Raw genomic sequence first — 243,793 nt, 5'->3', positions numbered from 1 at the left:
GGCTAATTTGTTCCATGGTTTGCTGTCTGTGTTAGTGGTTAGCAGGGGGTGAGCGTTGTCCATCATTATCCTAATCACTGTGAAATGACTCCAATGGACATTATCTGGAGATGAACACAGATGATTTAAGGAGGGGTGCACATTTGAAACTGTTGAGGTGTACCTACTGTTTTAGTTTTACATTTTTATATTATGAATGATCATGATGGTTATTTATATACTGTCTAAATAGCTTCTTAGATGTTCATTATCATTCAAAGTTGCCTTTTATGTCTCTTTATCTCACATATTTTAGCAATATACTTCATTTTCCTTTCATTTTCTGTGGAGAGGTGTGATTCCCCTGGCTGTTTTCACAGCGGTTTCTCATAACACACTACCCCTTAGATGGCTTGGAAATCATACAAGGTCAAAGTAAACCCACATTAATTATTCATGAGGGTTTTTACTACTCTCATTTGGCTGTTTTTTTGCCGTTCGCTCTTCCCACCGTCAGTTAAGATTCGGACCTCCACCCACCCCCCCAGCATTTTCCTCTGTACTGTTACACACGCTGAGATATCTTTTATCAGAATCTCTTTATAGCTTTTGGTCCCAGCTGGTGCAAACGACTCTGGCGTCTGTGCATCTTTCAGCAAATCACAAATCGACACCCTATCCACCTAATTCTCCTATCGCTTGAAGAATAGTGCAGCCCTTGATAGCAGGGCAAAGTGATAACCGAGAGTGATTGCAGGTGGATCTGTAAAGAAGAGCTAGTCTGTGAGAGAGAGAGAGAGAGAGAGAGAGAGAGAGAGAGAGAGGGGGTGGAATGGGAGGTGCTGTATCAGCCAGGCTGAGGCAGGACACAGCAGCCGCACAAGCAGCACGCTGAGCTGAGGGAATCTATTGTTCCTCTGGCTTTTTAATTTTTTTCTCCACTCAGATCTCATTCTTCTCCGCTGACCCAGAGAACAGAGCAGAAAAGACAGCAAAAGAAGGAGGAAAGAGAGGAGAGACAGACAAGTGGATTATCCTTTTCCGGAGAAACCGCGTGCAGAAGAGTGAGAGGGACAATAGCAGGCACACTTTTTCCTGTGCCGCATCTTCCCCTTCGTACATCTCCAGTTGAGTGTGTGTGTGTTTTACGAAGGCTGTTTGGCAAGACTCGAGCCGCGTGGATCTATCTGGCCGGGCTGAAGCCATGGGGCTGGCCAGCAGGGCAGCAGGGAGAGGGGGTAATCCAACAGGGGCGCTTGCCTCCCTCTTTAGAGTTGCTCTGCTTATTTTCGGGCTTTGGGATGTTCAGTCACAAACGGTCGCCAACAAACCCACCTACATCTGGCAAACAGGTACGGCTGTTTTATATGAGCTGAAGTGCATAGTGAAGAGAATTGAAGTGTGTTTTGTGGCGTGCGATCAAGTACGTCCTTTTGAAAAATTGCCTGACAGGTGAAAATGTACTTGTGAATTTAGGTTAAAGAGAGACTGCAGAATAATTTCTCCGTAGCTGTTTTCTGAACCACCATACTGTGTTTAAACGCATGCTGGTTGGTTAAAAGTGCTTAATGTTTTTTTTTAGAACGTGTGGGATGGTGGTGGGCTTCTTTGCTTTTCACTGGTAACCCTACATATTAACAAGATGTTCATCTTAAATAGTTCGTACTGTAAAATAAGTTGCATGCTTGGTCAAAGAAAACATAAACTTGAATCTTTTCTATTGTAACATAATTAAACACATGAATATCCCTACAGGGGCCATGAATAATTGAAGCGCCTGCTGAAAGCAGCATGGTGAAAGCAACTGTGAAATGAATGTTATGATGCTTTATACAGAAGAATTAAAAGCTCGGCAGGTGCGTTGAGTATTTGTAAATGTTTTGAGCACTTGCAGTAGTTGTGTTGGGTAGAATGCTTGGTCTGGTTTCCCGTTTTTGGGGTGTCCCCACACCTGCTGTATCACTGGTGCAAATCCGGCATGCGTGGGACAGCAACCAGCGGTGGAAGTGGGGGATGGAATGGGCTGAAGGGGGCCGCGTCTGTTTCCGGGTGCGTATTTGGATGGGGTATTTGAAATGGTTCCTATGGACTGGCCACGGATCGATGGGTCATTTGACCAGGGTCTCAGGCGGGAATAGATGGAGATGCTCCGGATCAATGACGAGGGTGCACTGGGGCCACTGGTATCCTGCTGGAGTTGATCAATGCACGGCTTCACAGCTGGACAGGATTCAGATCCAGCAGAATCAATGGAGAATTCTGAACTCTCTGGTTTAACTCACATAGGTCCTGATCAATGCAAGGGGTGCATGGTGAATTTGCTAAAGTAGACTTTCAATGGATCAGTGGATTCTAGATGGGGATATTGGTTCTTGAAAGAGCATACTATAAAAAAATCACTGGTTGTATAATGTAACGGTTCAAGGAGAGACTGTAAACTTTAATGTTGTCTCGCAAAGTTGAATTCTTAAAGGTGTGAGTATAGGTTGCTACGTAGCTTTTAGTGCATTACAGCTGTAATAGTGATGGAAATATGATGGTGGTGCAGTATCCTGAATACCCCCCCCACCCTTTACTGTGGCTGAGTGCAGGAGATTAAACATGGAGTGAAAGAGGAAGAACAGATTGGCTCAAGCAAGTTAACCTACATACAGTGAAGCCGTGCTTTTGCCATAAATAAACCCATAAAAATTACAAACTATAATTGAGAATTTGTTAAAGGGATAGTTCACCCAAAAATAAAAAAATCTGAAATTTTTACCCTCAGATTATTTAAACCCTGTCTATGACTCTTTCTTCTGTGGAACACAAAAGAAGATATTTCGAGGAATGTCTCAGTGGTTTTGTGTCCGTACATTGGATGTCAATTGGGGCCAATGTTGTTTGGTCACTAACGTTCTTCCATTATCTTTTGTGTTCTGCAGAGGAAAGAAAGTCATACACGTTTGAAATGAGTGAATGATCTCTTAATGAAACATGCAAATCCATGTTAAGCATGTGTTGTTGCATTTTGCTTGTGTGTTCATGTGCGGGACTGTATTTATTTACTGTTTTGAGCTGAAAGAACTGCATTGGGCTCATATGGGACCAAATCAGTTTTTTGAAGAATGCACAATACATTTCGAGGCTTTGATAAATAGCTCTGGTGGAGTGCATCCATATAGAAGCTGAGGTTCACGAGTCAGCAGGCAGTTTATTAGACAGGGAACATTTCCTATAGTTGCCCTTGCATGGTTCTAGATGAAGAAGGTATGGTGGAAGTTTATTTTTTGGCAACATTTGGCACATAAAACAAAAAAATCAGTATGGGTCAAGAATTTTTTTATATCAACTTTGATACATTTAGTATTTGACTATTCGCATCAGGTACAACTACTCGAGTTTCATTGCATTTTTAACATACACCAGCAGAAATGGAGCAAATCTTTTATTCGTAGTCTTAAATCTGGGGAAAAACTGCATGCTGTCACCTGTCAATCATCTGTAATTTACTCCAATCTTTAAGGATTTGACACTGCAGATTGTTTTCACATGTCCCTGTTTTTAGAGCTGTAAGACTCTGGGGAAGTGTCTGGCCTGGTTTATTGCAGTGTATTTTCCAACCTTACTCTGTAAACAAACCTCCTTTTTAACACCATTGCATCTGCGTTAGGGCATCTCGGGATCATGACTTCATTTTGCAGAGTTTATTGCTGTCTTGAGTTTTGAGACAGTCTTGTACAGTAAAGCACTTTACCATATTGCTGTCTCTTCCAAGGGTTTACCTCTGTTTGACCGTCACTCTCCAGGGCCTTTATGTGGGCCATTTTCTGCCCTTCAGCTGCCTGAAATAACACACACACTTATCTTAATCGACAGGGCTGAACTCTCTCCCCGGTCAGCATTGTGCCCAGTGGTGGCGTGCACGTGGAAGGAAGCTATTGAGTGCGGCAGGTCCCTTCCCCCTTTCACCCCGCCCATCCAGTCCAGCAGATGATATGTCCTTTATTCCTTTTGCATGTGTGAATTTGCCTTCACTGCCCCGTTTTCTTTACTGTCCAAGAGCTTTCAAATATCCTTCTGCTTCCTTCTTTCAGCACCTTTCACCTTCCTCCTGTTAGCATTCTTTTCTTTAGGTCGACCTTTGACCCTGTGGTTAGAGGGGTCTCGGGAGGGCTTGTCATCATGGGGAGGTGTGGTTGGAGGAGTGTCAAGCGGTCAATTCATTTTCACTATAGGTCTGACTTCAATACCACACACATTAACCATGTGTGAAGTATTAGGGTGAGTTGACAAAATTACATGGAATCAGATTTAATGTAATATAAAGTTATTTGGCACAGCATTTTGGACCTTCTTTGTGGGCGGGGCTACCTTGTATGTAGGTTACATGCAGTAATGCAAAGATTGATATACTGTAGATAAATCATATACATTTTTGCTTGTCATGCGTGGTTAGAACAAGGCTCAAGATGTGTAAGACTTGGCCATGTGCATCTCAGCTTTTTCTGAGTGCAGATAAGCTTAATCATGTGGAAAATACAGGAGAAAAAACATATGGAAGTGCACAAACATTCCTGAGGCGATCAAGCATTAATTATACACAGCCATCAGCCTAAATTTGAAGCCAGAGTTAGACAAAATCATTCTGAAGAGGGCTGAAATTGAGTTTTCTTTCAGAGTCATCAAGTGCCAAATTGCTGCTGCTTGTCTGGGTACTTTACATAAGTACAGTCCAGCTGCCAGTCGGCCAGAACGGTCCGCCTCACACAAGAACCTAATTTTCCCCTGCTGTCGCATGGACATTTTAGCTGTCTAGAGTTTTGTGTCATCGTTTTCACACTTCTAGTCTTTAATTGTGCGTATCGGTACTGTTGGCCTTCCTGGTGTATGAGAGGTCACCTCCTCCCTGCCCGGCATCTGGGCGCTCCTTCGGCTCCTTTTGTCTTTGAGGGCGAGGGAAGAATCCTGATGAGAGCTCACTAAAACAGACCAAAAAGATGACAAAAGACAGACTGACAGCGTGATTTGTTCCACTTGCCCTGTTCTCTGTTTCCCTTCTCATTTGCACACGCATGCACACTTGCACCGCGCACCTCATTAGTCCGCTCAGAATGGATTGCAGCTTGTGTGTGAGTCGGAGGGACATGCTTTGTAATTACCTGGGTGTGGAGCGCTAACCTCTTTTTTTGTTCATGCTATAGACTTTTACCCTGATATCTTTCTGACAGAATGCTGAGAAGGCAGATTCAGTTTTTTGAAAAAATGCACATTCACACATTATTTATGTTCTTGAAATGTGTCACAATAGATGATGGTTTCAAATCAATGAGAGGGTTGCTCTTTGATTTCAGTTTCCAGAGCTGGTAATTAATGACAGTACTAAAGACATTAGTGGGGCAGCACTATCCCTCCTCACTGCTGCTACAGCTCACGTTCCTGCATCTTAGCTTTCCTAAAACGTGCAAATGGGATTGCACTAATTGTGTTTAGCTTTGAATTAACACCTTGTGGATGACCTTTCTACGGCCGGCTAAAAGAGAAGAACACTTTATTATCCTCATCCTCATTAAAAATGCAGTTTCATTTTGAGGTTGATGGTGAGATTGTAGAGCCTTAAATTGCGTTTACACCGGCATCAGATTCTAACCCTCTTGTCAGTTCAAACTTTACTTCCGCAGAACACAAAATAAGATATTTCGAAGGAAGTTGGTAACCGACACCTATTCACTTTGATTGTATGAACCCAAAACCAATGCAAGTGAATGGGGGCCGGTTAACAACATTGATCTTCTTTTGTGTTCCGCTGAAGAAAGAAAGTCATACAGGTTTGAAATGACCAGAGGGTGAGCAAATTATGAATTATCTTTTTTTTTGTGGAAAATTTTCATTCTTTATCACTTAAATTAAAATGTTTGATGTATGCAGTATTAACGTAGACTATAGAGAGCTATTTATAAACTCCATAAGTACATGGTATTATTAGGCTATTTTGTGCATTCTTTATAGATCATTTTGTATGGGATAGTTGTTTGATTTCATAATGAAAAAAACTATTCAGACCAAGAATTTATTTGAATTAATGTATTATTTGATTTATTTGCTATAAATGCATGACACAGTTTAAAAATATAAGGTTTAAAAAATAACCCTCTAATTGTAGAAAAACTGCTCTGGAAAATCAGTTTCAAGTGGAAAATATCATCCTGTAATAAAAGGTAAATTACACACAACATCGATCTCTATTTCTCCACTATTTATCTTTCTTTGTCTGCGTGTAATGTAGACACACTCACATGCCGAGACTGTCTCTGAGGAGCAGGGCTGAGAAGTGCCATACTTTATAGCGTAGCGACTTTTCTAAAGGAGATATTAATAGCAGACAGGTTGAGCCGAGCAGCAGCTGAGCTCCGGCTTCAGATCGTAGTTTCTCAGTCGCTAATAGGAAACAACCTGGTGGAGGTGAAGAATAAACAAGAAGAAAAAGACAGTTTGTCATTTCAGATGATTCTTTGGCGCCATGCTAAATTTTCACAGCACTCTCTGATAAACACATTAGCGCTGCTGATGGTTGCCTCATGCACAATGAAACACCTGCAGCCTCTTTGTGTGGGCATCACGTGGTACCTTAGCAGAAGCCAAATAATACCTTTTTGATAGGTAACTTCAAGCTTTAATAAGAATTTAATTATAGCACACCAAAAATACATTTGCGTTGTGGATAACGACAAGATTTTAATTCTCACACGTGATTGTCCAGCAACAGCGTTATACATTGTCTGTAATGTTTTCATGTTGTAGAAACTGCCTTTCGGCATCGAAGCAGTGTTAAATTCGACATCTGCCAGGTTATCACAGAGTGTCTGATGTAATGACTAAATGTAATGAGTAAGGATGCGAGTAAGGATTTCCCGGCTGTCTTATCTGTGAACCGTAATCTGATTTGACCGTTTAGAATCAATGATGTGCTGATATCGAATGCCAAGTTGAAGAGAAGTTTAGTTTTATACTGTGAGGCTATGTAAATGGAAATTGTGGTTATGTTGGAGTGTCAGAGCTCCATAAAAAGTCAGAATTTCACCCTCTTCCTTTTTTAAACTCCCTCTCTTTCATAAATTGGACTACATCGTTTTGGAAAAACAACTGAAGTCATTTGGACGTTTTAACAAGACTCAGAATCTGAAGTCAGAATTATGAATTTAAACAGAGAATGAAAGGGGAGATATAATGCGCATCGAGAAAGAGTGGCAGAGGCAGCAGTTAGTTGATATGATGTGGAAAGGTTAGCTTCTCTCCATTCAAATGGCAACTTGTCAAATATCCACTTATTCTGCCACCCACTCACCACCCACACAACACCTTCCTCAAACACGTCCACACGCTCCCATTCTTATTTTCACCTGCTGTATTCTGAACGTGTTTCAGAAATGTGCTGACTTTTGAGCTGAATGCTCGAAATCTATGCAGTAGATCAAATAGATATTTTACCTTTATGTTACGAAATTTAAAATAAAATATAGTTAACATAAAATGAAATAAAAATTCATCTTTTATTTTTGATCTTGTTCTGTTCTTTAAAAATGTCATACAGTAGAAGTGAATGGGGACTACAGCTGTCAACCATGATTTTCAGTGAATAATTTAAATGTCATTATATTTCTCACTGAAAGTTATTGTATGGTTTCAGAAGACTACAGAAAGATATATTGCACAAGTCATGTGGACTATAACAGAATGCCTATGATGAATTTGTATACAGTAAAAGTGAATGGGGACTATAGCTGTCAACCACGATTTTCAGTTAATAATGTAAACGTCATTATATTCCTCACGGAAAGCTATCTTATGGTTTCAGAAGACTACAGAAAGATATATTACTACACAAGTCATATGGAGTGCTTGATGATTTAATGGTGCTGCTTTGTGTTGTTTGAAGCTTAACAGCCTCTGGTCCCCATCCACTTTCATGTAATGAAAGATAACATCAAACATTCTGCTAAACATCTCCTTTGGTGAAAGGAAAGAAAGTCATTCAAGATTGAAATGACATAAAGATGAAACTTTTCACCATTTTTGAGTGAACTTTCCCTTTAAATCACCCAGAATTCATTTTTTTACAGAATCAGTTGTGTTAGTGTTCTGTTTTGCTCCCATGGATGTGTTTTAATACTTGTCTGGAGATTGTCTATTTGCTCTTCTACTGACAGCTTTAAAGTATATCATTTTCTGGGAGTGGAAGAGAGGAGACAAACATTGGTGAAAAGGGAAAGAACATTTTATCCATGTCATTTTTCATAGCCGCGTCTGCAGGGCTTACTTTAAGTGAGTTACCAGGGACCCACAATTCATCACAGTTACTCTGAGCACTCAGCCACACTCCCTGGTGGATCTTCCCCCAGACTTGTGTCTTCCCATAATGCACCAGTACACACTGCCCACCTCGTCTGCTTCATTGTTTTCTTTTTCATTCAGTGCTTGAAAGTCTCCTGGAAATTATGTAAAATGATTTTTGAAACCTCTGTTGATAGTTGAGTAGAACTTGAGTCTTTAGGACCTCATCTTCCTCTCAAAACTGCATTGCTAGTGTTACTATGGTTTCAGAAAACCCCTTCGCAGAGATTGCTTAATTCATATTTGCTATACAAACTTTCCCACGAGGTGTAGTATGTGAGTGGTTCTGAGAAGAGAATCCATCTTGACAAACACATCTGGTGTAAAATTGGAGAAAATAACTGTTATCGTTTCAAAATGGTTCATTTATGAGGATTTCATAGTAATCCAAACAACTCCTGTTCTGGATACCAACGTTACTAGTACGCACACACTGCTCTTGTCTTGATGAAATGTTTATATTGTGTGTAAAATATTATGTTTAGGCTCTGGGTGATTAGAAAGATTTCATATTTAAAGGGCTAGAATTGAAAGAAACAACTGGGAGTACAGGAAAGATCTGTGTGACCAAGAAACAAAGACAAAAGCAAGGTTTAAAAAAGTCCTGTATTATTCATATGTGGATGCTGGTGGATTATAGATTGGATTAATAGATTCAAAAACATTATTTAGAGCGTCCTAAGAAGATTTGAAATACAGACCATTCTTGTTTGCATTTCAACAGGCTATGCTTTTAATTATACTATAAACAGTAAGTAAACTATACAATATATTAAATAAATTATATTATATAAAATGTATTAAATATATTTTCACCTTAAATATAGTTTCTTATAGTGTTACAGTTATGTTACGTTTAAGACTGAATTGGGACTTTCTCATAGACACGCAGTTCCACATTATCCTCTTAATCCAGTTATATAGCATTTTATATGATGCGATTTGTAAATTGTTTGCATTATTTAATGCGTTATTCAAAGCTGTGGCACCACAGAGAACCACACATGTGATATATTACTCACAATTGTCTTATTAAATATTGTCGCTGTCCTTCTGAAACCTTGTATGTACACATTTTCAGGAAATGGAAAAAACAGTGTACTTTTTTAATGATTACATACTGTGTTATCAATGTTGACAAGCACTTTTTAATCATTTAAAGAATAATAATAATGATTTATGGCAAAAAATAAAAATCACGGAATATGGAGAAACAAGGTTTCAGAAGGACAGCAGCGATATGCTTCATTGGAGTATTTTACAGTACATTCACAAGACAGCAGTTATACATCAGAATTTTTATAGTGTTTCTATAGCATCTGCCAGCAGCTGTGAAAGTACAACATATCACTGTTTTCATGGCCAGTATTTGGGGATCTTCACCAAAAGTTGGCACATTGGAGAACGTTGCCCTTATTTGTACCTGACAATCTTACTGCAGACTTCTATGTCCGGCTTAAACATGATATTCCCAATAATATCTGAAGATTGGCAAAGTATGACTGAATCTCCTGTATGGACTGGAGTTAAAAACAGCACAACAGTGACTTTTGGCCATATAGAGTCACTTTCCACACTTTTTCCACACCACACTTTCTACTCCTGTCTCATTCATCTTGTTTTGCTGTTCTCTGTAGACATCTGTCTTTCCACTCCATTTCCCCACCAATCCTTCTGTGATCACCCTGATGGCTGTATGCCATTTGCCTGCAGATGTTGTCTGAGGAAGTTTCCAGGAAACTACTGAACTGAGGCACAGTTTGGTGTCAGTTGTTAGTAGGTTGATAGAACAGCTTTAATGAAACCTGATGTAGGATCTCCTTAGTATTTATGCCCTGCACAACTTTTTGACAGTATTAGTCTCAAAAATGAAATGTGGGACACACAAGTAGGAATGGAGATTGATGCTGCTATGCTCAGCTGTCCATACATGTAAACTCACGTATATGTGAAACTTTACCGCCCAGTGTATTATTTATAGTTAGAAATGTTAAATGAGACGGTTTTAATTTGTCATCTAATTAAACGGTTGTAGTCAGACACATTATGCATTACTGTTGGCATTTGGTTATACTTTTAGTAAATGTCATTTTTTGTGCAATTAAATTAGCCCTGAACAGAATGAATTGTGTCACCATGTTCTTGTTCATGACATTAGTGGCATGCTTTCTGTTTAGAGGTTGGATATACTGTAATCAGTCATGCATGCAGCGAGTTTGCTTGCTCTCATTCATTAGCTTGATTGCTGAACTGTGTTTTAGGTTTATGGATTTGTTTTCCCACTACAGTTCCTGAGGAGCAGCACTAGATGGATCTCTCCAGATCCGATGATGAGCATTCAAACAGTGTTTGATTTGATATGTGATGGGTTTCTGCCTTAGTTACAGTACTTGGTCCACCTTGGATGCTGTTGCCTTGACAATTTTAAAAGCTGCTGTAATAGTGCCTATGGGTACGTTCATTGAAGAATCAGAATTGTACTATGTGCATGCATACTTCCTGGTTTTTGATAAACCAGCTCAGGGATTTTTGCTGAACATTTTGGTCAACGTGGATTTTTTAGAAAAATGTTCAAATGTGGTAGTCAGCGGTGTCCCAGAAATCTCAGTTGCTAACTTTCTTCCAAATATCTGTCTTTGTGTTCAACCAAACAAAGAAATGAATACAGGTCTTAAAAAAACTCGAGGATGAGTAATTCATGACAGAATTTTCATTTTTGGGTGAACTATCCCTTTAACTGGCACCCATTTACTTTGGTTTTGTGTCCAATACAATAGAAGTAAATGGGTGCCGGCACTGTCCGGTTACCAACTTTATACAAAATATCTTATTTTGTGTTCTGCAGAAGAAAGTCATAGAGGTTTGAAATGACAAGAGGGTGTTTAAATGATGACAGAATTTTCATTTTTGGGTGAACTATCCCTTTAAGGGTAGCAATTTTTCTTCTCTTTTTTATGCATTTCTGTTAGCATTTTGTAATTTAAGACGATCATTTTTGCTTCTTCACTGGGATTTGCTGTATTTGTTGTTAGTTATGTTTGGAGAAATTTACAAGAACATAAAAGAAAGAACAAGACCAGATATGGCCTAATGGTTAGAAAGTCGGACTCGTGACCAGAAGGTTGCCGGTGCGATTCCCAGAGCCGGCGGGTAACGACTGAGGTGCCCTTGAGCAAGGCACCTTACCCCTACTTGCTCCCCGGGCGCTGCAGTGATAGCTGCCCACTGCTCCGGGGGTACGTGTGTTCACCACTTGCTGTGCGTGTGTTCACTACTCTCTGGATGGGTTAAATGCAGAGGTCACATTTCGGGTATGGGTCACCATATCTGACTAATAGGTCACTTTCACTTCACTTTCACTTCAAAGTAAAAAAATAAATCAAGGCTATATAGATATTGTTGTAGTAAAAGACTATTGTGACCCTTGTGATGGCGAAGTTGCTGCTCTTTCATTCTGAACCTCGCAGAACAAGGGCAAAATAATAAAGAGGCTTGTTATAAATGTTTTTTTGCATGAATGGAGAAATCAGTGGAAAGGAATGGAAAACGCTCGCTAAACACCCATCATGCAGTGCTGCGGGAGAGTTTGAGCTTGAGTGATGAAGTCTTCACCTCTCTCATTAGAGTGAGACACAATAACACGACCCTGCTCACCGCCTTGGGTTCTCCTCATGCCATTGACTGCAATTCTAGCTGTCCTTCATGTTAATGGAACTGCACAGACAATCCATGAAAAATGAATCCTACATGTTTACGTACTACATCAAATCTCACATTGTTAGATCATCCTATGCAGAAGAGAAGCTGAAAGCCGATTTTAATCAAATGTATCCTCCATAAACCAAACAGGAGTAATTAGACAAGCGCAGCTCATTCGTCTGCTTTCGTTTGAAATGGAGCCTTGTTAACAAGGGAAGTAGACAAAAAGAGCCAAGAAAAATTCTGTAGCGTTTGCAGGGCTGATTTTTCCCACCCGTAACCCACCATTCCATAGTCATACTGGAACAGCAGGCGAACTGTCAAATAGAGACATTATAGATTCAGTTTGGGTTGTTTTTAATGTGTGTGTGAAGGGGAGAGAGTCTGTCTTTGAGTGATCTACTGTATATGAAAGGGATGACTGACTCTTTAGATCTTTCATTTGAAGAATGCCGCAGTCAGCTCTGTGTAACTGTAATGAGATATAGAAGTTATTCAGAGGGTTTCCTGTTGAAGCCAACCTTCTTTCCTCTCCACCTACCTCAACATGCTTTTTTTGTTTACAGCAAGATCGCTGAAGAACGCATATTGAGAAACAGCTAAAGATGTTTAAAGACCTTGTGAACCGTAAGTTGAGATAATCTTTATATTAGTATTCTGTCTGAAACGGAATATCGAATAGAAGGTGTGGCTTGCGTTTTCCACTGCGAATGATTGGATCTAGAAAAGCATGTGTTTCAAATTGAAACGGAGCTTGGAGATGACTGACAGTTGGAGGGGAGGAGTTAACAGATGTTCTACCAAAGCTGTCAAACTGACGTCATCATAATTTGTAACCGTTTGCCAGGTTATTGTGCTTTTATTTGGTGTGTGGTTTCCCTTATTTGTATCCTGTGCGCTAGTCATCCGCTGTATACCCATGTGGCTTGCTCGGAGAGGTCAGAGGAAATGGGAGCTATGGGAGAAAGCCTCTTCTGTTATTTTGATTGTCTCTTAAATGTGCTTGACTCAGTTGACAGTTTTCTCTCTGTGCAATAAGCTTTGCCATTTGGATTCAGCAGTTTGTTCTTATTGGTTGCTTTTATGTCACCCATTAGAACAGCCCATAGGGATTTTTTTTGAGGATCTGCTGACAGAAATGCAATATAATATACATAACTATGTCTTCAGAGGTGTATAAAGACCTTACATTATGAAACGTTATGTTTGTATTACCTTAGAATGAGCTTTTCTACCTACATACACCGCGGGTCCCCTTGTCTAAACAGACAACAGAGCGCTTTTCATAAATATGTTATCTCCTTTGACAAAGAAGAAAAAACATGATGACATATTTGTCCTGTGTCAGCCACCGTAGTGCTTCGAAAAGGAAGGGGTGGAGTGAGCAGTTTGTTGCAATTCGCTAGATGCCACTAAATTTCATACACTGGACCTTTAAACTGTGTCAGATTAGCCGCATTTCTTTTATACTGTAGCTCTGTACTTTTACATTGTCTCACATGTGTCTATTGTAATTGCTCTTAAAGAAATGTACAAACAATTATTCCATAAGGATTTATACCAAAATATTGAATAGATAGTTAAAAAACGATTGGTCTCATTCTGAGCGGATGGGGGTGGGGTGTGTTTGAGATTGCTGAGGTTGTTTTTAGCCTTCATTCATCTCCTGCTGAAATTAAACCCACCAGTTCCTCCATTGTGCCGTGGCCTTCTCTAACCCTTGCCATCATCTCTAAGGAGCATTTAATGCATTGTGGGTAATTCTGGTTCTCCAGTGTAATTTGGTACCAACCTAGAAATAGCCAAACAAACCGTATTGTGGTTGGATCTTTCGACTGGTTATGTGTGCTGGGATGCATCCGGATATTTTTGAGTGATTATGAAGATTGTTTTCTGCCACATGTGGAAGAGAAAATACAGGCCCATCGTCACATTTGTGTTTGGTTTTTAACTGTAGAAATAGAAATCCCATATTGCTGAACAAAAATGTTTGGTGAGCTCCGTTTGTGTGTCTACTTAACATATGTGTTCTGAGGAACCACACAAGTTCCCAGCAGCAATAAAAAATACATTACCAGAATTTAATTATCACCCAGTTTGCACCTTCTGACCATATGCACACAACTTACTAAGACTGCGAAACCTCAAAGGGATTCAACAAGGAGCCCTTCTCTCTCTCTCTCTCTCTCTCTCTCTCTCTCTCTCGGAATGCTGTACGGTTGAGCACATCTCAGTAAGTCTTTTACTATAAATTGCATCTTATCACAGCGGCTCTGGCTTCACTTCACATGATAGCACAGCTCCTCTCCATTTCACCAACTGTAGCTGAAACGTAATGCAGTATCCATCATAACCGAAATATCCTCTAGCAAAATTCCTACGATTCAATGTGAACGGCTAAAGTGAAAAAATAATGTGCATTTTAATTACATATTTCAGTCCGTCCTCAAGCTAATTAAGTACTGCCATGTAATTGCACCCGCTTTGGTTAAATAAATAGAACTGGGAATAGAGAGAAGCAGTGAATGAGCGGGAAACAAAAACAAGGTGATTATGAGACACTCATATGCATTTTGAGAACACTTAACTGTTATAAGTGCTGATAAATGCTGGAGGACCCGACACAGTGTGTAGTAGTACAAGTTTTTTTATTTGTTGTAGAGAGATGGTTCACCAGAGATGGTTTCCATTAATACTGAAACGTGATATTGACTATTCATTGTGATGTTCTTTATGTCGAAGTGGCCCTGTCTGCCACTTCCATTAAGATCAGTGAACTGTTGTAACTTGAGGACACGGAAGCTATTTCCTTCATCGGGACATGAAATGACACACCAGCATTAAATATTAACATTGGTTATGTTCCGACTGCAGCGGCCCCTTTAAGACCAATTTGTCAGAGCGGTTTGTCACCGAATCACAATAATGCCAGAAATTCTCGGCATAAAAGTGTCGGAAATTGCTATCTTCCAATAACGGAGGTAACGGTTGCCACATCATGTGTTGCGAGCAGCGATAACGTAGCAGTCGACCCGATGTGTCTGCCAATCTTTGTTATTGCTATTCAAACAGAATAGTCTCCAGATTTCTTGGCAGCTGTTTGTAATGCAAATGATCCCCATCTTGCGTTTTTATTGATTGTTGTCAATTTAAACGTATTGCACTCATTGAGCGATGCCACCAAGCACTTCTCGTGATCGTTTATCGTTTATCTCTTATTTATTTTATATTTACAACTGCGAAACAGTTTTAGACACTTCAGCCGCCTACGCGTCCTTCAAAGAAGTTGATGTTTTAATATCACATTGTTTAGAAAGAATTCTGGTAGGTTTTACACTGAATCATTCATGTGTAGCTAATGATGAGATTGCTCAGTCTGGTGATATTGCATGCATGTGATTATTTGATTATTTGAATACTGATTAGTTCTCTGTTCATCGTCTAGACATGATTTAACCCAATACTTTTTTTCACAGGTTGTTTAATGATATGCATCATTAAAATAAACAAATCAAGACATGTACTTTTTAGCCCTTTGGCAAATACCTAATAAACACAGTTACTAGTAAGGCAGGGAAAAGTAGGTCAACAGTGGAGGGAGAAAAAGAAATGAAGCTGCAGGCGGCACCATTTCTATAATCCAATCTATTGCTGACTTCTGCCTTCACTAAAACATATTAAAGCTCTCGTGAAGTGCTTATGGATTATAGCATCGCTGCTAAGCAGGAAACTAATGATCACGCTGTGCTCTGAGATGTACGATGTACAGACTTAATAAGGTTCGTGGAACATTAGCGAATGTGTCTCTGACTATCGTGTGAAGTCACGCATGGCGATTTAGATGATTTTATTTTGTTATTTAGTCAACTAATCGTATTGTGCAAACGGTCATTAGCGTGTAAGACGTGCTGATAGTCAATAATATGTTTTATAAAACCATGTGAAATCTTTTCATATAGAGGTTTGCCGTTTTCTTTCTCTTTCTTCCTTTTGCACCCGTCATTCACAGTCACACTGTTTTTACCCGGTCCCTTAGATCCGCCTTCTCTGTGTGAGACCCGCAACCTGCTAATTCAGACACATCATTAAACCCGGCACAACTGCGTTCATGCATATTTCAATAAAGGCTCTCGTTAATTCTTTGTTTTAATATTCAGGAGACAGCGGCACGCTGCATTTGAACGTTTTTATATGCACACATGAGTGGTAATAAACATGGCAAGAAATGGGGAAAAAAATAGAAGTCAGTCTAGGGAATAATTTGGAGACGTCCCCTAATGAATGAGGGTGTTGTCTGGAAGCTGATGGGATGTACTTGCACACCAGAATAGACACAACACAGTCAATTACACATCCTTATAGCATTATCCAAGAACCAGGTAATGTACTTATAAGTCTGACAATGTACTGTATGTCTAGACAAAACTAAAGCAAAACTAAAGTGACAGCTGGATGATACTAATGTGAATTTGGTGCCAGTGGCTGTGTTGATTTAATATCTGCATCACATCTGTCCTGCACAATGTTGTCTTCTCAGTATTCATAAACACGTAGGCATGGTTGAGAATCTCCAAACAGATTTTATCACAGATAAAAGGTGAGAAAACAAAGCTAGCACAGTTTGCCTCCAGGCAATCAACACACAACCAGCTGCACACACTTCCATTGCAGTATTACACCTGCTTTAACATGAATACGCACACATGTTTATTTGGTGAGTGCTGTCTATTGACATTGGGACATTTACTTGCTATTAAAAAACACCTTGAAGCATCCTAGTATGGTTTGCTGGTTTTAGCTGGGCTCCTAGCCTGGTCTGGATTCTTTGGTTTACTTGATTGTAGGTTTCCAGTTTAAGACTGGGACACCACCAGAATTAGTTTAAAACAGCTAAGCAGCTCGGTTGATCCTAAATAAATTTGATTTGGATAACAATGCAGGCCAAACCTGAAGAATGAAGAATGCTTGTAACCAAACAGTTCTTGGCCACCATTGACTAGTATGAAAAATTGCTTTATAAATGTTTTGTTCTGTTGAACACAAAATAAGATATTTTGAAGAATGTAGGAAAGCAAACAGTTCTGGGGCACTTTGATAGTCAATGGTGGCCAAGAACTGTTTGGTTACAAGCGTTTTTCCAAATATTTTTCTCTGTGTTCATCAGAACAAAGAAATTTATACAGATTTGGAACAATTCTCCTATCTGCTGTGTTTAGCCCTATTCACTTGAATTTGGGAAAAACATGTGCAGGCATCAAAGAGTCCCTAGTGACAATGGCTTTGCTTTCAGCTTTAGCAGCTGCACTGACTAAATACAAGTCCAAAATATGCAAAGCAACAACTCATTATACACAAACTTCTATGAAAAAAACAGAGCCGATGCAACTGTTTTTCTATATGTACACCACGTCCATAAAACACAGATCTACATCTAGCTTTTATTTTGGAGTGTTAGGCGCTCATTAGCGTTGGTTGTTTACAGAGGAGCTGATGACTGTGACACTTGCAAGGAACTTGTTTAATTGTGATTGTCTTGCTTTGTGTGTGTCTCTCTGAGAATGACATACCCCCACCCTTCACACACTCGGCGGTGTAAATGATGCCCTGTGGGTTTGCCAGGAGATGTGGCTGCATCGCCCCATCTGAGGCGTGAAAATATGGCACCATCTCACAGTGGTGTTAGACCATACGGCCATCACATCAGACGCTGTCCCCGGCCATATGCCATGGAATGGACTTCACTATTTTTACTTGTGTTGTTTACACAATTTAATACGGACTGTATATACATTTAATACATATACATTTGTTTTCTAATTTCTAAAATGTGTGGTGAAAAAAAATCACTTTCTGTGGTTCAGGGACAGTTGCAAAAATGCAAAAAGTTAATGACAACTTGTTTTTAAATGTTGATTTTTGTCTGTTTTGGAATTTGACCGAGGCGCCATTCACATTCTGTTGTGTTTTGAGTGAACTCTCTCTTTAAAGACATGCATACACACAATACAGACATGCAATATTCTCACTTAACAACATAACATAGTAATCAATATGCACAGACTACCACTAAATGATTAAAAATAAGCAAACATGTGCGCATGCCCACAAGTAGATTTCAGTTCAAATGAATTGCACTTAGTGCTTGACCCCTAAATTGAATGTTCTCTATTATAGCAGCACTGAATTTATATAATTTCATGACTTCTTCGCCTTTGTTTGAGAGCAAGCGTGGCTTGTGATGAATTATTCAGCAGGTGGACGCCCAGCGATTGATTGGAACATGAGCTGATTACTGTGGGAGCGCGGCTCTCTTCCCATCCTTCGAAAATTGATGCCATGTCGTTTTATGACTGCAGAGTTCAAGGTGCCCTCCATGTGTACAAATCTGCCAGCGAGAATGTCATTATTGATGCGTAATATCACCATCATGCTCACAAATCGTTACCATATCCGTTCTTCTGCTGTCACTATACTGACTGTAAATACTGAGCTAAGCTAATGATACATGATTTAAGAATAAACAATTGCATTACTGCCTCATTGGAATGATTTTTCCATGTTATAAGCTAAGTAGACTAGCATGCCGTAAACTTTTATGCAGCTGGTAGATAGTTTGACTATAGAATATTGAATAAAAAATATTTACATATAGTCTGTGTATAGACCACTTTGGAAGACGTCAACAACGTTTGTCCAGAAGAACTTCTGGCTTCAGATTTTTAACATTACACAAACATTTAAACAAAATAAACAAATTAGAAATGCACCAATACTAAATTTCTTCAGAAATACTGATTATTTAGAGTGAAATCTTCCGATACCGATACAGATTTTGAAAATTAAAATGAATATTTCTTAACTTTCTGAATGTAATTTATTCATATAATTAATATTAAAAGTTAACATCAAATTGGTGATGTTTCTTAATATTTTCTTTATACAGAGTGCCAATTCATTGCATTTTCCTGTCCACTTTTGATTGACAGGCTATATCTGCTCTGATCAACAACTGTTTTTAAACTATTGGCCGATATATCGGTGTATCTCTAAACCAGATTTCTTTACGTTTTTATTTTATGTATATAAGATTTAAAAATAATATTAAATAAATAAAATCTGACACCCGAAGTGCTTCTGTACCAATGTTTACATCTTGCGAATTAGTCTATATATGTACAGTACAGTATATGTTCAATACAGTATGTATATATAATTTGTATGTACTTAGTGTATTTGTTTATTTTTGTTTGTTTGTTTTTTAAATTTGTTTAATTGTTCAAATATAAATTTTGTCCTCCAGGGTCATTCGGGATGATCAACACTTAAACCAGTTGTTCTCCTTTTGTTGAAGGTTAAGCATCCACTTTCACCAACCATTTGTGGACAAAATAAAACTGTATCATATTTAAGAGTCTTTTTAGTACCCTATTCACTAAAGGTTCTTGGAAATGGCTGGAAACAATATGCCCTTATAATCCTCTTCATCGTTTGTTGAAAAAGACATAGCAGAATGGTGTTTGCCCTTTAGAAAAACAGACCTGCAGGCTGCTAAACAGGTAAAGTGTTAACGCTTTTAGCACACGACCGGCGTGATTGATTTCTGTAATGTTGTGTGTGTGCTTTTCCAGCCCTATGCCTTGCTGACACACTGGCCCTGATATTGAGCACCGCACCAGCATCGCTGCAGGGCATTTGAGCGCGCGTACGTATACCGTCGCAGAAAAGCCACTGTAGGTTGGAACGCATTTGCATAAAGGAGAGCTGTTATTGAGCGTGTCCCGGTACTCCACTAGAATGTTATAATGCCTTTGGGGTATGAGTACAAGGGTAGGAAAGAGAGTTAGGAATCTTGATTAGCTTCACAGTCGTTAGTACATGATTGAAAGCTAACTATAAAGTGAGGCTATTTAGGGATGCTGCTTCCAAGCTTGTTAAACTGATTTGGTCTTAGTTGAAGGTTCAAATGCTCTCTTAGAGTTCTCTAAAGTGCATTTTCAGTTATTTCAACACCTCTTTGAAACCAAATTTAGAAACTCCTATGGATCCAGAGGAATTATCCCTATAGATTTCTTTCACATTATTAAAGGGCTGGTGCAAAGGAGACCTCTGAGCAACCTTGTGTGGGCATTCCTTCAAAATAGCTGCAGAGAGAGTTTATTTTTCTGTGCATGAAGTACTGCTGGCTTGCTTAAAATAGATGGTGAAATACACTCTTTAAAAGGGTTCTTGGCAGCCTACCCATAAAAACATTTTTGGTTCTTCAAATACTTTTTAGTCAAAAGTTCCTTAAAAGCTATTTCTTAGTTCGCTTTCTGTCGGTCTCTCGACGTTGTGTCGAACCGACATATGGGGTGCGCTCTTGAGAACCTATCAACTTCTGACTAGTTTAGAAAAGGCCAATGAAATTGGCGAATGAAATTTGCATGTCGGACTCTTCCCCCGGATATCCGGGTATAAAAGGGAGACGGCGTGCTGCATTCATTCACCTTTTGTTCTTCGGAGCCTTCACACATGATCGACTTCGAGACTTCAAACTCTACGCTGAATTACTGCTGGAATCTTACGACGTGGTGCAGCGGACTGTCCCTTCCTGCAGCGACTTCCCCTGGGCATCTCGGCAGTTCCAGAAGTGTTTGAGTTTTTTTCTCTAAAAGAGCTAATTTCTCCAGCGTGGCATGTCCCGCTGTTCTCGTGGGTGCGGCTGGATTCATGGTACCTCAGGTTTGAGCGCGGCTCCCCCAGTGCCGTGTTTTCCCGGAAGTGCATGAGGAACTTAGTAAGACCGGGAATGCCCCCTTTCGGCGCGTCCACGTCAAACTAGTTCCATCGCCCTTTCTTCCCGCGATGGTGGGGCAGCTAGAGGATACGTCGATGTCCCCCAGGTGGAGTGTGCCGTCGCGGTGCTCTTGTGCCCGCAGACGGCGGCCACCTGGGGGGCTCGACCTAGACTCCCGTCCAAAGCATGCAGGTTTTCGGCATCTTTGGTGTCGAGAACTTACACCTCTGCGGGCCAAGCTGCCTCCTCTCTCCACGCTATGGCCATCCTGCAGGTCCATCAGGCCAAGGCGTTGAGAGAGCTCCACGAGGGTAAGACCGACCCAGCGCTTATGCAGGAACTCCGCGCCGCCACCGACCTCGCTCTACGGGCGACCAAGGTGACCGCGCGGGCCCTGGGTCGGGCGATGTCCACACTTGTGGTCCAAGAGAGACACCTCTGGCTGAACCTTGCACAGATGAGTAATCCTGAGAAAGTCCGCTTTCTCGATGCACCCATCTCACAAGGGGGGAGCTGTTTGGTGATACTGTCGAGCCGCAGTTCTCGACAGTAATGAAGCAGACAGAGGATATCAAGCATATCCTCCCTTGCCGCGATTCGGCAGCCCTCTGGCCGCCGAGATCCCCTGCACCGTCTGCTTCCCAGCAGCCCTGGTCCTCTTCGACGCCCTCCAGCTCCGGCGCCCCCCACTCAGGCGGCCCCCCGGAAGAAGACATTGAAGAGGAGACCCCCATCCTGTCAGCAGCCACGGCGGAAGCCGAAGCGGCCCTCATGGGAAGACCCCAGGGAGATCGAGAATACCTTCGGGCCCAACCCCAGCCATTCCATCGCTGGTTGGTCGATCCGGGACGGTTCCTGCCCCGTCCCAACAGCCCACTTCTAAGAGTTTTCTCTCTCTCTGGGTGTTTATCACAGCTGCTCTCACCCTCTACACGACGGTGTTCGGCAACTAGACGTTGCATCACGGCGAGACCCAATGTCGAGGATAATCAGCAGCCTAAGCACTCTCAATCGACGGTGCGTTGTGCTACATCATTGTCTGGGTATTTATCACAGCCGCTCTCACCCTCTACACGACGGTGTTCGGCAACTCAATGTTGCGGCGAGACCCAATGTTGAGGATAATCAGCAGCCTAAGCACTCTCAATCGACGGTGCGTTGTGCTACATCATCGCCAGGCAGGTAAAACAGCAGATCTCCTCTCCGGGGGCCCCCCCACGGCAAGGGATCCGCACTGCCAGCTATCGAACCACCCCCCGGGAGGTCGATGAAGCAGAACGTACCCCTAGCCTCCCTGTCTCGGTCCCTGGGAGCCTGACAAGAGCTTCCCAAACCGTCACGGTGACTACGGGATACGATCCGTCTCGGCTACGCAATCCAACTCCCCAGACCCCGCCCAAGTTTCGGGGCATCCTCTCAAACCTCAGTCAGTGGCAAGGATGCTCCCGTGCTTCGGGCCGAGGTCGCCACCCCTCTGGAGAGGAAGCGATCGTGCTCGTCCCTCTAGCCGAGATGTTCAACGGGTTTTACAACCTGTACTTCATCGTCCCCCAAAAAAGTGGGAGTTGCTAGATCTGCGTACACTGAACAGGCACCTACACAAGCTGCCGTTCAGGATGCTCACGCAGAAGCGCATCCTGATGTCTATCAGATGTCAAGATTGGTTCATGGCAATCGACCTGAAGGACGCTTACTTTCATGTCTCGATTCTCCCTCGTCATTGCCCGTTCCTACGGTTCGCTTTCGAGGGTCGGGCATATCAGTACAGAGTTCTCCCTTTCGGTCTGTCCCTGTCCCCATGAGTCTTCACAAAGATAGTGGAAGCCGCCCTCACTCCCCTCAGGGAGAGAGGTTTGCAGGTACTAAAACTATCTTGACGACTGGCTCATTTGACACACTCGCAAGATCTGTTATGTACACACAGGGACCTAGTGCTTCGGCACCTAGATCGATTGGGACTACAGGTCAACCGAGAAAAGGGCAAGCTCCCCCCTGTGCAGAGCATCCTCTTTCTTGGTATGGAACTCAGTGTCTCCATTAGAGCGCGACTGACTACAGAGCGCGCTCAGTCAGTGTTGAACTGCTTGGAACATTTCAAGCAGTCAGCGGTCCCCCTGAAACAATTTCAGAGGCTCCTGGGCACATGACATCCTTGGTGGGGGTGATACCCCTCGGGTTGATGCACATGAGACCGCTCCAACACTGGCTACAGAGTGGAGTTCCCTGGAGAGTGTGTCACACTGGCAGTAGGCGGATGGTGATTACGCCTCTCTGCCGACGCACCCTAACCCCTTGGTCTTCAATGACCTTTCTACGGACAGGGTCCCTCTCGGGCAGGTCACGAGGCATGTCGTGGTGACGACAGACGCCTCCCTGCAGGGTTGGGGTGCCGTGTGCAACGGGCACGCAGTGTCGGGGCAATGGACGGGCCCCCGCCTGCGCGGGCATATTAACTGCCTAGAGTTGTTAGATGTGCTACTTGCACTGAAGGGGCTACAACCTCTCGTGCAGGACAAGCACGTGCTGGTCCGGTTGGATAGCACAACTGCCGTAGCGTATATCAACCGCCAGGGTGGCGTTCGCTCACAGCAGCTAACACGACTCGCCCGACGCCTCCTCCTGTGGAGTCCGCAGGTGATCAGCTCCATGCGAGTCACACATATCCCAGGCGACCTGAATCAGACAGCCGATGCGCTCTCTCGTCAGTTGAGTGGCGACTCCACCCTCGCGCAGTCCAGCTCAATTGGGTACAGTTTGGGCAGGCTCCGGTAGACCTGTTTGCCTCCCTGGACACCACCCATTGCCCGCTAGGGTACTCCCCATCCGAGGCCCCCCTCGGCACGGATGCTCTAGCTCACAGCTGGCCGTGGGACAAGCGGAAGTACGCCTTCCCCCCAGTGAGCCTCATTGCACAGATCCGGTGCAAGGTTAAGGGAAGAGTAGCATCAAGTGCTACTAGTGCGCCGTACTGGCCCAACCGGACTTGGTTCTCGGAGCTAATGCTCTTGACGACAGCTCCCCCCTGGCCGATTCCCCTGACGAAGGCCCTGCTTTCCCAGGGGAAGGGCACGTTATGGCATCCCAGGCCAGACCTCTGGAACTTCCATGTCTGGCCTCTGGATGGGACGAGGAGATCCTGAGTTGCCTACCCCCTGCAGTTAAGACCATCACTCAGGCTAGGGCCCTGGCCACTAGGCGGCTATACGCCTATAAGTGGCGCCTCTTCTCATCCTGGTGCTCTTCTCGAAGAGAAGACCCGCGGAGTTGCTCGATCGGGAACGTGCTGTCCTTCCAGAGACTCGAGAGTAATCTCTCCCCTTCCACACTGAACGTGAATGTAGCCGCCATTGCCGCTTATAACGACCCAGTTGCTGGTAAGTCTCGAGGACAGCACAACCTGATCATTAGGTTCCTAAGGGGCGCGAGAAGGCTACCACCTCGTCCACGCTCCGTCCCCCATTTGAGGAAGTAGCGCTTACCCAGTGGCCTTACGGTACCGGGCGGCTTCTCGCTGTTAGAGAAACAAGGCCCGTCGCCAGTGAGGGCCGAAGGCAGGGGCCTTCCCACCTTCAAAAGAAGCTCTGGGACCCCCTACCTATCCACTAGGTTACAATTTCGCGTTAGCACTCACGGCTGACACGCCCAGGCCAGTCACCGTCGCTTCGCTAAAGATTGTGACAGGGCACAGCGTCGTGGCGTTTTCCATGGGAACCCCATCTGTCGATTCGACACAACGTCGAGAGACCGACAGAAAGGGAACGTCTTGGTTACGGATGTAACCTCAGTTCCCTGATGGAGGGAACGAGACATTGTGTCCCTTATGCCATAACGCGTGCTGCCCGCTGCAGCAGTCGTGAGAGGTCTCAGGCTCCTCAGAACAAAGGTGAATGAATGCAGCACGCCTTCTCCCTTTTATACCCGGATATCCGGGGGCGGAGTCCAGCATGCAAATTTCAAATTTGCAAATTTTTATGTTATTTTAACTCAGAATTATGTTCCTGTTTTTAACAAACAATCTATTAAGTATATTTATGAAAATAATTTATTTTCATAAAATCTACTAAGGCACATAATCATTTTTTTCAGTACTAACTATTAATAAGCACCAAATTAGGAATTTATTGAGGCAAAAGTCATAGTTAATGGTTTGTTAATAGCAAGAATTTGACCTTAAAATAAAGTGTGACCAACATCAATCATTGACTTGTAATTTAATCTTTGCTGGGTTTTTTCAACCCAAAATGCTGGGTTGTTTCACCCATTGTTGGGTAAAATATAAACATTTTCTGGGTTAATTTAACCCAACCCAACGGTTGGGTCCGTCCCTTTCTGACCGAACACTGGGTTGAAAATAACCCAGCATTTTTTGTTGTTTATGTTGTTGTAAAATATCTTATATGCACATAATATCTTTGCATTCTGACTTTTTACGTGAACATTTATCCAGGCATTTGGCAGACATTTGAATCTAAACTGACTCATAGTGCATTCAAGGTACAGTATACTCTACATATTATCGGTATGTGTTTTCTGTGAATTGAACCCATGATTTTCTGCTGCTAATGCAATTCTCTACTAAATTGTACTATATAGGTTGAGATTGTTCTATATCTATATTCTGCTGTCTTTAAGTCTAATATCTATAATTAATACTATTAAGTTCCCCAAGTTGTTTATGTTGTTTGGCAACCATAGTTGGCTAATGAACATTCTTGATGTTTTGTTTTAGTATAGTAATTAAGTTTTCTAAATTGGTGCCTTATAATATTAAAAATCATCATGGCTTGAATTACAAGTGAGATTTCTGTATAAATTGCTTTTTGCATTGTGTTTAACTCAATCCCTAAAATGTAAGAATGGGTTTATGAAGAATTATAATTTACTCGTGTTTCATACGCTCATAGCTGATTGCTTTATTGTACCATTAAGAGCAAACCTCATTCTGTATTATGGGATCATGCACCATTTAGGTTGATGTAGTTAGTTCATCGACTGAATTTAGAAAGTGCTCAGAACGAGCGTAACAGTCAATTTCATGACTGCACCCCATGGCCCCATTTCCAATCAAATAAAATTACAACATGCTGTACATCAATTGTCAAGTGCTTCTTTCGCATATGGATGGCAAAAATGTGAGCTGGTTAGTGCAGTGGAGGCATTATCCTGTACAGTATGTGGCATCACTTTACAGAGGGGAAACGTGCATAAGCCAAGCCATGACTTACTGTACGGACCTACAGTAAATGATTTGAACCATGAAAGGTCATTTACTTTAAACCATGCGCACAGATGGAGCTCACCATCCCCCCCACTGGTCTTTTAGAGTTGGCCACATGTCCTGTTGCACTCTAGATTTATTTTCTCTAATCCAGATCTTGTTGGATAAAAAACTGACACATATCACTTCAATCAACCTGTTGTGTTAAAGTTTCAGTTAAATGCAGCTGTGGGCTGCTCTTGTCATGGTAAGCCTCTGAGAACAGAGCAATCCACTTCAGTCCTCTTGCATTTGATTCCTATCTACCGCCTAATCTTTAGGCTTTCATGACTCATGCAGTTTTAAATTCACGCAGAAACAAACATGCACACCCTCCATAACTGTACAAGTGCAAGTAATAGAGGGTAGGCGACTGCCTGTTATGCTGTAATAAATTAGGATGTAAGAATCAAACTACTGGGTTATGGTGGGCACCCATTCACTTCTATTGTATGGACACAAAACCAATGCAAGTGAATGGGTGCTGCCGTTATTTGGTTACCAACATTCTTCAAAATATCTTCTTTTGTGTTCTGCAGAAGAAAGTTATACAGGTTTAAATGGACAAGAATATGAGTAAATGATGACGAAACTTACATTTTTGGGTGAACTTTCACTTTAACTTTTGACTTTCTCTCTTGTATCAAGCAGTCTCACAACTCCACACAGCTGACTATAAATTGTTTAGTTTTGTGTGAAATAATGAAATATTGTTTACTGCTTGCTTTCTTCTGTCAACAATCGCACAAACTTAATTGTTGTATTTATGTTATTTTTATCCATTTATTGATTGCTAAAAATACCCAGCATGTTCATCTTGGCTCATTTTCTTTGCTTCTTTTAAATTCATTGAAAATATCTGTTCACAATAAAGTGACATTTTGTTGTTTTTAGAACCCTTGCCAGTTGTCAGTATTAACAGGTTGACATTCTTAATCTGGCACGCTGATGCTTCACAAAAAGTCTTCTTACCGTTTGCTATGCTAAGGGGTTGTGTTTAACACATGCTGTCGTTTAGCATGTTGTTTATCTAATCCGTCTTTATAATTTCACTTAATCCTCAACAGTTTGTTAAAGCAATAATCCACAATTCCCAGTTTTCCTAATTACTCCGGCTTGCTTGTAATCATTTTTCTTTGGATCATAGCTAACACTTCTGAAAGAACATTTATTTTGTCTATATATACATGCATACTGTATATAAAATATCTTATATTGTTCAAATTTAAAGGTGCTGTGTGTCATTTTTTTGGAGGATCTATTGACAGAAATGCAATATAATATACAGAACTATGTGTTGAGAAGTGTATAAAGACCTTACATAATGAAGTGTTATGTTTTTATTACCTTAGAATGAGCTATTTCTATCTACATACACCGCGGGTCCCCTTGCATTGAATTCACCATTTTGTTTCTACAGTAGCCCTAAACAGACAAACTGCTCAGAATGCGTTTTGTAAATACATTATCTCCTTCGGTAAAGAGCCAAAAACATGACGACATCTTAGTCTTGTGAGAGCCACCGTAGTGCTTCGAAAGGGAAGGTTGAGCGGTGGAGGCTGTGTTTAAGGCATCATAAATTGATTTGGATTGTCTTTACACAGTGTTTGTCAATAGATTTTTGTCCTTGGTTACAGAGTCTAGGTTAAAGGTCGGAAGGTGTAGTACATAACATGTGTAACATCTTTTAAGCCTCTGTGTTCCAAGTAAATCTTTATTTAGAGCAGGATTGGCACAGTTCATGTGACTGTTCAGCCAAGCATGCCTCAGCTATAGTCTGTACTATAAGCTAAATTTAGTAGGCAAGTGTGTGCTGTTCCTCCAGCTTTGTGATCAGACACCACATATAGCCTCTAAGGGCTTTTTGCAGAACTGTGTGTGAACCTACAATCTCTCCCACAAACCAGCTGTGCTTCTGTGTGGCCTCGGCATTCGAGTCTTCACACATGCACACACACACCGCCAAATTACTAGTGCAGTATTAGCATTTGTCTGGTCAAGCTATCAACGCCCGAATCCACACTACAAACAATCAAGAAAACGGTAATGAATTTGCCACAGCTTACTAGAACAAAGGCGCAAATTAAACATTTAATCGTTTAATTGTTTTGTTGTCTTAGGAGGAGAAGAAACAGATTTGTTTAATTACGCAATTACGTTGATTAAACTCAATTTTCTCCTTTTGATTTTCTAATTCGGCTGTGGCAGGGGGTGAAGATGAAAAGAAAGGTTAGTCTTGACTCGGGATTACAACATATGCTGACGTGATGTGTGCGGGATGTTAATCAAAGCAACATTGCGATGCCAACAAACCCGGAGTCTCCACAGGGCCACATGCTGACAAACGTGACCCCTGCGGTCACTGACTCACAATTTCCTCTCTCTCTACACATCTCTTTCCTTTATCGTAGCCAAATCCAATCATGTAGCCCGTCCGCCCCCTGCTCCGTGCTGATGTCATTAATCTGAAGGGCATATATCCTGAACGATTTCCTTCTCACTTCCTTCCCTTTAACTTTGGATCGCTGTGTGTCTTTGTTTATCTTCTCCCTCTATCTCTCCAGCTCTAGTTTTTGTGGTTCCCCGTCATCTTTGGTATTCAAGACTGCTGTGATAAAACTCGGTCCTTGGCCTGCTGGAGCTATGTGCACCTTTAATAATTTACACTATGTAGTGACATTTAAACATTTACTGTAAATAGTGGTAGTTACATTAGCAAGATCAAGTAAATAAAAGCAATGGGTGTTTATCTGGGGTGAATGCTCATTTTATTTTGCAGTTTAACTAACATACATTTAAAGATTTTCTAAACAGTACATTATGGGTATACAGTTTATCTGTTCCCAGAGAATCAAAAACATGATGATGACATCGTCATTTCAGCTACAGGAACCACTTGACCTGTTCTGTATGACACTTTCATCATTCATCTATTTTGGTGTCTGATGTCATGGACAGACATTTATAAGCAAGTCAATGGTCTACATGACCTATTGGGCTATTACAAACGAAATCCTTCAAGATAGCCGTCACGTTACCTTGTTTAGATGACATAAGGTTTATGATCACAGAACAGTTGAGTGCATGTGTACGTGTGTTGATGATGAAGGTGATCTTCTCTAAACATCCTGAAGGGCAACCTGACCTGAAATAAATCTTGCTTTGGCAGAGAAGCTCAAAACGCTGTCCTGTTTTGATTCTGCAAGCATTTATTTAACTACCCCTCCATGGTGTTAAGATTTGGTTATGAAATGTACAATGTGTATTTTTTGGAGGATCTATTGACAGAAATGCAATATAATATACATAACTATGTCTTCAGAGGTGTATAAAGACCTTGCATGCTGAAGAGTTATGTTTTTATTACTGTAAATTGAGCTATTTCTAACTATATACACCGCGGGTCCCATATGGGAGAGGTTGCAATTGTTAGTTGCAATTTGCGACCTCACCACTAGATGCCGCTGAAATGGCACACTGGACCTTTAAGATTTGATCATTAAGATATGTAAGATGTAATATAAGTTATCTAAGATTTAACTTAAAAGCTGTTTTTATGAACATATTGTAGCTTGGGACTTCATTTTAAATGAAGAGCTTCATTTTGTGCAGGGAGTTGCATTACGAAGTTGCATACGAAGATGTATTTCTGCAAGGTAAAAAGGGCTATTTTATTGTTATTCTTCGCATTTTCTCAATAAATATCCTTAACACAAGATCAAATTTACTTGAGATGCAAAATTAAGTAAAGTAATAAAACTCACAGAAAACATTTTGAATTACGTTCACCCCACTGACATAAATCCAACAACACCATAAATCTAACACGGTTTGTTTAGGACAATTTGCTTACAACAGAAAACTTAATATAAGACTTGTATTCTCTGAAAACAAGTTTTATTATCCTACTCAATTTTGCTTTCAAGTAAATGTATCTTGTTTAAAGAATGTTCACATACTTCTATTGCAAAATGAGACAAACACACTGACGAAGCAAAGCACATTGCAGTGTTTATGTAGATGTGTTTGTGTAGGAAGAGTCCAAATAGATTCCTTTGTCTCACGCAGTATTTTTGTGTACAGGCAGCTCGAGGTCTGACCAGGCACGCTGTCACACCCATCCAGATTAAGGCGCTTCTTTATTGTACGTTCACAGAACAGAATGGCACTGTTCTTTCACAAACAAAGAGAGGATGTGACCAGCTCCCTGCATGCAGCCAGTGGGCACATATCTCCACCCGGCCCAAACTGATCTGGTGTCAGTTGAGAATCTCATTTGTCTTTTTATGGCTGCCTCTGGCTGGCCTGAGGACTGATGAGTTGGAAACCTCGTTTTGGTAAAAAACGTATTTCTCCAGAGGCCAAAATAACAATAATGTAAAATAACAATGTGCCACTTATCTCTATACACATACTCTATATGCTCAATGTTTACTTTTGTAGTATTATTAAGATGTATTAAAGCGACTGTATTCTTACAGTGGCTTAATGACGAATGGTTACCAGACTCCATTTTACACACCTCTATTTTTATAAAAACATGTCATTTGTAAGAAATAGCTATTCACCGACAGCTCAAGCAGGTGGTCATGCCACCTCTCTGCATGAAGTTATATGGACTGAAGTCCTCTTTGTCTCCTACATGAATTTACACACACGCTCAACAGTGAATGATAAATGTGTCGAGGCCTTTTCAGCAAGGGGCTGGAATCCATCATGCCACTTATTCTCCGTGTGAAATGGGCATATTTTCCAGTGGCCGAGTGCTTCATTCAGGTTCATTCATGCAGTCCTTACACACACAAGCACGCAGAATTCTTGTTTTGCTTTATAAATGATTTATAAAGATACATTTTCTTGTTTCTATGTAAATTACACTTATTTTCTGGCAGGAATTTAGCTGCTTTAAGCAGCTCTGCCTCTCCGATGGGCATGGGCATGTTTAGTAGAGTCAACAGCACCGATCACAACCTTGTTTGACCACAAACCAGCAATCTGAAGTGTAGCTGTCCCAAGATGACCAATGGCATCATTTTGTCTGTAAACATCAATGGATCATGCATTTAGTTTTTTTTTACACATTGTAATGTGTGTTAGATCCCGTGCTTTAAACGTCTTAAAGCTTAATCCCTAAAAAGCAATGACCTAAAAAGTGACATAAGATGCTTTTAAGTCATTTTTACCCTTCCCCAGAGTGAAGTTGATGATGCTGAAAAAAGTGGTCGCAATTGCGCTCTCATGGGCTTTCACCGACTGCGTGTTGCATCGACATCCTTAATGAAGCGTGTAATGTCTCATCTTAATAGTGAAGCACCTACCGCTCACTGCGCTTTTATGAAAGATACGAGAGTCGTTTTAAATTCCTAGTATCACTTTTCCTGCTCTTGTGTTGAACAAAATAGTTTCACAATAACTGTTTTGCAAGCCATTCTGACACTGAAGCCTTCAAATCTCAGTACCCCTCACTTATTTTCTACAGAGAACACAGGTTTGTTTTTTAGCTGTGGATGTATCCGCAGCTCAGCTTCTTTATCTTGAAACCTTTTTGTGAACGACGCATTCTTTTGACAAGAACGTCCTTGAATTTGACAGTTACACAAACACTTCTGAGAGATTCTGCAGCATCTTCTGGCTTCGTTTTTCTTAATAGAGATGTTTTTTGTTACGCGTCATAGTTGAGCTTTTTGGAGCATTTTGTATTGTAATAGGTTAACAGATTTACTCCTAGATTACTAATCATATAAGCACATTGTGTCATTTTGATGATTTTTCCCTGAAAATTCAGTTTGACTTGCTTCTAATGTACATTTTTTTAAATAAATTATAATCATTTTATATTGTTATTTTTTATAATATAGATTTTCCCTCAAATTGTTTTGTAATGTTAAAAAATAGTAGGTGAGAATATTAATAATTATTAAATTATATTAGATAACCGCAATACAGCATTGCTCGGTAGTGTTGTCAGACTGTTATGCATCTTCCTGATTTTAAGTGTAATAGGCTACACAGATTTGCCAAGATATGAAAGCAAAGCAAAAGGCCCAATTGTCTGAGCTTTGTTATGCTTGCTGTATTTAAACGCTTGGATTGTCTTCTAATTTTTTTTCAGATAAATTTGATCATGAACATCTTTAGGTAATGATTGCTAGATCTACACAGAGAAAAGGCCTCCATATGAAAGAGCATCCGCTGAGCAGTAATTTTTTCTGGGTCACCCTTTGGTGCACGGTATTATCCTTGAATTAGAGATTATTGAGATTGTTACTGTACCTCTCAAAGGTCTTCATTTATTACTTTAGCATCATGTTTATACATCATTGTTCACTCTGTGCCATCAATTAACTGATATTATGATTCTTGACAACTGCAAAATACTCTAAAATCAACAATTAAGTTTGTGTGAAGGGTTTTGTGGCAAATAGATGATGCTGTAATCTCTGATAAAGTCTTTATATCTTCTTTGATCAAAGCAAAGATCATTTATAGATAACAAAATAAATAAAATATTATTTCTCTGCCACAAGGTGTTGTTCAGTAGATGTCTTTTATTGAATGTCTTGGTAAAAGTATGAACAGTATGAACAGTTCATGATGTTTATTTCATATATCAACATAATATAACTTCAATATTTCTCTGTGGGACGTAGATAAAGCCAGGCTGTCCTCATCTAAGTGATTCACGAACTGATATTGTTCCTGATAAAAACTGCAGTGATTTATGTATTTTTTTACACTGACAGCAAATCCTCATGCAATTTAATGAAATAGCGTTTTCTCTCTGTAATCGTGCAGATCTATGTTTGCAACGCGTGACCTTTTCATTGGCTTTTCCTGGTTGTTCATCATGGAGTGTGTGAATGCCCAGCATGCTGCTGTTTTCCAAAGCCTCTGTATTCAGCCAAGCTGGTTGGAGCAACATTTCATGCTGTTTTACATTTTCCCTGGTAAATGCCAGCTTTAGCTGGCCCACCTGGCACCGCAAGACATTACCAAATTGGGAACGGGCACAGCGAAGGCGATGCCGATGAGAAATCTTATTTATCAGGAAATTATTTTAAAGTCGCTCCTCCCTTTCCCCTGGTGTCTCTCTGTGTTGTGTTTTCCTCCATCGTCTGACAGTAGACTGCATAATCTTGTATGTGAATAATATAATAACAATAAAATAATATGAGTCATAACCTTGGGCAGTCACTTCGATAGCGGTTGCTTTAAGCAAAGGAAAATGTCATTGAGAAAATGATAACATTTGTTGTCATAATACATTTCTTGCCCATAAGAGAAATTTGGGCTTGGTGTTAATTTTATGCGTATACTAAAAAATCTGTAGATTTACTATCGGAGGGTTTTGAAATATAAGGGATATAGACAGTATCAATGTGTACTTTAAACTGAACTTGAACTGCATCTGAAAAGCATGTTTAGATATACATCTGTGAAGGGAAAATCATATTGTGTGTGTATTAGCAGATAATAAACAGCAGTGAGTGGCAGGTGGATGAATGGACAGGAGGAGATTGATGAGCACTGTCAGTAATGCCCTGAGGCTGTAGATCTAACAGCCGGAGCAGAAACCCTCAAACAAATTATTCTTATCTGCTATAAACCTCCACTTCACCTTATCATCCATCCCCTTTTCCTTTTCTCGTTGTCAATTACTCCTCTTTTTAAATTCTCTCCACTACATATATATATATATATACTGTATTATTTTAAGTTTCAGAATTATTGTACTTAACAAATGACTTATGTGACCCTGCCTATGAAAACGCAGCTAAAGTCATTTTTATAACTTACTGTTACATAACATCATTCTACATAAATGTAAAGAACATTCTGTAAACAATATATGCCTGATATATTTATTATTGACAAACCAAGGCCTTTTCAAAGATTGAAAACAGTGAAATTAAAGGTCGAATGTGTATTTTTTTGGAGGCTCTATTGACAGAAATGCAATATAATATACATAACTATGTCTTCAGAGATGTATAAAGAGCTTACATAATGAAGCGTCATTTTTTTATTACCTTAGAATGAGCTATTTCTATCTACATAAACCACAGGTCCCCTTACATGGAATTCACAATGTTGTTTCTACAGTAGCCCTAAACAGAGAAACTTCTCTATAGAACGCAATTCATGAATACGTTATCTCCTTCGGCAAAGAAGCGAAAACGTGATGACAACTTAGTTCTGTGTCAGCCTTCGTAACGCTTTGCAAGGGAAGGGTGGAGTGAGCCATTGGATGCAATTCACAACACTCACTGCTAGATGCCGCTAAAATCTCCACATTGCTCCTTTAATGCTTGAAATCCAACTTTGATGATTTCACAGACAGGGTCACTTAGTGTAATAGGCAGAAATCAGGTCATCCCACACTACACAAAAAAAATACCAATATTGTATATTTACATGCCTTTCAAAACTTTAGTTTTTATTGGTTTTATTACCTTCAGGACTTACACTAGAGACATGACACCATTGGTTTTAACAGTACAGGTGGAAATAATATGCATTTCCCATCTTTCTAAAACGTTCGTTCATGACTCTGTTGGTGTTTCTTTGAAATTCTGGCCGGTCTGCATGCTGTACCGCTGTATGTGTCCCTGGTGTCCCGTGGCCTGTGGATGACCACATCACCCTGTGACATGCTCGTAAATTCTGAGCACCTGCAGCTGCAGGCGTGAATGAAGAAGCTCTCGCCCGCTCTCTCCGGGGTGCTCCATTATGCTTCCTCTACATGCTGTTGTTCATGCGGTAGAGCTCTGGTTAAGCCCATAACATGCTTGAATGTTACACGCTCAAGTGTTTACTTGTGTGAAAAAGGAGAGGGATTTTCATCTTCCTCTTTGCACTCAAAAACCAAATTGCTGTTGAAAATTAGAGTTCACAGTAACTAGCCATGTGACGCTTGTGGAAAGTCGTAAATTGTCAGCCACCAATTTTTATTAATTCAGATTCTTGTACTTAAAAGGGTTGTAGAGAGAAAGAAAACTGATTCTGCAAATACACTTACCATACAAGCGTCACTTTCCAGTATTTGAGGACAATCGGTTTGTGGTGATGCTTGTCTGCTGTACGTGAAGCAGTTTATGGTGGTCGGTATTGATCTCTATTGACTTGGTCCTTGTGGTCGTAGCTGTTGGCTAATTCAGTCCGCTACTTCTTCCGATGAGATTTACATCGGCCTGTTTCGTCTTTATCGAGTGGAGTCATAAAGCATGACTTCAAATGGCCTGCATTTCTCCGTGCTAAATCACCCTTTGGCCCAACCACTTAATGAGGAAGGTAACTGAGCCATGAATGAAGCGCTGTGATCTCAGAGAGAGCTTTTAAAAGAGAATCTGTGAGAGAAAAGCTCAGCAATGCTGCACAAACAAATGAAATGACTTCAGGTAAATATATGGAATATAATCTTAAAGAAATAGTTCGAGCAAAAATAAAAAAAATCGATGTCATTTAAAACCTTTTGGAACACAAAAGAAGATATTTTGAGAAATGTCCCAGTGGTTTTGTGTCCATACAATGGAAGTCGGTGTTCTTTGTTTGTCAGCTTTCTTCAAAATATCTTCTTTTTTGTTGTGCAGAAGAAAGAACAGTCATACAGGTTTGGAGTGACGTGAGTAAATAAGTTTTGGGTAAACTATCCCTTTAAGGCTAGCAATGGGTCACTGTGATTTACTAGTTCTCTAACTAGTTTGTTGTTTTAACATTTTCTTTTTGCTTTGTTTCACTGCATTAATTCCCTTTAAAGGGATAGTTCACTCAAAAATGAAAACTTCTGTCAAGTTGTTCCATACTTGTATAAAGTTTGTTGTTGTGCTGAACACAAAGAAAGACATTTAGAAGAATGCTTGTAACCAAACAGTTCTGGGGCACCATTGACTATCATAGTACAAAAAATACCATGGTAGTCAATAGTGCCCCAGAACGGTTTGGTTACAAGCATTCTTCCAAATATCTTCTTTTGTGTTTAACAGAACAAAGAAATGAATACAGGTTTGGAACAACTCCAGTAAATGATGGCTTAATTTTTGTTTTGGGGTGAACAGTCCCTTATTAAATTCATCCACTCAAGCGCTGCCGTTTTCTTTTTTGCATTGTGTTTTTAAGACATCATGTCACATTAAAAAGTTTCGAGGTCACTGCACTTTCGTTTCACTTCCATTTGAAAAGATGTATTTTTGCACATCCCTGCCTTAAGACTTCATCTCTCTCTATAAAATACTGTTGCAGATTTGTGACCTCAGCAAGTTCAGTCAAACTGAATTTCGGTGTCTTGTCAGCGCACTTTGATTTATGGCCTCAGACCATGTTTCCATGTTTTTAGTGTTCTGTAGAGACTGAAATGCTGTGGATAGTGAGATGGAGAGGAGAGAAAAACAAGAAAGGGGGGGAATGGTGTAAGGCTGTTTTTTAGCTTTGAATGACCCATCCCCCTGAGTTGTCCCTCTTCGTGTATCTATTTCTGCTTCTTTCTGTATATTCCCTGTACCACACTAACACCTCCACACAAATACGTCTTGAGTTAAATCCATCAGTCAAATCAGCACCCAACTACTGCACCTCCCCGGAGTGCTTTGAATTATAGTGTCCATGGGAATATGGGAGTATTGATTCAGGCAATGGACATTTGACTCTGCGTATCCTGTTTTTAGTCATTTTAATGCTTTAAGTGCATGTAGGCTGCAGACATTAATTATGACCCGCACAGGAAGTGAAAGCGGATCAAGTTATTGAACTTGTGCACAAATCAGGATTGACATCAGTTTAATCCTGTTGACTTTGTCTTAGTCAAACTGAAATGATTGCTTATTTCTCTCTTTTGTGTGAATGTTTTAGGGCCGTGGGGTAGGTGTATGGGCAGTGAGTGCGGTCCGGGCGGAAGTCAAAGCCGAGCGGTGTGGTGTGCCCACTCTGAAGGCTGGACAACATTGCACACCAACTGCCTGCAGTCGGAACGGCCCAGCAACCAACAGAGCTGCTTCCGCGTGTGCGATTGGCACAAGGAGCTGTACGACTGGCAGCTAGGGGCATGGAATCAGTGCGTGCCAGTGTCCATGCGCAGCGCGGGTGTGCCAAGGCCAGCGGTGTGCACGCGGGGCGAGGAGGGCATCCAGACGCGAGAGGTTGGCTGTGTGCACAAGGCGGACGGCGTGCCTGCCGAAGACGCCATCTGCGAGTACTTCGAGCCCAAGCCACGGTTAGAGCAGGCCTGCCTTATCCCCTGCCCACGTGACTGCGTGGTTTCTGAATTCTCCCCATGGACTTCCTGCTCCAAGAGTTGCGGGATGGGTCTGCAGAACCGCCTACGTTCCGTTGTGGCCCCACCTCTCTTTGGCGGTTCTGCTTGCCCGAACCTCACAGAGTTCCACACCTGCCAGCCGGGTCCCTGCGAGGGGGAGGAGAGCTTGCACAGTCTAAGGGTGGGTCCTTGGGGCCCCTGCACTGCCCCTGCACCCATACGCCAGACCCGTGAAACCCGTGAAGGCCGAGTACCGAAAGCAGAACGGAAAGCGAAAAGGGAGCGCCAGGCGAGGCCGGACCGCCAAGCGAGGCCGGACCGCCAAGCGAGGCAGGATCGTCAGGCCAAGCGGCGCAAGAACAAAGAGAAAAAGGAGTTGAAGGAAAACAAAGGGGAACGTTTGAAGGACAGGGTGAGGGAGAAAGGGAAGGTTAGGGATCCAGAGACTCGAGAGCTCATTAAAAAGAAAAGGACAAGGAATCGGCAGAATCGGCAGGGGTTGAAATCCTGGGACCTGCAGGTGGGATACCAGACCCGGGAGGTGACGTGTGTGCACCGGAGCGGAAGCACAGCGGCGCTCAGGTCAGCCTCATTTTCTTCACATCTTGGGTTTATGCGTGACATATGAATTTTTATTCTTGTAGATGCGGGTTTCTGGGCAAGGAATTGTGATTTTCTTAGCTATGCTAATACTTGATAAAACATCTTGTTCTTTTGTAATAACTTAAACTATATTAAAACTCCATCTCTGGGTCATTCCTAATGCTAAGATGAAGACTTATGGGGTGTTAAATGGAAAGTTCACCCAAAAAATGAAAATTCTGTCATAATTTACTCATCCTCAGGTTGTTCCAAACCTGTATCAATTTATTTATTTTATTGAACAAAAAGGAAGATATTTGGAAGAATGTCAGTAACCAAACTGTTCTCATCCCACATTTACTGCAATAGTAATGAAAATAAATATTGTGGGAGTCAATGAGGATGAGAACTGTTTGGTTACTGACATTTTTCCAAAAATCTTCCTTTGTGTTTAGCAGAACAAAGAACTTTATACAGGTTTAAAACAATCTGAGGGTGAGTAAATGATGACAGAGTTTTCATTTTTGGGTGAACTATCACTTCAAAACTTTTGAAAAAATGAAATATACTCACTGTTTTATTGTATAGTTCATTATATTTTTTGATGGTTCATAGCTGTCCACCCACCAGCAGTTTTTTTCTGCTCCTCTCTGCGCTGTGGTGTGGTTTCTGATAGCTCATAGGATTGTGTCCTGTGTGTATGTGTGATAACTTACAATCGAATGCACAGGCAGCACTAATGTCTGTTTTCGAGCACAGGGATATGACAAGCCAAGGTTCAACGGGACACCTTTACTGACATGAGCCTGCAGTGCAATATGGTCCTTTACAGAAACACACAAGAGCCTCCATTCCATGCTCAAGGCATTACGCTTGTATGCTGTATTTTCTACAGACGCTGTCAAGTTTCTGAATAATTTCTTATTCTCCCTTTCCTACAAGTTAACAAGACGGTTCAGAGAAGAACATGCTGTGCTGACATATTCTGACAGCTTTTAATATTTATTGTGTGCTTTGTTTCCTAATACATACCCAGTTCGTATAGATAAATGTATTTTCTTCATTCTCTTTCAATTCTTTAGTGGACTTACATAACAGAATGCAGAGAAGCTGGTCTGAAACATTTATTTAATCTGGTTCCTATCAATCTTTTTCTATTTAGTAAGAAAACCAGAGGAGGTTTCAGAGAATCTGTCAGTCGACAGTAGATTTAACATGGAGAAATTATGAAGCCATCCTCTTGTGTCCATATAATGACCCAAAACGCTGGCTACCCATCATTACATTACCTTATTAGTGCCAAAGCCTGCCCAGAATGCACTTGTATTGAACAAAACCAAAGATTTAATGCAAATTTTCATTTGAAGAGCATTTGACTAACTATCGCTACGGCTACAGCCTGGAACGATTAGGAGTCCTGTGTGATATTGCATTACATGTTATCTTAGCCTAACTTTGAGAGCCTGAAGATTGGCACAGCACATATCATACAGTATATAATCCAATGCATTTGTGTCCTCAATCTGTCATAATTGACGAATGGTTACCACAGAAACGTTGCTTTATCTACTTTAAAAATTGTCAAGTGGCATGGAAATGTCACCACAATCCCTTTAAACTGGTAGAGTGAACTGCTGAAGCCCAGCGTATACATCAACATCCTCTTTGATTCTGTTAGGGCTTCTTTCATGCTCGCCATGTCTTTCCATTCGAGAGTCAGAATAGGGACTTCTCATATCTGCCTTTATGTGTTGTTAAAAGGGATTAGCAAAGGAAGATGGGCGAAAGATGCAAACTTTCCCCGCAGTTCAGTACATTACAGCTACTCATTGACTTCACAGATGGCTGGAATCCCCAAAGAGGCTTAGCTGATTCTGATGAGCGCGTTAATGCGCCGCCCGCCCTGGATCAAATGTATGGCAAGATCATAAAGGAGAATCTTGGGCAATAAACCAAAATTATTAATTTGATTATTATAAAATGGATAGTTGTGATCATTTTTTAATTATAAAAAGTGCAGATAGTTATTCATACACTGTAAAAAATAATTTTTTGGGTTAACTTAAAAAATAAGTTAATTCAAATTAAAAATATTAGTTAAATAAATAATACATTTCATGCAAACTCGTTGTGTTAACTAATATTATTAAATTGAATTACTTCAACGTTTTAACGTTTTTTTATTTTTTTAAGTTGAACCAACATTTATTTTTTACAGTTTAAAATATTAATACATATTAATATTTTAAACTGTAAAAAATATAAAAGTCGTAAATTACCGTAAATGCGGTCAACGGCACGTTTTCTCGCAATTATTTTATTGTTTTAAAAATAATGAATTATAAAAAATTAATAATACATTTTGTTTATTGAACATTGACTTATTTTATTAATTATTTTAGTTGTATTAGTTTTATTAATATCATTTTATTCATTATTTTTATTTTATTTCAGTAATAATTTGGTTGCCACAGTAATAATAAGACCAGAATCTGTCATTTTTCAGCTGTTGCTTTTATTTCATGTCTGGAAAATCGTGGAAATGAAGATATTATAGAATTTGTAATAGACATCTAAAGGTGTAGTTTAAAGTCTTAAACAGCCAAATGTGTAATAAAGATCTCCACATCGCTTTCATTTAGGTTATTATGGCCCGGTAAAACCAACTAGGCTTTGGATTTCTTCAGCTGGCAAATAAAGTTGCGTTTGCATGTCTTATATGAGCTCTTGTGTGGACAACAGACCCAGCCACATTAACCTTCAACACAAAGTCATCGCAGAAAACAAGCATTTGGTGTCTTTTAATTAATATTCATGGAAATGGTTATTTTGATAAGTATCTAAATTGAATTGAATTTGGTATTGACTGCACTGAGAAAGACATTTATAAAGGTTGAGGAAACCACTGGTGAGAAATCGGGTCTAAGTGTAAGATAGTTATCTTTCTGATATTTTCTGCATATCCATAATGAATGTAATTGGATGGGATCAGTTGAGTACAGCATTATTTAATAATGTTTGCCTCTTTATAAAAACAGCAGAAGATAAAGTACAGCCTCCATAAGGCTCTTTAACCAAAGATGTTGCTGTAGTCTCAATTGTCTGTTTTACTTAAAGACGTATGTTTTCCAAGATTAAACAAATATTTTTCCTGTCCTAGTTTAATATGCAGAGACAACTGTACCTGTGAAAGCTCACAAGCGTACATTCCAACAAGAAACACCACCATGAATGCATGAGTGATAATGGCTGCCACAGCTTCCCTTTACATTTTGTTGGTTTACTTGTTTACTTAATGCATGTTGAGGCTGAATGATTTAAAACTGTAGGTTAAAGGAATATAATACAAGTTAAAATTGGCCCCGTTCTGAGCGTTCCTGATGTGGCTGTGGAGGTACATTAGAAACAAACATGGGTCTGTTATATTTTGTCTGTTAATTGATTTAAGGATTATGTTGTCATGTATGACTAACAGACTACTTTTCTTTCCCTACAGCCTTTGTAAACAGCAGACTCTTCCTGTTACGTATCAAGCCTGTGTTATATCCAAAGACTGCGAGGTGACTGACTGGTCAGACTGGTCAGCTTGCTCGAAGGAATGCTATGATCTGAACGGACGTAAGGGCCAGCGCACACGCACGCGACAGGTTCGGCAGTTCCATGTGGGTGGGGGTGCAGAGTGCCCTGAGCTGGAGGAGAGCGAGCCGTGTTCCCCACAGGGAGAGGGAATCCCTCCATGTGTGGTGTAAGTTCTGCATCTGTTCTACTTCATAATGGAGACAAAATCATTTTTTCCTCTGCTGTAGGGCCTACTGTAGCTCTCAAAATGACTCATTTTGAGTCATTTACTTATTCATTATTAAGATTTTTCATTTTAAATAATAGTTAACCATTTTAAACCATACAACGATTGAAACGTTTAATAATGGTAATTATGTTGTGACCAAAAACAATCAACCGTTATGTTTTATTTATATTGAGATGTCAGCTTGAGATGCTATTTAAACGGCATTGAAAGAGTTCCCATCTATTCTGGGCTTCATTACCCTATGTGGCATCATCCATCTGTGCTTTTGTATATCGTGAGCATGTTAAAACCCAGATGGAGGAGTTAAAGGGGGGAATTTAGGGAAGGCAGGCGTCCTGCCGGGGAAGATGGAGAGATGGCTGTATGCTGGTGGTTTGGCACACCGCCACTGTGGAGGAGATGAGCTGATGAATAGTGAATGTCTGAGAGGACAGGCGACATGCTGTCTAATCTGATCACCCCCACAGATGGGCTGGTCCGTTACCCATCACTCATCCCCTTACTGCACTGGATCTCACACATGGGAGAGCAGAACATGTGTCCCTCTGTTGTAGATGGAGGTCAACCCTGCTCCTGTGGAGCCAACCCGGGGTGTGTGCCGGGCCATGTTTCCTCATCAAACCCCATGTGTGCTTATACTTTTGTCACTAAGAATCCTTTACAGCAGGGCTTTATGACCAAATGTCACTCCAGAGTGAGATTCAGGTGCTCAGCCATGGCTTGTAATCATTAATCTTTAATATTCATCTAAAGTTTCTTAAAGGTCCAGTTCGTCCAAATCATTTTATTAGCAGGTTCTCACTCTCATGCCTCACTTTCTGCTTTCTGTCTCATGCTCACTTTCTCCTGGCTGTAGCTGTCTATAACACAAAAAAGAAAGAAGTGCGATTAAGCTCCAAACATTTTAATTAATAAGTAATTAATAAGCTCTATTTGAAGCTGTTTAATTTAATTATGAAGCAATAAAATTTGGGGGTAAAACTTTAGTATAAGGACCAATTCTCACTATTAACTAGTTGCTTATTAGCATGCATATTATTTGAATATTGGCTGTTTATTAGTACTTATAAAGCACATATTCTGCATGACCATATTCTGCATCCCTAATCCTACCCAATACCTAAACCTAACAACTATCATATCAACTATTAATAAGCACCAAATTAGGAGTTTATTGAGGCAGAAGTCGTTGTTAATGGTTTGTTAATAGCGAGAATTGGACCTTAAAATAAAGTGTGACCAAAATTTCCCTTATATTAAGAAAGAAATTTTCTTTAATGGACTGGAGTGTAGGAGTGAAATTTGAAACACATCAGCCATTAGACTTAATCTTGAACCTTGAAAAATGTGATTAGAGCAGTTGCTTTGCTGATGGTGTGCTATGCTAATATTGCTAATAACATATGCTAATAACATATACAATGTTGATATGCAATATGGATCATTCAAGGATCCTACACAAGAACCCAAATCTTTCTCACTTCATACACTGCACATATCTTAAAGGTCCAGTGTGTAATTATTTGAAGGATCTATTGACGGAAATTAAATGCAAGGAAATGTATAAAGACCTTCGATAATGAAGTGTTATGTTTTTATTACCTTAGAATGAGCTATTTCTATCTACATACACCGCGGGTCCCCTTACATGGAATTCACCATGTTGTTTCTACAGTAGCCCTAAACGGACAAACTGCTCTACAGAGCTCGTTTCGTAAATACGTTATCTCCTTCGAGAAAGAAGCAAAAACGTGACAGCATCTTAGTCCTGTGTCGGCCGCCGTAGTGCTTTAAATAGGAACGTTGGAGTAACAGTAGGTTGGAATTCGAAACGGCTAGATGCCGCTAAATTTCATACACTGGACCTTTAAGCAGGATACATAAATGAAAGGAAGGCTCTTGTCATCACAGTCAGTTGGAAATGGTCATGAAGCCAGGTTTAAGTTCTTTCGAATAACCTACAATTGGGTCAAAAAAGCACACATATGACACAGTCGCATACTCACCAACTTCCAGCTCAAGTCGTGAATATAGAAGCTTTGTGTTTCTAGGGTCAAACTTATTTCGTTTGTGGATGTGTAAGAGGTTTTTATTGTATTCAAAATAATTTTAGAAAAGAGCTACAAAATGTTTTCATTTTATTTACACAATAAATGAAAAGCAAGTCATGGTTTAGTTACGTGCATGACTACGGTCAAGCAGTGCCTTTTTTTAGATGTGCCTCTTGTAAAAGCTAGAAGCAGGTTGTGCTATACTTGAAGGTCAGTGGACATTTACACACAAATGCACATCAGCTCTTTCCTGCAAATTGTTGACTTTGCGTCAACCTTAAACCAATTTTGGCCTATTAATTCAATGAAGTATTCTTTCTAAGTAAGCCATTTAACAGTTTATTTTTGTAATGTTTTTCTGTGTGGTACTTTACTTCCAAACAGCAAAAAGACAGTGTTTGTTTAATGATTGTTCTGTACTGTTGCAACATTTCCATCCATGGCTCATCTTAAAGCTGTCTGTCAGGTTTTGTCACTAACATGATAAATCAAAACACAGCAGGCAAGATGTCAAATTCAATAAAGCTCAATAAATCTTTGACCGTACTTCATATCCTGACTCTGTCACAGCTTTTGATGTTTGAATTTTGGTGTGTTTTCACAAAATAACTACACTACCAGTCAAAGGCTGGTTTGGATGCTCTGGCGTACTCTGAACAGTTCAGCCAAAAAGAATAAATATTTATTTACTCTCAAGTGGTTCAAAAGCTGTATATGACTCTTTCTTCTGTGGAATACATAAGTAGATATTTTGAGAAATGTCTCAAAAGTTTTGTGTTCATACGAAAGAAGTCAATGGGGTCCAATGTTGTTTGGTTACCAACATTATTCAAAATTTTGGGTTCTGAAGAAGAATACAGGTTTGAAATGGCATGAGGCTGAATAAATAATAAAAATAGCAATTTTTGAGTGTACCATCCCTTTAAGCATTCAACTGTATTCCCTTTTTTAAGTTTTTTTTTCTTCAAATTTTGTGGTGGTGGTTGTAGTAGTATATATTTATAATTATTTATAACTCTTAAACAACAGGGTGACGTACAGTACAGTTCATTATTATTGTCACCCGTCCTTACAGCCTACAGAGGATAAATAAAGATAAGTGAGAGGTGTTAAGAGAACATTATATGCTCATCACCACACATCCGTTGGCTAAATTTGCCTCCCTCACTCTCTGCAGGTATAATTGGAAAAGCACAGAATGGAGCGATTGCAGGGTAGACGTGCTTCTCAGCCAACAGGACCGTCGTCGGAGCAACCAGACAGGGCTTTGCGGAGGCGGGGTTCAGACCAGAGAGGTCTACTGCGTTCAAGCGCCCACCGAAACCTCATCTAATCTTAGCTCACTCAAGAGCAAAGACGGTAAGAAAACATTTCTTTGAAACATTTTAAATGATCAGATTAAAACATGCATTGGTCGATAGTTCTGGAACTTATTTAAATTGGCTGTCATTTTGATAAAAACAGGCTTAAGATAGCTTGCATATATTTTTGCTTTTGAGAACCATACATTTTGATAACTTCGTGATCTTATGTATAAACAACAACAAATATTAATTTTTGAAGTAAAGGGGTCACACCTCAATTTGATAGACTAGCTTTACAGTAGGTTTACCCCGTCTATGCTCCCTTTTGTCATTCTTCCGTCAGGTTGAAAGTATAAATATGCCACCAACTTGATCCCAAAAATGCTCTGTAATTATTGTAAACACGCATGGTGTCCTTTTAGCATGTATTGTGTTGATGTCACTAAGCGATTTAAGATGCTACAAGTTGCAGTTCCTATTTTTCGGATCAGGTCACCTCTGCTCATGTACTGACTTGTAAGCTCACGGCAAGCTGTTAGACTGAGATCGGTTTATATCTGTATTGTGGTAAAACCGAAGCCAACATGTAATTGGATTGCTTTTTAAGGGCTGAAATTAGATCGCTAGGGGGGAATTAAGGAATAAAGAAGGCAGAGCAGTACAAATTAATGAGGCAGCTACTTTGGAATTTAAATGCTAATGCCATCACGCAGGTGCCGATACACCCAAACACACATTCTCTCTCTGGAGTAATGTGACAGAAACGCGCTGGTGCTGGTGCTGGGCCCGCTCTCGTTTTCAGGCCGACACTGAAACTCCCCTGCCATCTGCTCTGAAACACCGAGCGCTGACCTCCCAGGGAACTTATTCAAATGTCCACAGCTGTCCTCAAGCAGTCATTGGCCGGTTCGGCTTGGTCATGACATAAAAAGAAAGACAAAGCATGCAGCAAGCAGATGTCTTTTAGAAGTAAGGCAAATTTATATAGGCCAAAACACACAATGGGGTATTTAGGCCCTGATTTAATTAACGCTTGTTGTGTAAATACAGGGAAATGTTTCAGATTTGTTTCAAATGAGCAAAGTAGGTGTCTTGTTCGATTTTGCAGTGTTCTTTAATATGTTATTTGGAGCGTGCCTCTATAAAAGATTACATTACACAACGGTGTCTATGCAAATTAACTGAAAAGAAACAGTAACTGCATGTGCAAAATAACACGAGTGAAATGCAGGTATTAATCAGATTCGTGTCGTGCTCCATATGGTTGCTGTCACAGGAGAATATGTAAATGTCCCAGTGCTGCTGGATTACTGACACACTTAATATGCTTTCAAATGATTTCACGTGTGATTTTTGTAAGCAGTTTTTGTTTATTTGAAATGAAATTTACAGCACAGAATTATAAATGAACTCAAGATATTGTCATAGGCAAGCCTTGAAACGCATACCAGCTTACTCTGCTGTAACCGAAAATTATCTGATTTCTTATGTCATTCTTTTTTAATGATTTTAACACTGCTTTTTAACTCAGATTATGCCTCCCCTGGTGCGCATCTTTCCCCCAGTGCATGCTGGGAGATTTGACAGTTGTGGTTGAGAAACTGGTAGATGGTTTTGGTTTGAAATTTAGATTTTTCTTCTGTGTTACTGATACTGTGAACACAGTTTAACGTGTAAATATGTGCAAATCCAAAATTGTTTGTGGATATGTACTCTGTTAAATTATTTTACATTTATACAATGTACAAAACATTGCAAAAGCCTCCTTGAAATATATCTAACCATTTTTCACGGGTGAAATGTCAACCTTAAGATTACCAAAGGGTTTTACCATACGATAGGTCAGATGTCAGTATTTGGTAGTTTAAATACCCATGTGAAGTCTCTTTTAAAGGCTTTAAAACAATGTTTTTAAAGCATAGTTTTCCATAGTCATCCATATCCATAACGGTCCATATTCCTCGTAAATGGCTTGTGAAAATTTAAAAATGTGTATCTATTTTATGTTCTATAAAGAGCCATCCCTTCTCCAGTTGTTGGGCATTATTGATTCTGGTTTGTACATTTTAATTTACAGAAATGCTACAAAGTATCAAAAACAGATATCCTTTTCCGTCACATCCACAACGTGTTCAATTTTCAAACAGAAAACTCATGCATAGACTGATGTTTTTCTAATGTCTGGACTCATTCGGGGTTTAGTAAAATATAAACAGATTATTCAATATTGGTAATAAATACATTCTCTGAGAATTTATATTTCAGGTTTTAACTGAAAATGTCACGTTCAGAACCCAGGAATTGCCCAGTAGTAAATCTAGTAAAACTGCAACACACCCATTAAGTGCACCTCCGATTTGTGAGACTTCACCAGCATGGTTGCCTTTATTTGCAATGTTAACATACAGCCTTCCTGCCAGCGAGGATGTTTTGCCAGGCAGTGCTGGAATCCCGTAATGTGGCATTAAGGGAGCCACATGGCAGTGTCTGCTGCTCCTGCTGTGGAGGTGACGGGCCTGGTGTGCTGACAAGTCACACACTGACAGATGGAAGAAGTGTGTGAGATAAAGGAGCAGTGCACGAGCACCTGGTCTGCTTCTCACACTCCATTTCTCTGTTTCACACCCACACACATACGCAGTAACAACACAAACACCCTTTAAGCTTTTTCACAGCATGTCTAGCTCAGTCTTATTGTATGTGATGAATGTGGCAATTATGCTCATTATTATATCTTAAAGGGATATAGTTAACGTCAAAATGAATTTTCTCTCATCATTTACTCACCCTCTTGTCATTTCAAACCTGCACGACTTTCTTTCTTCCGCAAAACACAAAAGAAGATACTTTGAGGAATGTTGGTAAACACAAACCGTTGGTCCCTATTCACTTCTATTATATGGAAAATCAAAACCAAATACAAGTCAGTGGGGACCAGCATGATTCAGAATATTTTCTTTTGTGTTCTGCAGTGGAAAGAAAGTCACACCGTTTTGAAATGACAGGAGGGTGAGTAAATGATGACAGAATTTTCATTTTGGGTTACCTATTCCTTTTTGGTGATGGTGATTTTTTAATAGATTTTACTGAATTTTTTCCTACATTTATAAATAATAGCTGCAACAGTACAGTAAAAACGTTTCTTTGTCTTTTTAATTTATTACTTCTACCTGTTGTTTGGCTTTTATTTTTATTTTTTCTAGTCAGTCAGTCAATACATTCTAGATGTAATGGAATGTCCACACCTTTTATTATTTACTTGCCCTCATATTGTTTCAAACGTATATGACTTTCTTTTTCGCAACACAACAGTTAATTGAACAAACAACACAACAGAGACAATTTAATCAAGGCCCAGGGACATGATCACAGGGCCGTACATCTTTTTGCCGATGGTCTTGTTTGCTTTTTAAGCATTAAAATGAGTCATAATGCCATTGTATTAAATCCACACAACCGAATAAAGAAGTTGTATAGGAAGGAATGGACAAAGGAAGTCAAATGCGTTTGAAACAGGACATTGGGGGGGGGGAATAAATTATGTCGCTATTTTCATTTTGAGGTAAATATTATTTTTGCGATGGAAGCTGGTTCTTGAATTTTTCAGTTACCCTCCTCTTTTCGTGCTATTTTATGAGAAAACAGTGAACTTAACTCCGCGGAACCTTTACCTGCTCATGTCATATTTGGACCGTTATACACCATTATTCTGAATTTTTTTGTTGTTTTTATTATTTTTTTTAATTATTTTTGTTGTTTTGTTTTCTCATCCAAATATTTTTTAAGCAGGCCTACCTTTTTTTTGCATTCTCACAGAACACCTTTCTGCCAACATTTTGGGAAATTTTACGGATCACCTTATCAGAACCTTTTCACTCTCACTCTATCATCTTTCCCTGAGTCAAACATCTTTCTCATGTAACTGCTTCCTCTTTAATCAATGGAGACTCAATCAAGCACTTTTCCCCACAGGGAATTTACGACAAATTTGAGCGGATTTAAATTCAAACTCCACGTGATTGGACATTTCCAAGCGATTTGCCACCGGGTCTGTGGAATTATTCACAGGTATTTATATATGTTAAAGCCAGACAATAAAAGCATCAGGTCTGCGGTTAGCTCCAGACCAGAGGGACAGGGTGTTTTAAGAAGATTTAATCCAGTCATTCAGTTTCAGGGATCATATCAACAGTAAATCCTGCATGTAAATTGTTTCACGGACAACCACATTTTCCTGCCCTTTGCGTTTTCCAGTACAGTGTCAACCACATGCAACAGCCTCTCTATGTATGCCCATTTAAATTCATTATTTCTATAGGAATACGAAAGTGTTGTTTGCCTTCTGAATCCTGTTTCAATCATTCTGGGATTATGGCTTCCAAAACCGGTGTTATGAATTCCAAAGTGTCCGTTTACATATCAAAGACATCTTGTTTTCCTCTCTGCCAATGACGCATCCCATCCGGCTTTCTGATCTAGTGTTTGGGCCTGGGGAAGCTGTGCTTGATTTCCTCTCCCTGCGGGGAGCTTCAGACATTTAGACAACGGGGGAAAGCAGCTGCTGTCTCAATCTTTATCCATTAACACATCTCAGTTGCTGGAAAAAGAACCGAGAGCAGAATGTAACAACATTGCCGCGACCATTCATTCGATTCGCCTCGGTCATGTTGCTCCCCAGAAGGTAATGAATGCAGCACCCTGTTGTGGATCTTTATGAGATATTCAATAGCACGGCTTTGTTACAGGGCATCCATGCAGCGCCGCCCTGCAGGCAGGAGTAGTTATTGATGATGATGATGTTAGCAGGTAAACGTGTTGGGTGCTGTCAGACGGAGAGAGGGACTGTTGGGATACCGGTGCCATAATTAGGCCAGGTAGACCCTAGGTGGGAAACTGGAGACCATCTGGCCTCCAAGCGAGCCTTGTGCCACCCGAACAAGGTCAAACTGCAAGGAGAGGGTCATTAATCAGAGTGGGTTAACAGGGTGGTGAAAAGGGGAGATGCTGAGACAGGAAGTCAGACAGGTTTTTGTCCATCTCAGTGATACACTTGCTAAAATAATTATGCTAATGAGATAATAATGCAAGCATGCCAACGAAATCTATACTGGGCGGCCCATTCACTTCTGTTGTATAGACACAAAATCATCAATGCAAGTGAATGGGTACCGGCATTGTTTGGTAACCAACATTCTTCAAAATATCATAAAGTCATTCAGGTTTGAAATGACACGAGGGTGAGTAAATGATCATTTATGGGTGAACTATCCCTTTAAAGACCCACTGTGGTGAAAGTCAAGTTTTTAATGTTATTTATATATGTGATATTTTTATTGTGCTTTAAGACAAACCATGTGCAAATTTATCATTTTAAACCATTGTTGAATTTTTTCTTCATAAAACTGCAGTTGACCAAAGACAATTTAAAACATGCGGTTTGAAACTAACCCAGTTAATGACGTCATAACCTGTAACCAATCACATCAACTCATTTGACCCCTGTGGACCAATAAATATGCAAAGATGGCGCATAGATTCTGGCTAAAATGATCACTGCACTGCTGTGTCAGCTCTCAGTTTCACTTTTGAAACTGTTATTGAGTTGAGGCGGGGCTAATTTGCATATTCATGTAACTGTGTAAACTTAATGAAGCTGATTTACATTCAAGCTATTTTAACAAAGAAAAAATAATTTTCAGAAGAAAAAAATGAAATATGTAATTTTGATTGTTAAAGATTAGTTTTAAGGGATAAAATTATCGACCACAGGAGGACTGTTGAATAAGTTTGGTGCTAAATTAAATGGCGCAATTCTTGAGTAAATTCACATCTGATAACTGATATGCATCGCACAGAGTGTGTTTGTGGAAATAAGGAAATGGAACAGGGGTCATGCATTTGCAAGTCAATTCTTTTGCAAATCAATATCATCAATTTGACACTTTGACAGCTAATTTCATTTTACATCTCACTTTTGGAACGAAGAGTGAGTAAATTTAGCTCACTAAATTGAATGTTTCAGTGCACGTTTGTCCCAGCGGAGCACTTCACGAACCTTTTTAATTTCTATTTTAAACAAGCTCACGTGACTCATTTATAATTCTGCACAAATGTACCAGCACGGTCACCCAATCAATCATTCAGATCACTTTGAAAATGATGTGTTACGCAGATAATATTAGAATCAAAGCCTCACACCTTTTGGACACAGAGCAATTTGCATGTGAATGAAGTGAAGATCCGTCACGGGGTGTCATGACAGATATATTTGTGCGCTGACCTTGCAGGAAGTCAACTACAGCTTGGAGCTGTATGCACACACAGACACAGATACACAGGGTGCTAGTTACAGATAAAAGAAAAACAAAGACACAGGGTGCCTAGGGAGTTATCCAGGAAAACACGTGAAACCAAAGGCATTTGTCCGTTTGAGAAAGGTGTTTTCAGGTTACATTGTTGCATTATATTTAGATCATTATGTCATCAAAACTTAATTTTAGATTTTGAGCCATGACTAATGGCATACTGAAACACTCATGTGGACAAAATTGGTCATTTGGTCAAATGTGGTCATTTTCTGATACAACTCCTCCTATAATTTTCTGTCCTTTGTGTAGAATTCTGACACAAAAGCCAATAAAAGGAATTAAATTACCTTTCAAAATCTACAAAATATGAGGAATTATATCGTCGCTGTCCTTCTGAAAGGATTCCAAAAGATTTCCAAATTTGCTGTTTTTCAGGAAACACTGTACTTTTCAAATGTTCAAATATTGTGTTGTCAAAGTTGCCAAGCACTTTTTTATACTTTTTATTGGTTAGATATTTGCAAAACCCAGTGACGAACATAAAGCGTGACTAATAATAATGATTTATGGCAAAAAATCACAAAATATGGAGATAAGATGTTTCAAAGAACAGCAGCTATATTCTTATCCCACATTGTTTTTCAGTTTATATAGAATGTCTTAATTTTTTTCAGCTTCCCGGCCGGTAAACGGTGACCTGTGTTTGGGTGTTCCTCCTAACACCACCCAGCTCTGCCATATTCCCTGTCCTGTGGAATGCGAGGTGTCTTCCTGGAGCGCCTGGGGTCCCTGCACCTTTGAAAACTGCCAAGATCAGTCCACAAAGAAAGGTGAGAGCAATTTCAACTTGAACTCTAAGCACTGTTTGTCTCTTACACTTCTGTTTGCAGAGCGGGACCTTCACCCATCTTGCTAGTTTAAAACAGAGCGGATCAATAGAATGTCCCCTTTCATTATAAATCTCATGAATTGTGTGCAGAACCCCTTTCAACACATAACTCAAACCACCCCCCTCGATCACCTCTATCTGCACCATCAGCGCCCGTAAGCTCACCGCCTGCTGGAGCAGAAGATTCATTCTCAATGGTTCATATAGCAGGTGCATTGATGAAAGTAGTAATAAAATGGCAAAATACAAAACATGTGATACAAATAAACTTTATATCCTGTGTGATTTAGCAGGATGCCTTTGTGTACTGATTTCTCCATGTAAATCGTGACAGTTGTTACTAGTGTATCAAAGGTGCTGGCACGCTGGCTGCTTTTCTGGTTAATTATGGCTGGGACAGCGACCCGTGCCATGACTAATGCATATTGACTCATCCCTAATGAAGCGACTCAAAGGGATGGGATGGAAGGAAATTCTCCACCATGCATCTTAATGATGGATTCCCTCGAAATCTGTCTTGCACTCTTTCTTGTTTCAAACGCCCACGCTGCATACTTTACAGCAAAAACCTCATTATTCAGGGATATGTGGTAAAAGAGAATAGTGTATTTACAGCCTGGAGGGAATGGAACAATGTACATCAGTGATTAATAACTAAACTCATCATTCATTGTTACATTTTGGATGCAAGGTTGGCAAAATCTTGCAGTTCATAATTAAAAATGTGAATTGCATTGGGCGTACTCCACATGATTGAATTTTAAATGGGAATGACAAGTAGTGGAGTTTGAATATATTTCATTTGTATTCGAAAATGTGACCCTGTTTGTGAAATCCAAGTTACAGGTCCAGTGTACATTATGAAATGTAGCGGCATCTCGTGGTGAGGTTGCGAATTGCAACCACCGGCTCACTCCACCGCTCACCCCTCCCTTTCGAAGCGCTTCGATGGCTGACACAGGACTAAGATTTCGTCACATTTTCACTTCTTTGCAGAAGGAGATTTTTTTTCGTTAAAGTCTCAAAATCTATTTGAGATACGAGCATTTTATGAGATTAATGTCATAAAGTCATCTAAACATAATTTAATATATTTCATTTAATATATAAACATAATTAACTCTAAACGTTTCTTGGTCAATATTAAGATATCATGGTTATATTTTCATAGAATTGCGTAATGATATTATGTAGAAAACTGAAATCGCATAAAAAATGTGTTTTAACAAGCAGAGTCATACATTTCGCAAAACTGAAACCGTAGTTTGACTTAATTTGACATTGAAAACTTCAAAAAGTGTAACCATGGTTCATAAAATGGATGTTCTACAGGTTATTAAAATATATACATTTATTCTGAATTTTTCCTGACATTTAAAATGTAAAATTGGTATATTCGAATTTAAACATTGACTATTTACCCCTAATATTTCTTGTTGTACCCCATTTGTTGTGTATATAATAACATCCTCCAGGGGTAGCTAACTGCTAAATTGTACTAATTATCAGATTAACGTTCCACAATTTATCTCTTCCTTTTCAATTTGAATATTGCAATTCTGCGTCCTATTTGCTACCTGAATGCAAATTCAAATGTAGGAGTTGAACACCTCATCAATTCAGTCTCAAAAGGTGCACAAGCCTTGCGCACGCCCAAGTCAACTACAACTGCTAAAACCAGTGCTGTCTAACCCTCCACTTCTGATGGATGCGAGATATAAATTGTACCATGTCATTATGACAGAGAGGCTGTTATATATTGGTAATCTTTATTATAGCCTGCACAAGGTAGAGAAAGAAGCCTGATATGGGATAAAGAACAAATTACCAGTGACATCTCAAGCAATAATGTGTCGTTGTGCACCTGGGTGTGATGACCCATGAGATGTGGATGAGATTTCTCGGCGGCTGTGGCTTTTGTCGTTTTTTTTTTTATTAACAGGGGGTCATATGAAATCCAGTATCCTGCTTTGTCTGATAAAGAGACACACACACACCTGAGGGCTGAGTGACTGAATGTGATACAATCCTCTTACACATGCCCCCACCTCTCCCGACCACAATGAGCTCTCTGCTGACCTTCTGATTAAATAAAGCCAGGAGGAGAGCCAGAGACAGAAGTAATCAGAGAAAGGGACGATGCCGGCATCTCGGCCTAACTCCTTAAGGCCCCCCACACCCATATTACCTTATCAGTCCCAGACAGCAGTGTGGATTAAACCAGAAGCCAGGGGCCGGCAACGGAATGGGGTTTACGTGTAGGTGACCTTGGGCAGGCCCGAGTCCTTTCTATTGCCCTTTAATGGGAATACCCCCGGAGTCAAAGCCTCTTCAGTATTAATGGATTGCTGAATGCATTAGGTGCTTTGGTGAAAATTAAGCGTGATGAGGAAAGAATAATAATATTCATTATGATGAGCTGCTCCAGTAATTTCCGTCATCTGCTGCACTTAATGGACTGATACGTTAAATGAAATATTGCGGTTATTGCTCAATGGCACACTGTGACAGTTAAGAGGGCTTTGTGCTTCCACTGGTCATGTCAGCCGGTTAAATCAATAGATTAGTCGAAAAGCTGAAAAATGATTTCTTTACTGAGCATGTGAAGGTAGAAAGATATCAAGCCAAGTCAATTAATGACCTGGCTATACTGTACATGCCTCCCTCAAACACATGGTTGGGCTTTTAGAGCAGTATAGATCTAACGTATAGATCTAACAGCATTTATTTATCTTTGTTCATGTTTATGTTAGCATTTACTAATACAGTTTGAAGTTGTAACCGCGTTAACATTAGGTAATACACAATAAACTTACATGACCAATTGTCTTGCCATTAACTACATTAACAAAGATTAAAGGGATAGTTCACCCCCCAAAAATTGTCATTTCAAACCTGTATGACTTACTTTCTTCTACAGAACACAAAAGGAGATATTTTGAAGCATGTTGGTAACCGAAAGGTGGAGGGTACCTATTGACTTGCATTGGTTTTGTGTCTTAATAGAAGTGAATGGGCACTGCCGTTGTTCGGACCAACATTCTTCAAATATCTTCTTTTGTGTTCTCCAGAAGAAAGAAAGTCATACAGGTTTGAAATGGCAAGAGGGTGAGTAAATGAGGACAGAACTATCACTGTAGTGCTCAGTTTATGTTGGCTAATGCATTTACTACAGACCTTATTGAAAAGTCTCACTGAATTAATGTTCTTTGAATGCAATATAAATCGTGTCAATGTAAGTAATATAAAAAAAAAAAAAAAAATTGCTATGTAACTTGGTTCCCTTTCTGTCGGTCTCTCAACGTTGTGTCGAACCGACAGATGGGGTTCGTCCCTGAGAACCAATCGCTTCCGACTACTTAGAAAAGGCCAATGAAAATTGGCGAATGAAATTTGCATGCCGGACTCCGCCCCCGGAAATCCGGGTATAAAAGGGAGATGGCGTGCTTCATTCATTCACCTTTTGTTCTTCGGAGCCTTCGCTTATGAAGATCAACTCTCGCTACTACTTAGCAACTCGAGATTGCCGGTTCTACGACGTGGTGCAGCGGACGGTCCCTTCCTGCGGCGACTTCCCCTGGGCGTCTCGGCGGTTCCAGAGGTGTTCGAGCTAGCAGACGGTGCCACACCGTCTGCATTCTAAAAGAGCAAATTTCTCCAGCGTGGCATGTCCTGCTGTTCTCGTGGGTGCAACACACTCATCGACGAGGGGGACGGACACGAGGTCTGCTTCCAGTACGCTGGGGCAGCCCTTGTGGATACGTCCTGCCCGCACTGCGGGCGGTTGACGATTCAGACGTTGCGTCACAGGTGGCTGTGTTCCCACGGGGCTCAGCCACCACCTCGTCTGCTTCCCGTTCCGTGACGGCAGGACTACTGCCCTGCCGCCCGCTACGGCGAGCAGCGAGGGTGATATGAGGATTACTGTGAGCACTAATCCGTCAGCCACTGGCTCGCGGACCGTTCGCACCTCGTCTTGCTCGTCTGACCGTTCCCTATGAGATGGTCCCACCGTCTTGTTCCTCAATCACGTATCGGACATGGTACGTGATGATGAGATGTCTGTTGCAGCATCGGAGGGTGACTTACTGGCATCAGACTCCGATGATTCCTTGAAGCTCCCTCCCTCGGGGGGTCGAGATCAGGAAGAAGCGGACGTCGAAATGTCAGCCATGCTTTCCCGGGCCGCCGGCGTTGGGTTGCAGTACCCGCACTGCCTCTCCCAATGCTCGCGGCTGGATACATGGTACCTCGGGTTTGAGAGCGGCTCCATGCCGTACTCGTCCCAGTGCAGTGTTTCCCCGGAAGTGCATGAGGAACATAGTACGACCTGGAACGCCCCCTTCGGCGTGTGCACGTCAACTAGTTCCATCACCCTTTCTTCCCTCGATGGTGGGGCAGCTAGAGGATACGTCGAGTCCCCCTGGGGCTCGACCTAGATTCCCGTCCAAAGCACGTAGGCTTTTGGCATCCAGGATGTCGAGAGCTTACTCTGCTGCGGGCCAAGCTGTCCCCTCTCTCCACGCTATGGCCATCCTGCAATCCAAGGCGTTCAGAGATTCCACAAGGGTAAGACCGACCCAGCGCTTATGCAGGAACTCCACGCCGTCACCGACCTCGCTCTACGGGCGACCAACGTGACCGCGCGGGCCCTGGGTCAGGCGATGTCCACACATGTGGTCCAGGAGAGACACCTCTGGCCAAACCTTGCACAGATGGGTTGCGAGAAAGTCTCCTTTCTCGACGAACCCATCTCGCAAGGGTGGGCTGTTTGGTGATACTGCCGAGCCACAGTTCTCGACAGTAAAAGTAGCAGACAGAGGATATCAAGCCTATCCTCCCCCGCCGCGACTCGGCTTCCCCCTGGCCGTCGAGATCCCGTGCACCCTCTGCTTCCCAGCAGCCCTGGTCCTCTTCGACACTCCGGTTCCGGCCCCCCGGGAGACGTCGAAGAGGAGACCACCACCCCATCAGCAGCTGCGGCAGAAGCCGTAGCGGCCCTCATGGGAAGACCCGAGGGAGATCGAGAACACCTTTTGGGCCCGACCCCAGCCATTCCATTGCTGGTTGGTCGATCCGGAACGGTTCCTGCCCCGTCCCAACTACCCACTTCTAAAGGTTTTTCCTCTCTCTCTCTGGGTGTTTATCACAGCCGCTCTCACCCTCTACACGATGGTGTTCGGCAACTCGACGTTGCGTCTTGGCGAGGCGCAACATCGAATGTACATTGCAGCCCTCAGCACTCTCAAATCGACAGTGCGTGGAGCTGCATAGCCAGGCAGGCGAACCAGCAGAGCCAGTCTTCTTCCCGGGGGCCCGCCCCCGGCGAGAGACCCGCACTGCCAGCCATCGAACCACCCCCCGGGGGGTCGATGAAGCACATCGTACCTTTAGTCCCCCTGTCGCGGTCCCTGGGAGCTTGGCTCGAGCTTCCCACACCGTCACGGTGGCTGAGGAGAACGATCCGTCTCGGCTACGCGATCCAGTTCGCCAGAAACACGCCCAAGTTCCGGGGCATCCTCGCCACCTCGGTCAGAGGCCGGGATGCTCCCGTACTTCTGGCGAAGGGTGCGATCGAGTCCGTCCCCCTAGCCGAGATGTCCAAGGGGTTTTACAGCCCCTACTTCATCGTCCCCAAAAAAGGCGGGGGGTGCGCCCTATCCTAGATCTGCGTACCCTGAACAGACACCTGCACAAGCTGCTGTTCAGGATGCTCACGCAGAAGCGCATCCTGACATCTGTCTCGACATCTTTCATGTCTCGATTCTCCCTCGTCATCGCCCGTTCCTATGGTTCGCTTTCGAGGGTCAGGCATATCAGTACAGAGTCATCCCCTTTGGTCTGTCTCTGTCTCCACAAGTCTTTACGAAGATCGTGGAAGCTGCCCTCTCTCCCCTCAGGGAGAAGGGTGTGCGGGTACTCAACTATCTCGACGACTGGCTTATCTTGGCACACTCACGAGATCTGTTGTGCACACAGGGACCTGGTGCTCCGGCACCTAGATCGATTGGGGCTACAGGTCAACCGAGAGAAGAGCAAGCTCTCCCCTGTGCAGATCATCCTCTATCTTGGTATGGAACTCAACTCTGTCACCATGACAGCGCGACTGTCCACAGCACGCGCCCAGTCGGTGGTGAACTGCCTGGATCATTTCAAGCAGTCAGCGGTTCCCCTGAAACTATTTCAGAGGCTCCTGGGACACATGGCATCCTCGGCGGCTGTGATACCCCTCGGGTTGATGCACATGAGACCGCTCCAACACTGGCTTCAGAGTCGAGTTCCCTGGAGAGCGTGGCACACCGGCAGCAGGTGGATGGTGATTACGCCTCTCTACCGATGCACCCTAACCCCTTGGTCTTCCATGACCTTCCTTCGGGCAGGGGTTCCCCTAGGGCAGGTTACGAGGCATGTCGTGGTGACGACGGACGCCTCCCTGCAGGGTTGGGGTGCAGTGTGCAATGGGCACGCAGTGTCGGGGCTTTGGACGGGCCCCCGCCTGCGCTGGCATATCAATTGCCTAGAGTTGTGGACCGTGCTACTCGCACTGAAGAGGCTGCAACCTCTCGTGCAGGCCAAGCACTTGCTGGTCCGATCGGACAGCACTACTGCAGTAGCGTATATCTATCGTCAGGGTGGCGTTCGCTCACTGCAGTTAACACGACTCGACGCCTCCTCCGGTGGAGTCAGCAGGTGACCTGCTCCCTGCGTGCCACGTATATCCCAGGCGACCTGAACCAGACAGCCGATGCGCTCTCTCGTCAGTCGACGCCTCACGGAGAGTGGTGACTCCACCCCCACGCAGTCCAGCTCATTTGGGTGCAGTTCGGGCAGGCCCAGGTAGACCTGTTCGCCTCCCTCGAAACCACCCATTGCCCACTTTGGTACTCTCTGACCGAGGGTCCCCTCGGCACGGATGCCCTAGCGCACAGCTGGCCGCGGGACAAGCGGAAGTACGCCTTCCCCCCAGTGAGCCTCATTGCACAGACCCTGTGCAAGGTCAGGGAAGAGGAGCAGCAAGTGTTACTCGTTGCGCCACACTGGCCCAACCGGACTTGGTTCTCGGAGCTAATGCTCTTGACGACAGCTCCCCCCTGGCCGATTCCCCTGATGAAGGACCTGCTTTCCCAGGGGAAGGGCACGTTATGGCATCCCAGGCCAGACCTCTGGAACCTCTATGTCTGGCCTCTGGACGGGACGAGGAGATCCTGAGTGGTCTGCCCCCAGCGGTGGTAGAAACCATTTCTCAGGCAAGGGCACCATCCACTAGGCGACTGTACGCCTACAAGTGGCGCCTCTTCTCGACCTGGTGTGCTTCTCGAGGAGAAGACCCACGGAGTTGTGCGATCGGGTCCGTGCTGTCCTTCCTACAAGAGAGACTCGAGACTAACCTCTCCCCCTCCACACTGAAAGTGTATGTAGCCGCCATTGCCGCTCATCACAACTCAGTTGCTGGGAAGTCTCTAGGGCAGCACGACCTGGTCATTAGGTTCCTAAGGGGCGCTAGGAGGCGGAATCCGCCTCGTCCGTGCTCCATATACCCTCTTGGGACCTGGATGTAATCCTGACAGGTCTCAACAGGCCCCCCTTCGAGCCCCTAGGGGATGCCGCTCTTCCTCATCTCACGATGAAGACGGTTCTCCTTATGGCGCTCGCCTCCATCAAGAGGGTAGGGGACCTACAGGCATTCTCCGTGTCCCCTGACTGCCTAGAGTTCAGACCCAGGGATTCTCACGTTATCCTGAGACCTCGGCCCGGCTACGTGCCCAAGGTTCCCACCGCTCCTTTTCGGGACCAGGTGGTGAACTTACAGGCGCTCCCCACTGGGGAGGAAGACCCAACCCCGTCCGTGTTGTGTCCAGTACGCGCGCTGCGCCTTTACTTAGACCGCAGAGCTTCAGGAGCTCGGATCAGCTCTTTGTCTGTTTCGGAGGTCAGCAGAAGGGGGAGAGCTGTCTCCAAGCAGAGGTTGGCCCACTGGATTGTGGATGCTGTCAAGGCAGCTTACCAATCCCTAAATCGCCCGTGGGCACTGGCACGTGGCGCCTCTCTCACAGACATATGCAGAGCTGCGGGTTGGGTTACACCCAACACCTTCGCGAGGTTCTACAACCTCCGCGTAGAGCCGGTGTCAGCCTGCGTCCTGCATGGCAACATGTAGGACCGGCAACTGGTAGGGTGTACGCCTATATTGGTTCTTTTCCCCCTCTCTCGAGTGGGTCAGTATACCGATCCAGCCTCCCTTCTTTCCCCACTGGGTGAAGAACAGGCACTCCATCCATCACTAAGCAAGCACCTTCTGGGGCGGGCTGGGCAGAGCAGCCCTGCCCCTTAGGCCGGGTTCCCAGAGTTATTCGCATCATAGCTCTAACCGGACCTAGTGCTACCAGACTTTGCAACCCCCCAGTAGGGCGGTTCCGTCTGATGTATCCTCATGTTGGTTCTCACCTTGGTAACCCATGACCTCCCCAGGTGGACCTCCACCTCGCGGTTTACTCTTCAGCCGCACTTTATTCCCATGAGTTCTCCCCTATCGGTGAGACCATGTGGTATCTCCACTAGACTCCTCCCTGCGGTAGGATGTGATCTCTGTAGCGCATCCCCCACTTGAGGAAGTAGCGCTTACCCAGTGGCCTTACGGTTCCGGGCGGCTTCTCGCTGTTAGAGAAACAAGGCTGCCGCCTGGGAGGCCGAAGGTAGGGGCCTTCCCACCTTTCAAGGAAGCTCTGGGACCCCCTACCTACCCACTGGTAGGTTACAATTTCGCGGTAGCGCTCTCGGCTGACACGCCCAGGCCTGTCACCGTCGCTTTGTTGAGATTGTGACAGGGCACAGTGTTATGGCGTTTTCCATTGGAACCCCATCTGTCGGTTCGACACAACGTCGAGAGACCGACAGAAAAGGAACGTCTCGGTTATGTTTGTAACCTTGGTTCCCTGATGGAGGGAACAAGACATTGTGTCCTCCTTGCCACAACACGTGCTGTCCTCTGCAGCAGTCGTGAGAGGTCTCAGGCTCCTCAGAACAAAGGTGAATGAATGAAGCACGCAGTCTCCCTTTTATACCCGGATTTCCGGGGGCGGAGTCCGGCATGCAAATTTCATTCGCCAATTTACATTGGCCTTTTCTAAGTAGTCGGAAGCGATTGGTTCTCAGGGACGAACCCCATCTGTCGGTTCGACACAACGTCTCGTTCCCTCCATCAGGGAACCGAGGTTACAAACGTAACTGAGACGTTATCGCTAAAGCATCTTACTGTCAATGTGTAAAACTGTATTGACTTACAGTCAAATGGCACTAGCATGATTTTGACTCTGATCTGTACATCTCTCCAGGCTTCAAACTGAGGAAAAGGAACATCATAAATGAGCCCACAGGTGGGACGGGAAACTGCCCCCACCTGACCGAAGCCATTCCCTGCGAGGAGCCCAGTTGTTACGATTGGTTGGTTGTGAAATTGGAGGAGTGTGTTCCAGACAATGACAAAGTATGCGGGCCAGGAACCCAGAACCCACAAGTACAATGTGTCAACAGTGATGGTAAGTGATACACACACCGGCCATCTGCATTATACGGGCCTGTTAATTTTGTGGCACGTTTAATCGTTTAGGCTAATTAAAAATCTTTTGCTTAAATGGCTTTTGCGTTTAAGGGTCGTGTTCAGACGTGTAGAATGCAAATAAACCCAGATTGTTTTGTTCTTGTACAGCTGGGTCCATTCTTGAACTCTATCCGTGGGGCTTATGTTCTGGATTTATGCCCAATTGTAGTAATTGCTGTTTTTGCCCTGGCGGCTGGTTGTAGTTTTCTGTTGTTACAGAGGCCAGAGGGGAAATTCAGAGCTTTAAGAAGTGGCTTTTAGCCTGTTTAACACAAAGCCACATGTGTTGAGGTAGTCTAATTTGTAACTAGATCAAACACCTTAAACTATCCTATGGCATCAAACCAACACCAGAGCCATCAGGAAAATACAGTTCACATGGGCACATGTCCGTGCCTGGAACTACTACAAATAGCTTGCATTTTGTCTGAAGTGGATAAACAACGCTGTCATTTAAATACACTGTCAAACAAATAAAGCATATTGACATGTACATTTATACATTTATCAGACATTTTGATCCAAAGCAACTTACAAATCATTGTAATTTATCAAGCCATGTTTACAAGTATGAAGCACAAAATGCCTATAGATGTTTAAGCTCTGAGAGGTTCGATAATAATGAGATATAATAATAGGTATAAAAAGAATAATTAGAATAATTAGTATAGTCTTTATACAGTCTTGAACATCACAGATATTGAAGACAAATATCTATTTTAAATTTATATGTTATATCTATGTCATATATCTATGTTGTACTAAGTGTTTTAATGGGATTTTGGTGGCTCGCCGGTTGATGTGGAAGCGAAATTCAGCGCCGCAAAACCACGGCTCTAATTCATCCAATCTAATTAATTTCATATAATAGAAAGCAGAGCGTAGCTGAGTGACTATTTTAACAGAGAATAAAATGAACACTTACTAGAGAAATGGAAAGTCTGCCGTCAACAAATAAAATGGATTGATTCACTGCGGCTTAACGAAAATAATTAACCTTAAATTATAGTGGATAATATGAGGTACAAGCAGAATATTTCGCTTTTTAAACAGGACCACCAGCTCTGTGACTTCCTTCTCTTTGCTGTTAATATCTCATCTCGAGGTGCGGCACGACTCGCATTAATAAATCAATTACGGGCGCGTGCCGTAATTCTATTTTACATCCTCGCATTTCACTCCTTGTTCCAGTCAATTTCAGCGTGCGGACATGGCAATTACTGCGACATTCCTGAACCTCAGCTTTTACATTGCTAATGAGGACTCGGGGGAGAGACTGAGAGAGAGAGAGTGTGTGTGTGCGTGCGTGCGTGCGTGCGTGCGTGCGTGCGTGCGTGCGTGTGTGCGCGCAACTCAATCAGGTTTGTAAGGCTCATAATCAGCAGTCCTATTCACAGCAGCTGAAGGTATCATACTCCCATACTGTCACCACGGAGACGACTACCACATCCCCCCAGTTCTCTTATGAATCTTTTACATAGTTACCTGGAGACACCTTACTTGGCACATCATATGCAGTGACTATGTTTTATATACAGTAGGGGAATGGATATATTTTTGTAGCCCATAGAATATGCACTGAACATTTTAATTATCAGTAATCGTCACTTGCCAGCTAACTAAACGAGCAGATCACATGGTTTTAGTCCTGAAATAAATTTAGTTTTGAGTATCAAAATGACCTGGGATGTCATGTACGTGCAATATATGGGTAGTTGACAAGTATGCCATACAAAAATTAAGAAAGCAAATTGTTAATAATATATTATTTAATATTGTTAATATTTGTCATATAAAATAGCATAAGAGAGATTTATCTTCATTGTTAGTTTTTTTCTAAATTGTTTCTGTCACACCATAGGACCCATTTACACATTTATTTGTCAACTACTCATATACAGTAGTGGCCAAAAGCGTTGTCCAGCTTTGGACAAATTGACATCTTATCTCTCTATTCAAATGTATTATTAAAGATGCATTAAACATAATTGAAGTTAATAACTACTTCAAGTAGTTACAAGGTAGTTCAAGTAAATAATTTAGGTCAAAAGGGTAAAGCCGACAAAAAGTTTGAAAACCTCAAGGGTTAGGAAGCAATATCTTTAGCCTGGCATGAAAACAATGCAATTTGGTCTTGTGAGATGATCTCTTATTAACTAATTAATAGCAAAATAAACCATATGAGAGTGTATGCCATACAGATAACAGATAGGAAGAAGTACATGTTCACAGTCACCCGTATATAAAAACTAAAACATCCTTTCAATCCATAAATACCAAAAATTAATAGAAAAAACGCATGGTTCCCTCTAAAAATATGTTGGGTTATTTCAGCCCATCGTTGGGTCAAAAATGGACAAACCCAACTGTTGGGTTGTAATTAACCTACGCTGGGTTGTTTCAACCCAAATGCTGGGTTCTTTTAACCCATTGTTGAATCAAATAAAAAAACATTCTTGGGGTTAATTTAACCCAACAGTTGGGTTTGTCCATTTTGTGACCAAACAATGAGTTAAAATAACCCAATAGTGTTGGCATGATCTTGACACTAAATAAAAATGAGCAATCTACATACTATTTATTCCTGCTACATCTACCTAAAAGTAGAAATAACATTTTTGATTTACAATTCTCAGTAGAGTCCACAGCAGTAAAGAACCTCATCCATTACTCCATCACTTTCTAGCCATAGGCTTGCTGCAACACGTTGACCCATTTAAGTCCAGATACCTGGCTGCTGTGAGAAATAATATGATTTGTTCAAGGTCACCTCTCTCTTTGTCCTGCCTTGCAGACAAGCACATGGTAAATATGTTATTCTAGCACCGGCCATATAAATTAAATTGGCTCCACGTGTCCCTCAGAATCATTCTGCATTTAGCTGAACTCTCCCTCATTAACTTAGAGCCATTAAGCCTCATCACATTGTGACAGCGCTCGATGGAGGAAATGTCAGGTGCCGTCTGGTAGTTTTCCATCAGGGGACAGTCAGATGCAGGTGAGGTTTAACACATCTGAGATGTTTAAAGGGTGGACGTGCAGCCGTTATTACATTTGTCCCAGCGGGTACTCACTGAGTGATTCATGGAGACGGTTTATTTGTTTTTTCTCGACAAAGTTTTCCTTACTTATTCTTTGATTAATTAGTAACGAAATCTAGATTGAGCTGTTAGCGTGAAACATGATGGTTGGCTTCTAGCTGGTTTTAAGCTGATCTAAGATGAAAAGAGTTTTCTGAAGGGAATTTGTGTTTTAAAAGATATTTGGCCACAGCCACTTTCTATTTGTCTTGTAAGATCTCTATTGTTAAATCAGACCCTCAAAAAGGCACATGAGCATGTGTAATGGACCGTAATGATTTTCGTCCCGACGTGGAATGTTTTCGCTTGATGTGAGGACGTCTAACTCTTTCCCACCCCCAGTTTCAAGCACTCCTCATTGTTCCCCAGTGCATCCCCTCTTCTCTGCGTTATTGATCTCTGTTGTCTGGTGCTGATGAGAATGGATCTGTTGTGTCTCATGGGGTCCCACGGTGTCATCTGACTCGGTGGGTTTTCTGTCACTGTGGGCTATTTTCAGGGGTGGAGTTTGCCGATCGATACGGGGGCTGGTGCGCCGGCCACAGCGGGGTTGGTGTCCTAAAATTGGCTCTTTGAATGACCTCTATGAAGAAATCTACTGTTTTGCTCTCTTGTTTTTGTTTTTGTTTCTGACATAGAGGTGACAGCGTAACCTTGAGTGTAAAGTGTAAATGTTTGCTTTTACATTTACGTTGATGTATAAGGTGATATAAAATGAAAGTTCACTTGTACAGGTACTGAACTTCTACCTAACACTGTTGAGTATCAAATGCGATCATTCAATCTATGAGTGTGTAAACTAATATTTATTAATGGGAAATCCATGAGAGTGCATAAGTGTGAGCGTGGGTGTTTTGCCATGAATGTTTGTGTGCTTACAGTCTGGCATAGAGTAGAAATAACGGCTTGGCACTGGATCACGTGCACTGTGTGAATTCTCCTCGTGGGTAGATTTATTTACGCACAGTGACAAGTGGATTAATGTTCACACAATTTAACACAATGTCAAATCACTGAGGTTTCACTTTGCTTTTGCTTTTTTTTAATCCTGTAGGTGAATTTCTTGTACTGCAAAACAGCGGATGATTTTACTTTATAATTTATCAGGTGTTTAGGCCCTTTTATTACCATATGGTTTAATAAGTTATACAGTTCTATATCCCCAGTAGCATCAAAAAAGAGCTTGCTAAAGTTCCCATTATTGCACATAAAGAATATATAAACGCATGTGTTTTGTCTGCTTTCAGGTGAATATGTGGACAGGCAGCTGTGTCGGGATGCCATCCTTCCCATGCCGTCGCTGTGTGAGGTGCCTTGTCCAAAAGACTGTGTGCTCAGTCCCTGGACGTCCTGGTCCCTGTGTTCCAACACCTGCTCGGGGAAGAACACAGAGGGCAAACAGACCCGATCACGTTCAATCCTGGCTTACAATGCTGGTGAAGGTAACAGTGTTAACATTTACAAACTGCTTCCACAACCCTCCCAAACATGGTTTCTTACTTTGCTAAAAACTAATGATGGGTATGATGGTACTTGTTAAGTGATTGTAGCGGCATGCATATGGACAACGTGGGATTTAATTTATTTGGAAAACTTGAATCTACTTTGTATCGCGCAGGTGAACGCTTCAACTCAGCTTTGATGATTATAATGGGAGCAGTTTCATTTGATTATATGCAAACTATGAACTTTGTGTAACTGTACTGTAGGTTGTTTACGGTTGCTTGGTGATATTGGACAATTAATATACTGTCAAATTCAACTTTAGATGTGGCTTATTCAATTCGAATTCGTAAAATAAATGTTCTTAAAGAATTACAAACAAAAGACTCATTTTGCACCGGCTCCAAATTTAGCACTCATATATTATTATTATTTTTTTTTTCATTTTTTCACAGAAGAAAACTCAAATTAGGCAAGTTATATTTCTGGGTAATAACTTATATATATTTACATATTTATTTTTGTTGTATTATAATTATATAATATATATGCATTGCATGTGAACAATTGTTATGTATATATTGTGTATTTTATATTATACATTTACAGTATATAATATTATTGACAATATTAGTGTTTTTACAAAATCAGTCATTGACAATATTCGTATTAACACAAAATCAGTCAATTATTGACAATATTAGTATACAGTATCAATCAATTATTGGCAATATTGGCATTAATACAGTATCAATTCATTTTTGTCCATAGTAGTATTAATACATTATCAATCAATTATTGGCAATATTAGTATTAATACGTTATCAATCAATTTGTTGCCAATATTAGGATTAATACAATATCAATGGGTCATTTACAATATTAGTATTAATACAAATAATCAATGTTAATATTTTCACTATTTTTGACAATATCAGTACATTGTGTCTCCGCTATGTGTTGCCCTAATTGAAGATTTCAGTCACACAGTTGTTTAAATAGACATGAACAGATTATGACTAGCAAAAAGCACTTCCCTCCCTTGTGCTAGTAAAGCAATCTTCCATGTGAGAAGACTGATAAAAAAGCTTTCTATCAGAATGTAATGTGCATCTCCGAGCCTTAAGTGATTCAAACCTCAGGTGAGCTCAGGCTGAGTGTGTCTGATCTGTAATAGACTAATGCTCAAGTGAGTGCTCGTAGGCTAAAACCTCTCCTTTGCCTCTTCTACCCACTCGCCCATATTCCATTTCCACATATATGCAGCTTGAGGAAACTGGAGGAATGACCGAGCTAACAGCTTGGTTTTCTTCAGCATCACATCATTTTTATGGTCACGCTAGCACTAGAAATACTCAGACAGAGCGCATCAGAATCAAAGGCAGTGTTCGATGCATGTGTGGAGTGCGGCTGTATTATGTGTTTACTTTCAGCTTGAATGTTCGGCCACATATGCGCAATGATGAGTTCTGCCCTGTGGCGAATTCCGCTATGTGCTGCGATCTAAGGTTATTAGCTTTCAGATGGTTCAGGAGACGACGCACAAATTGATGATAAGCGTCTAAGAAAGCAGGTGTGTGATAGCAGTAGCATGAAGTTCAGTCGATACAGCCCTGCTTGCCATCTGCGTCAGTGTGAGGTGATGGAGAGAGTTTCATTAGCATGTCTGTGTAGTTCATGAATAATGGAGTTAAACTGTGGCCGCTTGGCCGATAAGAAGCCGATATAACACAATTACAGTAAATGAGAGACATACAGAAAATTGGTCAAACTAAATGAACAATTATTGTGTACTTTATTATGTGGCTAGTTATAACATGTTGCTTAGCGTTAAAACAATCATTGACATAGCGTTTATCTCGGGCAGCTAAATGTAGCTAAACATAAATAGAATGTATAGGAATGTATAGAAATAAATGTAACACACTATAGAGTGGCCAAACAGAAAAAAATGTCATCAGATTGTAAACGTATTGATTCATGCAGTTAATTAAAAATTTCAAAATATCGACCCAATATAGACTTTTCATTGGATGCACGTGCCTAGTCCGAAGTTCATTTCTGGTCTATGTTTGTTGCTCAGCTTCGCTAGTTGCTAATAATATAACTATTTATATTTTATTTAATTTATATTAATATAAATGTATATTACTATTTTATTGTATAATAATTGTATTAAATAAACCGTTGGTTGAATATTATTGTATATTAATTTTATTAAATGAACAATTGGCTGAATAGAGGTTTTCACGACGCGTCATCAATCTGGAAGTCGGCCATGTTGGAGGCATTGAACGTAAACACTACTATTGAACTTAATGGATATCGCAGATATTGCTGGAGAGAAAAAAAAATCTTCTTCAGAAATAACTGAAAATAAAGTGCTTTAATGCAAGTCATTACACCTGAGAATCGCTATAGCCATGTGCTATAACATCACGTGCAGTATAATTCATTATTTTCTACTCTTGACTTCACTCACGAGTCAGTAGTATTTAACGTTACTGTGTGTAGTTAATTTAACTTAACTATTCTACATGGATGTAGACACACACACACACACACACACACACACACATTCATGGGTAAAGAATCACTGTAACACAGTTAAGAGGCACGCTGTTTTATTAAATAACTTGGAGGTGATTTAGTTAAAAGGGACCAGACTGTCAGCGTGTGTATGTGTGTGATTAAACTGTGATTTTTTTTTTAAACAAAAAACTTCCAAAAGTTTTCTATGAGGATAAGGTTTAGGGGTAGGACTTGATTGGCGAACAAAATAAGTAGTTCACTACGTCGGGATGAGAAATATAGGAAATTGGGTCGTCAGTCCTTATATGTATGTGATGTTACTGCATATGGCCATTGTGATTCCTGTTAACCACCTATTAACTTTAGTTTGTCAAAATATCGCGCCCTTTCCTGCTTACCAAGTCCTTCTCTATATGATTTAGCAGCTTCCACACGTTTTTTTCCGTGATTTAGACATCATAAATTAGTAGAACAACATCTTATGTAGTACAGTAACCGTGCAATCCATGCTGTTATTTAGATCCAAGTATCTCCAATATGGCCGCGCATCCAGGTAATCTGACATCACACACTTGCAGACTTTTTGAAAGTTTGCAGAGAAAAACACACAACGCGATAAAATCTGCAGACTAGCGCAGACTTTCTGCAACAAGTTCAGACTGAAAATCTGGGCAAAAGTCCTGTCGTGTATTCCAGCCTTTACTACTTTTTCTTAAAATAACACATGAAAATTCTGCTTGACGTAATGAAAGAAATTGGGTGGTGATTGTCTACTATTCCTGTAAATCGCTTGAACACCTTTTTTTTAATTTGCTACCTGTGTTAATTTTATTAAAATAAAATAATTACATTTTAGTGCATGCAAATACAAAATGTTCCAATAAAGATGTGTCAGAAAATGTCACTGTCTGAGTGGAGAGCATGAATTTAACGGAGGCGCTGTTGCGTCCCATACCAAGAGATTAACACAACGCTAGATGAGGATGACTACATGAACTGCAACTCTTTGTGGTGCAAGGAACATGCAATTATACGCTGAGCTGTGTTCAGACTCACTTTTGTAATTGCACAAAGGATTAATCTTCATGTGAGACACAGGTCAATAAATAACCAGAGGGAGTGATAATCCCTATTTGAAACAATGTGATTGTCATGCTGGTTTCTGAAGCTCTGCTAATGCGCTGTCCTGGCGTGCCCGGAAACACTATGAGAAGCTTTGATGTTAAATAACCTCCCCTGTTGTATTTTATTTTTATATGATTGTGTCTACCTAGCAGCTCACAGCAAGTGTTTTTTACCTGTGTAATGGAGTGTGTGATAATAGTTGATAACCCTTTTATAGATGAGTAGCTGAAGGACTTTGCGCTGCATTGGTACAAAGGATAAGTCAATTATTCATTATTTTAGGTGCTACTAAAAACAGGCTCTGCTTTTTTCCTCATTCACTGGTTTAACATTTTCTCATTGATTGCTGTATCGGTTGTCAATGCACACCGTTGAGATAATAGCTGACCACTCCGTAGGGATTTTTTTGTTTTGCATGATTGTGGCTTTTCCAAAAAACAGGCAGTGCTTGGTAAATAATTTGGACATCCAGTATCTTTAACGGTCATGGTTGCATTACCCTTGTGGATTTGACATTTCTCATAGTTCATCCGGGCCACTCACTGGGTCAAATATAGCCACAATACCACACTGCTTGTGTGCAAAGTATATATTTATACACTTGCGTATGAAAAATACAACATGACACCAGATGTAAAAACGATAAGAATAATAGTCATAATAATAGTCATAGTTATTCATCAGGAGCGGAATAAAACAGCTTTACCATAAATTACGTATAGGATTGTCAAATATTAGATCAACCCCCAGTTGATTTTTCAAAGGTTAAAGTTTGGTCTAAATGATCAAGAATTCACCTTCCAACCTTTTTTATCTTCTAGGTGGGGGTCAGTGCCCCAACAGCAGTGCCCTGCAGGAGGTGCGCGGCTGTAATGATCATCCCTGCACTGTGTACCACTGGCAGACGGGACCCTGGGGTCAGTGCATAGAGGACACCTCTGTTCCCTCTGCCAACAGCTCGCTGGGCCGCGCCGGAGCTGGAGTCGCCAGTAATGAGGCCTTCTGTTCAGTAGGAATGCAGACGCGCAAAGTCATCTGTGTCCGGGTCAATGTGGGCCAGGTGCCACCAAAAAAGTATGTTTTTGTGTTCAAATGTTTTTGCATTATATCCGTAATTTGATTGATTTTTTTGTGCGTGTTGTAACACTGAAAACTAAGAAGCCTTGAATGAATTGAATTGCTTGATGTATTGATTGTATTTGTTATTAATTGTTTAAGCATTATTTACATTTTTTTCACCGTCTGACAAGGTTACAAATGCTATTTTTAATAGGTATAATTAGATCCTCATACTTTTTTATTTCTTCCCTTTATTCATTGTCTAGCCTAACAATGAGTGCGTTTACATGCACAGTCTTACTCCAATTATGCTTAATAAGCTGATAACAAGTAGGTCATGTAAACGCGTAAAACGTTTTTCTTTTATCGGGGAAAGCTCATAAACGGCGTAAGCAAAACCCGCTCGGCAGAGGTAGGTATTTTCCCATTACTCCGATTTCGCGCTGCATGTAAACGCCTTTACCTGTCTTCTCTCAGTTTTGTTTATGCGCATGTCTGACAGCGCAATAGTAAAAGTCCCAAACGGAAGTAACAGTAAAATTATGCATAAAAGTCTGCTCTCCAGTCATGCAGTTGATGTAGAAACGTCAAAATGAAAAAGTATTCTGCGGACATTACAAGAGATATAAAAAAACAGTTTCTGACCGTTTTCCCGCTGCATTTTTAATGACTAAACAGACTATCGATGGTGACGTCACCGCACGCGAGAAACCTGGCAAGTCTCAAACTTCCATATAAACGCGGTTTTCTCTCATCCGGTATTTAAGGTAGATAGATCCGGTCTTCCCCGCAAGGCGTCAAATGGGGTGGGAATGTGTTTATTTATTTTGTTTAATAGCTGCATTGTTCTGTCAGTGACTGTAAAAACAAGATGTCTGGCTCAGGGACCCCATGCTGGAAATGGCAATGAGGCACACTTTCTTTCTACCAGGGGTTATTCATGCGCTGGGCTTTGCCCGCTAATCTACATGTTCACATACGCACGCAGATTTGCAGACACGGGCTGCATGCTGATCATCATAAGATGGGGATTTTGTGTGAAAGGGACAGGAATGACATGGCGGTGTGAATAGGAAATGTCATATGTTCAAGGCATCCTACTGTATACATCCACTATTCTTTTTGAAAAGAAAAATATTTTGCATTCTTGCATTTAATTTAATTGACTGATTCACTAATTGAATTAATAAAAACAATTGTATTGAAATTAAATAACTAAAAATGAATTTTGGTTTGGCATGTCCCCTTTTTTCTTTTTATTCCAGTATGCACTTGTTGTGGCATGTACTTTGATGCATACAAAACCTCACGCCAACATCATTTGCGAATGTTTCAAATAACATCTTGTATGATAAAAGCTTGGAAAATCATGGTCTTGTACAAAGAAGTTAATACGGCTGTGCTTGTTCGGATACTAGCCACCTAGGAATAGTGCACATTCCTAAATAGTTCCTCATTATGTTTCATATTATTTCTTGTTTCAAATCTAAACCTTATTTTCAGTGTTTGGTTTAGGATAAGCATGTGCCTGTTTTGTTGTGTTTGTGTAGGTGTCCCGAGAGCCTACGTCCAGACACAGTAAGACCATGTCTCCTGCCCTGTAAGAGAGACTGTATCGTCACTCCATACAGCGACTGGACCCCCTGCCCCACCGCATGCCATACAGGTGCTGTTCTGCTTCTTAAAACAAACTTGAAGTACAGCTGGATAAATGACTCAATGTTTAATTTATTGCATTAATGTAGGCATATTCCACATTTTTCGTGCAGTTCTTTATCTTTTTTCATCAACTGAAGAATATAAATTATAATCCAAAGGAAAGTTTATAGTTCTTTGTGCTGTAGTATTTTGTTGACTTGACTACTTTTTTTGTATTGTACTTTCCATTAGATTTTTTTGTTCCCACATTATGAACACAATAAAGATGCATTGTTGCTTGGCAACCCAGTCTATAGGAACCAGAACAAATATTATAATAAGCAGCCAATATCAGAGCAATTTGTTATATAAGGCGAACTTGTGCTGCATTGCAATTGCTTGTTAAAACCATTTATAACTGTGAATGTCACACTTGAGCGTGTTTGAAATATTGTAATGCCTTTGAAAGAGCATCAGCTTGAGAGATACTGTATTGGGCATGTTTTATCCTGCACTTGTTTTTTTGCCTTTGTTTTCTTCTGTAGCTGATTATATTGAAATGTATGTGGTTTGACCTGTTTTTTTTTTTTAGAAAGCAACCCACAGGCAAATATATAATCATTTACCCACCCTCTTGTCATTTTAAACCTGTATGACTTAATTTCTTCCGCAGAACACAAAAGAAGATATTTCGAAGAAAGTTGGTAACCGGCACCCAGTGAATGAATGAGTGCTGGCACTGTTCAGTTACCAACTTTCTTCAAAATGTCTTCTTTTGTGTTCTGCGGAAGAAAGAAAGTCCTTTAAAGAACACAGAGAGTTTCCTAAAGTCTCCTTGTTCTCAGTTGTAGCTCATGCATATATAACCCAGAAATCCCACGTCTCTCTAAGAGTTTCAGAAGAGATCTGTGCAGTGTCACAAACTGCTCAGTTTTGCCAAGATAATCTACAATCAAAAATCAAATTCCAGTATAAACTCGATATGAAATTTCTCATCACGTCCAAAGTGATCTGTGCTTTTCTATTCCCTTTTCCCTGAGCAACAACAGAGCAACCTCTGCGCCATAAAATTTTCATTTGAGGAAGCAAAGTGGCTCAGTGCTACAAAATGAAAACAAATAATCCAGAACGAGACGCACATGTTTGTCAATGTCTTTGCCTAGTGAAAAACTTGAGAGTATGAATCACTCTAACGAGTTTATTTGAAAGAGAACATCTGTGCATCGTGGTTTCGTTTTTATCATTTCTAAATAGAGTCTAATATTGTACTCATTAATCCACAAAGCAGATGGCACTGCCATTTCCGAAGTATTAAGGCTGAGGTCGGCTGCAAACCTTGTTAACTGTAACACAGTCATGCAGAAACTAATGGCTGGAATACACTACAAGATTTTTGGAATCTGAAAAGATTTTTTTAAAACTAGACATCATACACTTTTTTGAAAGTTTCGGATAGAAACACACTAACTGATCAAATCTGCAGACTGTCACAGACTTTTCAAAACAAGTCCAGACTGAAAATCTGAGCAAAAGTCTTGTAGTGTATTTCAGCCCTAATGTGCTGATTCGATGCTCTCTACAATTCTCTGTTTATGTGTTACTGTTTTATATTTTCTGTTCATCTTCTCTAGCGTATTTAGGTGGTACCATCAAAAAGAAGCAATCCAGGAAACGCATCATAATTCAGCTTCCAGCTAATGGAGGCCAGGACTGTCCAGAAGTTCTCTTCCAGGAAAAGGAATGTGATGCTGCCTCTGTTTGTCCAGGCTACAGGTAAACATAACGTCAAAATCGGTAACACTTAACTTAAAGCATATATGTATACCGCATTATAAAAGTAGTTTTATGTTTTAATTATGCCTTGTAATGCACCTTATATTGTCTCATGAATAATTGTAACTACAGTTTATGCATTATACCACTTATCAATTCATTGTTACACTTCGCATTTTTATTTTGGTTATAATTCTGTAGAACAACATTTAATGTATTACAACAAACATTATGAACAATTATAATCCATCATACCATTTAATAACCCTTAATAATTTAACTTACCTCAAAATCTAATTCCTGAAGTCATGCCAATGTAGGATACACACACTTTATTATAAAAATGTTATAAAAAGCTCTCAATAACTTGAAATTAAATCTGTTCCGCAGGTGGAAAACTCACAAGTGGAGAAGGTGTCAGCTGGTGCCATGGAGCGTTCGGCAGGACAGCCCCGGAGCTCAGGAGACCTGTGGACCAGGACTACAAGCAAGAGGTTAATAACTGCTTAAAAGATGCTACATCTTTCAATGATGTTTGTCAAAACTACTTTGTAGATGCTTTGCTTCTCATCGCAGCTGGGGAGATGCGTTTACGTGTTGTAAATGCATGAGATTGGTGAAAATGTGATCTGTAACTGAGAATTGGCATCAAAGCTCTTCTGCAGGCTCTTTACAAATAACATTAATCACTGTGTAAATGCCTTCAGATGCAACTAAATGATTCAGAAGCTCTCTGAAGTAGTCGAAAGATTAACCTTTTGCTCCAACTCTCACCATAAATACTTTAGGGGTTTTAACGCTGGCCTACTACTGTGGAATGAATAAAAATATACTTGAAAATGAAAGATGAGATTCTTTGATTATAGGCTTGCAGACTGTGAATGTTGCCACGAGGCGATGAGCATCTCTAATCGAGGTTTATTTACTGGAATAGTTCTGAAAGGGCGTTTTCACACCTGTGTATCGATTGCTTTGTTCCGAAACCGGGGGTTAAATCGCTACAATATTGCAATTTATTTTAGTTCGGTTCACATTCACAAGGCAATATTTCCAAACGGACCAAACTTTGTTAATAAAAGTCACGTGCGTGTAAACTCTCCTTCGATTGGTCAGAGCGCATCTGTTTATTTTCCGGCCGGTAACGCGAGTGATAATGAGCGTCAGCTGCGCGTTGCACCGGTCTCGCGTCTCTCACGGCGGAGCTCGGGAAGAATAAAAGGAGGAGAAGGACGAGAGAGAACCAGGCCTGGATTTTATGTTATGTTTTATTATGTTTGTGTGGCCGGCAGTCGACCGTGAGGGAGCTGTCAGCACTTTACTTTCATTTTGTTGTTTGTTTATTTTATTAAAAGTTTGGTTTAACATTTGCAGGTTCCCGCCTCCTTCCTTCCTTACTGTGAACATTGTTACAGGGCTCTATTAGCAAAACAATCCCTTTTGCATCATGCAACTTTACGTAATTACCCATCATACATTGTGATACAGTCTGGTTCGTTGGGTCGGATGGCTTTCACATGTCTAGCGAACCGCTCCAGAGTTCGTTTGCAATCGGGCCGAGACCCGATTGTTTTGTGGCGGATCCTAGCGTGATTGCTGTGTTCACATATGACTAAATGAACCGAACCAAGAGAGAAAACGCACCAGGTTCCGAAACAAACCCTTATGTGTGAAAACGCCCAAAGTCTGATTATATGGGAAGGTTTACATTTTTGGAAAATTGAGGACGCAAAAAGGAGAAATTTCCCATCATGGATGACCCATGAACTGTCTCACAAAAGTGGATATGACTCAAAAGAAAATGCCAGAAGATCGTCTGTAAATGTTTCACAGACTTACATTATAACCACAACGCAAAGATGGTCAATAGATATCAAGATAAGCAGCACTTTACAGCACAGCCTGCATTAGCGACCATTACTCGTAATAGTATCCCGCAGCACACAGACACGGCTGAAGAAGCAATCCAATACAGTTGCTTTCACACTGATTCAACAAAATGCGTCTGGATCCGTTCGGCTCGAGTCAATAGGCATTAAACTGCCCTCTCGTGTAATCCATCACAAGATGCTTATCTTTATTCAATATCTGCGACTTTATTGGTGAGAGAAGGCTGATCCTCATCACCGTCAGCCATTGAAATGAAGAGTTTTGTTAGCGGATGGTATTTTTCTTATTGTGAGTTTAGTTCCATTTCTAATCTTTCTTTTTTCGTTTTCAGCTGTCTCTTGTAAGAAGGTGGATGGTGGAGCATCAGATGTAGCGGCGTGTCTGAAGTTTGCTGGTCCTATGCCTCAGCTCACTCAGTCATGTCAACTTCCGTGTCAAGATGACTGCCAGCTAACCAGCTGGTCCAAATTCTCATCATGTGCAGCTGATTGTGTAGGTGTTCGGTCCAGGAAAAGGATGCTTGTTGGTAAGCTCTGGTTCTGGACATTTCATCAGCATTTCTAGATGTATTGTGGTCATTTCAGTCCAATGTTTGTTGAATTTCAACAAAATCAAACCTCAGGAGTGATATAAAGTCGTTCAACAGCAATGTGAAAGACTGACAGCATGACAAGACACATGAAAAAAATCCAGGCTATCACATAGAAAGATAAATTTGTAAACTTTATCTAAATACATGTACAAAATGACTGTTATATTGCTCAAAAGTGAATATGAACTTGTTTTCTTTGAAGTATTTGAGGTCTAAAAAATACAGAGCATCTTTTCTGTTATTTTGACCTGTTTCTCCAGTTTTCATTTTCTGCAAATAAATGCAAATAGAAACAATATTTATGTTTGAAATTTGGGAGAAATATTGTTAGTAGTTCACAGAATGAAACAAATATGATCATTTTAACTAAACACATACTTATAAATATAATTCAGAAAATAATTTTGAAATATTCTCTTATTTTTTTCCGCAGCTGTATATTACTACAATACAGCATCAAAATAAATATTTTAACTTGATGTGTAAATCATTTTACAATGGTAGAGATTAATTAAAAGGCAAAGTTAATCTACAAAAAAAAATCTTTCATAATTTATTCACCCTCATAATCATTCAAAACATGTTTCTTTCTTCTGTGGAACACAAAAGAAGATATTTTGAGAAATGTCTTTTTGTTCATACAATGGAAGTATGTGGGCCAATGTTGTTTAGTTTTTGAACGTTGGTGTTTGGTTGAATCTTCTTTTGTGTTCTGGAGAAGAAAGAAACTCATACAAGTTTGGAATGGATAAAGACATTTTTTTTGGATGACCTGCCCTTTAAATAAACCTTATCTGATACAAAGACTTGAGCTAAATGGCATCAATGAGACATGTGATTGAATCTCACCTGAGGCAGGAATGTGACTTAACCTTTATTGTAAAGTTCTGTGAGGAGATCAGTTGGTGATTTAGAAGGTTACAAAACACATTGTGTGTCCCAAACACTGCCCTTACTAAAACTATAATGTTTACATGGAATTAGACCATACTCTGTTTGAATGGGTATTAATTCTTTGTTAGCAGAAAGACTTCAAATTACAAAAGAGCGAGATAGCAATGCAGGACTTTGAATTTTATTACTTTGAATTTTTATTAACCATTATAAAACAAATGAAAATAAAATAAACTGCATTATTTGATGCTGTGACTTTGAACTTCACCTTTCTAAACAACTGTGTTGATATGATTTATGCCCTCAGGTAAAAGCAAAAAAAGGGAACAATGTAAAAACACACAGATATACCCTCTAAGCGAGACGCAGTACTGCCCGTGCAACAAGTACAACGCCCAGCCTGTGGGAAACTGGTCGGACTGCATACTGCCCGAGGGTGGACGTGTAGAGGGGCTTTTGGGGATGAAAGTACAAGGTGATATCAAGGAATGTGGCCAGGGCTACCGGTATCAAGCTATGGTGTGTTATGACCAAGACAACCGACTCGTGGAGACATCACGCTGCAACAGTCACGGTGGGTTGACAGACATCAGTGTTTACACTTTTTGGTCATGCAGTTACGTTTGGTTTGTTTATGCATGGGAAAAATTACACATGGTTTTGTTTTATTGACATTCATTATTGACCATTTGGGGTATTTAAGTGATAGTTCACTGAAAAATGAAAATTCTGTCATCATTTACTCACCCTCTTGTCATTTCGAACCTGTATGACTTTCTTTCTTCCGCAGAACACAAACGAAGATATTTTGAAGACAGTTGGTAACCAAACAGCACTGCCCCCCATTCACTTCTACTGTATAGACACAAAACCAATGCAAGTGAATGGGGGCCAGTTAACGACATTCTTCAAAATATCTTCTTTTGTGTTCTGCGGAAGAAAGAAAGTCAAACAGGTTTGAAATGATAGGAAGGTGAGTAAATGATGACAGAATTTGTATTTTTCTGGTGAACTATCACTTTAAGAAAGATATTCGAACACAATGCATGTTAAAATCAATCCTTGAATTAAGACAGTAAAGATCTTACGTATGCGTCACACCTACTGATGGTCAAAACAAAATCAATGTTGAAAATATGGAGTGCTCTGCAACAGTGTTCATCGTCTAATTCTGCTCGGGGACCTCTCACAAACCTCCAAAAGCAAAGGAGCTCAGAAAGGAGCATTTAGCAATCCCTTCCACTCAACACAAGATTAGGCTGCGGAAAACTACAGCACTAGATCAAAGCGCGGGCAATGTTTTGGGCCACGCAGTAGCTCAGTGACGTTAAGAACTATGTCTTTAAGAGTCACGATCTCCTAGTATGGATTGTACGTGCTCAGCTTGAGGCCTCTGAGACGCTCAAAGACTTGGCATCACTGGTGTGATGGTGTGCTGACGGAGGCAGGGCATTTCTCTCTCGCTCACTCTCTCTCCCTTCCTTCTCTTCCTGCCGCCTCTGAGACATCCCTCACTCCAGTCAGATGCCCAACTCTGCACAATTTGAAGTATGGTTCTGTTTTGTGAAACTGTCAGATTGATGTGTTGCCCGAGGCGATTTGTTAGTGGGGATTTAGTGTGTTTTCAATCCATCTATGGGAAGAGATGTTTCTTATATAGCACTGGGTTCAAAAGTGCAAGTGGATACAGTTAGTATTAGATGATGACATTTTTTTACGTGTGTATTTGCGTATATAGGATTTTTTATTTTAAGGCACAAACTGTGGAAGACCGAGAAACAAGGGAAAATAAGCCATTATCATTTTTTACGTTCACTTTGTATCTTTTACCGTTTGCTGAAAAATTTAGTAGTCAACCACAAAAAAATATTGATACTTTCAGCCGGTCACAGGTAGGGTTGTCACGTTTATCAAATTTGACCATAAATTGTCTTCTAAATAATAGCAATTATGGGAATTGCGTGTTTTAAGGCTTTGACAATTTTTGTGATCAATTGTCACACAAATGGTATGATCCCACTTGTATTAATTCCATGATTATAACACAAACAAAATATCTGAAAGTTCATCTCCAATGAGAACGAGTTGAGTGATAATAGCTTTTAACTAAGAGTTATCTACTTCTAGTTAAACACATGGAAAAATGACTTCCATGTATAATTATCAATATAATAAATTATTATCTGTATTTTCCTGAGTAATGCATGTGATGCTTTAATGGATCAATGAGTTCAGTTGAGACCACTGCACTGTATTCATTCTTTTTAACAAGCGCCTTTCGTTCCTAGAAGGCAGAAGTAATTTAGGCTTCCCATTTGTCCATAGACAGGATGTCAAGGCAAATGTCAGGATCAGCCAGGGAGCAAATGAGATTTCTTACTGTGTGCTTTGACATCATAACCAGCAACCAGAAATGGTCTTTTTGTGTCTTTCTGCAAGCTCTGACAATTTTTGTTATTGAATTTGTTACTTTGTTATGTGGGTGATCTTTTGATTTAATTACAAAATATCTCTCCCGTCGCTGCTTTTTCAACACCAATCTCCAATAACGTTTTTGTTCTACTATAAACTATAGTTTTCAGTCAGATTTTCAGTATTTCGTGAAAATTATATTTATAGGAGCAGTGCATCACAATTGAGACTCCGCCCCCTCTTTTTGAATGTCATTGCTGTCCTTTCAAAACCTTTAATGTTTAAATGAGCTGTTTTTCAGCAATTCTTTTTTTAAATGGTTAAATACTGTGTTGTCAAATGTGACAAGTAGTTTGTAATAGTAGTAATATTAGTTTTTGCTAAACCCAGTGACAAACATAAAGGGTGACTAATAATAATGATTTATGGCAAAAAAAATCACGAAATATGAAGATACAAGGTTTCAGAATGACAGCAGAGATATGTTCCTATAGACCATTTACACAACCCAAATATGAAGCACTTCCTGTATCCGTTTTTTAGCACTACACAAACAGTAAAATAAAATACAACCAACTGAATTGTTAATATCAAATGAACTTAATTATAATTAAATTAATTATATTTTTGAACTGGTTTGACTTATTATACTGTAGATACACAAATTAATTCAATTGCACTTTTACAGGGTACATTGAAGAAGCCTGTATCATTCCCTGCCCGTCTGACTGTAAACTCAGCGAGTGGTCAAACTGGTCACGCTGCAGCAAATCATGCGGCAGTGGGGTGAAAGTACGATCAAAGTGGCTTCGAGAGAAACCGTATAACGGTGGAAGACCCTGCCCTAAACTTGACCATGTTAACCAGGTACAGTATGTAGAAGATCTACATTCATTTATAGACCCTTAATGGTGTCGGATAAGTGCTTGTCTTGTTTTAATGATTCATTAGCAGGCTGTTATAAATACTTAATCAAAAGAACAAACAGAATTACGTTTCATTAATGCACAGAAATAAGCCTGCTTATATGTTAATATCATGGGATAATGTGTTCTACATCACAGCATTATGATTTTTTTAAGATTGTAAAATTAACACAATGTGTATTTGCAAAGCTTTCAAAGATCTACCATCTTTATTTTCCATGTTCTTTTGATCTCACCATCGGGGGCATCCTGCCACAGGCCCAGGTAAATATCTATAAAAAATATTTTTATCATTATTAGTTTTAAAAGTATTTATTTAAATTATTACAAGTCATACTTTCACTTCTCATAATAAGTTTTGCTTATTAATGAATACAAATATGTTTACATCATTTTAACCCAAGATCTTAATAAATATATGTCTTCTGCATGCAGTAACCCAAGGATTCAGAAACATTCTGATAACTGTTATATTATATTGTATTTCTCATGAATATTAATTAGGTGATGTGATGTTCAAACAGTAGTCCTAACTGGTTTGCTCAAAGGAGAAACTGGGCGTTAACTGTTGCGAATTCATTGCACATTCATTCAGTTCACTACCAAAGTGGTCTTAAAGTTTCTATATGCAGAAATATATGCTATTCTCACTGCAAATCAAACCTCTTAAACTGTAATGTTTAATCAACAAAAACTCAACTTCCTAGTCATTTCTATAGCCCTGTTGTAATCTTTGTGTTGTCTCTTCAGGTGTATGAAGTGGTGCCGTGTCTGAGTGACTGTAGTCAGTATGTTTGGGTGGCTGAACCGTGGAGCGTCTGGAAGGTCAGTAATGTCGATCTGAAGGAGAACTGCGGGGAAGGTGTACAGACGAGAAAAATCAGGTAAGACATATTTAAACATGCTGTTCTCTAGGAAGTTCATGTTAGTTTAATAAAATCTTTGTAACAGATTATTTGTTTTATGTATGTAAAGGTGCATGCAAAACACTGTGGATGGGCCTTCAGACCCTGTGGAGGACTATCTGTGTGATCCCGAGGAGATGCCTCTTGGAGCCAGAGAGAGCAAGCTTCCCTGTCCAGAGGATTGTGTTCTTATGGACTGGATTCCTTGGAGTCGATGTTCACTGGTGAGAAAACACATTGATCAGTTACATGCCTGTGAACTCTAATGTGTGATTTAGCACACAATCCTACTGCCCCCCAAAGTGTTGTAATGGGTAATTCAGCCCTGTTTTAATTTTTCACACAGTATGGTGCTTATGATGAGGCTGAGCTTAAAGTCCGGGTAAAGAGAATTCTGAGAATTGTTTCTAAACACATAATAGATGTTAGAAATGTATTGCTGAAACACATTACAAAGACTCAAAAGTATGTAGTACTGAATTGTGGAGTTAAACCGTTAAACAGTTTTTCACCAATTCTCTGTACAGGATTTTTTGGGCGGGGCTAAAACGGGGGATCGATGACGCAACGGAGCGTCCGAGCATGCATGGCCCCTCCCCATATCACGTATTCATATAATTCACATACAGCCTACCGGGCTGGAGACTCAGGTTGAATAAATCGAGTGGGCGTGGTTTCAGCGCCAACAGCGGACACGCCCCCAGCGTTTGAGAAGTCCTGCTTATTTGTCCAAGATATTGATAACTTATTTTATTTACTTGGATGTTTTTTTCTCCATTCGCATTTGGCTGGGTGGTTAATAACACACTTTTCTGTTGTGTGACAAACTCAGAACACATTTTTTAGGGTCACTTTACTCGGATTTTAACGTTTTTCAATGCACATGTGCCCTGAACGCCTTTGTCTGGAACTTAAAGGGATAGTTCACCTTAAAATTCTTATAATTATTCGACTCAAGACATTCTAAACATGTATGGCTTTCTTTCTTCTGTGGAACACAAAAGAAGATCGTTTGAGAAATGTCTCTGGTTTTGTGTCCATACAGTGGAAGTCAATGGGGGCCAGCGTTGTTTGGTTACCACCATTCTTCAAAATAACTTTTTTGTGCTCTGCGAAAGTAATGTTCAAACATTAAGTCATGCAGGTTTGGAATGACATGATGGAGAGTGAATGATTCAAGACTTTTTATTTTTGGGTGAGCTCCATCTTTGGGTTCCTTTAAACCCTTGGATTGGCCTTGAACCCTTGGAGGGTTTATGCCAGAATTGGCATTTATCATTTCCTATTTAGAAGGATTTGAGAGGCAGCAGCTGGGCCATTCGAACGCTGTTTATTTCTTGGTCAGCAGTAAACCGGCTATCTGTAAATACAGAAGAGAAAAAGCGGTGAGGGTAATAGGTTTAGATTATGGTGGTGGTTGGTTTCTTGGAGCGCTTCATCTTGCCGGTGGGTAGTGAGCTCGCACATTAAACAGTCAGCAGTGGCATAAGTGTTTACGGGCCATTTTGAGGATTCTCTCAGGGGTGGTAGTGGCGTGGGGGGTTTTCTCGTGTCTCTCTCAGTGTGATTTCCCGGCGTGCTGCCACCGAACTGCAAGGAAAGCTAATTGCCATGGATACCGAGAGTATCCCTGCTGAGAAAATGCAGGAATTTATTTTCCTGCCAACATCTACAACGGCAAAGAAAATACAAAGGCAAAATTCATCCAGCGTGCATATGCTGAACATTTGAAGACGTCCTTTCTTTCACTGAATAGATTGTTTGTTTGTTTTGTTGTTCATTTTATCATCAAGCTCTATATTTTTTATTGAAGCCGTGTAACATGAACAGTACAAGGCAGAGAGCCGCCAGCCCTATACGTCAACCCGGGGATGATGGGAAACAGTGTCCTTCAACTACAGAAAGGGAAACATGCATCCTAAACACAAACTGCTACCATTACTCCTATAATATTACAGGTAACTATTGATAAATACTGTATAGATGGTTTCAAAGCTTCTGTGGCCCAAACTTAACTTCTGGTACACATCCGAAAAGAATAGTCGCTGCAGATAACAAGCAAAAGAAATAACATAGGAAGTTAAACGTATGTCTAGCCAGTATTAATTTGGGTTACCAGTTACTTCACTAAACACCACCCATTCACGAATTGTTCATCATTTAATAAAATGAACATACAATAAATATGATCAAATTGTTAATATAATATACGCTAGAATATTGATTCCCTACAGGAATCACTCAGATCTGATTTGCTGGCTTATAAACTATGAAATGCTTAGAAGTGTTCTGTTAAATGTTATGGATAATCATTTTTGTTTATAATATTACACATCCAGACTGGAGCACGTGTCAGCTGAGCGACAGAGCTGTGTGTGGGGTTGGATTCAAAACACGCATGCTGGACTGTGTTCGCAGTGATGGCAAGTCAGTGGACCTCAAGTTTTGTGAGGAGGTGCGGTAATATTGTTTCACCTTACAATATTTATCTACATGAAATTACAGTAGTTACAAATCGTCGCTGCCACTTTACAAGAAATGAAAAAAACGATTTTTAAAAAATTCATGAAATACTTTGTTTTCAATGTTAACAAGCTCTCTTTAATACTTTCTTTTGGTTAAATATTTGCAAAATCCACAGAAAATCATCAAGAGTGACCTATAGTAATGATTTATGAATAAAAATATGTAAAATGGAGATTCAAGTCAAATTGTATATATACAAAATTGACTTTGTATAGTGCATGAATACATCATTTCACTAATTTTTATATATGGATAAATGACACTAATGGTCTTTTATCTCAAGCTGTGTTTACGCTCCACTCTCTCCCGTACAGTATATATCTAACTAAATGTATTTTCTGTTATGGTAGCTTGGTCTTGAGAAGAAATGGCAGATGAACGCTTCCTGTGTGGTCGAGTGCCCCGTCAACTGCCAGCTGTCTGATTGGTCGTCTTGGTCCGAATGCTCCCACACCTGTGGTCTTGCAGGTAGACTAACACCTCAAGACACTAAAGCTCTGCTTGTTGGATACGAGCCAACACATACTCAACATTTTACAGGTTCAGAGTGATTAAATTTGTCCGGCTTGGTTAATTCACACTCTCAGCAGTCCCGGTTAGAATTAGTTTGACAGCCTCCATCAGACAATTTCAAAAGCCTCGGGAGGGCTGTTGGGTCTCGCGGTCCAAAACGTTAGTCTTTGATGTCAGCTACTGTGACTGGTTCCTCAAATTGCAGGTTTTGGGGAATTACGCTGAGCTTTTAGCTGTCTTGTAGAATTACCAGAGCATTGGCTGAAACCACTGAAAAAATGTATGGTGCGAGAGCAATCGTGTTATCGTCCAAAACCAGTGTTTGAACAGAGGATAATGATGTCCTTCGGTGTAATTCCATCTGCTACCACGATTGATTAGGGGGCCATTATGTTTGTGTGCTCCGGGCCTTTGAGACCACTACACAAGGTCTTTGAAAGCCAATGGCCAGCAACTGATAGACCAAACCCTGCTGCTTTGTGAAACCTATACTGGCTTAGTTCATTGTACCATCTTTAATCTCTCCCCAGGCGGGGGATTCTCACAGAGATAGAGAATCAGAAGGTAATCTGTAGCTCCTAACAGAAAAAAATTGTCTTCATGCTTGTGCGTGGAATAGCCAACATGAATGCAAAGGACTCGGGAATCAAGCTTGGGTTTATTTGTTTATTTTGTCAAACAAGCCAAACAAATACAGCAATGCAATTGTAAGAAACCGTGGCCATGAAGTCCAAAACAACAAATCGCAAAACTAATAACAAATCTGATCAATTTCGAAATTACAGTCTGAAAACACAATATCAAATCTAAAAACAAACTGACAAAACATAAAACACATCAACAAATCCGGAAACAGAATTCAAGTCAGAAAATGCAACGACAGATTGGATAGTTACTGCTAATTGGATAATTGGACTCCTGTCAATCAAGACATCCAGGAAGTACGTTCAATGTTACTATAAGGAAGGACATTCATATGCTTTATAGAGCATATTCAACGATTTATGTTTTAAAGGCAACCATAGTACGCAGAGCCAAAAACGAAATGCATAGTCTTATCCTACAATGCAGATTTTTTTGGCACAAAAAAAACTCAAATGGACTCACTCGGTATCAAACCTAAACCCGTCACTTACCAGTCACACATTGTTTGCACCGTAGCCACCAGTAGAGAAATGACAAACATGCAGAAAAGGATGAAAAAGAAGAGAGAAACAGAACAAACGTGGATATGAGCAATCCCTACGGCTAGAAACCCACACAAAGCCTAGCAAGCGCTTGTGTGTGTAGAGTTTTCCCAATAGAAGTCGGCATATAAAAAGAAGAAACAAAGAGCTTGGGAGTTGATTTGGTTTGTGGTTGTTGGAAAGCAGGGAGCTTCACAGAGGCTTCTCCGGGGGAAAGGCCATCACGGCAGGCTGCGGCAAAGATGAATTGCATGTGGTACAACTAGCTTCGGGCAGCGCGCCGGCCGGGGACCGGGCTGTGATCATGCTGAACATTAAGTGCCTCACTGTGCCATGTGAGCTTGTGTGCATCCAACTTGTTTTCATAATAACAGGTAGTGTATACCGTTCGCCCGCCAGTGCGGAGGCCATTTTCTTCCTTGGATGGTAATTTTATGTCTGTTAAAAACAACACAGAGGGCTTGGTGACCTTTGCCAGAAGACATATGCAGAGGTGCACAGGCGACAAGAGCCATTTAGTGGTTCGAGTTAGTGGACGCTATTTAAAAGTCATGTAGTCATTGGTCTATATTTTAAGTTAACAGTATGCTGTTATGAAAACTTAGATACACTTATTGTAATTCCAAGTTTGTGTGTTTTAAGCAGGTGAATATACATTGTAATTTCATCTAGTAATTCTCAAGCTTTATAATGGTTTTTGTATTTAGTTCTTTGTTTTACCGTCGCCATGCGAAATATGCATTCTGGTAAGAAAAGGGTGTGGTTGATTCTTGCTTGTGCATTTCCCACTAGGCTTCCTGACTAATTGACAGAGTTTTATGGCAACCGTCCCCTGGGCGCCAGTCTTAAACAGCTGGATGCCTTCTGCCTGAAAGACTCCGCACTCTATTTCTCTCCATCCCTCTTTACAACCCCGGGGAATCGATTTAAGAAAATCAAGAGAGAGAGAGAGAGAGAGAGAGAGAGATGAATATTCAAAGTGGTTTCCGGGCCTGGAAGTAGGCTTGAAAATGCCTGGCAGATTAAGTTATTCACAGAAGGGAAGGAACATTACTCCACAGAAAAGGAATAATTTTAGGTCACACATTTTTGGTTCTCCTTAGGGGAAGGATTGAGTTACCTGAGATGGTGCGCGTGTAACGCGAGAAGATTCACTTACGGTAAAAGCCCTTATTTCATTCCTCAGGTCATTCTGATGGAGGTTAGAGCGCAAAATAACCGTCATAGTACATATAAGGAGCCTGAGGAAAACAAGGGCGTTGGGCTTTCAATGTTTGAGTGAATTGAAAATAACATTTTTCATTTCTTATTAAAAAAATATATACTATGTCTTTTTATATTTTTTATATATTTATATTTTTAGTTTAATTATATATTTTAGTGTAGTTTTTTATGTATATATTTTCTTACCGGGATAACTTTGTTTATGGTTTGTACAGTTGGGGACAAAAATATTATCCCCCTTGGTAAATATGAGCAAAGTATGCTGTGAAAACAAATCTGCAGTGTTTCTCCTTTTGATCTTTTATTTTAAAAATTCACAAAAATCCAATGTTTCATTGAAATAAAACAATTGAAAGTGGGGGAAAATCACATTATAAAATAAATGTTTTTTTCTGTAATACACTCAGGCCACAATTATTAGCCCCCCCAGAAATTCTTACGAGTGAAACATCTCTCAAGTATATTTTCATTGATTGATTTCTTAGCACACCAAGGTGACTAGAAACATGATGATGTTCAGTCATTACTTATTTTTGCACAGGAGAATAAATATTAAGTAACACAAAGCCCAAACCCCCTTAATCATTCATCACAATGGGTAAAACCAAAGAATATAGATCTGATGGGCAACAAACGATTTTTGAGATACACAAAATAGAAAGAAGCTTTAAAGAAATAGTTAAAACAATAACAATTCTAATTTCCAACATCAGGGCAATGAGCATGAAGTTTTAATCAACTGGAGATGTTGCAAATCTGCGTGAAAGAGAATGTGTGTCTATATTGTCAATGCACAGTGAGGAGAAGAATTATTTGAGTGGCCAAAGACTCTCCAAAGACCACAGATGGAGAATTGCAGAAATTTGTTTAATTTTGGGGACAGAAAGCATTTAATAAAAATAAAGGAAAACTGCACCTCCATCACCAAGTTGTTTGGGACACTGTTCAAGAAACCAATCTTCTGCTCTCATGCAAAAATAAACTCCACCATATTAATTTGCCATACTGGAACTTCAACCAAGACTGGGTTCTATGGCCATATGAAATTTTGGCAGCAAGAACACAAGATAAGTTTTGTGCACACAGGGATAAAAAAGTGCCCCGTGTCCACATTTAAATATACTGCCGTAACTTCATTGTTATGGACCGCATTTTATATCAGAGGTTCTGTACATCTTGTTCAGATACATGGCATCATGGATTATATTAAATACCAACAGATAAAAAAATCAAAACCTGACTTGCTCTGCTAGAAATCTTATAATGGGTCGTGGTTAGATCTTCCATCAGCACATTGGTTCAAAACAAACATTCAAATCAACAAAAAAATGACTCACTGAGCACAAAGTCAAGATCCTGCCATAGTCATTTCAATTCCCTAAACTGAACACTATTGAAAATGAGTGGGATGAACTGAAGAAGAGGCAGCACCAACATTTGAAGGATCTGGAGAAATTCTGTATGGTGGAATAGTCTAAGATCACTTGTCATGTATTCTTCAACCTCATCGGACATTATAAGAGAAGACTCAGATCTGTTTTTCTTGCAAATAAAGGTAGCAAAACGAATTAAATGAAGGGGGCTAATAATTGTGGCCAGTGTATGTTAGAGAAAAACATTTATTTCATAATGTGATTACCCCCTACTTTAAATTGTTTTACTTCAATTGAAACATTGCATTTAAAAAAATAAAAGATTAAAAGGAGAAATACTGCAGATTTGTTTTCACAGCATTCTTTGCTCATATTTACCAAGGGGGCTAATATTTTTGTCCCCAACTGTTTATGTTTATAACTGTGTATTATACAAATAAAATATTAAATCTTGAAGCATCAAATGTTTTAAAGTCGGCATGAAACGGAAAAAAAACAATTGTCTTCGTTTCCGTATCGTGAAGTATATCCAAGTAAAACGGCTTCTGAAATGAGAAAAAAAATTTGGACGGGACCTGATTTTGTCCATGGAGAACTAATTGGATCGTTGTCAAGTGCTAATTGCTAATCGCTACTATCTTTTCACGGGAAGAAGTGATTCTCCGATAGCCCCGCCCTCACAAAAATTCTCGTGACAGGAAGTAAAGAGAAGTGATTAAAGTTCCTGTGAACCGGATGTTGCAATCGTTTTTACTTCCATATTTTGACACATTTCAGAGTGAAATGGAATGTCTAATTAGAAAAATAGTGGGCGTGGATTTCGTCTTTCTCTGATTGGATGTATAAAAACAGGCGTTGCATTTTGAAATGGAACTGGCAGCAGACTGACAGTTGAAGGGGAAGAGTTAACGGATGCTCCGCCCAAGCAGTCTAACATACGTCATTTAAGATGTATAGTCATTACAAGAAAGAAGTGCATTTGCAGATTTTAACTAAAGATTATGAGGGCACACAAATTTTTAAAAGAGAATGACCTACATTGATAAACTATTTACAATAAACGCTGCAATATTTCATGAAAAAATAGGCATTGTAATTTTTTATTTCACTGGGACTTTAAAGATCATGAGGTACATGAAAAAAAATACATCACAGATAAGTCATTTATAAAACACTTTAATATTCCATAAAAAAATTAGAGTTGTCCATTTTATTTTCACAATGACTTTAAAACTTGAATGTCATGTTAGACTGCAACACCTTCTGTAGCTCACCTGATTTAACACCAGCTTCATGGCTTTGTTTCTCAGGGAATACATACAAGTCAGTTTAGAGACAAAACTTCTGCCAAATGTGTGATTGTAAGTCTGTCTTTATCATAGGAAAGCTCTGGAGAAGAAGAAACGTGATCCAGGCCTCTCAGGGAGATGGACGACCATGTTCCTCACAGCTGGAACAGTGGAAACCCTGTCCTGTGAAACCCTGCTACAGCTGGAGATACAGCGCTTGGTCACCTTGCAAATCTGAGGTGCATTTCTCACTTTTCTTTAGTAACGCAAAGCAATACAAACCTGCATTTTAGAGATATTTTAAGATCTTGCCCTAACAACAAGCACTTGATTCTCTATTTGGCATGACATTTTTACAAGGTTTCATCTTACCTGAGGCACACATCCCTTCAGCAAACCAACAGCGTTCATGTCATCCGCAGGAATGTTTAGGTATATTTAGAACACACTCTAGCTTTGCCCTTTCTGGAGCATTTCTGCTGTCATCTTCCCTTCTGTCTGTCTGGCTTTTAGGGCCCAATGGGAGGTTTAATTAAAGACAACAGACACAAGACACAGCCTCTCTCTCTCTCTCTCTCTCTCTCTCTCTTCTCCCCCCGCCCCCTACACTACATGCCTCCATCACTGAGGAGAATGTGAGCAGATATTGACTCTGCTCTTTGTTCTCCGCTGCCTGTCTCCAAGTCTGTGACATCCCTCAGCAGTCTCATGCAGCATTGCCTCTCACTTGTGCCTTATGATTTAAGACACTTTCAGCAGGAATGAAAAAATAACGTTGGGAGCTGACAGTGCAGAGCATGATGGAAAGCACTGTGTTGCATCAAAACAGGACTCCATCCCTGCTCATTCCCAGAACTTGCTGAAATACCAGCCTAGGCCCGCATGAGTGTCTGCTCTGGTTCAAGCTGGTTTTGGTGGACCGGCATAGCCAAATCGTTCACAAAAGAAAGCTGATTAACCAACACGTTTTTCTGATAAAGTTGGGTAGGAAGACACCAGCAAACGTTTTGCGTACTGACAGCCATGTTGTCAAAATCCCTGTCTTGCATTCACACCTATCTGCAAAGATGACTTAAACATGCCAGGCCAGTAGTTGGCGATGTCACTGTGTAAAGAAACACGTAATGGGCATGACATCACAGTTTTCAAGTGAGAATTTTTGTAGTTTACACAGTGGCCATGGTGGCGTTGTTTTTAAAAAATAGTACTTTGAAACCCATTTCCAAGAGTTTGCATTTTCAGGCCTCCAAAACTCGGTTATATAAATGAACGGCTAAAGCGCATAAACAGTTTTCAGTTTTTAGTCAAATCTGTGTCGTGTATAAGTTCTACAAAGTTTCATCTTTTACCACAGTCTTTTTATCTGTTTGTTTAGGGTGCACAGTGTGGAGACGGATTGCGCTTCAGGAACATCTCCTGCTTCGTGTCTGATGGTTCGGGGAGGGATCTGGGCAGTATGGTGGATGAGGAACTGTGTGGTGATCTAGAGCAAACGGTGGATGGAGACAAGCAGATCATCCTGGAGGAGTCTTGCACAGTACCCTGCCCAGGTAACAGCTACCGCTGTACTGACTGAAACTGTACCACACTGATGTGAATCCTCAACAACTTTAACGTAAACTGATAACTTCTAAATTAAATGCTGTGTTCGGTCTTTCTACGGCAAGTTAAAATTTACCTCAGATTACCTAGCTCATGCATCAAAGCATCCAAACAACTCAACGCTAGCCTGTGGGAGTGCATTAAAGCGAGTTTACAAGCTTGTGTTGCTCTTTCTGGCAGCTCGCTTTTAAATCAGACAGACCTACTTTGGCATAAAAGACGGCAAGGCTTTTATGAGATGCTGTGAAAAATATTCCCTGGGATATCACACGGCTACATTTCAACAACCTCATATGCCGCAGTATTGCATCATACAGCCGTCTGTAGTGCAATTCAGTGCTGCTTCCTGTATTACCTCATTTCAGACTTCCTGTCAAGAGTTATTTTACCTCAGTTTTATTGGAACAAAACAACAGGCGTTCTGTTCACACAGTCGTCTCGTTTCAGAAAGTGTGAGTGACAGATATAAGGACAACATTTGACATGTTTTGATTGATAGAAGAGTAGAGCGATGGAGTTTTGTACAATGGGGTAGTGACAATAATGATACACCAGCATTTTTTTTTCAGAAAGTCATCCTACTCTGACCTTTGACCCCGTCAATTTTTATTTTCAAAGCTTAGAACTCAGGCACAAACTGTTTCACCCCGATCACCCCGATCCAGCTGTGACCTACCGCTGCGCTTTCGCAATGTCTTCTTCTGTCTCTTTACCTCACGCACACATTTGCACGTGTGTATTCGTTCCTAGGATTACAAGCACACTGGAGAGAAGCTTCTGGCATTTCCTTTGCACAAGGGCTCTGATAATAATGCCAGGATTATGGCGTTATAGAAGGACAACTTAACGAATAATTAATATTCTAGGATATATTCACAAATCAGCATTGATGTTAGAGTAGGACAGACTGACCTAGTTCTATGGAAAACCCTTGAGACCAAACACATAAAATAAAAAAATGGGATTTGAGTTTTAAGCGTTCTTAATATTCTTGACAAAAACTCAAAACTCCTTCAGCTAAAACAGTTAGCTGTGGGGAAAAAAACTTTGCAAAAACTTCAACTTGTTTAACTTTGTGGAGAAAGTTATGATATGGCATGGAAATCCGGGGGAGTGGGGGCGGAGACTGTGCTTTGTCTTGACTCCGCCTTAATTAAAGCACTTAAACATGCTGTGTAATTTTTTGGAGGCTCTATTGACAGAAAAGCAATATAATATACATAACTTTGTCTTAGTGTATAAAGACCTTACCTAATGAAGCGTTATGTTTTTATTACCTTAGAATGAGTTATTTCTATCTACATACACCACAGGTCCCCTTACAGGGAATCCGCCATGTTGTTTCTACAGTAGCCCTAAACAAACAACCTGCTCTACAGAACGCGTTTTGTAAATATGTTACCTGCTTCAGCAAAGAAGTAAAAATGTCATCTTAGTCGTGTGTCAGGGAGGGGTGACGTGAGCCTTTGGTTGCAATTCACAACCTCACCGCTAGATGTCGCTAAATTCTATACACTGGTCCTTTAATGAATCAGCCATTACAAGCGTCTCTGTGTTCTGTAGGCGAGTGTTACCTGACGGATTGGACCGTGTGGAGCCTGTGTCAACTGAGCTGTATCAGCGGGGACGATTTGGGCTTCGGTTCCGTGCAGGTGCGCTCTCGTGCCGTTTTAGCTCAAGAACCCGAGAATCTCCTACAGTGTCCAGAACAAGAATGGGAAGCCAGGCCATGTACAGGTGAGTCCAAAACCACGATCAGTTACATAAGGACCACTATTAAATTTACGTTTACATTACATTCTTCTTAAAAATCTATTTTTAAGAATTCTATTTATGTGTTTTAAGATGGCCAGTGTTATGAGTACAAATGGATGACTGGTCCATGGAAAGGCTCATCTCGCCAGGTCTGGTGCCAGCGCTCAGATGGATTAAACGTCACAGGTATGTGCGCATGCGTGCTGATCTCTCTAAACCTCTAAAATAATCCTAAATTGTGTGTATCTTTTTAAAAATATGATGGATTAGGAGCAGCCACACGTGCAGAAGGAAAAATCTTAAACCAGACTACGCTAGTTTTTCTGGTTTTAGAGGGTTTTTAGAGGTGATGGACTAGCTTTCATAGACAGGGAGACAGATAGTTTGCTGTTTTTTCCATCATGAAGCTGTTACTAGACAAGCTGTTACTTTTTATCTAGAAGCACAGACGTCTGCTGTCAATATTTAGAGAAGAAAAACATGTTTTTCTCTGAAACCATTACTGTGAGAAAACTGTCAATATTCTCTCTCAAAGAGTGTGTAATGAGTGACTGTTGTTTGAGATAACGTTGACGTCCTGTGCTGTCGTTTCCTGTCAGACATTTTTATGTACATTATTGAAACAAGCTTTTAATCCATGACAGTGTCACACCCACATCTTAATACCATTCAACTTTATGCCAGCTGTCCTCCCGTGGATGTATTAATATGCATATTTTTCTCAGTCTATATCTGTTTTGTTGCAAGCATGCAAATGTGTGGGGCGTGTCCTTGTCTCTTATAACATCACTGAGAAGAAATACATTTAAACCGAGATTAGTTTAATAATGAGATTGATTTAACCTGAGATTTGTTCTGAGTTCTGGAATGCTGTATTTATGGCAAATAGGAGCTTGTCCTCCGTATGATTTTCAAATGTTTATTTGTCCTCCGTGCCCAGCCATCCAAACTGACCTCGTTCCAGATGGCACACATGAGTCTGATTGGCAGATCATTGCAGCAGAAGCTGTAAGACTGTAACCAATCCCTCTAAAGCAACCCGCTCTCCGTTTATGAATATGCATGAGCTATATTAAGGTGTGCGGCAAAATAAATATTCATAAATGCTGCTAATTGGTCACCATGTTTCTGAAATTGCTTACAGTTTATGGTGAACCTTTTATATATATATATATATATATAAGTAGTTATTTGGTTGGGTGGTTAGCTTGTTTGTTTGCTAGAAAATAGTTAGTTAGGGTTAGAAAATTGGTTAGTTGGCTTGTTAGCCTAGCTAGCAAGCTTTAAAAAATGAAACAATCAGTATATGAAATAGGGGTGTCACATAATACTGTTTTTTACAATAACGATATTTTGTTAATTCTACACATATCGTAATAATGTAAACAATTCAGCACCCATTTAAACATTTTCGGTAAGAGTCACGATGGTTACAAACTCTCTTTGTACCCCCATACATTTTGATTACGATTCATTGACTAAATAAAAGGAAAAAAAGAAAAGATTTTGACAGTTAGCATCATTTATTTCTTTTAAAAACATGTTTATAGTGTTATCGAGAATTATTTTAGCCACTATAATCGTAAAGTGAAATTATGATATTGTGACAGTCCTAATTTAAATGAACTTTTTACTCCCCAATGTGACTTCTAGACTTTTAAGTTACCGAACATTAAGAACTTCTAGACGCTGAAATGTGTTTAAGGTGAACAAATGAAGAGTTCAGATACAAAAGCCTCTAAGTTCTGTCTGATGTTTTTCTTCTAAAATTATCATTTTTATCAAGCTTCGATGTTTATATTAAAAGTTATGTCCCTTTATGGGCAAAGAGGATGTTTTCATTGCCATTACAGTGAAGTCACTGATCCTAAAAATTTTGAAATGGCACTTAAAGGCTTTTGCGTCTGAACTCTTCAAATAAATGCAAAGAAAATCAAACACCACCTTGAACAAAGAAACCTGTGTTTCTATAAAGCATACAAATCGACTGGATAGTCCAGGGTCTGCTGAAAATGGAAAGATATGCTTCTTTGTTCCTCTGCTATATTTTATCAATATTCATATATATATATATCATTTCATTCATTCATTTGGAAGACGCTTTTATCCAAAGCGACTTACAAGTAGGAAAGCATATAAACATTTTTTCAACACGCTAAACAGTAGCGTTAGTTTACAAGGCCATGCTGCTAGGAGGTTTCAAGATGGAGTAAGCAAAGGAGAGAATGAACAACAATAATAATAATATATATATATATATTTTTGGACAGACAGACAGACAGTCAGACAGTTATTGGTTAGTCAAATAACTGCGGAACAGGTATGTTTTGAGCTGTTTTTTGAAAGTTGTGAAGGATGCTGCAGTTCAGGTGGAGGGTGGCAGTTTATTCACTATTCATATTGACTGAGTTGAGTATGTGCGCTAACTCTACATAAATTACATAAACTCACCAGCAAATGAGTGAACGTGATTTGTGAAACATAACCGGCCAATCTGGCTAATGATTTGTTACCTGTGTGTACCTTGTATGTACTTGTGTGTGATGCTCTGATGCAGGCAAACTGCATAGACATTCAATGCAAGATTAGATTCCTGCCAGAAGAGGGGGAAAAGGGAAAAACTACAGGAAGGTATAATGGGAATGAAACGTGAGAACCAGTTAAAAAAGGCTTTTACGGGTTATAAGAGGTAGATCTGATCTGAAAAACTTTGTTGCTTTTTGGTTGCTTAATGTTGCTATACAACTCTGCTATATTAATTAATATTCATATATATAATTAGTATTCATATTGACCGAGTTGAGTATGTGCGCTAAATCTACATAATTGCATAAACTCAACAGCAAATGAGTGAACATGATTTGTGAAAGATAACCGGCCAATCTGGCTAGTGATTTGTTACCTACCACAGGTCATTTTTTACCTGCAATCGGTGGGTTGGCGGGTGTTAACCCTTAACAAAACAAAACCTTAATGATGATATGAAAGCTTTCATAACTTCAAAATGACAATTTGTTCCAAAGATCTTTGATTTACACTAGCTATGGATGACACAGATATAGTGTTGGCTGTCACTTGAACAATTGTCATCAGGACTGGCAGCGGCCGGCATTAGGGAGCAGTTCTATATCGCCGCTCTCATTGTTGATTGGGTGTATTGATTCATCCCAGCTTAGAGAAAATAAAACCCCTGTATTGGCCGCTGGCTGCCCATTTCAGTGCTTTTATAGATTCTGTGGATTCCCACAGGCTACGGTTTAGAGAGGAAGATAGAAAGTGAGGGAGCGGAGAAACGGCAGAGAGAGGAATTTTCTCATAGTGTACCTTCAGACTGAAGACACAAGCATCCTAAGAAGAGGATCATTTTTAATTTTGCTCTTCAGGGCTTCAAATCAGCTCTAGATTTTCATATGGGGCTTAGGAGGAGTGAAGCCCATGTCTGCTTATACTGTGTATAGTCAGTCAGTCATGTGATAAATCTATGATATATGATGTGCCTTGAGATTTCTTTTATTTATGTTATAATTACTCTGCATAGTTATGCATATAGCCTGAGGTATTTAAATATAGTATACAATGATATTATAAAAATGAAAAATATGACATTTATGCATTTGTTAATGCCATTGGTTTTCTAGTTGAACATCATAACAAGCCTCGGTTTGAAGGGAAGGATGAAAGGGATTGAACTATGTTTTGCACTACTTTACATTTCCAGTAAAAGAGAAAGAAACTGAAAGATAGCAAAAAAGGATTGTGAGGAAAAAACACAGAACCCTTTGATGTCTTTGCCTCCAGAACAATATACTGACTGTTAATGTGCTCGCATTGGTGCGTGTTTTTGTACATAAAAAGCTGAATTTTGACCTCTTTTCCTGCAGGTGGATGCCCATTGACAAGTGAGCCTGTGTCGGACAGGTCATGTGACCCAGCCTGCGACAAACCCCGCTCATACTGCACAGAGGTTAGTGTGCGTATACTTGTGCGTATACTTGTATGTACTTGTGTATGATGCTCTGATGCAAGCAAACTGCATAGACATTCAATGCAAGACTAGATTCCCGCCAGAAGAGGGGGAAAAGGGAAAAACTACAGGAAGGTATAATGGGAATGAAATGTGAGAACCAGTTAAAAAAGGCTATTACAGGTTCTAAGAGGTAGATCTGATGTCCACTTATAAGTTTTTATAAAGAACTTTAGATGGAAAAACTCAAGTTCAGGTCTGATTTATAATCAATTTAATGTTTTTTTTTGCTGAGAAATGTAAGCGTTAGATCTACGCATGGAGCCAGTTTTATCACACAGACCGTGACCAATGTCAGGAGATATTAGAAGCAGTCATGCTGCATGACTGGACACTGCATATATTGTTATGAAAAACAGCTCCGTTTTGCTGCCGTTGGTGTGTTTGAGTGTTTTTATGCTTACGTGCACGTGTAAGGTCTGCTAAATGCATTATTTACGTGATTATGGGAAAAGACAGCATAGATTGACATACCGGTTGCTAGATCAGTATGGGTTTGCTGTTATGTCAATGCACTTTTTATGATCCTGTTATTTCCATAAGGAATATGTAAATACATACACAGAAATGCTTTTACCTACTATTATCTCAGTCCTTTGATGATAATCCTATGGATTGTAAATGTTCATTGTGAGCTGCTGTATTTGTCCTCTGGTGTGTTTCATAACATGTCTTGCACGAGTGGTTACAAGCGTATCTGAATCCGGTCTCCCACTGTGTAGTGAAACCCTTTACTGGGGGTTTACAGACTACATTCATATCAGATCTGTAGCTTTATCGTGTCCCGCTCTCTTGTACCCACATTTGGAGATGCAAATGCCCCAGTGCGTTCTGGTCATCCCTTGAGTGTGCCGTTCTGAGAAGGGCTGCGTTCTTGTGCGTAGCCGATTATCCTTCCAAGATTGTTGTGGGAATAAGAGACCCCCGCAAACTGCACAGGGAAATACGCGTTCAGGCAGTGGTTGCAGACAAACATGTAAAGAAACGTGCTATGGTCTGTCTTGGCAACACCCACTAAAATAGCACAGAGGAAAAAATGAGAAGTATGTTGAAATCACAGCTAGATGTGACAGAAGTATTTTTAGCATTTATTTACACCTATTTGAACTGAAGGAAGAACAGCGACACTGGTAAGTAGGAAGTTAACAGCGATGCTCACAGGAGACTGAAATGGAATTCAATTAACAGCTGGTTCAAAGCAAAGACAAAGGCTGAAAATATAAAGTACATGGTTTTTACTTTGAAGAACTAATGATTGATCTTGTCCTATTTTATTTAGTCCCGTATAGCCAGATTTTTACTAACCCTGCTAAATGTGGTCCACACGGCACCTTATTCAGGCCACCCAACCACCCACTTTGACAGGAAGAGGCCAAAACAACCAACTACAAATTGTTTTGTTTTGGACATTTTGGGTGGGTTTATCTGAAATAGACTTTGTGGTCAAAAATAATAACTGCCGGGGTGTGGTGGGGTGGATTGCTTATATATATTAACTTGATTCTGTAAATTGTGAAAACAATAAATATATTGATAAAAAATACAAAAGAAACTGGCCAGAAGTAATAAGTACCATTTATTTCACAGACATAACTGTAAACAAGAGGTGGACAGTACTTCAGTATTTATATCTGTACATTATCCGATTCTTTACTGTAAATGTTTTTACTTTGGAAAAATTTGACTCCACTTAATTATAAAGCATACTGTATCATACTTTTTACCCAACTTCTTTTCTTAAATACATTTTAATTTGTGTTTTTACCTTTAATATTAGTACATTATTCAACAACTGTTGAATACAAGAGTAAAAGTAAGAAAATATTCGATTTTTAACATTCTCAAGTATTAAAGGAAAAAGAATCGCCATGCATTTATGAAATATAGGCCCGGTTTCACAGACACGGCTTAGCTTAAGCCAGGACTATGCCTTAGTTGAATTAAGATATTTATTTCGCTTTTATAAAAATGCCTTAGAAGAATACATTACTGGTGAGCATCTTGAGACATAACGATGGCACTGATATATTTTAAGATATTTCTGGGCAAGTTATATTCAGTTAAGACATGTCACACATTCATTTTAGTCTGGGACTAGCTTTAAACCTTGTCTGTGAAACCGGGCCATAGTGAAGTTAAAAGCATGCTTGAATTTTTTTCTAAAATAAAACCACTCTGAAAAAGTGCAGACACTTAAAACTATACTTGATATTATCAATTTAACATGTTTTTCTCGCTTAGAATTTTCAGTGATGTGTTACTACTAACATGCTGACATGACTGTAAGCCTTTAAAATATCAACATGTATGATAATCAGACTAAAACGGCACACTTTTACAGGATATATCGGTTGATGATTATTTTATAACTGATGCAATGGCTCCCCCTGCAGGCCGGTGTATGCGGCTGTAAGGAAGGCTACACTGAGGTGATGACATCGGACGGCGTGTTGGACCAGTGCACAGTCATACCAGTGCTGGAGATACCGACTGCAGGTGACAGCAAGGCTGACGTGAAGACCATCAGAGCTCTCAACCCCACCCAGCCCACCATTAACCTGCCAGGCCGCTCCGGACGCACTTGGTTCCTGCAGCCCTTCGGACCTGGTAAGTTCGTGGATTAGAAGTGCTTGTGCTTCTATTAAATAATAGAGTTTGTTTGATATAGGAGTTTTATATTAGATTTTACAAATAGAGACTAATATTGCTAAACCGCTTTTACAGCTTGTTTCAGTCACTTTAAAATATGCAGATCCAAACCACATTAAAGCTAGCTGAAAACAGTCTTGGTCATTTTATTCCTGTTGCCTCGGGTGTAAACAGGTAGAGATCCAGTTGTGTATTTGTGTTGATGTGTGTGCGTCTACACAGATGGCAAACTGAAGACCTGGGTGTATGGTGTAGCAGCTGGAGCTTTTGTACTGCTTGTATTCATTGTCTCTATGACTTACTTAGCCTGGTAAGAACAGTTTTTCTAACAACACTCAAGACACTCATTTCATCCTTTCATAACTCTTCTGTTTTATTCTATTCATCTTAATCATGTTTTTATATTAACCATTTAAGTTCTTTTCATTCATTTTACTCACCTTTGTTTCCCAACCCCTTCATATCTGTCAGTTTTTGTATTCTGGCCCGGAGCTCTCCTCTGAGCCCGGATCCTTCCACACCTTCTGTGGTTTGGGTCGGACCCAACGACCAAGAGCTGATTTATACCTGTCCTGACTGTCAGAGCAGCTAGAGCTCTCAGCTCTGTCCCCTCCCATATGGCCTTGGTCTCTGGCCAGTCATGTCCTTCACATTTGCCTTCACACTGTCACATGTGCCTTTCTGACCAATCACGAGGAGCTGTTTGGAGGTGAGCAGGTAGAACTTCTAAAAATGAGGTTTAGTAGTCTAGATTTATCATTACTGTAGATTTAGTTATATAGACAGTAGTGGCAAAAGTGACGCTTGCGGGGAATAACTATGAAAATATGAGGGGTACGATGGACAAAACATTGATCTTGAAATATATTTGTTGGACAAAGATATTTGGCAAAAAGACAAATTATAGCATATCAGGGAATATAGGTATATAAATTCAAAATGAAAACTGTGTCATCATTTACTCACCCTATTGTCTTTTTAAACCTGTTTGATTTTCTTTCTTCTGCAAAACACAAAAGAAGATATTTTGAATAATGTTGGTAACCAAAACCCATCGGTCCACATTCACTTCTATTGTATGGACACAAAAGCAATGCAAGTCAATGGGGACCAACTGTTTTTATGTAACCAACATTCTTCTAAATATCTTCTTTTGTGTTACGCAGAAGAAAGTAAGTCATATAGGTTTGGATGACAGGAGGGCGTGTAAATAATGACAGAATTTTCATTTTGAAGGTGAACTATCCCTTTAAATTGCATTATGCATACTAAAATGTTACTGTACCTTTAATAGTAAATTTGAATAGAGCAAACACATTAATTGTCCAGGGTTGGACATCACATGCCCACTACTGTATAGATCTGGTTGATGAATGGCTTCAGGTGGCACATTTTGGCAAATGTTTCAGTCAGTTTCTATACCCACACTGCCCCCTAATGGTCACACTTAGCATTACATGATCATCCATGAAATCCAAACATTCTGCTCAGTTCTGCTTCTGATCATGTGCTCACCCTCATGTTGTATTATAGTACTTCTAGTTACTATATTATATGTAGTATTTTAGGGATTGAGTCACCGTTTACTCTCACTGTATGAAAACAACTTCAGTGAAAGTTAATAGTGACTGAGGCGTCCGTCTCTAACCTTTAAATCAGGGGTGTCCAAAGTCAGTCCTGGAGGGCCAGTGTCCTGCAAAGTTTAGCTTCAACCCTAATCAAACACACCTGAACAGCTAATCAAGGTCTCACAAAGCAGACTAGAAACTTCCAAACAGGTGTGTTGAGCCAAGTTGGAGCTAAACTCTGTAGGACAGTGGCCCTCCAGGACCGACATTGGACACCCCTGCTTTAAATGATGACAAAACTTTCATTTTTGGGTGTATTGTCCCTCTGATGAATATTTCTGCATTCTTTTATTACATTACATATTCATTTGCATTAGTCATAATACCTCAGATATGTTTGTACTTTATAGTAGTTTTACCCATTACATTGAATGAAACGGTTCTGACTGGTTACTTTTGAGTTAAGGTCATGACACTGGGGTTTAGAGGATGTTATACTGACATGTGTCCCTGTCTCTGTGTTGTAGTACTCATTAAGGTAAGTCAGGGATGCAGTTTTCAGTGAGCTGGAATACGCTCTGGCTATTTCCCTGTTCCCTCCATCGCTATAGCATATACTGTGCTACCTGTTAAAGTCAGCATGGAAGAAAATGACTAACCAGTTTACTAGCTTCTGTGTCAAAATTCAGCTTGTCATTAATATAGTTCATAAGACATTGCACATTTAGTGAAATGACAAATGTGCAGTGTATAATTTTATTGTGCTATACGCTACGCTACAGCTTTTTCATTAGTTATTAACTAAATGCATGGCAACCAGCAGCAGTGCATGAACCATTAGCAACATCAAGTGCTCACAAGAACCACCAAACACAACCCAAAGTATCTATGCAAAGCATTTCACTATTATGAAGTGATAAGAAACCTTGACAAACACACTTGTTTTATAAATGCAAAGCGAGTCTTTATAATTTAGTTACATCCTGGTTGTTTTAAGGCAATTGTTGTTGCTTAACATGACATCAGTGTTTTGTGTTTCCACAGCAAAAAGCCAAAGAAGCCCCAGAGGAGACAGATGAACAACAGACTCAAGCCTCTGACGCTGGCTTACGATGGCGACGCCGACATGTAGCGCGACCGCATTCGCCTGTGCCGCAGATCACGATCGGGAACAGCCTCAAACCAGAAGACTCGAACAGACTCGAGCAAACTCACCGATTGCTTTTTATTAGACGCAAACGAAACCTCAGAGAGAGACTCTGCCCGTGTTTATATAATATTCCCCCTCCTTTTTTACGTTAATGTTTTTTGGACTTTGTTTCACGAGAGCCTTGACAAACTCTGATGTTCTTCAGGGAGTCTGCCTTCACCTCTCTGCCATCGACGTCTTTCTGTAACATAAACTTGTTTTTCAGGAGGAAAGTTGGACGACCCGTTTGAATTGGGAGGTTTTGCTGAGGAAGCACAAAATACGCCCACGTTTCTTTAATATCGCACCTCCTGTCAGCTCCAGCAATGTGCCAACGGTTGATGCTGAGCCTGAGACAGCTCAGACTACACATTGCAAGCGGCTGTTGAGTCTTTCAGACTGCTGAAATACGCAAGTAATACGCAATTTAACTAGCCAGAGATGTTTTCAGCCCTTCGATTTGTGCTGGGTCCCTTCTCATCAATATTTTGTGATGAGAAGGATGACTGTGTGGAGATTGCATGGGCCCACTAGCGCCCCCTAGAGAAATGCTGACCTGCCTTTCCCCCTCACTGTATTCAGGCTCCATTTTGCACTATATTAGTGCAGCATGAACATTTACTTATAGCATTGCCATAGAAAACCGCCTCTCTCCATGCAAGATGATGTACGGTCTTGTGCTAGACAAGTTTCTTAAAAAGAGAGAGAGAGAAAGAGAGAACAGAAGTAGCCCTTTTTTCTTCTGGAACTCACCGATGTTTGTTACTGCATACTACTTGTTTACTGGTTACCTCTTGTTTGTGAGAACGGGGAACTGTTGAAAAGATTTTTGTGGGCTCCTCAAACCCCCTGTCTTATGTACAGTTGCATTCAGCCATGTGTTGCTTTCTTTGCCTGATTGACGTAATGTATATTCAGTGGTTCTTTTCACCTTATGGATTTGAGTTGGTGAAGTTTTCCATGTGTTTTAGTCTTTGTCACTAATTCAAAGGGCTCTGTATTCATAATCCGAGCGCTTTAAAGAGTACAATGGATAATGGATCCCACTGTGTCTATGTAAACCTATTCTGGTTGTAGTTTACCATGGCTACCTAACACAATAACGGCATGTCATTTCATATCAGCTAGATCCCAAAAACCAATGCTTGGATATTTAAAGATCAGTTTGGAAATTTGAAATCAGTCTGGCATTTGTACCTCTGAATGGAGGTTGAAGAAAAATTCTCAGTTCACCCAAAAATGAAAATTATGTTGTTTACTTATTGCCATGTTGTTTCAAAATGGTTTGACTTTCCTTCATGGAACATGAAAAAAGGAGATGCTGCTACCTTGGTCTCCATTCCCTTTCATGGAAAAGAGATGCTGTGAAGATGAGTGGAGAAACGAGGCTGTTAGTCCAAGTCGTACAGGTTTAAAACAACATGAATGTGTTATTTTATTTTATTTTTGGGCGAACTGTGATGAACTATCAAACCCCGTTGTTTTTTTTCTGGCACATTACATGTTTGTAATGTTCAGATTAAAAAAAGGAAAGAGATCTGCGAGCTATAATATCACACCTTGGAAGCCATGAATGTGCATGTTCAAGTATTTCAGCAGAACCGGTTGCAAAGATTATGTGGATTCAGACTGAAATGGTCAACGTCACCAACTATCTAAAATTAGGTAGAGAAGCAAAACTAAGTAGATTAGGGCAGTTTTTTCCCCAAAATCCATGTCTACAGTAAATTAACCTATGGGCACTATTGATCTCTAAAGGCATATCATCCAATTTGCTTTCAATAACAACGGGTGAAAGGAATGTTTACTCATATGTTATAATACTTGCTTTGTTCATTTGTAAATACATGAATGATCATTTATTTATTGATGATTTCTTTCTTAAGTATAAATTTGTTCATTCCTTTTTTTACTGCATAAAGTGTTTAGTATAAACTTCTCAAAGTGTGTCTGATGTGTGCGTGAGAGAGAGAGCGTCTCTTGGTCTTCGCTGGGGCGAGCCAGGTTACTGTGTGAAAATGTTGCTTTCTTCTTTTCCTACAGGTTGTTTATATGTGTCTGATGAATTGCTGATAATAAACAAGAAAACATTGCTGTGTATTTGCCTTTTTTCTCTTTTTTTTGTCTAATTATTTACTTATTATACAATTATACACATACAGTTCACGTGTCATGATAATTATGTTTATATCTAATTTAAGTATTTTGAATACATTTATGATGTTACATGCACATTTATTCATTTTTATTCCAAGTGGTTACAAATGAGGGAATATTTGACATTTGGATAACTAAATGACATTTCTATATCAATGTATCAATGGCATATTTTATTAGATAACAAAACAAACATAAACATAACAGTACAATAACAACGTTATTACGTATAAGTTTGAGTATGCCTGACAGAAGCTACATAGTAAGTTCACATTTTTTTGCAGCAACATTCAAAACTGTAAAATTCTGAGTAGAGCTGCTGAAGTCATGCATGAACCTGTATGAACTGTGGTCATATTACAGGAAATCATTTTTACATTTAAAGTTTTATTTAGGCACCAAATGTTTACCATAAGTATTTTAACAGATGTTAAAAAGAATCTAGGGCCTGCACTGACCCTACTTCTAACTCTTAGGCCTGTTTCACACCGCACGCGTAGACCTGGGGCGAACTGCATCCCCCTGGATGACTTTATCACCTGGGATCGAGTGACAAATATTGAGTATATACACAATATATATTAAATTATATGAATATATTTAAATATACTTAATTATTAAATATAATATGTAATAATTTCGTTCTATATAAATATATGTGCTATAAAATCGCGTTATAGATTCATATCTCTCTGACATTATTTCAACATACAAAATCAAGACATAACGATATGAAAATATTAAAAGCAGCCAATATCTTATACAATTATTCGTACTTAGATGTAACATACCATTTCGTACCCTTCATAACCTTAATTTTGGATTTATTTCGATCTACGAGATTTGCTACCAAGACCCTTGCCATAAATCACAAAAACCAGCGAAAACGGCTTCTAACGGGACTAGAAATAACTGGACTGGCTCATGATGACGTCATAGTCTTTGCTCCGCTATGCTGGTATGCTCAAATCAACAATTAATTAATGGCAAATTACCAGATTTCGAAGAGAAAACATTCAAAGTTATCTGAAGGGTCGTTCTTGTTCAAGAGAAATTGAGTTAGGCCTACGTTCATCTAAAATGAATTATCTTCATTACAGTAATGGTTCGTAAACTTAAGAGCTCCTCCGCCCCAAAAAACATACCACAAGCTTCAGAGCCCCGTTATTTTATAAGTAAAAATAATAGAATGCATACCGTGTATCGGGATGCACACGGAGCAGGTGGACAATCCGCTAAACTTTTTGCATTGCCATATCTTGCCACCAGATGTCGCTAAAAGACTGTCAGAATTCTTGCACTCAAAGAACGTCATCGACAAGCAGACGAGTTTACAAATAAAAATGTTTGGTGACAAATATTCAGATTAGATATTCAGTAACTATTGAAATATTTAAAAGCATTAACATATTTTAAATGCTACTTTGGGAAACAGGTAAATTCAACACACATCAGATGACGACATGCTTTGTAGTAGGCTATAACAATGCAACTGTACGAAACAGTATACGTTTCAGTATAATTCAAAGATAATGGTTGTATACTGTAGGCCTAATGGAAATAAAACGAACTAAAGACCTCACATTTGGAGGTCTTCCTGCACTTAAACTGGCAATGCCTCCAGTATTAAGCAGTTCTTTTGTTTTACCAATAGAGTCATCTTGATGTCCCCAGCTGGTTGAAGTCATATCTGGCTTTAATCAACAGGGTCGCAATGCTCCTATGATTATAATCATGGCTTGAGGCCTATGTGAGTCTTCAGTCCTCATTACCCAATCAGTAATTATCACAATCATGTCTTGGCCTTCACTGCAATTGAATTCCACAGTTAAGAATAGGAAGCACACAGACTGACCTAATCAATTAAGCCTCAGTGCAGGTCTTCTTCAATCGGATGACTTTGTCCCAACCTCTGAGTTATCAAGATGGAGTTAAGATTTGATTAAGCAGAACAGACATCAGGTACAGGAAAGCGGATGCATTACTAGAAATGTCGACTTATAAGAGAAAGATGTTCTTTTTGTTTGGAGCTAAGGAGCCAGAGAGCCGTTTCCAGCTGATAATCTTCGACAGATAAATCAAGCTTCGACTCCATTACAACCAATAAATTATGCACTTTAAGGAGCCCTAAAACTACAGCACTTGATTGATTTGAAGAAGCTGGGATTGCTGGAGAGAAGTTAAACAAGACGGCGGAGACGGAGCGGAAACGTAGTATTAGTTTTTCTTTTGAAACTTCCTCAAAAGGGGAGAAACTTGAAAGCATACGAGTCTGAAAAAGCCTTTCGGATGCAGGCACTTTGCTAAACCAACATTTGCCGTTTGCAGCAGCGCGACATTTGTTATTGTTTAAAGAGTTGTAATTCAAGATAATCGGAGTCATTAACCCTCCCGATTGTGTTTGGAGTTCTGAGGCGCACTGAGATGCAGATGCGATGGACTTTGTGTACGAGTATCGGTCTGGCCGTGCATTCGAGTCCAGCCGTCAGTTTAATTGCCATGCGGAAGCACTTGATGCGCGCCAGCTGCATCCTGCGACCGGTGCTCTGATCCTGCATTCACCTCTGTCAGTCCTTTCGGGGCCCGCCCGCTCCACTACTCATGTGAGCCATGCTGGCATCAAGCATCAGCTCTTTGCTCTCTCTCCCACGAACGGTCTGTGCTGTGTCACAGCTTTGCGTAATGTTTGGGATATATGTGCACGCCGTGAACGTCTACAACATGTTTTCGACGTGTAAAATAACACCTGGCATAAGAACGCTTGGGTTTGGCCTAATTGAAAGCCTCCCAATTGTGTCACCACAGCCCCTATGGGGTCCGCTCCCTTCTCTCTGAAACATCTGCCCACACAATCAGGCATTCAGCCATGCCAGCTGAGCCATGCCACAGCAGTGTATTGCCAGCGTCACTCAGCTGGCTCAATCTTCCTCCTTTTCTTTATCTGTGTCTTTCCCTGTCTTTATCCCTCGCTTCTCTTCCACCGAACCATTAGGAAATGGAAGCGTCTACCCTATAATCTGCTGTTCTCTGCAGTAGATTACATGGTTTGAGTGAATGCGAATGAGAGTGAGTGAGGACCAAAGGTAGGCTGTGTTAAATTAAACCCACTTGACCTCGTGATTAGACGGAAGGGAAAGCATGTCTTGTGAGCAGGTGTGACAGATCTGAACATTACACTAGCATGTGTTAAGCCCTTTACCCAGAAACTAAACACTCATGCCAAAACTGAGTAGCCGTGTGCCATGATTTGGTGGTGGCGGTGCATGGCCTGAAAGTACATTTAGATCACAGAAATAAAAGACATTGTGTAGTTTTTGTCTCTCAATTTTTTTAAATGGGCTTCTTGAATACTCTTACCATGTTCCATCAGTTGGCTCAATAGCCCAAACTCACCAGAGGCAAAATGTTGCTGTGTAATATACATGGGATGTATAGCCTATTAGTGGGAGTAACTGTAAATTGACTGTAAGATTATTATCCATTTTTATGCAGAAAGATGAATGAACTGATGACATCAAATTTAAACCTTTACAAGCGATGAATGGCAACAGAATGACCTGTCATTTCATCCGAAAGGCGTGTACTTACATCTGTACTTTATGAAAGGAAAATGTATCAAAACGGTTTATGTTATATCATTTGAGACATAAGAGTACATGAGACATATGGGCCCGGCTTCACAGGGTTTAAGGCTAGCCCTAGACTAAAATGAATATTTGAGCTGTCTTAACCGAAAATAACTTGACCTGACATATCTTAAAATTGATCAGTGCCATTGTTTTGTTGCAGTATGCACACCAGTGTTTTCCTAAAGCTTTTATATAAAATTGACTTAATTACCCTAATTGGACTAATTAGCATGTTATTAGTAAGATTACGCTATTGGTCAATGTTTTTTTTACTTAATAATAATAATCTCTACATATTAAACTGATACCATAGAAAAAATTAGAAAATAGAAAAAGGGGGTGGTTTCCAGACGGGGCTTAAGACTAGTCCCAGACTAAGTTCAATTCTAGATCTTAACTGAAAACAATATATCAGTGCATTGTTTTAATAAAAACATATCCTAATTTAACAAAGGCCTAGTCCTGGCTTACTCTAAGCCCTGTGCGGGAAACTTCCCCCAAAACTTCAATCAATCTTCAACAAAGATATACTGTATATACAGGAGCAGAAAAAAGTACTAGCTCACCTTTAAAACGATAAGAGACCGACATCCTGTATGATTTTCTTCCTTCCGCAGAACACAAAAGAAAATATTCTGAAGAATGTTGCTAACACCCCCCCCCGTTCACTTGCATTGGTTACAATAGAAGTGAATGGGGGGCTGTACTGTTCTGTTACCAACATTTTTCAAAATATCTTCCTTTGTGTTCTGCAGAAGAAAGAAAGTCATACAGGTTTGAAATGACAAGAGGGCGTGTAAATGATGACAGGATTTTCATTTTGAAGGTGAACTATCCTTTATTCCTTTCAGCTTTTCTGATTTTAAAATGTACTATATTTAAAGGTATGTGTTTAAGAAAAAATATAATTTTCGTTTCATTCTGTGAACTACTAACAATATTTCTCCTAAATTTCAAATTAAAATTTGAAAAAATTCTATTTGCATTTGCAGAAAATGAAAACTGGAGAAACAGGTCAAAATATGCTGTGTATTTCTTCAGACATCAAAAACTGCAAAGAGAACAAGCTTATATTCACTTTTAAGCAATATAACAGTAATAGTTGCACATGTATATAGGAGAAGTTTAAACATTTTTTATGTGATAACCTTGATTTTTATCACAGTTTTCATGTGTCCTGTCATGCATGTCAGTCTTTCACATTGGATGGTTTTATGTCATGATTTTGTTGAAATTCAACACACACTGGACTGGAATGGCCACAATACATGCACCTTGAAATGCTGATTAAATGAAAATTTGGAACGGTCTCTTATTTTTTTTCTGTGGCTGTATATACAAGAAAAGAAAAGATGAGAAAGAAATTAGAAATAAAGTCAAACGGGCCCTCAAGTCATTAATTAACTGGTCCTGTGGTCTTGACCGAGCAGAGAGGTCAAGTTTACATTGCAGGTCTTTCACAGGCCTTGCTAAAGTGCCCTCCAGCATTCTTCTCTTATTTGAAATTATTAACCCTTGCTTTTAACATCAATAGGCCATATGTTCATGCATTCTGGTCCAAAGACTGGTAAGCAATGTCCCCTTACCCATTCTCTGCAGAAAAAAACTTCAGGAGTGTCACTGCATCATACGACTGTGAAGGCCACCACGGCCATTCACAGCCTCATCCCATGTCATCCCACCACGTGAGTTACTGCTCGTATGACACGGTCGGCCTGCCGCCACGCTGTAGCCATGAGAACGCCACAGATTTATGAAGCCAGACCCCTGCTGGTTTTCCCCTCGCCTCTCTGCTTTTTTCATAGCCAAACAGAGTGGGGATAGTTCACCAACTTCACCTTCAAAATTCCTTACATTGTTCGCATTTATTAGGTCTCCTTCCTTACATTGTTCGCTGACAGGTTTTGATGTTTATACAGTAGTGGCGAGATCTCAATAGTCACACCAGAATCTGAAATAATATGAATCACTTGAATATCCAGAAAAACCGACCAGTTTTTGTCAGGACATTTGTCCCTTTTTACTGAGAAAACAGCTTAAATCAGTCTAAACCGGTTTGCTGGTGTGTTGACACATTTGGGCACATTTCTGAAGACATTAAGACACAAGCAAACCATCTTAACCCATTAATTAACCACACTGGGCTGGTTTAAGTGTTATTTTTTTCTATAAACCAACAATTATTCACCTCAGGTCATTGACACGACACAACAGTCCTGGCATGTTTGTTTCTAATAAATAAAGAAGTAAATAAAATAATGAATTAAACAATATACAAAGCGAGGATCTATTTTAAGCGCTACAGCGGAATGCGCAACTCGCCACGCGCAAACGCAAACACGAAACAAAGCCTCTCCGCTGGCAAGCGAGTCTGTTTTAAGTCGCCGCAGTCGTGTGATCCCGTCTTCTCGGACCAATCTCATCCGGTGCTTTAATGTTTCCCCACTCTGTTCTTGTCCCACCCCCTCTACTCTCCTCCCCATGGCTGGCGCTGAGTTTCTCTCCGGATGTAGCACGGCGCGCGTGGCTCTTCGCGCGCGATATAAAGCCACCGCTGAGTGACAGCGCGGGCGTGAAAAGCCTCTGTCCTTTTTACAAAGAGGACTTACGCCGCAGCCCCTCCAGGCAGCGAGACCATCGAGCATCTCCCACGACACCTCAATGAAATATGACTGTGCTTCACTCCTTGTCTGGATTAATGCCTATGTAATCGTTAATTTGCTCACCCTCCCTTATCTGTCAAGTTTAAAGCCTATTCTGTGATCATGGGGTCTATAGTGTCATTTTTGCCCAGGCTAAAGGTCTAAAGCGGATACCGGGTGGATCTATGTTCCTTACAGACAAGAGAAACAGCGCAGGGAAATTAGTGGAAGTTTGAGATAAGGGAGGATGCGGGCGACGTGTTGGTGTGCCGTCTTTCTCCTCACTCCGGCTGTCTACCTGGTAAGTGTCCTTTTTTCCTTTTGTCAATTTGCGACCAGAATTTACATACGATGTACGTTCGTGAGTCTGGAAACGTTGCTGTCGTTTTTATATTGAGAAACTGTGGCACTTTAGAATGACACAATGAAACCAAAGATCTTGCAGCAGGACGAATTTGACCGTTTAACTATCATATCAGGGTAATAAAAAGAACTTTTTATGAATTGTTCTATTAAGTGTTGTTTGTAATACTTCACGTTTTGATTGTAATAAAATATGAAAAGCCGTCGGATAACATGAGCTTACTAAAGGACTAAATTCGCATATAGTGTGATTTTATTTATAAAATGCGTCTCGTGCGCGGACGACCCATCCTCAGCCTCTGAAGGTATCTCTCGAAAAGGACACACGAGCTGTTTTAGTATTTGACCTCTTGGGGGCGCCACAATAAATGAAAATAGGCGAGTAAATGAAAGAGCAGTGACGGTCTTTTACCCAGATGAGAGTGCCTTTGATTTACTATTCGGGGTCGCTGATTGAAAACATAGACCCACATGTCTAGAACAAACTACTTTTTTTCTTCAAATAACCATTCGCTTTATTAAAAAAGTATTAAAAGTATATAGACTACTACGGCTTGATTTTACAGAGGAATCAAATTAAGGTGACCGATTCAGTTTGATGAAACATAATATTTAACTAAAAAATAACTAAACCTCGGACATTTAACTTTTGTATTTATTTATGAACATGAATTTTAGACGTAGGCTATGTGTTTGTTTAGAAGATAATAGAGGATTTTTTTAATATAAGGGCTAAATTTAACATTATAATAATATCATGCTAACTTATTTTTCCAAGTTTTTATTTTTCTTATTTTTTAGACGGCCCGCGTACATGTACACAAGACGACTAAAACATTAAAGAAAAAGTTACATTACTTAAATGTCTGAAACATGCTAGGCCACTTTAAACGTCCCAATCTAGCAATTTTATTTTGTACTTTATTTGTTCTCTAATTTGCATTATGCTTTTCGTTAGAAATTATTTTGGTCTATTATTTATAAACTGTTTATAAACACTAAAGACTACTTAATTACGTTTTTAAATAATACATTCGCAGCCATGTATCAGTAACGAACTATAACCTTTTTTACTCCAACTTTTTCTTCCTGGTCAGTTACATTTCAAAGCTTGTTACAAGACATAAAATAGATCTCGTATCAATCTGGCTGACCCAGCGTATATATTTCAGTTTCATATTTTTTTTAAAGAGCCTACCTTTAAAATCATTGTATGACTGATATCGGAGATATGTTGATATTTGTATTAGTTTTAATTTCTAAATAGATATCAACATATTTAAAAGCGTATTCATTTGTAGTTTTATCATGTTGTTACCACTTCACAAAAGTACTGTATAGTAGCGTAGTAGATTCTTATGCGTTGTGGTCATGCTTTTCTAACGTACTGAATTTTACAGAGGCCAGAACAGTACCGCGCAGAATTTTGGGGACGTGCGAGTTCCCTGTTTTCCATAAGACACTTCATCACCATGGACAGCGCAGTCCGAAAGACCTGCATGTCGCATTCAATTCAATTAACTTCACTCAGCTCGTTTTAATGCATGTGGAATTTTATTTAAATGTATTTAAAATATTTAGTAAAATTTTATTCACTTTGTATATTGCTTACTGTGACTGTTTCGGAGTACGACATCACTAAAAAGTAAGAGGTTCAGGTTCTCGTCTGCAAAACAAACAAAAAAAAAACACTTGTTTATTTTACTTCACCTTTATTTACCCCGGCTGTCTTTGGCAAACAACACACACATGGTCTATATCTGTTTATATATTCGTGGGCTAATTTCTCTTGCATCTCTTGCAACATTTTGGACGAGAAACATGTTGACGCTAAAACACACATACGCAGATTTTAAATTAGTGGGTAGAAAGACTTCATCTGCTAGGCCTATCCGCACCTACGAGGATTAGAGTTGAACTTGGATACTGCATTTCTCTTGTAAGTCTCTTGTCAGAACTTAAGCCTCTTGTCTGTGCCGGTTCGCCATGACCCCGATAACGGCGGAACAACGGAGCGCCTGTGCGCCAGCCAACGCGACTAACCGCAGCGCTCCAATGAGCGCACGAAACGCGGCGCGTCTTTATATGCATTAACTGTTGTAGCCTACATTTCCTCGATTTTAGTGTTTTTTTAAATGATCTTTTAGATTGAGCTTTTTGCTGCTTTCTTTATTTAAATTTAGATACATTTTTATAACATTTTCTTAGGCTATACAAAGTTAAAAAAAATACTACAAATATCTTAGAATAATTTTGCAGATCGTTTTTTGGCATCGTTTTTTTATTTTAAACACCCACATTCACTAGAAGGAAGTTTTAGTTTCTCCATACATGAATCAGCAGAGCAGTTCATGTGCCATGTTTAATGTGCATAAAATGCGTTCTGCAACTATATAGATACAGATTTATTATCCAGCACAAACTCGCCCTTTTATTAATACTCTTGAGTATGGAATGATCCTCAGTTTCTCAGGTGTTTTTAACCCTCGATGACTGTGTCTTAGGAGCTGCTCAGCCAGCTACATCCACTCCATTTAAGACTCCAGTGGAAAGCTATGGTCAAGGTCCGAGCTAACCCAATTGTGTCTAATGATTGGTGAAGATGGCGTGAAATGGTTCAAGTAAAATTCTGCGGCTCTTAGTCCATTAAACCTCATCTATGCTTCAGACCACTAGAATGCTCTTAAGTCAGCTGACCTGAGCCCCAGAGGAGACATTATGACACATGGGCTGTCAGTCTCTTTAAATAGGTTAAAAAGAAATGCAGTTTAACTGCCCTCTTGAGGTCCTTTAAATGAATAAGAACTTAAGTGATATAATCACGATTGTTCTGACAAAACATAGGTTGGAAAGAAGTCATAACTCAACTGAAGTGGGTACCATGATTTTGTATTCTCTAATGTCTGTACTTATTATATGCATACGAATGTGGTTCCTGTTAAATTGGTGTCTGTGTTGATGTGTATGTTTGGTACCCCCCACCCGCTCAATCCCAGGATAAGCCATGAGTTTATGTGGTTGTGGAGGGGGTGAGTGAGTTAAGGCTGAATGATGTTAAGCTCTAAAGTGATAAAAAGGAACAGTTAGGTCTGAGAGAGGGGGGTGGAAATGTTGAGATCCCAGGGCTGTATAGTTAGTGTGCAAAGCAATGCAATCAACCGTCCTTCCATGGTGCGCACATACACATTCACTGTTTAATAGACTTGTGTTCACATCAGTGCCACAGTCCATTTATCCCAACTCTGTGGGTTTCATGAAGTGTCTTCATATTGCAGTTAAGGACATCTGCATTATGTTAATGCATCTCTGTAGGTAATGGTACCATCAGCAGTTCTGCAACAGATAATTGGAGAAACTAAATTCGAACAACCTCTGCAACGATCGAAACCAAGATGAGCTAAAAATGCAAACTGCCACCCAAAATGCATTGAACACTGCTTGATTTACACTATCATTGACCTGTGACCCTTTTGGAAACCCTAACGTGATTGGACAGGTATGTGTGACCCCGTGAGCTCTGCTGGGCTTTGTAGGAGAGTGCACGTGTGCATTCATGTCTGTGTGTGTGTGCTGATAGCTGCACGGGGGCCGGTGACTGATGTTATGTCTTTGTAGGATTGACGTCTCAAGGTGCCCTTTATTTAGCAAGTGGATCCATGGTGCTACACCTGTGGCAAGGGTGTTGCTCGAAAGCCTTGTAAAATACAGCTTTCTAACAACACCCTCCACAGCTCAAACCGGTGCTTATTTCCTGTAGCATGCTCATATTTTTCGATGGCTGTGAATGAATAGAAAACCTTATCGGTTGATGAGAAAGAATGGCTGAGAATGAATTCATTTGGAAAGCAGAAGCTACGGTGGAGGATGTGGGGTTTTTTGGTGTCTTGAATAGCAAGTTCATATGACCTTTATTTTTCCAGACTAGCATTACTTGAAGGGACAGTTCACCCAAAAATATTTTTTATCATTCATTCACACTCATGTTATTCCAAACCTGTATGAACTTCTTTTTGAAGAATATTGGTAACCAAGCAACATTGGCCCCCATTGACTTCCATTGTATGGACGGAAAACCACTGAGACATTTCTCAAAATATCTTCGTTTGTGTTGCACAGAAGAAAGAATCATATACAGGTTTTGAACGACATGCAGGTGAATAAATAATGAGAGAATTTTTTTATTTTTGTGTGAACTATCCCTTTAAATGTTTTTGTGGACTAGGCAATAGTAAACATTGTATTACTTATGTCAAGTTTTTGTTAACCAATACTAAAAGTAATTTAACACTATTGGGCTCTTTATTTGATAATAAATGTTTGTTTAGTGTTTACCCTGCACACACAAGCTTTAGCAGGTTTCACTTAGAAACTCTTTCCTCCTCCACACACACTCACAGACGCACGTATACGCGCACACACGCACGCAGTGTCAAGCTAAGGACAAATAATTGGGTGGAGACAGGACAAGGTTGGTTTGATTTATTACCACAGTCTGTGCTCTTCTCTTCCCAAAACCGCTGCTGAATTTCAGTCACCTACAGGTCAGAGGTCATCGCCGGGTACAACCCCAGAAGGGCTGTGGATCTGGAAAATTATACCCTAGACTGACCTGAGCCTCAACCCAATGGGCTATTTTCCCCGTTTCGCTATATATATATAGACGCAGTCTCTCCAATCCCATCCCCGTTGAGACGTGCGGTGTGGTTAAAGGAACATTTCTAAATACTACATGCAAAGTCTCCGGAGAGGCAGGAAGGACCAGATAACCCCAGCCTACCTCCCTTCTATCTTAAAATGCTGTGGGACTCTGAAGTTTCTTTCATGCATTAAAGAGGCTGGAATTAGAGAGATGAAAGCGAAATCTCTGAGCCATAAACGTCAGTCAGACACAATGGTGATGGATTACACCAACAGCACTTCCAGACTGTGTTTGGATACATGTCTGCAATCATTTCCCAAAGAGATGAGAAGCAGATTCGTAGTCGTGGCACCGAATTTAGGCATGAAAAACAAGAGGTGTTTACGTATTAGATAAAAGCACGTTAAGTTGGTCTTTTGGTTTTTATGGACTATCTCCTGCATGGTAAAATTGCTCTAAAGCAGCGATCCTAAAAACAGGAATAGGAAGCTATGGACATGTCCTTTAAGCTTCTGCTATTTCAGTTATTGCATTCAGAGGATGGAATGACGTTTTTGTTGGTGGATGACAATTATTACTCTAGGTTGCTGGCCATAGTTTACTAACTTTCAATCATTGTCTTTTAAAGCATTACCCGTCTCTGCCTACAGGTGGAGCACTGTCACAAGTTCAAGTTGGAATGGTTGGAGATGGTCTTAACAAGCAAGCATGTAATTGTTTTTTGCACATGTACGTTTGTTGCATTTCTTAGATGTAGGCTATTTTTTCGTTTTATATTTTGGCTTGTATTAGGTTTTATTTGTAGTTTTTTTTTTGCTTGGCAAACTAAGCAGCAACTTTTATTGATCCCCCTTAATCAGAAAACTCAAAGTGATAGGCTAACTACTTCTAAAAACACACTAATTTCTAATAACCATTCAGCAAAATCAAGACTTTTTTTGTACTTTTCACATATATCAGGGCTGTTCAAACGCACCAACATGTCGGCACAATGGAAAAACTGAGGCATACAGGTCCAGCCAAATGTTTATTTAGAGAAAATCTACACCTCTACACTTTTACATTTATAACATTTTGATATTTAGTTTTTATTAATTTAACTACAAATCTATAATATTTCTATAGCTGAGTGTAATTAAAAGATGTCCACGTTATAGTTCTATTATTAACAATGTTTATAATGTAAAGACATTTTTTCCATCATAAAATAATGGAGTCTGAAGAAAGTCATGACTGTATGACTGTTGTGTTCTTCTGCAGAACACAAAAGAAGATATTTTGAAGAAAGTCGGTAACCACACGCTATTGGCCCCCATTGACTTCCAGTGTATGGACACAAAACCACTGAGACATTTCTCAAAATATATTCTTTTGTGTTCCACAGAATAAATTTACTTTTGGGTGAACTATCTCTTTAAGAACTGTCCATTTTGATCAACATTTGCTAGTATTTCTAGTATAGGCAACTGTATAAGAGGCTACCTCGTAATTGAACAGGCCTTGTGTATTTGACTGATTTTGTAAATCTCAGTACTTTGATTTTTCTCATGCAATTTGCAACTCTGAGTTCATGAGCCCTTGTGTGCATGCACCCCTTTTAGGACTGATGATGTGAAACCCTCTTGTTTCACATCATCAATCTGTCAACACAAACCTGCTGCTGATATACAGTACATGTAACAAGCTGCCATAGATGCTTACAGTAGCTCCTAATTCAAGTATGTGAGAAGATTTAGACACGGTAAACTTGGACAACACGATCGCTTTTGTCGTCTTTGTTGAATTAATGAACTTAATTACATGGCATGTGGACAAAACAACTGTACTGCATGGAACCAAATTCAATAGATTTGACACAAAGCCACACTTTTTCTGCTTAACAGTCGCTATCCTGCATTAGGTGGCTCACCACTCCACTGCATATGCTAATAACTGCAGTGCATCTGTATGTTTAATGTGTGTGTGTGTAGGGAGGACCTGGTTTATTTTCAAAAGCCCCGGTTATATTTCTTCTCTTGAAATTAGTTTTTTTTTGAGTCTGTCAATCAATACATAATACAACACACATTTATTTCTCATTTTTGAACTGTATAGTTATACAGAGGGTGAAACTTGAGCTTGAGACGGACAGCATGTGCGTGGCAAGTGCACACGGGAACTGTTCATGACTGCTAAACAGGAACCGACCAATCAGAGGGCTTATCATTCTTCTTGTTGTGAATGGCAGCATTGCATTAGGCTGGGGTCTGCTAGATTTCATTTTTTATTTTATTGATTTTCAGAATCACAATCACTCATCACCCAATGTGGGCATACAGCCAGCACAAGGTGTCTAGAAAAATCCTTGAAATGGAGCAAGAAAGACATGCTAATTTGGACGATGAAGGCAACGTGCCTTACAAATAATAGTGACCAACACTTGGGTTAAAGGAACAGTTCACACAAAAATGAAAATTCTGTCATCATTTACTCACCCTTGAGTTGTTCCAAATCTGTATAAATGTCTTTGTTCTGATGAACAAAGAGAAATACATTTGGAAGAATGCTTGTAACCTAACAGTTCTTGGCCACCATTTACTACCATGAAAAATTGCTTTACAAATTTCTTTGTTCTGTTGCACACAAAAGAATTTAGGAAACAGTTCTGGGGCACTTTTGTCTACCAATTTTCCCCACTATGGTAGTTAATGGTGGTCAAGAACTGTTTGGTTACAGTATTCTTCCAAATATCTTTCTCTGTGTTCATCAGAAAAAAAAACCACCGATTTGGAACAACTCAAGCGTGAGTAAATGATGACAGAATTTTTATTTTGGGGTGAGCTGTCCCTTTAAGGCTGATTCTTGAGTTTAATATGATATTTAGAAAGAACAATCCAGTGTTTTGTATTATGCTGTATTCTGCTCTTATCATTTTTCATGTTGCTATAATTTTTTTATGCTTCTACCCTATTCACTTCATTTAATTTCAGAGATTTAAACTCTCGCAGTCTGGTAGTTCAGTGTGAAAGGCAAAGTGTGTGTGTACATGTGTGAACACTACAATGACTAATATGCCAGTATGTCATCTTTTTTAATATATAAAAATAAGAGATTAGTCAAAAGTTTGCAGAGTTATTATGAGAAGCACATCAAACGGAAACAGAATCATTTCCAGAAGGATGATTTTGTTTTGTTCGACAACTGTTACTTTGGGTTTTGCATGTGATCTAAAATCTAGCAGTTGTACAAAATAGGTCAGACGAAGAAAAAGAAAGTTTAAACAACAAGTAATTTAACTAAAGTAAAAACAGTGATAGACTACATGATGAAAAGGAAGACACAAGTGGCAGTTACCCACACTGTAAAATAAAACTGTAATTTTACAGTTATTTTTTACAGATTTCACATTACAGACATCACATTACAGGAAAAGACTGCAAATTTACAAGAAAAATATAATAAAAAAACATGCAATTTTACGTGAATACGCCCCAGCAGGATTTTTTTACAGTGCAATATTTTAATAATTTAATAGTTTTCATAAAAACGTAAGAATATAACATGCTTTTACTTTAAAACTAATGGTTCTGTTCGTATATATTTTTTTACTCAAACTTAAGTTGCTTCTTGTAGGAACCAAAAGACCTCTTCTCCCCATGACCTGAGCTGATCTTTAACAAATGACACTTGACAAAGATCATACATTTCTTCTGTAAATCCCAAAGTCATTTCAACTACACAGAGTAAAATGCCTGTAATTAATAGACATGTGAGGGTGCCATTGATGCCGCGTAAAAGTCTGAATATTCTCGGTTCTTCTAAACCCGATAGCGTTGCCTGTGACAGTGACTGAAGGCTGAGCGCATTACAGCGAGGTGATGGATGTGCTCTGTTCTCCCAGAGCGGCTCGAGCACCTCCGATCTGTCAGCTCTCAAAAGCCATTACTTAAAACATTAGCGTGGCCCCATAGCAGCGGCCTCTCAGACAGAGAGAGACAGGTAAGCAGGATTCTCCTTACCCTACACCTGTGGGAGACGGATACAGAATAGAAGCAGGTGTCTATGTGTGAGAGCGAGAGAGAGAGAGAGAGAGAGAGAGAGAGAGAGAGAGAGAGAGAGAGAGTGCGTGGACTCTTGTGCGGTGACTGACAGCGCCACTCACAACCTGAATGGGTGACATGCTATGATGTGTTTTGCTCCCCTGTGTTGGCTAAATTTTATTCAGTGTCATTCAATTCTACTCGGTTTAATTTAATTTGATTCTACTGGATGACACATTATTTTGTGAAACGTAGATGACAGAAGGCTCTGTTTAAAATGTGATTGTATCCCTGACAATGTTTCACAACCACATGGTGTGATGTAAATGAAGACAGTCGATGAAATCAATTTCGGGTAAACGTAAGTTTTATGGAGTTTTACGATTGGCTTAACATTGGTTTATGACTCCTAGAGTACCTGTCAGATAGATCATTTACTCAGCCTCTTGTCATTTCAAACCTTTATGACTTTATTTTTTCCGCAGAACACAAAAGTATTTTAAAATATTTTTTAAAAAGTTGGTAAACAAATAGCACTGGACCCCCGTTCACTTCTATTATATGACCAATGCAAGTGAATGGGGTCCAGATAACAACATTTTTCAAAGTATCTTTTTTTGTGTTCTATGGAAGAAAGAAAGTCATACAGGTTTGAAATAACAAGAGGGTGAGTTAATGATGACATAATTTTCATTTTTGGGTGAACTATCCCTTTAAAGTCAATATCACAGGGGATTAAAAGTGACTGCTGTTAGACTCGCTGATGTAACTGAATAAAATCACTTACAAATAACCTATTTATTTAAAAAAAAGCACAAACAAAGAAAAGTAGCTATTAAAATCAGGGCTATAATAGACAATTTCAAAATGAGTTTTTCTGATATTAAAATGTACCATTTACAGTATCTGTTTAGGGAAAATTATAATTTTTGTTTAATTCTGTGAACGATAACAATATTTCTACCAAATTTTACCTAAAAATAAAGACTGGAGAAACAGGTCAAAATAACAGAAAGATGCTCTGTATTTTATCAGTCCTCAAATACTGCAAAGAAAACAAGTTCATATTCCCTTTTAAGCAATACATCAGTAATATTTGTACATGTATTTAGAAAAGATAAAAAAAATTGTTTCTCGATTTTGTATCACATTGTCTTTTCATGCTGTCGGTCTATCACAGCTGTTATATGATTTAATGTCACTCCTGTCGTTTGATTTTATTGAAATTCTACAGACACTGGACTGAAATGGCCACAATACATCTAGAAATGCTGATTAAATGAAAAATTGGAATGGCCTCTTCATTTTTTTCTGCGGCTGTACTTCCACCGCTCTCTTCTCTGCACTTCTTACTATTTTCCCTTCCTTATTCTATTCAGAAAAGTGAGAACTGTTCAAAGTTTTCATTTAATTGCTCAGACTATAAAACTAAGCCTGTGGGTTAATTGAATGTGTTTGTGGCCTATAGGATTTTAGTAGACAGCACAAATGCATCCTTTAATCTTGAATCTCACATACTGAGCGAATGGAGACGTAGATACTCCAGGTCAACACTAGTTTACAGCACACAGTCTCTTTGAAGTAAATCTCTTTTTGGCTTTACTATATTTACATCAGATAAGGACTTGAGAGATCTTTAATGTTCGCCATGCTTGGAAAATATTTAATAAAGTGTGTGTGCATGTGTGAGAGAGATAGAAAACATTGCTAGTACCAAACAAATATTATAAATAATAAATGTACCAATATTCCTTTATTGTTTATGTTCAGTAAAACCTCATTTTATACATTCGTTATTACAAATGTGCAAATATGCTCGACCACAAACGTGTCTACCGATATTCAGGACATACGTGAAATGCAGGGAAAATCGGATGATGTCCTCCGGTAGGATGGAGAACGTCAGGTCTCGACGTGCTGGAGTAACTTCAGGGCTTTACTTTGATGTGCTATTAGTCTGTGAAAGTGCATTAGAGCAATGGGACAGTGAGTCTCGGCAAGTAATACATAGTAATCAGAGCGCTGGATAACCCAGAAGGAGGTTTCTGAAATTAGTCTCATAATCTCCACTTGACACACACACATACACACACCCCTCCAAAATATTCCGAGAGCTTGTAAAAATGTGGAGATCAGCACGGGGAACGTGACAGACAAATGCAGAAATGATTTTGAGTTGAACTTTATGCTAATGATGCTATGTGTACAAGGTGAACGAGACATCGTGTTCCTACTGTTTTTACCTGGAACAATATTTTTTATTTTATATCATCTTTTCCTCAAAGCTCAATTGAACTGTCATGTTATGTGGACTTGCGTTGCACTTTTCACAAATACGGTGTAGTGCAATTTTTTGTATGAGATCTCCAGTATATATGTTAGATGAATTACTAACATTTTTATTTTGTTTATACATTTTTTATTAGAACAAACACACAATTTAGAGCTGTATTGTATTTATTTTAACCATATTTAGACGTCAAATTGTGGTATCAGTGTTGCAACAACTGCAGGCTTCAATTGGATAGAAAACAAACAGCTTGTATAAAGCCCTGTTCAAACAGCCAGCCACTTTGTCGCTGTGTGTCGCTAGTCTCTTGCTATGAGATCGCTAAAAGGCGTTCCTAGCTTTGGATGTCCTAATAACAGTTTGAACTCTCCAGTAACTGACAAGAGACGGATGACGTGAGCTCCACTGCTTTACTCCCATTGGTAGTCGCTCGCAAAAGTCACTCATCTTTTGCATAAAGTTGAACAATTCAAAAAAGTTTTCTTTTCACTGTCGCTCGTGTTGCCGGAATTCGCCGGCTCTCCATTGAAATGAATGAGATTGCGTCGCTTTGCCGCAGTTAGTCGCTGACGGTCTGAACGGGCGTAACATGTTATTTTTCAATATAATATGAGGTTAAGCACCACTGCACTAAAGAAACAAAATACCATGTCTTTAATATGTTAACAAGCGCCCATAATGTAGCCGCTCCAATACATTGTCTGAATTCAATGCTCAAGAGGTATTAAATAGGCTATCTACTGCTGTTCAAGACGTTTTTCCTCTTTTATTACAGCGTAGTAGCTGAAGAATGGGGGTCACCTGTTAAGTGCGTTTAAGGACGTGTACATGAGGGAAATTTGTCTATGGAGAATAACATTTCCTATCGGAAGAATGGAGGCTAGGCGTTGGCCCTCCCTGTGAAATTGTCAGAGATGATAGCGGCGCGTGGCGAAACCATTTAAGGTTAAATCTAGCATACAAAATCCACTTTCATTTGTAATGCTGCTGCTTTCCTGCTCCACCGCAAAAGCAAGTCATTTTGAATTAATCTTTTCTGCTTCCCCTCTCTCCTGCATTCTCAATTGCACACACACACACGCACGCACGCACGCACGCACACACACACACACACACACACACACACATTCTTGCTCTCTTTCTCTGCATCTGTTTGTGTGTAGGCTATGTGAGAGAAGGAGAGAGAATAAGAATCACACAAACACAACACTAAATAGCCCATAAAGTCAGTCAGCTGGCCATTTATGAATTCTTGTCCCTGTGGTGCATCATGGGAGTTCTGTTTTAAACACTTCCTGTCAAGGTTCAGCCACTTTAAAGTATATTACTTTTTAGTTAACAGCTCTTGCTGAGCATGCCCGACTTTTTAAAGAAATGTGTCTTTATGTATTAGTTCATAAGTTACAGAAAGGCAGAGATCAACACAGCGATAAAGCAGTGTCTGAAATGAACACTGGCCAGTATCAAATGTGCAAGAAATACAGTCAAAATAGTACTAGTATTGGTATAGTAAAATGTATAATGTGATAGTGTATTTAGTAGTATTAAAAAAAATTATACTGTATTTAAACAATATTCATAAGTCAAAGTGCTTTTCAAATGGTCTGGTAAGAAAACTAACTGGTTGCAGTCTAAAAAATGCTGGGGGGGTTTCGCCATAATTGGGTTAAAAAGGGACAAACCCAACCATTAACCTACGCTGGGTTGCTTCATCCTAAAATCCTGTTTTGTTTTAACCCATTGTTGGGTCAACATTTTATGAGATAATTTAACCCAGTCTCTTTTTTGACCCAGAGCTGGTTTATTTCAGACCCTTGAAAAACATTGTGAATATATTTTGAGCTTTGACAGAATAGAGTCACGCAAGCACTACTTGTTCATTTGTTTAAAGAACATTATATGAATACTGCACTCTTCTGCATAAATAAGAAGAGTGCGTTTGTCAGATGTGGCATGAATCAGGACAGATAGTCAACATTATATCTAAAACATCCTCTCTGGATCCTGAACTCTTATCACACCATCAGAGATGCACTGCTCTCTTGGGCAGATTTAAAACTGAACCTTTTGCATGTGATATCCTTTTTCAAACAAACTTATTAACGGTTAAAGAGGTCTTTCACTAAAGTCATACTGTGAAATGTATATGTTTTTGCATGCATAAATGTGCCCAGATTTGTTTAGCCAACAGGCTCTCGTGTATCTCTCATTTCGAGAGGCTTTACTATGTGAAGTCTTTCATGCTGTTAATATCTATGAACCTGAGCAAAGAAGCAGTCAGGTTCTCTAGAGCCGTTGAAAGTGAACTTCAGACTGTGTTCTGTTTAAAGAGGTGCAATCGGGCAACATGCTTTGAATGGAAAGCAATTTAGCGGAGGGTAATTGAAGGGAAATGATAAGCTCGGCTGTCTCAGGATTCGTTGCTTAAATTTCATTAGGGAGGTTTTTTTTGGGGGGATGACTCCTCCAGTGTGACTTGTGTGAAATTGCTGAAGTGTTTATCACGAGCGCCTTTGTAGGTTATTGGCTTCTTTTAAAGCAAGCACCTTGTGAATTAGTTTTACCTTGCTTAATGTTATTTCTTTTAGAGGATGAATGAATGTTTAATCTTTCTGGAGAGCACTCTTGTTCTTTAAAAAAATAGTACTCAAAAGTTAGGAACACAAATAAGTAACAAATACTTTGTTCGCTGATTGTTTAAATGAATTAAAATAGATGATTATTATAGATGACAACAATGCAATAAAGTGGCGATATTTCTGAAAGGCATTGTTGTAATTACTTGTAATGTGAACGTAGTCACTTTATAATCAACAAGATATTATGATGTGTTTACAGTGATTTGTATTTAAAAAGAACACGTTTTCTTGGCCATGTGCAGTGTGAGATACAAGATATGCCATAATGCAATCGTATGAGTCAGATATTGAGCTGGTAACCAATAAGGAAAGTGTCTATTTCTTTGACCTGAAAACCCTTTTTATTTTGTGCTTTACATTTCAAAACGTCCCATAAATGTTCAATATTATTCAGATGTGGTGATTGGAGGCACCATGGGAGATGCTTCACTTTATCACGGTGTTCGTGAGACCACTCTGGAGAATATGTGGGTGTTATCATCCAAGAATATGAGATTGTTATGTGAAAGCAGTGTTTTCACAGCAGGGTCCTGTAAAATTGCCTCATGTTCATTGGTCGGTCTATGACCACGCAGAGCAATTTTTGATTTCAGATCCCCCACCGTGTTTTACAAGCTGACAACATACGTCATGGGTTGAATGCAACCTCCGGCTTTCTCCAGATGTAAACTGTGGGAAATGCTATAGATGCAATGGAGTGGAAGATGGCCCTTAATATCGAATGATGTTTTTTTGCATTGCCCTTGGATGGAAGAGGTTTCCAAAGAGCAGAATAGCTTTATCAATGCAGTATTTTTGTGGTACTTAGCTATTATTCTTTAAAATGACTGCCATTATCGGTAGCTTTGACTGTTTCTTTTTGCTGATGCACTTAAGTCATGTTAAGCATGTTAAGCATTGCTGTCATTATTTTTCAGTTCACACTTTATGTTTTAAATCAGTCCCTGGAATTTCAACACAAAGATATAAACAAGTATGAATGCTGTACACTGTAGGTTATTAATGTATATATATATATATAAATTATATAGGTTATTAGATAAATCACATGTCTCTATATATACTGTAGGTAGGTTATTATTATTATCATTATTATTACCATAATATTATGCATAATAATAATATTATCATCATTATTATTGTTATTATTATTATTAATTAATATGTTTTATTGTTTTACCATTTAGAATAATAGTAACCAAAATAACTATGAGAATTATATTGTAACTAAGAGAACAATTCAAAACATTGTCACATTTTCCTAGAATTTTATCAAGTAGCTTTTTGAGGTCTCACCCTGAAATGTTTGTTAAGGAGTTCTTATTTAGTCTAAGCTCCTACTGTTTTTCTACAATATGTTGTAAAAGGTATCCATTTTTAAAACATTTTTAAAACACAAAATGATAGTTTTTCACAATGACATTTTTTGTCTATAAAATGAATTTAAAACATTTAAGCACATGCTTCACATCAAAAGGTGTATATTTATATATTTATTAATTTATATAAATATAAGCATGTGTTTAGGTAAAATGATCATATTGTTTTCATTCTGTAAACTATTGACAACATTGCTCTCAAATTCCTAGTTAAAACAGTTTTTATTTTCGGAAAATGAAAGCTGGACAACCTATAGTGAAAATAACAAAAAATGCTTTAAATATGTTTTAACCTTGACTACATCAAGAAAAACAAGATCACATTCGTTTTTAAACAACACAACACAAACTATTTTATTTCAGACAAGTTCAGAAATTAATTTTTGATGGAGCAATCTTGGTTTTTAATCACAGCTTTTTATGTGTCCATGACTGACAATGCTTGAACTTTGTAGTCAAAATTTTAATAGTTAAATAGCAGTCATCTTTTCAAATTGTAGTTTTGTTTGTATAGGCTAGTTTTTTAGCAAATATTTCAACTCTTTAAGTTGCAGCATCACATTTAGACCATTTTATTTAGCTGTATGTAGTTATGTATTCTCTACACAAAGTTACAGGGTGGAAATGAAACCGACAGGGCAATCTGGCCCCGTCTCAAATGTATATTTTTCTGTTTGCTGTTCATTTAAATTTTAATCATATTGCTCCGAGTACAGTTAAAAAAAATGAAATTTATACAGATCTAACCCAAACATCAGTGATTGCATTGTGTATTCATAATGTTTACATGAGCAAATAAAGCATGAGCCTTCTATCAGGGAAGCCAATAGCATTATCTAGAAATGATTGCTTCTGCTTTACCTGTCAAAGAACAGATGAGAGTGAGATGAGACCGGGCTGTTTTTATCAGAGCGCGAAGAGCTGTCGTCAGGTTAAAGTAGCATTGGCAGATACTGTAAACTGTAAGTAGCCCTGTCAATGGCCCGCTCCAATAGACACGAGCATATTGATCTCTGACTTTCAGTTAAATATCCCTCGAGGGGATCTCATGATAGGTGCTTCTATCTTTTTTACACACCTCTCTCTCTCTCTCTCTCACTCACTTGACTTGCTTATCACATTACATCCCCAAATCAATGCAGCACTGTAGCTCACAACAGGCCTTCTGTAAAACGCTTCCACGCATTTCGCAGTGTAGAGACAGCATCGAAACGCCGCCTCGTTTCTCCTCGGCTGAATTATTTGTGTCCTCAACCCCTAAATCATATTGATTAAAGCTTGTCACGGATTTGAAATGAGGTCCTGTGGGGTCACTTGCAGCAGAAATGGAAGTTTATTGGATTACAGGCTTAATTTGATTTTGAGGGACGAGCGTGCATTATAATGGCGGCGCCCCAGAGAGCGTTCCTCTTTACCTGACTCTTGAACCCACTCCAACCGATAAGAAAAAACACACACTTCTAAATACACTTCACAATACAAAAATCAGACATTTTCTGTAACGTGAAGCCTCCTGTTCTGCTCAGAGAGATCATTCAGGCAGTTTTTGTGTGTGTGGATATGCTTGTGCCTGTGTATGACCTGACCTCCTGTATGTTGTGAGACCAGCCTAGAGTCCCCATGAGGAAAACAGACTTATAAACATGCTTAATTAATGCTAAACTTTTGAAAGATTTTGCGAGGGTAAGGTGTAGAGATAATGTTAAGGTAAGGGCTGTGGCTTTCAATATGCAATTATCATGGCCAAAATAAATAAATACATAATGCTATCCGTCAAATTCGATTTATTATTAATTTGGTTTATTTTGTGGTTCTCTTCTTTTTTTGGCCAATAAATTACACTTAATATAGCCTACAGTACAAGTGTTGGGATTCAGAGAGAAAGAGTTGGTAACCATTGTGATTGTTAAGATAAAGTTTTGAGTGAGTGCTGAAAGCAATATTATCACATGTGTATTATGACAAAATTGTTAATCATGTTTTTATGTGTTTGTCAAAACCAGGTGTGCAGCAAACCTCATGAAAAATGAAGCCAAAGCAATTCGATCGCCCCCTGGTGTCTGACTCTAGAATAAGTCATCAACCCAGCCCTCTCCAAATGGGACTTAAATATCTTTACACCACACAAATAACACTTCAAAAACATTTTTTTCAAAGATTCTTTCTGTCATTTTAGTTAGTTCTTATAACGCTGATGTATGTTCTTTTACAAGTCCTTTTATAAGATGTTATAGAAATGGGGTGTGACGAGTCCGACATGATTTGTTTGCTTTTGCGAGTTTGTGAGAGTAATGGGCGGGACCTTGAGACCACCACTCCACCTTGCCATTATTACTCCGCAATATGTCAGTGCCCATTTCTGGGACATTTTGGCTTCTTTTTTCTACAGTCGGTGGAGGCATGTTGTTCATCTCTTTTATGGTCACTACCGGTATATTGCAACTCCCCTAGTTAGGGTGTATAAAATATCAGTGGCACATCAATATAGGCCAATAGAAAATCCATAGAATGTTTGTTTTTATTTGTTTTGTTAAGATGAGATGTAGTAATGTATTTTTATGTTCTCTTATATTAATGAACATAATTTTAAACAATATTTGGCTTTTTGCCAACTATTTTTACAGCTGCCAATAGGTTATGAGTGTCGCAGGGACATACAGGATGTGACATCATCATTGTTAAACACCCCCCCCGCAGCCCCGCACACAGCAAACAATGTATTCAAATCACATCACTTCTGTTTGAAAACACCAGTGCCTCACTATCATCATTTTAGTTTTCGGAAATACTTTGATATGGTTTCTAAATAATGAATATACAAAAATCTCTGCCCTTTCCCATCATGCACCGTACAAACAATTACCCTCTCAACATAACCCGTCTGTCTCCTGTGCATGTAGCTACCGCAGGTGTCTAATGGCACAGTATAGATCCAGGTCTGAAAAAAATTAAAGAATAGGAGAGGAAAAATCATTTGGAGAAGAGCAGCACAGCTTCAGTTTATTATTCTAGCCTAAAATCTCATTAAGTGTGACATTGAGGATTAGTTCAGAGGGAAAGCGGTAGAGAGCGAAGTCTCCCGCAAATAGCTGTGAGGAGAGTCGCGCTGGCTTTTGTTTGCCATCATTAATTCTGCGCTGTAGTGGCTAAGAGGAAGGCCCCGAATCACTGATCAGAGGAGGCCCCCTGAATATGACAGCGAGACAGGTGCCCTCTCTTCCTCTCTCTCTCTCTTCTAGCACACTCGGTTTTCCTCTCTTCGTCTTGCTGCGTCTGTGTTCTCCTCTCTCGCTTTCTCGGCTCTTAATTGGGGTGATTGGGCAGTGGGGCCATCTGCGATGCTGACAAAGGGAAGCCTGCTTTGATTTATGGAGCCTCAGGCCACATTAGTCTCAAGATTTCCACAGTAAATATAAGCGCTGAGCAGCACAGTTGGCTCAAGAAAAATCTGCATTGCTCAGGAAGAGAACTCTGGGTTCCTTCTTGGGAATAATACTATTGCGATGAAGGCAGATTTACATTTTGAGGGTTTCAAAGAAGCCACATTATATACTTCTATAACATTTCAGCTTTTACATTTTAAGTCCATCAAATGTGTTTCTTGAAGTACAAAATATTCATAGGACCACTATTTTCTACCCGCTCTGGCTGTTTTCACTACCTTTAAAGGGATACTTCACCCAAAAAAGAAATTTCTGTCATCATTTACATTTTTACCTTCGAGTTGTTCCAAATCTGTATAAATTTCTTTGTTTTGATGAACACAAAGATATTTGGAAGAATGCTTATAACCAAACAGATCTTGCCCCCCTTTGACTCCCATAGTAGGAAAAATTACTTTATTTTATTTTTTTGTTCTGTTGAACACAAAAGAAGACATTTTGAAGAATGTAGGACAGCAAACAGTTCTGGGGCACTTTTGACTACCATTGTATTTTTTCCTACTATGGGAGACAATGGGGGACAAAATCTGTCTGGTTATAAGCATTCTTCCAAATATCTTTCTCTTTGTTGACCAGAACAAAGAAATTGATACAGATTTGGAACAACTCGAAGGTGAGTAAATGATGACAGATAGTCACAAATAGTGTGTATGGATTGGGTGAAAGCATTGCATTGTTAAAATTGCATTGTTTACACACTGTAGTAAACTGCACTCCTGTTAGTTTCACTGTAATGTTTTGGGTGTCATTTAAAAGCAACCATATTTCACACTTTTGTAACTTTTCTCTCACATAAAATATTTATATATATACACTTATATAATATCATGCAAGCTATCATGCACCAATTGGCGTTACATTCCTATTTTCCACCCTGATCCATTGAATTATTTATGCTACTGTGCCTTTAAGACTGGGAGAATTGGGAGACATCTTTGCATTGTTAAAGGGATAGTTCACCCAAACATGAACATTTTGTCATCATTTACTCACTCTCTTGTCATTTCAAACCTGTACGACTTTCTTTCTTCTGCAGAACACAAAATATACTTTGAAGAACGTTGGTAACCAAACAACGTTGGTTCCCATTGACTTCCATTGTGGGGTTTACAAAACCACTGAGACATGTCTCAAAATATCTTCTTTTGTGTTCCACAGATGAAAGAGTCATACGTAAATAAATAAATGATGTAAGAATATTTATTTTTGGGTGAACTGTTCCTTTAAGAATATGTCTACATGGTTCGCTGTAATCCAATTTTCCATGATATGTGGCCTTTGATTTTCTAAAACACTTTGTTGAAGCTGGCATGTTATAACATTTGTGGTAATATTCTCAACAAGCCATTTCATAATGCATCTCAGGTGATATTAAAGGAGTAGTTCACCTTCAAGATGAAAATTCTGTCACATTTACTCACCTCTTGTCATTTCAAACGTCTATGACTTTCTTTCTTCCGCAGTGCACAAAAGAAGATTTTCTAAAGAATGTTGTTAACAGCATCCCATGCACTTGCATTGGTTACAATAGAAGTGAATGGGGGGCTGTGCTGTTCTGTGTTCTGGTGCTGTTCTGAAGATATCATATTTCAAAATATCTTCTTGACCAGTGTATCAGGGGAGCCCATGTACATTGTTACAAACACACTCGCTGATGTACACAGCGAGCGTGACAGGCCGCTTTAATGGTGCGTCTAACAGCCTTCTTACGACACCATTAGGTGGTTCTAGTGCATGGTCACAGCCTGATATAACAGGGCTGCTTAGCAGCTGTCCAACACTTACAGCAAGCCTCTCGTGTCTCGGCCCCAGCGGCCCGTCCTAAAGCACGGTGCTTAGTTATGTCGCTAATAGGCCTGCTTCAAACTCCTCCAAGCCAAACTCACGCGGCAGGCAGCGGGGAAGGGAGTTAGCAGAGCCTGCGAATGCTTTGTTAGCAGAAGTGGATTGGCTCGAAATCCGTCTTCATTTTGCCTTTTTCCTGTTCATTTCTCTCGGGATGGGGAACCTTATTTAAGCGTCTAGATTTTGTGTGGAAGAGAATTGCTTTAATGAAAGTAGATATGCACCGTTTTATCTCATCTCCCAGGCAGGCTCTAAATGTTGTTTGGGAGGTTAACCGGAATGATGCACTGGACATTTTATGGCATATTGTTTTGCACAGTGGAGGTTTTGGCCTCGACTTAGGGGTTTTATTGATAAGAGCTGTTTTTCACTGGAACGTTTATGTCAGAAGGATGTTAGGATCTTTATTGGGTTTTAATAATTTTGTTTGCAATGTATTTCTGAGATATAGTAAGTGGAATAATGTGAGCTCAGGGTCACTGGTGTCTTTTCTCTACTAGATATATCTGTTTCCTCTGCTCATGTTAATACCATTGGTGTTTCTCTTGTCATTCAAACCTGTATGACTTTCTTTCTTCTGACACAAAAGAAGATATTTTGAATAATGTTGGAAATCAAACTTCTGTATCCATTAACTTCTATTGCATGGACACAAAATCACTGCAAGTCAATGGAAATTGAACAGAAACTGCTTGTAACTATAGTAAAGAAGTGGACAATTGTTGTAAAATGCTACATTGTAATGCCTAACTTACTAAGTAAACAGTCAATGTAATCAATGTGTCAAAACAGTAAAAAAACCACTAGCTCACTATAGTTGACATATTGATGCGTATTAATACTTTAATTAGTGCAAATTAACATTCAAATGGAAACACAAATGTGTTGCAATAAGGTAATTACATTTTGAGAATTAGCTTGTGTAATTATTCCATTTAATCTGCTATCATTTATTACCACCAAAATCTCGCTCTTTATGCTAGACAAGCATCTTGCTGTCGGGAGAGCAGCCATATAGCACGTACTTCAAGGTTAAATGCGGTCAGTGGTTTCGAACTGCTCGCAACATTTTTAATTTCCTATTTTGCAGTGTGTAATTTTCAATTAAAATCTGTCACACATTTGTACACCATGATTGTTTGAAATTCAGAGAAAATAAGATATTTGGCACGTTGAAAAATTCAACTGTGCATCACTTGCATGTGACTGTCTCAACATCTCTGTGTAAATGTGTTCACTGCGAAACAATGGACATGATTCCTCATTTATTTTTGACATTTATTTATTTGGCAGAAACTTTTACATAAAGCAACTTAGAGTTTATTCAGTCTATACATTTTATCAGCATGTTTGTTCCCTTGGAATCAAACCCATGACTTATACTCTTTAAATTGTAATCTCTTATGATAAGGTGAACAGTCTGTCATTTTTTAAAGCCTGTCAGTATTGACAAAAGCCGGATCAGTGTCTTACAGATGTTTAAAAGCTCAGCTGTTGGATCAGGATTGTAGCCAGTAGGATTTGATCTGACTTCACTGAAGTTTTTAAAGTATTCAGACTCATTAAGATCCAAACCATGCACACAAACTGTCCAATCTTGCTCTTGCTGACCTGATGTGGTGTAGCGCCTAGGGGAGCCCAGCTGTTTGCGCCTGCCTGGCCGCCTGTCAGCGGGTGAGGAGGGAAGGGCTTGGCCGTACTTCCCACCGAATGTGTTTACCAGATGCACTGTTGCCTCAGGTGAGCGCTGCAGCTGGCTCCATAAAGCTCCAGCAGCCGAGCTGGATCCAAGCCCATCATGGAAAGACAGGCTGGACAGGCCACGGCTAACGTTTAGACATCCGCTATGTGCGCAGGTTTGATGCCCAGGAGCACTGACTCCAGGCCAGTGTGTAGCTGTCTGTGAGTGAGCTTTTTGAGAACGCCAGCAGTGCATAGACGAGACATAAGAATGAAGTACGATAAACAGCTTTGCCATTTTTAGGGGGTATTAGGGTTTTATTTAATATAGCAAAAATGATTCAGTGTAGTATTATGCATTAGTAGTTCATTTTAAAAAGAAAAAGCTAGGTAACACTAACTAACTAACTTACTAATATTAACAATTTATAAATGCTGTAAAAATGTTCATTGTTATTTCATGTAAGCTTATGCAATTACTTTAAAGGGTACTTTAGAACCTTAAAGGGATAGTTCACCCAACAATAAAAAATGGTCATTGTTAGTTTATTTTAATTTGGTTCAAACCTTATATATAACTTTCTTTCTTCTGTGGAACACGAAGAAAGATATTTAGAGAAATGTCTCAGCGGTTTTGTGTCCATACACTGGAACTCAATGGGGTTACCAGCATTCTTCAAAATCATCTTTTGTATTCTGCAGAAGAAAGAAAGTGGTACAGGTGATGAAATTAAATGAGGGAATTTTTTTTGAGGGAGTGAACAGACCTTCTAATGTAACCAAAATGAGTCTTTATTCACGCACCTTGTGTCCAACCTTTCTAAGCAAACCTGCATGCTATTATTTTTATTTTCTGTAATTTACATTTATTTTTGTTTAAAAGGAACACTTATGACCATACTTATTAGAAAAAAAGCACAATAAATATAGTCTGTACCACTTCCAATTCCAAGCCTTCTGAGGCCAATGCGAAAACTTTTGCGCGAGACACGAGACCAGAACCAAAGTTTGATAATATTTTGTCATTGCAGTTTTGCTTTATTCAGGAGAGAGCAGATAACCATGATGAATACATAAAGAGGAATGCAAGTTTTTCCCTCAGCATTTGGTTAAAACAAGCTCTGATAACCACACCATAAAGACTCATTTATCAATGTGAGAAGCCCTCCCATTCGGTCAAGCTGCAGTGAGCGTCACATAAAATAACTTCTTGAAACTTGCTCAGCCTTGGCCTGTTTGCATTGCCTCTTCTGTAATGAGCCATTAATAAATAATAACTCTGTCTTTAATCATGTTCCCAGAGTGCAAAACATATTACTTGTTCTTTAGTATGGGTCAAGGCCTGACTGCTCTCTTACTCCACACATGAGGAAGAGTAATTGATCTGCATTAGTCTGAAACATATTTAAACTCTTTCCCCAAGGCTCTTCATCATTATGAAGTGCGTGTGCTTGTCGACAGGTAAAGGTGCATGTTGTGCACACCTCTGTACCTTGCATTAAGACTTACTGAATAGTAATTTTGGGGGGTTAGGTTTTCATGTCATTGAAAATCTGAATGTCTCTTTCTTCTGTGTAACACTAAAGAAGATATTTTGAGAAATGTCACAGTGGTTTTGTGTCCATACAGTGGATGTAAATGAGTCCAATGTTGTTTGGTCAACAACATTCTTCAAAATATCTTCTTTTGTGTTCTGCAGAAGACAGAAAGTCAAACAGGTTTGTAAAGACAAGAGGAAATAATGCAGAAAAAAAAATCATTTTTGGGTGAACTATCCCTTTAATGTGAGCTTGTAGCTCGAGTCAAAAAGCTTTCCAGCAATCCCGAGGATTTTAAGTTAAACCGCTCTTAATTTGCATTTTGAAACACTCTTAACACTCCGCTATCGATTACCTTTCAGTTTCGCAATGTGAAATCTTTAAATGAGCCGTGCGGCCCCGCTCCCTCACCCACCGCTGTGTTTAAAATGGACCAGCATCGGCCTTACACTTGCACGTGCTGTGAGGCAATTCTGTCCAAAGGGTCAGCGTGATTGGTAGTGAGACCTTATTTTCTAACTATCGATCCCAGGGGTAACCCTCGAGATGCAAAACCACCGCAAGACGGATCTGCTGTCAGGTCTTACAGTAGAAATCAGGCAATCAATGTCACGTAGCTCCGCCAGGCCCTGTATGTACCTAATTCCACTCATCGACACTAAATGGAGAAAACCCAGTGCCTCATCAATCATCAATTCAAGGAGCACTGGCTGGTTAATAGTCTGCTCTTTACTCAAAGAATACCGACTTTTATTATCAGGGAGTGCGGCGGAGGTCACCTCCTCGACATTGTGCGGTCGGGGAGGAGACGCTGGACAACGGCGTCGCGAGTTTGATCGCTGTATCCTTTTTCTCATTTGCCACGCTCCCTTTCATTTCCCAGAAGGCTCCTGTCATCTAGCGCCGTTCCAAATTGAAGCTTGCAGGCTTGATCGATTATCTTTTTCCCCCTACCCTAATCCATTTGATTTGCCTGTTTGGTGGGAGACTACATGATTGCGTGTGGTTGAGTGGTCAATATCTCCTGAATCAAAGAGTAGCATCCACCTAATTCTCTTTTATGTCATGAAGCATTGAACAAAACGCTCATTTGTTGTGCATTAAGATTTTAAAACATTACCTAACATCATCTTGATTTTGCTTTCAGGTTTCAAGTGCCCATGGTTCCATTCCGGGGAAGTCAGAACTGCTCAAATCAGGGAGCCCCAAGTCGACACTAAAGCACATATGGACAGAAAGCAGTAAGGACTTGTCCATCAGTCGGCTTCTATCACAGACTCTACACGGGAAGGAAAACGCAACAGCCCTGGACCTGCACTATGACGCTCCGGAGCCTTACTCTGAACAGGACCTGTGGGACTGGCTGAGGAACACCACCGACTCGCAGGACTCCAGACCAAGAGCCAAACGGCGGCCGATGGTCAAGACCGGCAAGTTCAAGAAAATGTTCGGCTGGGGAGATTTCCACTCCAACATCAAAACAGTTAAGCTCAACCTTCTGATCACCGGAAAGATCGTCGACCACGGCAACGGCACCTTCAGCGTCTACTTCCGCCATAACTCCACAGGTCAGGGCAACGTGTCTGTCAGCCTTGTCCCGCCCACCAAAATCGTAGAGTTCGATTTGACGGCGCAGCAGTCGGTCATCGACGCCAAGGATTCCAAGTCATTCAACTGCCGCATCGAATATGAGAAGGTCGAGAGGGGCTCCAAGAACACGCTCTGCAACTTCGACCCGTCCAAGACATGTTACCAGGAGCAGACGCAGAGCCACGTGTCCTGGCTCTGCTCGAAGCCTTTCAAAGTGATTTGCATTTACATCTCCTTCTACAGCACCGACTACAAGCTAGTCCAGAAAGTCTGCCCAGATTATAACTACCACAGCGATACTCCTTATTTCCCTTCTGGCTGATGGTCGCTGCTGATGCCGCCATGTGAAGGACAATGAGAAGCAAAGGATGGAGCACTCTCCCCCATCCACGATGAATACATGTTCCCTAAACTAAAAAACAGAATTTGGCTATTTGCACAAGTACCATCAATTTGTTATTCATTTGGAGTCATTTATTGTATGGCGCTCGTTGTCATTAATAATTTAATTCTGTTTAATTTATTGTTTATATTTTAGGTTAATTTTAGGTTATTGTTGTATTACTGGGCTGTTGCTTATAAGAAAACCCACAATTGAGGGGGTAGCAGATTTCGACATTGTGTCCTGTAATTTTCACATTTCCTTTAGAATCGTCTTAGTGCACGTGCTTGTTTTCTTTTGTTGAATTAGTTTCTTTGTTCAAGTAATTATGTGTTTCTTAGAACTGCCAGAGGCCACAAGTGTAGATGTGACTTTTTTTGTTTAGCCAGTAGTTTGCCTCAAGGTTGCGGGAGAATTTTTTGCCATCAGAATTTCAATGTTTCCTCCCCTGCAAACTTTAAAACAGCCGTGGACGCCACACGTTCCTGAATTATTTCTCCCAGACAAAAGCCCGAGTGAGACCCAAAGATAAGGTGATATATTTATGATGGCGAGAGTGGCTTTGTTCTGTCGGTTACGAGCAGGCCTTAACTGCAGGCATGTTTTCTACCTAATAAAAAGAAAAGCTGTACTGTAACAATTCTGGATTGTTCATGGATAGATCCAGGAATGGCGGGTGGGCTTGCTCATTGTCACTTATAATACACTGTAATGTAATGAATTCTATATCTTAGAGCCTAATTTTATGAATGGTTTGTATTGTACATAGTTGATCCTGATGGAGCTGCTTCTGTATATGCCTTCATTCCATGTCTGTTAACCCAAACATTACCCTCTCCCTCTCTCTATCTCACTTTATCTCTCTCGGCACCCCATCCCATATATGCTTGTTCTTGGTTCTCGGACAAAGAAACTGATGTTGCTGATGTAGATGTGAACTCCATGAACTCCATGCTCTTGTACAGGGGCTGTAAAACTGTCAAAATATATATTAGAAGTACTTATCATCTGTATGATTATGTTTACTTTCAGGGGAACAAGGGGATGGAGATGTACAAATGAATAAAACACTGAAAGTTTTATCAGGTGAAATCTTTGTTATTGTGAGTTATTCAGAATGCACTGTATGTGTTATGTTTCTCCAATATAATATTTTATACTAGCATCAGGTTCCATAGTGCAAACTCTATGCCATGTGTAACTAATACTAAAACATTATCAAAAGTAATTTTCTTGTTTTTAACCACTTTTAACTATGTGCTGTTAAAGGACTCTTTAAGTGCTATTTTAAGTTTTTAATTAAACTTAATAGAGTTTGATGTATTATAAACTATAAACTAAAATACTTTCTCTCCACTCTATAAAAAAACTTTGCGGTCACAGCGAGGAAACAATGAGCAATTACAATATATCACAACCAAACACTAAAAAAAAGCTAAAATTTGGTAAAGTCCACTAGATCTTGGTGCTTTGTATCCTTCTGAGAAATCCCAGCACTACTCATGAGTTTCTGGCATTTATTTTTAACAAAGTCTCAACTCGTTTCAGTCTGACCTTAACAGTTTAACCGGCTTATTTTTTGCATGGATCATTTTATAAAGTTGTCATAATGTTTCCAAAGAGGCTTTTTGAGCCTGTATCAGGCCATTCAACAAACACTGTGTACGACCCCGCAGACCCATCAGTGTGAGAATTTCATATGCAAAAAGAACTTTTACAACAATAAAGAAGCATTAAAGACACAGCAGAAAAAAAAACGTGAGAAAGTGGAAAATATGTCATTTAAAAATCACTGCGATGAGAATAACTGAATGATTCCTTGAAGAGATATTTATCCTCCCAATACCAAAATAGCACTTTTCTGTGTTATTATCTTTATTTTTTCAAGCCAGTTAAGCATACACTTATGGTATCCCAGCATTTTTTCTTCGTAATTTACTGAGGGATATTTTGCATTTTAAGATACATTGAATGTCAGTGCCAAGAAATGGACAATAGGGTACTCTCTCAGTGTTGGTTTCAGAAGCACGGACTGACACAGAATACTCCAATGCAGCAGTTAGGATCAGCAGTGCACTTTAAAGTGATTAAGGCCTCCGGCGGGAACAATCCACTGAGTTTAGCTGGCTCACAACTTATCAGTAATTAAAGAGGGCGCTAGGTTTGTGTGTTCATCGCTTGTCCACAGGGGTTTTGCAGACAGACTCATTTCGGGCTGTCTGAAGTTTGCCTTAAATTTTCTAATTCTAATCAGTCTACAAGATGAGGTTGTGCACTGTAAGGGCACAGTGTGTCAAAATCCACACCCACATCACATGATTCAGATCAAGTATGAACTAAATTATTGAGCTAAAACATTTGAATTATTTTAATTTATAGGACATCCTTATTTTATTATATGCAGCCAATAAAAAAACCCGTTGTTAAAACAACTCAAATTGTGTTCTTTCTTGGACAATACACAAAACGTTACTTTTACTAGACACATCTCTTCAGGGACAACACATTTTCTGTTTTAACGCAACTTGTGTTGTTACTTTTACTTATTTAACACAAAATCAACACAAAATGAAGCATAATGTTAAAATGACTCATCAGGGGCCCGTTTCAGAAAGGAGGTTTAGTGCAAACTCTGAGTATATTAACCCTGAAATGAGGGAAACTCTGGGTTTTTCGTTTCAGAATGTCAAACCCGAGAAAACGGGGTGACTCAAGCCCGTTTCTAAAAGAGAGGTAACTTATACTGGTCGGGAGCAGGTTTTCTTTGGTAAATCCAGGGTTTCTTTCGATTTCCTCCCCCTTTTTAAAGCACAAGTGGTGTCCCTTATTCATTCATTCATTAAAACAGTCATTCATGGCACGCATTTTGATCACACAGAGACCATCTCAGTAACTAAAATGTCGTACGTGCTTTTATAGAGGATCCTGTATGTGAAGAGACTGCATTAATTCAGATGTTCTATATCTATTATTAGATATATCTATAATCAGTGAATAAAAATATATCTCATCCCTCCTTAAATCAATAACATCGGCCATCGTGGCCGTGTATTACATCAGAGCATATTGGAAGACCATCTCACAAATGGTAGTTCCCCTTCAGTCGGTCTCTCGACGTTGTGTTGAGAGACAGACTGGGGTTTGATCTTGAGAACCTATCATCTCCGAGAGGAATTTTAAAACGCCAATGGGCTTGGCGAATGGCACATGCACGCCAGTCCCCGCCCCGTGCATACGGGTATAAAAGGGAGATGGCGGCGGCCATTCACTCATCCTTTGTTCTTCGGAACCTGTGTGGCATATGATTGTCAAGCGATTATCTCTTCGAGACTCTTCACTGCTGGATTTACAACGCAGAGCAGCGGACTTCTCCCTCCTGACAGCGGACTTCCCCTGGGCGTCTCGGCAGCGAGCTACAGACCTAAAAGAGCAAATTTCTCACAGTTACGAGCATGTCTCGCAGCTGTGTCCTTGGGTGTGACAGACTCATCCCTGAGTCAGACGGGCACGACACCTGCGTCACATGCTTGGGGGTCAAGCATGCTGAGGCAGGGTTTGTCGATCCGGCATGTTCTGTCTGCGAGAACATGGCGATTAAGGTGTTGTGGTCACGGCTGGCTACGTTCTTTGTGAGCGCTGCCGCCACCTCGTCTGCTTCCCAAGCGAGTTCGACTGCCGCTTGGTCGAGGTCGACCGCTTCTGTGAGCAGCGGGGGTGATTTGGGGGTTCCTATGGATGTCGCTATGTCAGCTTCGGCTTCGCGGACCACCCATACCCCAGCAAGGTCACCTGGCTCGTCCCCAATGGGCGGCGGTAGACCGTCCCATACCGGGCAGACTTCACAGAGAGATGAGGACGAGCTCTCTGTCATAGCATCGGACAGCTACCTCCTGGCATCAGATGCAGAAGACCTCTCTGAGCTCCCGCCCCCGGGCAGCGGCTGGATTCGTGGTCTCTGGGGTCGGAGCGTGGTCAAAAGCCACGCACCGCCCCGGTGCCATTCTTCCCGGAGGTGCATGAGGAGCTCACTAAGTACGGTAGTTCTCACGTTATCCTGAGACCCCGGCCCGGCTACGTGCCCAAGGTTCCCACCACTCCCTTCCGGGACCAGGTAGTGAACCTGCAGGCGCTCCCCTCTGGGGAGGAAGACCCAACCTCCAACGTGTTGTGTCCAGTACGCGCACTGCGCCTCTACTTGGACCGCACGCAGAGCCTTAGAAACTCTGAGAAGCTCTTTGTCTGTTATGGGGGACAGCACCAGGGGAGGGCTGTCTCCAAACAGAGATTGGCACACTAGATTGTGGATGCCATTGATTTGGCCTACCAGTCGCAAGATCGCCCATGCCCGCTTGCAGTGAGAGCCCACTCCACTCGGGGAATGGCCTCCTCGTGGGCACTGGCTCAGGGCGCCTCTCTGGCAGACATATGTAATGCTGCGGGTTGGGCTATGCCCAGTACCTTCGTAAGGTTTAACAACCTCCTCGTGGAACCAATGTCAGCCCGTGTCTTACACGCTACCAGCGTATAAGACAGGCATCTGGTTTGGGCGTACGACTGCGAAAGTGCCTTCTCCCCTCTCCAGGCAAGTCTAGCGTGCTATTTAGGCATTCCCTACATCACTAAGCATTTTTGGCATTATGGTAAACAGACCGGGCGGAGCGGTCTGTTGGAACCAAGTCCAGTACTGGTAGAGTCGCCCCTGCTCAAGTGGACCACTATACTAGGACTGTTGCCCCATATGTAGTGACTCCCCTGCAGGGTCGTCCCGTATGTTGAATTCCTCACTCCTGGTTCCCCTGTCGGTGAACCCGTGAAATATCCAACCTGGGTTCTGTCCCCCCATCCGGGCTGACACAAATTCTCACATGTTGGTGTCTCCACATGTAACCTCCCCTTGTGGTAGGATGTGGCCTCCGTAACACACTCTTCAAAGAGGAGAGCAGTGTTTTCCCAGTGTTCTTATGGCGCCGGATGGCGTCTCGCTACTAGAGATGAACGCCACCGCCCGGTACCGTCGGTACAAGCTTCTCAGTATGCTACTAGTGCTGATCCCACTGGAAGATTACATCTCGCAGAAGCGCTCACTTGTGACTCGCTAGTCCAGTCAGTGTTGCTCCGCTTGAGGTCGTGATACGGCTCAGTGCCGTGGCGTGTAAAGATAGGTCACCAGTTTGTCTCTCAACACAATGTCGAGAGACCGACTGAAGGGGAACGTCTCGGTTACGACTGTAACCTCCGTTCCCTGATGGAGGGAACGAGACATTGTGTCTTCATGCCACAACGCTTCGCCGACCCGCTGCAGCGACCGGGAGATACCTCTCAGGTTCCTCAGCCCAAAGGATGAGTGCGGGCGGGGACTGGCATACATGTGCCATTCGCCAAGCCCATTGGCTTTTTAAAATTCCTCTCGGAGATGATTGGTTCTCAAGATCAAACAGTCTGTCTCTCAACACAACGTTTTCTATAGAGGATAAGAAATGACTCAATAAAATGTGTAAATAAAGTGCATGAATAAAGAAATTAATAAATACGGACAAATGCAGAAAATGAAGCGATAAAGATAATAAACAATTAATTTTGACGTGCAGCCGTTCCTACCCAAAACTGCTCCGAGCAGGGTTCGAACCGATGATCAGTCTGAAACTGACACGAGAGTCTGTCACCCTAAAAAGTGTCCCATACACCATGGCGTCTCACATTCATCACTATAGAGCACTGATGAGTAGTGATTATTATTTCTGTTTTATTTCTGTTGTTTCATTCATTTATTCATTCATTTACTGATTCATTTGTTTGTTTATTAGTACATTTATCTTTTTATTAATTGAAAAGTCATTTACACATTAAAGCACATTAGTAAATCCACTGTATACAGAGTGTAAAGCGTGCCTCGCTCTCAAGCGCTTTCTGCCCCCATGTTGCTTTTTTTGGTGCCGTTGCCATGGTGAATCGTAATATCGGAGCTCCATTGATCATTGCTTGTCGTAGTTGTGGTGCAAGCGCTTAACTCAAGGCAAGTCTACCCAGAGTTGATAGAACTAACTCAAATCAGCTGTTCTGAAACCAAAAACTCAAAGTTTCGCATCTCGGTGTTAAACAACTCAGAGTTCACATTTTAACTCATGTTGGTTGAACCTCCTTATTGAAAACAAACAATTTGTTAATAGTTAACGCATCCTTTTTGAGAGTGCACACTGTCTAAAAGAATGTGTTTAATAATAAAAAAAATTGTGTTACGGAATTTTAACACACAATAAAAAATAAAAAAGATGCAAAGTTTGCAGATCTTGAATACTGCAAAGAAAACAAGTTCATATTCATGTTTAAACAACACATTATGCTACATGGATTTTAGTATCAGTTCGAAAATGAAAAATAATATAATAAGTCAGATTTTTTGTGTCTTTGCATTATCTCAATCTTTTGGGTGACTTTGTCATTCCTGAGGTTTGTTTCTGTTAAAATCCAGCAGACACTGTACTGGAATTGCCAAAAAACATGCAGAAATGCTAAATCAAGGCAAAGCCAGACTAAACTCTTGTTTTTCCCACGGCTGTATATAGTTAACACCTGGTTTAAAAATCTGTCACAGGTGATGCAACAACAAGTCTCGACTCTAAATACAGGTGTAAATGGGTTCAGAATAGACAGAGTGCGAGAATAGAGCCCAGACTCATAGATCTCATAGTAATGCTTCCACTTAATAAGATTTTTTAATTAGCTTTTCTAAATGATCTCATCTGTTATCCCTAATGCTAAACATAATCCATTATAATATGTAAAAATGAAAAAAAAAATGAATTTAATGTTTGCTGCTTCTAATTCTGAAAAAAAAACTATTAAATGATAATGTTTTTAATCAACTTATTTGGTCTATTTGCAGCCCCCCTCCTGTGCAGGAACGAGAGACAGAACCGCATTTCTCCCTCTGGTGGGTCAGAACACTTCGATCTCTATAACACAACCTGCGGCAGAATCATAATTAAGTGACGGAAGAACCAAACAGAGTATTTATTAAATTATAACGTTGCCTGTCGCCGAGCCTGTTTCCTCTTCACAGAAGGACCTAGCTATCATGTGAGTTTAATTGAGACATTGCTCAATACAGATTAAGCGTTAAACACCTTCGTGATAAATAGCTTTAATACCTCCAGACCAGATTTAGCAGCGTTCTTTCACCGCTTAGCACTCCATAGCTGTCCCAGGAGGGACAAAGCATGCCTTAAAGTCAGGGAAATATAGAACAATGGATTTTAGTCTCCTGCCCAACATTAAGCCATCCCAGCCGATCCCATCCCACTCGGAGTTCTGCTTTTGCCTCAGCAGAATTTCTGTTTTAATCAGAAGCGGAATGGAAAAGGACCCTGTGTGCCTCTGGGATATTTTTCCATTAACCATTCTGACACATGACTGACTGTGGGGGATTATTGGTTTTTGAAGAACTATTAACAGCTGTACATTTGCATTTTAATACAGTTCTCCTCCACTACTAATGCAATTTTGGTTCGCAGCTTTGTTGCCGCCTTGTTCCTGGAGCAATTCAGGCTAACAGCAAAAAGGCCCTCCGGCTTTAATCATTTTAATTGCCATGAAAAATTTGTTTTCATTAATCACTCCTGAATCTTCGCTACTGTGAGAGCGAGCGTGCCATTACCGCTGCTCCTTAAAATTGTTACTCGTCGTTTCTTTAAAGTTTGCCACAGCGGTGGTCAAGTTCCCCCCTTCTGGGTTTTAAATGGTTGGAGGGGGGCATCTGATAGTGCTGGAATTGGGCATTTTTTCACACTTAGCTGTTATGCTCTGTGAACTATGACATGAGGATAAAATTTGTACAGGAAGAATACTCTTTCATTTTTTGGCCTTTAAAGAAAAAAAATTGAGTACAATTTATGACTCTCCGTACTCCTAATGATGAATCAAAATATACATTTTGTGGCTGAAAACACATTCAAGGTGCTCTGACAAAATGCACTCCCAGCTTTTATTGCAGCACCGCGGGTCATCCGTGAGCACTCTGTGTGCATTTACAGCTTATTCAGATGTAACATTTCCTTTGATTTTTACGCAAGAAGGTGAGGGAGCGGCCCGGGCTGGGTCTGCGGAGAGATGGTAACCTTTGCTAAAGCACCTCCATTACCATTTCTGCATGCTGTCTTGATTCATCTCCCTCTCCAGCAGCCAGAAGGTTAGCACGCCACATTAAGCATTATGCATGAAAGTGTCATTTGAGACACAATGCAACATTTTCCTGCGTTTTCAAACACCACTGATATTTCCACCTTTGTTTCACTCCCATTCTGCCTATGTACTACATTGTACTTCTAACTAAAATGGATCATTTCAACAGAATATTAATAAATAGAATATAAATATCAAGATTTTGGTGAAAAGTCTAAAAGATAACCATTATATAATACTTTTGTCATGTACTTTATATTTTGACCACACAGCAAAATCGCCAGTGTTAAAAATGTTAAATTAACACTCACAGTGTACAGTATATATAATCCACACTATCGAAGTGTGGCTTATATATACACTGTGAGAGTTAATTTGACCTTTTTTAACACTGGCGATTTTGCTGTGCAGCTTTGTTTCTAAAGTCCTAACCATATTGCCTACTGTTTAGCTCACATTTGTTTTGTCAATGCCATAATGTTAAAGCAGACATGTAAATCGACTTGAGATTGTGTTCATTTAATGTATTGTTTGCAGTAATGCTGACACTAATGGTTAAATCAGAGGATTGTGCCAACCTACATGCAATATTGTTTTCAAGCTTTGCATTAGTTTCGACGGTCTCACAGAAGTTATTTCAATGCACAAACATTCATTTCAATTCAATACATGTTATTTGTTTAGTGGTTACAATACACATTGATCCAAAGCAGCATAACAAAAGAGAAAAGGAATACAAAGAAAACAGCCTGCCAGAGGAGTAAAAAAAACTTCCCAATGTGTTTAGAAATATGGGAAGAAACAACTCAAAAGTTGCAGGAGCTCTAAGATTTTTAAAGTTTTTATCGAAGCAACATTTTGATCACTTGAACACTGCATGGATACCGTTTTCATGGATTTCTGGTCCATTGTACAAGAATTAGCACTGTCATTTTCCTCAGATGACTGCACCTGTCTTTTCCACAGCTCATTCACTGGATTAAAGTTAATGAAGTGGTCCAGCGGGAAAAGAACCACTTCACTCTACAGTCTGATCACAGAGAACAATTGAGTGTCTTTATTTTGTGTATTTTGTTGTATCTGTGTTAGGTTAAAGTTTAGCAGATTTCTGGAGATATGTCAGGTAACCTACACATTTGACTGCAAAAACGCAACTATTTTACGATGTGTTTTTTTTTCTAGCAATCGTACGTTTTTGTATGATTCACAACTTACGAATACATACGAATAAGCCACCTCATGAAATAGCTACGAATTCCCGTGAGATCAGGTTGCAGGTAACATACAGTATATATTGTTGTATATGAAATGTGTATTCTGTGTTGAATTTAACAGGCCAGAAACATTGCTGTCAGAGTTTTTTAACCAAAGAAATATTGTTATCATTGTAATATACAGTATATATATATATATATATTATTTCTTGACATTTTTGTCAGGAGCACAGGCTATACCTTTCCAAAAATGATTCCTTACACACATTTTCATAAAGTTACAGAGCAAATGTGTCATGACAAAGATTGCATTTTCAAAAACCTTTTCATTCAAGCTTACACACCTAACATAACCTCAAGTGTTACTTGACCTTTCTATTTACCCAGCAAGTAAAAAGCCAAATCATGGTTAATTGAGTGGGCCCTTTGAATTATGAAATGATGTGATGTATTATGATAAAAGAGTGCAAAAACAGAGCGACAAATACTGGCCAGTTATCACCATCTTCCTTCACCGTGAGTAAACATAAATATTAATAAAAAAACAGCACTCAACAGAGCCCTTTTGTACCTGGACTTGTCACGTTTGTCACTGATAAACAAAGCAAGGTGAGCCTGGCATTGAGGAGTATCGAGGAGAGGTAAACAAAGAGAGAAAAAAGAAATAGATTAAGAGAGAGAGTGTGAGAGAGAGAGGAGTGCTGCATAATATGGGTACAAGAACTGTTTGGATTTGCGGAGCACCATCCTATACCCACCCTTAATAAGATTAATGTAGCCCCCAGCCATGCTGTTCCGCCTGGCAGAGGATCAATCGAAAAAAGGCAAGAGCATATTAAAAGGATTATAGATTAGCAATTAGATGTCTTTTGACTGGGGGAAAAAAAGATACTCAATGAGGTGAAATATGGCTCTATATCTCTCACCTTACTTTAAATCAGCATTTCAGAGGTAATGTGGATAATACCAATGGGAAAACGCAGACTATATGATGCCGTGCCTGATCAGATGGACATTTCAGACAAGTGAAAGGAAATGACAAGCATGGCTTTTTCTGGTGGTCTGATTGTCATAGGTAGTCTTAAAATGACATTCCAATCATTAGTAGTCACTGCCAGGCTGATCCGCATCTTTCTTAGCCAGTGTGAACATATTAATAAGCTCCCGCTCACAAGAGAAAATGTATTTTTCTTTACATATCTGGCTGTGTTTCTATGTTAAACGTGATTATTTTCAGTGTGACTGCCTGTGCGACATGTTAGGTAGTCATGGCTGATCTGGGAGGGCCTGTCAATCATTTCAGTACATAATAACCCATGATGGACCATCTCCTACTGAAACACATCCAGCAACTTATTTTGGGTTGTTTAGACTTTTTCTCCATCACTTGATTTCACAAAATACTGCTGTTGAGAACTGGTGAGGTGGGAAGTGGACTGTGTCCAAAGTATCTTGATTTATGGTCTACACCCCCCACACAGGCCATGTTTTAGCAGTCGTGTAGAATGCAGTGTGCAAGTATGTCCTCAAACAAATGGACTACTTCATTGGTTGTGACAGCTCCATTGGGTCTGATGGACAGGAACTAATTTCTTCATCATACACAAATAAAAACAAAAAGAATGGGAATGCATAAGTTGCTTATTAGATCCAGGTGTTGAGCAAACCCTATAAATGCTAATATTGCTTGTGTTCCTGGCTTTTACTTTTGGCTGCTTCAGTGACAGAAGTGAAATTTCTCAAATTCAGTGCTGTTCAACTTCAGTGACGAGATGCAGAAGGACCAGTGCGCTTAATAAGATTCAATTAAAGATAAATGGATTTGTTGGCTGTCTAATTTTAATTATAGGCCTACAAAGAGAGACACACACTGCGTTGTGCACTTTAAAAATTCTCAACAATCTCTGGCTGTTAGAGTAGATTATGTGTTTTGTTTGGCTTCAATAGTGATAACATTATTAGACACAAGGTAATTAATGTTCTCTTTTAAGGCCTCTTATTGGTGAGCATCGTATTGATTTAAGATAGACTTGTAAAACAGCCAAAAAATGCTACATCAAAATATAGAAGTAACATAGTGCACATTGTAGGCAAAATTATATTGTAAAATTGATAGTTTTGGTGGTCTTAGATGCTTATTAGTTAAGGTTGTGCTGTGCAATATGGTGACTAAAAGTGCTCCTTTGCCATTTGGCAGCCTAGACAATTTTACTGTACACTGTAAACAGAAACAATATCAGAATATTTAATCAGAAGGTGAATTTTTAGGTTTTACATCTTAAAAAATAAGCACGTATAGCCTACAGTATGTTTAAAATGATCTGTTCAACAAAGTTGAATAGTTCGGTCACATCTAGATATATTTATTAACCATTTTTTGCACAACAAACAAGTTACAATTTATCTAAAAGTTTTTATTCCATTATAAGAAGAAACCCAAAATGAAGTTCAGGCACAATGGAGTTAAAAATTACGTAACGTAAACAAATGAAAAACAAACAAATAAATAGGCCTACATTTTATGTTCCTCAAATTATATTTATTTTTTTATTATATAAATTATATTAAACTAATAATTTTGTTGAATGGCAGGAGGCGAGCATTACAGTATGATTTAAGTGCGAGAAATATGGCATCGAGTTGACTGTCAGCTAGTCATTTAGTCAAAACATTTTAACTGCTATTTAATGCTATTTATTACTCTACTGTTCAAAGATCCGATAACACGTTGACGTCAGGTAAACACAAAAACGTAGAATGTTGCATATTGACACTATCAAAGTCGCTAAAAACGCTGCCTGCAATCATGGCTAAAATACGTAATGCAGGAATGAGACCAAAGGCCGTTATTTATTATATATTATAATAAATTAGGTTTGTGAAGAAATAGCTTATGATTTGAGGAGTCGCCTGTCTAATGCTTTAACTTGTTTTACGCTTACTTGGCAATATACTTTTGTTGGGAACTGTTTGCGTTGAAATCATTGCCAATTTGCCATTATATGATTGGCTAAAGTGCCTCACGTGACGGTTTTTCCAATGCCAGAACGGTTTGCTATTGGTAATTATACTGTGATTTTATGTCCTTTACAGAAGTAGTGTTTTTTATAAACCGACTGTTGTATGGTTAAATTGATTTACCTGTACTAAATTTAGACATTTTATGTCAATACATACAGTAAATACTGCTGAAGTTACATTGACTTGTGGTGACTACCTCCTGGTGGTAGGGTTGTTTTAAATGATGAACGAGTTGAATTGTTATTTTAATTTACACATGAAGTAATAATACAGACCAAAACATTAGAATAAAAATAAATCATAATATAAATATATACATCCTTTTTGACACCCTTGGTCAATAGCAGCTCAAGTGCCCTTTATCCATTCTTTGATGGCGTAAACACCAGACACAGTCCCAGCATGCAGTGCGTCTGTCATCATGGCTGTACAGGAAACTGTGAAGAACTTTCTCTGGAGTTATCATTATCATGTGTAAAGCTTTGTACTTAGCCCTGTCACCTGTAATTAACATCAACAGAGAGCAGCGTTGACACTTTGTTTTGTGTCAACCCGTCTGCCAGTTCTTGTCTGTCTCTCTCTCGCTATGCCTCCCTCTGTTGTTCGGTAAGGGGACAGTCAACACTGAGAGGAGATTTTTGGTAACTGATACCTCTGAGGCCAAAAAATATAATATTTTTCGCATTACATTCACATCTCTCACTTGCCATTTTATTTAGAATCTGTTTGATGGAAATGGCCTGTCAGACAGTGTCAGATAGTTACGCAAAGATTGATATCCTCAATCTAGAAACATTTTCTACTGGATTCTGACACTTAATTGTGTCAAAGATTGATCTGCTGTAATTACTCAATCTGTACAATGAGGTTATGAGTGGAGCAAAGGATTTCCCTGAAGCTTTCAGTGGAGTGACATTATCTGCAAAGCATCTTGGGCTCTTTCAATTATTTGTAAGTATGAGAGTTTTTGGTTATAGGAGTACACCTGTTACAGGAACACTCCCCCTGGTGCCACCTAGGGTTAAGTGCCTGTCCCAAGACAAAGGGGAATGGTTAACTAAATAATGAATTAACAAAATATTATGTGAAATAATTGACAAGCTACCATAATGGTATTTTTTCCCCCCAATATTTTAAAGGTTTTTATTGGTTTGTTCAAAGTATTTCTAAGATTGGCAATTTTTTGGTATAATACAGTGAATAAGAAAGCTTTGTATATACTCCATAAGGCAACATCAAAAGATGCTTAAGACATTTTTTAAGAGTATGCACCATTTTTAGTTTTTTTGTCTTATTGTCCTGCAGCTATGCAACCTTAACAGTTTTTAAATGTTAACTGGAATTAACTGGTTTCTAAAAATGTATTCCAATGCAGAATCAGTGTAATGCACAAAAACAAAGTTTTTGTTCCGATGTTTGGCACAGCGTTTGTGTTACTTCAGGGGTAGATTTCATTATTGCAGTAACTTGTGGACATTAAAATCCAATGAGGAGCAGAAGGGAGAACATTAGTTTATTAAAATGTTGCTCCATTGGCGGCCCCGTAATGGCTTTCGCGCTTCATTTTTTAGCAGATAACAATATAATGCCTTTCTACCTATTTGTGCCCAGAGGAGACGCTTTTGCATAATGAAAACATTTCATCTGCTTTGCTTTCCTTGAGCTCTCTCGCTGGGGAGAGAAGCCCGCATGTAATATCAGTGTGGCCAGGTAACTGCGGTCGTAGTGGTTGTAATTCCAAAGGTTCATTAACTTCCCTCAGTCTCTGTGGTTATGGGATATTTCACATTAAGAAAATTTATACTTTCTTAAAATTAATGCAATTGGCTGGAGACTAGTGTAATTAAAGCGAGAGGACCACTGGCAAATGGGTTTAAGCTTATCTGAATGTGTTATGAATGTGCATTTCATAGAGCTGTACGGAACGTTATGATCGCTTGTGTATTTGCGGTGTAAAACCCACCCGGGGAGTTTAGCTCAGTCTAGCTTTAGCACATCAATTTCAGATTAAGCGTCAGCGAGGCCTTAATCAGCAGTCTGCGGTTACGACCACTGGAATGGCAGCAATGCATTCACTATCATTTATGACTAATAATGAAAACCGACTGCAGCTGTAGTCGAAGCAGAGCCTCATTGCTCCAGAGATGTGCAATCTGATGCAATGCTACAGTAATTAACTGTTATTTGTGGTGGATTTATAGCTCAGCCACCATATAAAGGTAATAAAATGATATATCTGAAACTATATAACCCACTAGAATATGTAGTTTGAACAATGATTTGCTAAAGCTGTTGGTTTAACAAGCACACACCTAATTCTGCTTGGAGCGAACTTGCAATATAGCGTTCATGGCCTTTTCACAGTTATAATTATAATAGACAAATCAAAATAATCTGTAGCTTTATATTTTAGCACTATGATACTAAGGAAAATTAATTTACGGATTTTTGTCAACACGTATGAGTAAATACTAATTCTATTCTATTCTATTCTATTCTAAATCTTTAAAGCCCATCTGGATGGTACTTATCTCCTTAAGCAGTGCCATAAGAGGGCATGTGTGCATGGGTATTAATAATGTGATAACTGTGCTTTTAAAGTGGTGCGTCTGGAAAGTTATTAAATGCTATTTTTGCTGTTGATTATATGGCCTTATCTTGCATCTCCACATCAAACCGCAACAGCATGTTCTGAAGAGCCACAGCAGAAAATCACAGCATGCTAACAGGGTCTTTTGCAATACACTGTATGAAGCCATCCAAACACACAAATACGTGCACTTCAGCCTTGCTCAACCCTAGCCTTTTCTCCAGTGCTTGGTGTGTTTACTTATTACGAAGTCGAAGCGATTGTGGCAAAGAGGTTTTAGTATAGCGTGGTGGCAGTGTGCTGTGCAGGAGATGAGTGGATTGCAGAGAAACACAGGCCTAAAGGAGGCTTTGGCTCTGTCTCCGTTGGTTACGGGATGAAGAAGTGGTGATTAGGGAGAACGTCTGAACAAAGGCAAACAAGCAGAGACTAGGCACAGACTGCGGTTCAATACACTCTCTCTCTGCTTGTGTGGAGCACTGTGGTTGAATTTAGCAAAGTGCTTGATGTGCTGGTGTACTCCATGGCCCTATTAATATTTCATGTTTTGGCTGGATTAGGGTAGTAGCATACATCATGGAATAATGAATGACAAGCAGTAGATGGGGAAAAAAATAATTCACACATGTTGTATTTGCATCCGCTATGTTTTATTAGCATGTGCTCTTTGACCTATGATGTATTAACAACAACCTGTATTATGTGTTGATAAAAACATACAAGTGCATCTAAAACAATTTGAATTGAAGTTATTTTTCTTTTGTTATTAAATTCCAAAAAGCAAACTTGCTTATATTCTAGATTCATTGTGCACGAAGTGAAATATTCTAATAAAGTAATAAGCCCCAAGAAGCAGTGGGTTACAGTGCATTTTATAACAGCTAAGGGCGTTCGCGGAGTGCCTAAAACCCCATTAGCTGTTATAAAATGCACTGAAACCCACTGCTTCGTGGGGCTTATTGCTTTTATAAAACGATTATTCTATATGTGTAGCAAGGTTTCATAAAATAAAGTAAATAAAATGATATTTAGGTTATGTAATGCAGTCAGCAGTTATAAATCAGGGTATTTTATAATGGCTTAGAACTCGGCTCAGCCAATCAGAATCAAGGACAAGAACTGACCGTTTTATAAGAGTTTTTTTGTTTTAATTCTGGTGGCTACGACTTACAGCTAAAAAAATAAATCGAGTTTCTCAAAAAATTTGAATATTTTCTCAAAGATGAATTAAAAAATGATTTACAAAACAGAAATGTTCAAGATCTTCAAAGTATGTTAAATTATGCACTCAATACTTGGTTGGGGCTGCTTTTGCACAAATAACTTTTTCAATGCGGTGTTGCATGGAGGTGATCAGTCTGTGGCACTGCTGACCCTGTTGAAAAAGCCAATGTCACGAGGGACGCATGACGAGAGCCGTGAGGCAGGGAGGCGGGGCCGGTGGCGTGAGTGATAGTGGGAATCAGCTGCTCACACACCGGTCCCGCATGTCTCACGGAGGAGATCGGAAGCATAAAAGGACGAGCGACAGGAGGTGGCTGCCGGCCTTTTTACTGCTGGATTATTGTTTGTTTATTTTGATTAAAGTCTATTGTGAATGTTCGCCGGTTCCCACCTCCTCCTTCCCTTTTAGCAGTGGGCAGTCGTGGCCTAATGGTTAGCGAGTCGGACTCGTGACCAGAAGGTTGCCGGTTCGATTCCCAGAGCTGGCGGGTAAGGACTGAGGTGCCCTTGAGCAAGGCACCTTACCCCTACTTGTACTTCCCCGGGCGCTGCAGTGATAGCTGCCCACTGCTCCGGGTGTACTTGCTGTGCGTGTGTTCACTACTCACTGGATGGGTTAAATGCAGAGGTCACATTTCGGGTATGGGTCACCATATCTGACTAATAGGTCACTTCACTTTTATTGAGCCTTTTGTAACAACCAACATATGCTGGTTAGGTAGATTTTGAAGCATGGTAGCGGTTTGTGCTGGTTTGAGCTGGTCCTAAACTGGTCCAGCTGGTTTAGGACCAGCTTAAACCAGCTCAGTACCAGCTTAAACCAGCACATGACCAGCTCAGGACCAGCACAAACCAGCTACCATGCTTCAAAACCTACTTAACCAGCATATACTGTTTTTATCGACAGGGGAGGTGTAATTGAAGCCCAGGTTGCTTTAAAAGCGGCCTTCAGCTCGTCTGTATTGTTTGATCGGATGCTTCTAAACTTCCTCTTGACAATAACCCATAGATTCTCAATAAGATTCAGGTCAGATGAGTTGGCTGGCCAATAAAGCACAGTAATTTCATGGTCAGCAAACCAGTTAGATGTAGATTTGACACTGTTGGCAGGTGCCAAGTCCTGCTGCAAAAAGAAATCGGTATCTCCAAAAAGCTTGTCAGCAGACGGAAACACAAAGTACTCTAAAATCTCCTGCTAGATGGCTGCATTGACTTTGGACTTGATAAAGCACAGTGGACCAACACCAGCAGATGACATGGTACCCCAAATTATCACAGACTGTGGAAACTTTACCGGACTTCAAGCAACTTACATTTACATTTAATCATGTAGCAGACGCTTTTACCCAAAGCGACTTACAGAGAGTTCAGGAAGCAATAAGCGATATGTCATACAGGAGCAATAATACAATAGGTGCTAATACAAAGTTACTAATTACAGCAAAAGCTAGAGCAATACCTGTTGAGAGAAAGAGAGAGGGTTAGTTTTTTTTCTCATTTGTCTGTCAAGTATTCACAGAAGAGATTGGTTTTAAGTAGTTTTTTGAATGTTGTGAGAGATGTGGTTGACCGGACTGAGTTAGGAAGAATGCTCCACCAGGAAGGAGTTGTGAAGGAGAATGAGCGGGAATGCGATTTACTGCCCTTATGAGAAGGCAATACAAGACGCCGCTGGTTTGCTGAACGCAGGGTTCTTGACGGGGTGTAAGAGGGTGTGAAAGTATGCCGGTGCAGATCCAGTGACAGTTCTGTTGGCAAGCATTAGTGACTTGAGTCTGATACAGGCTTCAACTGGTAGCCAGTGGAGAGAGACAAAATGGGGTCTCACATGAGCCCTTTTGGGCTGTTGGAAGATGAGGCATGCTGCTGTGTTCTGAACCAGCTGGAGTGGTTTGATAGCCTTTTTAGGAAGACCAGCAAGGAGAGCATTGCAGTAGTCCAAACTTGAGATTACCAGGGCCTGGACAAGGAGTTGTGCCGCATGCTCAGTGAGATAGGGTCTAACCTTTCTAATGTTGAATAAGGCATATCGGCATGACCGCGTTGTCTTTGCAATGTGATCATTGAAGGACAGCTGTACATGAAATATGACTCTGAGGTTCCTGGCTGTTTTGGAAGTAGTGATTGCAGTATTGCCAAGTTGGATGGTGAGATCGTGTTGGATTCTGTGCCTCTCCACTTTTCCTCCAGGCACTGGGACCTTGATTTTCAAATGAAATGCTAAATGTACTTTCATCTGAAAAGAGAACTTTGGACCACTAAGCAAATCCAGTCCAGTTATTTTTCTCTTTAGCCCAGGTGAGATTCTGACGTTGTTTCTGGTTCAGGAGTGACTTGGTTCTAGTAATGTGACAACAATAACCCATTTCCTTAAGACGTAAAAAAAATTTTGAGCTGTAAGTTATAGCCATCAGAATAAAAAAATTAAAGAATTAAAAATTCTTGAAATATTTCACTTTGTGTGTATTGAATCTAGAACACAAGAAAGCTTTTTGGAATTAAATTACAAAAGAAAAAGAACTTGTTCATGATATTCTAATTTTTTGAGATGCACCTGTAATGTAGTCATGAGAAATTCATTTATCGATACTTTGAAAACGGACATCTGCCTTAAAGTTTTCTGCTATTTTTTTATTAACTGAAATTTGACCATTGCATCATGGGATAGAAGTCCATCCAATGCACACTTACAAATCTCAGTGGAATCTTTAGACCATCCGGGTATTTCTCGCCAACTGTTTTTTGCATATTAAGGTTTCGGACATGCTATAGCTCATACTTATTTTCGCCTAGTATATAATGTGTTAGTAGACGATTTTGGACAAAGGGGTGGATCTCTGGTGTGCAACACATTTCAAAGAAACACTTTCACTAATTGAACTCAGGTCCACATCAAAGGTAATAGTGTGAAAGAGCATTGTGAAGTGATTAGGAATTATTCTTCATAGTAATGTCTCTAATAGTGATCCAAACATCCCTGTGCTGTGTTTTGTTTTAACATACTTATTGTACTCCTGTGCATATTTAGCCAGCTGTGCTTTGTCGCATTTGACTGCTGATGATGTCTCTTTTTTTCTGTGATTACTCCCCTGACTCCTCATCAGACTGACATCAGACATGAGTACAAGAAGTAAGAGACAGAGAGAGAGAGAGAGAGAGAGAGAGAGAGAGAGAGAGAGAGAGAGAGATTACCCAGAATGGCAACTAGTACAAAGGTTCTGTGAATAACCCATTTATCAGTGGACAGTGATGCAAATAATTTCAGCCATTTATATCCAGAAAACAGACAGCTGGATGCTGTCAGCGCCTGTTCTGGTTTTTTTTTTACCGTTTGTGAGTCAATTGCATGTTTTGTGCAATATGTCTGCTGCAGTAAATTAATGCACTATCCAAAGACCATGTATTATTTTCATTCCTTCAGCTGGTCAATTTACACAAATCAGCAGTCAGTGTAACTTTTTCCGCCAATTTCCGGCCATTTTTGTAATGGTGGAAAGTCATCCAGTAACTGGCTTGCAGCTGTATTGATTTTTTCTGATAAATAAAATTAGTTGATTGAAAAAAGTGTGGTTGGCGTTAACTCGACTACTAGAAAAATTTTATTAAAGTTACAGTTGATAAAAATTGATGTATCTAAGAGTTCATATTTAAAAAAATCATAGAACACTTAAGTACCTATTCCCCAAAATTGCCTGCCATTATAAAAGCAGCTTACAGAAGCATCTTCTCCATGCTGAACAGAGATGTGATGACTTCACTTTCTCTCTCTATTACTCTGGAATTAAGCCATTGAATCATCACTTCCAGTCTGTTAATATGGATGCATGTACTGCGGCCAGACCGGAATAACGGGAAATGAAAAATCCTCATCATCTGATTAATTGTAGTTGTGTTTGCCAAACCCACTCTCGCTTTAGAAGGAAATGAGATGCAGGAAGTCATCTTGGAGGGAGCAGGGCCAAAAGCATGCAAGAAACTCTGGGATTGCATTCAACCCAGTGCTGAGGAGAATTGGTGCATTCAAGACGTGGAACAGATTAAAATGCGTTAGGCTTTAAGTAGCCGTTGATTTTTGGCCGCTGGCTGCTCTTAGTCTCTTTCTTTGCATAATTAACACATTTTTAATAATCCACACTATAATTTGATGCCTGGAAACAAAGCAAAAAGCTCTTATTGAATAGATTATAATTACTTTCTGTTCCTAAATGATTATCAAAGGCTAGTCCCTCCGTAAGTACTGAAATATTCAAAAGGGTTTCATTAACTTCATTAAGATAACTCTGATGGTGGATGATGTTTGAATATTTCACCTGTGTTTTAAATGTTTGCAATTAATTACAGGAAAATATCTTGGGTTTACAAGGTTTTTAGCATTTAATACAAACATGGTTAAATACTTAAAGTGGTTGGCGCGTGGGCCTGCTCTTTCTTCCCGCTCTGGCGGGTTGACGCGTGGGCGTGCTTTTCCGGGAGAATTGTCCAATAAGGGACCAAGAAGAAAAGTTGTTACGAAACGGATTTTCATGTTCGAAAAAAACTTTCCGAAACCTATACGCACACCAGGGGAGTGTATCGAGCACAGAAATACTATGTCATACGTCCAACTCGTTTTTTGACAAGTTGACCATGTTAAGCATGAGAAGACAGCACGTTTAACATTGTAAAGAAGTCAGAATGCATGAAACACTGTTGCACATCCCCTTTAAATAATGCAGTGATAAACCTACAGATTAATGTTAGACATTGTTATCTTAAGTCTGATCAGTTGTGGCTGTATATATAAACATATCCTTCAACCCATACAATGTTGATTGTGAATTCCCTCAAAATGATCCATATGCACTCCCCAGGAAATGACCGTCAGACTGTCTTTAGCGGAGATGTATAGTTCATTGTACAGTGCACATAAGAGTTGCTGGTCGAATCGTTCCAATTAAAATGTGACTTCAACATGAATACATTAGTTGAGTTGGAGGATATTAGCTTGGGGGAATCGCTCTGATTAATCTTTGAGACTAGACTCATCAGCGGATCAATCTGCTTGGTAATGAAAGTGCACAGAAGGATTTGCTCACCTTCCTCATCTCGGTGCCAAACAGAGAATAAAGTTTAACCTTTATGAGATTGAGATTTCATTTTCTTGATCCCTCACTCTAATTAGAAAAAGGTGAGCGTCAAACCTCGGTTTGGAGGAGTATTTAATGATCTAGATTTAGAGGCGGTGTTTTCCCGCTTTCGCTGAATGCAAATAGCTGTGCTTCACAACTTAATTAAATGTTCAAATGAGCTTCCAGGAAAATAAACAGTGTTTGTATTTCAAAAATAGTTGTGGTACATTACATGTTATTATTTAAGAGCTCTGAACTGAAATGAAAATGTCTTATTTTGAGCTTCAGACTTACTCTGCAGACTCTTATGAATATAGACGACAAATGTTTGCATTCACAAACTAAACAATTCTTGAATGTATTGGAAGCAATATGATGAATGTCATAACGCAACGATCTAAATGACATGAACTGCCTAAGAGAGTTTGCGTGGCCATTTATAGTACACCAGTTTATTGACCCCTTCTGTTACGCCATGTTCCCCATACTCTCTATATCACCATTCACCATCCAAGCACCTAATTAATCACCACGGTAACTGTGTTTCTTTGCTCTACAAGCAGCCTGTGCAAGACCCATGCATCACTCAAGGTGTGCGAGACGTGTAACCACACCGCAAGGCCCTGAGAGAATATAACCCACGGTGTGGAGTAGATCAATAAGGATGTTGACCTCTCTCCTAGACCTGTGCCTGAAATGAACATCATTCCTCTTGTGGACCCTGTTTTCAAAGGGGAGTGTATAGTTAAACATAGTCTGTTTGTGTAGTCTGGTATGTACATTTGAGGGCAAGGTTTTCTGTTTGTTTATCTTTTTTAGAGGTGCACCGATTGACCGGCCAGAGACCGGAATCGGCCGGTTTTCGTATGATCGGCCGGTGGTCAGTCTCACGTCTCGCCGATTCCAAGCCGATCTTCTGTTGCACGTGATGCGGGCAAGAACGTCACAGCCGTCAGTACACTCAAAGCCGCAAGTAAACATGTAAACGTGTGCGCGCACAGCCTGTCTTTCACGGCTCGTTTATACTCGCATGTGTGTCCACTCTCTGTCTCTGCTGACTGACGCGCATCTCTCATATCCGCTGACTGCACGCGCGTGCACACGCATCATGTACTGTACAAACTGTAGTTCATCTCTCGCTGCTCCGTCTACATGGGGTGTGTATGCTAACAGTGATGCTATTAGCATCATGCTAAACTCTGACATGCTAAACTCACGTTGAAGTCCTTCACTCTGTGTAAAACAAACCTAAATTCCATTCAACCTGATTCCTTGTCTTACGTTAAAACTGTGGTCATTTCACCTAGGTAAAATGACATTCAACACGACTTCTACTTGTTTTTAAAAATCCAAAAAATATATATATATATAAAAAGAATAAATCAACCAATATATGTGATATATATCTGATTGAGTTCTTTACTAACACAAAAAACTGCAAATACATATACATCTTTAGAGTAGAATTCACTCATAAGATTTTTAACTTTTATATTGAAGTTGCCGCAAAAACCAACCCACTTCTTTTAATACTACAGACCCAAGATAAAGACAATTTATTTTACATTTCAGAAACAATGAAATAAAGCAATGTTAGTTTCATAAACAGAAACAGACAAGAATAAAGTTGAAGTATTTGATTGTTATCTTAGACTTTTGTGAGATGAGTACAAAAATGAAAAAGGTAAATTAAGTGACATGTTTAGTTATATTTTATTATTTGTACTTCTTTTCAGTCACAGAGTTCTTCCATTTAAGAGTTGTTTGGGAAAGAGAAGATTCTGTAATTTAATGCAGCCTGGAGAACTGCATTTAGGGAAATTTGTGGAAATTGTAATGTTCAATCATTTATTCAATGAAAATAAAAAAAAGTGTATTGAAGAAAAGTTAATATGGTTTTATATACAGTATACTGTCAATTATAGTTTGTGGATAGAAAATCGGAATCGGCAAAAATCGGAATCGGCAGGTTTCACTTGTAATAAAATCGGAAATCGGAATCGGCAAAGAAAATTGCAATCGGTGCATCTCTAATCTTTTTGTTTATATTGTTTATCTTCACAGAAATGAGTTTCGCTGAAATTCATCAATGCAAATGACTTTGATATGCTTGCCATTTTTTTACAAAAAATGTCATGTTCCTTTTTACTGTTTTACCTTCTGTGTGGGTTGAAAACACAGTTAAAAGTGGATCTGATAGAAATTTGACCTCTGGTGTTTCAAGTGTTAAATGCATGCATCAATGGCAAAAGTCTGTTTACAGGACATGTACAAGTTTACATATTTTCAGAAAATCATGATTAATTCGGGCTGAGTATAAAAATATTTATTAAAGTCACTGAAATAAGGCCATAAAAAAAAAAAATTCCCTACAAGAAAATTTTGAACAGGATTTAGTGGACTTTGATTAAAAAAAGTTACGATGGTTTTGGACAATATTGAGATCACGGATTAATTTACTGAGTAATTACTTGGGAACACATTTTTGATAAAGTTTGAAAGAGTTCTCGGATGCTTGGTGGTGGTGATGCTGATATGTATATAAGTTTAGTCTGTATATAGCATCGTGTTAGCTTTTTACTTCTGCCGATTGTATTTCGGCTTGAAAAGTAACAAATGTTGTGTTCATTTGTAAAGATTATCTTGATAGACAAAACGTGTAAACATCATAAACCTTTGTTAATCAAAGAGCTTATTTTTTTGTGATCTTCCAAAAGTCTATGGGAACAGCCTGTGCTGTATAGACTTTTGGTCGAGGGAACCAGCGCGGCAACAGCGCGACTTTCTTCCGGTTTAGCCTACAAAAATACGCCATCTCTAACCCTCGTCATAGGTTATAGTTTCTGTAGAGGATATCATTGGCAAATCTGATAGGAACATGATACAGAACATGTGCACAGGACACATCTTCATAATCAAAGCCAGACACATCATCAATTACATAAAATACTGTAATAACCAAACATCAGCAGCAAGGGGCGGAGAATTTGAGTAGGTCAGACGTTCGGTTTTCACCGAAATCTACAGCGTTCAATATCTTTAGACTCCACATAGGCCTGGTTAGAAAGAATCAGAAGATTCTGGAAGGAGAGAGAAAGAGGATGCTCAGAATGACATTTGTGAGTCAGGCCAGCTGCGAGGCAGCAGTAATCAGACCCAGGGTGCAATCAGGGAAGATGCTGTAGCAATCATTAAGAGGAGGTGAGAGGAGAGGAGCAATGTGAGAGGCATCAGCGCTACGCCACAACCATTGTGCACATAAAGGAGTGTCCGATTTGTCTAATCAGGCTACAGAAACGATAGATAGAACGAGAGAGAAAGGATGTGAGAGAGAGAGAACAAATTCCCTGAAGACTGTCAAGTGGCGCCAAGCTAATAATCAGTTTGTTCTTGGCTGATTAGGAGCTAATCATGGACCAAACAGAGCACAAGGCCCACAGTTAGCAGCACTGTTCCTATATTCCTGTCTTCAGCGAACACGTGACGGCCAAGACAGATGGAGAGAGAGGGAGAGAAATCAGCTATTGGGTATTAAGGAGCTTCCCTGGTGTTCAAAGAGCGACAATATTTACTCTCTGATGAGTTCTGATTTGCATCCAAATGCACACACAGGAAATCAAGGATAAATAGATGAACACAAGGTGAAACATTACAAACGCCATGCTGTTTTAGATCTTAAAGTGCCGTTTTACGTGTTTGTCATTTATTTTATTTTTTTATCAATCCCATTGGCTAATTTAGTCCTGAATCACTTTTAATCCAAGCACGGGGATGTTCTGTTAGTTAAAGGAATAGTATGAAAATTCATTCATTCTCTTCACCCATAAAATTGCACATTGTAACTTCATGTCTGTTCCAAGAAGAGCTAAGTAGATTTTCAGTGAATAATGACTCCGATTTTGCACTTTCTAACAAAAAATCACCTCTTGATGGAAGATTTCAAATATCGAGCACGCAATTTGTGCTTATGTGTAATACTGTAATTTCCTTTTTTTACTTAAAGTATGAATGGCCAAGACTTTTTTCTAAAAACACCCTTTGTGTTCCGCTGAAGAAATAACAGGTTTCTAAGGGTGAGTAAAAAAATTTGAATTGAAAACATTTTCGTTTTTGTGTGAACTGTTCACAGACTTGCACAGAGTCCCTGGTTTTCCAGCACTGACTGGAACATGCATCTCGCCCACCCTCCCCCGCTCCGGAGCCTGTGAAATTGGGCCGAACTAATTAGAATTTAAATGAAACCATAATTGGACATTTTGTGCTTGTCAAGCGATGAGAGACAGATGGGCTTGTAATTACATTACAAGTCTGACATCATGGCGGTGTGTATACGTGCGCTGTTCGGCGCGCCCTTCATGGCGAGCAAGCTGGTAACAGCAAAAGTTCAATGGCAATTTAGGCCTCGTCTCTTTAATCATGCGCTGACAGCGTTGAAACTCTGCCTGTAATTCTCAGTCTTGACAGTTGCATTCAACCACAACAGGTATCTTAAAGGAATACCCCAAAATGAAAATTCTGTCATTATGTGCTCGCCCATATGTTTTTTTACCTCAGTGAGCTCGCTCTTGCATGGAACACAAAAACAGTTTTTTAAAGAAATGTACTGTAGGTGTAAGGTGTAATGTAAGGTGGATGCACACTCTCCGACAAGCACAGCATACTAAGGCGCTGTGTCCACCGAGGCGCATTTACGCGGCTGAAAACGGCAGGAGCTCGGCAGAAAACGCCCGCTGCAGGCGCTTTTGAAGGCGCAGCGTTTTTCCGCGAGACGCTGTGGTTGCGATGTATGGTCCCGCCCTTCCTGCACTATGATTGGATGACGAGTACAAAGTGACATTGACGAGCTGAGCGCTTATCCCAGAGTTGAATATTTTTCAACTCAGGGCGCTCGGTCGAACGCAGGCGCTGAGCGTGAAAAAAACGCATGGCACCAGCGCAGAGCGCGGAAAAAAAACGTCAGCTGATGGCTTTTTTTAAAGCGCGGCGTTTCCATAGGAAACAATTAAAAAAACACGTCGGTTGCAGGCGTAAACGCCTCGGTGGACACAGCGCCTAAGACAACAAGACACAGGGGCTGCACACCGGACGCACACATTGCATACATGAGCTCAAGATTAACACTTATTTTTCAAGATTTTTACTTATTTTTTACTATTGAAAATAGCTGGCCTTTGAAAGAATATCAATGCATAGTCTTTTCTATTTATTTTTTGTGATTTATTTGAAAAAGAGTTCTGAAAACTTTTTGTAATTATGTTTTAATGATTAGACTAGAAGATTAGATTAGAATATATTTTTACATTTTTTGGAAGTTTAATAACTATTTGGGAATAAGATATAAGTACTGAGAAAAATGTGATTTATGCATACATTAACACAGCATTTGTCAGGCATGAAGATTACTTCGCTGTATAGGTTTAAATTGCACAAGACAGAATTGATAGTCAAAGTAAAAATAATACTGCACACTGATCTGTGCCTGAGATAAATCCACAGAAAAGAAACTGTCCCCATGGTTATTGCTGCTATAGCAACAAAATTCATATCCGCAATTTGTCCTTTGAATTGAAGTTGTAGGGGGACTAAATTATAATGTCAAGTAATTTCACACAAAGACTTAATAAGTACTAGCCTACAAGCAAATTGCATTTGTTTTTTGTTTGCAGACTTCAACAGGCACATAGCTTAAACAGTAATATTTTAGCATAGTGTTAATTATAGCTTTTCAAAGAGTTATGATTAACAATAATTCACTTGCTGATATGCAAAGCCATAACATCTCTGACATTTGCTGTGGTCCTCCATTTTACAAAAGAAAAGTATATGTCACCCTTTTACAAAGAGAGCAGTCATGTTTTTATATTCCCAGACTCATTATAAAAGTTGGTGGTGAAGATGAGAGGTCGTATAAATGAGAGCTGTTTGTTTTAGATGGGCAGATAACATCACCCTAAATACCCACTTTTAAAGTTTAGCATCATCTCATCTGTTCCTCTTGTACCTTCAGCTTGGTCCATTTTTGTTATTAGTTTATTTCCAGTTCAGTTGGTTATTCCTCATTTTGCAGCTTTGACCTTTACACTGTATCTACAATAATCCTTGACCTTTATATTTCATTTTCCATGTAAAGATGGTTAAGATTGACTTATTCAAATCCTACTGAAATAGACTCATATTAATCTGATCTCATAAGAGGCAGGTGAGGGGCTCTTGTCAAATTCCTCCTAAGAGATCAGAAATCCCTTTGAGAGCCAGATGATGATCGAAAGCATCAAAGTTTGATTGAAGTTGGAGATCATCCTCAAGCATATATGAATGGATTTGATTTAAATAGCCATGTTTAATCTCCTTGATGAGATTAGATTTTAGGCCGCCCAGGACAATGAAAACCTATCAAACCCGATTAAATATCGGAACTATTGGAATCCTCAGCAATTACCTAAGGTGACTGTTGGAGGGAAGAACGAAGTGAAACTTTACTGTTTGGAACAGTGATCCGCAGTGTAAAATCGGCTTACCCGTTGTTTGGACAGATTGTAGAACAGTGCTGTGCGAAACACGGCACGTGTTTCAGCGGTGATGCCAGAATGGTGCTTTGTAAATGACTGCAGGCACAAAATTCTCCCAAAATGGCCCGGAGTGAAGTTAAACAAAGAAATCAGTGTTTTAATGACTTAGAAATCACAACATCTGCTCAGTTTGGTCGACATCGACAAAGAGTGATTGTCTATGTCTAAACTCAAAAACAAATAAGTATTATTTTAACATTTAGGAGCATGATGCACTGCGCTCATGAACACAGAGTTTGCAAGGAGTTACAAGATACAGCATGTGATCAATGTATGATTTCCATTTTTACATTGAAATTATTAGATGTACATAATAAGGCCAAGACTTAAATAAGCAGATCCAAACCATCATTCATGCTCAGCGTCTTGCCTTTGATCATATCTTGTTAGTGTGCTAGTTACCACCCTACCCGGCACACTGTCCCAAATTATACCGTTAATTGTGCGCCGGGTCAATCAATCACCTTACGATTAATATGTGATTTTCACACTCACAGGCAAATGACTTGATTAATTATGAAGTCTTAAGGCCAAGACCAGCGTGTTTGCATGTTTGCAAGTGCTTTAGAAACTAGTAACAGAATGCTCGGGGCCTCAGGCTTTGATCGTGTCTTGTTAGCGTTTGAGTTACTATCCCTTCAAAAGTCTGTCCCAAATTACATACAGTAAATTGACCTGGGTCAATTTGGTGGGGAATAAAATGTACAAGTGCAATGCTCTGAATGAGAGAGAGAGAGAGTGGAGTCAGGTTTAATGAGGCAACTGAAATGAACGGATGCAGTTTTGTAAACATCATAGCTCAAGATTCAGGCCTGTAAATTAGGAATGAGTCTTTGCCTATTTAATCCAAATTGTGCCTAATCTTCCAAAGGCTGCCGAATTAGAGGCATGAAAAATAATAGTGCTCTATCTTTGGCACACACTTCGTAGTCATTACATTTTAAATATCGCCGCTTTCTCTCACGAAACTTTGGATGTCAGAATCCACTGTTTTTCAGGAAATGGAATAAACAATGTACTTTTTAAATGATTAAAAACTGTGTTGTCAAAGTTGCAAAACCTAGTGACAAACATAAAGGGTGACTATTAATAATGATTTATGGCCCAAAAAATCACGACAAATAGAGATAAGCGGTTTCTGAAGGATTGCAACAGTATATATCTTTATAGCTAGCTGGGTGGTTGTAATTTAGCCAGGCATTTAATACAAGCAAAGGCCTATGCTAATTGGTGGCTTGGGCAGTGAACTGAGAAAGCACAAGCAGCATGTGAGTATTTGTCATGGTTAGCACCCACTAGCTGTCTTTCATTGAGAACTACTGGGTAATCGCTTTCAACTAATTAATATTCATGAGCCAAGCAAATACGGTTTATGTATGCATGAAATATTATGTAATATGCTATTACATGACACAAACACACCGACGTGTGCAATGTCATCCTCTTGTTAGGACTAAAATGTGAATTAAATAGTAATGACCTAGACAGAATTAAGCAGGTTCTGTGTGCTTTTGCAAAATGGCAGGGGTGGTCCGTTTGCTGTTTATCTCAGGAGAGTTTTGGAGCTGTGTTCCCCTAGCTGGTAATGTTCTCATTTGCTCCCTGGCTCTTTTGTCAACATGTAATCTCTGAAGAGCGGAATGCATGAATAATGTCAATTCTTTTATTTGATGTTCACAGTTTTGAACATTCAAACAATCGCACAGTTTCAAGATTGCATGAAAGGAGTTGAAGGAGGCGATTTTAATCCATGTTTATAACTGTAGCATCTACATCGCTGCTGTCCTTCTGGAACCTTGCATCTCCATATTCTATGTTTTTGAAATCCTTTTTGTATTAGTCACCCTTTATGTTTGTCACTAGGCTTTGCAAATATTTAGCCAATTAAAAGTATTAAAAAGTGCTTGTTAACTTTGACAATACAATATTTAAAACAGCCTGTGCTCCAAGTAAAAACCACTCAATAGGTCGTTTGTGCATGTAGCTTATTACGACAACAGTTCACGTTTTACATTTAAGAGCCCACTAGCGATTGTTATGAAAACGACCCCGTGCCGTTTTGTGCAGTCAGATAAAGACGCATTTACTTTTGCATTTATAGAAGTATTAATGGTTTAATAAATGTTTATGGATTCAAAGATATGTAAGAGCACCTAACCGCCCACTCCTTAAACCTAGCCACTTGTCAACCATTAAACACAACACACGAGTAAAAGTACATTCACATGTATTTATTCCATAAAATGAACAAAATAGTATTACAAACAAGTCGCGTTGCAAACCTTCTTAACTGAAGCCATACGGTAATTTTATACGAGGAACTCCGGGAACGGACATCAACACATCTTTAAACAAACAGCAATATTAGAATGGTAATCAATAACGAGAGCCAATAGGCTCGTTCGACTTGATGCGGAGCCGCAAGATCCGACAGGCAGATGACATCAAAGTACAGCGAGAGAGATTAGAAAGCAAACTTTTTATGGTTTTTCGAATCGCTCTCGCAGTACTTTGATGTCATCCGCCTGTCGGATCTTGCGGCGCCGCATAAAGTCGAACAAGCCTAGTAGCATTTCATACTCAACGATGGCACAATGATGCCATCTGGCATCTTTCCTGTGGCTCAGTGGTTAGAGCACGGCACTAGCAATGCCAAGGTCATGGGTTCGATCGGCACAAGACAGATGAAAGCCAATGATATTTCACTGTTGAGGCTGACATAACTTAGCGCCAGATTTGAAAATTGGGAAACACAGGAGAAACCAGACGACAGCAGATGGTGATCGCATTCACGTCTGTTCCTCATCTATCGTTTGACCTTGGAATATATGTACTTTTTAAACATTTTAACTGTTTTGTATCTGTATCATGTGTTTTTTGTTATTTAATAAATAAATGTGTTAAGGTTATTTACTCAAAATGCCTGAATATGTCTGTATGTGTAAGAGAATGTGAAGCTGACGTCACGCCGTGACGCCTTGACATTGCAGTGGCGCCGCCATCTTGTGAGGATAATTCTCCATTGCTATTATTGTTTTGATATGTACCATTACTTGTTCGTTATGTGGAGAAATCGAAAGTGAAAGTACCATGGGCTTTTCCTGAACAACTCTGCGTAATACTATTGCAGTTTTTAACACAGCAAGACCGACCTACCATAGTTATGTTTCCTAATCAAACAAGAAAAACAAAACACTGCATTGAGCGCACTAGCACCCATCCTCCCAAGATGGCGCAACATTCAACGCAGCGTGACGTTGATTAACAAACTCATGTAAATACAGTTATCATGACATTTTGAAACGGAAATCAAACAACAACACAATTGCAAAATAATACCCCAAAATGTATAATGACGGTAGGCGATAGTTTTGCCTACAGCCGGGAGAGGCAGTAATTTAGTCAATGTTTATGTTTGTCGTATTTGAGGAAATGACAAACAACCTTTTCTTTGTTTCCTAAAAAAAGCTAATTTTGTTTCAGAAGGACAGCGACGATATGCCAGGCTTGTATATGTTTAGCTTATTTGTGTAATGTTTAGCTTATATTAATATGTACAATAAAACAAGGGCTTTTATTCTGTGGACCACATGGACTAAGTATTGTTGACTCATCTTGTACCCACAGGTGTGTCAATGGCTTCGTCCAATTAAATGCTTTCTATAATGAAAATGCCCCTCCCTCAATACAAGCAGTCACAAGTAGTCTCATATTGGGCATGTGATGTACAATAAAGGGATGTTCATATTATAAAGATAACTATAAAAAAAGTTGTAAAAACGTTATCGGCCTCTGGTGTGGACGCAAATATATTTATAGTTACAGTTAACGTTATAGTTATAATATGAATGGCCCTTAAAGGCTTTTTAAGAAAGATCATAACCTTTAACATTGTATCTCATTTACCCTTGGTATTAAAACATTATCTAAAAAAAACTGTGCTTGGCAGGCAATTTCATGCATTCTTTAAACTTGTAAAGCTCAACTTTTTAAAAGTACTGTTTTGTACAGTTTAACTATACAGTATATGTATCAGTTTAATAATCACCTGTCAGCATGCCTACTCTCAAAACAATGATACCTGCGCCAAATCACTCATACCAAAATAGAAAAGTACACATTCAGAGTTGATTTATAAATATCTAGATGTCTTCCATTATTTCTGATCACTTGCCTCCGAAGCACAGCCAGAGTAATGGAAAAGGGGAGGGGAGAAAAACTACAATTATCAATCAAATAGCATGCAACAGATTGGAGCGTTTAAAAGACTGGTTCATACAAAGATTTGTGGCGCCGTTTCAGCGGCTCTGATTAGAATCCGGGGATTGTAAATTGTGGCTAATTAGGCTGTCATGGGTTCATTAAGGGCTTCAGTTCCTCCCCTTTTTCTCACCTGCATGTATATTAAAACTCATTAGCTTCCTTGTCTGAGATTCCACTTGCATTAATTGCCACGATGCCCCAGCTTTCATGTCCCATGATCCTCTTTTCTGCATAGTTAGAAAGATAAAACTTCTCTGGGGCTGTGATTGGAATAGCATACTGCCATATTTCCCGCACTAAATTTGCAGTGTGTACTGTCAGCTTGATCTCACAGGAATTCGTAACTACTTTACGAGGTGGCTAATTTGAACGAATTTTTACCATGTGAATAATAACGTACGAATATTAGAAAAAAGCTACACTGAAGCCCCCCCCCCCCATCCTACCCTTCACAGGCTCGAAAGCAATTTGTAGGAATTGATTGTATGAATTAGTCACCTCGTAAAATAGCATCAAATTGTTACTATGTAAAAAAAAGTGTGTGAATAGCACTGTATCCTGCAATGCACTTAACTTGACCTTCATGACATTTGCATAGTTTTTCTTCTTTTAATTAAAAGGCAAAATAATTTTTTTGACACAAATTTGGATAAATTGGTTAGCACTCGATACATATAACATGCATCATAAGGTCACATGACAAACCTAGTGATGTGCCTGCTGGTATAATAGATCCTATAAGTACACTGCACTGGGTGCAAAAATCATTTTCCCTTTTTTTTGACAGCCATTCAGAAGTTGATTTGTTTTCTTAAAAATTAAGTTAATGTTTTGCCAGTGATCGTATTTGGAGGGCTCTTAAACGCATTTAATGGACTTATTGTAGATTTTTTCCCCTGTTTGCTGCTTTTCACATCACTGCTTACAGGATAGTCACTAATGGAGGGCCGGAGACTGATTGTTCCTTCAGTCACCATTGTCAGGATGTCATTGTTAAAGATGGCAGCAAGCAGATTGCATACTTCCAACAGGGCCCGTGGAAGCTGAGCAAATGCATTTGAGCTAAAGGGCATGCAAGTGGATAGATTTCTGCAGGTATTATAGATCTCAGTGTTTGAAATATTGTTGCATTGTGTGTCTTGTTCCATAACAATGAAAATAAACTGTATCAAGTTTATACTACATAGTATTTGGTGGAAAAAGGTGGTATTCCAGTCCTAACATGCAGGAAGTACAACTGAGAGAGATAAAGATATTTCTTCTGGTCCTCTCTCTCTCTCTCTCTCTCTCTCTCTCTCCCCCTCTCTCTCTCTCTCTTTCTCTCACTCTCTCTACGGCATCTGTATGGTTTGACAAGGATGAAACGCTTGTCTCTTCTGTCAGGATTTGAGCTAAACTTAATGATCCAAGGCAAACATCTAATCCACTGTGCTGTGGAGTGGTACATGTGACAAATGCACCCAGTGGAGAAGACGAGCAGTGCCACAACTCACACCACGCGTCTGGTCCCTGCCCATGTCTCCCCAACACTAATGGCATTACACTGCCTGCTCCTCTAGCAGCGTTCATCCTTTGCAATTTATCTTTGTGTGATGCACGATGTACCTTCTTTTGCCTATTAAAACTAAATGCCAAACACCTCAAAAGTTGACTTTCAAACTTAGAGACAGTATTTCTCAATTATTACTTTGTTATATTTTGAGGAATGTTTTTGTGTCTGTTGACTGTGGAAATAAAGTTTTCAAAAAAACATTCTGAGGGTCCCGAATGTCACCAGAGGTCAGGGAGGTCTAAAATAACTGCAGATAGTTATCTGTTACAGTTCCCATTCGTCTTATTGGTGGCTGGTTACTTGGTCAAGTTGATGGCTGGTTAGCGTGGTATAGCTATTTTGTGCTGGGTAGATGATTTAACTGCACATTCTTCAAAATATCTTCATTTGTGTTTTGCAGAAGAAAGAAAGTCCCTGTAGATTTAATTTTCGGGAAAAAAAAACTCAGAAAAACCATGTGGATGAAGTTCATGTGTTCATGTCCTCGTATAGTAAAATACAGACAAATCCATGAGTGTCACTCTTGTAACATGTTAAAGTGTGCAGCTCATTCACTCATAGACAAGCAGAACAAGCAGATGAAATAGGCCTATTTAAATAGTAGATTTCTGCGTTCGTCGTTCCTTCCATGTTTTCACACATCACGCAGATCATAGTGTTCTAAATCAATGAACTCGATGCACAAAGCACGAACAAGCACAACGACAAACGCACTTCACACAAACAAGCGGCTCTGTCTAATGCACCTGCCAAACTGTTTTGCACGCGTGCTACTTTATTAAAATGATTCTTAGCACAGACAGATTTTTTCGTAGCATGTGCGACATTTATGGCGCACTGTACCGCCCTGCCTTTAATAGTATATTGCAACACCTCTATTCCACACTCCATCCTTGATATAATATATTTACTTTTTTACAATTAATACATTTAGGCCTATTGCCAAAATTGAGAATAACTACTTTCAAATAGAGATAAGAAACTTGCTTTGTGCTTGCATGATGGTGGTCATCTACAAGCAGGTTAAACAGTTTGCCCTCAGTCAAAATGTGCAGCGTTGTCATGAAAATGTGCAGCGTTGTCATCATCTGTGTGATTTCTACAGCACAAGTTTCTTTCTCTCTCCATCTCTGATCTACTCATGCTGCTTAACCCTACAATATGTGTTCGGATGTGATTTAATAAGCGAAGAGTGGTCCCACAGGAGGCCTTGCATTGAGTTTTCCTGCGGGTCTCTTATGTGTGTATGACTGCGTTATGGCAGGGGTCCTCCCCTGCCCAGATTAATTACCCCCCTCTAATTGGTTTAGCATCTCACAGCTGGTCCATACAGACAGCACGCTGATACATTCAGTTAAATGACGGCCATCCGTCATCACTGGCTATTAGAGCCGGGAACCGGGACCCGAGTGGTCCGTTTTCCTCCTGGATTGAGTTTGGGTGTGTGTGTGAGAGAGAGAGAGATATAGACGGTCGTAAACACGAGCACTTTTGCTTCTACAGCACCAGATAATTTGATATCTCAGTTGTTGACGTGCTATTTGTCAGAGCGGTATGATTCATGTATCAATGGATGATTGAATGCAAATATATCATAGAGCAAAAAAGATGTGTGTGGGCTGTGAAATTTTTCAGATTAATTCAATTACTGTCTTTGTAAATCTGTTTATTTTATACCTATGCTACACGTATAGAGCTGGAAAAACGAAACTATAATTTAGACTCTCCAATAGCTTAGACTTAGTGAAAAGCATTTGAATAACAGAATAAACCAATCAGATGAATGGAAGGACCAACTGGTGATGTAATAAAGCAAAGATGTTGATTAAGCACACAGTCATGGTGCTAAATGAATAAACAAAAGTGGGAAAACTGAATGGTGACAGACTTGATTCAAATGGATGTCATGTCAAATAAAACAAGTGAAGTGCATTATGAGGTGAGGACATCTCCCTGTATCTCCACCCACTCGTGTTTCTGAAATAAAGGCCAAAGATTGGACTGTGAAAAGACTCTAGAACCGCTTGTTAACTTGCAAATGCTCTATACCGTCCCATAGTGTAGCAACTATATGTGCAAATATATGACACATACTCATTTTCTGAGTGTGATGAAGTAATGTACAGCTTTCTCTCTCTTTTTGTCTTTTTGTCTTTACATTTCCTAATTCCTTGCTTTTTTATTAATCCTTTTGTCACTTCACCTTCCATTTAATCTGATGTTCTTGGTGCATCACAGAACACTGAACATGAATGTGCCACATGTTCTGGAACAACATTACTGACGGCCAATCACATGTTAGGATTAGTGCTAATGGTTTTGAGTTTAATTTTTTGACAGGATCTTTGACAAAAGTTTTGTTCCAGGAGAAAGAAAGATATGACCCTGGAAACAATTTCTGCAAAACAGGTTATGTGGATCACAAGTCCATGGTTGACATGCCCTTGGAGCATTCAACATTTTGTCTAAGGATCCAAAAACAAGCATAGTCTATTTTTTTAGTTTACAAGTATAGAGGAACATATTTTGGAATATGGAAACCAAAATATAATTTTTCACCCCACGAAAAATATTTTTTTGTCATCATTTACTCACCCTCGAGTTGTTCCAAACCTGTATAAATATCTTTTTTTTCTGATGAACTCAGAGAAAGATATCTGGAAGAGTGCTTGTAGCCAAACACTTCTTGGTCAGCATTGACTACTATAGTAGGACAAATGACAATGGCAGTCAAAAGTGCCCCAGAATGGTTTGCTTTCCTACATTCTTCAAAATATCTTCTTTTGTATTTAACAGAACAAAGACATTTATACAGATTTGGAACAATTTGAGGGTGAGTAAAGAATACAGAATTTTCATTTTTGGATGAATGTTCCTTTAGTCATTTCAATTTTAAGAACATATTTGTTTACCTTTGAATGTTAAACATCTTTTTTGGATTATCATTTTTAATGTAAGAAAAAGAACAGTTGACAAGCACTGTTATAATTATTTCTAATAAATGCACACTGTTTATACGTTTCCAAATTGCATTTTTATCCTAATGAAGACTTTCACGCTTACAATGCTTTTTCAATATCATCGACATTGTGAATATTTATTTTAAGCGCGCGTTTCCATGACAGCGTACATAAAAGTACTTTTGTTAGAATATGAATCATAAAATGCAAATAAAAGGTTTTTGTTGCTATCATTATCACTTTAAGGACCCTCTGGTGGTCTAATCAATTATGCAGATGGATCGTAACCCCCAGGCACAGACCTCAACACCAGCAGCACAAACTTTCAAGTCACCAGGCGTTTTGTCTAATGACAGAAATTGTGCAACATGAAGACGTGGGCCCATCAGCATCTCAACAACATTGTGGTTCCACATCATTAATTTCCAGGGTTCTCTGTAGTGGGGGAAAACGAAATCACATTAATTAGGATGCTGAAAACGAACATGGAAAATTAATAAAATAAAATGAAATAAAATAAAGATGAGAAAAACGTGCATTTGTGCTAACGGGCGTGAAACAAACGATGCCATTACTTTTTAGTGGAGGAAAGCCTAACTGTGTTGTTGGCAATTTCAGATTCAATTATAATGCAGGGACCTGAGCTCTACCTTTTAAAATTAGGTTTAGATGAAAAAAATTAATTAGAAATTAAAACCCTTGAGGAACTTGCAGACTACAAATATGTTCTCCTCTTTTTCGCATAGTGTGATTTGTACATGTATAGGTAAGCGATGCTCATATGCAAAGTAATGGTGCTTCAAATACACCTGGTAAACTTCAGAGTTAGAGAGTCGTTGCAATGGACGCCCTGAATCGCTCTTCTGTTTAACTAGTTTATAAAATACATTTTTTGTGAAACTTTAAAAAATGTTTTTAAATATGAGACGACATTAGTGTCTCGTTTTTCAGTACGTTATAGCCTGCTTACAGTAGGTGTATATCTGCATATAATCTTTCATTATTTCCTCATTCTTTTTTTTCATTCTGTGTTTTAAGCCTCTTTCTTCTTTGAGATGTCTTCTCAAAGTTGTCTAAAATCTGAGACACCCAACTTGTCCGAATACTAGTGTCAGGTCCCTGGGGGATGGATGGCTCATCTCCAGCATGTTCTCTATAGCTAAAAGCAGTCAACAAGCCCGGCTGTAACCGAGCCCATTTTTCAAAGCGTTCCACTGATGTGATTGGTATCGTCCTCAGGGTGGATGGGTCCACTCTTAGCGACGGGGAGGGGAAGTTTAGTCTGTTTTACCTGAGGATAGTGAGACCTTTCTGTAATCTACTCGGGAAGAAAATTATAGAGCTCAATTTTAGACTTACCCCATGAAATTAATACCCCCAGCTCTCTTTTCTGCTTCGAAGAGTGATATTTTTTCTTTAGAATAGCTAGCCTCTTTGAAACTTTCCTAAGTGTAAGAGGTTTTGACTTCATTTTAGTCTTACCTTTAAAGTCCATTTAGGTGGAATTCATATTTTGGCCGAGTTCTGTATTCTCTCTTCTGTACAATAACACACATCTTATTTAAAGCGGTGAGATTATATAATAGTTTTCTATATACCAGCAAAATGCTCTCCATTAACCCATCCATGTTGGCACCAAGGGTGTGGACATGATTTGCTTTTTCTTAATGCTAAATTTGTCTCCTCAAGGCATCTGTACACTCAATACTATACAAAGTACCTAGTATACAAAGTGCATGGTTAATATAGACTTTCTAATAGCACACAAATCGTAATTGCGGTGGCAATTGAAGAACCAACATGAAGGTGATGTGATGTGCTATGGTAGCTTTGATGGAGGCGGCACTAATAGGTAGTGAGGTGAGGTGAGTCAGAGTCATCATAGTATAGTACGGCTTTTATGTGGCAAAGCGTATTTGCTCAGAATTTGGATTTGACGCAAAGCTTTCGTATGGGCCCACTCAGTAATACAGTATGTCTGGTTGTGACAGTCATTGTAAGTCTAAGTGATTTATATTTTTCTTTTTTTAAAGACTTGAATAATTTAATGATTGATTAATGAATTGAATTTGCATGGCATGTTTTGCTAAATAACTATGCACAGTTAGGGGTCTTAAAATGTAATACCCCATGCAGTTAGTTTTTGCTGATGTGCTGCTGTCATGGTGTATTCTGTCCCTGTATTAGGATGAATGTCAGACTGGGAAGTGGCACTGTTTTTGACTGCTTTTTTATTTATAATCATATTTAATTGTGTTTTTAGGGGTTTTGTGTGTTTCCAGTTCTGTGCATATGTATGTACTTATTCAGCATTCTGCATGCAGGGTCCTTTTTTAGCCCATTTGGTGAATTCTTGATTTGGGGACAGGTCTCACACCTCCCTGGCATAGCGTGTAATAACCCCAATCACAAATTCCAATGTTTTCAGTCATATTCTGATATAAATCTCTTAAGTGCATTGCGTTTTATGGCATAGATCATACAGTGGCAACAACAGAACGTACTGTAACTGGCACCAGAGTGGATGCCTTACTGACAAAATGATGATGATAGAGATTTGTTTTGTAATTCACAGCTGTAGTCAGACACTGTCAAAGTGTTGGGTATGTATTTGATTCGTGATTACTTTTGCATTGCTGTTTTTGCAAATAAAGCTTGTAAATACATTACTTCTACAGCTGGTTTCCTGAGACCCATTGTTGTTCATCAAATACACTCAAATGTTACATTAACATTCTCAGAAGTATTCGGGATGGTACCAAAACACTGTATTACACAGCACACTGTAATTTTAAACAAGCCAAGATGAAATGCGGAGATAGATGATGCACAGTGCTTCATAAATTAAGTTTTTATGATGAACGGGGAACGCCCAATTAGCATGACAATGACATCATTAACAAGCACTCAGTCGGCCTGATTATTTAATTAGGACCAGAGAGAATGAGGACGGGAGTTAAATAAAGAAACCTGTTAAGTCTCGCGCTCTCGACTGTTTTGTCAAAATAGTATGCAGTGTGCCGTACCAATCAAGGGTTCATCACAAAGCGTGTCAAGACGATGGCACGTGGACCCCCAGCAGAGGCCAGATGACTGCTCATTATCCACACAGCTGTAAATGGCGGCCATTCTGGACAGAATATCAATTAAGCACTTCTTAAAACAGTCGGCGGATTATAGACTTCACAAAAGGCCACTCGCAGCAATCAGGCCCGCTGATTAGGTTTTCATAATGCGGATGAAAGACTTGCCACGGAAATGGGCTGATCATTCAGCGATTCAGAGATGAAGCTCTTATGTCAGTCACGCCCCGGCATATGTTGCCAAGTTTGGCCTCATTTGTCTTCCTGCTTGTCTGAAAAAACACAAAGTAGTTCTTTATTTGTGTGTCTAAAAATAACCTTAAATGCCTTATGGTTGTGGGTAAATAAATTATGTAGCTCAAGAGGTTGGCGATGGCGAAGGTAAAATCCAACATGCATGACATATCTAATGAGCAGATCTCCCAAAAGATGATGGCGAGACATAAAAGTTAATGTTCGGTTTATGACATGGTCTTAGATTAACACCTTGTTTTGCATAAAATAAAGTTCATACCTGCATATGACAAGGGTTCAGTCAAAACACAAGATAAAAAACAGTTTTCCATTCATTTTGTCAGCAAAGTTGAACATGTGTGAATTTGAATATAAATGACAGGAAGAGGATTTTCATAAGTGCAATTCATATAAATTCAACAAAAGAGGAATTTCTAAATGGCAAAATAGCAGCAACATGATACTGTATGTCGTTTTGCTAAGAATATCCATCTTATTCTCCTTTCTATTTTGTTTTATCAACAGCAGCCTTTGTTTGCTCACAATGGACCAGATATGCATGGTTCAGATGTTCAGTAATAAACAATATTACAGTACAGCAAAGTACACAGAAGTGCATAAAGATGCAAAAACACTTTACAAACTTAAGGAGTATACAGTGAGCTAGAGAAGCAATTGAGGCTCTGCCTCCCTTTAAGAAAGTGCACTTTAGAGAAGATGTTTTATAGAAATCTTTTATGCAGTGGCACTACCTTCCTCACCTCCTTGCGTGCCCCTAAACACAATACAACATACAAATCAAAAAGCCAATTGTGTTTGAGTGTTGTGTCTGTGGGTATGACCTCTGTCAGAGTTCAGGGTTTTTCGGTCAGGTCGCTCTGCCTCGTGTCTTGCAGGCAGCCCATGCAGAGCGATAAATAAGATCGCCAATGTGAGCAAAGGTGACAGGACACAATTACAACCATCTGAGTCTATCCATTAGGATAGCCCTTGTTTTAACTGGTGAAGAAAAGATCAGATTGAGTTCATGTCCTAAACCTCTTTTTCTTAATACTTCCAGAAAACAGCAGCATATCAACAATCTGTGACTTTGGATTCAAGTATTGCTGGCTCTGATGTTTTTGGATATGATGGATGGTTTTAGTGTAATTTTGCCATTTGCCATTAAAAATGGAAAAGCTTTGTGGGAATAGTTGACTTGTGTCTTAATTTGACCACATCTGGTGTATTTACCCACATGCACTCATTGTTAGCAGGTGGGTTAGACCTGATAACAGAAGGTCTTGTCTTACAGCTCTGGAGAGAGAAAATAATTCATCAAATCTCTTGTCTCTCTCTCTCTCTCTCTCTCTTGCTCGCTCGCTCTCAGTGCCTTTTCATTTCAGATGGCGGATGCTAGTGATATCCTTGATGTTATAAAGGTTTCTTAGGGGTTATTTCCACTGGGTGATAAAACCATCAAAAAACAATGTGTTATTTACAGTAACAACTCAATAGTGAGCTTGAATGACATTTTGCATGCACGAATGAGGTAAATCGTCGTAGGTTATTATTTTATGAATCAATGTTTGTTTGACAAGCATCAAAACATATTAAAATAATTAGAAAACTATTACAGGCATTTAAACTCATATATGTCATTACAGTATGTCATTACATACGCCCAAAATCCATACACAAATGGGAGAAATTTCATGCCCCTCTTTTCTACGTGACAGTTCATGGCAATCATGTGCATCAATATTTATGAAAGTTGTCCATACAATGCATACACTGGATTCTGAGTATTTTGTAACCAGGAACAGAGCGAAATAATGTATAATTTATAACTTGTCCTTCAGTGACCTGGCAAATGAGCATTGAGTCGGTGAGTTAAATGTTCTGGGCTGGGTTTCCCGAAACCTTCTTAACGCTACGTCATTCTTAAGTTATACCTTCATTCTTATTCTTACATCTTAAGAACGACGTAGTGATACGAAGGTTTCGGGAAACCCAGCCCTGATCAGTCTAAACATTTTTGAAATGTTTAGCTGCATGAATATTCTTCATAAATCTTTAAAAACATTAGAATAATCTGTGAAGTAAATGATGACAAAATGGTCATTTTTGAGGAACTGTTGCTTGATGTTTAATACAGTAGAAAGTGGACAAAACACTCGTACTCCCCCATTCTTTGTTTTTCATCCACAGTATATGTCATCCTTCTTTGTGTCTTTTTTCTGTTTTTTTTTCTTTCACAGATGAATATGTGCACTCCTCTGTGATAGGCCAATAGCTCAGCTGAGAGCAGGATAATAGGGCTTTCCCTCCTTATTAATAAAAGCGAGGCCTTTTCAGGCCTGCTCGTCTTGAAGAAAGCATTCAAATAACGTTTGGCAGCGGCCTGGTGTTTGTTCTCCTCCAGCGTCTGCCCCTTCCAGGACATCCAGAGAGATTTACTCCGGCTTATCTCCAAAGGACCAGGATGTGCCTCCACGGCTGAGCGAAACAATTACTCACAGTGGCTTCTATCTGTTCTACAGTGAGCGTTTCCACTTTACACACACACACGTACACGCCGAGACACACATGCATGACTCAAATACACTTGGGCTCATGCAGAGAAAAACAACTGAAGTTATTCAATTTGGAATTTTCTTTGTCATGTCAGAACATCTGGAAAAAAACTATTTGTCACTTTGTGTTTAATGAAGGCATGCTATGAAGCCGTGGTAAAGAGAAGACTTAGATGTCTGCTGTGTCTTTTTATGTATAGTTACATGCTCAGTTTTTTAAATATGCTTTGTACGGTAGTACAAACATAAATGTTTGTAATTTTAACCTAAAAACAAAAAACTGTAAAAACTGAGGAAGTAAAAACCTGTGTTTGTTTTACTATATACAGATAAAGGACACAAAATTGTACTAAAAAAGTTAACATTTACAGCAAAGACAATAAATTTAAATATATTTTTGTTTTTAACAGAAGTATATATTCATCTTTATACACATCAAACATGACAAAATGTGTACAGCTCAAATTGGGTCGTGTGAACTGATAGTCGTCGGGAGGTGGTATTAAAAGGAGCAGATGCCTTCATTCTAAGAATTTGATTGTATAAAACTATGATCATGTATTTAGCAAGGAAATTTTGACTAAAACTATTAAAAACATTTCTGTTTATTGAAATTAAAAATGTTTAAATAATATTACGTTTTTTAAAGCTAATGAAATGTTACTTAAGCAATATACTAAAACACGTTTAAGTTGAAGCACTCAAATTCTTAACTGATATTTCTTTTTTACCCAAAATAAAACTGAAATAAAACTAAAATAAAAATCAGTTTTACTTATGCAGCAATAAAAAATGAAAGAAACAATACAAAAATAACAAAAGCACATAAGAGTGCAAATAAAATTGCTAAAAATACATTTAAATTAACATGGAAAACAAAAATATAAAAATTAAACATTTTAATATTTAAATATGAATAAAACCACAATAAAACCGAAAACAAAACACAAGATCAACTTAACATTGGCTGGTGGACTGCAATTTCTTATCTAAATAAATAATAAATAGCTATAAATGTCCTGAATATCATCACTTAGTTCTGCATTTGGGGTCCTATTGAAAGCTGAGGGGTAAAAAGCATTCATCGCTCCAGGCACACTCTCTTTTCACATTCTCGAGGAGCGAAGAGGGTCTATTTAGGAAGAACTCCCATGGGCTCACGAGAAACTGTGCTGAGTCACAAGACGCCCTCTTCATATATACAGTAAGTGAGACCTTCCCAGCAGGGGCGGAGCCAGGAGGTGGCCAATGGTGGCCAAGGTCACCATAAATTAATCTTTGGCCACCCCCCGACCCCCCAGCACCGCTTTGCCGGCAACGTTTTTGCGGAACCATTTTTGTACACAGTTGTCCCATATGGACGCATTTCAACAGCGCACCTCAAACAAGTACTTCTCCACCCAAACTGAAGGTGGCTACTGTAATACACTCAACTTGAATTTCAACCACCAACCAGTGTTGCCAACTTGGCGACTTTGTCGCTAGATTTAGCGACTTTTCAGACCCCGTTAGCGACTTATTTTTCAAAAAGCGACTAACGACAAATCTAGCTACTTTCTGAATAAGCCTTGGCGGTTTAGCGAAACATTCTGCTTCACGTCTATTGCCCCGCGAGAGCGAGCTTTTGCCTTCCCAGCGCAGCACCGCCTCTCTGTGTCTACTCAGCGTGCGGCAGGAGAAGCAGCACATTCAGTTCAGGCCGCACTGACGCGTGAATGAGAGAGGCATGTACAAACAGTGTTTCCAAGAACTAATCACTTATTGACCTTGTTTGAGCATTTATGATTTAAAACGCGATGACTGTATGGACGCATAAACAAGAACACAGACGGATTTTAGCTGTTCAACGAAAGTGACTGCTGGTGTGTAGTTTTAATTGGTTGAGTTCACTCACTATTACATGCGTTTTTGTTGTCTGCCAGCAGAAACAGAAAAATAAGTCATTAAGAACCTATTTATTGTGCATTTGGGTGTATTGTTTTAATATAATACTGTATACAACCGCTCAGAGAGTAGAGATGTGAAGCAGACCTGAAGCACTTAGCTGTCAGATACTACGTGATGACGTCACTGATATGCGGGTGACGTCATCTGGCGACATTTAGCGACTTTTCGGGCAGGCTTTAGCTACTTTCCATTGAAAAGAGTTGGCAACATTGCCACCAACACAATTACAGAAGAAGAAGTAGTGTTGTTGTTCGCGTGTGTGCTCCAATGGACTTGTGCAGTAGGAGGACTGTCTGTATCCCGCCGCGAGAGAAGAGGTCACAGGTAAGTTAACAAGAAGAATTAAGTTTATTCACTATGTTTGAAATGTTTCTTGTCTTAATGTATGTATATTATGGCTGGCGTGCTGAAGTTGAAACAGACATGGTAAAGTTTGCTAAATTAATTTAGGCTGTTAATTTAGCAGTATGAAAGTCGCAAGCTATAAACAGTTTCACTGTGTCAGTGTCATTTAAAAGAGCGTTGTAGAAGGCCATTAAAAGTAAAGTCAACTTTCAGTGCTGATTTAGCTTAATGGTGGTGGTCTGTCTGTGTCATATCCTTGACAGGGAATTAAAATGTTTTGTTGGCAGCCAAATGATAATATGCAAAGTATTGCAAAGGAATATTTTTGCTTGCCCATAATGTTAAGGTTACTATATTTTGGTTTTTCTGTGATATTGTAATGCTTGTTTGATAAAAGTGCATTCTGGTATATTCTTATGTCGTGTAAATTGTCATTATGGTGTGAGCTTTATCACCAATTAAAAAGACACCACCTTCTGCAATGCCACACTGTTTCAGATCCTTTTTAAAATCAGTTTAGTAATACATTAAAAAGCTTATGTGGATCTTCATGATGTAATTCTACATGGCAATCACTGCCTGATTAAGTAAATGAGTGTGTGACTAAGAAACACTACTAGATCCACAGTGACTTGCCACATAGCAAAAAAAAAGATGATATCAGTCTCTGTGCTACCCCTGTGTGAGCTATGGTCTCAGTCTGGCCACCCCTATGAAAATTGTCTGGCTCCGCCACTGCTTCCCAGGCTACAGCCCAATTTACCTTGTATGGATTATATTACAGTATTGTTTGCATTCCAAGATTGGTAAATACCACTGAAACTTTTTCACTATTTGTGTCTACACTTTTTGAGTTTGGGTCTGCGTGTTACATTTTCATTGCTCTGCGACACCCATTAGTTTGACATTGAGCTTATTATGAAATTATTTTGTGACTGAGCAAAAATAAAATAAGCTTTCTTAAACTGCACACATCTTAAATGGCAATAGCACTGCTACTTGTGTCATTTACTTACATTTACATTTTACGTTTAGTCATTTAGCAGACGATTTTATCCAAAGCGACTTACAGATGAGGTAAACAATGGAAGCAATTGGAACAACATAAGGACAACAAAAAGCATATAGTCTCATATAGCCTACCACAGTATACAGAGTATAAGTTTTTTTTAAAGAGTAGGAAAGAGATAGAAGTCAGAACTGATTGGTCAGGTGTTGATGGAAGAGATGTGTTTTGAATCTGCTGATCTTGTAGCAGTGGGCAGATCATTCCACAAATGTGAAACCGATCCAGAGAAGGTACGTGTGAGAGATTTTTTACTCAATTACTTAATTATTTTAATTTCCTTTTATTTGCAGTGAAATGAGATGCTAAATAACTAACCATAAGGCATCATAGCAGTGTCATCAGCATTATGTGATATCACTTTTGACAGGTTCATGAATCACGTTTGGAGATGAGTTTTGAATCCTTGGAGTGTGACGAATGATGGAAATTGATAAGCACCGTTAATGCAATTATAATCTAGTAAATCTCTCTTATAATTGAACAGATGGAGGGAGGTCTCTACTCTCCTGCCCCATAGAAAGGCAAAATAGTCTCAATGGCCCACCAGAGAGATATTTTTAAAGCTGCTCAGGCTCTGGACAGGAGGAGGGTGAAGATGATGTCACAACTACCAGACTGTCAAATCTATGTACTTTTATATACTTTAATTTTAGACATTTCTTATAGATAAATTGCAGCTTTAATTCAGTACTCTGCAATGTAACAGAAAAAAAAAAAAGTATAGTATAATGCAATGTAAGTCGCTTTGATAAAAGCGTCTGCCAAATGCATAAATGTAAATATACATTTGCATTTCTTTAAAGAGAGAGTTTACCCAAAAATAAACATTCTGTTGTCATTTACTAATTTTAAACCTGTATGACTTTCTTCAGCAGAAAACAAAAGAAGACATTTTGAAGAATGTTAACAGAACAATGGCAGTACCATTGACTTCGATTGTATGGACAAAACCAATGCAAATGAATGGGTACCGCCGTTGTTCGGTTACCAACATTTTTCTTTTGTGTTCTGTATAGAAGAAAGGAAGTCATACAGGTTTGAAATGACAAGAGGGTGAGTAAATGATGACAGAATTTTCATTTTTGGGTGAACTGTCTCTTTAAGGAAAAACCAGCGCTTGCAAGACAGCATTGTAACCACAGATTTTTTGTCACTTTTTACAAGAGATTTACAAGACAGAATTAGTCTTTCCCTCTATAGAGATATATAAGGATGTGTTAATACAGAATCTTGCAATAATACAGTGCTTTGTGCGTTTGTAAAAATGAAACGCATTGCATAGCAGATTCACTCAGGTTTTGTAACCTTTGCATTCATTCACATCTCTTTTTCTGATGAAAACAGACAGAATCTCACAAATCGGAGCTGTGAAAGGAACAGAGTTGTGTCTGAAAACAGGTTTTGATGAGCACTCAAAGTGCTGGCACGTAAATGAAGCCTTTGAACCTCTCCAGAAAGAGCAAGCTGAATGCCTAATCAACGCCGGGCCTCCAACACACGCAACAGGCCCGGGATTAGAGATAAACACTCGCCAGCCCGTGGCCATCGTCAACACCAGCTTTCACCAAGACAATGGCTCTCTGATCAGAACAATGATTGCGCCTGCCCGGCTTTCTCTCTCTCCACTGGCAGCTGAGGCTTCCCGCTCCTATCGTTTTAATTAATCCTGTAATATTTCCAAAGCCTGCACTGTATAGGCCTCTAATGAGAAATCTCATCAGAAGTCGTCAGAAGCAGGCAATCTGAGCTGGAACCCACGTTCTACCTTCATCCATTCACAATTCATGTTGAGAAGCGCACAATCTGGCCCGGCATTAACACACGGGCCACCACTGTGGTGACGCGTTTAAGCATTGGGAATGCTTTTAATGTGTTTTCCGGCACCTCTTTCGACTTGTTGGCCGTTGTGTACCGATAGCTATCTCATTGACTTTAATCACCCATCCGTCAATGTGACAGTGCTGTAAGAATAAAGGTTTTGAGGCGCAAGTTAATTAATCTGCTTGCTCCTGTCGGCTGGCACTGCTCATTCATGGAGCAAATAAAGGCAGTCATGAATGTAATTGTTTGTTTTCTGTGCGGTTTCGGGAAATACGAGCCTTTTCTCCGTCTCTGATATCTGCAGAGGTTGCCCTTTGCCTGCGCTCACCCAGGATACTGTTTTGTCCTAAATTATGCGTGTTTAAACTAATTATTTTTCAGACTCTATTTTCATTAGCTCATCTAATGCATATTTTTTGGCACACTGATTTGGTTAGACAGGTGCTGACATCAGGGTGTTTCTGATGTGAATGGATGTTTCTACAAGTACAAGCGTGGCTGTTGGAAACGATAAGAATAATAAAATAAGATTAACCTGTGATATTTAATATTTGATTTTATTTATTTTATATAATGCCTCATATTTATTGTCAAGCAAGTCCCTCACTGACGCTTTTGGGGTGAAAGTAACATTTAACGGGATAGTTCACCCAAAAATGAAAATTCTGTCATCATTTACTCACCCTCTAGTCATTTCAGTCTTGTATGACTTTCCTTATTCTGTAGAACACAAAAGAAGATATTTTAAAGAGTGTTGGTAACCGAACAACAGCAGTATTGACTTTTGTTGTATGGACACGAAACCGTTGTTTGATTCCCAACATTCTTCGGAAGAAGAAAGAAAATCATAAAGGTTTGAAATTACAAGATTGTGAGTAAATGATGACAGAATTTTTGTATAAAAATATGTATTAAAAGTTGTATTTGTGTCAAATGTGTGTTACAGGTTAAACAATAAATAATAATAATGTATTGTAGATTTTCATATTTTCAGAAGTCTAGACCTGGGAAAGAGTAAAACAAATAATTTTATTCATAAAAGGCATTTAAAATGTAGCAAATAACTGGTATAATGGTAAAGATACATAAAAAACATTGACCTTCATAAAACAGATTAGTGCTATTTTTCTTTGTAATAAATTTTCATAAAAATGACCCTTAGACATAAAAGTCATGAGCAACCAGCTAAACAGTCATATATCTGAGCTAAATGTAATAAATAACACCAAAACCTTAGCTTTCCAATGTGATTACGTATTACGGGAAGTCGTGAACGCACAACACGGGTGAGTGCAAGCCTTGCATTTGTGGTTAAAAAGTATAAAAAGTAGAATCGTTTCGCTATAAGAACCACCCTAATTCATCGGCTGGTGTCGCATTTAGCCATTTAAAGCTGCGAAGAAACTGATATTTGGACCTTACATCAGGATTCCCCCCATTAAATCCATTATATGGAGGAATATCCGGAAATGTTTTTGATCCGGAAATGTCATCGAAGACGTGATGCCACGTCTCGGATAACATGAGGGTGAGTAAATAAGCAAAAATTTTGAATTCTAAGATGAACTATTCCTTTAAGTGGACCTATATTTCAGCATTTGACAGCTTCCAGCAGAATACAGTGTTTGTGTCTGTTTTCTCTGGTAAGTCATTATTTCAAACATGTTTTGATGCCGCTGGTTCTCTGCGCAGCTCAAAGTTCCATATGGGTCCTTTATCAATAAACTTAGTACCTGACTTTCTGGCGGTTGTAGGTTGGACACTAATTTATTTTGCAGTCAGGGTAATGTAATGGTTGGCATAGTAATCTTGTTCTTGGCGGCTGAGGACAGTGCTCCGGGGCATTGTCTGCACACTGAGCCACATGGCAGCTCTGGCTTTAAGGTGATAAGGGGCTGACTCAAGCCAAGTTCAAAGCTTGACATAACTGGAAAAGAGGAAAGTCATTTCAGGCAATCAAACAGAATTCAACACACTGGACCCCCGCACAAATGTTTTATATTGAAATTTGAAAGTACATCCAACAAAACCACTGTTGAAAGGAAGCAGATTTCTTTACTTTTTTTACTTTGGCGTGACTGAAATACACATAATGTCCATTGCTTTTGTAATGTAGTGTGTTTATATATCATTAAATAATTGTATATACATGCATTTATGTTGACTTTTTAATGGTATTTATTTATTTTTAAGGTGCTCACTTCAGCTGTGCTCCACTATCCTCTGAACCACCTACCTAGATACCATCTGAAGGTGCCAAGGATGTTCCAAAAGGTATACAGCAATGTTGTCATTTGTAAACCTGTTCGACTTTCTTCAGCAGAACACAAAAGAAGATATTTTGAGGAACGTTGGTAACCGAACAATGGCGGTACCCATCATTTGCATACCGCCTACCAATACATATTGTTTGGTTCCAACAATATTTAAATAAATCTCCTTTTTGTATTCTTCCAAAATGGAAAGCCATACATGTTTGAAACGACTAAAGGGTGAGCAAATGATGACAGAATTTTCATTTTTGGGTGAACTATCACTTGAAATTTCATATTGTCTGTGCTAGTATGTTATGCTACTGTATTGTGAGGGTAGTAAGTAATCTTGTATTGAAAAGTATTGCGTCTGTAGCTTGACTACATATAATCAAGACTTTTAATCATAATTAGCTCCTATATCCATTTCATGGGTATTACTCTGATCCATTTACTATAAGACATTTCATGGAAGAGTGTGTTTCCTGAAGACAAATGTGTGCTATTTACACGCTGAATTAAACGTGTCATGGATTACGCCGTATTGAAATTATGTAAACAAATAGCTTGTGTTGCACATCATGAAGTGTTGTCAAGTACAGCACAATGCAAGTTAAAAACATGGAACATATTAGAGGCTGTTTCAGCTTATATCAGCTGTCTGTACCTATCTTTGCTGGAGAGTTGAGATGGGGAAAAAACTCCCTATGTTCCTTTAACAAGGTCTGAGAGCATTTTGGGCCAATAAGTGTTGGAAAATGTATTCATTGCACTCAATTATGTGATATGCTCAACTAAATTACATCATTTGAGGTCTGGCCCCCTCTGCATTTATTACCCAATCAGAAGGAAAATAGTTGACGATGACACATGGGAATATGTCTTTGGAGCACATGCTTCCCTCTCTCTCTCTCTCTCTCTCTCTCTCGCTCTCTCTCCCCTCAGAACTCTAATGTGTGTGTAACTATGATGTGTTGTGATTGGAACGGCTAAAAATCAATCACAAGATAAAAACTCTGATTAAATAGACATGGAGCTAATGCTGATGTTTTGTAGACTAGAGGTACATTGTCAATTCAGGGGTGAGCAATTAAATCCGTTTTACTTTTCTTCCATTTTACGGTGAACGACAGTATATGTCCTCTGGTCTTTCATCAACGGCGTCAAATTTGATTTATTTTCTCTGTTGAATAATTTAGTGAATGGATGAATTGTGTAATATTCAATTAATTATTAATCTGTAAATGTAGTAATTTAAACAGATTAGCCAATTGGCCTATTTGCTTTTCTTTAAACTGTGGACCATTACTGCTTTAATTAAAGTTCATTCAGAGATTAGCGTGTTTAATATGCCGACCAGCCCGCACATCCGTTCGGATTTTATGGGGGCCAAAATTAACTTCACAGACTGAATCATTACATTTAGAATATTTACATTTATAATGGATGGGTTAATGTTTACGGCAGTATTTATTAACCTTAAAAATTACTACCAGTAATATTCGGAAAAACTAATTTAACCATGTAATCATGTAGTGCTTTAAAACATTGTAAACATTTTTAAAACACCTATAATAGCTTTAAACTTGAATGTGCTGAAATAACTAACCTGTTACAAGCCACCATAAAATAAAGGTGTCTCAGTTGTGGAGGTTATTGTTCCCTTATTGCTATGTGTTTAGGAAATTAATTGTCATAAAAAATTAATATACAAAAATCTTTTGGGTTGAGCTTTTTTTCACCTCTTCATTCCCTTTGCTGAGCAGATGTACAGTATTTAGCAGTGACTGTGATTAGGCAATCAATGATGTTACGGTGTATTAAAGCAATAATGCACCAGGACTGTGTTAAAGTGACTGTGATGACATAGGAGGGCTATTGCTTTTATAGAACGGCCATAAAAGCAATGCATTAAGACGCAAATGTTTGACAATTGTTTTAAAGATTAACTATTGTCCTTAAAATTACATTTCATGCAGTGTGTAATGTTGCTGTGTGTGAACGTAAGCAGTCTGCCAAGTTGTAAAGCCGAAAGTGAACGAATAACAAAGTTATTGGCTTGGGAAAAAAGGTGTCTGTCGTTCTAATTTCAGTTCTGTGTCAAATTTGCATCACTCGGTGTAATGCTGTACACTGTACGCGGTTGACCAATCACAACAGATTACACCATCTGACCAATCAGATCAGAGTGGGCTGACAGAAAGGAGGGGATTAGACAGATGAATCACCAAACAAATCATTTGGGAGTCAGTCAATAAGTAAGATAATAACTGCCTATTATTAGAAAATTAAAGAGTTTTTACACCTTGTTGTGGACACTGGACCTTAAAAACACAAAATATTTACTCTTTAATAATAATATTCACATTTCAAGTAATATAGCTTGTTTGCATTAACATTATGCATTAACATTTTATTGAGGTTTAGTTACAAGTGTGCATATTGTAATGGTTTGGGTGTGAAAATATAATTGTTTGACAGGGCCAGTTGTTTTTGTCAATGTATTTATTTACTTCAGCTGTGTTTCCATCATAGGTTCACACTGGGGTATTAATAAGCTTTGATTTTGTGCTTTCAAATTGTTGCAGTAGAACAGTTTGTAGGTGCAGGTATAATGATGCAGTATGTCTACAGAGCTTAAGAGATGGTCAAGCCATTAGAAATGGTCAGCATAATCACTTTGCTGCCAACATTAGAGTTGCACTGTAAAAGAAAGTGTTTATACTGTAGCTATTATACCTAAAATACACTTCACCTCCACAAGTTCCCCTGATTTTTATGTGTAGCTAAGAAAATGAGCTGATATGCTAAAATCTGTTGACTTTGGCTTATGTCCAGTCGAGGTGTATTGTACCATCTCACATTCCTATATCTCTTGCAGCATCTGCAGCCAGGCAGGAAATTGAAACTAGGTAAGAGGTAAAGGCCAGCACACAACAATAGTGGATGAGCTGCCGACTGTAATTATGTGAAGTGCTATTCAAATAAAAGCACACAGGATTATAGACACTTAAGGACACTCACCCTCACTGATTTACTTTTGATGTCCATTAGAATTGTTCCTGGCATCACCAATGGATGTCTGATCTTTTTTGACATGCAGTCTGGAGTACGTGCATTGAGTTTGCATTTCCAATGAGAACTTGCTGCCCACTCTTGCTCCTTAAAGGAATAGTTAACGTCTTGGTTACGGATGTAACCTCAGTTCCCTGATGGAGGGAACGAGACGTTGTGTCGAGCCGACAGATGGGGTTCGCTCTTGAGAACCTATCAACTTCTAACTAGTTTAGAAAAGGCCAATGAAATTGGCGAATGAAATTTGCATGCCGGACTCCGCCCCCGGATATCCGGGTATAAAAGGGAGACGGCGTGCTGCATTCATTCACATTTGGTCTGAGGAGCCTGAGCATCCCTCGACCGCTGCGGCGGGCGGCCAGCGTTGTGGCAAGAAGGACACAATGTCTCGTTCCCTCCATCAGGGAACTGAGGTTACATCCGTAACCAAGACGTTCCCTTTCTGTCGGTCTCTCGACGTTGTGTCGAGCCGACAGATGGGGTTCCTATGGAAAACGCCACAGCGCTGTGCCGCGTCACAATCTCCAGCAGAGCGATGCTGACTGGCCTGGGCGAGTCAGACGAGCGCTAGCGCGAAATTGTAACCGTCCAGTGGAGAGGTAGGGGGTCCCAGAGCTTTTGAAGAAAAGGTGGGAAGACCCTGCCACCGGCCGTCACGGGCGGAGGCTTTGATTCTCTAACAGCGAGAAGCCACCCGGCACCGTAAGGGCCACTGGGTAAGCATTATTCCCCCCTGGGGGAAAAACGCTACAGAGACCACTACCTCCCTAGGGAGGAATTAGTGGAGACACTAACATGGTCTCACCATCAGGGGAGAACTCATGGGAAATTGTGCGGACTGAAGGAGTTAACCGCAAGGTGGGAGTCCACCTAGGGAGGTCATGGGTTACAGAGGTGGGAACTAATCATGAGGATACTCAACTCAACTTTATTTATATAGCGCTTTTACAATTTTCATTGTTACAAAGCAGCTGTACATGAGACACATTGACTACAAGCAAAACAATCAAAGTTGTACCTGCAAAAACAAGAAAAGGTTGAAAACACAGAAGACAGACACACCCACACACAAAACACTCCACACACACAACACGCACACGCACCAACACACACAGACACAGAGACACACACAGACACGGATGCGCACGCACACACACACAACACACACACACACACGTACGTACACAGACAAGTACGCACACACACACACGCTCACAGTGAGAGCACACATTTAAGATAAAGGAGAGAGAAGCACAGGTAAAATATAACAGATATAAATTCTCTATATGCAATATTAATTAAGTAAAACGTTAAGAATTCTAAAGCAGCCCCCCGGCCAGGCAGATAGTGCAAAAACAGTATGCAAACTGGTGGCGAAGGAACCCAAAACTCTAATCGAGAAAAAAAACCTCAGGAGAACCCAGGCCCAACCAGGGGATTCCAGTTCCCATCTGGCAAAAGCTGCTGCCTCTGCACAAGCTCCAGAGAGCTTGCACAACAGGCTAAATAAAATAAACAAACTTAATAATAAAAGTAAATTATAGTTTAAGATTATCATTAATAATCTAATAGCATTTGAAGTTTTGTGGTGAAGACGTGTCAAGAGTGACCGCGTCCTTCTTTATCCAGCTCTATCATCTCAGCTCTTGTCAGGTCCCTTCCTTCGCTCTACCATCAGGTCAGGCCATGAACTGCATCCTGCTCGCTGTGGTAACCTTGGAACAATGAGACAAGACTGGCTGAGAGTAGAGTACTGTTCTGTACTCTTTGATGCAACAAGTACATCAGTTGTGTTTTTGGTTCCGGTTGATCTAACTAATGCAGCCTAAACCCTCTAGAAGATTTATATTATGGAAGAGTAGTGTATGCAAGATTAAAAAGATGCGTCTTTAGTCTAGATTTAAACTGACAGAGTGTGTCTGCCTCCCGGACAGTGCAGGGAAGACTATTCCAAAGTTTAGGCGCTAGATAGGAAAAGGATCTACCACCTGCACTTGATTTTGAAATTCTAGGTATTACCAACTGACAGGACGCCTGAGAGCGTAATGCACGTGAAGGACTGTAATACAAAAGGAGTTCATTCAAGTACTGAGGAGCTAAACCATGTAAGGCTTTATAGGTAATAAGCAAGATTTTAAAGTTAACGCGATGCTTTATAGGTAACCAGTGCAAGGTTGACAGAACCGGGCTAATATGTTCATACTTTTTTGTACGTGTAAGAACTCGAGCTGCCGCGTTTTGGACCAATTGGAGTTTTTGTAATAAGCCTGCAGGGCAACCACCTAACAGTGCATTACAGTAATCTAGTCTTGATGTCATGAATGCATGAATTAACTTCTCTGCATCTGAGATTGACAGCATATGACGTAGTTTAGATATATTCTTAAAATGGAAAAACGCAATTTTACAGGTGTTGGCGACGTGGCTCTCAAATGACAGATTACTATCGAATAGAACGCCAAGATTCTTTGCTGACGACGAGGGTTTTATGGAACATCCGTCAATAGTTAAACAGTATTCTTGGTTGTTACTTATAGCAGTTTTCGGTCCAATAAGTAACACTTCCGTTTTGTCCGAGTTCAGTAATAAAAAGTTGTTACTCATCCAGTTTTTTATATCGACTATGCATTCCATTATTCGATGGAACTGCTGTGTTTCATGAGGCTTCGAGGAAATATAAAGTTGAGTATCATCAGCATAACAGTGAAAGCTAACTCCGTGTCGCTTTATTATATCTCCTAGAGGTAGCATGTATAATGCGAAGAGCAGAGGCCCTAATACTGAGCCCTGTGGTACACCGTACTGGACTTGCGATTTGCGTGACACCTCATTGTTTATTGCTACAAATTGAAAACGGTCGGATAAATAAGATTTAAACCATTTCAAAGCTATTCATTAATGCCGACAGTAATTTTCGAGTCTATGTAGGAGTGTGCTGTGGTCAATGGTATCGAATGCAGCACTAAGGTCTAGCAGCACCAATAACGAGATACAACCTTGGTCAGACGCCAATAGCAGATCATTTGTAACACTGATCAAAGCAGTCTCTGTACTGTGACATGCTCTAAATCCAGACTGGAATTCTTCATTGATGTCATTCCTTTGGAGGAAGGAGCATAATTGAGTTGAAACTACTTTTTCCAGAACTTTAGATATGAAAGGTAGATTCGATATAGACCTGTAGTTCCTTAGTTCTCTAAGGGTCGAGTTGGGGTTTTTTGACAAGGGGCCTTATAACAGCCACATTATATGCTTTAGGCACATGTCCTAAATGTCAGAGATGAGTTAATAATACCAAGAAGAGGATCTATAATTTCTGGGAGCATCTCTTTCAAGTAGATTTGTAGGTATAGGGTCTAGTCATGCATGTTGTTGATTTAGATGATCTAATGATTTTAGACAGCTCATCGTGATCTACGGTATAAAATAATTGCATTATCTTCTTAGGGCGCTGTAGTTAGTTTGTTCAGCGGGTTTCACTTCTGATTGCATGTTATAATTTTTTCTCTAATATCTTGGATTTTATATGTGAAGTAGTTCATAAATTCATCACTGCTATGCTGATATACAGGATCAGAAGTCACTGACGATTTATTTTTGTTAATTTAGCCACTGTATTAAATAAAAACCTATGGGTTGTGCTGGTTTTCTTCTATTAGTGATGAAAAATAGGCGGATCTAGAAGTTATTTAGGGCTTTCCTGTATTTTCGAATACTATCCTTCCATGCTGTACGAAATACCTCTAATTTAGTTTTCTTAAAGTTGCGCTCCATTTTTCGGGCCGCTTTCTTTAGAGCCTGAGTGTGTTCATTATACCACGGTGTGTGCTGCCATTTTTAATCTTCTTTAAACGTGTGGAGCAACTTGTGTCTAGCGTTACCGAGAAGGTGGAATTAAAATTTTCAGTGGTAATGTCAAGATCTTCAACGTTATTTCTCATGATTTGAGACAATTCGGGCAGATTATCGAGAAACGCATCTTTGGTAGTTGAAGTTATTGTTCTACCATATTTGTAACAATGAGTTTATGTTGCAGCCGTAGGCCAGTGAAGCAAACATAATACCAGATAATGATCCGAAATGTCTTCACTCTGCTGAAGGATTTTAACGTCGTCCACATTTATACCGTAAGACAGTATTAAATCTAAAGTACAAACCCGATTCCAAAAAAGTTGGGACACTGTACAAATTGTGAATAAAAAAGGAATGCAATAATTTACGAATCTCATAAACTTATATTTTATTCACAATAGAATATAGATAACATATCAAATGTTGAAAGTGAGACATTTTGAAATGTCCATTTTGGATTTCATGAGAGCTACACATTCCAAAAAAGTTGGGACAGGTAGCAATAAGAGGCCGGAAAAGTTAAATGTACATATAAGGAACAGCTGGAGGACCAATTTGCAACTTATTAGGTCAATTGGCAACATGATTGGGTATAAAAAGAGCCTCTCAGAGTGGCAGTGTCTCTCAGAAGTCAAGATGGGCAGAGGATCACCAATTCCCCCAATGCTGCGGCGAAAAATAGTGGAGCAATATCAGAAAGGAGTTTCTCAGAGAAAAATTGCAAAGAGTTTGAAGTTATCATCATCTACAGTGCATAATATCATCCAAAGATTCAGAGAATCTGGAACAATCTCTGTGCGTAAGGGTCAAGGCCGGAAAACCATACTGGATGCCCGTGATCTTCGGGCCCTTAGACGGCACTGCATCACATACAGGAATGCTACTGTAATGGAAATCACAACATGGGCTCAGGAATACTTCCAGAAAACATTGTCGGTGAACACAATCCACCGTGCCATTCGCCGTTGCCGGCTAAAACTCTATAGGTCAAAAAAGAAGCCATATCTAAACATGATCCAGAAGCGCCTGGGGGAGGCGTCCGTCGCCACGACATGTCTTGACACCTGCCCTAGGGGACTCCTGTCCGCAAAAAGGTCATAGAAGACCAGGGGTTTAGGGTGCGTCGGCAGACAGGCGTGATGACCATACGCCTGCTGCCAGTGTGCCACGCTCTCCAAAGAACCTGACTCTGTAGCCAGTGTTGGCGCGGTCGCATGTGCATCAACCCGAGGGGGGGCACCCGCGCCGAGGATGCCATGTATCCCAGGAGCCTCTGAAATTGTTTCAGGGGGACCGCTGACTGCCTGAAACCTTCAGGCAGTTCACACTGACTGGGCGCGCTCTGTAGTCAGTCGCGCTGTCATGGAGACCGAGTCGAGTTCCATACCGAGAAAGAGGATGCTCTGCATGGGGGAGAGCTTGCTCTTTTCCCAGTTGACCTGTAGCCCCAACCGATCTAGGTGCCGGAGCACCAGGTCCCTGTGTGTAAACAACAGATCTCGCGAGTGTGCCAAAATGAGGCAGTCGTCGAGATAGTTCAGTACCCGCACACCTCTTTCCCTGAGGGGAAGGAGGGCGGCTTCCATGATCTTCGTGAAGACACGTGGAGACAGGGACAGACCGAAGGGGAGGACCCTGTACTGATATGCCCACCCCTTGAAAGCGAACCGTAGGAACGGCCGATGTCGAGGGAGGAAAGAGACATGAAAGTACGCGTCCTTCAGGTCTATTGCCATGAACCAGTCCTGACATCTGACAGACGTCAAGATGCGCTTCTGTGTGATCCTCCTGAACGGCAGCTTGTGTAGGTGCTTGTTCAGGGCATGCAGATCTCGGATGGGGCGCAGCCCCCCGCCTTTCTTGGGACAATGAAGTACGGGCTGTAAAACCCGTTGAACATCTCGGCTGGTAGGACGGGCTCGATCGCTCCCTTCGCCAGAAGGGTGGCAACCTCGCCCAAAGCACGGGCGCATCCCCACCTCTGACTGAGGTAGAGAGGATGCCCCAAAACTTGGGAGGACATCTGGCGAACTGGATCGCGTAGCCAAGACGGATCATCCTCCCTAGCCAGCCAGACAGCCTGGGAAGCTAACAAGCTCCCAGGAACAGAGACAGGGGGACTAGGGGATTGATCTGCTTCATCGCCCCCGCAGGGGGTGGTTCGATGGCCAGCAATAAAGATCCCTTGCCGGGGGAGGGCCCCCGGGGAGGAGATCGGCTCTGCTGTTTTTCCTGCCTGGCGATTGCGCAGCTCAACGCACTGTCTGACTGAGAGTGCTGAGGGCTGGTGTTTATACTCAACGTTGTGCTTCGCCATGGCGCAACATCGAGTTGCCGTCCACCGTCGTGCCGAGGGTGGGAGCGGCTGTAATGACCCAGAGAGAGAGGAAACTCTTTTTGAGTAAGTGGGCGCTAGCCCCCCGGAGGGGGCCAGAGGTGGTGAGACGGGGCAGGAACCGTCCCTCTCCGATCCCCCAGCGATGGAGAGGCTGGGGTCGGGACCGATGGTATTCTCAATCTCCCTGGGGTCTTCCCATGAGGGCCGCTTTCGCCGCAGCTGCTAATGGGGCGATGGTCTCCTCTTCGATGTCTCTTCCGGGGGGGCCGCCTGAGTGGGGGGCGCCAGAGCCAGAGGCCGTCGAAGAGGACCAGGGCTGCTGGGAAACAGACGTTGCACGGGATTCGACGGCCGAGGGCGGCCGAGTCGCGGCGGGGGAGGATATGCTTGATATCCTCTGTCTGCTTCTTTACTGTCAAGAACTGCGGCTCGACAGTATCACCAAACAGCCCCCCCTTGCGAGATGGGTGCGTCGAGAAAGCGGACCTTCTCGGCGTTACTCATCTGTGCAAGGTTCGGCCAGAGGTGTCTCTCATGGACCACAAGTGTGGACATCGCCAGACCCAGGGCCCGCGTGGTCACGTTGGTCGCCCGTAGAGCGAGGTCGGTGGTGGCGTGGAGTTCCTGCATAAGCGCTGGGTCGGTCTTTACCCTCGTGGAACTCTCTCAACGCCTTGGCCTGGCAGGAGCCATAGCGTGGAGAGAAGAGGCAGCTTGGTCCGCCGCAATGTGAGCTCTCGGCACCAGGGATGCCGAGACCCACATGCTTTGGATGGGAGTCTAGGTCGAGCCCCCCAGATGGCCGCCGCCTGCGGGCACGAGTGCTCCGCAGCGGCACACTCCACCTGGGAGACATCGACGTATCCTCTAGCTGCCTCATCCTCGAGGGAAGAGAGGGTGACAGAACTTTGTTTGACGTGAACGTGCCGGAAAGGGGCGTTGCAGGTCTTACTAAGTTCCTCATGCACTTCCGGTAAACGGCCCTGGGGGCGGGCGCGGCTTGGAACCGCGCTCAACCCCGAGGTGCCGTGTAGCCAGCCGCGAGCGCTGGGAGAGGCAGTGCGGGCACTGCAACCCGACGCTCACGGCGGCCCGGGAAAGCATGGCTGACATTTCGACATCCGCTTCTTCCTGGGCTCGACCCCCCGAGGGAGTCGGATGGCAGTATGTCACCCCCCGATGCTGCAACATCTTATCATCACGCATCGTATCCGAATACGTGGTTGAGGAACAAGACAGTGGGACCGTCTCCTGGGGAACGGACAGACGAGCGAGACGAGGTGCGAACGGTCCGAGAGCTAGTGTCTGGTGGATAAGCGCTCACAGTGATCCTCATATCACCGTCGCTGCTTGCCGTAGCGGGTGGCAGGGCCGTAGTCCTGCCGTCACGGAACGGGGAGCAGACGAGGTGGTGGCTGAGTCCCGTGGGAATACAGCCGCCTGTGACGCAACGTCTGAATCGTCAACCGCCCGCAGTGCGAGCAGGACGTATCCACAACGTCTGCCCCAGCGTACTGGAAGCAGACATCGTGTCCGTCCCCCTCCTCGATGAGTGTGTTGCACCCATGAGAACAGCGGGACATGACACGCTGGAGAAATTTGCTCTTTTGGAAAAAAACTCGAACACTTCTGGAACTGCTGAGATGCCCAGGGGAAAGTCGCTGCAGGAAGGGACCGTCCGCTGCACCACGTCATAAGATTCCAGCAGTAAATCGGCGTAGAGATTGAAGTCTCGAAGTCGATCAGTGTGAAGGCTCCGAAGAACAAAAGGTGAATGAATGCAGCACGCCGTCTCCCTTTTATACCCGGATATCCGGGGGCGGAGTCCGGCATGCAAATTTCATTTGCCAATTTCATTGGCCTTTTCTAAACTAGTCAGAAATTGATAGGTTCTCAAGAGCGAACCCCATCTGTCGGCTCGACACAACGTCGAGAGACCGACAGAAAGGGAACATGATATTTTGTCAAAAGTCATTCGAGAACCAATAACATTTTAAATGATCAACAAGCAATATTTGAATTTAGAGCATGAATGTGTTTGTTTTGTGTATCGGTTATCAACCTATGGTTTCGCTTCAGAAGACATTTATTAACCTGCTTGAAATCATTTGGATTATTTTAATGATGGCTGTATGTGCTTATTTAGAGTTTCAATAAGATGGGGCCTATACATCGACATTAAGTGCTGGATATTTTCTTTTTTTTATATAAAAAACGACTAAAGAAAGGAAAGTATATAACATCTGGGATGCATGAACTATTTTTTAAGGTTAGGGCAGCCTGGGGGGCTGTTTAAAGCACTTTTATTCAGGTCAAGTTTTTGGGTGGTGCAGGCATTCTTTTTTTTAATTGACATCAGAGGGATATAGAAACATTGAAAGTATTTAACAACTTTAAAAGATGAAGTTTGAATGCTTTGAATTAGAGATGCACCGATATATCTACCAATAATTAGTATTGGTTGATATAAGTATGTTTTTCACACTATTGGCTATTGTGGTCATTCCAGTGCAGTGTCTCTTGAATTTCAACTAAATCAAACAGTGACATCAAGTCATCCAAGATAACTGAAATACTGACACCATGACAAGACACGTGAAAAATGTTAAGGTTATCACATTAAAAGAATAATTTTGAACTTTCTTAAATACATGTACAAATATTACTGTTGTATTAAGTGAATATGAATTTGTTTTCTTTGAAGTATCTTTGAGGTCTTAAAAAATACTGAGCATCTTTTCTGTTATTTTGACCGGTTTCTCCACTTTTCTTTCTCTGCAAATAAATGGAAATAGAAAAAAGATTTAATTTGAAATTTGGTAAAAAATATTGTTAATAGTTCACAGAATGAAACAAAAACGATGATTTACCTAAACACATGTCTATAAATAGTAAAGTTTAGAACCAGAAAAATGGTCTCTTCATTTTTTCTGCGGCTGCATGTGTATATAAATATAAATCAATCTTTTTTTCCCTTTAATTTAATTATTCCTTCATTAAAATGTTGAACTAATTGCATCTTTATACCAAAAACGTCCCACAACTGTTATTGGTTGGGCAAAAAGAAACTTGCCTCACATTGATGTCAATGCAATAAACAGTAGTGCCACAGTCAATTTTTGCACTTTTCATGAAAATTTACTTAGGAAAAGGTTTTTTAAGTCAACTAAAGTTAAAGTTGGGATTGGAAGAAGTATTTTAACTATGAAAAATAATATACATCTTTTCAAATGACAAAAAACAACTTTTTGGTAGTCACACGGTTTCTCTAACCACGAAAAAAGCCAGGTCTTTTTTTCTTTATTTTATCTCTCCACTACTTGTTTACTGCAGGATGTAAAAATGAGATACCTGTGACATCGCCTGTCACTCCAGGGGAAGATATATCGGCAGAATGTTCCTCAAGGTCAGTGTAGCCACTCAAAAAGCCACATAGATCTCTCACACAATGTGATAAATTGTACCTACACCACCGGAGTCTACGAGTATTTCGGATACTTTCAGACAATAGTCACCTAGCCGGGGCGGCAGTGGGTGATTAAAACACTTTGTCTTGAGTCATATCCTGCTTTACCGATCTCTCCTCCCTCCCTTCTCCAATTTCTCCTTATACCATCCCTCTTTCTTTTCGTTTGCAAAGCAAAAAGAAATTCAATTCTGCCTCTTTTTGTCAGAGCAATGCGGCAAACAAGTGAGAACCGATAAAACGTCACACTTTATTTTTTATCTGTCTGTCTTTCTATTGATTGCCACCGGAGACCCGAGGTGAAGTCTGGAATGTGAATCTGTCTCACATTTTGATTGTGAGTTTGCTGTGAAACAGTCCTACAGTCAGTGATGACATTTCCATTGAATTACTGATGCATTACTTGGGCAGAATACCAAAATGTTTTATGAAAGGCAAAGCTGTAAACAAGGACCTGGAATCAATTCTGTTTGAACGCAAGAGTGTTTACTTTTTAGATACACTTCCAGTCAATAGTGGGACAGACCTACTCATTTCTAATGATTACTCGTGTAGAATAATATAAACTACACAAAAAATCCAAAAACAAATGTATGGAAATTATTATGGAAGTTATTGGAATTATGTTAGGACCACAATATTGCTAAATCATGTAAGGGTTTTGTCTTGTGTATTGTCGTGCATGTCTTTTATTTTGTTTTGGAGGTGTCCATGGTCATTGTAGTCTGTGTCTGAAAATTCCCCCTATTCTCATTCACTATTCCCTACATTAGTTTATTAATAAAGACCACTTGAAGAAGCGAATGAAAACAAGTGAGTGACGTTGGACAGCGTCTTCTGCTTTACTTAGCAAAGCCTCACAAGGATTGCTAGCAGATAGCTGTGAGTTTACATCGGTTGTACACTCGTAGTGCATCATGGGATTGAATGAGTGCGCTCAGTAATTTCCACTTTCAAATAGTGCAGTATATATTAGAGGGATATATTTCGGACTTTATAGGGTACAGGGGGCTATTTGTGCCCCTTTGGTTAAAAACGTAGCCCTGAGTATGACTTCTAGCCAATGCCATAATGTGTCCAATTAGATTTTTTTGGCTGCTTTCTGTTTACTCTGGTCAAACTTAATTCACTTAAGTTAATGAACTTAACCAAATTAAATAAAAGTCAAAGCATGAAAAATGAAATATCCATTTCAGCATAAGCATTTGATTCGAATTGTTTAAGATCATGTGAAATGTTTACTGCTGTGTCCAAATGCTTAAATAGCAGTGTAAATAGTGTAAAAATGTTATGAAGAAACAATGGTAGTACCCATTCACTTCTATTGTACAGATGGAAAACCAGCGCAAGTCAATGGGTACGGCTGTTGTTCAGTTACCAACATTTTTCTAAATATCTTCTTTTGTGTTCTGCAGAAAAAAGAAAGTCATACAGAAAAAGAAAGTCATACAGATTTGAAATCACAAGAGGGTGAGTAAATGATGATTTTTGGGTTTGGTTGAACTGTCCCTTTAATGTATAAACATTAATGCATTTGAGTCACTGTCCTGTTCATTGTTGTTTACTCTCATAACCTCATAAAATATGTTTATATTTTATCTCAGAAAGGAAAATCTCAATCTAGACTTCCTTGCATTTGAAAAACGTCTCTGTGAAGTTTCAGGAGTCTTTCTTAAAGCATAGAACATCAAATGCCTCACAGAGAGCTACAAAGCATTGTGGGATTTTGATCTGGCCCCAGGAGCGCTGCTCCTGTCCGAGTTCAAAGTTTCTTGTACCAATATTTCAGGTGTGAGCAGAACATCAGCCCTCAAAGACCATGGACAAGACGACTATGATCTCAAATCAGTAACAAAGTGCGTCAGAGAGACACATCATACTCGTGCTTTTGCGCTACGATTTCCGCATTGAGTCGTAACTAAAGTAATTATTTTGACGGAAAACAACCTTTATTTATCAACATATTTTTAATAACGTATTTTATTAGATTTAGGTTTAGGGTATTTTTAATAATGTATTTTATTAGGTTTAGAGTAATGGTTTGGGTTAACAAATATTTAACTGTGATCATTACTTACAGGTGTACACTAAATGATGACAGTGATAAGAGCAAACGTTGGCGACCACGAGTTGCAACTTACTCTCCAAATTGCGGCTAAGTATATAAAGTGGGAGGAGTTGGATCTGGATCCAACCTCGCCCACTGGATCTTGTGTTCTGCAGTGAGGACCATCTCAATTTTTTGGGCATGTTTGTGCCGTTTTGCATAAATCCTTTAGTGTACCGTGGGCTAAAACCAGTGCCAAATAAACAACGCCATCCTCCTTTTGTCCTCGTGATTTCATATGAAAAGCATGTATTTTATTGACCATGTCATGTCGCTGGGAAATCCTTTGCTGCCATAGTTATCTACCATGGGTTCAGTCCCTCATTACAAGCAATTCAATGATGCTAAATTGCCAGAACATGCATTAAACGCGTGTCTCTCAATGTCCCCAGCTGTCTCTGTTGTTATGGTGAACATGTTTGAAACAAGCAATAAAGTGGATTGCCTGAAGGCAGATTGGCCAGGTTTGGGCCGGGCAGCACTCCAAATGGACTGTGTTTATAAATGCAGGCCTTTTTGTCTCTATGTGTTCTACCTCGGTGGAAGATCACGCAGGGCTCACTTCATTGTGGAGCTGCGTGGAGTCCTCACTCCTGTGCATTTTGCAGCAGTTGGGGGTATTGAAGTAACTGATTTGGCAGTCCCCCACACCATCTGGACACAGTATAATGTTCAAACAGACTCAAGCTCAGCCTTGCTTCTAAATACTGGACCAGCCACTTTGAAGGACCGGTACACATGCAGTAATGCTTGTGTGGGGTGGCAATCATTCTTAGTAAGGCCTGAGTCAAAGTCTGTACACTTAGTAAGAGAATGCAATAAGGAGAATTGAATAAAGTATAGATAATCGGAAACTATAAATCTGACAACTATGGGCTTAATGGTTCTAAATGCAGTTAACCCTTGTAAATATTATGTCTTTTATGAAAGAAGACAGGCTGATTTGATCCATAACTGCTGGGCCAGACTTTAAATTGTATCAGCATAAAGTCTGAAGCTCATCTTGTTTTGGTCAAGAACCGTCCACCTAGACAAGATTGTGCCTTCTGACCAAAATGTATTCTGACCGTAACTATTTCATGAGATGGCCAATGCGTATTTGAAATAGGTGAGTTTGAATAAGGTGGATGAGATTGTGTCGGTAAATCTACAACCACTACAACAAAGTCAACATGCAGATCAATGAAAAATGTTGCCAACCAAAATGTCTTGTCCTAAGTAAAAAAAAAATGTGTAATGTCTGCCAAAATAAATTAGAGATCAATAAATTAAGAGACAGTTTCATTGGATGCACACACCTGGTCCGAAGTTAACTTCTGATCTGTGTTTGGTTATAAAATAACATTTTTTTTTAATATTTAATTTATAGTAATACTGATTTATATGAATATTTTAATATATTAATTGTATAAAATTAAATAAAAACTACTCAACAGTTACGGATTCTTTGCAGAGGTCTACCGGAAGTTAGGTTTGGGCCACATTACGTTTATGTTGTTGCCGCTGAAACCATCTAATGCTAATCTATTAACATTAATATTCTAATACTAAAAAAATGCTTGTCACAATTTTAAGCAATTAGTGTTGCAGTATGAGTGACAGAAAAAAAAATTGTGGTAAAGGACCTTCAAGTTTAAAGTTCAGAGGAAGTAGCCTAAGTAAATGTCTAGACTCCATTGTGGCTTTCATTGGCTAAGGCCCGCTCAAGAGGCCATGTGATTGACATGTAAAGCTGTCAGGGAACGGCAGGAAAGAACCCAAATGCAGGCAGCGGGGATGAAGGGGTTAACAAAACAGATTTTAATAGTACAAAACAAAGAAACAAAACAAAGACCCACGATGGGGATAACAGATTACAGAATAACAGGATAAACAGGACGAAGACTAACTGACACTAAACTAAGATAACCACACTTGACATAAACTAAACTGGACACTTACTAGACTCACGAAAACAGCAGGAACAGGCAATAACAGCAGGCTAGAGAGGCAAACAAGAACAGGGATAAACTGAACGCAAGGACACCACACACATACAATGCACGAGCACAAGACAAAGAAACAAGAGGGTATTTATAGGAAACACAAACGAGGGATAACGACATGGGGCAGGTGTGAGACATTAAACACTCAGGGAAAGATTACGAGGAAACGAGAGGAATGGGACCAATGACAAGACACTGGAGAGAACGAATATTATTGTCAAACGGACAACAATATGTTTCTCTCCACACATAACCTAAGGACTCTGCCCCGATCCCACCACACGACTAGAATTTCATAAACAAGACGGTGGGACCGTGACATAAAGCAACCAATTACAGTTCGGCTTTGTTTCCAGGTGGACCGTGAAAGAACCGTCTCCCGGAAATCCTGTAGACTTCAACCAATCAAGTCGACTTTAAATCTCCTGAAGTGTTTCCAGTTTTGCATCCATATGCATCAGATGTTTAGCCAACGGTCTGTAGGCATGACTTCTGGGGCTGAGAGAAAAGAAGGAAAGGCTGTTCAAATAAACGCACATGGTGAGTTTCCCACCACATCATATACAGCACATGTTTTTGCTTTATTTGTTTGTTTATTTATTTTTTGTTAATTTACTGTATCTGCACCAGTGACATTCCATTGTTAGTTGTTAATAATGTTAATGCTAGTACTTTGTGTGGCTAATGCTAACTATTGTGTAACCTGCTGTGCCTTTTAAGAGAACTTTATGATGACTGGCTCCGGCGTTGCCATTTTACACCAGCATTTGTTGCTTGTGCTACAGTTAGACTAACCGAAATTGCCTGGGCCGTAAAGCGCATAGAAACTAGACCAGCCAATACAGGATGTCCCCCAATGTGTCGTTTTAGGTCCATTTCAGTCATATCCACAACAGGCCGGTGTGTCTCAGTTGTCTTGTCTGGTGTTCAGGCGTCTGTGGAGTTGAATTAAATGGTGCAGGGAAAGTGGGCTCTGTTCGCAGGATGAGACAGACTGTCTCATTGAATCTACTGCACCTGGTGTCCCTCGGCCCACACTGAAGGACTGTGGCCCCACTGCAATGAGCCTTAATCTGGGAGATCACTCTTTATCCTGTTGCTTCTAGGGGCAATGTGGAGGAACATATCAAGCCATCTCTATGGATTAGGCAGTGTGATCTCTCATGGGACAAGTATTGGGAAGGAAGTCAATCTCTGGGGATTTGTGGCTTTTCTCGTTCTCCTTCTCTCTCTGTCTATTTCTCTTTGTTTCACTGTCGGGTGCTGTGTTTCTGTTATTGTGACTTTTGTCTGTTTTTTACTTAAAGGCATAGTTCACCCAAACATGAAAATATGGATTTTTGTGCCGAAATGACTTTCTTTTTGTGCTCCACAAAGGTAGATGAAAAGAAAATGGTATTTCGAAATTAGTTTAATCCAAAGGCCGTTTCTTATTGCGTGTTTTGTGACCAAACTACAAGAGTCATCATTAGTCACAGTGAATAAAATGTACTGTTCTTTTTATGTTGGGTTTTTAAATGATTTATCTGTGTGCTTCATTATTGTTTTTACATTTCATTTACCCTCTTAATCAGAAAAGTAAACCCCACGATACGACGAAAAAATATTATAGGCCTGTATTATATTGAAAAAATAAGTGGGGATCGTTCAAAGGTCCAATGATACATTTTTTGGAGGATCTATTGACAGAATGCAATATAATATTTATATTTATATATGTCTTCAGAGTTGTATAAAGACCTTACATAACGAAGCGTTATGTTTTTATTACCTTATGACCTATTTCTGTCTACATACAGTACACTGCGGGTCCTCTTGCATGCAATTCGCCGTGTTGTTTCTATAGTGTTCCTAAATGGACAAACTGCTCTACAGTTCGCATTTTGTAAATACGTTATGTCCTTCGGAAAGAAGCGAAAGCGTGACGACATCTTAGTTCTGTGTTAGCCGCCGTAGTGATTCGAAAGGGCGTGGGCGGGGTGAAGTGAGCAATTCGAAACCTCACCGCTAGATGCTGCTAAATTTCATACACTGGACCTTTAAAAATGCTGATTTGTAATAACATTTTTGAAAAACATATTTCTTTAATAACATATTAGATTATTTTGATTTTGGGGTGAATGTTTCTTATAATAGATCAAATCTGGCTTGATGCATCTAAGTTATTATCCTTATTCGTCTCCAATATTTAGCAAAAAATGAAAATATGACACTATTCCTAAGGGGTGAAAGCTCAGTGTTAGCAACCATCTGCTTGCTTGTTTAAACCCCATAAGGAGCGACTCATGAACCACTACCATTGTGCCCTTGTGCAAAGCACTTGAATCGCTTCAGATAAAAGCATCTGCTAAATGGCTACTTCTAACAGCGGCGCACAGTTTGTCTAACACATTCCCATCAATTGTTCATTTCTGCCAGTAAATAGAATTAGAATCCCAAGGTCATAAAGCCAGAAGGTGAGGTCCGAATAGTCATGCAACAACCTGCCAACCACACATTTATGTACTGCAAAATCTGTACAACTCAGTTTAGGTTTGCGACAGATGAAAAAATGTAAGCACGTTAAAGAAAATAGTGTCTGTGTGTATGTGCGTTTTTGACAGTGTTGGAGAGAAGGTGTCCTGCGTTGGATCCACTCTAGTGGAGCGCTACTGCAGGCATCGCTGGAGACGAGAGGAGAGGAAAAGAAGAGCCGGCGCCTTGATTTCTCCTCCGCCAGTGACAGTACAGAGTAATGACTGGTAACGCTTCAGAGTGATCACTGCATGTCATATTTCATCCTTCCTCTCATGTTCACTCTCCAAAATAATGTTTTATCTGTGAAAGCGTGTCTACTCATGTGTGCGTGATTTGGGTGAGGGGGGTGCGAGAGAGATATCGATGTTGCCATGCGTAGCGCAGAATAACAATAAATGACAAAAAGCGAAGGAAAGAAACAAACACAATGTGAGAGAAAGCAAAACTAAAAATGGACTTGAGAGAAACGCAATGTTTTGTTTAAGGTTTCCTGTTCGTGTAGGATGGTGCTTGCAACTTGAACATCATGGGTTCAATCCCAGGTAACACACATTATTTAATGATAAAGTTGCTTACTTGAGAAAAAAGCTAAATGCACCTTCCAAATGCATACATTAAAATGTTAAACGTCCCCCTCACAAAACCTAAAGTGTCTGCTTTCTTTTGATTGAAGAAAATCTGTTTTCTCTGACCGTCCCAAAAAATGTTACCTATGTCAAAAATAAATGTTTCATTTCTTCAGGTGTCAGAGCTGCAGTCTAAAATCATCAATAGGTGAAAAAACACATTTCCCTGATGGTATGCAACATTTTATCGCATTTATGGTAAAATGTCTGTTTTTGAAAGCATGCTGATTCCAGGAGGCATGATGTGATTGCACTGCACATTAGTTTCTCTCTGATTGTCTTTGTATTAAGCAAGGGGGAGTGAAATGCTTCCTTATTTTGTGCCTGAAGTTATTACCTCATGCATTTCATCAATATATTGTTTGCATAAATTTGTGATTGCTAAGGAACTGAGCTCACAGAGCTATGCAGAATTGGAACGTTTGATATGTATAGATGGTTTCATCGGATGCACGCGCCTGGCCCGAAGTTAACTTCCGCTCTGGGTTTGTTAATAGGTCTGGCTAGTGGCAAATATAACTATTTATATTTCATATCATATATACAGTATGAATATTAATTTGTATTGACATTAATAGCATTATAATAATACAATAAAATTCAACAAATTGTTTATTTTAATGCTATGTTCATTTTATTAAATAAACAATTTGTTGAATGAGCAAGTAACGGTTCTTCTACTGGTAACCTAAACGAATACTGGCTAAACATTCTTTTAACTTGCTAGCTAATGTAATTTACTTGCTATTTATTTTGCTTGATATCAGAAATAATCTACAGGGACTCTATTCTTTGCGGATGTGTACCCGAAATTAAGTTTGGTTCACAAAAGCACGCACGCGCAGTAATGTTTATGTTGTTGCTTTGAAACGGTATAGCACAAACTTGTCCCACATGACCTCTGACCCTTGCATGTTATTTAATCAAATATTTAGGCTCATTTGATTATGCTATCAACTACCAACACTAACACATTTAACTGTGTTTAATCCAATATACAGATTTTCCCCCAAAACAGCGGAAAAAACATTTTAGCAGATTGTGTCTGGGCCTGGTCATTGCTTAGCAACAGACCTTTGGTTGGCTTGAGGCTTGATTACATTTTTTTCATCATTTTAGTGTAAGCATAATAATTTAATTCATATTCAAATTTAATTAAGCCAGCAAAACAAACAAAAACACTAACGGGAGCTTTCTGGATCGTTCCTCCTCACAGTGAACACAAGTTCACACACGTCTGTTTCCAGACCTTATATTAGTTTGGCACCTAACGCTATTTTCCATCGTCCGCAAAAAGTACAACTTTGGGAAGTTTGCTTGACGACTCTGATTTTTAATAACTTCTGGCCTGTCAGGTTTGTGCCTGTAAACTCCCTCCTGTCACTTTGCCAGCTTGCAGGAAAGACCTCCAGCCCTGAGATCCATCTTACAGTCTGCTCTCGGCTGCCTGCCTGGCCGTCCTGCCTGCCTGCCCAGGCCAGATGCAGGAGGGCCAGATGGAGGAGCTAATCACTGGAGCAGCAGGCAGGCAGGACGCTCCTGATCTAAACGTGTTTAGGTTGCCCATGGGACCCAATTCAGTATGTTCATTCACTCACTTTCTCTCATATCATCTTGTGGCTGTCTCACTCGATCTGTCTGAATCTTAGTTTCTGGTGCATGTGTTTGTGTCGCCTGGTGCATCTTGTGAAACATGACTGTGTTTGGATGATTCTTTAGCACATGGATCAATAGTATTACTTTGGTGTTCTCTGGAGTATTTTGAAGTGCCATATAAAAATGCTGAGTGATTTTCAACCCAGCGTGGGGTCAGAAAGAAACAAACTAAGCTGTTGGGTTGTAAATAAACCAATGCTGGGTTGTTTCAACCCAAAATGCTGGGTTGATATAAGAAACTGTTGGGCCTTAAATAAACCATTGTTGGGGTTAGTTTAACCCATTGGTTAGGTTTGTCCCTTTTTGACCCAACACTGGGTTGAAAATAACCCAACATTTTTAAAAGGCATAGTTCACCCAAAAATGAACATTCTGTCGTCATTTACTCACCCTTTTGGATTTTTTAAACTTGTATGACTTTCTTTCTTCTGCAGAACACAAAAGATATTTTGAAGAAAGTTGGTAACCAAACAGCGCTGACACCCATTCACTTCTATTGTATGGACAAAAAACTAATGCAAGTGGAAGGGTAACGCCGTTGTTCGGTTACATACATTCTTCAATTTTAATTTTTTTTGTTGAACTATCACTTTAAGATTGTAAATGTTCAGTATCTTATTATATAGGCCTACATTAAAGCTAAATAGGTTTAACCACTATTAGCGGGCGATCACACAGAATGCGCTTTTCCTGTTTGAAAATGCACTGCACTTAAGGTTGCAATGCAACCACCAAATCATCTGCCCTGTCAGTCAAGAATTATAGCGCGAGCACTCTAGTTGCTGTTAACTGTCATATTAGAAGAAACTAAAACAGGTACAAGCAAAAGGCGCTTGCTCTGACCTTGCTCGGTTAACCTGCGTCAGCCAGCAAGTTTCTCCTTCATCATTGTTTTCAAGCAAGTCACCACCCTCACACCACAACTGAAGACCCGCCTCTCCTTTCATTTGATTGGACATTGAGAAAAAAGGCGCATGACATCAACTGCTCAGAGTTTATTTTTTTCAACTTCAGGCGCTCAGAGCGCTCCACAAAAACGCAAGGCGCCCAGCACGCATAAGCAGCACGCAAAACGCTCCCTGCCAACTGAAAACAATTCAAAAGAGGCGTGTCTAACAGCAAAAAATACATTCTGTCTGATCGGCTCCTTACGGTAACATCTTGTGTATTGTGTTTCTGCTATAGCAGTGGCCTCCAACATGTTACCTGCACCTGATAGCACGTGAAGTCATTAAGTTGCACAGCAAGCACATTGTATACTGTATATGTTCTGTATAATATTTTCCTACTTTTTAACTTACATGAAATAAGAAAAGGACCTATGGTAACGGCCATAACATTACAACATGAAATAAAATAATTACAAGTTAAAAAAATATAATGTGATTTACTCAAATTAAAATTATAAATGCACTTATATACATTATAAATGTAATGATTTTTTTCAGGATTTATTGTTGAATAAAATATTTTTTTAAATGATTGTGAGAAATATTATTTATTGAACCAGGAAAAAATATTTATATATGATGTGACATGACAGTGATTAAAAGTTAAAACAAAAAAATGAAGCATCATATTTTTATGCAATAAAATTATATTTTAAAATATATCAAGTAGCCCTCATTTACTAAAAGGTTGGAGACCCTTGTGCTGTCATATATTTTAGTATAGACTGTAGGAGACCTTGTGTTTTTCATTAAAAATTAAGCTTTCTGTTGTCAGGCCCTCATTACTATAAATCTGTAGCCTTTTACTATACACCCCACACATAGAAAGCTAAGGATATAATGCCTCATATTATCTTGTTAATCAGTAGATTTCAGACTTTTTCAGGTCAAGGACTTCTTGGTGGACAAAGAGACGCAGCAGGGCCTCCCTATTACTGTACATGTTGTGTAAGACTTATTGTTGCATTTTAATACCGATTTATAATAGCATACGTATAGCACCTATTAGTGCATTTACATAGTATACATTTCATTTCCATTAAAATAATCAGTAGTAATGTACATACACTGGTACAGTACATTACGGTTTGTAGCTTCTGAACTTTGCCTTGTTGAAGTTTTTTATTTTTACTATATTACTTAATTTTTTATTAGCTTTTTTCAAAATCAACACTACCTTGGACCCCCTAGGTGGAGACCCATAGGTAGTAACAATTTTTTGTGCACGCCTACAAATGTTTATCTCTGAACATATGCTTTCCGTGTGTTTCATAAGGGGACCGCTAAGTGTTCTCACAGACCCTTGAATGATGTCTAGACGTCCGTTAAGTATCTGTTCAGAGATGGGGAGCCCTATAGCTGCTGTGTGATTGAGATGACATGGCTCAGGGCCCCCTGCTGAGTGACGGCTGCATTGCTACACTGAGCAGCGCTCTTTCACAGCGATTTGCTTTCTGCCCGCTTTATAAAGACTGACACGCTGCTTCTGTAGAGGGGCGAGACAATTACACAGTCTGCATCGAGCTATGATGAACTTGGGGCTTCAAGAACAGGCTCTCAGGTCTTAATTGTCAGTCATGTATTTTTGTAAATTACCCACCCTTACCCTCAACCCTGTCTGCAGACATGAGGTCAGCAGAAACAGACGAGGTACAAAGGAAGGGCTGCCCAATTCTGTATTTGCATTCTGGCGGCTTTTGCCTGCTACTGTGAAGGGTGAAAAGAAAAATTGGTTAGATTTCAGTGACATTTTAGGAGGCAAAATTTGGGTGGAAAAAATTTACTACAGTATATAGAAATAAAACACAATGAATATTATGAGATTATTTTTAAGCATATGTTTTTTTAATAAAATGTAGTCTAAGTCTTTGGATAAATGATACCAATGAAAGTGTTTAGAGGGATGCAGCCCTTAATGCGTTCTCATTGTGGTCCTTAAGGGATGGTTTACCCAAAACATCATCATTTTTTAAAAACCTGTACATGACTCTTTCTTCTTTGGAACATAAAAGAAAATATTTTGAGAAATTTCTCAATGTGATTTTGTGTCCATACAATGGAAGTCAATGGGGGCCAATGTTGTTTGGTTACCAGCATTCTTCAAAATATGTCTGTTGTGTTCAGCAAAAGAAAGAAAGTCATACCGGTTTGGAGTGACATGACAGTAAAAAAATATGAAAAAAAAATCATTTTTGGATGACTACCTTTTAATAAATAGCATATTAGTGTAGACAGACTTGCAGACCCGACTGGTAGACTTTAACATGCTGGGGCGTAATTGTACAACTCCGTTGGTTTATGTTCAGTGCGCAGCATCGAAGTCCAAAGTGGACACATAGACAGGGGGTTTAACATCATCATATGCTTGTGGGATCTAAGTTGCCCACTCTCTACACGGGGAGCGCGGGAGTTATTTTAATAGTTCAGTGAAAGACCTGACGACAGGTTAATTTGCCTTTCAGAAGGCAGTCTTTGCCCCCGCTGGCTTTCTCCGCGGCTTCCCCTGTGTGGTGACAGCTTCCTCATTGATCCGGAATAATCATGACTAGCGCACATATCATATTTCATTGTGCCAAATGACAGCGAAAAGAGACTTCAAAGTTGACATCCCGCTGGGGCAACCGGTATGACTACAGTGAACGAAGTAGCCGCAATGAAGGCTATACATGCGGCATTACGCCGTAGGAGACTCTTCTATTTTTATAATCGGACTTAACCCTGAATAAAACAAATCCCTGCGAATAAGTCAGTTTCGTTCTTAAATCCCAACTACGATTTTCATCCTTCACGCTGTGCGACGTTGAATCAGGTTCCTCAGAACCGGAGAGCACAATGGGTTTTGACAGTGTGAGACCTCCTGCTCCTCTTCGGAGCGCTGCTGTTGACAGAAACTCATTAATTATCTTGGGCGGGGTATCGTCTCGCGCAGCCTTTCGCGAAAAGATGCCAGTCACCTGGCCGCTTGAGCAGAAAAATCGTTAGAGACTTTTAACAGTCTTGCTTACGTGTTCATCTCATCAGCGGGAGATGAGCCTGCCGCCTTCCACTGTCAGAGTCTATTGTGTGGGATCTGAACCCAGAGGCCCGGTGAAGCCGAGGATGAGGAGACAGGAGAGGATGAGGATGGTGTATGAGATAGTGAAGCACGATGTAGTGAGCAGATGTTTAGGTGGAGTTGATGTCCCCCTCCATGTCCTGATTACTAATCAGGGACTAGTGAATGGACGTTGCAATTTAAAGCAAGGAGGTCTGTAATGACCGAAGAAAGCTATCTTAGTGTTCTGTTCTCATTCATGGCAGCTTGACTGCTGGACTTTTCATTTAAAATCTTTTTCATGATTTTTTTTTGCCAATCACCTGGGCTGTAAATGGCACGTGATTAATCGTTACAGTCACAAGCACCTCACTAGCAATCATGCAATGACAGCAGACAGCTATGAAAGCTACCAGAAATATGTTCAATTCAATTTAAAATGTTTTTGTATAAGGCTTTTCACAATTGTGCGTTACTGCAAGCAAATTTACTAGTACCTGTTAAACGTTTGGAAACGTTTGACTGAATGTTTCAAAAAAGATGTTTTAATATCAAGATGTATGCTTGATTGTCTGAAATTACTTTTTAAGACAAAAATATAAATGTGCCAGCCTATCAATTTCTTTCATATGAAAAATGAAAAGGCTCTGTGACCATTAGTCGGGCCGCTCCTCTCCTTTGGAATTCTCTCCCTGCTAAGATCCGTAATTTAGACTCGTTACCTAAATGTAAAGCTAAACTCAAAACTCACTTATTCAGAATAGCTTATCCTACATTATTACTGTCTGCACTTTTTTTTTTTTTTTTCGTAACTACTGTTTTTCTTCTTTGTGTTTTATTGACATTGGTATTTGTTGTCATCTTCTTTATTACTTCTGATGTGGTGACTTTGAGTGGTTTGAAAGGCGCCTTAAATAAAATGTATTATTATTATTATTATTAAAAAAAGCAATAAGAGCCCTAGATTGGAACTGGTACTATACGTATGAATAGTAGTAACAACAGGTGTAATTAAGAAAGAAAAAAATAAATATATAGAATGAGAAAACGTGGTATTATTGCAGATTTCTCAATATGATGTACATTAAAGGAAACTGAATTTTTTAATATTAATGAAAATAAACAAATGCCTCCTGGGGCAAAAAATTGCATTTGCAGAACACGTTAAATAATATACATAAATACGTAAATAAGAAAAAAAGATTGTTTTGTTAAAGGGGTGCTGCAACGGTGTGTCATGCATTCTGACTTCTTTACAATGTTAAACGTGCTGTCTTCTCATGCTTAACATGGTCAACTTGTCAAAAAACGAGTTGGGCGTATTACGTAGTATTTCTGTGCTCGATACACTCCCCCAGCGATCGTACAGGTTTCGGAAAGTTTTTTTCGAACATATAAAACTGTTTCGTAACAGTTTTTCTTAGTCCCTTATTGGACAATTCTCCCGGAAAAGGAGAGATCAAACTAAAACTCCCAGATCAAACTAAATACTCCTCGCAGATACGAAGTATGCAGTACTGCTCTATAAGTACTCAAGATTAATATGAGATTGGCAGAAACTGCGTGTGTTAGGGCCGCTTTAACATTCTAATTAGGTTATGAAACATTCCCCTTAAGTTTCTGTAGAATTGTAGATGTTCCCTTAATGTAAGAATAATGTTTTCATACCAGTATTTAGCAATGACATAATATTAATTAAATGCTTTTTTTAACTTTACTACAAGAACGTTTTTTAAAAAAACTTTGAGAGAGCTTTTAGAGAATGTTAGCCAAAGTTCTGGGATTATTCCCTGTTAGCTGGAAGTACTGCGTATTTTTTTAATTTAAATTCTGCAATGATAAAATGTAATATTTGCTCTTAATATTTGTTGCCTGGAAAAAATCTATATTTTAGTATGCATGTGGCTACTTATTAATGGCCATCAATCGAGATCCAGATGGTAGTTACAGCATCTACCAGCAGGTGCTAAATGTCCCATGCTAGCTAGCTACACATTAACCTTTGATTTGATATTTTACTAATCTTCTAAGAGTGACTAGATTCAAATGTGTACTGCTGGTTTGAATTAGAGCAGCTTTGAGAAATGTCCACCAATGAGAAGAGAAAGGACATTTAGGGCTATGTGTGTGTGTTTTTAGGACAGTGAGGAGGGTTTCGACAGACAAGGGTAGAGTGGTATTTTCAACTCTGACTTGACCTGGTTTTCCCAGTGTAATGGCATTGTATTACAGCCTGTTCCAGCTTAGTGAGTCTTAAGATTGAGCCCTTTTGCGGTTCACACTGCTGTGACATTCTGCTGGGCTCCTTTGCTTTATCCTTGGGTGCAAATCGCATCGGATCTGTGTGTTCGCATGCTAGGTGGGCATTGGCAGAAAGGCAGAAAATGGCATATTGGATGTCATTGGTCTATCAAGATAAAATCTAATTCATCAGTCCATGGCTAAAAACGTTTATGCTGTATTTGGAAAAATATGCCATCGTGTTGCGTTGTACTTTTAATATTCAAGTTTGTGAAATGGCCTTTGACAATAAAGCTTTTTATTTAACTGATGTTTGCCGGAGGGCCGGATTTCATCAGGCAAATGCTTTGCTGGGCAACAGAAAATTCCCAGAGGTGTTTCCAATTGCTGCCCGTAAACCGTATGAATGCTTTGACCTTAAAACAATACAGTATATTTACATAGCATGATGGATGGAGAGGGCGGTTTGAGTGCTTGAACGGGCTGAGAGACCCTCAAGTCTCAGCAACACACATTTAATTCCAACGCGCCGTTATATTGAATATCAGTTTGCTGACACCCCGGCGAGCAGACACAGCGTAGAAAACAGAGAGAGATGTTGTTTTTTTGACACTCTCATTGTTTATCTCTGCATACACCCCGCTAGGTTCCGTGTGATGAAGCTATTGAAATTGATCTTGTGTCTAATCGAAACAAAATTGGTTGGAGTGGATCATTTGTCACACGACACATCAATCTCATTTGATCCAATTCTCTGTTCACTCCCCAGGGGAACATTTTACTGTTCCCAAGCCCTTTCCCGTGCAGTCCATTAACAAACTCTTTGCCATAAATATGATTTACATATATTTTATGTGGGGGTCTGGAAATCTCTGCAGCCACTGGTGTACGGGACACCCCCATAGCCCAGGCAGCACAGAGGGGTCCCCAACATGTGCAAGGGTCCCTCATAGAGTTATATTTGGTTGTCACTTCACCTTTTAGTGCTTAATCCTATTCCGTACACAGTCATTCTCACTAATCTGGGTTGTTTCAACCCAAAATGCTGTTAACCAATTGTTGGATCAAATATAAACATTTTCTGGGGTAATTTAACCCAATGGGTTGGTTTGGTGCCTTTTTGACCCAAGCATTTTTTATATTGCTCTTAAAGGCGGGGTGTCCGATTGCCGAATTACGCTTGTTTAGACAAAGTCGGGCCGAGTACCAAAACAACCTTGTAGCCAATCAGTAGTAAGGTGTACAGTGCACAGGACGGACATTAGTCGAGCCGAGCACTGACAAAAGCGAAAGATGGAGGTAGGGTTGTGTCTGTTTTGGTGATTTGAACATCAACAATGGCTAAGAGAAATTGGAAAATCGTTTTTTTTCTTTCCTTTTTTGTGACAATTTTTTGATATTTAATATTTTCTTTATTCTTATCTCTCATTGTTGTCTAAAGGAACATGGGTGAACTTAGATTGCTTGTCAACTAAAAGCTCACATTTTTTCCTCCAAATGACTGATCACTTCAAATCAGTGATTCCTTTCACTCAAAAAAGGTAGTTATGATGTTTGAAGAACGTTTAGCTCTAGACCGATAGCCTGAAAACTAGATAATAACAAACAAGCCGGAATATTCTCAGCAATTAAACCAAGAGGACATTAAAAAGTCAATTTCGGAGAGCGGTGGAAAACGACGCCGACCACCACTGATCTCTTTCAATTAAATAGTGAATTACTCATCACCTGCTTCAGGATCATCTCATCAATCAGAAGTCCATAAACCGCATTTTCCAGGCGTCCTAGGGCTTGTCACCTGCTGCTGCTTCCTCCCCTCTGCCAGCTCTCCTCATCTCCCGCCTCTAATGTCTTTCCTCACTAATGACATTAGAACGTTCTTGGGGAAGACGCGGCTGCTATCAGTGCAATTAAAGAACTGAGACTGCTCATTTGGGACCTGAGCCAAATGACTGCAAAAACTCTTAAAAGTCTTTCTGTGTGCCGAAGAACTTTCAGGGTTATACCTTTCCTCAACCCTCTGGGAAAACGTATTTGTGCTTGTTTGATTGTCTGTCCTTATGTCAAGAGTTCAAAAAGCCAAAACGCCTTGGTTACAGTTTTAGTTGTGTGAATGTAAACAGACCTTTGGATAAACAGCGAAAGATTTGGTCCACGTCTCATACTCATAAAGTGACCATTCATGATTTGTTTTGGATTTGACTTGTCGTTTATCCCTGTTGATCTGAAATAGACTATTTCAGAAAAAACACTGATAACAGTATACAGTTCTGCTCATGGATATCCAGTTAACTTGCTTCTACGTGCAGAACTCTGGGTGTCTTTCATAGATTTATGAACTACTACTAACCTGGCAAATCCAATGATTATTTTATCCACATAACTGTTTGCTATATCGGGGTGAGCGGAGCACAACCTTGTGCAGGGTTGAATGTTTTGTGCTCTCTGTATTTTCCTCTCACTTTCAGAAGTCAATGTCCTGTAAATTTGTGGGAAGTTTGAATGTGTTTTCATGGAAATACTATACAAAGAGTGTTTCGGTGGCATGAAAGTACAAACCCGATTCCAAAAAAGTTGGGACACTGTACAAATTGTGAATAAAAACAGAATGCAATGATGTGGAAGTTTCAAATTTCAATATTTTATTCAGAATACAACATAGATGACATATCAACATGACGATTTACCACTGTGTGGCATCCCCTCTTCTTTTTATAACAGTCTGCAAACGTCTGGGGACTGAGGAGACAAGTTGCTCAAGTTTAGGAATAGGAATGTTGTCCCATTCTTGTCTAATACAGGCTTCTAGTTGCTCGACTGTCTTAGTTCTTCTTTGTCGCATCTTCCTCTTTATGATGCGCCAAATGTTTTCTATGGGTGAAAGATCTGGACTGCAGGCTGGCCATTTCAGTACCCGGATCCTTCTTCTACGCAGCCATGATGTTGTAATTGATGCAGTATGTGGTCTGGCATTGTCATGTTGGAAAATGCAAGGTCTTCCCTGAAAGAGACGACGTCTGGATGGGAGCATATGTTGTTCTAGAACTTGGATATACCTTTCAGCATTGATGGTGCCTTTCCAGATGTGTAAGCTGCCCATGCCACACGCACTCATGCAACCCCATACCATCAGAGATGCAGGCTTCTGAACTGAGCGCTGATAACAACTTGGGTTGTCCTTGTCCTCTTTAGTCCGGATGACATGGCGTCCCAGTTTTCCAAAAAGAACTTCAAATTTTGATTCGTCTGACCACAGAACAGTTTTCCACTTTGCCACAGTCCATTTTAAATGAGCCTTGGCCCAGAGAAAACGCCTGCGCTTCTGGATCATGTTTAGATATGGCTTCTTTTTTGACCTATAGAGTTTTAGCCGGCAACGGCGAATGGCACGGTGGATTGTGTTCACCGACAATGTTTTCTGGAAGTATTCCTGAGCCCATGTTGTGATTTCCATTACAGTAGCATTCCTGTATGTGATGCAGTGCCGTCTAAGGGCCCGAAGATCACGGGCATCCAGTATGGTTTTCCGGCCTTGACCCTTACGCACAGAGATTGTTCCAGATTCTCTGAATCTTTGGATGATATTATGCACTGTAGATGATGATAACTTCAAACTCTTTGCAATTTTTCTCTGAGAAACTCCTTTCTGATATTGCTCCACTATTTTTCGCCGCAGCATTGGGGGAATTGGTGATCCTCTGCCCATCTTGACTTCTGAGAGACACTGCCACTCTGAGAGGCTCTTTTTATACCCAATCATGTTGCCAATTGACCTAATAAGTTGCAAATTGGTCCTCCAGCTGTTCCTTATATGTACATTTAACTCTTCCGGCCTCTTATTGCTACCTGTCCCAACTTTTTTGGAATGTGTAGCTCTCATGAAATCCAAAATGGACATTTCAAAATGTCTCACTTTCAACATTTGATATGTTATCTATATTCTATTGTGAATAAAATATAAGTTTATGAGATTCGTAAATTATTGCATTCCTTTTTTATTCACAATTTGTACAGTGTCCCAACTTTTTTGGAATCGGGTTTGTAAATTGAATGATCATATGTTTTTCGATTTCTGAGTTAGGTGTTCTGAGTTAGGGTCCAAATTCAACCTTATATTATTAACACTATTTTGTTACATGTTAGTAACTCCTAGCACACTAGGCCATGGATGGATGGATATTTATCTATAATAGACAGATGCACAAACAATATACATGGGGTATGTTATAACATTTGCCCTTTTGACACTTTCATTGTAAGTGTACAAGAACTGAAGGTTCTGGAAACAAACTTAAATGTTCAAGTGTGCAGAGATGTGTATGTTGCTTGTGAAAAATATATTTTAAATTTATGCATTTGGCTGACGCTTTTATCCAAAGTGACCTAAATTGCATTATACTTTTATCTGAGTATGTGCATCTTTTATCTGAATTGATCCCATGCCATTGGCGTTGCCAGCGCCATGCTCTAACCACAGAGCTACAAGAAATCTTATATCGTAACTTAAATATGTTTTGAGTGGTTGAGCCAAAACCAAACCACTCTCCCAACAAATAAAACAATAAAATGTTGAACGCCGTGCACAGCAGGCCTTCTGCAAAATCCACTGCGATGAGCTGACGTGCATGTCCTTCCGTGGAGTTTTATTCATGGTGATATTTGTGATGGTTTCTCTCTTCAAAGGCCAGCTGCAGAGCTCCGTGTGTTTATCTGAAGCTGATACAGGAGGTGTAACTCATCATGGGGTGAGGGCACTCAGTGCAGCCAGTGAACATGAAAATTGGATTCAGATAGATAAGTCAATCTGTGGGCTGGATCGTCTTATGAGGCCGACTTAGAGTGAAAAAACACTGATACATTCTTCCATACATATATTAATAGTAAAAGGAAAAGCTTTTACGGTGAACTGTGTCTGAAATTTTTAATCTCCTTACTTTTCCCTTTCGCACAGACTGTACTGTCGGCCTTCAGTGTCATGGCTCTTCCAAAATTTGATTTGCCTTGCAGACCAAATAGAGTGTGGAATATTAAATAATTTGTCATTTTAACTGAATTGTGTCAATAGTAAATGTACACATATTTTACATGGTTTAGCAAGTTCAATAAGTTACCTTTTACCTTTACAGTGAGTAAACTTAATTAAAAGGTTACGTTTTCTAAAAGCATGTTTCGATTTTAGTTTACAACCCTATGGAATAATTTAACACTACACAGAACAAAATAAACATCTATAGCCATAAATTCTCCTTTCTCCGTCTTCCTTTCTTCCTTCTTTTTAAAAATAAAACTCTACAAGGTAATTGCAAAGGCAAACTCAATGGAGTGTGTTTATCTTGCCTCTCCACCCTGGGATTTGTGGGAAAATTCACCTAGTGCTTAATCTTGTGTGCACTGGTGCATTGAGAAATGAGGAAAAAGTATTAGAAGGCAATATTTGAATACATTTATAATCAAAAGAGAACCAGATATGAATGCCAGGGAGGAGGAAGACCGTGCTTTCTTCCGTAAATAAACCACAGGAATGATGAAAGAAAGCTGAGATAGAAAAATGACACTTGCTGCAATCAGAGGCAGCCATAAAAAGAGTTATCTTACACAAAAACATAAATGTCAAAGTATAGGATGCATATGTACTGTATATGATACAATGTGTAGGATACATTACAAGGTAATATAACCAGCTTTTTTCTCCTTCATTGCTGTTTAATTTTCTGTTAATAATAGCTCTTACAACTGTGACATAGATGTGTCTGGTACAATAACTAAGGCTCAGATTTTCTTTATTGACATCTTACGGTTCACATTCCAGTAAACAGAGTTCTGAAACAGGACCACAGTGGTTATGTGTCCATTGAATGAGGTTTAAACTCTCCAGCTGTTGTCTTTGTACAGTATTGCGTGAAAAAGCATCGATAAAAGATTATTTCATTTTACAGAAACCAGATGTGACATTTAGCTCATGCACAGCAATTACACATCCAATATACTCTACAGGTCCAGGATGAATAAACTAATAGCTTCACTGAGAATAATTTACTATTGATCCTCAGGCTTGCATAGTTTCTGCTGTCGGTCGATAACCGTAGTTGTGGTCATTTCAAGGATATATTTTGAGCGAGGGTGGCGAAAATAAAATCACTGTTTTGAGTAATCGGCTCTAAAATAGGTCTGTTTGTGGAGGGCACAGTGTCGTTCGTGTGGGCGATTTGTTTGTGTTTTTAGCATAATCATATTTAGCATTGATGACATGAATTTGACCATACAAATCTCCTACCTTTTTTATTTTTCAACAGGCTCAGAATTTCCTTCAGTTTGACAATAAAGTTTCTTGTAGCTTCACAGGGGTCCAAACAATAAGACAATTCAGTGTTGTTTTTACTGATCTCTGTATGTAACTGGATTGCTGATAATGTTCTAAATAGCAGCAGGAGGTAAATCCACCGAGCAGCCATATTGAAGACTTTTTATGGACATTTGTAATGTTTATTGTCAATTCGCACACGATAAGCAAAAAAAATCTGTTTGTATGTAATTACGCAGGAAACTATAATTATTTGAGATTGATTTGAAAACAAGTATATTTAACCATTAGTTGCCTATTACAACTTAGACGTAAAATTAATTAACGGTATGACGTCATCAGCAATCCAGCTCTTTATTATGGATCAGTTGTTGTATTCTGAAGAATGTGGTTATCAGGACATGTTTTGCATTCCTGGGCATGAGATTATGCATGTGCAGGCTGGATTATGTGCTGGGAAAGATGGGTAGTCTCGCAGGGAAGAGCTTCTGCTTTTGTTTATTATAGCCACAAGTCTGCACATTCCTTATCAGCTGTGTGCACCGAGGCCTAAGCAAATACAATGTGGAGTATGCTGTCTCTCTCCATCTGTATGTCTCTCTCTCTTCGCCCTGTTCCTCACATAGGCAGATTTTGGGTGGGTGCCAGGGGACTTTGTGTATTTTTTCCTTTTAAACAGCCATGCATGCAAATTACCAATCAACTGTACACCTGTTACATAGATTTTAATATGATTGGTATGTACAGTTATATGCACATACCTCTGCTACTTCAGCTATGCTATGTCTGTGCATTTTAAAGTGTGTAAATGTACTTCAGGTTTAAATGGCAAGCATTCGCAGTATAATCATTAATGATAATATTTAATTTTTAAGCTTTGACCAGTAAATTAAATGGATTTTCTGATCATTTTGCTGATAAGGACACAAGTATACATTGTTTAACAAAAGTGATGCAAAATATGATTTTCTCCATTATCTCAGGCAACACACCCTTTTGATTGCTCAAACACCCTTTTGCACTACTACTATGAAAAATGCATGTTTGTGGGTATTAAGAGGTTTTTAATACAGGAGCACGGGCTAATGTTTACTTTGTTAACTAGTTTTCTTTCATTTTGATGGAGTGGGGGCTTTGTTGTTTAAGTCTTCAAAGTGCTATAAAATGCATTAAAAATAAAAGCCCTGTTCATGGCATAGGTTAATCAAAGGTCCGACTCGTCAGCAAAGAACAAAGTTGTAACCAGTGACCAGGACTGCACAACACGTAATTACCATTAAGAGCGGTGAGACTATTCTGACCTGGGTACTGTACAATCAGCAACAATGAAAATAGCAATAACTTGATTATCAGTGTTAAATTTCTTAAATTTCTGAGTCATTCCTGAGTTAAACACCTATTAATTATTCTGTCTCTTTGTCTAGTTTAAAATGTGTGATAATTGATTAATAATACAATTAGTTTTTTTTTTTCCGAAAGTATATTTTATAGTTGAAGGAACATTTCACCCCAAAATTTAAATTCTGTCATCATTTACTCATTTAACATCATTTAAGTTGTTCCAGATCTGTATAAATTTCTTTGTTCTGATGAACAAAAAGAAATTTGGAAGAAATGCTTGTAACCAAACAGTTCTTGGCCACCATTGACTACCATAGTAGGAAAAGTTGTTTTTATAAATGTCTTTGTTCTGCTGGACACAAAAGAAGATATTTTGAAGAATGTAGGAAAGCAAACGGCTCGGGGGCACTTTTGACTACCATTGTCATTTTTCCTGTTAGTCAATAGGTGCAAGAACTGTTTGGTTTCACACGCATTCTTCCAAATATCTATCTCTGTGTTCATCAGAACATAGAAATGTACAGATTTGTAACTACTCAAGTTTTTGGGTGAACTGTCCATTTAAGTTTGGAGATCAGAAATATCTAGCTGAAGCGAAATCAGTCTGACCTCATATGACACTGCCGATTGTATACCAAACATGGATCCACTAAGTCACATGCTAGCATGTGTGCTAGCTAGCAAGACAGTTTAAAAATGCAAACATTTTGATTTTATTTAAAGGGGTCATATGGCGCGAATACATGTTTTTCTGTGTCTTTGGTGTGTTATAAGTTGCCCATGCATGTATTAGACACGTAAAATTGCAAAAATGAAAGTATGGGAACAAAAGATGCATTATATCTAAAAGCGAATGCTCACCCAGACCTGCCTGAAACGCCTCGTGTAACCACACCCTGGCGAATGTACGTCACTTCGTAACATGACTTGACTAAGACCGCCCAAATCTTTACAGGCGTACCTGTAAATCTCAATGTATCGTCACTGTCACAGCAATGTCGCGGAGATGCTGTGTGTTTCGTTGCGAAAAGAAAGACTCTTTGTTTGCACTGCCAAAAGAGGAGACAACTAAAAACGAATGCTTGTTCATATCTCAAACAAACTCTGTATGATGTATATGGTTGTTTGTTTATAGTCTTTATAACCTCGTATATAAAAGGTAAAACAGTTAGCTATAGTTTTTAACTATTTAACATAAATGATTTTAAATAAAACCTTACCAATCCTTTACATCCTGCTCAAGTCGCGCTGGCAAAGTTGATGTATCGGCTTGATCATCTTCATTTTCTGTATCAGATTCGGGCTCGAAATGATATAAGGAAGTACCGATGACATTTTATCACCTGTCAGTACAATTGCTTGGGAACATGATGTTCCGAATATGGTAAGAGGCATAACATTTCCGTCACACGCTTGCAGTATTTGACCAATCACTACGCACTGGTGAACTGGCCAATCATAGCACACCTCGCTTTTCAGAGCGATGAGCTTTGTAAAAAATCTGCACGTTTCAGAGAGGCGGGGCAAAGAGGAGATACAAACATGCACGGTATGTGGAAAATACAGCGTTTTTGAACCTTAAACCGTGTATATACATTACATGACATGTAAAACAAACCATAATATTCATTTTAGCCGTGTCATTTGACCCCTTTAATTTGTTACAAATAAAACGTAGGATATACATCTAAAGAACTTCCATATAAAGAGCTCAAAAACTTTGTTATGAGGTATGTCATCGTTATGTAATAAAAAAATCATACTGTAGGCCTATGTGTTAGGCCTTTTAAAATGAATTGTTGATTAGTTTGTCATAAAACTCAATCTGAAGATCGTCTTATCGTTTAGCCCAAGAAATAAAGGTAGACATTTAGCATATTGATCGATTTCTTTCAAATTATGACCTTCCGAATGCATAGATAGGAAATGTCAGCTACAGTTGAGTAAAACCGGTCACATTTGCAATTCCCTGTCTGTCTCTGGACAAACACAAAACCAGGGGCTAAAAATGACCGGCAAACTGGAGAAATGCGACTCCTAACCAGCTTTGTACACACCTTGAGCAGATTTGTGCGCGAGCATGTACAGTATGTGTGTAAGTACATGTGTCCATAGTAACAGGCATTGAGCATTCCACAGAACTACAAACTGGGCATAAAAATTGCTGCCTGGCCTTTAATTGGTGAAATTTACGTTGTCCAATTGAAAGCAGTGTGCAACTGTGGAAGTTTAAGAATAGTTCTACTGTATATAAAAATATATACTGTATGTAATGTGTTTACTTTCATTTCTCTTAATATTTGCTATGTCCTCACTTGACTTTAATGACATCATGCATTTGAGTTGAAACCTGATGACACATTCCAGTGTGATACAGAAACACATATGTTTACGGCTATAGGAAACATCAGATCACTGCTCTTGAAACGCTGTGCGTCTTGGGCCTCTTTGGAAACTTGTGTGAGACGTTATATTTGTTACTGGTGTGTATGTACCTGTCAGCTGCTTTTAAAAACCTGCTCGTGGGAAGCAGCTGGCAGCGGCCAGCACAAAAACACTTGGCTGGTCCCATTGGCTGGTCTTCCTCTAAAATGCTTTGTCTTCTGTAAAACACCACGTTTAGCATAATGAAATGTAGGAACCAATCACTGAGAGTTCAAATAGAATGCAGACTGACATGTAGTATATTTCCTGGCCGCAGAACAGTCTAATGTGGTTTGCATTCACATCGACTCTCATAAGCTCAGAAATGGAAGAACGCGTAGCATGCAGATGCTACCCAGCTGTGTCACTTTCCTTCAGTAATTTGCACACAGGGACATGCACACACACACGCACACACACACACACACACACACACACACACACACACACACACACACACGCACACGCACACACACACACACACACACACACACATATTGATCAGTTCAATCAGTAAACCAAATTGTATTATTCTGCAGGGTGGAGTTAATGATAACTAGACATTTGTGTCCATGTGGGGGAGTTCAATTCATTAGATTGTTTGCAGCATCAGACATAAAACACTGTTCAGTGTAGTGCAGCCCAATTCCTCTAATTTCACTTTGACGTTGTGCAAGAGAGTGTTCTTGCAACACTGTTTTTAGGAAATGTGATATTTCAAGAGAAAATGATAAAAACTAATTTTTTTTGTTTACTTATTAACGCTTATTAGCGTTAACACCGTGTCTACACCGGACCGGCGAGACGCGACACGACAAAAGTCATTAGAAATGCATAGAACCTATTATAATTTGAAATTTAGTCCACGACGGCGCGACGCGACAAACCCATTAATAACAAGTAGGTTGTCATGTCGCGCCCGGTGTAGACACGGTGTAAGAATTAAAAATGTAAAATCAATTTCACCCAAAAATGAAAATTCTGTCATCGCTTACCCTCAAGTTGTTCCAAATCGGTATACTTCTTTTTTTGTTCTAGTGAACAGAAGGCAAGATATTTAGAAGAATGTCAGCAATTTTCAGTTCCAGTTCAATACAACAAAATACAACGAAAATCTAAATCTAAAAATAAATCTGTGCATTTTTGTCAGTAGTCCATAGGCTTTTAGATCGGTCTTTACATTTTTAACTCGATTTAAAACAAAATATGACAAATGGGCAAAAGATCGCCCCAAATGGTTTACAGACTTGGCTGGTGAAAAGGACACCTGTACTAGTTAGTGCCAGCTCACATCCACAAAGGCCAGTATTGTCTCTGTCTTTCCTCTGGCTTCTCTTCTTCAGCTGCCAGCGCTCATGCCTGTATGCCACACGGATGCAACGCTCGCCCCGGTAGAACTGTCACTCAAACCCCACAGGGATGGATGTGGGGGGTTTGGAAATGGGCAGTGAGGATGGGGGGGTGATATTTGTGGTGTAATTATATTTGAAGGATATTGACGCCCCTCTGTAATTTCCCCTCCAACACTTGTGTTTTTTATAACTACAAAATGGACTTTATTAACCCCTGCCATTTCAGTCTTCTTGTCTCCCCGGGCTCTCCTGCAGCGCAGCCTCTCCATGGAAGCGCCTCAAAAGAAGCATCTGCTGGCCTTTTCACGGCACCCAGTCTTCCTTTTAACAGCAAAACGATAGAGCACAATTTTTCATCCTGTCATGTAATGAGTGAGAAATGCTCGCAAACTGATTACTGGGGGATGGACTCTGTGACATTTTCCTTGGGAAGATTTTTTTCTATGCTTGAAGTGTTTTGTGGTTGAATGTCTCTACGGTGCATCACAGTTTCCACCTCCACAAAAAAAGAAAGGAAAAAAAACAGTGCTATTTTCTCTTTGCCACCTCTAAAATCTCTACAAAGTGAAGGTAATTTCTGTACACCGGATGCCACATAAACATGATATAGTTTGTGTGTGGTTTTGTCATGTGAAAGTGTGCACCAATGATCAATTTCCAGTGTGGATTTTGGAAGATGGAGGATGTAAATTGGAAGTTGTTTTAAGATGCAGACAGCTCCCGACTTACTTTTTCCACGGCCTGTCACATCTCCCAAGTTCCACCCTTTGCATTGCAGAATAGGTTTTTGTAATAGAACTCTCCCTGCAAAGGAGGTTAATTACATTTCTTCTTTTTTATCTCCTGCTGTTTTCCCTACAACTCCCTCTCCCCCTTTTTCTGTCACTCTTTCTCTCCCTTTCATTTCTAAAAGTAGAAAAAAGTGCAAGTGGAGAAAATGCATTGTGGGTAGCTGTGATTGTAATGGAATTGGTGTTATCATTTGAAATATTGAATAAAATTACAAGTTTGATTACAAAAATGTAATCGCTTCTCTTTTGTGTTTGGAATGGGTTAGTAACCCAACAGGACCAGTGAACAAGCTTGTTTGTATTTTACTCACCCTCACGCAGTGTTGTAATGTAACGAAGTACAAATACTTCGTTACTGTACTTTAAGTAGAATTTTCACATATCTGTACTTTACTTCGTTATTTATATTTCTGACAACTTTCACTTTTACTCCACTACATTTCCTAAATAAAATGTGTACTTTTACTCCGATACATTTCTCCTAACCATCTTCGTTACTCGTTACACAAAAGAAGATATTTTGAAAAATGTTGGTAACCAAACACTGACGATACCCATTCACTTGTATGGACACAAAAGCAATGCAAGTCAATGGGTAACACTGTTGCTCGGTTACGAACATTCTTCAAAATATCTTCTTTGTGTTCTGCAGAAGTAAATGAGGACAGAATTCTCATTTTTGGGTGAACTATCCCTATAACAAACACCCATAAATACTGGGAACACATGAAGTAGTTTACACACAGGCTGTGGCCACCATCATGAGCACTCCTGACCTAACATCCCTACCAACATCCAAGATACTTTCATAAAACGGACTCTCTTCAGTTTTATAACATTGCCACAAATAACTAGAGCCATAAAGTCTGTCTGCCTTTGATGTGCCGCCTGCTTCTTTCTACCAGTGAAAAATCACATAACAGCAGAACAGGACACTAACCATGTCACTGTCAGGTCCTGCTTGCGGCAAGTGGGCTCTTTCAAGATTAGGGTGAGTGGGAGGACTACCCACTTAAACATATAGGGGGCGTCGTCTCTCGAAAAGCCCAGTGGCCATGGAGAAAAGGATTTCCTTTTTCAAGCAACATAGCTGTCGGTCTGAAACGGCACACACGAAACCCTGCAAAGCTGGTAAAACTTTCAGCATTTATTTTAGTGTACTCTCGGTTTACTGTGACTGAAGAGGGTCAGGCTGCGAGTGAATGACAGATAATGCACGGTGAATGAAAAAATATGGCTCAGTTCTAAGCTGGGGTTTGGTTCAGATGGTAGGTGAAAAAAACGCCAGAAATGCAAATAATAAAAGGCAACTACCACATCTTGGGCCTTATTTATCAATCTAACGTAGAAACGAGCGCAGGTCCGTGCGCAGAAATCGTCTTGCATCATCAAACATACGTATGCCGCCAATCTCATCGTACGAATGATCGTACCTTGATAAATGTGGAAATTGGTCGTAATTTACATATAACGCCCCTATAAATTCAGGGGCTGTTTCCCAATTCGGGGGCTGTGTTCTTCGAAGGCTGCATTTTAAGACCGATTGCGTCACAGCAGCGCGACTGAAGGCTGGTAAGGCTTGTCCCGATTCAAAGGTTGCTTCAAATGCAGCCCCAAAATGCGACCTTATTTCCGCGGGTTTTTAAGGATAGAACCTCGGCTATCCCGAGATTCACTGCGCGGCTGTAACGGCTTGACATTTTTAAATAATCATTCAAAACTTTAGTTAAATAAAAGTATGTCATTCACAAAAACGGTCAATTTCAGTGTTTTAATATTATATATGATGTTGTTCATTAACATTATTGGTGCATTATTGTGTTTTAAATTTGTAAGATTGGTTAATTGAATATACTATTGGGCTGTTTTAATCTACATAAACGTGTCATATTCTCTAAAATAAAATATCATTTTTCTGGCTCCGTGTTTAAAAAAGTCAGAAACATCTCTGCTGTCGCCACACAACATGAGCAGCAGGTGACGCAATTAGGAAATTTTCTCAGTGTTTGATTTTGAAAGCATTTGTGTTATTTTTGTATTAGCCTACACCACATGGCTGTTGAATGCTTCAATCTGATTGGTTGACAAACATTCTATGGGTATGAGATAGGTGTGTTCGACTTGAGGCGGCGCTGCGCAGTGTGGCTACCCGATCGAAATCTGACTTGAAGCAGTGCATGCCGGTTAGAAATTTTGTCTGACTTGAACCGGCACCGATGCCACGTGACTTTCACGTGGGTCATTAAAGTAGCGCGAGAGCGTTTCGAGAACAGCCGGCTTGCTCAGCCGGCGCTGCATCTCAGGAGCGCGCTAGACGGCATTTTCATGATTGGCTAGACAACGATAACATGCGTTTCGGGTTTATTATAACACCCTCAGTTCAACTAATACTTATTAATGCATGTTTTTAAAACAGCTAAAACTCTGTTCGTACAGATATAATAAACATGTTATTTTGTGTTGTTTAATAAAATAAAAATGAAATGAATACAGACTCCGTTGGTAATTTAATAATATATGCTTATGTTTACCATGATTTTTAGGCACACAGTGTTAAGCAGCACATAACATTTGCAATATAAAGAGTTTATGGTTGCTACTTTTTAATTTAAACGTTTGTTTATTGGACAAATCCAGTATTCTAATCCACTTCAATCGCAATTCTGTTTCAACTCCTTCCTCAACTGCAAGCGGCTAATCTCGCCGATCGGTCTGCGCAGCGCCTCATGAGCTCGAACACACCTATTAACTTTCAGTAAATGCAAGGTGTTCCAGGTCTGCTGACCCCATATAGTTCCATATCACTTCACCAAGTTAAAACAACAGAAAGGTTATAGTTATAGCCTACAGACCATCACCGCGCACATCACCCTGCTCTTGATCTGAAGTTTATAATGTCAAACTTAACTGTTAATGGCAACGTGTGCAGTTTCGCTTCAATAAACAAAGCATTTCAAAATAGAAATACTGAAATCGAATAATAAAATAACTATATAGAAAAACAAAATGCATTCCACTGATAGCCTACTGGTTCGTTTTCTTCTTCATGCTGCTTATAACTGATAACATATATTTTGATAGACCTACTCTTTCAAAAGTTTGCGGGATTTTTGTATCTGCTGATGATGGAAACAATATGAGGAATACATAATTTACTATGACTGGCTTTTTTGTCACATTACTGCAAACACGCAGGTGTGAGCGCAGTCTCACTCTCACACAGTAGCAGTGGCTCAAGCTTCCGAGTGCATTCGCTCTAAGGATCGCTTGAAATGAGATGCGCAAGAAAGTAGTCCTACCATCAAGAGCATTTTAAAGATGATAACAAGACCAACGTTGAAATTAAACATTTGAACATGGTCCTGTGGTGTGGTAACCGTAGTATAAGCGGAATAATTGACTTGGGTCCGTTCAATTGTTCGAAAGTTATTGCAAACCCGAGGTGTAACGGCCGTCATGGCCGCATTGCCACTTGAGGGTGTGCATTAACGTTCGAATAGTTGAACGGCCCGTCGTCAACTCCTTACTGATAAACTGTGTTGGTACATTGTGGTACAATATCGGGTACGGTATTTGGAACAATTCAACATCCAATTGGGACTTTATTACAAAACCAGACTAGAATCACAGACATTATTATTTAATATTTATGAAATGCATAAATATTCAGTCATGGAAAATCAATAATGATTCTTAGGTAGCATTTTATTTATCCTTAACTGTTTATTTTCTGTTTTGTATTTCTTCTTGAAACCCAGAACCCCACCTCTATCACCAAAAAATGCATATTATGAAAATTGCACTGCAAATGATTTCTATTTGCATGCATAGTGTGAACTTTACAGACACAGTTACGTTGTTTACAGATGTATACACTAAAGTATACACTTTGTAATGAAACCAGTCAATCACATTCTTTTCGGCTCATGTACAGGTCCTCCCACACACAAAGGTCACTTTAAATGAACACACAGCATCTCATTCTCAAGGCCACAATTATATTCAGGGATCAGCAGGGCCAGAAAACATCATCCTCAAAGATGTCTTTATACCTGAAGCTTTTTCGAAGCGTGTACCAGAGATGTGTAATTAAGTCAAGGTCCTAATCTCACCAATCTAGTATTAAACTGTGTTTTATGAACCATAAAAACAAAACAAAAAATCACAAAATACCAATCTTTGCTTTCATCATGTCTCTTATCTGTAACATGATCTTTCAAAATTTTACCCTCTTCATTAGTGTCAACATTTTTAGGTGTGCATTTTTTATATTTTAACACAATTAATATTTTGGAGAAATGTTTGAAAATAAATATATAAATGAACAAAGTAAAAGATATAATCCAGTACTCTAGAAAAAGCAGACCAATGGACAAGGGGATTACATCCAAAGTATTATGATATTGAACGGATGAGCTCAGAGATTATCCCAAGTTTAATCAACCCATACTATGAGCTTACACAGATATTTATAAGCACAACCGATCAAGCCATTGAGACGAAGCAGATAAAGTGTTTGACGGACATAAGGGGATAGTTAAAAATGAGTTTTATCATTATGATTATTTATTGAAAAAGGATGGGAGGATGTTACTGGTTTATTTTGGAATTATTCTTAATTATTAACTGAATGCTTCAGTGAGGTTTTCAACAACAGGTGCTGGTGATATGTAATATTTTATATTTATGAAGCATCTGCGCAATATAGATAAGGCATTTAATTAACCGGCTGCAGAGGCGTCCTCCTGTTAAATATTCATCGTTTTACTTTTTGCTTAGCAGTTTGATTTCTAACTGCTTCGTTTTTTACAAACACCCCAACGCGCAGTGTCTTGAGAGAGTTTGCTAATGTTCTAAAGTATGAAAACACTTCATGAAAGAAAGTTGAAGAGCAAACATATCAATTCATAATCCTGAGTACACATTGTGGTCAAAGCTTCTTGTGGGATTTATGTCAGTGTTGTAATGAAATGCTTGCATGTGTAATTGATATACAGACACATTGCCCTGATTCCTCTCAGTCCTTTATCATACATGGTGTCAAAAATATGCTTCATTGGTGCTATAAGTGTGTGGCGAGGAATGAGTTTGACACGTTTAACAGCGGGGTCTTCCATAAAGATTTTTTATGAGGAAATGTGAAGGACACATGGAAGGTCTGAACTCATCAGAGCTTCATTTTTCAAAGCATTATATCACAAGAAAGTTATTTTTGCTGTAAACCGAACAAAAGAAATGTCCATTTTTAGATAATGGAAAAAAGTTGCAGATTATTGTGGCACTTGATATGTGAAAACATATATATATAAGTTTGTGCTTACATAATATACAGTATGACTGTGTACTGTATTTACATTTATTTATATTTACCAATAATTTAAATTATGCATAAATATTAATATTTATTTACGGTATGTCTGTGTACTGTGCATATTTAAATGTATTTATTTATATTTACAAATAATTTAAATTATGCATAAATGTTTATAAATTGTTTAGATTTTACTGAAATATATGCATGTATGTGTATGTGTTTATAAATACAAAATGAATATGCACAGTACACAGACATATATAATGTAAACACAAACTTTTATTCTGGATGCGATTAATCGTTTGACAGCCCTATTAAAAAGTTACATTCTCCTGCCATCATTGAAAACTGAATGGGAAAAAAATCCTAATTATTGCATAAATAATATTACATAAAATCATGAAATTTTCAAAAAAATCATAAAAAGAGAAAAATGTGTTAAACAAAACTACTACATCATATATTATATACCTACAGTATATACACTTTTATACAGACACTACTTTTTAGCTTTTTGTGACCCATTCAAGCTTTTACCCTGATGTCACAGTCGTCCCTGGAGATCAACCGAAGCATGCTAGCTGCATCTGAATCCCGTATTAGGCCCGAATGTGCTGCTGAGGCGGGACTGGTGCCAACGTCCCGCTTGGCCGGCCATCGACCAGCACCCATCCTAAAGCAGAATTCCCTCTAAACTGACTCTCCATAATGAGAGCTGTGCTAACCTGGCTACGCATAAGCAATATCTGCGCACAGTCCTCTGAAAACCTCCCCAGAGATTTATTTGGCTGTTGAAGTAGAAAATGAATATTTTACAGTTGGCTTGTCTGATCAATTACCTACAAGCTGTTGCTGTATTTTATGGCGCATGGGAAAGAAGTGCTGGGGGGAAGGGACTGATGGATAAGACCAAAGGGAATCTGAATGAAGACAACAAAAAGGCCAGCAGTCGATGAGATGATCTACGGTGAAGCGCACACTTTTTTCGCCTCACCCTTTTGGTATTTAAAGAGCACTGGAATTGTTGCAAAACAAATGAATGCTTTCAGATGCTAATTAGCCCTGTTTAATTTCTTGAGGTTGTAGACACACTGGGCTGATTAGGCCTTGCTAAGTGCTCCTTGATTCAAGGCCAATTTGAATGTTGGAAAAACACGGTCCTCTTTTCCCCGTGGTGTGAGTTTCACATACACTGTCATGCCAGGGACTGAGTGAAATAATGTTGACTCACGGTTACATTCTGAGAGTTAAAATACTTTCTCCAGACCCGGCTTAATATGCAGAGACAGCAATAAGTAAACCTTTAATATGTCGAATGGAGTAAATGCTATTTTACTATAGTATGGCACTATAAAAAATTTAAGAACTCCGAATCTGGCAGATGAGGCAAAAAATGATTGGTGATTCCTCTTGGTGATTCTAGTTCAGAAAGTACAGTACTGCATCTTTAAATATTTATTTTATTTATTTATTATTTTATTTTTACAAACAGCCTTCTTAATTAGCAATATTTCATCTTTGGATATCAGCCTATAAAAGCCTACAGTTGGCACACACATTGAGCTCTGGGGCTCATGTGGAAGATGTGAGCTTGAATCTGGCATATTTATGCCAAAACATTTCTTATCCGCTCTCAACTGCCCTACACTGCATAACAAATCTTTCATTTCTCGTACGTTTAAACTCATACGCATTTCTTATATGTATGTAATAATGATAATAGCTGTTTTGTTGTTTTTGAAATTTGTTTTATGCTCTTCTAGTTGTAGTCGTGACCTTCGCTGCATCCGGAATTGCAAACTGTGTCAGATTCAGTATGTACAAACTTCTTATCGAGCATTAAAAAGTACTTTCTACTGTATATACAGTACCATGTGTGGATGTAATATGAATACATTCCGGATATATTACATCTGCCATATTTTTATTGTCATGTGGTCTGTATGTCATGCGAACAGCATAGCATAATAACAACAACCGCGCATTTACTCAGGTGTTGTTGAAGTAATACAACATAAGGAATGTATTTCTTTATAACTGTGTCACTTACACTTGAACAGAGTCGCCTGGCTCGCCAGTTTTTTTATTAACTCTTTGAATTTGGCAGCTCCTGAGGCCTTATGGGATAGAATAGTGCCCATACAATGCATACTGTAAAATCTTGCCAAACCAAGTAGACCAGCCGGGAATTTCTCACCTGTTTTTATTTTGGCAGGTTTTGGACTGTTGCTGGACATATGGACATACTATAGATTATGCATACTAGTGATTTTCACCTACTATATATAGACGGTTTCATCGGACACACATGCTGGCCCGATGTTAACTTACGGTCTGTGTTTGGTTATAATTAGGGCTGTCTGTCAGGGTATGAAGGAGACAGAACCCAAACGCAGGCAGCTTGACGGGTTAAACAAAGAAGACTTTAATAAGACATAAATAAAAACCCACGATGGGGGAAAACAGTACAAAACCAAAACCAGGAATGAAACTAAAATACCTCCCGAACGGGGAATAAAGTAAACACAAAGAATAGTCCAAATAATAAATCCAAACAGGAAATAATAGTCCAGGGAAACACGTAATCCACGATGAATACAGGACATGGACATGGACATGGACATGGACGTGGACATGGACATGGACATGGACATGGACCGAGGGGCACGCATACAATAACATACACACAATGAACCGACAAGGACTGGGAATAAAGACAGGACTATAAAGGGGAAAACTGACGAGGGATAACTACACAGGGACGGTGACGGGCAGGTGACAAGACTTAACATAAATGAGAACTGGCGGGAAGATGATTGGGACAGGTGAGGGAGATGAAACACTAACGGAGAAACAAGGGGGCGGAGCTAAAAGAAAGACAGGAGGACACGCGGCGAAATGTCAAAACAAACCGCCACGTGTCTCCACACAAGACGAAACACACACACAAGACATGGTACTGTCACGACCCTGTCCACAAGACACGAAAACTCCGAATAGGAAGGACAGGAACCTGACACTGTCAAACGATTAATCGCGATTAATCACATCCAGAATAAAAGTTTATAATATATGTCTGTGTACTGTGCATATTAATTTTGTATTTATAAACACAAAAACACACATACTTGTATATATATTTAGGAAATATTTAAATGTATTTATTTAAATTTACCAATAACTGAAATTCTATATCAACGTTTATTAATTGTTATATTTCATATTTTTCTTAAAAATATGCATTGATGTGTATGTGTTCATAAATACAAAATTAATATGCACAGTACACCGACATATGTTAGGTAAACACAAACTTTTATTCTGGATGCGATTAATCACGATTAATCGTTTGACAGCCCTAGTTATCATATAAAAACATATTTTATATTCAATTTATATTCATTCATATTCATATTTGATTATACCGGAAGTTAGGTTTGGGCCACATAACGTTTGTTTATGTTGTTGCAGCTTAAACGATCTTTAGTATAGAAGTAGGTGATTTTGCTTGATATTTGAAATATACTGTACAATCTCCATGTAGATCCTGCCTCAGGACCTTCCTCATGTTAATGCACAACACGTGACAGGTTTCTAAACATATATACATATTTTGTCAGCATTTTGCATCCATTTTATTGTAATTTTATATATTTGGATGTAATGATTAAAATTGAAATAAGAGTAAAGTGCTGAGCAGTGTTTCTGCGCTCAAAGATGAGATATCACTTACAGAGAATGTATGCTATTATACGACAATGGTCTCTGCTGTGTGCTGAAAAAATGCAAGAAAGAAAAAACGTTACAAAAAGTGTCAGATACGGCTTCTGCGAGAGGAAAATAATGCTGTGAGGCAGGGCAGTTCTTAAAACATATCTGAGATGTTCCTCAACATCATTTGTGTCTGTGAGCTCTGCCTTGGGTCGATCAGCAGGAGAGCGCAGTGTTAAGTAGAACACATTTAATGTCATAAATTATTCTTGATATCACACAGCTCTCTCATCCCTATTTAACATTTTCGCCACAAAGCTCAGGAGGAAATCACAGTTGTGTAAAATCTTGGTACACCTTAAACCTCCAACCAGCACAAAAGATGTTAATGGGAAAAAATCTCTCACGTGGAGAGGTGATGCGAGTTATTCTCATGAATGCCATGCTGTGCTCTCAGAGTGGAAAGACCCTCAGCAGGGACACAGATCTACCGAATGTTCTTGTTTCAGGGATGGGATTGTCGTATGGGAGGTGGAATTAATTTCTGTCATCTAACTTGTCTTTGCCTCAAAATTCTAGTTTTGATGAGATAGAAAATGCAGATGAATTTGGCTGAACCTCATTCGCCTGACTTGAGGATACAATGAAGGCGTGCACTCTGCACGGATAGACATTCATCTTGTCTTTTTCAACATCTATGCTTCTAGCAAAATCAATCAGGGAACTCTTTTTTATTCACCATCTGTGATGATTTGAAAAAAATTGACCACCCTTAGAGAAAAATGGTGGTTAGTTAGGTTACTGGTTAACAATGGATTGAATCCTTAGTACCTCCATCCACTGTGTGATATGATAGCAAGCTAAACATCCCACATTTCAGCTACGACAAGCAGGTTTTACCTGTCCTTACACTGTAAACGATTTCTCTGTATTTTTACAGGAAGTTACTGGCAACACATCTTACTGTATTTTGATTTACAGTACCTGTACTGCAATACATTTTACAGCACACAAATGTTACTGTATAGTTATAAAACAGTACTTTACTGTATTTTTACTGCATTTTGTACTTTGGTCTGTTTCTACTGATTTGTATTATACTGTTATTTACTGTAATACCTATATTAACATATTACTACTAATTATTACTTATTGCAATAATTACAAATAATATTATGAATTATAGCTAGTTTAGTATATAAATCTTTAGTTATTTATATAGTAAAACTACTTCAGAATAACATTATGAAGGCAATCCAAGCAATGTTCATACCAAAAATATTTTTATTAAATCATTTAATTGAAACATACATACATTAAAACATTTCAAAGATTTTAAAAGCTGAATAAAGGTTTGTTAGGATAGGACAATATTTGGTAGAGATATAACTGTTTAAAACTCTGGAATCTGTTGGTGCAAAAAACAGAAAAAAAAGAAAGGCTTGTTCAGGGAACTCTTTTTTATTCACCATCTGTGATGAATATTTTGAAAAAAAATTGACCACCCTTAGAGAAAAATGGTGGTTAGTTAGGTTACACTCTGCTTACCGCTGTAATGACGTTGTGGAGAGTAGATGAAGCCAAAATAAGAAATTATAAACTTTACATAGATACCAAACTTGAGTGGGTAATTTCCAAAGAGCGGGCAGCAGCGAGTGAAGTTTGTAGGCGTGTTTCCGGCCATTTTTGTTGGCGATTTTGCTGCATCCACTCACAAAAATGAAGTTTTGATGTATTTACAGTAGGAAATTTACAAAATATCTTCATGGAACATGATCTTTACGTAATATCCAAAAAAATTGGGCATTAAAGAAAAATCTATCATTTTGACCTGTACAATGTTTTGTTGGCTTTTGCCACAAATATTCCTGTGCTCCTTAAGACTGTTTTTAACTGTTCTAGGGTCACATATTATATAAATAATAATGAAATAACGACTTTGTATTACAGAAATAGCACATGGTCACATGGCAGTGACGCTCTTGTCAATCATGGCTAAAGATTACTTTTGTAATCTGACAATGTTTATGAATCAGATGATAGTGATTTCTTTTATTCATTTGGATTATATTTTTTTGGTCTCAGCTCAGCCAAAACAATTGCTGATTTAATTCTCACTGTCTGGGTCAGTTTGAATGAAAAATTCTCCCATGACCTTTCTTTGCCCCACATTTGAAATGTAAAGAAATTATTTCAGTACTAATATTGGAAAAGAAAAGTCCTGTAAACTTCTGTTTCAGTTCTGCTCACAATTTAACAGTTATAACAATTCTAAGCTCTTTTAAAAGAGACAGTGCCTCAGTTCGTGTTGTATGGATTATAGCATTTGAGTGAAACGTCTTTCTCTCTCCCAATCTCTTGTGGGGAGACTAAAATCACTGTGCTGATTGAAAAGACAACTGATGTGTTTGATTGAACCATGCGATTAAGACGCTTTATTAATTTAACTTCAATGGACAATCAGCAGAAGACGAACAGAACACAGAACAAGATTTACAGGGTGAAACTGATTATTGTGTGTGTACAGAAACAATTTTACAGTGAATCTGGGAACAACTGTTATGAAGCACATACGTTGCAGACATTATATGTGTCTAGATTGATTAATGACACTCACAACTACAGTAAATGCAAACTGAGCTTGCAAGTAAATGTTGAAACTTAAATAGTAAGTAACACTGGTGTGTGTTATCAGCTGGTATATGTTAATGTGGCGCATAAATAAAAAACACTATTCAATACGTTTGAATGTTAACCAGCATATGGACTGGTAAAATATTTTTTTTTACTGGCCACAAGTCAGGTTTTAGGCATTTGTTAATTCAGCATGTAAAACATGCGTGTTAATTCAGAAAGTCTTACATCAAGGCCCAGTTTCACAGACAAGGCTTAGCTTAAGCCAGGACTATGCCTTAGTGGAATTAGGATATTTAAATCGCTTTTATAAAAATGCCTCAGTAAAAAACATTACTGGTGTGCATCTTGAGACAAAGCAATGGCAATGGTATATTTTAAAGTATGTCAGTGCATGTTATTTTCAGTTAAGACAACTCAAATTTTCATTTTAGTCTGGGACTAGTATTAAGCCTTGTCTGTGAAACTGGGCACAAGAGTTTCTTTCGTAGTACAGTTGACAGAATAAAATTTGTTTTCCGAGAAAACTACCATTATAACTTTTTGCTATTAATAATAATAAGACTTAAAAAAAATAAGAAAATGACGGAGAAACATTCTAGGATAATGGTATCTGCTTCAGAAACAACAGTACATCCCAGTGGTTTTTTATAAGATTGTTTCAAAGCTTGTTTTTTTTTTTTGCCTTAAATGCATCTAAAATATCAACTGAGACTTCATAAGGTGGAACCAATTTATCTTACCCCTCACTTTGAACAGAATTAGCGTTCTCTCTAAATCACCTAATTAATTTTTGCTCATTAAATTAAGATTCATGCCGGTTTTTCATCAAGATATACAGCGCTGTGATTTTATCTGGTCGCAGAGAGCTGTGGATCACAGTGCCAGATTTGCCACTCTGCTGTGCTTCTTGCTCCTGCTAAAGGAAACTGAAGGAATAACAAATTAAGAGTCTCTCAGCTGTATTTCTAACAATCAGAGTTAGACAAACTTTGGTAAATACTGTAAGTGAATAAAATACAAGAAATGCAATTAAAGTAATTGTTCACCCAACAATGGAAATGTTGTTTTTTATTTGCCCTCATGTCATTTTAAACCTGACTTGTTTTTTTCCCTGTCAAACTGAAGGATGTTCGACAGAATGTTAAGGCTCATCTTTTTCACACAATGAATGTGAGTGGTAAAGTTACCGTTGACTTTTGGGTCAATTATGACAAAAAAATCAATTCATGAGTTGAAGGAATGTCCATCGTTAATATCTACAACTGAATTTTCAATTTCCATCCAACATTTCACAATATAGTCTCATATCATTAGTTTAAGGGATACTCCATCAAAAAATGAAAATTCTGTCATGAGTTGCTCACCTTCTAGTTGTTCCATACCTGTATACATTTCTTTGTTCGGTTGGACACAAAGACAGATTATTTGGAAGAATGTTAGCTACTGACTGTTCTGGGGCACCATTGACTACCATAGTAGAAAAAATAGGTAACATAGTCAGAGGTGCCCCGGAACTGTTTGCTTTCTTAAATTCCTCAAAATATCTTCTTTTGTGTTCAATAGAAAAAATACAATACAATAAATAATACAGAAAAAATACAATAATGTTTCCTACTATGGTAGTCAATGGTGCCCCAGAACTGTTCACTTTGATTTCAGTCAATGCTTCCCATTTTTTCCTTTAAAATCCACTTCAGAGTAAACTGTGATTTACCTTTACATCTACTTTTATAAGCTTTCCATTTCTCAAACACTTGTTAAACAACACAACACAGGTCAAGCCAGGTTAATCTGTTACTCAGAAAGTCTATTTATATTGATAAGTATAAGTGAAATATTATTAATTCAGGACGAGGCAAAGCCCAGGTGTGTAGAGTTGTCAACAAAATTACGATTGCCAGATAACGAAATAATGGTGAGGGAAAAAGGCAGGGAGTAAAGGCATTCAGTGGAGGTTTAAGAGCGTAAAGGTAGCACCCTGAGAATTTAAGAGTGGGCTGCCGACGAGGGATGCTGGGATATCAGAGTGGAGGAGCGGAGAGGGAATGACAGAAGCCCAGGGTACCTACCGTGAGACTTTTGAAAGGAGCCCAGATAAACACAGCAGAGCCCAGGGTTGCATGAGAGGCGAATCAAACATAATGGCGATGCAGAACCTCAGGAGCGGCTTACTGTATTTGCATCTTAGTCACATTTACTTTGAAGATTGGTGCAATGTTACACTGCACGTGGACACACCGTGCATCCAGCACCCTGTCTGTTAAAGTCAAGCTGGCCATAAATGATGAGGAACGGGCCTTCGGCATCTTTTTCTGCCTGTTGTTTCTTAAGTAAAATGTAAATTTACGGTGGCTTTTGTGGCACTATAACCTCCAGGGTTAGCGCTGTAAACATGTTTTTGAAAATAATTTTATATTATGACCGAACACAATGTGATAAAAGGGGGTTGTGGATCAGTGTTGTTTCAACCGTCTGTTAAATCTTGAAACGTGAGTGAAAGGAACAGAAAAAGTACCCTTTTAAACAGGGTCAAAAAAATCAAAGTGTTGAAATGAGCAATGGTTGCCACCAAGCAGTAAATGTGCAGATTTTATGTGTGCAAGTTAATTATGCCACTTCAGAGGAGCTTGTGAAAGGATAAGGAAGGCTGCATAAATTTAGCTGTAATCCAGGCAGGCAGAACTCATTTGCAGGGATGGTCTTATCTGGGCACTGCAGCTTTCTCACAAAATTAACCTTGGATATTTGGGCCCAATTCAGAGAGTGTTTGATTCTCTCTCTCTCTCTCTCTCTCTTTCTCTCTCTCCCTATTTTTTCACTCACTTACCCCTGTAATTCTCTCATCCCTTTCACAATCCCTTTGCCACTCTCATTCTAAGTCTCTCTCTCTCTCTCTCTCTCTCTCTCTCTCTCTCTCTCTCTCTCTCTCTCTCTCTCTCTCCACTCCTATAAGATGAGCCTATAAAGAGTAACACAAGGCAGCACAGAGTTCTTGGAGCTATGTTTGACAGAATAAATAAACAAGCCCAATACTAAGTCCTTATACACCAATAACAATGTACAATATAGACAATTACAAAACAGAATGTGGGCTGCTGGGTAAATTCTGTTTAATCAAAAACATGTCAGTCTCTCTCTCTCTCACACGTTTTCCTTCCATATTGAGATCACACATGGTCATCCGAAAGAAAAATCACAGATGAGGTCTCTTAATACCTCAAGTAGATGTCAATGAGACTAAATGGAGAGCAAATGGAGACTTACTGTAAGTCTTCTGCATATTTCTCCTGAGAAAAAGACCCCGAAATGTTCTCCCTTAGAGTGACAGAAGAGATTTGTCAAACCTCTTAAACTGAGCAAAGATTTGTCAAGTCTGCTATCAAAAGTTAATGTTAAATCATTAAAAATTATTAAATACTGTGTTGTCAAAGTTGACAAGCACTTTTTGATACTTTTTATTGGTTAGATATTTGCAAAACCCAGTGACAAACATAAAGGGTGACTAATAATAATTATTTTTGGCAAAAACGAAAAATTTTGAAATATGGAGATACGAGGTTACAGAAGGACAGCATGCAGCGATATGTAAATGCAGTGTGTTGGCTGCTCAACCAATAGGATTAAGCAGACCTCACATGTAAAAAAACATTTTTTATTTTATTTTATTTATATCATCAAGTCTTCTGTTATAAATATATATATTTATGAGTCATATTTGATTTTCACTTCATTACAGGTTTTTCAGGTTGTAAATCAAGTGGGTAAACAGCTGTTACACCCTATGCTTCAACATGATCAACACTGGCATCATCTGTGTCCATCAGTAACGTAAAGCCCGTTTAAAATGAGGTAAAGTGCACGGCAAAGATCAGCCTATGATTCTGGTTTCCAATAGCTGCTTCTTTATGTAATTATATCTTTCTAAGTCACTTGAAGCCCATATGCTAATCACTCTTTAGTGTCCGTGAGGCAGGAGGCTTCAAAGTGCTGCTGCAAAATCTCAAATTAAGATGTTTTTTTTCTTTAAAGTGAAAGAGCTTTAGAATGCCAGAGCCCCTCCTTATTGCACACTGTAGGTTCATTTGACGTTTAAAACGCTTTTTGTGCTAGCAGGACAGCGTGTCCTTTCAAATCTGGGGAGGAATGTGGATAGATGTAGCCTTTGGTTTCTGTACTTATGCTGCCTTCACGTGCTCTCGGAATAGTTCTGAGGTAAAAATGTCACATGAACGCCCTCTGATGTCGCATTTCCTACTGGGAAGTTGGGAAATAATTATGATACCCGAGTTCCCGAGATGGGCAGGCCTTACACAATCAACATGGCGGATGGGAGAAGGATTTCTGCTGTGACAGATATGATTTATTAGTTTTTCCACAACAGCTTCATTGCCTTGTCTTGTCGTTAAATTACTTACACATTTACATATATGAATAACCCTTTAAAGCATACTGTATGTTTTATACACTGCGAAAATAGCATGTATTTCACCAATATTGCAGAATAGTCAGCAAGCTGACTAGTAAAATACTGTAGGATGTACGGTTGAAAACTATTACCATACAACATTTTCTCAAGACACACGCAAGCATGAATCTGGCATCCTCCATTCTTTCTGACCTCAAAGCACCTGAACACAACCAGCTCAGAATCATGACATCAGAAGTGGGAATTACCAAATTTCCGAGAGCATGTGAAGGCAGCATTACTCTCGGGAGTTTGGACTATAGGATAAAGTTTGAGGATCAAGCTACCTGGCTCATGACCCGATCCCACACCCCGTCTCTTACCCTTATTCTCCTGTCTGCCTCCACTGTCCTATG

At 39.6% G+C, this 243,793-nt stretch overlaps 2 protein-coding genes across 2 annotated transcripts; both read left to right on the top strand.

Moving 5' to 3' along the window:
- The first annotated feature begins 846 nt into the window (after window positions 1–846).
- thsd7aa (thrombospondin, type I, domain containing 7Aa) lies at window positions 847–105,126 on the top strand. The gene is made up of 27 exons (XM_057355119.1): window positions 847–1,331; window positions 36,927–37,911; window positions 41,408–41,656; window positions 44,948–45,129; window positions 52,057–52,212; window positions 61,604–61,807; window positions 66,197–66,391; window positions 70,871–71,123; window positions 72,659–72,774; window positions 74,387–74,519; window positions 74,910–75,013; window positions 76,738–76,932; window positions 78,200–78,466; window positions 80,993–81,171; window positions 81,981–82,114; window positions 82,206–82,359; window positions 83,949–84,093; window positions 84,475–84,590; window positions 85,012–85,129; window positions 90,341–90,486; window positions 91,623–91,797; window positions 93,413–93,586; window positions 93,695–93,790; window positions 97,486–97,568; window positions 100,022–100,235; window positions 100,500–100,587; window positions 102,890–105,126. The coding sequence occupies exons 1-27, from the start codon at window positions 1,184–1,186 to the stop codon at window positions 102,975–102,977; spliced, it is 5,097 nt and encodes a 1,698-aa protein (XP_057211102.1). The 5' UTR covers window positions 847–1,183; the 3' UTR covers window positions 102,978–105,126.
- A 6,191-nt stretch (window positions 105,127–111,317) lies between these two features.
- On the top strand, window positions 111,318–138,355 carry nxph1 (neurexophilin 1). The gene is made up of 2 exons (XM_057355730.1): window positions 111,318–111,763; window positions 136,445–138,355. Exons 1-2 carry the CDS (start codon window positions 111,710–111,712, stop codon window positions 137,207–137,209), a joined length of 819 nt encoding a protein of 272 aa, XP_057211713.1. The 5' UTR covers window positions 111,318–111,709; the 3' UTR covers window positions 137,210–138,355.
- Window positions 138,356–243,793: the final 105,438 nt, after the last annotated feature.

The sequence above is a fragment of the Triplophysa rosa genome, linkage group LG16 (assembly GCF_024868665.1).
Source record: "Triplophysa rosa linkage group LG16, Trosa_1v2, whole genome shotgun sequence".
In the NCBI taxonomy this organism is placed as follows: Eukaryota; Metazoa; Chordata; class Actinopteri; order Cypriniformes; family Nemacheilidae; genus Triplophysa; species Triplophysa rosa.
The sequence above is the reverse complement of the archived record's forward strand: the minus strand, read 5'-3'. Positions and strand labels throughout refer to the sequence as shown.

What these genes read in the sequence shown, in the direction of transcription:
- thsd7aa (XM_057355119.1), top strand. Translation starts at nt 1,184, where the DNA reads ATGGGGCTGGCCAGCAGGGCAGCAGGGAGAGGGGGTAATCCAACAGGG. An exon ending in CCCCACCGCATGCCATACAG is followed by an intron (nt 72,775 to 74,386) that starts GTGCTGTTCTGC and finishes TAGCGTATTTAG; the next exon opens with GTGGTACCATCAAAAAGAAG. An exon ending in TTGCACAGTACCCTGCCCAG is followed by an intron (nt 91,798 to 93,412) that starts GTAACAGCTACC and finishes TGTGTTCTGTAG; the next exon opens with GCGAGTGTTACCTGACGGAT.
- nxph1 (XM_057355730.1), top strand. Translation starts at nt 111,710, where the DNA reads ATGCGGGCGACGTGTTGGTGTGCCGTCTTTCTCCTCACTCCGGCTGTC. An exon ending in TCACTCCGGCTGTCTACCTG is followed by an intron (nt 111,764 to 136,444) that starts GTAAGTGTCCTT and finishes TTTTGCTTTCAG; the next exon opens with GTTTCAAGTGCCCATGGTTC.